Source organism: Tachypleus tridentatus, chromosome 8, assembly GCF_004210375.1.
Source record: "Tachypleus tridentatus isolate NWPU-2018 chromosome 8, ASM421037v1, whole genome shotgun sequence".
Classification (NCBI taxonomy): Eukaryota; Metazoa; Arthropoda; class Merostomata; order Xiphosura; family Limulidae; genus Tachypleus; species Tachypleus tridentatus.
In genome coordinates this window covers 148,437,644-148,726,001 of record NC_134832.1, presented here as the reverse complement: position 1 = coordinate 148,726,001, position 288,358 = coordinate 148,437,644, and the positions used below count along the sequence as shown (strand labels likewise).

General features: G+C 34.5%; 4 protein-coding genes and 1 long non-coding RNA gene across 20 annotated transcripts in view; 2 read left to right on the top strand and 3 right to left on the bottom strand.

Annotated features, from left to right (window-relative positions):
* Positions 1 to 65,690, top strand: part of LOC143223734 (C-terminal-binding protein-like) — a 73,200-nt gene extending 7,510 nt beyond the window's left edge. Inside the window, exons 1-9 of one of the 8 annotated variants that reach the window (XM_076452095.1) lie at positions 14,119 to 14,494; positions 56,462 to 56,576; positions 57,989 to 58,162; positions 58,384 to 58,541; positions 61,130 to 61,274; positions 62,166 to 62,372; positions 62,665 to 62,889; positions 63,113 to 63,244; positions 63,497 to 65,690. In XM_076452095.1, the coding sequence (XP_076308210.1) occupies positions 58,147 to 58,162; positions 58,384 to 58,541; positions 61,130 to 61,274; positions 62,166 to 62,372; positions 62,665 to 62,889; positions 63,113 to 63,244; positions 63,497 to 63,858 (1,245 nt within the window). In that variant the 5' untranslated portion in view covers positions 14,119 to 14,494; positions 56,462 to 56,576; positions 57,989 to 58,146 and the 3' untranslated portion in view covers positions 63,859 to 65,690. Of the gene's footprint in view, positions 1 to 14,118; positions 14,495 to 39,131; positions 39,265 to 52,842; positions 53,221 to 53,854; positions 54,057 to 54,648; positions 54,669 to 56,461; positions 56,577 to 57,971; positions 58,163 to 58,383; positions 58,542 to 61,129; positions 61,275 to 62,165; positions 62,373 to 62,664; positions 62,890 to 63,112; positions 63,245 to 63,496 lie in introns of those variants that run through there. The other 7 variants (XM_076452096.1, XM_076452099.1, XM_076452092.1 and 4 more) reach the window with 7 other exon arrangements.
* On the bottom strand, positions 64,711 to 99,850 carry LOC143223733 (pseudouridylate synthase 1 homolog). 6 transcript variants are annotated; one of them, XM_076452086.1, is made up of 12 exons: positions 99,612 to 99,850; positions 96,315 to 96,496; positions 95,693 to 95,826; positions 85,121 to 85,359; positions 83,247 to 83,375; positions 81,876 to 81,954; positions 78,430 to 78,475; positions 70,146 to 70,310; positions 68,145 to 68,264; positions 67,559 to 67,629; positions 66,260 to 66,407; positions 64,711 to 66,041 (listed from the first exon to the last, which is right to left on the bottom strand). In XM_076452086.1, the coding sequence occupies exons 1-12, from the start codon at positions 99,658 to 99,660 to the stop codon at positions 66,024 to 66,026; spliced, it is 1,380 nt and encodes a 459-aa protein (XP_076308201.1). In that variant the 5' UTR covers positions 99,661 to 99,850; the 3' UTR covers positions 64,711 to 66,023. The 6 variants fall into 6 exon arrangements, with proteins under 6 accessions (XP_076308201.1, XP_076308202.1, XP_076308203.1 ...); XM_076452087.1 differs by having other exon boundaries at positions 66,226 to 66,407; positions 99,612 to 99,846; XM_076452088.1 differs by having other exon boundaries at positions 95,693 to 95,814; positions 99,612 to 99,846.
* Positions 99,851 to 138,785: 38,935 nt separating this feature from the next.
* LOC143223732 (A-type potassium channel modulatory protein KCNIP1-like) lies at positions 138,786 to 207,124 on the top strand. 3 transcript variants are annotated; one of them, XM_076452085.1, is made up of 8 exons: positions 138,786 to 139,110; positions 154,112 to 154,331; positions 169,654 to 169,778; positions 171,433 to 171,502; positions 183,810 to 183,883; positions 199,989 to 200,201; positions 202,568 to 202,630; positions 204,902 to 207,124. In XM_076452085.1, exons 2-8 carry the CDS (start codon positions 154,310 to 154,312, stop codon positions 204,947 to 204,949), a joined length of 615 nt encoding a protein of 204 aa, XP_076308200.1. In that variant the 5' UTR covers positions 138,786 to 139,110; positions 154,112 to 154,309; the 3' UTR covers positions 204,950 to 207,124. The 3 variants fall into 3 exon arrangements, with proteins under 3 accessions (XP_076308200.1, XP_076308199.1, XP_076308197.1); XM_076452082.1 differs by lacking the exons at positions 138,786 to 139,110; positions 154,112 to 154,331 and adding an exon at positions 162,595 to 162,748; XM_076452084.1 differs by lacking the exons at positions 138,786 to 139,110; positions 154,112 to 154,331; positions 202,568 to 202,630 and adding an exon at positions 162,593 to 162,748.
* A 9,223-nt stretch (positions 207,125 to 216,347) lies between these two features.
* LOC143223731 (potassium channel subfamily K member 18-like) lies at positions 216,348 to 249,003 on the bottom strand. Its single transcript, XM_076452081.1, has 3 exons — positions 247,877 to 249,003; positions 218,749 to 218,969; positions 216,348 to 217,293 (listed from the first exon to the last, which is right to left on the bottom strand). The coding sequence occupies exons 1-3, from the start codon at positions 248,430 to 248,432 to the stop codon at positions 216,592 to 216,594; spliced, it is 1,479 nt and encodes a 492-aa protein (XP_076308196.1). The 5' UTR covers positions 248,433 to 249,003; the 3' UTR covers positions 216,348 to 216,591.
* Positions 249,004 to 254,748: 5,745 nt separating this feature from the next.
* LOC143224315 (uncharacterized) lies at positions 254,749 to 263,378 on the bottom strand. Of its 2 annotated transcripts, XR_013013328.1 has the most exons (4): positions 263,150 to 263,378; positions 256,953 to 257,167; positions 256,101 to 256,301; positions 254,749 to 255,906 (listed from the first exon to the last, which is right to left on the bottom strand). It is a non-coding gene; the product is annotated as an uncharacterized LOC143224315 (long non-coding RNA). The 2 variants fall into 2 exon arrangements; XR_013013327.1 differs by lacking the exon at positions 254,749 to 255,906 and having other exon boundaries at positions 256,078 to 256,301.
* Between the last annotated feature and the right edge of the window lie 24,980 nt (positions 263,379 to 288,358).

Genomic DNA, 288,358 nt, shown 5'->3' with positions numbered 1-288,358 from the left:
TTTAAAATGGACTACGATTAAGGTTTCCTTCTTTCAACCAGTATCATAGGTCTTCCTTCTGTGATTTGTGATTACGTCGTCTAAGTAGATGAGCACAACATTCCAGGATTGTTCAGAAACATCACACTCTATTGGTTGTTTAAATATAACGTGTGCATTATATAATCCTAATGGTAACACAACAAAGTGTTACAATTAAGTTCTTACAGTAAAGTTTGTCTTCTCCCTAATAGTTTCGTCAAATTTCACTTTCTAATATCCACTCTTAATGCCCAATGTTGGAAATCATTTTAATCCAGACAGATTTGTTTGTTTTGACTGTTTGCTCTGTTCACTGATTTTAGCCCCAGATTTCAACGTTGTAGATCCATAAATTTACCAATTACCTGCTGCAAGACAATCCAGAATACAGTCAATTTTTGGCTGTGAATTAGTAGAAATCATTTTTGTTAGTCCATTCACCTTCTGGTAGTCCACATAGAATCTTATGCGTCTATTCCTCTTCTTCTTCAGAATTATAATAGGTAAAACCCAAGAACAAATAGTCCATTATATCACGTCTTGTTCTTTCATAACTTCTATCTTTTTGGAAACGTCAATCAGTTTTACAAGTGAGAATTGGCTGGCTAACTAAAGTATTTAGTCTGTATCTCCAGTATCAATATTGTGAGATCTATTATTTTTTTACCTAAATCATGAGGTAAACTGTGGTGTATTTCAGGGGTGAGACTTGCATGTCTTTGGTAATATAAAATTGTAAATGAAGTGATGAATTATTATTTCGTGATAATTTAACACCAGACTTCCTATGTCTTACCTCAAAGGTAGCTATTTCTTTTACTCTTTAATGGGAAGTGCTACCTCTGCATCTTCACACCTTGCAATGCCCTATCCAAATGCGACTTGAATTTTATGGTTTTTTAGATTCATAGACCCGATGATAACATATTTATTCTACAGAGTTCCTCAAATCATTAGTCCCTTAAAATTGGAGTTTTTGGTTTATTCCATCACAATAACTAAATGTAAATTTATTCCTAAAAATCTGTTATATAAATATTTTACTTCTAAGTAGTATAATAATTACCTTTCTTGTTATAACTACAAATTCAACTTGTGGTACTGTAGTTATTTTGTATTGTACATAGACTGCAAAGTTGTTTGAAATTAGCCTAATGTCTCCACATGAAGTAATTTTCCAATATGAACTCGACCTTTATTTAATTACACACATACATTATGTTGTTTAGAGAAGTTTCATCTTGCAATTGCTGTTTACATCAATCCATCTTTTTTTATTCAAATCTGTAGGCAATTTCTCGTGTTTTTTTACCACATAGAGTCGTAAAATTACAGTCTTTTCTCATTTGAAACAGATGGAGTAGTCTCAACTAACTTTTGACCTAGCTTATTCCAGTTTCTACAGTGCTCTCTGTAGTTCCTTCAATTTCGTTGCATTCTGAGATAGAGGCTTAATAACTTCTATTGATTTCCCTCAGATTCAGCTGTAAAACTATGTTTCCCTCATTTATGACAGTGCCTTTTCTTAAATTCTTTAAAAGGAGTTTTTGTTCCTTACAGTTGTCTACAGTTTCGATCGATGTGTTATTTCAAGTTACACGTGAAACATCTTTTTTCTTATGGCTTATTTCATACATTTTGTGTGACAAATTGTCTTAACTTATACTTTCAGAATTTTTAGATTACTGATTCAACGCTACTTGATCTGATGATCCAGTAAATTCTAGATTGTATTTTTAATGGTTTATCTGTAACTTTGATTGATGCAAATCTTATCACTAACTGGAGAGCTTCCTTGAAACATGTATGACTACTTTTCTTCAGCTTACTTCTCATATCCTCGTCTGTTGTGGCATCTATAAATTGATAATCAGCCAACAAATCCATAATTTTACGTGGGTATATGGGTAAGATGAGTAGACAAGCTTTTCTAAATCTTCTGCAAGTTTAGCTAAAGTATTTTCTTTCCTTACGTACCCTGTTCCATAACTTTACCTTCTTTTCTGATGTCTCTTTAAGCCTGTTGGTTAAAGTAGTCATAACTACGTCATAATTTTTACAGATCTCAGCTAGTAAGTTGCTTAATCATGTTATAATGGAACTCTTGCTTATATGATACTGGAAAAACGTTTATATTACTCGATTTGCAACCCCCAACTTCGCGAAATTTTTATCCTGTGTAAATGTACAGTTGCAATAGGGTTCACGACTTTTGTGTTTCGTCTCCGTTTACCGTCAAGGAGTACTTTACTTTTCTCTATCTTAGGGTGCAGATGTGACATTATGAATATGTCACACGCGGATCTATTGCACTGGAGCCATCTATATAAATATAATAGTTCTGTATGATGTATGTCTATGAAAATACTTCAAAGGTTGTGGATGGATCTTCACTAAAATAGGTGTGAAGAATCATTAGATTCATAGGAAAATGTACATAAATTTTCAGTTTTGAACTTTGCGGTTTTTGCGAGTGTTTTTGCTGAGATTTTATTTTAATCACTACTGCGCCCCTCTTGATGGATATTCACCAAATTTGACATGAAGGTTTGTTGGGCCCGTGAGAAGATACGTGCAAAATTTACGGTTTTACATTTCGTGTTTTGCTGTTTTTATGGACGTTCTATTGTTGTTTTTTTAAAATCATGTATGAAGAAAACAACTTTTCATGTCCGATGCTAACCTTTCATAAATCAATAATTTACACAACTTCCGTCCAGATGATGGGTACCCCAGCTAGCGTTATTAGAGCTGATCCTTTTAAAAGGGCTGCGAGATGAATATTTTCCTGTTTACTGTTTCACCTGTTCACTCGTTTATGCTTCCTGTGGTACTTTTCCATTACAGTCTGTTGGCTTCTTGATTAAGCAATGTTGTTGAACTAGCCATCTAGATTCTGGAACTTTATTCAGTATTATCATGGTTGAAGAAGGCGAAGAAGTTCTTGCTGTTATAGATGACACAGTAGTAGTGGTGACAGGTATAAGCTAGAGAGGTTCACTTATTTAATCGCCCCAGTGGCTCAGGGATATGTCTACGGACTTACAACGCTAAAATCTGGGTTTCGATACTCGTGGTGGGCAGAGCACAGATAGCCCATTGTGTAGCTTTGTGCTTAATTCAAAACAACAACAACTTATTCAATATCTTATGATAAATAACGTTCCACCTTCTAACCCTTTAGTAGATGCAGAAAGAGATACGGCTGGCTGGATCTTTGCACGTACCAATTCCAAATGATTTATTCTGTCACTGATATCTTTTTGTATTTCAGTTTTGTCATCATAGGCTTTCAGTAATCCATTGATATCTTTTTTGTACTTTTTTAAACTTGTTTTAGTCATTCTGTATGTCCCTAATAATTCTGTGATTGTCTTCATTGAGGTTTGTTTTAACCTTTCATCATTCATGGAAGTATTGCTTCATTATCGCACAAGGTATAAATGTACATGTGGAGTTAATAATACACAAGGGTCAATTCTTCTGCAATGTGGAGTTAATAATACACAAGGGTCAATTCTTCTGCAATGTGGAGTTAATAATACACAAGGGTTAATTCTTCTGCAATGTGGAGTTAATAATACACAAGGGTCAATTCTTCTGCAATGTGGAGTTAATAATACACAAGGGTCAATTCTTCTGCAATGTGGAGTTAATAATACACAAGGGTTAATTCTTCTGCAATGTGGAGTTAATAATACACAAGGGTTAATTCTTCTGTAATGTGGAGTTAATAATACACAAGGGTTAATTCTTCTGCAATGTGGAGTTAATAATACACAAGGGTCAATTCTTTTGCAATGTGGAGTTAATAATACACAAGGGTTAATTCTTCTGCAATGTGGAGTTAATAATACACAAGGGTCAATTCTTCTGCAATGTGGAGTTAATAATACACAAGGGTCAATTCTTCTGCAATGTTACGTCTATTTTTCTCAATCTTCTCTTAAATTATTTTAATTTATTTTTTCGTCTTCATTCAGTTTTCTACCTCTTTTTTTTCTTTCTTTCTTCACTTCCGTTGCACTGTTTCATCAGTTCCAATAAACTTTCCATCTAGCTTCGCATTGTCATCATTAAAGTCACAATTTGTGTCTCAGAACGGCTGGTGTTAACACCTATATTGATAAGGAGAGAACAACGTTTCGATCTTCCTAGGCCATCTTCAGGTTCTTCTTAATTTTACTTCTGACACTTGTGTTTAACGTGTTCTATGAAACTAGTGTTTCAGTAGTAGTTGTGGGCACAGCGCTGATAACCCATCGTAAAGCTTTATGCTTAAAATCAAAACAAATAGACTAACATCCAAATTAAAACATAAATTCCTCTATTTCAAAACTGCCCCCCAGTGGCTCAGCGGTATGTCTGCGGATTTACAACGCTAGAAACCGGGTTTCGATACCCGTGGTGGGTAGAGCACAGATAGCCTATTGTGTAGCTTTGTGCTTAATTCAAAACAACTATTTCAAAACTACAAACCTTCATTTGCATAAATCACATGCTTATTTCTCGTGTTAACGTCGCCTATTAGAGAGTAAACTGAAATTTAAACTGAAAAAATAGATTAGCTTTCAACACGAATAAACGAAATATTAACTAAAATTTAACGTATCATGGATCGACCACAACCATTTGCTAAACCTAATTAATAACATTAACACCAAAACTGAAACCTACTTGGAACACAAGCAAAACTTTAAACTGAATAAATTGAATTACGTATAAAAATATTAACAGTACAGATCCTAATAAGGTGATTTTTAACATCAGCAATGTTGTACTTGTTGACCACTGTAAATTTTCCCTAGCCGAGGGCCTAAAGTTTTGCGCACCCTCTCCTGAACTTAAATCCATTGATTACCTGTTCATTTTTTATTACACTTTAATATCTCAACCTATTACAAAGAGGAATTATCCTTTTAAAACAAAATCAGCCTCGGGAATGTCGTTTTATCATTTTAAAACTTCAATTCCCACCAATCCTGTTCCACCATTATCCACGAATAATATACTGCCTTAAAACACCGACGTGATGAAGGTACAGGTGTTGTTATCCTTAGTAAACCGAATTACGCCAGCTTTTCAGTTCTGAAAGCGTATTATCTACTCCTATAAATGCCAAGATCGTGTATAAATACGCGTGTGGTAACTGTACTGCCACTGACGTTATTATGCGCCAATTACACCTGCGCAAATACGGGAATATCAAAGAGAATTGGTAAACAATTAGTAGATCCATCAGCCTCCACAATTGTCACACATGATAAAAACACCAACCACCCGTCTTGATCAACAATTTCAAAGCCCTCTCATCTGGATTACCTGGTGTTGAACTTTTAATTAAAGAAAGTTTATCTATTATAAATGAGTTCTCAACTTTGCATAACACCACGACTTCGCTACAATTAAGTCTGTTTTGAACAAATTGTATAGTAATGTTATTTTTTCAAGCACACTTTCTGAGCTCATAGTTCCATTATCTCTTGATCGATTTGAGATCTAATCACAGTTTTGGACTCAGGAGGTCAAATCCTTTTGATTCATATAAGTAACCAGATCTCACAGCTTAATTTTTCAAATCCCGCTTAAAAGAATTTGAGTGTGAGGGTAAGCTGGTAAAGATCCTGCTGAGTAATAAAATCAAAACGGATGCACGCGCGTCTCCCGCTTCCTTCGTATTACTGACGCACATAAAAATAGATAACAAAACGAAAAAATTCTCATGGATTAATTTCCTCTAATACTGCTTTAGAGAATTTTTATAATCTGAGGGTCGTGGGTTCGAATTCTCTTTCCACCAAACATGCTCGCCTTTTCAGCCGTGGAGGCGTTATAATGTGACAAAGGAGTACCCCAAGAGTTGGCGGTTGGTTGTGATGATTAGAAGCCTTTTCTTTAGTGTTACACTGCTAAATTAGGGACAGCTAGCGGAGATAGCCCACACGTAGCGTTGTGCGGAATTCAAACCAAACCTGACTCTGTATACTAAATTAACGAAAAACTCAAACACTAATTCTGTATATTGTACAAACACTAAAACATTGACTGTATACGGTAATAATCCAAACTGGCCCTCTATACTTTACTAAACCAAAAAACTCAAACACTAGCTTAATATGGCTTCTAACATTTCCTTATGCATGTTACGAGTGTAACAGTCAGTTCCAACATTTATTTATATTAGTTGTTTACAAGAAGAGAGGTTTCAACATTGCCATAGTATTGAAATAAGTGTGGCTCCTGGACATTACATTTACAACATTCGATATTACATGTTTCTTGTGCAAAGATGACTTCTCAATCGTTTTACGTGTCATAAATACTCAGTACTCTATTCCGAACGCTTACCACTAAATGGCTTGAGCTATGCCTACATGTAATATGGAGAGCTATGACTGTCACGCCTGCCACTACTTTTTTTAAAAGAATTAGTAACGAGAGCTATTTTCGCATACCAACATTTCTATGAATCATTCTTCAAAAAATATCTTATGTCTGAAACTCCTGTGATATTGGTGCACACGCAAAACCTATGTATTCAAATATTTACAAGAAATACCAAGAGAGAATCCTCAATAGCCGCGGCACTTTTGTTTGAGTAGGATTAAAGTAAATTAATCTGAGGCTTTTTCCCCCGTTTTTATTAGCTATGGTTTTTATAGTCCTCTTCAGGAGACGAACCACAGTACGTGAATCTACCAGTTCTATTTATATATCATTTATAACCGTTTCAACTATAAAAAAAAAATCTAGACTTGCCACCCGTCCTTCCTTGTGCACTGTTGTTCTGAGAATGTATTACAACTCTAATGGGGTGGGTTTGTGATCGATGTCTTATCGGCCAATGAAAAACTCCACACATTGTTGATATACAGGTACATTGTAAGAATGGAGTCGCTTGTCAGTTATCTACATACGAAGACCACCTTCCGAAGTTCGTTTATTAAAGGCATGTGAAACAGTAACCTATCTCACAATAATCGTGACTTCACGTAAGTGTAATTTGAATAAGACACTGAAAAGCTAACTTAATTCGAGAACCACTAGCTCGATTAACTTTTTGACCGGTGTGAGCTGTTGTAAAAATTGAACAGTTTAATTTCTTGGAATCCATACGTATTGTTTGATGTTAACTTTGTATAGTTAGACTTGGTAAGAGAGTTTCGAATTGGTTCTCCTGTGTATTACTTGCCCGTATATGAAAACAATATACATTCGCATACATGGCATGTTAGGCCTACGTTGGCAAATAATTTCCTTAACTATTGAAATATAACAAATTAGTAAATCATTACACTTAATAGTGTCAGTTCTACCCCTGTGTGCAGCAGTGTTTAATTATAACACATAAAGACAGGCAGTGTATTCAAACAGTGAGGCCAGGCTTAGGTTAATTAGCATGCAATACTGCGGATCTGACGGTATAAGGTCCGAGTTGCGATATGTCGCTGAACATGCTCTCCACCATGGGGGGTGGAGTGAGGTGTTGTAATTCTAATAATCAATCTCGCTGTTCGGTTACGAGTATCACATGTGTTACTTACTGACTACTCTCTAAATTAAGGATTGTTTTGCCTAAAACTTTGGGGTCTGTGATTCCCCACTTGACCCATGTGTCGCATAAATATTCCGCTGCTTTGTCTTTGCGGCTTCTGCAGGGTTAATATACTGCAAAACAAAACGTTGGTTTAAATAAAAAAATGTTGTTTTTTTTAGATATTTATCTGGATTGCATTGGTCGTTTTATTTCTTAACTTCTATCAAATTGTATAAATCCTTCCTTTGCGCACTACAGATTTTGAAAGACAATATAACAACGGTTATAGATTGCCACCCAGTGGCACAACGGAATGTCTTCGGACTCAACAACGTTAGAAAATAAGTTTCGATACCTCTGATGGGTAGAACACAGATAGTCCTTTGTGTAGCTTTGCGCATAACAAAGCTAACAAGCGGTTACAGACGTCGAAACAGCGTGTCCTGGGAACTTTTGTCACCAAATTTGTGTTTGAATTGGAAAAAAATTAATAAAGAAAAAAACAAACTGAAATTGAAGTTAGACATAAAGAAGAGAAGAAAAGGTATGATATCAAAGTGACTTTATATGATTTATAATTTTTGTAGCAAAGCCGACCAAAGTAAAATAGGATAAGCACAATGTTTTAATATAGGTTTAGAAAAAAATAATGTAGTGGAACGGCCAGGAAAATCACATGATTAAAGAAATAGAACGTTCATTTATAAATCAAGTCTTGTTATTATAAAAGTAAGAGTTGTGTCAAATAAATGAAGTGTGGTGTAAAGTAAAATAACGAGGATATGTTTAACTGCGGAGAAACTGTATCACAATAATCGTGAGTTAAGCCTAATCTGCGGAGAAACTGTATCACAATAATCGTGAGTTAAGCCTAATCTGCGGAGAAACTGTATCACAATAATCGTGAGTTAAGCCTAATCGTATTGTTATAGGTTATATTTTAATATTATATATTTCATTTTGAAGTTACCTAGAGAGAGCTACGCGTCGTGAAAACATTAAGATAAATTTAATGCAATATACCCAAAACACGTAAAAAATTTTAAGAATGTGATATCAAGTGTTCTATCACATTCGAAGCTATAATAAAAGTATGGGATAGTTTTCCAGGGTAAAAATGTCATGAAGATACGTCTATTTCAACAAATAGAGTTAATTCAGTTAGCTTATTTTCGTGAAGTATTTGAATCTGTGTTTGCTATTGTGCTTACTGAGTCCATTTGTACAGAAAAGTTTATTTTACGTTAGTCCTAATATTGTTAGAGAGATTTGAACATTAATTGTAACAAGATAATTTAAAATAAACTGTAAACTAAAGTATAACGTTAGTACAAAGTTTTCAACCTGAACAGATCGTCAAGCGTATAATCATTAGGAAAAACACCTGTGAGCCAAGATTTTTCCTTTTATAAAACGTGAGAAGAAAGGTATTGTAGCTAGAGCTTAGCATGATTAGGTGTGAATTTGAGGATATAAGGTTCACATTTCATTGTCACAAAATCGTATTGTATTCTTTAGGGTCGTGGATGGGTTACTACTATGACAATCAACTCCCACGATTTGATTAAAGTCCCTCAAGAGCCGACATTAGGTGATGTTGACAAACTTCCTCGGATTTACAACGCTAAATTCAGGGGTTCGATTCCCCTCGGTGGACTCAACAGATAGCCCGATGTGGTTTTGCTATAAGAAAACACATACACACACACTTCCTTCTTTCCGGCCTGGCATGGCCTAGCGCGTAAGGCGTGCGACTCGTAATCCGAGGGTCGCGGGTTCGCGCCCGCGTCGCGCCAAACATGCTCGCCCTCCCAGCCGTGGGGGCGTTATAATGTGACGGTCAATCCCACTATTCGTTGGTAAAAGAGTAGCCCCAAGAATTGGCGGTGGGTGGTAATGACTAGCTGCCTTCCCTCTAGTCTTACACTGCTAAATTAGGGACGGCTAGCACAGATAGCCCTCGAGTAGCTTTGTGCGAAATTCAAAACAAACCAAACCAAACTTTATGATCCTAATGAATCTCTATACCAATTTTGGTGAAGATCCATCCACACGCTTTGAAATATTTACAGTACTGTTATATTTATATATACGGGCAAGTGCAATAGATCGACGTGTGACGTATTAATGACGTTATAACTATACCCTGAGAATGAATGAAAAGTTCGCCGTGACGGAGAAATGAATGCAAAACGGGCAATCGTAACCCCTATTGCAAATCTACAAGTACACAGGATAAGCATTTTGCGAAGTTGGAGGTTCCACATTGCGTAATAAAAATGTTTTTCCAGTATCATATAAGCAAGAGTTCCATTATAAAATGATAATGATTACACCATTAAGACATAATTAGCAGCTTTAGCTTGTTTGAATATTTCAATTAACGAGTAAACACTGTGTCTTACTAGTTTTTTAAGCTCTCTCTATTTTAACTCTTTTTTTTTTTTTTGTTCTGCATATAACCTTTAAAACGCAACTGATAATTGAAATGATCGTTTGGTGTGTATGCTTTTTACAAGCTTCCCCCAATGACACAGCGTTATATTTGTAGACTTAGAACTTGGGATGGATTTAGTATTATATATTTGCTTTAATATCTATGTTTAGATCAGTTTAATATATATTTAGAAATGCGTTTAACTTATAATATTAAATGTGTATTGCAAAAGTCCCTCCTATTTTCTAAATTTATAGAAGATTCTCGAGTGTAAGAATCAACAATATATGTATTACGTTGTTGCCAACTGAGTTTTCGAAAATCTCGCTACAAAAGGTAGCCATCCCAACACGCGGAGAGACAGTTTAATATTGTTGGTCTACCACAGTCAGTGTACTATAAACCCCGAAAGCTATAATTGTGATAAACGCTTATTAATCGGAAAACTACAGATATTTGACCAGGAACGCTTATAAATTTCGAACATTACAAATTGTTTAACTTCAGAGAATTAAACTCGGATGTTGGTATTTCTACACGGACATTAAATAATTTATTTGGTGAAAACTTGTATGGGCTCATTGAAGCAGATAGCTAGCTTCCCAGTCAAGTGAATTGTACCTGTGTATCGAGGTGAAATTAATTCGCTCGTCGTGAACCGTCAGTTCCAAACAAGATAGAAGACTCAGCATTGTTTATAAGTTTGTAAAAGCTTGTGATTATGAATTATTATTTGTAATAACCATTACTGTAAATTTTATTGCTGTTTGTATATCAAAATATATTTGTGTTAGGAAAGAAAATTGTGTGTGTCAATATTGTTGGCAAATAGCATAAATTTCATACATATCGATATTCAATTAACTTTTAAGTTCAAATTAAAGTTTCCGGCTGTTTAAGATCGTAATACGATAACATATGTAACATAATATATTGGAGACTCGTCCTAATGTTTAAGACCGTAATACGTTAACATATGTAACATAATATATCGGAGACTCGTCCTAAATAAATTATAATGCGTAACGAACGCTATAATTCGGGGTTCAATACCCATGGTGAGCAATGCACAGATAGCCTATCGTGTTGCTTTGTGCTTAACTTCAAGCAAGCAAACAAACATACAAGCCGGCGTAGAATGATTATAATTATACTTGTCATAAGACATTAGTATTAGACGTTGTTATATTTTTAAACAGTACATTTTAATCTAAGCTGTTAGGGATTTTCAAGAATCAGAATGGTATATAGTTCTTAAAAGGGTACTAGGTTAAGAATGTAGTGTTTTAAAATGTAATAGGTCTAGTATTAATTAATGTCTTATGACAAGTTTCATAATAATAATTCTTCTTTGGCTTGCAAAAGGCATTCACACCATAACAATTGTTGTAATAGGAAATGCTTTTATATAAATAATGTTCCGACAATTACCAAGTATATTGATCCTCGCTAGTATAAAAATTTCGGACATAAGTCTTCTCTGTATCATGTTCACATCTACCCAACTTTTTCTTTTCGAGACAGGTCCCGACCTTTCCTTCTTTCCACTGCTACCTTTGCCTCCACCCAAAAGACCATTTAGTGAGACATTCCCCACCCAAAAAGTCAAGAATAATAATGATAATTAATTTATTAAAATAATAAAAAAAACCACCACTTAATCCTAATAACAATCCACGAAAGGGGACGAAGAGGAACTACAAAGTTCCTGAACACCCCAGTTGGAGAGAGAACTCTTCGGATTTCTCTCTCTCTCTAAACTGAACCCCTGCCACGTTAGTTTAGTTTAGGTTTAGCTTCTCTGTAGTAATTAAAAAAAATATAGTGGGATTAGATACACTCTTCTCATTATTAAAATACATCTGGACCTAGATTTAAAATGCAATTCTACAAATGTGATGGGCTTAATACCAATGTGTTATGATAATTATAAATAGATAATACATACACCCTTATGTAAATTAATTGAAACAAGACGAAAAATTACGATTTTTTCTTTTTTTTGCGTTTTATTTCTGATAATCCAAAAATTACTCACAAATTAATACATGATATGACCGCCTTTAGTTTTCAGAAGATCATAAATCTGCTTTGGCATCAAGTCCACGAGTTGACTGCAATCTTTACTAATTTTTGGATCGCGGTACTACACCTCAATTACGGCCTTAATTGGCTTATCTTTCGTAGTACAGTCTTTCCCCGAAGTCTTTCTTTACAAATCGCCCAAAGATTTTCAATAGGATTTAAGTCCGGAGAGTTTCCAGGCCAGTCCAGCACCTTTATTCGCGTTGTAGTTATAAAATTCTTTACAAGTTTCGATGTGCAGCACAAAGCCAGATCTTCCTGAAAAATGCCAAATCCATCTGGCAATCTCTTTTTCAATTCTGGAACGACTCTTCTCTGCAAAACTTTGATGCAAAACTCGCATCATACCTTCTACGATATATAAGCCTCCGATGCCATAGTAGCTGAAAAATCCCTTAAACATTTTATTCAAGGGATGCTTTACGAACTGATTGATGTGAGATTCTCGAAGTTTCTCACTTGGAAATCTGCGAACATGCAGACTTCTTTGACCCTGTATGAAGAAATGAGTCTCGTCACTGAATAACACCTTCCTCCATTGTTCTTGCATCCAGTTATTGTATTTCAGACCCTATTGATACCGTTTTTTCTTCATTGAGTTGGTAAGAAGTTGTTTTTTGACTGGTCTCCTTGTCTTTTGACCGACATCAAGAAGCCTACGACGAACCGTTGAAGAGTTGACTTTTATTCCTTTGACCTCCAAATCTCTTTTTATGTGAAAAAATGACTATTAAAGGAAATCAGCGGGTCCAGCGTGCCTACACCGGCTGCCATGCTGTAAATATAGTAAAATGACCATTTGTTTCAATTAATTTGCACAAAAGTGTATATGTATATTTCTTGGTATAAAAAAATTAATTTTCGTTTGTAGAATAACAGAATTTTCGTGAAGGCAAATTTAAGTTATTTGGTTGCAGTATTAGAAACCCATCTTAAAACCTTGTTGTGTACCAGGCTTTCAACTGGGTACCTTTGGATTTGATTTGGAATTTTTGAAGCGAAAGTTACCCTACGTGCTCAAAAGTCAAACGACTGCTTTAAAGAGCACAAATATTCAGTTATATATTTCTTAATTTTTAGTGCTAACCAAACATACGGCTATTCGAAAATATGTCTGACTGTCACCTTCATAATGCACCCATAGCTTAAAGTGCCAGTGGGTTAAGCGGCATCACATCTCTAACCTCGGAATATTGCAATCAGATACAATAGTTGTTAGGCCCGCTTGACCGGAATTATTTTGAGATTAACAGTTGGCTTACACATTCGCTGCAAAATCGTGCCAGCTATTCAACAGTTAAGACAGAGGAACTCACTTATTTTCACAATTCAACATCATAGTTTACTGAAGTTTTGTTTTAAAAGTATTAAGATGGAAAATATTTCAAAGTAATCAAAATTGTACTCGTTTTAGTCAAAAAACGTCTTACTACGCATAAACTGTTGGTTCATTCTGAATCTTCAGTTAGTAGAGAAATGGTATGGCTTGAAAGAAATTATGGGCCCAATCCTGTTGTGAGAGATGGAAGAACAACACTCGTTGACTTGAACAGTATTTGAAAGTTAATTCGCTTATTATAGATTCTTATCAACGCGAAGACTTTAAGACTATGGGATGTTTTGAGTTACAGAAAAGTCTTATTTATGATGGTTGCGTGAATCAAACCGCTAACAATGTCATCAGATCGTCGAACCTTTGACATATAAAAACAGATGTAAGTGGAATATGTTTGTATTACGGGACAGCATCTCATATTTTTAATTTATTGCAAGACATATTTTGAAAATAACGTAGACTTGCTACTGAATAATTAGCAATAGGTAGAATTTACAAAGTGAAAAGTGGGATTATAACAGGTATATTATTTAAGTATTTGCATAATAATTATTATTATGCAAAGTATTTTGATTTTAAAATATTTTTTATACGTTAGCTAACTCAAAATTGTTTCTGTGAAGCAATATACCGATGTGGAACTCTCACCCACACGGAATGTTAAACAATCTATCCTGCTATTGTTTGTAACGCGTGGTCGCTACCAGTCAGGTGACCTTGAAGGCTGAGCAAGGTGTTGTGTGATAGGGCTGGAGGGTACATATACACGTACGTATATATACACATATATGAGGAATGTTCGGGTAACTGAAAGGATGAAAATGCAGACAAAAAAAAAAAAAAGGGTTGAAGGTTTTAGTTTCACCTTTTGCGGTGTCTCCATGTTTTACGAATTGTAGGCCTAACCCGAGTGCCTACTGTTGGAGCCAATACTAGTGCTCTGCTTGTCGTACAGATATGCTGTAAGTTCTAGCGCTTTTGTGTAGGCCTATTACAAGCAATTACTAGTTTTGAAGTTCTGTTAGCCACGTTGTTTAGCTGCAGTACAGTTTCGACGTCGAGAGAAGTTTGAAGAAAGGTAAGATTAATATTTAATTTTTTTTCATACATATTTTTTCTTTTCAAATTTCACATTCACATTGGAGACCAGCTCCAACTTAAGGTTAAGACAAGTAAATTGGAATGTATATTAAAATTATAACTAATCATTTTAAGTACCGTGGAAATAATGTCATCATGATGAGGGCGGCCCAGTGTAAGCTTAGCGAAAATTATAGATTTTCACAAGTTGACGATAGCATATTTGATTGGTTATGTGGAAATTAAAATACACTTCAAAGCTGTTGATTAAACATTTTTATTTCTTGGATAAGTGAGAATGTTATTTAGTAGTTATATTATTAGTACTGCGGTAACAAGTATTAGACACAAATATATATATATAATAAAGTTATATAAATGTGACAAAACGTTTTTTATTACATAACGTTGGACGATGTATTTTTCTACGTACACAATGATTTTAAAGACAACCTGTATATAAAAATAATAGTTATATTTATCGTTTTATGATTTTGGTTAAATACAGTTTCGTGAAGTCAAGTGAAGTATATCTTAAGATTTAAATTATAATCAACATATATATATATATATAACTATATATATATATATATAGGAGCTTTTCTTTATAATTATTCTGTATATGCTCTCCCAGTGGCACAGCGGTATATCTACGGACTTACAACGCTAGAGAACGGGTTTTAATACCCGTTATGGGGAAAACATGGATAGTCCTTTATATAGCTTTGTGTTTAATTTGTTAGGTATGGTAATTATCTCGGACGAGTCTCCAAATTTTTTTGTTACGTTCATTACGTATTACGATTTAAAATTTTAATTTAAAAGTTAATTAAATGTCGATATGTGTTGAATTTAAGACGCTTTGTCAACAAATTTCTTTCTTAATACAAATATATTTTAATATATATACACACACACACACACACATCAATATAATTTATAATAATAGTTATTTCAAATAATTGTTAAGAATATTGGTTTATATACAGGAATTTTACAAACTATACTGAGTCTTGTGCCTAGTATAGAACTGAATATTTCATAGACGGTCCAGGTCTACGACGAGCAAATTAATTTCGAGTTGATTTTGTTACACCTCTCTTAAGCTATCTAGCTTGGTTGTTCTCACGCAGCTTATAAGCTGACTTTTTACCGACGAATATATTTAATGTCCTCCTATAAATGCAAATGTTTCAAGTTAATTCACTGAAGTTAAACGGTTTGTAATGTTTGAAATCTGTAAACGTTCCTAGTTAAATGCTGTAATTTTTCAATTAATCAGCATTAATCGCAATTATAGTTTCCGAGGTTTGTAGCACACTGACTGTAGGGACCAAACAATAATAATTACAGTCTCTTGTCGCGTCGATTTATTTACTTTTAGCTAAGCGATGTTCTAGAGAGTTCAGGTGGCAACAATACTGACAATCACATTATTGATTCTTACACTCGAGAATCTTGTACAAATATAGGGAACATACGGGGCTTACTCAATACACATACAACAATATACGTCACATGCGTCAAACTGCAAAAACGCAGATATTAAAATAAATGTATAAAAGTAAATCCGTTACCAATTTCAGCTAACCTGTATATGAAACAAATTCTAGAAATATATGTGTGTGTATATATATATATATATATATATATATATTATATGTATTAGCTCTTAGTTTAGCCTTGAATCTATAGTATTACTCGCAACTACGGTGAAAAGTCAAATATTCTTTAAGTATTATAAATAACTATTATAAATTATAAAACACTGAGAAACTAATTCTTTTTTTTCATAGTAGTGAAACGTGGTTACTACTTTCGTCGTTCTTACATAATTTTAAATATGTAACACTTTTCCACTAGTTAAGTTATTTACAATTAGGAAATGTCTCATATCACCTGTGTGTGTTACGTTCTGTTTAACCAAAGCAAATGGTTGACGGTTAGTGCAAGGTAACCTAAAACCCAGGACATGAAAAGCTGTGGTCCCGAGAACGCCTTTCCTGGCACTAGAGATAGAACAATTATTAAGGAATGCAGTTTGTAGTTCTATTGTGAAAAATATCTAGAGAGTGAAATAAAAATAAAACAAAAATGGTTCTTTTAAAACGGTAGAACCAGAATGCGAGAAGATAATTTCGTGTATTTAGTACTAGTGCTACTGTTAGCTTTGTTACCGTTTTCTAAATTAGGTATGCATTCGAAAGGGAGTGGTTTTATTACTGAATAAACAATTGTAATTTACGTTATATACTGGGCTACCTACATACAGTCAAGAACGCATGAAACATGTACATTAAAATTGAAATGAATTTAATCGTTCTGTTGTATGTTTAAAAAAGGACAGTATTTGACGTAAATTTCCAGAAACAATTGTCTACGTTAACATTATTGAAATGTTTGGAAAAGAGAAAGAGCCTTTAAAAACAAAAAAAAAAAAAAAACGCCCTATAGTTGGGCGTAGCCAGGAATATCCGAGGAAGGGGTGTTAAATTTTACTTATGTCGTGTGAGCGTGTAATAAACATAAAGCTGTACACGTGTGACAACTACAACTCAATGATGAACAGTTTAAGTGGAAATAATATTTATTCAAGTTTCAAAACTAAACTGAAACTTGCTGTATATTCATAATCGATGTGAAGTTTATTTGCAAGTCACTTATACATACGCAAGTTCATTTTTAACACTTTTACACTTAAGCACTTTACCGAACTGGCTAGGAGTATAAAGGTGTGAACAAAGTAACCACAGACTTTTGAATAGTATTGGTTTTCCCAACATAAAAATTAATAAGTAAAAATGTGAATAATTTGATTTTGCCAGAACGTGGCAAAATCAGTATGGCGTTTGCCTGGTCAGTGCTGTCTGGAACGGTGTTTTACTGAGATACGAGACCACCGGCCATTCAGTGTATACTGATTGTTCGCAGTTAACCTGAAAGATACAGAGCAAAATGTTTTAACGAAGTTACGGAGCTATTAGAATTTAACAGAGTGTTAAACGAACCCTAGTTACTCAAGAGATCTTGTGAGTAGTTAACGAACAACTCTTGAGTTACGGGGATTATTTTTCTTTTAGGCTTGCGACTTATACAGCAGGCTAAGCACCCAAATAGTTTTTAATCTTGGATTTGAAGCCAAAGTAGGTCTTACACGATCTTGTAGACGTTTTAATTGGCGCAGAAAAAAACTGTATTGTGTTGTTGAGTTGCAAAACAAATAGTGAGATTGACAAGGTGTTTGTTTATTTAAAAAACAAAAGTAGTTTTTCAAACACGTCTCTGAATCATCTGTTTATCACAAAATGACCCACATAAAGCTCTGTTGTGTAACACTATCTTGACACATCAGCCATGGGGGGGGGGGAATAAAGACGTGTTAAAATATTCTGTCATTGTTTCGTTTCTTAGGAAGATCACGCGCTTTTGAAAAATAAAAATTGCGACTAACCTGAATTTAAAGTTAATATACTTGCACGAAATAACCCTAATTAATGTAACGTGTTCTAATGAAAATAACCAAACCAGTATGCCCTTGTCGTCACCAGTTTGAAAAAACTTACTACCTTTACAAAATCCACCACGTTACACTATAATTGTTTTTTTATTTTCTCAAAATTGTTTATTTTGAGTAACATAACTCTTAAGTACCTGTTTCAGTTTGTTTCGCTTCTCTAGGAGTGTCGTTACAATACCGTGTATCAAATGGTCGGTTCCAAATCGATACTTCCATCCATTTTATTGGTTGCTTTAATAATACAATTTGTGCGTGTGTGCTTAAACGGGTCCATAAATACGTTAGTAATGCGCGTAATAGTTATTAGCTCTATAAACTATAAAGGTTCGCAAGCTGTACTCTATTTAAAGCGCTTCGATAAAAAAACAGTAAATCGCATATCGTGTTAAATAAAATTTATCTACGAACCCTTTTGTGTTACGCTAATAATTAGCGCTAACGTTGAGTAAAGTATGTATTCTGATAATACGGAAGGAACGTGTTTATTAGCAGTGAAAGTGAGCGTATGTTCACGACATCTTATTGTTGACAAGTGTTAGAAGATGAATGTCGGTGAAGTGTGACTTATAATTATTTACGTGTACCGATTAACCGACCTTATTTTTCGTATCTCTGAACGTCAGAAATCCGACCAACGTGCTTTTATGATACGGATGGCATTCATTACTAAAGTGAATCATCGATAAACACGTACATGAATGTACCAGCAGTTCATCCAAAGTGACTTCAGTATACATGGGCGTCTACAGAAATTTGTACAGGGAGGGGCAAAGTTTTCCGGGTAGGGGTGCAAATGTAGTGTGAAATCGTGAATTGAATAAAAAATCATATACACATGCTGAATAAACAAAGAAAAAATTTTCTCATTCAACGGGGGGTAAGGACCCCCTTTACCTCCATGCAGACGCCCGTGTCAGTATATAAAATTCATTGTATTTTTTACCCTATGAAAGCCCCCCCCTCCCAGTGGCTCAGCGGTGTGTCTGCGGACTTACAACGCTAAAAACCGGGTTTCGATACCCGTGGTGGGCAGAGCACAGATAGCCCATTGTGTAGCTTTGTGCTTAATTCAAAACAACAACCTTATACATTGAAATATTGCTCCTCATGAGCACAATAAACATCAGTAATATATATATATACAATGTACGACATAGTTTTTATCTATTTAATACCAAAGAAACACTTAACACTAAGTTTCGCGAGTTCTTCGTATGTAATCTAATTGCCTGCAATATTTTAAATGCAACTTTTTTCTTATTTATAAAAAGCTATTATATCGGTAATTTTCTTTTCGGGTGCAAGGTTAACATTACATACAAATAAAATACTACTCTTCAAGAATTACACGCACATAAACAGCGGTACGTCTACGGATTTACAACGCTAAAAGCTGGTGTTCGATTCCCCTCGGTGGACTCGGCAGATAACCTGGCGTGGCTTTGCTATATAAAAAACAAACAAACACATGCACACACACAAAACACTATTTTCATCGGTGTTTTTATCACAGTCGAACCATTTTGTATTCTGATATTTTACCATGGTTTCTTTGTATGTTTTTTAATTATAAACTATATTTGGTATGTTATTAACGAAAGATGTTTAATAAATTAACCTGGCTAACGGTTATAACCTGGTTTATCTGATTACATTTAAAAAAAATTCAATCAAATTTTGAAAGTTAATTATATAATAATTTTAAAGACTCTAAAATCGTGAGGTTTCTTTGGTTATATATTTGTAAGTGAAGTTCCCTTGTGTAAATCTTGCAAATGAAAGTCGAGATTTAGGTACGTGAATGAAAGACAAACGCCGTTAATATAAAAACGTTTGTTACTTTTCTCAGCGTCTATTATTTATTTAATCCAGAATTTTCTAGAAATTTGTGATGTTGTGTAGCCTGTAGTTTAACGCAACCTGATCAAAGTGGCCTTGATGTCTCGAGCATTTCCAAATTTTCTAATGTGATCCGTGTATAAAATGAGTTGGTTATCGTGTCGTTTGTTTGTTTTGAATTTTCACGCAAAGCTACACAAGGGTTATCTGCGCTAGCCGTCCCTAATTTAGCAGCGTAAGACTAGAGGGAAGGCAACTAGTCATCACCACCCACTGCCAACTCTTGGGCGACTCTTTTACCAACGAATAATGGGATTGGCCGAAACATTATAACACCCCATTGGCTGAAAGGGCGAGCATGTTTGTGTGACGGGAATTCGAACCCGCGACCCTCAAATTACGAGTCGAACATCTTAACCCACCTGGCCATCCAGGGTCCTTTATTGTATCCTTGCTAAGAATGAGTATCCAATGATTTAAGGCTGTTAGTCAGCTGTGGAATAATCAGAGCATGATTTATTCATGTTAGCTGTTACTGCCAGTCTCTTTGTTCAGTGCTGTTTATGATTCAACAAAAGAATGAGATACGAAATCAAAGAAATATGGATTATGTTTCTTAAGCACAGTTTATTGCAAATGTTAGGCCTATCAGTTAACGTTTGTTGCGTTTAACGTAGTTCTAGGACTAAAACGTTTTTGCTATCTTATATGGATTGGAAATTTTCTTCATTCCGTATCACCGACTAATTCACGATCTAACGATAGAAACCATAACAACTGTCAACAAACCAGGCGGATCCGGTTACAATGAGTACATTTTCAGTTACGCATGCCACATGTGATTAAAAGTTTTCTAAACGATACAAAAACACAAAAGCGCCCATTCAAGTGAAAGTTTTTAAAGAAATGAATGATTAGCAGGCCTTTGACAGCATATACTTAACTGTGGCGTTTATTCATTTAAAACTACCCATGTGCAGAAATTCTACCACGGGAATATTCAACCATTTAATTGATAAGTTATAAAAAAAAAATGTGTATACTGGTTAAAAACAGATATATAAAACATTTTATTGTATATACTGGCTAAAAACAGATATATAAGTCATTTCGTTTTCTTGCCTCGTATAAGTTTTATTTCAAACTATCAATTAATTTAAATATGTCTTTAACTATGCTTGTTATAACTCGTATAAGATACCCACACTCCTCTGCGGTGTTCAGACGACCTCTCTTTATTCACCGAACATTACCCCCAGTTACTTTTATAGCTCCTACAGGAGGGTTCAGAACAGTAATAATAATAAAACAAAAAATATTTAAACAATGTCCGTGGTACTAGAACATGTGGGTCAAGTTTGGTTCTGCTAACTTGTGAAAAGAGATGTGAACCCCAAATATGGCGCCTTCGGGATCTTGAGGAGGATCAGGAACCCAAAATGCGACGCAAAATTCGGGTTCAGCAACCATGGAAACCTAATTACATACATCCACTGTATCTGATTGACCTTCTGAGTGCGTTTTTTGGTACTCTCAAGATTGCTGGGGTTATCCATATCTATATGGATAATGATACATCTATTTCCATGAACTTTTTTCGCAGTTTTACATATAGAACCAAACTTGACATGAGCACTAGGAATCAGAGTTCTACTGTACACGCATGTAACTGTTTACAAAGATCTTACTAGTTGTTCTGCCCTTTACGTCTGCTCAAGTGAAAATGACGTATGAAACAGTTTCAGTAAAATGTTTTTGTTACAGAACACAGGAAAATAATAAACGCCACTCCCCAACGTGAATTAAAATTCACTAGAGGCACATCTGAAATTTGGACAATGGTACAGGGTGTTCCAAAACTGCTACAGAAAGTTAGAGCCATCGCTTAGCGCTGGCAAACAGGACCTATACACCGAATTCCCAGTTGAAGTCTTAAAATCAGAATAGGAAACCATAACTATGGATGATACCATACTGAAACGCCGAAACTTTCTGCGCCAGTGGGCCTGAGCCCCGAATATTTTAAACACCTAGCAACGCCTCTTCAGAATATGTCTGATAAACTCTCAATCATATTTAATTAACAGATTAGGCCTATCTTTCAAAGTATCGTATGTTATGGATATTGTCTGTTGTTCCTGGCAACATTCCCTACACTTATGGCGCACTTTATTCAAATCAACGCTTGTACCGTTAATGTTAACAAAGAAAAAAAATAACAGTGCTAGTTTTATTTGCAAGGCAATTTAAGTATGCAGTGTAATATGATTTCGAAAGATTTTATAACATGTCCAAAATGTCCAGAAAAAACAACAAACAAACAATATGCCCGAAGTGAAGTGTTATTGCCAGAGAACAAGGTCTCCGAGCGTCACAGCTGGATGTCTGCGGACTCTAACCGCTAGAAACTGGATTTCGATCCCCCTGGTGGGCATAGCCCACTGTGTAGCTTTGGGCTTTATTCCAAAACAACCAACCAAAGAACAAGAACCTTTTAAGGTGTAAGTATTATTAATATGAATTACTCTTTACAATTACCCTATAAATAAAGGAGATAAAACATCGCACTATAGTAAATTTTATCAGTAATTTTATGCACATCCAAATAACTGACGGTTCGCGTTGTTTTTGCTTGTTTAAGACGGTTTTGTTGATAATAAGCTGTATTGTAGAGTTACTTAGACTGTTACGATTGGTTTGATGCTGTAGTGTAGAGTTACTTAGACTGTTACGATTGGTTTGATGCTGTAGTGTAGAGTTACTTAGACTGTTACGATTGGTTTGATGCTGTAGTGTAGAGTTACTTAGACTGTTACGATTGGTTTGATGCTGTAGTGTAGAGTTACTTAGACTGTTACGATTGGTTTGATGCTGTAGTGTAGAGTTACTTAGACTGTTACGATTGGTTTGATGCTGTAGTGTAGAGGTACTTAGACTGTTACGATTGGTTTGATGCTGTAGTGTAGAGGTACTTAGACTGTTACGATTGGTTTGATGCTGTAGTGTAGAGTTACTTAGACTGTTACGATTGGTTTGATGCTGTAGTGTAGAGTTACTTAGACTGTTACGATTGGTTTGGTTTGTTTTGAATTTCGCGCAAAGCTACACGAGGGCTATCTGCGCTAACCATTCCTAAATTAACAGTGTAAGACTGTAGGAAAGGCATCTGTCTGGCCATCGCCACCAACTGCAAGCTCTTGGGCTGCATTTTTACCAGCGAATAGTGGGATTGACTGAACATTATAACACCCCCACGACTGAACGGACGAGTTTATGACGGAAATTCGAACCCGTGATCCTCAAATTGCAAGTAAAGCGTCCTAACTACCTGACCATGCCGGGTATATGTCTCTGAGAAAAGTCTACACTGGCAAAAAAAAAACAGTTTCATTGTAAGTGTTTGTAAAGTAGTGAAAGTTCAGACATGAATCATTTCTATACCATACTTGTATAGCGCGCATACCAAACCGTTGTTTGTCTTTAACTTTCGGGGACATACTCTCATAAAATAACCTATATACCATTATTTATACAAGTGCTTCTAGGGAAGAGCAAAAAACAACACAACAAAAACGGTATGGATTTCAAGTTTTTAATCACAAAGCTTAGAAATGTTTAAAAGTTTACGACCGAGCGTAAAAAAAAAAAAAAAATCTTGTTCACGGAGAAAAAGCCACGTGTGATTTGCTACGATTTAACAAAAGAATATTTGATAGCGCAGAGTATGTGTGTGATTTTTATAAGCCATACTTCAACTAATGTTCTTTTGCTGAAGCATCATCTGATGTTTCGTGGTCCACAATGCATCACTGTAGGTTACCTGTCGCTCAAACGTTTTACGTAAGTCATTTATCGTGTGTTTGTTACGAGTCGAGCGCCCTAAAATTTATAACTGAGGGTCGCGGGTTCGAGTCCCAGACACACCTAACATGCTCACCCTTTCAACCGTGCAGGCATTGTAATGTGACAATTAATACCACCATTCCTTGTTAAAGGGTTGCCTAACAGTTGGCGGTAGGTAATGTTGACTAGCTGCCTTTGATCTGTCATTGCTAAATAAGGCTAACGCTGATAGCTCCGCGCCAAATTAGAAAAAAAAACAACAACCAGCTAACCAATTATAAATTTACGTACTGAAATATATTCGAAAATAATCACTTTGTCAGATTTAATCCAACTGAGTTAGACAGAGAAGTAATATTAACATTTGTTTCCAGATAACCCTACCTTCTTGGTGTATAGCAAGCGATTTATTAAAACAGAGTCGTTTCAATTGTAATCCTATTTTTAAGGCAGCTTCTGATAGGCGCTTTTCGTGTTTGGTCTACATTGAGACGTAAAAATGAAGAAACAAAAATCGATTTATATTTATGGGAAAACTAGTATCATATTTTTTCATCCTTTTGGTCCCCCGGTGGAACAGCGGTAAATCTTCGGATTTACAACACCGAAATCAGGGGTTCGATTTCCCTCGGTGGACACAGAAGATAGCCCGATGTGGCTCTACTATAAGAGAACACAGACACACTCATTCTTTTGTGAAGCATATATGAATAATGATACTAGAATATTTTAAGCGTGTGCAAGACAACGTAATAGCCAGAAGAGAGAAGGTAGCTATTTTTGTTTATAAACGTTTGTAGGTTTTCCTAGAATAACGCAGTGTTTCTTTTTATCATATCAAAAAAAAATGAAGATTTATTTTATTACAATATATCGTTTTAACAGTGCGTTATATGTTGACTCAAACTCGTGTGGTGTTTACATTTTAGTGTTTATACTGCTGTGCCATAAACGTCTATTTCAATATAACTAATGGTTCTGTTTCCTGTTGTGTTTTGGTTTGATACTATTTGTTGAATTTTCTTAGCGTATATCAAACTTTGTACGATTGGCATTTCTGATTATCATGATTCAAATAATGTACTATATGTAAAGAGCTAGACCAAAGAAAGGCAAATATTTAGAAAATGACACAAAACATTCAAGATTTCGAGAATAAATACTGCACGATAATTTTTTTTGTTTTTGAGGCTTAGACGTTTGTACTGTATGTTGGTCATGGGAGTCCGACGTCACTTAATGAGTGCGTGGCTTAACAACTGGATTGCCCCCCATAACTTTAGAACAGTTTTAATATTGTTTTTACAAATTGTTTATCAGCAACAGTTGTTCAAATTCTTATTTCTATCTGAAAATCTTCTGTTAGTTCCAGAAGGAACTAGCTGAAAACGTATAACACAATAACTAATCATGTGTCATGGTTATGTTAGTTCATGACAAGGGCCCATATTCCAGAGTGTTCCCTGACAGAACGGTATCCAAAAGGCAGAACCGACTGATTTGTGTATAATTTAAATCGAAACCTAAACTTTAATATTTGGGTGAGGAACTCGTCATATGAATGAGGGGTTAATTTTGTTTTTCAGGGACCTCTCGGTTTGTAAACGAGATTTACTCCCGTTTTTACCATATAGATTGATTTTCTTTATATCTTTCTTATGCATTGCTAAATACTGAAAGTTCTATACCTTAGCACACGATAACAAGATACAGGAATTTGGGTTGGACTTTTCAAGTGCTACAGTAGGTGGCGCTAGAAGCTTCAGACTAGGCGCAGTGAAAGTGTAAGATCAAAATGAAGTCGAAAGTTTGAATCGTTTATGGGCTTGTTTAATAACTGTTGATTAGTATTGGAAGAAATGTAACTGATAAATCTCAGGTTAAGTTACTGAACGAAAAACTATAAAAACGAAATAATTGATTATATTTTTGTTTTTAAATTTCGCACAAAGCTACACGAGGGCTATCTGGGCTAGCTGTCCCTAATTTAGGAGTGCAAGATTAGTAGGAAGGCAACTCTTGGGCTGCTATTTCACCAACGAATAGTGGAATTGACGGCCACAATATAACACCCTCACGGCTGAAAAGGTGATAATGTTTGGTATGATGGGGATTCGAAACAGCGACTCTCGGATTATGAATTGAGCCCCCTAACCACTTGGCCATGTCTGGCTCACGTTTTATGTTCTATGTGTTCAAAAAACTTATAAGGTTGTTCACTAGTCTTCTGTGGCTGGCAACATTGTATTTTACAGGGTGTGTGTAGAATAAACTAGGGGCGTAGCAGTTTGGCATCACAAATACACGTGACCCATGTAAAACGGTTAAATGACAGCATCACAAACAGAACACCGTTGTTGTACTGTGACGTTTAATAATTCGACTCGCAAATAACTGTTTTGTTTTGTTTTAAACATAATTCGGTACATTTGTCTTAAAAACAGGTATCCATATATTGAATTTTTGTAATGTTATTTTCACATAAATAATAGTGCAGTAGTTTTCTACGAATAATGAAGTGATCACCCAACTGGTCTTTAATATTTAATATTGTTCCATCAGCCTACAGCATATATGATTGTGAGTATTGTAGTAAGACACAGGAAATAATACTAAACTCACCATTTTCTATTGCGTTGGGTGTTTTTTTAATTTTAAGTTTATTTGACTACCTAGCAAATAAAGGTGGCCGTATAACCGTTGACAGCCAATCAACTTCATTTTGTCATTGGTTCATATGGAGCCTCATAATCCACTACATGCATAGAACATAGCTGCGTACAGAGGTATTTGGATGTAATTTAGTGTTTATACGGCAGGCGTGACACGTATATCGTAGCAACCGTTAACTTATTGTTGCATCTTTATTGATGTCGCGTTTTGATTGTTTTTACTGTTCCTGCCTTGCCCTTTCCAACTCTAACGCCCCTGACAGGAGAACAGTTCTTTTTTTAACACACCATGATCAATTTTGGCCACGTTAAACTGTCTCCCTCAACAGAAATCTTTGAATCGTAGTTTAAAAGATAGCATCATTCTTAGTTTAGAGTATCGGATCGGCAGTTGTCGTGATGGCTGATGGTAAGTGTCGAATTATAGCCGACAGTATGTGGTTGTGAATTTTATAGACATTACAGAATCAGTAGCCATCCTGAAGGTGACTGAACTAGTTTCAACAGTTGTGTCAGCAGAAGATGGAGAAAATGGTGATGATTGTAGGTGAAAGTGAAACTAAATCTTTGTAGCTTTTTATTTAATTATATATTTAATATATTTTATTGATGAAATATTTGTTTTCAGATAAAGTATGTAGCAGCGATGGTCTATCAGAGTTTTAGGATTGACACAATGGAATAGGGTCGTAGATGTGTCACGATAGAAAGTCCATTGGTATAATCAATAGATGCTTGTTAATTAACACGTTTCAGACCTTGTAGAGTATGTAGATTGTCATTAAGAAACAATCTTACCAGAGATAGCAAAACCGTAACAGACTTTACTATGGTCAGAAGAAAGTAATAAGAGAAATGGGAAATGTAACAAGTACAAGAAACATTAAAAATTCATATTTATAAACATATTCTATTGTATTATGACACATTGTCTCATATTTCCATATAATATATATATATATATATATGCATCTATACGGCTTGAAGAATTTGTGACTGTTGACATGCATGCATATGACTTCCTTACAACCTAAAAACCTATAAAAAAATCTTCGTGTGTGTATAGTAACAGTTACAAATCTAGTTCATCCACCAGTCCTGTATGGTTTAGTCCTTCCAAGCCAGTGTTTACAGACTCTCCATAGGATAAATATGGTAGCTATGTATGTATATATTGTACAAACATATATGCATAACATGTGGTATGCTGATCATCATACATCATTGGGACCATGCATGCAGTACCACTGTCAATAACATTGTAGCAATGATTACAGAAACAGTAGCCACTAATCTTGTACGAAGCCAGCCCAAGGGCTGTCACAAACGGTAGCCCCTAATCCTGTACGAAGCCAGCCCAAGGGCTGTCACAAACGGTAGCCACTAATCTTGTACGAAGCCAGCCCAAGGGTTGTCACAAACGGTAGCCCCTAATCCTGTACGAAGCCAGCCCAAGGGTTGTCACAAACGGTAGCCCCTAATCCTGTACGAAGCCAGCCCAAGGGTTGTCACAAACGGTAGCCCCTAATCCTGTACGAAGCCAGCCCAAGGGTTGTCACAAACGGTAGCCACTAATCTTGTACGAAGCCAGCCCAAGGGTTGTCACAAACGGTAGCCACTAATCTTGTACGAAGCCAGCCCAAGGATTGTCACAAACGGTAGCCCCTAATCCTGTACGAAGCCAACCCAAGGATTGTCACAAACGGTAGCCCCTAATCCTGTACGAAGCCAGCCCAAGGGTTGTCACAAACGGTAGCCCCTAATCCTGTACGAAGCCAGCCGAAGGGTTGTCACAAACGGCAGCCACTAATCTTGTACGCTGTTGCCATTGTTTCTTGAGATAATATCAGACGTCAACAAATATCTACTTTATTAATATACAAAATTATGTCCATAATTGACATTTAAAAATTCAAAGAAACAAGACTGTTAAAAACTGTCAATCTAAGAAGAGGAACAAAGATCAGTACAGAAACAAGACAGGTTGTTTAAAGTAAAACTGTAATCGTAGAAGAAGTAAACAAACAAGTTTAACTCTTGAAACACAGTTTTGATATCATATTTCGAGCTACACATCCCAACTTAGACGTGGAATCAAAATATGGATTTGAAGCTTGGAGAAATAATATCAACACTATGTCTTAAACCTTAAACTTGTTTGTTTTTTGAATTTCGCGCAAAGCTACTCGAGGGCTATCTGCGCTAGCCGCCCTTAATTTAGCAGTGATATACTAGAGGGAAGGCAGCTAGTCATCAGCACCCATCGCCAACTCTCGGGCTACTCTTTTACATTTGTTTGTTTACATTTTTGGTGGTTTTTTTCACCCTGGGCTACCCATAGTGTTTCTGTATTTTTGAAGACCTCTATTCCTCCTTTCTAAATTAGCATCTTTTAATAATCTTGTTTCATTTATCAGTTATGACAGCGTAGCTTTTATAGTTATTTCAAATGTAATGGACATATCTTGCAACATTATTTTTTGTGAATCACAAAACTGTGGAGAGCTGTCTGTGCGATTCCTACTGCAAGTATCGAAACCCTACATTGTAAGTCCTTAGTCTTACTGCTGAACCATAGGAGGTCTAACTTTTTATCTTTATACTGTTTCACTGTGATGTGTTTTTAAAATATTCTTTTACCATAAGCTTTGTTACATATAATAATTTATTTCGGACGAGTCTTCGATTTATTATGCTATTTATTACAACTTCAAATAGCTGAAAGTTTTAATTTTAGTTTAGAAGTTAATTAACCGTCAATGTGTATCAAACTTAAGATATTTGCCAACAGGATATATAAAAATAACTTTCTTAACACACATATTTTAACATAGGAGCAACAATCCAGTTTACAATAACTGTTATTACTGATAGTTATCACCAGATAGCTCAGTTTGGCTTTGCTGTAACAAAGCACGCACGCACCCACCCACACACACTAATAGTTGTTATTATAAATAGTGGTTCGCATACAAAATGTTTACAAACTTACAAACGATACTGAGTCTTCTATATGATCTAGAACTGAATATTTTATCGACAGTTCTCGGATCGAATTGATTCTAATTTAAATTTTTTACAAACTTACAAACTGAATGTCTCCTGCTGGTTCAGCGGTACGTCTACGAATTTACAACGCTTAAATCAGAGGTTCGATTCCCCTCGGTGAACTCAGCAGATAGCCCGATGTGGCTTTGCTGTAAGGAAAACGCGCGCATACAAACTGAATTCTTTCTCGATGTTGTACTAGTCGCAACCTACTTTCATGTTCATACACATGCACACTTCACTTGACGGAATGCTAACTGGCTCGATTCTTCACATTTAAGTTTTTCCCGACGAAGATATCTAATGTCCTTGTAGAAATACTAATATCCATAGTCAATCCACTGAAGATTGCAATGTTCGAAATCTATAAACGTTCCTAATCAAATATCTGTATAAGCGCTCATCGCAATTATAGCTTCCGAAGTTTATAGTATACTGACTGTAGTAGACCAACAATATTATATTGTCTGTCCGCGTGTTGGGTTAGCTACGTTTTTATACTCATTAGGCGAGGCCCTGGAAAATTCGGCTGACAATAATACTGGCAGTCACTAGTGTCTTTTACATACACATTGTTGATTCTTACGCTCGAGAATCTTCTACAAATTTAGAGAACCGGCGGGACAATATACGTTATATGCATTAAACAGAAACAAACGTAGATATAAAAATAAATGTATAACAATAAATCCGTTACAGGTTCAAAACTTATTCTGCCCTATGTAGAAATAATAATTTACAAAATTTAGTCATTCGGGTATGACAGCTACGTATTTTCTTCAAGTTTCCGAAGTGACTTGAATTGCATAGTCACTCTGTTCATTGTAGTCAATGGTTACTGCAAGTGACCTGACGATTTCATGATCGCTTCGACATTGTTAAATAGTTAATTCTCTGGATCATTTCTTTTGTATCGTGGCTGTTTATTGTTCTTTGGTATTTAACGAACTCTAGTTGTTTTCATTGGCAGGACGATTTGCGTATGACGTGACAGTGGTAGTTCATTTTCATTCCGGGGGTGTCTGCTTATTACTGGGTTGTGTATGCCTTATTACGTCGCAATCTTGGAACAGACGTTATATATATGTTACACGTAGTTAGTAATTAATACATTTCCTGTACACGAGTTTCTACCTTCATATCACACCAAACATGTTCGCCCTTTCAGCTATGAGTGTGTTTATAAAGTAGCGGTGAATCCACTGTTCTTTGGTAAAAGAGTAGCCCAAGAGTTGGTGGTGGGTGGTGATGCCTTCCCTCTAGTCTTACATTACTAAATTAGGGACGGCTAGCGAAGATAGCACTCGTGTAGCTTTACACGAAATTCAAACTAAACTACATTATTTTCAATACATGTTACTTACACATAGCTCATTTACAAGCATAACGTGAAGTCATGTATACCTTACAAACTGATGGCTTTGTAACCACGTGACAAATTAGTATAGCGGTTACCATCACAATCCACCGAGAAGCAACAAGAAAATCAATATGTTGAAATAGTGCAACTTCTTCGAAATGTTTCACAGACCTTCATATGGTAAATTGTTATCTTAGACCGAAGGAAAAACCGTGATTTAGGACGAATACCTTTTAAGTTTTTGTAAAGGTGTACAATTCTGTTTTGTATAATCACTCGAAAACCAACAATAATTCGAGATTGGTTACAAGCGGCAGACGGAGCGATAGACTAGGTTTCACGTGTTCTTCTAGCAGAAATGTTCATCTCTCCTGACGAGAGACCAGAAAGATAATGCACTTAAATTATTTTACCAATAAATAAGTCACACACACACACACACACTATATATATATATATATATATACACACATATGGATCACATGGTTCTCTAAATAGCCTCCGTATGTAAAATAACTATCGCATGCAGTGCAAATTAAATAAACACAACATAACGATAGAAAACACTCAAATACTAAATAAAGAAGCAAACATAAATAAACGCAAAATTAAAGAAGCCTTACTTATACAACAACTTAAACCCAAAATAAACCAATATAAAGGAACGCCTTTATACCTATATTAATAAAATAAAATTATATATTCAAACATCTAGTACCGCCCTCTACATTCCGACACTCATTTACACAATCCCTTCCAAACATGTGGTCAGCTTCCGGTTAGTTACTTCTTTCTTTCTTTGTGAACCTGACGATGACCGGAAGAAGGTCGAAACGTTGTTCGCTCTTCTATGTAAAATATTTTCTCAACCCAAACGAGCCGTTTTTGCATAAACAATTTTTCAAATCGTATTATACCTAACATGCAACTGAGCATGTAAAACTCAATTTCAATAGGCCCGGTTTGCTCGTGGCTCGTGCTTTTCTCGTGCCTCTATGATCTTCTCCATGTTACAATATTTAGACACGTCGTAAGCCTTATTGGAAGTGATGCTGTGTGAAGGTGTTAAAAGGTTTAATAGTCTATATTCGTTTAAAACTGTTTATAAAACAAAGAGGTGGTAGATTACAGTGTCTCTCACTAGTCTTCATATCAGAAAATAAACGTTTACTATTTCTACACGATCGCCTCTCACCGGGCACTTTTTTTATGTTTATCAACCTGACACATCCTTCATTGCACCACGAGCGCTTTCATATAGGTTACTCTTACCTTCTGTTAAAAATCTTCAGCCCTTCTTCGTTCTAGTACTTTGGGCATTTCTAAGGCCATAAATTGTTCTGAAATTTTGTAAAACTGCCCTGGGAATAAAGCAGTTTCTAAGTGAATGATTGAAGTTCACAGGTTGAGGTTACAAAGTGAACTAGTGGTTTTAATTACAGGTAACCTTGCTGACGTGTCCGCATGGGGTGTTATCGGAACAGTTCTACCAAACCTCATAGTGTTACATATTATGGTCTTGACTGTATTAAATGTTGTTTCGTATTTCGTTGTTTCAGTTTAGTTGTGGTAACAACTTGGTTTTGCTACTTAGTTAACAAGAACCAATGATAATTAATGGTTTGGTGTTTGGGGCTTATATTCCAATACCCCCATCTGTTGACACAGTAGTATGTCTGCGAACTTGTACTGCTAGAAATCGAGTTGCGATACACGATTTAGAACGTTAAAATTGGGGGTTCGATTTTTTGTTGTACGAAAAAAACGCACAAACGCGATACACTTGGTGGGCAGAGCACAGATAGCCCTTTGTTTACAACAAACAACAATCCCCTGTAAACCAGCTTCTCAAACACTGGTCCGCGAACTGATGCATTATATCACGACAACACTATCAGTTTATGGGATTTCACAAAAACAAACACTTGTTATGGCGTTAATGTCTTTTGCAGGCTAGTGAAGCGTGATTATAACTATATTTGTCACAAGACACTAGTGTTAGGCTTGTTATGTTTTAAACACTACATTCTTTATTTGATGAATTCTGGATTGAGCCAAACGCGTCGTCGGTAAAGGATAAGACGAATCCAGTGTCGTTAAAATACTGTTATTTTACAGTCTTCTAATTCCCAAGAGATTAGACAAAAACGTACTGTTTTTAAAAACAAATTAAGCCTGATACGAATGTCTTATGACAAATACAATTATAAACAAATAGCAACTGACAGAATCTTTGCATGAAAATCGTAAGCTTTTCTTTGTACGTCGACAGTTTAGGAATGCATCGAACTATGAAATAAATCGTGCTACAACTCTTTATTTAATCCTATTTCTCTGCTGCTGTGCTATTTATCAGCAGTGAAACTTGTTGGGGTCTATGTTAGTGAATCCGTAAACGAGACCCTAGAATAATGAGCGTATTATCCTATTTAACTGTTTAATAATAAACTCTGCAGAATGGAAAAACAAACTTACAAATGCTTTAATTCTGAATTCCATACAAAGTATGTATTAACAAGTTGGAGAAGATACAAGTCCAAGTTTACTATGTAAAAGTTGCAAAGTGATGACACGTTGTTGTTGATGATAAAAGAAACGTAAGGAAACAGTTTATTGTATTGTTCTAGAAGTTTTATTTCATAGCTGTGGTACTGTGGTCATACATGAGAGTAATTATACTGATTAAAACCCTCCTATAATCCAACTAATAAGTTTTGTTTCTTTAATAATGTAGTTATAGGCCTGTACGAGATTGGTTTGTAGGCCTGTGTGCTTATTTACTGTAAATATTTTAAAGGATATTTATTTAAAAAGCAAGTCGAAACAAAAATAAAATAAACAAAAAACGCTGCACTAATTGGAAAGCTATAATGTGGGATTTTTCATTAATTTATTTTTTGGCATGTTTTTTAAGTTGTAACAAAGTCTAATTAGTCAGAGGTTTGGATTTGTTGTTTTTAACCCAGTTCATCCTTGTGATTTTGTCAACTCGTAATCTGATGGTCGCGGGTTCGAATCCCGGTAGCACCAAACATGCTCGTCCTTTCAGTCGTCGGGGTGTTTATAATGTGACGATCAACCCATTATTCGTTGGTAAAAGAGTAGCCCAAGAGTTGACGATGGGTGGTGATGATTGGCTGCCTTTCCTCTAGTCTTACACTGCTGGGCCTCGCATGGCCAAGCGCGTAAGGCGTGCGACTCGTAATCCGAGGGTCGTGGGTTCGCGCCCGCGTCGCGCTAAACATGCTCGCCCTCCCAGCCGTGGGGGCGTATAATTTTACGGTCAATCCCACTATTCGTTGGTAAAAGAGTAGCCCAAGAGTTGGCGGTGGGTGGTGATGACTAGCTGCCTTCCCTCTAGTCTTACACTGCTAAATTAGGGACGGCTAGCACAGATAGCCCTCAGTAGCTTTGTGCGAAATTCTAAAAACAAACAAACTTACACTGCTAAATTAAGGACGGCTAGCGCAGATAGCCCTTGTGTAACTTTGCGCAAAACTCCAAAAGCAAAGAAACAAACTTGTGATTTTGCTTATTTAACTTCTTTAAAATGTATATATTTTCACTAAAATATATATCAGTGTATGCTGTTTTAAGAGCACAGTTGTTCATGTGTAATTAACTTGTATGTGGTCCAGTTCTTATTAATTGATTGACAATGAATGATATATTTCATTTGTAGAACTTCGAGATCTCTTAAAACGAAGGATATTATGTCATAAACGTCTATGTAATAATATACTACAAATATTTCGTAGTTGTATTAGTCCCTTATTTTCTCACTAGGTGGCAATGAAAGGTTCAATAATAAGTAAGATAACCGAAACATTTTAAAGTTTTGTATGATTTTGAACTTTTGACGTGAGTAAAATTTACACATGAAAAAATATGCGTTTTCTCCATGTACTGATTGATCTTTATCATTAAAATAACTGATATTTGTACTTAAATTATGTAGAAATGTCAAAAGGTATGGGCAGGCAAAATTCTATGCAATTTATCAACCATGTTATGGGCACTCTTTCGTGTACGTTTGGAGTTGCGTAATGTTAACAGTCCGATGTTCAAATGTATTTTTTGTTCAGTATATTTAAAATTAATTTGTGGATTTTTGATGTAACATTACCTGAATTTGAATCTCTTGTAACACTACCAAGTAGACACCTACAGCCATATAGAAACTGGATGTAATCACAGAACAACGTCATCTGGTTATGAGTACTTTTATTCAATGTTTGCCTCTAGAGGTCGCTAATATTAATTTAATTTTGATCAAATCAGTTACCCAGGCCTTCTAATGACCATTGTAGAAAAAACGGGGGTTACAGATTATGGTATGTCTATTGCTAGTCGAATTTAGAAAGATGGATACATCCTTTGAAATCACATGTCTTACCTTCATCGTTATGTTTGATGTAGAACGAATGTGATGTTGTTATTAACGGTTTATTTCGAAGCTGCATATGTATGGAGTATTTGGTTGTGGAGATGAGACCTACTGCTCGATAGTTAGTCACTGTCGGAGCTGATGTAAACATATCTGTTCCACGACTCTATTTTATCATTTTGAATAGGTTAATGTCTGTGTGTATCATTGGTCACCTACATCTATCAAGAACACGTATTATTGTTTAACACTTGCTAATATCGTCAGAGCTGTAACTAATGTCGTAAGACCTGTAACCAGTGTCGTAAGACCTGTAAGTAATGTAGGAAGTGAATCAATCCAATGAGGTCTTCACTTACCCAATTAGACACACGATAATTAAGGACATTAGAGTGACGTTTTAGGATCTGTTGTTTTATGTTTTCAGTCTTTTATTTTCACCTACCAAATTTATTTTAGACACCTTGGATATTTTTATTTCTGACCAAAAATTAATATTGAGCTTGGCGTTTTCTGCCCCGATACTGATGAACTAAGGACAAGTCTATACACAATAACAGTGGAACTTCCAGAGACCGCTTTTATCTTACTTAACCCTCTGCTAGAAATGTCGTTAGGATGAGAGCGAAAACCCTTGTAATTAGTGTAATAGGAAATAATGGCGAAAGGCATGGTATAATAACATAATTTTTATTAGGAAAATATAATAATACGTATAAGCACAAAAATTATTAATTTTTACAAATTTACAGATGTCTCGGGTAAAATCGGTAATACAGTTGACTTACGTCTTACTTATTTACTAACCAATTCCAACAGAACATCTTTTTTTTTAAAGTTTCACATTTTCAAATAAAAAAAGCTATACCTAGACGAAAACAGCTTTTGGTCGACCTACTTTCACTATTTACGCGGCAGTTAACCTAGTTTTTGGATCAAAGTTAACTCACCCCGTAATGTCTCAATTCTTAAGCTGTTTTCTTCCAGATTATTAAGTCACTTTTACTAATCACTATAGCTATTTATAGTTCACTTTCCAACAAAGACTCGCAGGTTCGAATCCCCGTTGCACCAAACATGCTCGCGCTTTCAGCCGTGGGGACGTTATAGTGTGACTATCAATCCCACTAATCGTTAATAAAGGAGGAGCTCAATAGTTGGCGGTGGGTAGTGATGACTAGCTGCCTTCCCTCTAGTCTTACACGGCTAAATTAGGGACGGCTAACGCAGATAGCACTCGTGTAGTTTTACGCGAAATTTGAACCCAACTAAGTCTAGTTTTAATACATTTTATTTACGCACATTTCATTTAGTAATTAACAAACTTTATACACACTAGTTTCAACTTTAAAATCTCACTTCTCACTTTCTGTATTTACTATGTACGTCAGTTCCATTTGTTTGACCGCCCTTGATGAGGTCATACATGGGTTAGTTTTTAATTAGCTCCATTTGCGCTTCTGGCCTGATATTATTCTCTGATAATTATTAGTGGTTCTAGTATGGTGTGTTGACGGTGTAGTTAATTCTACTTGTTTATCTAACTACGTTTCTGATAATTATATGATTACCTCTGGTTACCATATGGTACGTTAATGATTTGGTCAGCTCTATTTGTTTACCTGGTCGTGTGCCTAACCTTATCCACTTGGGTTTCCTATGAATGTGTAAGTGAGTGCCCGTATATCTAATGTTATTTGTTGATGATTATCTGTGAGTTTTGTAAAAGGTACTGTAGGGCATTGTCCACATTAAAAAAGGCGAGCCCATACAACGCATTCAGTACTCGGTTCCATCGTCCTTCCCTCCAAGAGCAAAAGCTGTGTGACGTCATCGTATTATAATTATTTAGCTACTTGTTTTATAAGATAATGGAATTTAATAATACAAGTATAAACTTTCTGTAAATTAAAGAGTTTCTCCAAATACACAGAAAACACGTTTCACATCATTTTCAACAAATAAGTACAGTTCGTTTGTCTTCACCCTTCTATCACTTCAATGAACTGTTTAATCCACTTTCTCTGATGTCGTGGATGTTACTTGTGTATTTATTGGCACGTGGAGGTATTTTTAATGTACGACAAGTAACCTAAAACGTTTTTGGAAACGCTCCATGTTCTTCCGAAATCTCCAAACTTCGTCACAAAACAGAATGCCATGTTAGTTGCTGGTACTTCATAATAAACACGGGCTGGAATTATTTTTTGATGATTTACTATTATGATATGGAAGAAAAGTATTATGTTTCACTTAGTATAGAACCTCACTTTTCCTTTTCTTATCCGTCAAAACGTTGTAAAGGAAGTAGATATTTTGTATATGTATATATTTCGTTTATTTAACTTCGGTTGCTCTGTTCTTATTTCACCAGTTGTGCCTATTTGTTGTTCGTACCTTTTTAAAATACTGTAACAACGGGCTATTTCCTTCACAAATTTAAATCACCTAAGGCACTGGACTCGTAATTTGAGGATCGCAAGTTCGAATTCCCATCGCACCAAGCATGCTCGCCCTTTAGCCGTAGGGGCTTTATAATTTAACGGTCAGTCCCACTATTCGTTGGTAAAAGATTAACCCAAGAGTTGGAGGTGGGTGGTGATGACTAACTGCCTTCCCTCTAGTCTTACACTGCTAAAGTATGGACGGTTAGCGCAGATAGCCCTCGTATAGCTTTTTAAAACAAACCAGAACAAATCAAAACAAACCAGACGCAGCGATCTTCAATTTTTTCATTTGTACAAACGAATAAAGTAGAACTACATATTGTATGTACAGCTGTAGGCTTAAAGACCGACATTGTTTACTTGAGTGGCTCTAACAAAACGACCACAAACCAGAGTACTATTTTCTTGTTCGAAACAATCACAATGCTATTTTGAGAGAGCACACGAACCGAAGGCCTTGGGAAGAAAATATAATTTTGGTTTTTACCGTTACCTTTTAATCACAAGTTGGCTACTATAACCCGTTATGGCCATTTCGTCATCACGTAGAATCCAAAACGCCAGAATTGATACTTTGTTTCGGTCTCAAGATTGCAGGTGATAAAGTCACGTGCCGTGCGTGAACTTGAGAATGACAGAGGAGGTCTTATTTAGCAGTGTTGTAATAATAATTAATCTAGTATTAAGTAACGTACAACGGTGTGATTGTTACTGCTCTCTTAATGATAGAACTTACGTGGTGTTACCGTTTTGATATACACTAATCCCTTGTATTAAGGTTTTAACCTCTCACTATGCTGCTCCATCTATTACCACAAAGACACTCACGGCTTGAAAATACCCATAGATATAGCTTTTTATACCGGGCCTGGCATGGCCAAGCGCGTAAGGCGTGCGACTCGTAATCTGAGGGTTGCGGGTTCGCGCCTGCGTCGCGGGAAACATGCTCGCCATCCCAGCCGTGGGGGCGTATAATGTGACGGTCAATCCCACTATTCGTTGGTAAAAGAGTAGCCCAAGAGTTGGCGGTGGGTGGTGATGACTAGCTGCTTTCCATCTAGTTGTTCAATGCTAAATTAGGGACGTCTAGCACAGATAGCCCTCGAGTAGCTTTGTGCGAAATTCCAAACAAACAAACAAAAAAGCTTTTTATAAATTTTTATTTGCATAGCGAACTATTTCGTCTTTGAGCTAAACGTATGAAGCTAATAAACTTTCTTAGATTAATTTATGAATATAAAATGGAGAACATGAGAAAAAATGTTTAATTAGTGGTTCCGGCATACTGGGTTTGTTGGTAGATTTAACGTTGGTTTGTTAACTTCCTTGTACCCCTCCCAAGTTTAAGTACATCATGAATTTATAAAGATAAACGATAAAGTTTATTAAAAGCTGCCAAAAATGTCCCAGCAAGTATATAAAAAAAAAAAAAAGACATAAACTTCCTCTCTCTGTACAAACACACGCATGTATACGTGTGTGTTGTGTGCTTTAAAATTCCGACATATATTTTAGGTCAGCTGTTGCTTTCCACCGTAGCTTTCTGGTGTTCCAAATTACGTTAAAGCGCTTACCACTGTAATTTAAAGAGTGTGAAAGAACGAGGCTGTTACACGTGTAGTGTACGTGAATTTGTGCTGCCATTTGAGGGGAATGTAAGTAGGCTTCGCTTTGCGTACATACATAAATACAGAGAGAGAATGTGTGTGTATGTGGAGGGGAGTGAATTACGTTCCATGACTATGACAATGCTTTGTAAATCGCAAATTATGAAAACTTTTGAACCCGAACTAATTAAAAATTGTCACTTTCTGTCGTTTCTTAAAGATTCTAAAATACAGCATGCCCACCCAAACTTTCCCGCGGCTGAGACGCTCAGATTTCTAAGATGTATTAGAATATCTTCACTCCTCCTTGATACAACCGTGTAATCGTCGCATTTAACGCGATATTAAGAAACTTCATTAACGCTTTGCGATTGCTGTTTAGACCATCTTTGTTAGTACGCGTTCTAAAGTCCTTGATAATTGATGGAGACTGTGTGATCAAAGTAAACGGCATAAATATACGTTACAAACTTGCGAATACGACCATGTTTGAGTCTTTCGTAGCCTCGGCAGTTTTGTTTATTTGTCTATCTTAGAGTTATATAAGATTATTTGAGAGCAAATCTACAGTAGGCTATCTGTTGTGTCCACTGGGGGAAATCAAACAACGGATATTAACGTTGTAAGCCCAAAGACTTGCAGCTGTTCCACCAGGGGACATAGAAGATAGGATGCAAATAAAACAATATTTAAAATAATTATATCTTTAAAACTACTTTTTTTAGTTAAAAAATATTTTAAATATATAGTTTTGTTTGTTGGGAGATTGCAGATAGCACAAGACTACACAATGGGCTATCAGCCATCTACCAACCACGGGTATGGAAACCCGATTTCTAGCGTTGTTTAGTCCGCAGACATACAGCTGAGCCACTTGGAGGGGGAAACCTAAAGAGTGATTCAAAATAACAACTCTTACTTTGTAAATAATGTTTTCGTATTAGAAAAGGGTTGGTTGGCAACATCTTTTTAATAAATTTGAAAAGATACTTCTCGCGAATGAACTTGTTTTCAAAAATAATTTTATAATTGTTTCTTTATTGTAAAATAATAAAAGCGCTGGTTTTGTGAAAACGTAAGAACGAGAAAATCTAAGGTTTGTTTAATTGCATTAGGTATAAAACATATGAAGTGCCCCGACATGGCCAGGTGGATTAAGGCATTCGACTCGTAATCTGAGGGGGCGAAGGTTCGAATCCCCCGTTGCACCAAACATGCCTTTTCAGCCGTGGGAGCGTTATAATATGACGCGCAATTCCACTATTTGTTGGTAAAAGAGTAACTACCTCCCCGCTAGTCTTACACTGCTAAATTAGGGACAGCTATGGCAGATAGCTCTCGTGTAGATTTGCGCGAAATTCAAAACAAAGCACAGGAAGTTGTAAAAAAGCTTTCCTATTAAAAACGGTTCCATGTTTTAGTTAATTTTCCATAAATTTTAAAAATCGACGGTTTTACCATTTCTTGATTTTTTTTTTCCCGAGTTGGTAGCAGAAGAGATGTTCATATAATATAATATCAGTTATCTTCTCAAAGTGTAAAATATTGAACCAAAGTAACGTTATGATTCACTTAACGAAGTTAGACGGAGATTATGTTGTTATTAGAATTTGCCTAATTGATTGTGTCTTGTAAATCATAAATCAATAATTTTTCTATATTTTATTTGTAGAACCGATATAAATGTGTTTTTATACATTGTTTTGCGGCCCGGCATGGCCAGGTGGGTTAAGGCGTTCGACTCTCAACTTGAACGTCGCGGGTTCGAATCCCGGTTGTACCAAACATGCTCGCCCTTTTAGCTGTGGGGGCGTTATAATGTGACGGTAAATCCCACTATTCATTGGTAAAAGAGTAGCCCAAGAATTGGCGGTGGGTGGTGATGACTAGCTGCTTTCCCTCTAATCTTATACTGCTAAGCTTTGTGCAAAATAAAGAAAACAAAACAAATATTGTTTACAGATTGAGAGTCTGTATTTAATATGTTTGGGTATCTAGCAGGTTTTGTGTATGTATGTGTGTAGTACACCCATGTAAAGTGGTGTAATTAATACATTTTTGGGACATGGGGTGATCTGAGATTTATCGTGCCCCGATTGTGAAGCTATATATTTGTGTTTTGAAATCCATTGGTTCACAGATTCATCCCATACTTTGGAACTGTGGGCCAGTGTAAGAGTGTGGTCATGTACCATTATTCGATCAGACAGGAGTAGCCCAAAGGTTGACGATGAGTGCTGTTGACTAGTTGTCCTTTCTGTAGTTTATCAGTTCAACATTAGGAATTGGTGTGCGCAGGCGCCCTTCTGTATCTTTGTGCGAAAATCTTAAATAATTAATACGCGATGTTCCTATGTGATATATTTTCATCTGGTTATGTGTTAGGCTGTGACTGGAAAATTTACGTTTATAGTAACTTTATATCAAGGTAACGATAATTCTCAAGTGAATACAAATCGACATGGTGATAGGGAGGAAACCCGAGGGGGGGGGTATTGTGCTGGTTTGCCACTCGTTCGACCTCGGGAACTGGTTTGGTAACAAAGAAACATGAAGTGACTAATATTAGTCTGTGAAGGTTATTCAACACTAGCCGTTAGGAACTCTGTCCTTCTGCTATGAAGTGGCACTCCGCCGCCTCGTGGGCTTAATGTGCATACATATTTATTTATTAGCGTATCGTCTTTCTGGTGAAGTCATAGTCAAGTATAGGAACTTTGCCTGTACAGTCTTCTGTTTTTTTTATGTGAGATTGGAGAATGTTGGACTACAGTTACACAAGGGGAGGTGAAGGGCACGAGCCCGGACTGTTGAGCAGGTAATTAATTTCGTCTATCACAGATTTGGATTACGACTTTTGATGTCCAAAATTAGAACGCAGATGATGGCTGATATACTGTTTTATAACCGTTTTGTCCAACTTCTGAAGGAAGGATTGAGTGAAGAAGTCTATCTGATGTGTTTATGTATTTGAACTAAATAAAAAAAAAAAATTATTTTCTGTATATTTTATTTACAGCTGGATGCCATCACTTAAAAGATACAGTAACGTATTTGCCTGTTATGGTATTCTGTAACTGATTTATAAAAGTGGTGGCACTGTAATAATATGAATCAATAGCTGTTAAAATGTGTAACAATTTATGTAACTGGCGACTGTTATGACTTTATGACTTTTTAATGACTTTATGTCATTAAAGTGCAATGCGTAATAAGAGAGATAAATTTGTATTTAAATGTGTTTCAGACACAGACTGAAGACATAAAATACAAGTACGAGATAGTTGTACGAGATAATTTTCTAAGCCTAATTAAACTTCATTACGACAGCAGCTCCCTCTTGCCAGCAAACAATTACAACATTAAAATTATAGCTTATAACATTATTTTTGCCGATGAACATAATTTAGTTATGCTAACAAAGTCGTGCATTATATCTTGTGTCGACTTTTATATATTTGTACAATCATTAGTTTTATTCCACAGTTTTTATGTATCGTTTTTTGGCCCCCTCTAGTACAGCGGTATGTTTCCGGATTTACAACGCCAAAATCAGGGGTTCGATTCCCCTCGGTGGTCTGAGTAGATAGCCCGATGTGGCTTTGCTATAAGAAAAACACATGTATCGCTTTTTAAAAACCTATATGGGAAATTAATGATAACAATTATTTTAAAAGTGCGGTTCATATTTTTAAAAAAAATTATGCACTAATAAATCATTCGTTGAACATCATGGGTATTAATCTGTCTTGGAAACGTATTTTTAATATTTTTGTTGCCTTAGCGATTTCTAACGCTGCTAGATTAATCATCAGTGTGACCCAATGGTAACATGTCGGTCTGCAGATTCGAAGTTCCGTGGTTCTCAACTTGTTACCATCGAAAAACAACAACAAAAAATAATATAAAATTCGCGTTGCACTTTGGACGCGCGGTTGTGTTATATGAGTAACGGTGAAATCCAACTAATGGATTAGAGTGTCTTAAGAGTTGGCGGTGGGTAATATTGACTAGCTTTCTAGTCTATGGCTTCCAAATTACGTTAGCCCTCAAGTATCTTTAGGTAAGACTAATTTATCACCACTCCTGTAGTAAGACTGAAGACTTGTAACTCTAAAAGCTGGGCTTCGATATCCTTGGAGGGCGCAGGGCGTATGGTAGTTTTTAAACGAATAATATTTATTATCCACTGTATCTATCTTTGATAAGACACTGCTATTATTTTTTTTATGTGACTGGACTTGGAATAACATCTGTAGAGTTTATTTGAATATTAATAGCATTATCTGCTATTGCTGATACTACAAACAAACCCGTGGAGAGTTGTAAAAAAGAAGCACATTTTACAGAAGTATCGCGTCATTGTGTTCATCTAGAGTTACGGTCTGTTGACCTTTGACCTTTCACGTCTCGCAGTCTCGTATGAAAGGTGAACAGCTATTTCGCGAAGCCAGGGTTTTGGCAGTTCTTGTGCCATGCTGGACGATGAAACCGAAATCTGTGTGGTAGACACAGTCCCGCTGTGTAACTTAACTATCGAGTTTGGTGATGTAGAGAAATATATATGTAAAAACGGCTCTTCTACGTAAAAAATATTTTCTCAACCTACACGAGCCATTTTTGCATATATATATATATCGAGTTTGGGTGTTTTAACAAATCATGAAAAACACGCGGAATACATTTATCTGTTTTGAGCCCGCTCATCACGCATGCATGGATGTTCTTATTTAATTTGCTGTGATTTTTCATTTGGTCGAATTTTCAGTTGATTAGAATCGTATTCTACTGGAGTGCATATAACTAGAAACAACTTTATATTAGACTCGCACTGATAACACCATTAATTATTCCGAACAAAAGAAAGGACCACACATGACGACCATGAAATTTCAAGATGAACGAAGTCTATACAAGGTTTGTTAGTGGATTTGTATATTTTAAACAATGGCCTGTTTTGTTTTGTTTTTTTAGTTCATAAATGATTGATATTCGTGTGTAAGATTAGTTACGGAAAACGCTTAAATTAAAACGATTAGCACGAGAAACTTCCCAACAACTTCCAATAAAACATTGCAACAGATACTCAAGAACAAAGACTACTTGTCACTAGGAGAGGGATATACCAACAACTCCCAATAAAACATTGCAACAGATACTCAAGAATAAAGACTTGTCACTAGGAGAGGGATATACCAACAACTCCCAATAAAACATTGCAACAGATACTCAAGAACAAAGACTACTTATCACCAGGAGAGGGACATACCAAAACAATCAAACAGCGAAGGAAAAATTGCTCGGAACTCATTTGTGAGAAACAGAAATGCCATTGTGCAAATATTTCTAGTATAGGAACGAGTTGCTGACCATTTTTAAAGAGTATTTGTAGTTAAGCGCAAAGGAAATCTTGAGAACTGATATTGGGAGGTGGTTACACAGTAAAATTATCGAACGTACTAGTTCAGACTTTGTTCACTGTATATTGGTATGTTTAGATGACGTTTTTATAGCTAATGGTGACACGGTGTAGTTATAGAATATTCCTGTAGGTTGTTTTTTAATTAAACGTTTGCGTTAATGTTAGCTAGATGAAGTTGGGTTTATATTTCAATGTCTGGAAAGTATAGGTAAAGTTTTGAACCATGTAGAAATGCAGGTTAACAAAGACATATGCTCGGCAACGGTTAGTTGCAAACTCTCTCTCTTTGTTAACCTGAAGATGGCCTAGGAAAATCGAAACGTTGTTCTCTGCTTTAATAGTAAGTGTTAATACTCATACCAGCCGTTCTGTGATACATTTTTTTTATTTCAAGTGGGTTTCTCATCGTCAAGAATTAGAACACTGTTGAACAGATATGGAATGTTACACCAGAAAGGAGTTAATATAGGAAAGTTTACGAATAGAGTAAGAAGGACGATCCATTAACCAGACATTCAAAATATATGGAAATGCTTACCCAACTATCTCATGCAGATGATCTCGGTGAAATATGGTCTTGTTGGTACATGACCAATTAAAAAAATGTTGTAATGGACGAGACTGTCCAAAGTAGAGACACATATTTAAAGGAAGTTGTCCAGTTGGTTATGGAGCTGGAGTGAGTTAACGTTGTTGATAAATAACTCGAAGCTCATTCAAGAATTGTTAAATCATCAGGTTAAATTATGTGAAAACACCAACTCCCACCGATCTGAGTCTAAGAGAACTCAAATGTTTACTAAGGTGACTAATTGTTCCTAATGAAATAAATAAAACATATGACAATAGTTGTTTCAAATGCAATTTAAAATGTGACATTGAAGAAAACTGCAGACAAAAATCTCTAGAAACACTTCGAAAATACGAAATGAAAGAGGAATACACTACCAGTGTGAAAAATATGGACATTACATCTGTAATGAAGTGATCATTGATAATAAGCCAAGATGATATCCTGATGGTGAGAAGTATCCATTCCAATTGAGATGAGAGGCCACAAGACAATTGAGTCACTGAGAGGAAGTCTCTCAACATATTGGTTGATTCTGGTTCTCTCGCTCTCTTTGTTCGTACTAATCTGGTAATGAAAAGTGGGAAATCCCTGCTAGAGATAATACAGGAAAAGATGGATTGATGCAAACAGCAATTGATAAAAAAAATTCCTGCAAGAAGAGAGTTGAAGTCAACTCCACGGTGGGTGGTTTCGCCACACATCATGATGTGTAAGTTAAACAAAGGAAGAAACTTATTGAGAACAGATTTAACGAGGAAGCACAGATGTAGCTTTATACTAGCATCATTGTTTCACAGAAATGTCTGTGCATTACCAAACAGTTACACCACCAGAAGTTGGACTTCCAGTGACACCAGTTAGGGAAGCACGAGATAATGAAGCCATCCAATGTCAAACGCAACAAAGCCAAATCCAAAATTTTGGACAAAAGATAATAAACAATAGATTGACATGTCTAATTATAAACTTTTTTTTTTAGTTTTATTTAGACGTTCCAATTTATTATCTTTCATTCAAAGTTTTTCTTCTCAGGTTTCATGGAACAATATTCATTCAAAAATAAGAAGAAAAAGGTGATCCGAGCATAGTCACCGATCATAATTGTCTTTTAAAAGCAGTGGTGAAGTGGTTGCTTTAAAGAAGATTACCAGGATAAGGTAAACCTGATGAAGAGTCCGAGGTTCCAGAGTACCACTAAGGATATAGCCACCAGCAAGTTTTGTTAAACATCTGTTTGAAGAGAATTTCTGTCAGTAACAAGAAAACAATTTTTGATAAAGAACAAGAACCATCCCATCTTCATATCATGAACCACAGGAAAGAAAACTATAAAAAAATTATGAGTGGACAGTGAATGAGAAAAGAAATGTTTTGTTAAAGAAAACTTTAGCTGCACTTAACTTTAGTTAATGATTTCGTGATTGTAATGTCTATATGTAATCATATAAGTGCTGTTCATTGTCAATAGTTACTATGCTGCTAATAATGAACATATTTGTTTTAATATACCTTTTGATTATGTGTAACAAGATTTTTTCAAGACACTTCCCAGTCCGAGAAGAGGCAGTGTTTTAAGCTAGGTTTGTTTCAAATTATCACCTTTGTACTACTGTTGAATGGAAGGAGTTGTTAAACGTCACGGCCTAGCATGATCAGGTGGTTGGGGCGCTCGATTCGTAATTTGAGGGTTGCAAGTTCGAATCCCCGTCACACCAAACATGCTCGCCTTTTCAGCTGTGGGAGCATTATAAAGTTACGGCCAAACCTACTATTCGTTGGTAAAAGAGTAACCCAAGAGTTGACGGTGGGTGCTGAAGACTAGCGGCCTTCCCTATAGCCTTACACTGCTAAATTAGGGACAGCTAGCACAGAGAGCCCACGTGTAGTTTTGTGCGAAATTCAAAAACGAACTTTGACGCCACAAGATGAACGTAACTTAGCATCTGAAACGTTTTTCACAGAACAGGATACAATTTGATTGAAATAAACAAGAGGAAATCAGTTGATTACTGAGTTTGTCATGACTGTTAATTGAATACTTTATGGAGTTAGAGTATGTTTGTTAGTTTTATGTTAATTCCGTTTTTGAGTTAGTTTTGGAATGAAGTACTAGATACACAGAAGAAGCTAGGAAGTCAGTTTTTATTGTTACTCTCGAAGTTGGGGCTGTCATTAGTCACGTGGAACTTAATGTTTTTAGAACTTAAAGTTCAAGAAATAAAACGCTTCCGTTATCATTAGGTGCACTAGACTTTGTGTTGTTTTTGTTGAATAATGCAAAAGAACCAGCTCAACAGTTGTATATACCATTATAACAATATTGCGACTTCTGGATAACTAATGGAGTTCCTGAGAGTGCCACATTGTCGAACATACAAGTGTAAATTCTATTCACTGTTTGCTATGCGTTTAAAAGGGTCGTCTTCATAACTGTGTGTGAATTCTGCTAACACAGCTCGGTGTTTAATCACAAAATAAAACATCGGTTTAATATTTCTACTTTATATGTTAAAAATGGACGCCCTCTAGTGGCACAGCAGCATGTCTGTTGACTTCTAGAACTGAGTTTCGATACCCGTAGTGGGCAGAGCACAAAACGATGACAACGATATTGGACATTAGATGGATGTAGCCTTTTCTAAGTACCATTAAACAAATTATTCTGTTCGTATCATATAGATTTCAATATTTATGTATAAATGTACTCATTAACCTCTTTTCTTGTAAACAAAGAGCAGAATACTGATTTGTAATAAATTTAGAAAGGCACGTGTCATACGTTTTGTTCCATTCTTTGTACTTGGATCATGCACGTGTCATACGTTTTGCTCTTTAAAATTGGTAAAAACAATTCAACGCTCTGTCCAGATAAATAATAAACTAGAGTATTTGTTCCTTAACATTCGCTCAGTTGTAGGTCGCGTTTACAACTGACGCAAATTCCACGTAAATTATAAACTTGTAGCGATTTACAGCTTAAAAGAAAGCAAAACATTATGATTTGCTCCTCAGACTGTAACTGAATCTCCTGAACCTTTTGTTTATAATATACCCTCAAATGTACCCGAGAATTTGAAAGGAAAATCTACAAGCATTTTAGGCCTACTCTCGTAAACTTGTTTAAAAGATAACAGCTTACAACAATAGAACAGAGTGTCTTGCCTTTCGAAGAAATAAATTTTGGTTGAGTCTATTATTGTTCGTAATGAAATATGACACTATCGTGTATGTAAAAATAAAATTAAAATCACACTGTCCTTCTCCAGCATTAAAATGTTACGTGTTTTTTTTTGTTTTTTTTATATATGTATTCTTGAAATCAAATTATCGCGGTTACCAAAACTTTGGTAAAAATATTTTGAGTGTAATTTTTGTAAAAGCTTTGATTACAAAAGTCTATCAAATGTTAACTCGTAAATATAACCACATTTTCTTTACTACATACCAACATTATCTCTGACAATTCATCCCTAGTAAGATTGTTAAAAACACGACAAATTCGTAAATTGGTTTGGTTTGTTTTGACTTTCGCGCAAAGCTACACGAGGGCTATTTGAGCTAGTAGTCCCTAATTTAGCAGTGTAAGACTAGAGGGAAGGTAGCTAGGCATAATCACCCGCCGCCAACTCTTAGGCTACTCTTTTACCAACGAATAGTGGGATTGACCATTACATTATAACGCTCCCACAGCTGAAAGAGTGAACATACTTGGTGTGACAGTGATTCGAACCTGCATCCCTCGGATTTTGAGTCGAGCGCCTTGACTACCTGGCCATGCCGGGCCACATATTTGTAAAGACGGTTGTTTTTACAATATCTCACCTTGATGTCTTGACAACTTCTCGAGTAAAATTGCCAAAAACAACTCGTAAAGACAGTTTTTTTTGTTTGTTTGTTTTTTAGTTTGTGCTACCATGATGTCTTGACAACTCAAGTTAAAACAAGTCTTCACAGATAGTCACTTATAGAAGAAACATTTGCATAGTGTTTTGGTGCTCCTGGTATTATTTCAAGTAAAAATATGAGAGATTTCTCGTTCACCTGCACATTATCAGTATACATTCAGTATCGATATCTGTGGTTAACAGACGGATGTACCACGTGTATGACATTACACCAGGGTATTAGTTTCAATCTCATTGGCCCGGCATGGCCAAGCGTGTTAAGGCGTGCGATTCGTACTCTCAGGGTCGCGGGTTCGCATCCCCGTCGCGCCAAACATGCTCGCCTTCCCACCCGGGTGGGCGTTATAAGTGACGGTCAATCCTACTATTCGTTGGTAAAAGAGTAGCCCAAGAGTTGGCTGTGGGTGGTGATGACTAGCTGCCTTCCCTCTAGTCTTACACTGCTAAATTAGGGACAGCTAGCACAGATAGCCCATGTGTAGTTTTGTGCGAAATTCAAAACATACAAACAAATCAATCTCGTTAATGGGCCAGTGAAGAATATAGGTCCCCAGAAGGAGGACCGTGTAGAACAACATAAAGTATTCACCGTACTCCGTCAGCTTGTTTGTTTTAGACCAGGCAAAGCCACATTGGGCTGTGTCCACCTCGGAAAATCGAACTCCAAAGTTTAGCGCTGTTTAAGTCCTTAAACTCGTTGATCTCCCCACCGGGGAACACTTCAGGTGCTCTACATACTGTTGTTTTTTGTGGGGGTGGGTGATTTATACGTGTGAAGAATGTCAGAGCAAATGTAAGTGGTGGGGTAAAAGTTACTGTACGGCTACTACTATTATACAGGGACAGTTAAAACTTTTTATTGTTGTCTATTTCAGGGTAAAACATTAGAAATTAGTTTCCCAAGTGAAACGACGATGTATAGTCACTTTTTATCAAAAATAATTATTCAGTTACAAGAAGGTGATGATACTCGTGACGAAATGCATTTTATTCGTGTAATTTTTGATTTATCGTTTTGTAAATTATTTTTTGTAGTATTTGTTGGATGTGTTAGGAACATTTGCTGTCATTGTACTTCTCGTGAAAACAACACTAAACTTCGTGTACTTCAGTTGGGTCCCCGAAAGTGTTCTGGTTCAACAGTTAAGACTAAGATTGAAAGAGACAAATGTTTTATTTCTTGCTTTAGAAGTTCATAGGTCGTGCAGAGTCCACAATTCTTCTCGTGATTCATAGCAAGCAGTACCTTACTGACGTTACGACATAGTATAAATTTCAACGTTCAGAGTCCCTTGTTTGACGAAATGGTAGTTAAAACAGTTAACGCCCCCAGACAGCCTTTGACCCCGTTTCGGAGAAGTAAAGATGGGATACTTTAAAAGTAAAAAAAGAAATCTTTAGCTTTGCCGGTCTTATTTTTCCACCTGAACACAAGAAAAAAATTTTAGCTAAAAATATAAATTAGATAAAATTAATATTCTGTAAGATTAGGCCCGACATGACCAGGTGGTTAAGGTGCTAGACTCGTAATCTGAGGGTTGCGGGTTCGAATTCCCGTCGCACCAAACATGCTCGCCCTTTCAGATGTGGGGGCGTCATAAATGTTACGGTCAGTCCCATTATTCGTTGGTAAAGAGAGCAGTACAAGAGTTGGCGGTGGATGGTGATGAATTGCTGCCTTCCCTCTAGTCTTACACTGCTAAATTAGGGACGGTTAGCGCAGATTGTCCATGTGTAGCTTTGCGCGGAATTCAAAAATCAAAACAAACTGTAGGATTAAACAAATTAAAACGTTATTTATTCATGTATTTATTTCAGCCACTTTTCTTCTTCTTTTCCTTTTTACGAGTGGGCTTATTTGTTTGTCTCTGGTATTCGCTCAAAGATACATAAGGGCTATCGTAATAATTTTGAACAGACATTAAAGGTAATGGAGTCTATCGGAACCAACCATCTTCAAACTCTCGAGCTACTCTGATCGAACAGTGGAACGTGCGGAAGTGATTTTGTGGCAAGGGAACGCGAAACACTCTTTCGAATTCACTGACCCGTGTGTTGATCACTAGGTCAAGTGCGGCTCTTTATTAGAGATTAATATTGGAAACTTGAAAGATTACCTAACTGAAACAATTGAAATTGTTATGTAATATAAACATTGAATTACAAAACCTGGTTGATTTGCACGAGAGGCAGAACGTGTGTTCTGTTTCAAACGACAAAACGTATGTTCAAGCAGTTAAAGTATTTGGAATTTTATCAAAAACGTTCTTCTAACATGTCATTTGCTGTGATTGGAGAATCTCCAGAGGAAATGTTTTTTTATTATTATTATTTTGGGATAGTTGGAGTTAAATTTATTCCAAATTTTTTTCAGTTTGGTGTCTCCAATGGAAATGGCTTTGTGGTAGTTTTTGAGTTGTGAATACATCATAGAGCATGACCATCTGGTAATGAAACATTCTGTGGCTTGGTGTCCTCAGAAGTGTTTAGTTGTTAACAAATGTCTTAATAGTAAAAGATATAGCAAGCGCGATGTCTCGTTTCTAAATTTCCTATGTGACAACTAGGACTTGCAAGAGATTGATTGTTATTCTAGTGATAGGTTTATTTTAATCTTTTGTGACACGAAAGAAAATAATGGGAAAACAACTCGTATAAATTCTGTCAGTTGTTGTTTATAATTGTTTGTATCATACAATGAAAAATTATTGTTACATTAAAAGCTAGCAAAAAAATTGCTATAAATCCCTCAAAACAATATTCAACAGCGAAAATTGCCAAATGCTTTATTAATAGTTAAACATATTCCCTTCTTCAACTTTGTATAGTTTAAACGTTGAGATATTCAACCAATCATATCACACTTGTAAAAGTTGAATTAATAATAATCCAGTCAGACACTATTTCGTTTTTTATGGTCCGGTACCCAGGAGAGCTTGCACAACGTTACTTTCTATAAAGAAATATTGTAAAGTCGGTGTTATTATAGTAAACAGATGTTATGGGTTATGTTCTAAATATACTCTCGTATATGTAATTATATTTTTGTTGGAAGTCTGATGAAAAAATAAATGAAACTGTTTCCCGTATTGTTTTTGTTTTTACTACGATCTGTCTGACTGTTGGAAACAAGAATTTTTCATTTGCTTTTCTTTTATAAACGGAACGCAGTTTTTCTTTTTCCAATTACAATAATCCCCCGCTGGTATAGCGATAAGTCTACGGATTTACAACGCTAAAATAAGGGGTTCGATTCCCTTCGGTGGACTCAGCAAATAGCCCGACGTGGCTTTGCTGTAAAAAAAACACACACACATAATTACAATAATTTCATTTTAAAACTTGTGAATATAATTATTACACAATATCCCACAAGTTATATTGTAACATGAATAACAAAAATTAGACACTGGCGCTTTGTTAATTTTGTGTTAGATATAGCCCAGTTGCATTGTGGATAACGTTGCTACTATCTCAATAATAGATACGTATTTTTATTTATTAAATTATAAAACATGTTTTTAAATCGTTGTTCTACTTTAATTCGAAGTTTGTTTCAAAATCTTACATTCTTTGAAGGAAATTTATCATACGCAACTCTTTAAAGTTCTTGAAGAGTTTCCTTTATCGATTGTTCTCATTTTTTTATTATTATTACCAACAGCGTCTTTGTCTCCGGTTATTTCCTTGTTCGATTATAAAAGCATACATGTCGGTGTTTTTACCGTCGCTCAATGGGCGTCCACAAAGAGCTGTTTAGAAGAAATGAGTAGGTTTATAACCTAGAGAAGCGCAGAGCGAGTCAGACCAGTGACGTGTGTGCCGTCCATGTGTTTCTTTCCCTTATTATTTTGTTCGTGACATTGCCGCCATGCCATTCCTCAACGTTCTTTGTTCCGTGCTGATAAAGCTAACCGTTATACTTGCAGTTGCTTGAACTGGAAGTATAATAACGTTGGAACTGTGAGTTGATAGACGCAACAGTACCGGACGCATATTATAAAACTTGTACATTAGAGAAATATTGATCATCCTGCGTTATTTTATTACTGTATCGTCCACGTTGAATGGCTTTGCAGACCTGGAGAACACACTTTATAATGGTGAGTTACGCTCAGTTAGTGTCGGAGTTTACCGTCGAACCACACTTATCAAGAAATCTTACTAGAATAAATTCGTTGTTTGTTGAAAGTATTGGTTTGTGTTTCGAAAGAGACTGCTTGACAATAATTTGTTAAGCATGACAACACATGTAGATCTAATGTTTTCTTTTTTATAGCCGCTCTGCACTGTTTTAAGAGTCGTGTTTTACTACTACTATTTGATCTTAAAATCCAAATGTTGGCCTGTAAAGTTAATGTGTGATTAATTTTATGTGAATTATTCCTGTGAGTTAATGTCTACTTTTTAAAAATACTTCCAGTGTGATAGAAGAAGAAATCACTTTGTTCCTTGCAGCACGAAGTTTCTAAATTTGTTACTGAAACTAAGTTAAAACAAAGGTAAAAACAAAACGAAATACCACAAACGTGTTTGGTCAGTTTTATCTTAAACAGTTGTTTCGTTTGAGTTTACTTACCGATTCTAAGTATTATTTTATTGCATGTTGTAATAAAACAACAGTTTTAAACAATATTTTTCGTCTCCTGGCTTCTTAAATCCGTTTTTTTTTGTTGTTTTTTTTTGCGTTTTTGACATTGTAAGCTTATTAGTATTTTCATCCAGTATAGAATGTTTGTAATAATGATGGTTATGTGTATTGTGTGAATGTATCGATTTCACGAGCATGTAAAACATTTCGTATTTTGAAGGAGGAATGTCATGTTGATTTTAAACGTTAAACCTCGCTGCTTATAATCGCAGTGCTTAGTAATATTTTCATTATTCAGACAGTGTTTCATGGCTAATAAAAGAGTAATGAAATTACTTCTATCATGAGGTAGGTAAACGCATACAAATCGTTGTGTAACTTTGCCCTGAAACAAATAATCCAAAGTAGTAGTAATCTTAAGCCTAAGCTGCTTGGGAATTTTACGTGGTAACTGAGACTAAGGTGATGTTTAGAATGATATTTTTTATGCTAACATACACATTTAAAGTTGACAAGACTTAGTTTTTTTTCATCTCGGTAAAAGCTTATTTTAGTTTTTGACCTTTAATTCAACTAGTGAATTATTTACAGTTAGGTGAAACTTTTAGCTAGTGATATTGCTAAGGCAAATGTCCTGATTAGTTTAATATTTATATTATCGTTCTAGTGAAAAAGGTATATGCAAGCTGTTAGAATACTGATAAAGTTTAATGCGTACGTCACATAAAACTAATTTGTAAATGTTACACCACTTATATATCTGATATGGGGAAGAAAAATTACAACTATTTAGTAATGTGCTGAAGTCTGTGGTGTAGGAATGTATTGTGCTGTACGAAAATAAAACATTGTGAGACTTGAATATACAGCTACTTATAAGCTTAAGAATAAAATGTAAAAATTGAACATCGGACAAGTGTCTGAGATTTCAAGATCGGCATTTTCCCAGTTTAGAAGGACGTAAGTAAAAATTCTATATTAGTGTATGTAAACACTATAAAATAACTGTATAAAGATGCAAAACTTAAGGTTGAAGTATCAGAACTACAATTATTTTTTGTATCCAAAGAAAAAAATTTCTAAAGTTCATTTTTCTACAACTTGCTTATGTAGCTTAAGCCTGTGTGTGTCTGTATATAAACGTCAAACGTTTATATATTGTATGTATATATGTTTGTCATAATTATGTGCTGGTTGTTTTTCGTCATTTACATTTTAAATGTCAACAACTATACTTTGAAACGTGTGTTAATTTTTGAGTAATTTATTATAAAGTATGCTATTTAAGAGGTAGATGAAAGAAACACCGTACAATGAGGTAACTATTCAGTCCAATAACAGTTAATTATTTTAGTTCTTATGAGTGTAGGTATGTTTAATCTTAAGTTCTTCATGACATCACAGCAAGTGTAGTGTAATTTGTCTTTGAAATTACATGCAACTGGTACAAGCATAACTCTATTGGTGTTTGAGTATGAATCGAGTAGGCCTAACCATTGGTAGCCGTAGCGTAAAGTGAGTGCTTTTAATTGTAGTAAATTACACCGTACACTGTTATAATTTTAAGGTATTCAGAGTTTGTGAATACCAAGTTAATTTCCATGGTATATTTCTGAGAAAGTCAGATTTTCTTTTGGTGTATTTCATACCAAGTTTGAGTATGAATCGAGTAGGCCTAACCATTGGTAGCCGTAGCGTAAAGTGAGTGCTTTTAATTGTAGTAAATTACACCGTACACTGTTATAATTTTAAGGTATTCAGAGTTTGTGAATACCAAGTTAATTTCCATGGTATATTTCTGAGAAAGTCAGATTTTCTTTTGGTGTATTTCATACCAAGTTATCTTTTTCATCTATGATAAATGTAGTATGAAGGTAGATCTGGATGATATGAAGTTAGTACTACAAATATCATAACAAGGTTGTATTTTTATGAAGTGAATAATGGACCTTAATTTTAAAGCGTAAAACTCTTGGTTTTTTTTCAGTAGAAAGTGTAAATGATAATAAAATGTAAAAATTGTTATAGTTCAACAATAAGGTAGTTGGTTGTAAATATGACCTGTTAAGTGTAAATTGCTTGGTACTATAAATATAAGAGTAATCTTAGAAGTGGAATGAAAAATTAAGTTATAGCAGTTAGTGAGTGACAGTAGGAAAACTGGAACTATAGATGAACATGGTACTGTGATGTCAGGCACTTTTCCATCAAGGTTTATTTACAATATTTATATAAAAAGGTTTTTCTTTCTGTTTAGTAAATTAATATATTACAAAGACTGAAAAAAAATACAAATGGTTGTTTTTTTCGTATTATTTGTATTTTTTATTGTTAAACTTGTTGTCAAAGACAATTTGTTTCCCTTTTTTTGATGTACTCTTAATACCAAACATCGTACATGTTATAAAACAAAAAGAATGGATAACATAATAAAAGCTGTTATTATTGGCAACTGTTTCAAGTTCTGCAATGAAACTTGGATACTGGAGATTAAAAAAACATGATACAGCTGAGATATGGTCAGTTTTGGAAATATAGAAACAAGATGAATTTTATTATCTTTTCAGTGTAGAACCTTTAGTGATGTGAAAACAGTTGATTTAATAGCTAGTCTAATGATAGTTATCTGTTTTGTAGAGGTTTCATGGAGCTTTATAGGAAATTATTGGAGAAGCTGCAGTAAAGGGATTATACCATTATTTAATTTATTGATTTGAGTTCACTCTTGACTTTTATTACTTTCTTATTTCCAGGGCAGCCATTTGATGTGTCTTGGAAATGGATTTTGACCATAAAGTAGCTTGTTCCTGACAGTTAACAACATATACCTGGTCCAGTAAACCAAAGCCATCTTTCTTTTTGTATGAGGTAATTAAGTTATGTTCATAGTAATAACACATAAATCGTCTGTCCATAGATAATGTTAAATATTTATGAAGTTTTAGGACTATTTAATTTAGAAGTAACTTAAAGTAAGAGGTGATAATCTTTCTCTTTGTGTCTATTGGTTGATGGTTTCTTCAACTGTTGTGACTTTTTCTGATCAGGTTGCAACTGTTTGAAGTGATTGGTACAAATTCAGTAAATATAAAATTTTCAATAAAAATATAGATCATTATAAAACTTTTGTTCCCATCAAATTGTTTATTTTCTTCAAATAATTTAGTGTATTATTAAAACAGTATCTTAACAGTAGTTTTGTGTCAGTTTCTTTATAGCTGTGTGAACATGTTTGTATGTTTAACTTAAGTGTTTTGAAATGTTATAACAAATTTTCTTAGATTTTAACAAGACTATTTATTAAATCCTAGAGAACTTCTAATTAACAAACCAGTTTGTGGCTTGATAATTTTGTGAAATAATATTTACTATAGCTTTCACATTTGTTTTATCTTTTTACTTAGTTTCCCATCATAAACACCCAAGGTTTTCTAGTTGTCATGATTGCCTGGACATCAGATTTAAAGTTTTTAATGTTGCTGTTAAATATCTAATATTATTTTGGTGAAGTAATAGACCAATCAAGAAAATATCAAGGAGAAATATTCTGTTTTTGTCAACTTAGATATGTTTATTTCCTGTGAGAGTTCTTTATAAGCATGTTTATATAATGTTCTTTTTGTGTAGTTTAAATTATGTGCTGTAGTTTTACCTTGCACAGGCAAACCTCAAAAAAGAAGTATTCTAATTACATTAATAGGTAGTAAGCATTCTGTATTATTTTTTAGTATGGTATTCTTCACTAGATGAAAGATATAAATGAATACACAATACAAACAAATGGGATCAAATGTAGAAAATTTCTTAAGTCATTCAAAAGGATAAAATAAAGTTTCGTCAGACAGTCGGTATATGCTGTGCTGATTGGTTGTTTCATGTAGACTGTATGTACTTGATGCCTACTTTGTTTGTAGTCTGTGTGTTGAGTTTACTGAGGTAAAATTTGATGGAAAAGATAGAAAATTCTATTTCTCTTTAAGTAGCATAATACATAAATTTCACTTATTTTCATAATTATTTTTATTTTTTGCTAGGAGTACATCTTATCTTCAGACCTCGAAACAGCTCCATACTTACTTTTTACTTATTTTTATCAATACTGCACAACTGTCTTAAGTAGATTTGAAATATCATAGTTTGTAGGGTCCATTTTTCAAATTACTTTGAATACGGTTTTATTTATTTCTTGTATTTAGTACATATGTTCTAAGATATGTAATTTAAAATTCTTGGTTCTGATGGTGGATTATTAACACTATATAGATTTTCTTACTTCACAGAAAGTTGTCCAAATTCGCCATTTATACTTTCCTTTTAACTGAGGTCAATTGAAGCTGCAATCATTGATTTACAACTTGGAATCTCACCCCATGGTGGGTCACTTGCCAACGCCTGGTCACCACACACAGATAAAAAGAAACCACTTAAGAGACCAAGAATGGATAATTCTCTGAGTGAGTAATTTGATTTATCTTGCATACTCTTATCCATAGCAGCAGTGGAAAGATAATGTGTTTACATAGCCATAAAACTAAAGATACTTCTAGTAAGGCTTAAAATGAATTTAGAATACGAAGTTAAACCAAAAAAAAAAATTATTATTTTCCTATTAAATGTTTTAAAATTCTCAATTGGAAAAAAAAAAAAAAGTAAATGTTATTATTATTATTTTGAGTTGGTGCACGTGGTCCAATAGCAAATGGTCCCCTGCACACTAGACCCCTGGTGGCACTTCTGGATGGCCGAGACTGCTCTGTTGAGATGCCTATCCTTAAGGATGTAGCAACAGTTGCATTTTGTGATGCTCAGTCTACACAAGAGATCCATGAAAAGGTTGGCAAAATTTTTGATAAAAACATTCTTCTGTTAGCTTTAATTAAAACAAGACACCCAGAATCTAATATATGATCTTGTATGTAGGTATAGTAATAGTTTATTACTGATGCAAGTGCTACTGTGAACTTTTTAATGTCAGTTTCCACATCTTACAAAATGCCAAGACCAGAAATCGTAAAAGCATTATTATTTGTTATACATCTAGTGTCATTAATTAATTTGAATATTTTTCAAGAATTCTCGTATTACCACCAGTAGGAATTAATCACAATGTACTGGAGTTGTTAGTAGTAGTTTAACAAAGTGTTTGTTTTTCAGTATTTTTATCAATATGTCGCCTCAAAGCCAAGTGTAATGACCTTTGTATTATTGCACTAAATTGTTGAAAGTTATTTCCTCTACCCTCAGTGTGGATTCCTGTAGGTGGTGAGGGGACCTCCCAGGAAAGGTTCTGTTCTTTCAGTTTACCTTCTCTGGGATCTAAACATCCACCTACGTGTTTGTCGTGCATGGTAACCCGTGAAGGAGAGAAGAGGATCCTGGTGGTTGAGGGGTCCAACCCTAACGTACCACTTTGGTCTTGAATTCCTGTAAATTCAAGTAAATTCCTTGGAGTGGCCCCCCTTGTGCCAGTTGGCTGGTCTACTCGGGCTAGAGTCAACCAAGAACCAGTGTAGGATGTTCTCAACAGGTGTCGTGGACATTGTATCTGATGCTGGTGTTTGGGTACGGTGCTCGTGAAACCCTGGCGTTGCTGCAGTGTCCTTGTTTGACATTGTAATGCGTTCCCTCATAGGGCTCCATGCTGGGTGGGGCCAGTTGGCACCGAAATTTCCCTCTTTTTTATGGATACTCCAATTGAAAATCTTAAAATAGTGAAAAAACAGTCTCTATAGGTAAACGACCACATCTTGAAGATTCTGAGCAGCAATCCTCATCATCTGTAACACCTGTTGTACCTCATTTTTTTTATTCTACATTTTCTTTCAGACAAGACTTTATGGCAAATGTTTCCCTTTTTCATTCAGAAGGGACTAGAGGAACTTGTCAACTCTCCAAAGTCAATAAAGAAGCTTTGATCTGGTGACATATTGGTAGAAACATCCACATCTTAACACAGTGAACTCCTCTTGCATTCAAAGGCAATTGGGGATATACCTATTGAGGTTATGCCTCATGCTACTTTGAATTCATCACGAGGAGTTATTGTTTAGAGGGATTTGAAGAATATCCCAGAATCTGAGATTCTCGCTCATTTCTCCACGCAAGGAGTTTCTGCAGTGAGGCGTATTTCCACTCGCAAAGATGGAATTATGGTGCCGACCAGTGTCCTCACTAGCGTTTATATCACCACGTCTGCCTGCCACCATCAAAGCAGGTTATCTTAATTGCAGAGTACGGCCATACATTCCAAACCCTCTCTGATGTTTTCAGTGTCAACGGTGCAGTTACTCAAAGACGTCATGTTGTGGTAACTTGACGTGTGCTCGTTGCAGTGGCAGGGACCATCATGCCTATGAATGTGAAACGGACCCTCATTGCATGAATTGCAATGGCTCTCACTAGTCCTACTTTCGTTCTTGCCCTAAATGATTGGAAAAGGTGCAGAGTTTGAAAATGATTTGTAACATTACCTATCCTGAGGCTCAAATATTGCTGTCCACTACCTCTTCTCAGACATATGCTGCTGTACTTCCTTCCACAACTACTGTGGGAGTGCAAACAGATCTCTCTGTGCCTCCTAAAAAATTGTTCTCCAGTCAAATAAAAACTCTATTGACCTCAACCTCAACACCCCAACACCTATCTTTGTCCCTTTATATACATTCCATAAGATCCACATCCTTTGGTTCCAGGTACAGGCATTTTCTTGGATACATCTTCTTCTCTTACCCCAAGATGCAAAACAATCATTTGTTCATGTCCTCAGTCTTTGGAATCCCCTTTCAACAGCAAAGACCTGCCCAATTGACTCAGGGCAGGATCCATGGAGGTCAATAGGCTTCCCTTGAATAAGGACAGTAAGAAAAAAAGATGTGGTCGTAAACTGCAGAGTTTTCCACCCAATTCGCCTACACATAAATAAAAATGGCCACCCTTATATAATGGAACTGTCAAGGTTTATGTTCTAATTCTATAAGAGCTTAAATAATAATACTAGTGATTACTATTATTACTTTCAATATACAAGTATATACAATCATGCCAGTCAAATTTCTAATTAAAAGAAGAAAAAAAAAGAATCATAAGATTGGTCCCAGCAAATTGTTTGACCACATTTTTGTTCTTTGAAGTGATATGAACTTTTTTAAAAATTTGGACAGCAACAGTAAATTTTAACTTCATGTAGTAATATGTTGGAATTTACATGAAATAAACTTATAAGAGAAAAACTAGCTTAAAAATGGCAACTGATGTAATAAAGCAGAAAATGAATTCCCTTTATTGTTATACACATATTATCTTTTCTTTTTTTTGAGTTTCTTGAGAATTAAAAACAAAATGTTTTGGTTCCACAAAAGTACTGTTTTACTGTTACAAATGGTTTGCAAGTGAAGCCATAAACAGACTTCTGATTTATAAAGGTTTTAAATGAAGCAGTTGGAGCCCTTATGTGGCATACCATTACACTGGCTAAAGATGATCTGGAAAAATTCAAAGCCCTCCGTATCATAGTTCGGATTGGTTCTGGAGTAGACAACATTGACATCAAAGCAGCTGGAGAACTTGGTAAGTGTTGTCTTCATGTAGCCTAAATTGATCATGAAGTAGACATTAACATCAAGACAACTAGAGAACTCGGTAAGTTTTTTTTTTTTTTTTTCATTTAATCTAAAGATGGTTTTGGAGTAGACATTATTAAGCTGAAAACAGAGTTGGTAAGTGGAGGTGTTTCTTCTGTTTCATTTTGCTTCTAGCCTAGAGAGTGTTAATTCTTGTAGAGGCTGGTAAAGATGGTTTTCAACATCTTTTTGGTTGAAATTGTTAAAGTTCGTCATGTTAAAGAAATAAATGGTGTTTTCTTTCCTATGTGAATAAACAAAAGTTGAGTTTCCCAATTATTCAAGAAACATGATACTTTGAATGTTGCATGAAATGGAAAACATATTTAAAAATGATTTATTATGAAATTGCTTTGACATTTCAGGGTTTATTATGGACTGTAGTTTCAAGGTAAACAAGTTACTTGTGAAAATGGGAACATAAATGATTGCACATATCTTTGTGTGAAGACATAATTCCACTACATAGGATTCTCAATTGCTGACCTAACTTCAATGATAAAGGTTAATTTACACTATAGCATGTTATTCATTTGGTCTGTTAAAAGGTTTTATGAGTTTTAGTGTAGTATGTTCCAAAACAAACCAGAGGTGTGAGTGATAGATCTAGTTGGACACTTTAGAAAGCCTTAATTGTTTCATTTGGCCAAAGAAGACAATTTAGTTCAGTGTTTAAATTAAATTTAAAGGGGTTTATAGGTGTCGTGCTTTGGTTATAATGCATGACTAGATAAGGGCCTTATGCTCAAATCCATTAAAAAGGTTTATATAAAGAAAAAAAAAGTTGATTACTGTTTAAATTCTATTTTTACATGAAACCTTAACATGCTTTGTCCAGGTATAGCAGTATGCAATGTTCCAGGATATGGTGTGGAAGAAGTTGCTGACACTACCATGTGTCTCATTTTAAACCTCTACAGGCGAACTTATTGGCTGGCCAACATGGTGAGAGAAGGGAAGAGGTTTCAGGGTCCAGAACAGGTTCGAGAGGCTGCCCAAGGTTGTGCACGAATAAGGGGGGACACGCTGGGTATTGTGGGATTAGGTAATAAAAGTAATTTAAGTGAAATATTTCAATCTGCAGATACTCGACTTAAACACTGAAAACTGATAATGCTATGTAGTGTTTTTAATAGAAACATTGTTTTGTATTGATGTTATAACTATCTACTAGTATAGCCTCAAGATGTTTCTGAAAATTTTTAACTTTGTTTGAACAGTAATCCTGTGATACTCATACCAACCTTTAGAAGGAAAGGGAATGACCTTTAATACATGTTTTATTATAATAGTAACTAAGTATATTTCAGTCATAAATCTTTTCTTGTAAACCTCAGGTCGGGTTGGAACAGCAGTAGCTTTAAGAGCCAAAGTGTTTGGTTTCAACGTCACCTTTTATGATCCATATCTTCCTGATGGCATAGAACGCTCCTATGGGTTAAATCGGGTCTACACATTACAAGACTTATTGTTTCAAACCGATTGTGTGTCTCTGCACTGTACCCTTAATGAACACAACCATCACCTGATTAATGAATACACCATTAAACAGATGAGGCCAGGTAGGTTTGACTTGATCTTTGGTACGGTTGTAATCTTGTATGAAACTGAAATCTTGAAATGGTAGTTTAGGAGCAAAGCCTCTTTAACTCATAACTTTTTAATGGTGACAAAAACTTTTTGTAAGAAAGAAACAAAAACCATTTTGTATAATAACAGACACATGATTGTCATCAAAGGCAAATAATGAGCTCCCTTAATTTGCTATGTTCGGCCATTTTGTAGGTGCCTTTCTGGTTAATACAGCAAGGGGAGGACTTGTGGACGAAGTTGCTCTTGCTTCTGCATTAAAAGAAGGTCGAATCCGAGCAGCTGCTTTAGATGTTCATGAAAATGAACCATTCAATGCACTTAGTGGTAAGCTTTGTTAATGAAAAAGCAGTTCATCTTAATGTTTGTTTTTTAAGAAATAACAGTCTTTCCACATAATGAAACATTTATTAATTATTCACATAGCTTCTTTTAATTGATGAAATGTGAATTGGAAGAAATCGGAATTCTTTTTTTTTTTTTGTTTATTAAAGATGGGTGAAGATAATTTTATTTTGCATTTATGTCACCCATCTTTATTCTGTGACACCAGCTTTAATGAGTCTGTTTTAATGTTAGGCACCCTAAAGGATGCACCAAATCTCATGTGTACACCCCATGCTGCTTGGTACAGTGATGCAAGTTCCACCGAACTTCGAGAAATGGCAGCTGCTGAAATAAGGAGAGCTATTGTGGGTCGTATTCCAGATTCATTACGTAACTGTATCAATAAGGGGTATTTTAATAGTAGTGGGTTCAGTGAAACAATCAATGGAGCTGCGACTTATAATTATAATCCAATGGTGATGGCTCATTCAACCACATTAGAGCCCTTGTCCACCTCTCCTGCCATCCCAACGTCTCATTCAACACCACACTCTACTCTGCAAGATACACCAAATCACCTATCCCAAAAACCTGAGAGCTCAGAAGTTCATTAATGGTATTGTTCCATGCCACCAGTTCTGATAGTGTGGACAAATAATGCCAGAAACCTCTCCAGGGATGTGGCTACAAAAAGAATTGCCCTTTGAAAGTGTGTATTTATGTGTGATCTCGGTCGTGATGGTTTTTGTATCTCACACCATGCATGGGTTGTAATGACAAGGAATGGATGGCCTGCAACTTTCTTCGTTAAACAAAAGTGCTTTACCTTTATAAGCCCTGCAGCTTAGCACAGAAAGAGCTTACTCAAAGAAAGCCTCAACTCCGCAACATGACAAGTGCTGGCCACAAATGGTGATCTTATGCAGTTCTCTTTAACTTCCTATTATTACAGAGCCAGGGATATATTGTGATGGAACAACATCTATTGTATATTTCATGTCAGTATGAGTCATACTGTTTCTCTCTCTGTGTGTGTGTTGGGTAGAAAATGGTTAGTCTAATTGAAGCTTCTGCTTTTCAGACATTTAAAATTTTTGTTAGTTTGCATTTTTTCTCATATCTTTCTCTTTCTCTGTGTGTGACATCTAACAGGGCATTTTGAATTATTTTAAAGTAGAACAAATTCTTTATCCATCTGTTTTTAGTTATTATGTGCTCATGTTAGAGTTCAATCTTACACAACCTTTTTGAGGGATAGTTTCCACAGCAGTGTAATACAATCTATGAATCACTGTATAAACAGAAAATCAAGGAAGAAATGAATTCTGTTGATGATACACTTCACTATTAGGTTTTTATAGTGAGAACTCTTCATCCTGTGGTTAATTTACTATTACTTACATCCACCAGTACTTTAACTGAGAAATAATGGTGTAGTTCTAAAAGCCAAATCAATCAGTATAATGAGTGTCACAAACTGATTTAATATACCTTGATTACTCTTAACAAGTCTACATCAGATATTTCTCTACTTTATAAGAATGTAGAAACATAAACTTTAGGTACTATTTCTCATGTTACTAACACTGGTAAAAGATTCACATACACAAAAATGTTACATTAAAGGCAGTAGAAGACTTATTACTGTTTTCATACTTTTTGACAAAATAAAACTAGATACGTTGAAGTAAAATAGAAAATTACATACTAAACAGATAGGACGTGTCATTATATTTATCATTCACAACTACAAAATAGAAATTTTTAAATACCTCCAGTCCTCAACTTCACTGTACAAGAATATGTTGAATGTGAAGTCTGTATCAGTGGTTTAAAATATTTTCTAACAGAGTGAAATTTAAAGGGTAGGTTGGATTGTAAAATAAGTCTAGTTTATCTTCCATTGCTATTCTTGGTTCAATTTCAAAATAATGTTACATGCTTGAAATAGTTAGGTTAAAGTTCAAAGATTTATCCTGTCTGTAATAAGTTTATCTTAAAACCAATTCTGAAACATTACTTTCACACACTGAAATAAAATATTGTTAAAGTTGTTTAACAGTGAAGTAATACTTAGAAATTATAGCAACCTCCCTCTCTCCAAGGTTATTATATATTAGTTATACGGTATTAATGCTGTATGTTATGTCTTATTAGTAACTGGTAGAATGAAAAGAAATTTGTAACAATACATTAAGTAATTTCCTGGCTTCTGTTATACTCCCAGGTATTGTGATAGCATCATTCATTCCATTTTAGTTAATTGAACTAAGCTTTTATCCAAACAATGTGTTTGAGTGTTGAGAAAACTGTCCAGTACTTCTCCTTATGTAATAAGTGTAATATCTGCTTAGTTGTTTTTTGCTTCAGGACATGTCTGATTCCTGTTTAAATGTTTCTGTTTGTGGAAAGCGTTCATGTGTCAATAAATTGTTTATTTCGGTGATGAATGTTTATAATGATTGACTCTGTCTCTATGGTATGCTTTATCCTTTACCTGTGATGGAAGGGGGTAATAAACATTAGCACTTTTAACCTTCCTTACTCTAAGCTGTTTTTATACTATTAAACACATCCAAAATGTGTTCTATTTGTGTAACTGCAGATAACATTTACACATCTGTTAAATACATAATCACACCTCAACATTAATTACAAACACCATAAAACTGATGTTCTTAAGGTTGTGAATGTAAATCAAACTGTTGGACAGTTGAAGTCAGGGTGGACATAAACGTTAAACTGAATTTCATCACTTCATCTGTATCCACACTCGTGTTCAGCTCGTGTCTTGTTCCTGAAATTTCAAAATACAAATTGCTAAAGCACATTATAATCTGTGTTAGTGAAAGGTACAGATCCTGTAATTATTTTAATCAGTAGTGGGCTATTTATTATTATACAAGTAGTAGAAGGGTTGTGCAATATAACTGTGTATCACATGCAGTAACTTATTAAAATCATTTGAGTAGAATATTTACTTTCTATTAAAAAGAAGTTAGAAGTTCAGCTCACTTCTCCATTTCTTGGTTCATTTTCTTCAATCTTTCTTATCTGCATCAAAACTGAAACATATGGAGAAGGTGGAGGTTTTACTTCTGGTGGGCCATCTTCCCGAATATCATAAGTGTGCAACACCAACGTTTCCAACCAGCTAAACATGCTACAGCCAAAAATAATGGTATTTTAATCTACAAGAACAATTTCCAATCACTTCAACAATTAATGTCTCTAACTCAGTGATATTAATAAAATGTCTCTAAGTATATGTAAAAACTCTTAGATGGACAGTTGCAACATCACTAAAAATCAGAACCCATAAAAAATAAAGTGCACTGAACTGACGTAGCTTTAAAATAAATCCTGTTGTGAATTTCAACAGTTCTAGTTTTTATTTATATTAAAAAACCATGATCTCTAACTTTCAGACAAATAACATACTGGAAGAAGCAGTACTTCTAATGTGCAGTTTAATGTCTAAAACAGCAAGTCAACCCTATCACTCAAACTTCAAGTGCAGTCTCTGTGAGTTTGAATAACTAGTTAATGAAATTTGCTTCTATGTTCACTCACTCATAATAAATTTTCTTTGTACCAAATTATAGGTATCAGGATCAAAGTTGTTTTGAGTAATGTGCTAACAATAACATTTTAATATACTTCACATCACTAGTGTATAGACAATATACTAAAATTATAGATGCAAATATTGGAATCCTACAGCCAGACAAACTGGGAGTATTGTGAAATTTTTCAATAACAGTACAGCTGGTTGATTGAAACAGACATATACAAAGAACAATGGAAGACAGTAATAATTATCTTACCTTTTACTACTTATTTCAAAATATTTTACCCACTACCACTTTATGAAGAAAACTGTTGCTGGTTTTGTTTAACTTCCCTTAATGGATTGTACAAGGGATATCGGACCATTGGACTGACCCCATAATGGACATGATGTTTTTTATGATTCCAAATGTAGAAAATGTGGCTAGCGTTTAGTTAAGCAATTCAAGTTTGTGGTACACAAAAAATTGCTTGTACCACTAAATGTTTTGTACGAAAGATGTCAGACCAACTCTGACAAGGTAATGTTCATATAAGGGATAAAAATACGTTTGTTTATTTCCATAATCTCTATATTCTCCACCACAAACTAATATTAAATGTTGATAAATCAAACATCATATTTATAATACTTTGACTCCTGCTTAAGCACATGTGAAGAGAGTTTAAACCTATTACAAAATTTCAATGTGTCAGAGTACAGAACACAGTATTAACAACAGTTGAAGAATACTGAAAGCTCACCTTTTTTCAGTTTTCTCTGTCTCTATAATTGTTGGATAGATGAAGTCTTCCTTAAACTTGTGAATAATTGGCTGTTAAAATAATAAAAAAAAAACTTGAAGTTTAAATGGTCAAATGACAATGTAGTAGGCAAAGTTATATTGTATTCTTAAACCCTAATGATAATCACTTCATACCAAATTGATGAATACCCGTTTGTTTAAAACAAACTTTATCAAGATGCATTCACCAACCAAAACGTTCTGGAGACAACTTGTTTAAAAATTTAAATCACATCTATATATACCAAACACACAAATATACTATTTAGGATAATGGACACTATTTAAAAACTGTCATCTAGAACATCTTACATAATAAATCTCTGTTCACCACTGAAACTAATCACTTTTGACATAAAATGTAAGAGAAGTTCCTGTCATTACTGTTTTAGTTCTAACAATGTTTTATAAAAATATGGTGTACAGCTTCTTTTTAAACCTCTAGCAAGAAGATGCCACCTTCAGACTTTATTAACAAATTCTGGAATGAGTTTCTTTTTAATCATTCAACATACATTCACCATAATTATAAAGATTTCTCTTACTTGGTATTCTTCCCATGACAGAGCCTCATGAATCCCATCTCCTCCGTACTTTTTGTTGTACTTATCATAATGAATCTCCTCCAGCATCAGCCCTAAAGCAGGGGCTATAGGAATGTCGATCTTTTAGGAAATAAAAAAACAGAAAAAAACAACTAAAAATTTATGTCTACCATAAAACCAAGTCTACCATCTTAATATTTAATTTCATAAATAATTTTTCTCTTAAGATATTTTCTCTAAAGTAAAATTGAAAAAAAAAAAAAAGCTCAAAGTTTTCTGGGTTTAATGGAATAGTTTACCTTTTTATTTCAATAGGTAACATTCTTTCATAGAGCCTATGTTTTTGACCTGTATAAGTAATAATACATCTTGTATTTAAAGTCGAGCAATACACCAAAGGTCGACTGAAGGCTGACAGTCATCATTAAGCTTTTCCACTGTTGATACAAGAATTTGGACAACCAAAGAAAGCACAAGTAACTTTGATACAATAATCTTTTTAGGACTACTTCCATTAGTTTCATTCTATAATAATTCATCTCATTACCACTAATTTTATCTGCAACAAGCTGGTTAAACCAATGATAAAGGTAATATCTTTTTCATTTGACAGTTATTTATAAGTAACAAAACAATTCATGAAACAAGGATGATGTGTTTTTTCAATGCCAAAAGGTAGGAAGCAATACACAAAACCACTCACTATTAAAGTTCTAAATCTTTGAAAGATAAACTTCCCTCTACAACTAAATGATGAATTGTTTTTACTTTTATGAATTCAGGGATTTTTATATGGTTTTAGAGTATTCATCCCTAACTTGTTACCACTGACTTCTTCAACTTTATATTTTTTATTATTATAGCTTCTGCTTCTTTCTTAAAAGATAGCAATGAATATTAGTAACAGTAGCTATGAAGGCAGCAGTTTTAACCTTACTCCACGAGTTATCTTGATTAACATCTAGTGTTGACGGTAGTAAAACACTATACTGCTTCTGTTAAACTGTAACATTTTGGTATGTAAATCACAGCAACACTGGTGAGCTAGCTGCCATTCTGAAATCAGAACAGTGAACAGAGCATTTGGATGTTACGCTGCTCACCAGTTCCCTACTTCACTTACGTTTTTTGGCTAAACTGAAAGTCTTAATAGCTTTTGAAAACCTCAAATTAGGTGCTTATAAAAAGTCTCTTGGATTGTTATAAGAGAGGTTTGAGACTAATGAGCAGTATATAATATGCGACAACCATTTTTTCACAGCCCATCCCTATATATACTAAGCACCACTGTGCAGCTAATGGCAAACCTTTCACTATGTAATTATTGTTTAATGATCTGGATAACAATAATTCCTCATCTATGCAGCTGTGATTTACAGGCCCAAGTAAAGATAAATACCTAATTACTCAAATGTATTACCCTGCTATTATTTTACATTATTTGTTTACTTGTAATAACATGATTCACATTCATTTTTTGAACAAGTCTTTACTAATTAATCTTTTATTATTAAACAACTTGTAATATCATGATTCGTGCTCTTAACAAGTTTTTCCTACCTGTTGTTATATTATTAAACTATTTGTATACCATAATTCACATTCATTCTTTGGACAAATCTTTACCTAATCTTACATTATTAAACTATTAGTACATCATGATTCTGATTTATTCTTTGTGTTCCACTTCAGTGGACAGTAATTTAAAGAATGTAACCTACTGGCTTATAAAAACAATTGTTTGGCTTGTGGTAACTAAACCTCAAACTCTTTAAAAATACATATGATACAGTAAAGAAGCCCTACAAATGGTTTAGATTTGTAATGCAAGGAAAATCTGATTTTCCAGAGAAAACTATATTTTTCTAAATAAGTATTTTCAGTCACAAAAAGTCATAATTTGATACAATTTTCTTCAGCATTGATAGTTGCTGAGAATTGAACAGAGTACAAGAGGCTTGTCCAAGTTTTTAGTTCTACAGAAAATAAAAATAAAATCACCCTTTGTGGACTCCAAGCTTTCTTCAAGGTCTCCGTGTTGGCTAATCCTCTCATTATTGCAATGGAAAGTCCTACCATTTTCCTGATTTGATGCAACATAAAACTTTGGCCCTTTATTTTAATTATGGCAAACTCAATACCTTCTCTAACAAATGGCATCCCACACTAGAAATATATATAAAAGTTTCACATGAAATTACTTTAGCAGGTTGGATATAGCACAATATACACAAATTTAACTTAAATTGCATACATAATATATACGAACTGAGCTTAACAGGTTGTATATAGTACATTATATATAAACTTAATTTAACCCTATCTTGATCAGTCACATGGTAAAGGCCATGCCATAGCATTTGTTGACCTGCTTTCCAAATTTTCTTTGACTACTATTTTATAAATGTACATCAGTAAGTTTGGTAGCACATTGTAGATTATAATTCAAGTTTCAGTATTATATATTAGTTAATTTCTTAATTTAAAAGTAAATATTCAAACACACATAAGTACTGATTGTGTGTTATGTGGTATGTTGAAATCAGTACTGGTTCAAGTTAGATGGTTTTATGATGTCAAAATGCTAAGTCTATAATTTTATACAAATTAGAAACTTAAATTACTAATATTGACAAGCTACAATATAAAATACAAACTTCAAATATTTGTTTTTGTTCTTGTTGAGATATGGCTTGTGTAGTGAACCAAATATAGTGGCCCTGCTCACCTCTTTCCCCATTTTTGGAAATGGTTTCGTATATACACTTATTTCAGTACATGACATGTGAATAACCAATCAAAAGCTCAAAATGTCCCCATATTCACTTTCTCAGCCATTTTCAAGTGTTTGGAAGCCACTTAGTTTTTTCAAAACAAGATATCAAGTAGGTAAGTTGTCTTCAGTCTGCTTGAAATTACATTTTTTTTAGATAAAATACAGCTTAGTTACTCAGCTTCATATATTAAAATGAAATTTTATGGTATCGATGCAGTTATGATTTTTTGGTTATTCAAATGTATACATAACATGTAAAAAATAATTTTGCTTCACATCCTGCACACACGAAATTTGAAAATGGTTAGGAAGCTATGGCAAGCACCAATCAAGTACAAAGGTTGTCGTAACTACAAGATATAATTATTTGCTACACTTATTTATTTACTGTTCTATGAAGAAAAACAAGTTTAATAACATATTTGTAAATAGTAATAATGTATATACATATATAATGTATAATAATTAAAATGTGACTGTATTTTACCAAGTACTAAACTAGTAAAGCACAGCTAAGACGAGATATTTTGTCAGTTTTATATTATTGGATATGGTAACATGAGCGTACATGTGCTGTGTCATGGAGCTTCCATATTGTTAACCAGGCATGATTGGAATGCCAATATAATAAAGAATAAATCTATATTAATGTATAATGTTATGAGAGATTTAAATTAAATATTCATGTCTTTAGGTTATAACCTGTAGTCATTCTAGAACAGTGGTGCACAAAGTCCGGCCCCCGACGAGTCGCTGAGAGGCCTGCGATGTCCAACAGGAAAGGCAAATATAGAGAGTTCGTGCCTGCACGAAGATTAAGAGCTATAGAAGAATATGCATTAGATTAGATACTGGATGGTTCCATATTTGTGTCGAGCAATAAAGAAAATTTAATAAGTAAATCTCGTTAATGCATAGGCATTTAATCATTGGCTCAATGACGTAATATTTCCGTAATTACGAAATCTCGTGCGTTCCAATTGTTCTTTGAGATTTACTTATGAGCCCTATTTTGATATGATTTCGTAACAAAAATGGCAGCTAATCATAAAAGAAAAGTTGATGATGAAATCACGAGGGCTCAATCACTGTCAGTTTCGAAGTCTTCTTGAAGAAATTGATTTAGACTTTGGTGATCTTGTGTATCACTGTGAAGTACACTGGCTGAGTCGAAGGAAGATGCTCAGAAGATTCTGGGAGTTGAATGATGAGGTGATAGAATTTCTCAGAAGTAAGAACAAAGACACTGAAGTGATTTCCATGACTGATCCAGCATGGCAAGCTGATTTCACCTTTCTGGTCGACATGACACAACACTGGAATGATCTGAATTTGAAGTTGCAAGGCAAAAATCAGCTTGTCTGTCAGCTTGCAAATCACGTCTCAACTTTCAGGAAAAAGTTTCAGTTGTTCTGGCAGCAAGCAGCATCAGGCAACTTCATGCACTTTCCCACTTTTCAGTCACAGCTACAGAAGAATCAGGACATTGACACACAAGTTTATGGTAGGAAGTTAGATACCTTGATTCAATCCTTCAACTCACGGTTTCATGACGGTTTGATGAAACTTTTTGCTGATCCATTCAGTGTGTCAGTGGATGACTTGTCAGCAGAATAGCAGCTCGAACTTACTGATCTCCAGGTATCTGATGAACTGCGTGCTATTTTCCGAGAAAACAGTTTCCTTGACTTCTGCAAAACGTTGCCTGATACATTTGCTAATCTGAAAGAGAACGTACTTGTCCACACCAGCATGTTTGGCAGCATGTACTGCTGCAAACAGGCTTTCTCGCATATGAAACTGAACAAAAACAACACTTGCAATCAGCTGACTGATGATCATCTGGAAGCAGTCTTGCATCTTTCAATGTAAAACATCAAGCCAGACATTTCTAAACTCGTAGATGACATGCAGCATCATCCATCGCACTGACTAAGTGACAGTTGGCGTATCATAATATTTCTTAGAATAATGTGCAAAATCTTTGATGTAATCGTTATTTGTGTGTTCTTAAAGGTGATGTTCATCTAGTGTGAAACAACTGTGGGACGATTTTAATCTTCACTTTTTTGTGGCCCCCAACGGTTATGAGAAGTTTGTTTGTGGCCCCTGACTCAAAAAGTTTGTGCACCACTGTTCTAGAATAAAAAAGGCATAATTTATATTTCTTTTTTAATTTTTTTTGGTAACTGTGAAGTCATTCAAATTGACAGACACTTCTAGTTAGGATAGAGAAAATAAAATATAAAGTCTCACTAAAAACAAATGTTTGAAATGTACAGGTAAACATCGATATAAAACGCATCGATAAAGCGCGATAATCAGTTGGGCACGATGGGGTCTTAGGCCCCAAATTTTTTGGGGTTTCTACAGAGGCCGCCGCTTAATATTACCACTGCTTAATGTAATCAGCTGGTTAATGTGATCAAAAATCAAAAACCAAATCCACTTCAATCTTTTTGTATGGTTTCCACGCCGCATATTGTGATCAAACCCCGGCCTGCATGTAATAATTCCTGGCGCTGTCAACTGCAGTAAAGTACATAATCTGCCAGTCATAGGATAGCTCTCAGTGCGTAGGCAAGAAGTATCAAAACTTTATTTTCGTTAAAACCACAAGTCATCCTTGATCGACCGATGGATGACGAAGGATGAGTCATATACACTCATACACCAGTGACAGTGGCATGAAGTGCTGCAAACGATAGCGTCAATGTTGAAACCATATAAATTTCTAAGAAACAGCTTGCTCCCCAGAAGCTTTCAGACGAAATAGTTTCTTGGAAATCTGTGACGTCAGCTATTCCCTTTTATTCTAATATCGCCGAATAACTGAAAGGTCTTGTAACACCAGCTCGTAGGCAGAATTTCGTCGACCGAATCAATTTTGTCGTGAGTGAATGGGATAGTGACCATCCGGTGGCGACAGACTGCGATTTTCATATTTTTTCAACATACAGCGTATTTATACCCATGGAGAAGAGAGGCACCAAAAGGAATGCTTACACAGTACAAGAGAAGATACAGATTGTGCAGCAAATCCGGAACGGGGAAGCAAGGACCAAGATTATGAAAGAAATAGGAGTTCCAGAGTCTACACTTCGAGGTTGGCTGAAGAATGAAGATCAACTGATAGAATTCTGCAACCAGGTAGACAGAATGACAGGACTACAGAGGAAGAAAGCCAAGACAGCAGCAGACCCAGCAGTGGACATGGAAGTTTATGATTGGTTTGTGAGACTTGAGCAGACAACATTCCCATCTCAGGACCCATGGTCCTTGCAAAGGCAGAGAAGACCTACCAGCAACTATACCAGAAAGAAGATTGGCAGCCCACCCATGGATGGCTACAGAGATTCAAGGAGCGGCACGGCATCAACCAGATCAAGATTTGTGGAGAGGCAAAGTCGGCAGATATAGCAGCAGCAGTGGAATTCATCCCTCAACTACAGGATTACATCAAGGAGAATAACTTGGAACTGAACCAGATCTACAATTGTGATGAGACAGCACTTTACTACAAGACTATGCCAGATAGGACATTCGCACTTGGACAGAGACCCAGACATCAGGATACAAGCAAGTCAAAGACAGAGCAACTTTACTTTTCACCTGTAACGGAGCGGCACCCACAAGATTCGACCACTACTCATTGGCAAGTTTCGACAACCAAGATGTTTCCATCACCTCAACATGAAGACACTACCACTTGACTACAACAGCAGCAAAAACGCATGGATGACAGCAACAATCTTTGAAGAATGGTTTCATCAGGAATTCGTCTCAGCAGTCAGGAAGCACCTCAGAACACAGAAGAAAGAAGAGAAGGCCGTACTACTATTGGATAATTGCCCAGCACACTTGCCGGCAGAGAACCTCACCAGCAGAGATGGAAAGATTACCGTACTCTACTTACCCAAAAACACCACCAGCAAGATTCAACCACTTGACCAAGGGATCATCACCAGCTTCAAGAGAGAATACAGAGCTCAACTGGTCAAGGCCATAGTCGATGATATCAGCAACGTACCAGAGCTCTTGAAGAAGATGACCATCAAGGACGCCATCTACATGAGCAGCATAGCATGGAACAAGATAAGCCAGAGCACCATCATCAATTGTTGGAATAAAGGACTCAAAGAAGCAGCACCAGAACCACAACCAGAACCAATAGAAGAAACGGATGACATTTTCCATGGATTTACAGCAGAAGAAGTAGCAGAGGCAGAAAGGAAGTTTGTAGACTACCAGGATGGACTCCCCTTGACAACCCTTGTGAAGCAGTGGGCCGAGATTGAAGAAGTAGCACCAGTTACCCAGCCACCCCTCACAGATGAAGAGATCCAGAAAGCAATAGAGAACCCAGCAGCAGCACCCACAGATTTTACCACTCCAGATGAAGAAGAAGAAGATGACCCCGTTCCAGAAGAACTCAGGAATTGCATCACCTCAACTCAGGCAGTACAGTACACAGAACAACTTCTATATTGGGCAGAACACCAGAATCTAGGAATTTGCAAGATACTACAGATCCAGGATCTAATGAGAACTGCGAAGAGGATGCGGAACCAAGGAGGAAGACAACAGACACTTTTGGAGGCTTTTGAAAGAAAGAAGACTACTGAGTAACTATAAATTTGTGCATTTCAACTTGTTTTATGTGCTTACTATATTTTATTGTTATTAAATTTTTTGAAAAATCCGTTTTTGTTTCAGTACTGAATTCGTATTTTAAACTTTGCCATGACATTTTTTTATCTGGTAATTATTTGACTTCAGTTTGTACTTAGATTTTAATAATTAGTAAATAAATTATCAAAATTAATTACTATATGTATTAACTTTTAAAATTGAACTAATTTTAATCAGCGTCTAATCGAAAAAACGATCACATGATTGCTCTGACGGAACTACTTTTAGAATATCAGCCCCCATCAAAGTAATGAATTTGATAAATTTCTTTAGAATTCTGCTTTTTACATTTAATTTCAGTCTTAAAATTGAGTTTAATAAATAAAAATAAATAAAAAAAAATGCTATGTCATTGGTGTAAGTAGTTTTGTTTGTTTTTCTTTATTTCACTACAAAACGCGTAAATTTTGCATTATCGCTCACCCCGAGGGTAAAAAAAAAATAATCAAATCGGTATAAGGCGCAATCAGATACAACGCGGTCGAATTTTTTGGACCCCAACAAGCGCCTTATATCGATGTTTGACTGTATTTAGGAGGTTTTAGAGATAACACAAATAATATTTGAGATGTTTGGGACAAAGAATAGTTTTTAATCATTAAAAACAGTGGCACAGTAGTATCGGTAAACTTACAATGTTATAACTGGGTTTTGATACCTATGGTGGGCAAAGCACACATACTCCATTGTGTAGCTTTGTGCTTAATTCAAAATAAAGAAACAAACAAGCTAAAAGTCTACCAAATTTTGTGAAGGTACACATACTGCATCAAGTTGTACTATAAATACTTAACTTTTGTATGTTATTTGTTACTGAATATTGCACAAAAGTACATGAGGGCTATCTGTGCTGTCTGTCCCTGATTTAGCAGTGTGAGACTAAAGGAAAGGCAGTTACTCATTATCAGCCACTGTCAACTATTGGGGTACTCTTACCAATAAATATGGGAATTGACTGTTACATATAATGCCCCCACAGGGGGATATAGATTATATATGAACTTAGTTTAACAAGTTGGATATACAATATTATAGAAGAACATAGTTTAACAAGTGGAATAAAAATATATCATACAAGAACTTAGTTTAACAAGTTGGATATAGAATATTATACACAAACTCAGTTTAAGAAGTTGGATATAGATTATACAAGAACTTAGTTAAACAAGCAGGATATAGAATATTATATATGAATTTAGTTTGACAAGTTGGATATAGAATATTATACACAAACTCAGTTTAAGAAGCTGGATATAGATTATACAAGAACGTAGTTTAAGAACTTGAATAAAGAATATTATACAAGAACTTAGTTTAACAAATGGGGTAGAGAATATTATATATGAACTTAGGTTAACAAGTTGGATATAGAATACTATACAAGAACATAGTTTAACAAGCAGGATACAGAATATTTTACACAAACTTAGTTTAACAAACAGGATATAGAGTATTACACATGAACTTAGTTTAACAAGTGGAATATAGAATATGATACAAGAACTTAGTTTAACAAGTGAGGTACATAATTTTATAAATGAACTTAGTTTAACACGTGGGGTATAAAATTTTATATAGGAACTTAGTTTAACAAGTGGGGTATAGAACATTATAAAGTTGATTTACAAACAAGTTTGATATAGCATATAAACTTAGCATAATGTAGTTCTACCAGAAAAAATAAAATAAATGAACACACTTTTTTGAACAAGATAATGAAGGTTAATGTATATACGATTTGGAGACAAGTTCACATCCAGTCTAAACAGTGACACAGACAATTATAACAGTGATATTACACATTTTAAATATGTAAGTATACTAAATTTGATTTAGTGTCATTATTTTTATTGAAACTAAGACAAATATTATTCAGGAAGTAAGTACAAGTAATTGATCTCAGAGACATGAAGCAAAATCAATTATAAATAATTACACTATCAAATACTGGGATTTATATATATATATATATTAAGCATGCACATATTCTACAGGTATTATTATGTATAGAGAAAAGGTAAATCTACTCTGAAGGTTTAAACACGTTTTGTTTTTTTATTAGTGGGCACAAAAAGCCCCAAGGAATTTAATTAAATATTTTCCAGAAAATATGAACAAAAAATGCAAAACCAAAGACCTTTCAAATTACTAGTTGAAAAATAATGAAACATTTTTGATTTTGGAATGGTGAGAAACAATCAATACTAAACATGGCACATTGATTTAACATTGAAACTTTGTTTGTCTTGAAGAAGAAGAACTAAGTAAAAAGAAATAAATAAATCAGTTATTGTTTAAAGCATAAGTGGTGTTCTACTGTATCCATGTAAGTGTTCTTTACTGTTTAATTAAGAACATAAATCATGTTCTACTGTATCCATGTAAGTGTTCTTCACTGTTTAATTAAGAACATAAATCATGTTCTACTGTATCCATGTAAGTGTTCTTTACTGTTTAATTAAGAACATAAGTAGTGTTCTACTGTATCCATGTAAGTGTTCTTCACTGTTTAATTAAGAACATAAATCATGTTCTACTGTATCCATGAAAGTGTTCTTCACTGTTTAATTAAGAACATAAGTGGTGTTCTACTGTATCCATGAAAGTGTTCTTCACTGTTTAATTAAGAACATAAGTGGTGTTCTACTGTATCCATGAAAGTGTTCTTCACCATTTAATTAAGAACATAAGTCATGTTCTACTGTTTCCATGAAAGTTTTCTTTACTGTTTAATTAAGAGCACTGATAGCTCAATGTTTTTATGTGTGTGTATGTGTTTTCTTTTCTGTTCACGAGTTCTGTTTATCAAAATCTTACCTCGCATGATAAAATGTACCTCTTACTGGATTCATCTTCTGGTTTTCTGAAATAAACATGATATCCTTACTTACTGACTGATTCTATTGATTTTAACTGCAGAGGAGTTCTGGATATGAAAAGTTTCATAAACCAGCATACAAGGTCAAACAAACAATATCTATATTACTTCCTTATAATATCAGTGTATTTTGATAAAGAGTTATAAATGAAGAAATAAATAACTCAACAGTTTTTGTCGTTATAAACTTGGAGGTAAGGAAGAGAAGTAAAAGGTCTCAAACTTTACAAATATAAAATCAACTAAAGTCCAGATCGGTAACCAAAGTTTGTGTTGTGTATCATAATGCACAAAGGGCCCAATGTTTAGTCTCTAGCTTCAAGCAGATGAGAACAGCTGGGTACACTAGAGCAATTTGGTCAAGTGTCTTACTCAAGGGCACATTAGGATGACAGAGGCCAGTTCTATCTTTCAACAATCCTGTTACAAGTTTGAGGTTCAAAACCATTAGGCTACCTTGTTCAAAGATTGGTAGTACTAGACATAAAAAAGTAGTTAAAGGTTACACTATTACACATTATTTTGTAAATGTGTAACTGGTTTGAAAACTAAGTGGAATAGTTGTCTTTAGTCTTCTTTTTTCAATATCAGGTCAGAAAGTATATTCTGGTTAAACAAATATAAAAATCACATATATAACTAAGATCCAAAATATAATAATATACACTTCACATCATCAAAAAGGAGTAGAGTCATATACAATAACTTTATATGTAATATTTTCATACCATATAAATAATTCACAAAATGTCCTTCTATTCCTATAACAGATACGAGGTTACCAATTACAGCTTGAGTAATACCATGTTATAACATGAAAATAACTTACTTGTTTTGGTTTATGTTAATTTGATGCTTCTATTTATTGTTCAATTAATTTTATAGAATAATGAATCAAAGATATGCTTGTGTTACCATAAACTGGAAAACAAAAATGAAAGCCTGAAATAAATATAAGGTTTGTTTTTGTATCTTTGTGCAGAGTTATCTGTGTTAAAGGGAAGGCAGCTAGCAACAGCAGCCACCACCAACTCTTATCTAGCGAGTTTTGACAGTCACACTTATAACACTCACACAAACTGTCCAAATGAGCATGCCTTTTTTATATTTTGGTGGTAATAAGACAAATGACAAACTTACAGATACACAGTTTGATAACAAGACAAATGTTGTACTTACAGATATACAGTTTGAGAACAAGACACAAACAATGGACTCACAGATACATTGTTTGATACATTAGCCACTGGAATATACTCAGCCCCCTTAAAAATGTAAAATATAGGATGGTTTGTAATATAGCATTTAAGCAGCTTTATAGCTTATGATATTTCTCCTTTTAAGCTGCTTTATAAAAGGTAGTGTTACATATTTTTCTTCTGTAATGTCTTAAGTGAAGCTAAAAGCCAAGCTGCATGTAAGAATTAGATTCTATTTTAAACAGACCAATGCGAGTTATCTCAAAAGTTTCAACAGGCTTGTTCAACTTTTAAGGAAACAATGTTTAGACATGTAGCTACATTCAATTACTTTAAAAAATATTCATCAAAACAAAACTATGATTTGTATTGAACATCTTTACTCAACAAGAAACTTATAAATTCTTTACTCAAAACTCTTTGGATACACAATGAGCAATTGAGACAAACTAAACTTAAATAAAAGTTACGTTAACCCTCATCCGTACAAAGCACCCCCTACTTGTATCATGAGTCGTGCTTAATATTTTTTTGTCTTTTTTGAGGTATGACCTTTTGTGATGCTGTTTGTTAGACCCAGAACCCATGGCAAATGCATCAAAAAGACCTAATGATTGACAGTAGAAGCAGTGATGAGTCTGATGGTAATATTAGTGACTCAAAGGAAGTTCAAACCAATAAAGGTATGCTTATAGAAGAAATGAACTCTGAAACTTGAGATAATATTGAGGACAATACAAAACATTCTGATGATGAAACTGCAGGAAATGAGGAGTTTGGGGACAATGAAAGTAGTGATGAAGAGGTAATTACCATCTAGGATAGTATAAATTGTACTTTGTAAAACACCTACAAGTCTATTTCTGGTAACATCTGGCAAGAAGAGCCAAGAAAAACAGGTCTTGCTAGAACTCATAATGTGTTCATGGAGTCAATGAGACTAAAAGAGGATGTAATGGTAGAAAAATACAGGACACACTAAACACAGTTCTAATTACTGAGATGAAACAATGAAACAAATTAGAAAGCACATAATGCATTTGAAAAATAGAACTGAGCACAATGAAAGCAAAGTATAAAAAAAATGTAGATGAAATAGATAGAACTCAAAGCATTGATATGGTTGCTTAAATATGTATGGGTGTTGCTTCAGCAAACAGATATGGGAGAACCGTGGACGATGGAGGACTATGTTTGACAAACATTCAGTAGTACAATGGGATTGGGGTACTTTTAAAATATTTTGAAGTATCTAGACTTTGATGATTTCCAAACCAAGTTTATTTGTACAAATACTGACAAATTAGCACTATTTAGAGACATGCTTATTCATTTTCTGGGCATGTTACATAGGCCATAAAACCTGGAGAAAACCTGACAGTTGATGAACAGTTAGCATATTTTGATGTTATTGTCTTTTCAAGAAGCACAACATTAAAACCTGGAAAGATAGAATCAAATGGTGACCATGCTGAAACTCAGACAATGTTTATGTTTTGCAACTTAGACATTCATCTTGGCAAACAAGAAGGTCAGCATGCAACAAAGAATGTTGGTGAAATCATGATAACACAACTTACACAGTCTTATTATGGTTCTGGATGTAATGTTACCATGGACAATTTGTTTTTTTCATGAGTGCACTTGCAAAGTAAATACTCTCGCACAATCTGACCATTGTTGACAGGTAAGAAAATCCAAACACTGATGACTCGATTAGTCTCTATATTGATGGTTGAAAATTCTTAGGAATCTGCGATTTGTTTATAATTTAACTCTGGTCTTCTGTGTTCCTAAAGAGAACACAGTTGTTGTCTTCCTCTCATCTGTAGATCACATGGTAACCAAAAGTTATCTTAGTGAAAAAAATAATAAAAGGACAAATATGATGTGTCACAAGTTTGAAACAAGAATTGTTTAGTTTTATTTATTATAGACGATAACTTTATGCCTGAATTAGTTATTAAGACATTTTCTAATCTGGTATTGGATTTCTGTTAGTGTTCCATACACAATAAAACATACTGAAATATTTGATGTTCTTCAGGATGAATTTTACACAGAAGTCTAAAAACACTTTTACAGATTGAGGTGCATTAACCCTCATGGAGATGAGGGTTAATGATTACAAAATTATCAGAATATCAAAACACTAAACACATAAGCACAGTAGAAATTTTACTAACCTTCCAGAGGTGAAGTTATGATAGTTGTGGGTTCCTTTATATAATGCTAGCAAGTCATTTAATTGTTTTATTTTCTCACCTGAAAGAAACAATTCATGACTTAGAGACATTTCTGTATGATTACCATTATAGAAAGTTTTATGGTAAGTACAGATTTGTTGGGCCTATTTAAAAAAAATCATTTGAAAACAAAAGATCTGTTTAATATTTTTTAAATGTATTTTTAGTTATTGGAATTAATTACCAGTGTATACAGTGTTTTTTAATATTAAAGAAATATGTTTTACTGAAAATTAAAAAATCGTGTCTCACTGAAACAAAAACATAATACACCAAACCTTCTTTTGTGACAATGTTTCAGTATTCATATCAGAAGTGTGCCCAGCTTACTTTATTCTTAGCTTTAACAACATTTAACTGCTTCCAAAGAGAATTATGCATGAGTTATTATATTCTGTCCTTGGATTACTTTTAAATACTTCCAAATAGAATTATGCCTTTCACAGTTTCCAAACATAACATTTCCTGGGTTACCATATCCTAACATTTAACGACCTTCCTGGTTACTAAAACAAACTATTCTGCCCTTTAATAACATTTCACAATTTCCAAATCGATTCGGCAAATTTACTTTGCTTGATTATTTTCTGTAAAAATATAAAGATAACAATTAAAAAGAGTTAGAGAAAAATATGGTCATGAAAGAAACATGAGAAGCAAATACAAATTATCCTGTTTAAGAGCTCCAATTAATGTAGTAGTAAGCACAAGCACTCTTTAACAGCCACAGAAAGCACCTTTCTATTAAATGGTTAAAAATACAAGGGCATGTGACTTGATACATAAGAACTTATCTACTAGTTTGATGAACTACTGGTATTCACTGAATAGTGTTTGAGTCAATCGTACTTACAAGAACTTCAAAACCAAAGCTTTTCATTCAAGATGATGCTAAAATGTTTTCTCACATTCAAGATTTACTGTAGAACTAAACAATAATCAAGAGTTATAGTAGAACAACCACATCATAAATTACCAATAGCTGAGTTTTAATGAGTTTCAGTTCCGAGTGTTAGGAAACTATGCACGTTAACTGGTCATCAAGAGAGTATAAGGAAAAAGGAACAACTGTCTAAGCTACAGACATTTGTAGTTAGTACAGTTTTATTAATCTTGTAGCAAATTTTATACTAAAACAAAAGTGCACAAAGCTTAAGTTGAAGAACATAAATTATTAATTTTACACAATTATTTATCCAAATAATTAATACAGACCAACTACAACAAACTTAATTAAACAAAACCCTAAGAACAAAATCCATCATTTCTGTACTCAAAAACATTAAAATAACCATTAACCTGTATACATACTTGGAATAGTGTAATCTTCTTTTGTAAGGACATCAGGTGGTGCGAAAGCAAAAGTGGGCAACATGTATGCATATGTCCTAGCATCACAACTAATCTTTGAATTAAACCCTTTGGTTGTTCTCTTGATGCCTGGCGATATAAGAGGTAAAACATTCAATACCCTTTGTGGGAAAATAACCTTTTCTATATCTTTAATTATAGAAACAAGAACACTGAAAAACATTCCTACGAAATAAGATAAGATAAATGAGCAGTTGAAGAAACATGAAAAATATCATCCTAATATAATGCAAGCTGAAAGGTCATACATAAAGTAATACATTTACAATGAATACAGACAAAAAGTCTACCTATTATAGATTGTTAATTAAGTCAAAATATAAACAATAGCAAGAAAGATCAATAAATAGCTTGGAAAAACATAAGTTAAGAATTAATCGGTTTGAGTTTATTTACTGATCAGGTATAATGTTTTGATCACTTGTGCACTTCAGAATAATCATACCACTGATCGAAAAGTTGCATCTGTAAAAGCTGCGACTTGAAATGAAACAATAAGACAAAAATATTGTAACATAAGTGATAAGAACAAAATATAAAAGGAAATCATACAAACCCCTTTCAAAACATTTAAAAAAAAAAACTGAACCAGTGATTTAAAAAACATAATTTAAGGAACTGCATTTTATTCAGTTTTTTCTTTCTTTACTTGGCATATGCTATAACATACATTTTAAACTGCTGTAAATAAACTATCACCTATTTGTTCTATATATGTTTTTTGTTTTTCATATATATAATACACTGCACAACAATGTTTTTTAAAAGTTTTTGCTGATTGTGACAGGTACCTGGTGGGTAGGCACAAATATAGTTTTGGTTTTGCTTCATCACGTAGGAACTCTGAGAAATAGATAGTTAACTCTTTACCGGCAATAACGTATTTAATTGCGTTTATGTTTCTAATATGCTATTGAGTTCAACACGATTAGAAGTGTTTTGTTCATAATTTTCGTTTGTATTCAATGTCCAGTGCATCACGTTGCAGTGTTCAACAGTTGTCAGCAAGCATTGAAGGATTCCAGTTGCCTTGATATCGTTTTTCCATTGTAGCAAAACTGAAGATTTCGATGAAACGGTACGTTATGGGCAAATTTGGATGTGATTTTCGTGATCAACAGCCAAAATTCTATAAGGAACACCCAACAGTGTTCAAGAAGCAGAAACTTTGTTGTGCAGTGTTATAAATAGGTTCACAATTCTAATATTCCTTCATGATGGTTAAGCCTACTGAATAGATAGTTTTACAAATTCTACAAGTTATGTTTCTTTTTCACTACTTTTCCTTTTTTAAATAAACACCTGTGTTTCATTTCTACCCAAGAAGTTTCTCTCCTGCGACAGATTGAAAAAGTAAAACCCACACAAAGTTTAGTAACTCATCCATACAAGTATTTTCTCACCCATGAATAACCTATAAAATCTATCTTTTGTAACTTACCTCTAATACCTATCTGCAATGACTAATCTATAACACAACCTGTTGTTACAAATGTTTAAAACCAACTGTTGTGACTAACCTATAACATTTATCTGCTGTATGTAATTAATATCCAACACCAACCTGTTGTTTTTAACATTTAACATCCATCTGCCACAATTAACATTTAACACTAACCTGTAACACCTATTCGCTGTGACTAATCATATGACAGAACATATTTGCTGATTTTAACATTTTACAGCCATTTATTGTTGGAAAAATATAACGCATTTGTTGTGACTACTCTGTTAAACCCATCTGTTGTTTTATAATCTCTTTGTAACATCCATCTGTTGTAACTAACTTATAACACCTACATGTTATTACTTACTTATAACACGTATTTGTGGAGGTAAATGGTCGTTAATCTTTTCTACAATCCTATCAGGTTTCTCGGTCACTGGCAACTTAAGGGATACGATCTGTCTCACGGCAGACACGCCCTTATCTGTGCGAGCCGCTCGTTGAAAATTAATCTGTTGTGGTCTGTCTATGTGTGCTTGAAGTATAAGTCCTGCTTTGTGCATTGCTTCAAACAGGTCTTCTTCAATAGTTTTAACTCCTGGATTTCTGATTAAGATGATGAAAAATGATGTTAAGATGATGAAGGATATCTGTACTAACAAATAAGCAAATGACTCTTATAAATATAAACACAAATTATTTTGAAAAGTTTTACATTTCATTCTGCAGATGCAAAACAAAAACATTCCAACATATTTATCAGTTTTCAGAAGTTTTAAAATGAAGTAATAACTTTGGTTAAGATACAAAATCCAAATGTGCTTCTAGTTTCATTATCAAACAAATTTTATGACCTCATACGATTAAGTAATTTCAATTCAATGGCATCACATGTCATAATATTTCTTCAAGAATTCTTTATTTATTAGTTTATTCGTTCATTGATTCATTGATTTAGTGTTTTATGGCACAAAGCAGCTAGGCTATCTGCGCCAAACGTCCGGTAAAAAGGTAAAAACAAATTAAATGTAGTAAAATACAGAAATGGAAATAAAGGTAAAACAAAACCAAAAAGCATAAAACCAATGTTGACACCTAGTCTACAATGTTAAGAGAGAAAGCAGATTAAGAGAAATTGTAAAGGACTTTCTCTAGCAAAATGGTAATCATCATAACCTGCCAGGAAGACTAACAGGTAAGTTCAACAACCACCGTCAGTCACCTGGTCTTTCCAGTCCTGGTTCCGGGTTATGTGTCATAGCAGCCATTATCAAAATGTAAAATAATAGAAGTTTTAAAAGACATATAGTAAATTCGTAATAATGAGTAGCCAAATGTCCAGTAAAAAAGGTAAAAGTAAATGTAGTAAAATTTGTAAAAGTAAATGAAAATAAAAACAAAACAGCAATTAAAAACAGAAAATTGCATAAAACCAATGTTGACATCCAGTCTGTAAAGTTGTAAAGGACTTCCTGTAGCAGAATGGTAATGGTCATAACCCACCAGGAAGACTAACAGGTAAGTACAAGAACCACCGTCAGTCACCTGAAGTTGGTCTTTCCAGTCCTGGTTCCGGGTTATGTGTCATTATGGCCAGTACCAAAGGGTAAAGTAATAAAAGTTTAAAAGACATGCAGCAAAATTGGAACAACAACTCGCCAGGACGACTAATGAGTAGTTCAAACAGCAGCGTTAGTCACCTGAAGTTGGCCTTTCCAGTCCTGGTGTCGAGTTATGTAATGTTTTGGCTATTTACCAATTTCAAATTAAACGAGAGAAATTGAAACTTTGAAAAGGGAATCACAATTAAAAAGGTGTAATGAATAAATATCCAACACTTAAATGAGATTAAAAAGATTAATGGCCATTAAAAAACGAAAAACTTTATTAAGGTGGACAGTGTCACCATCACCAATAACACTGTCCAATGTTACAGATAAACCCTGGGAAAAAAACATGTTTAAAATAGTGCCATTGTTGAGAGTCGTAACAATGGCAGGAAAGTAAAATGTGGCTTACAGTGATTTGAGTGTTACACAAACTACATACTGGTGCAACAGTTCCAGATAGAAGAAAACGATGAGTTAAAAAACTATGACCAATGCGTAGTCTAGTTAGAACAACTTCCGCCTTCCGAACCTTAAGGAAGCTAGATGGCCAAAGCCCAATATAGGGTTTTATTTGAAAAAGCTTGTTGTCGCATTGCTCACTCCAAGTGGACTGCCAGCTGGCATGGAGCCGAGCGTTGAATACAGGACCATAGTCCATGTACGGAATAGGCACAGTGGTGATAGTGCCAGAGCAGATAGATTTAGCTGCCGTGTCTGCTAGCTCGTTCCTGCAAATACCAACATGGCCTGGTATCCAGAAAAACTGGATAGAAGTAGCAGTTAACGAGAAATGGGCCAGTTGGTTTTAAATATCAGCGAGAACAGGGTGTGAGTCAACGTGTAGTGATTCCAGGGCCAGTAGAGAACTATGCGAGTCAGTATAAATAGTGCAGTTGGAGTACTGCTCAGCTGCAATTTGATCCAGGGCAAGAGATATGGCGTACAGTTCAGCAGTGAACATAGAAGCTGTAGAGGGAATTCTGGGCACAACCACCGAACCGCAGCAAACCATGGCAGAGCCCATTGAATTACCTGATTTGGAACCATCTGTATAAATTGGAACAGAATGATTGTTTGAAAGATGTTTATTAAATAAAAGACGGTACTTCCAATCTGGAGTATCTGCCTTTTTCAGATGACTGAAAAAAAGGTCACATATGGGGGCTGTAATAAGCCATGGTGGGATGGGCTGACCTGTGGATTCTGCAATGTTATCCAAGGACAGACCCAATTCATCCAATTGCACCTGGATGCGAAGGCCAAAAGGAGCAATGGCAGATCATCTGTTCTGAAAAAGTATGGCCCACTGAGGAAGGATAACACATCCCTAGGTGGGATGCTTTAGTAAGGAATGAAGTTTCAAAGAATACAGTAAAGATAGTTGCAAACAGCAAAGGTGCAGAGAAGGTTCATGAGATTCAACGTATAAACTTTGAACTGGAGAGGTGCGGAAAGCCCCAGTGCAGAGTCGAAGTCCTTAGTGATGAATGGGGTCCAGCATCTTTAAGGTCCAGGGTCTGGCAGAGCCATAGACCATTGATCCATAGTCGACTTTTAATCGAATAAGAGCATGATATACCTTTAACACAAAACAGCGATCTGCTCCCCAACTGGCAGTAGAAAGGACATGGAGGATGTTCAGTGCTCTTGTGCATTTGACCCGTAGCTGCTTTAAGTGTGGTATAAAGGTCAGTTTACGGTCAAAGATAAGCCCCAAAAACTTGGTCTCAGGGACCACTGGCAGCGAAACTTCACCGATATGAAGTTCAGGATCAGGGTGAATACCCCGTTAGCAGTAAAAGGGCATACAAATGGTTTTAGAGAGAGAAAAGTTAAAGCCGGTCGCCATAGTCCACTTCAGTACACGATTGAGGGCAGTTTGTAGTTGCAGCTCAATATATCTCATGTTCAATGACTGACACGAGATGTGAAAGTCGTCGACATACAGCCCATTCGCAACAGTGAGAGGGAGTTGTTCAGTGATGGCATTTATCTTTATACTGAAAAGTGTAACATTCAAAACACAGCCCTGAGGGACTCCAAGTTCCTGTACAAAAGAACGGGAAAGTGTCGAACCCACACAAACTTGGAAACTACTGTCCAGTAAAAAATTTTTTAATAAACATGGGTAAATGGCCACGTAACCCATATGTATGGAGGTTTCGCAAAATGCCATACCTCCATGTTGTGTCATAAGCCTTCTTAATGTCAAAGAATATTGATACAAGATGTTGGCATTTGAAAAAGGCTTCTCTGATTGATGTTTCAAGTCAAATTAGGTGATCTGTGGTTGAGTGCTGTCGTCGGAACCCACATTGGGTGGGCGAGAGGAGGTTGTTTGATTCGAGGAACCAAACAAGACGAGCATTAACTATCCTTTCTAAGGTCTTACAAAGACAGCTCGTCAAAGCAACTGGATGGTAGTTTGAAGGAATCTTGGGATTTTTCCCTGGCTTAGAGAAAGGTAAAATAATAGCCTGGCACCAGGCATCAGGAAAAACATTCTACTGCCAGATCCTGTTAAAGACAATTAGAAGAACATCAAGAGAAGCAGGAGATAGATGGTGCAGCATGTCATAGTGTACATCATCAGGGCCAACAGATGTACTGCCAGACCGATGAAGGGCCATGTTCAGGTCCACCAGTGTAAAGGGACAATTACAGTCAAAGAGACAGTTAGTTCGAAAGGAAAGAGGTGAATGCTCTGCCCTAGTCTTGATGGTCAAGAAGATGGAGGAACAAGCAGAAGTGCTAGATACCCAGCAAAAGCCTTCACCCAGAGTATCAGCGATGCTCCGGACATCAGCCACCTCCTGACCATCAGAGAGTAAGATCAAGAGGGGGACAGAATTGTAGTGCCCACTGACCTTTCAAATCCTGTCCCATATGACCTTGGAACTGGTGGTAAAGGATATGCTAGTTGTGAACTTAATCCAAGATCCCTTCTGGCTTTGACGTCTTACCCACCTAACATGTGCACGGGCCCGTTGGAAAGCGACGCAGTTTGAAAGTGTAAGATACCTATGAAAAGTATCCCAGGTCCGTTTTTGAGCCTTCCGTGCTAAGTGGCAAGCAGGATTCCACCACGGACGAGGATATCATGGAAAACGTGTCGAGGTTTTAGGAATACACTGAGCAGCTGCTTGTATAATACAGCCAGTTACCGCTGCCACAGAGTCTTCTATTGATGGCTGATTCACGATGGCAGGATCAAGTTCTGCAAGAGCAGTGAAAGTGGACCAGTTTGCCTGATCCAGCGTCCACCGGGGCACGCGGGTAGGGTGGCATCAACCACGACCAGTCTCTCTCAAAAGTAGAGGAAAATGATCACTGCCTAGTGGATTATTGTCAACCCTCCATGAAAAATGGGAGAATAATGAAGGGGAGCAAACTGAGAGATCAATAGCGGTAAAGGACTGACTAGGTGCATGAAAATAAGTGGAAGAACCAGTATTGAAAAGAGAAAGGTTGTGATCAGAGAGCATACGCTCTACAGAGCAACCCCTCCCATCAATAACAGCACTTCCCCAGAGGGGGATGATGTCCATTAACCCTAGTACACACACTCAAAAAAATTACGTTGCCCACACTGGGGGTCATTTTTGACCCCCACCAAAAATATTAACAAAAAATTTATTTTCATATAAGCAAAGTATAAATTTGGACAAAATATTTATTCTATACAATTTATGCATATACTCTGGGTAACTTTATGGTCATTGCAAGCCATATTACTACATTTGATACACTTTGAAGAAGTTTTTTTTCCTTGAATCACGTGCGCATATTTGACACCATTTCCTAACGTTCTCTTCAGCAACTTTTTGTCTTTTTGGAGGGATCACTTCATTTGTATCTTCTTCAGGCAGTAATTCATCAGTAAGCAACTTCAGAAATTCACGTCTTGCTCTTTTTTGGTACTTTGATGCGAATTCTGGATGGCGCTGGCGATAGAGAAGGTAAGCATTGTATGTGGCAGCATCAAGAATGTTATAAAATAGTGCCATTGGCCACCTTCTGGTCTTTCTTTTTTGTGGAAAAGAATCTAACTATTTGGTCTAGTGTATCAACTCCTCCTTTGGTGGAGTTATAGTATGATATTATTTCAGGTTTTCCTGATTCATCATCGATTGAGGGCTCTCTATGCAACGTAGATAAGAATATTCTAGAATGATCGAGAACATTTATAGAGTGTTCTAGAATGTTCTAGAACACAAAATTTCATATCAATATATTATTTGATTGTTTACCAGACATGTAATTGAGTTTTTTAAACGGGGGTAAAAAATGACCCCCAATGTGGAAAACGTGAATTTCGACATTAGACAAGGGGTGTAATACCCCATTTGCATAAAATACATGTTAAACGTATTATTATAGTATGTTATTAGTATAGATTAAATTAGGTACATTGTTAGGCCCAAAAGTCACACCTTTGATATTTCTATAACAACTTAAACACAAGTGGGCCCATTTTTTACCCCCACCGTGTGTATGAGGGTTAAAATCCCCCAGGAGTAGAAAGGGAGACGGCAACCGTTTAACAAGAGCATCAAGGTCTGTTTGATCATGTGTCTCTCCAGGAGACAGGTAGAGAAAACAAACAGTGATGGTATGACCCAAGGAAACACGAATGGCTACAGCCTACAAGGGTGTGTTGAGTGACAAAGACAGGGTGGGCACATGCTGATCAACCAATAGTGCCACCCCTTCATGTACTCATCCATCACACAGGCTGTCATTTCTGTACAGAGAAAACTGCTGAATGGTGACTGTATCAGCAGGTTTTAGAAATGTTTTTTGTAAGGAAAGACATACAGGATGGTAGGAAGCAATCAGTGTTTTGATATCATCCAGATTAGAATGTAAACCATGACAGTTCCATTGTATCAAGGTGGCCATTCTTAATGATGGGTAGGCGAAGTGGCTGGAGAACCCTTCTGTTTACGACCACGTCTTTTTTCCTTACTGTCCTTAGTCGGAAGAGGTCTATCAACCTCCATGGATCCTGCCCTGGGTCGATTTGGCAGGTCTTTGTTATTGGAAAGGGATTCCAGTGACTGAGGACATGAATGAATGATTGTTTTGCCTCTTGGGGTGGGAGAAAAAGATGTATCAGAAGAAAAGCCTGTATTTGAAACTGAAGGATGTGGAACTTGAGGTTTGTTGGAATGTATGGGAGGAACAGAGATGGGTGTGGAAGTCGATTCATCAACCTCTTTAACCATGGAGGTCAAAAGGCTTTTCATTTGTTTGGAAAACGATTCTCTTGGAGGCACAGAGAGATCTGTCTGCACTCCCACTGTAGTTGCGGAATGAAGTGCAGCAGCATATGTCTGAGATGGAGTGGCAGGCAGCAATTTCCGAGCCTCAAGATAACTAATGTTATGAGTCGTTTTCAAACGCTGCATCTCTTTTTCCTCCAACTATTTTGGGCAAGAACGAAAGTAGGAAGGGTGAGAACCATTGCAGTTGACACAATGTGGGTCCATGTCACGTTCATAGGCATCATGGTTCTTGCCACCACAATAAGCACATGTCAGGGAACCACGACGTGATGTCTTGGAGTGGCTGAACCTCTGACATTGGAAACATCGGAGAGGGTTTGGAATGTGTGGCCATACCCTGCAAATTAGATAACCTGCCTTGATGGTGGCAGGTGCACGTGATGATGTAAATGTCAAAACGAGGGTATCTGCTGGCAGTGTAACTCCATCTTTGCAGAAACTCCTTGAGTGGAGAGACCAGCAAGAATCTCTGATGCAGGAATGTTCTTCAAATCCCTCTCAACAAGAACTCCTCATGATGAATTCAAGGTAGCATGAGGGGTAATCTCAATAGGTATATCCCCAACTGCCGTTGAATTCAAGAGGAGTTCACTGTGTTGGGTTGTGGATGTTTCAACTGATGTGTCTCCAGATCAAAGGTTCATTACTGATTTTGGAGAGCCAGCAAGACCCTCTAGTCCCTTCTGAATAAAAAAGGGGGGCATTTGCTCTAAAGGTTTTTCTGAAAGAGAGTGTAATATAAGAAAATGAGGTATGTGTGTTACAGATGTTGAAGATTGCTGCTCAGTCTTCAAGATGTGGTCGTTTACCTATTGACTGTTTTTTCACTATTTTATTTAAATTTTTTGAAGGAGGATCCATAGGAAAAAAGAAAAATTTTGGTACCCACTGACCTCACCCACCATTGAGCCCTAAGAGAGGATGCACTACAATGTCACTCAAGGACAATGCAGCAATGCCAGGGTTTTGTGAGCACTATAACCAAACACCAGCATCAGGCACAATGTCCACAACACCCATTGAGAACTTCCAACACTGGTACTTGGTTGACTCTAGTCCAAGTGAACCAGCCGATTGACCCAAGGGGGGTCATCCAAAGGCCGCCCGTCTACAGGAATTCAAGGCCAAAGTGGTGTGTTAGGGTTTAACCCCTCAACCACCAGGATCCTCTCCTCCCCTTCACGGGTCGCCACGCACGGCAAATACGTGGGTGGATGTTTAGATCCCAGAGAAGGTAACCAGACAGAACAGAACCTTCCCTAGGAGGTCCCCTCACCATGTACAGGAATCCACACGGAGGGGATTATTCGTTCATACCTGAAATACATTTTTCCCACCTGATCCTTCACTAATAATATAAAGAATGCTCAGATGGTTCATCACAAAGACATGGGTAAAGTTACCTGCGTGTATCTGATGAGAATTGTTTGTATATTTAATGATTTGTTCTGCTCAGGGTTTCTCCTATCAAATGTTTGAATATGTATCTGAGGAGAGTGGACTGAATAATTAATTTCACAAAAGGAGATTCCTCCTGCAAATAAGTAAAGCCACTGTGTATTTAATGAGAGTGGACCAAGTAAGTAATGACTTGTACTACTTCAAATTTCTCTTGAGATGTACTTCCATCAGGCTGGACTGAACAGCTAAGATGTAGTTCCCTCAGGGTGGACTGAACAATAAATGACTCATACCATTCAGGATTTTTATCTGAAACAAGCAAGTATCTCAGCACTCAGTAGTGAAATGGCTAAAATCTGGGTTCATGTCAGCTCAGTAGAGTTACCACTCTTTCTAAACACATGCTTTTCTATAGAAAGATGTTACTATTCAGACTATTTGCTATGCAAATTGTTGTTCTACATAAATGTGTATTATGCATGACTATTATATGAAGGTATAAAACATTAGGAATAAAAAAAAGGAAAATATTAACCATGCAATTGCAACTTAGTAATTATTTAATGGAATACTGGACATTAATATTAAAAATAATACTAATAATGTTGGAAATGTTAAATGTATTCAAAACAGGAAATGTTGCCATCATGCCTTATCTCACAACTTATATCAGTGTACTTTAATTGTTAGTAATTATAGGTATACAAAGCAATTTTAAGAACTTCAACTGCCATGTTGTAAAATAATGTTAACATCTATTATACATTGTTTCAATTGTTTAAGTCTTCAGTGTATTTCTTTTTTTTACCATAATAATCAAATCAAAAATAACTATCAACCAATTCTGATGTATAACATTACACTTCATTTCTCTGTATCTCAAGACAGTTGGTATGGGTATTAAAACTTTTATTAAAATAAAGTAGAGAACATTTCCACCTGAGGATGACCTAAAAATGTTGAAACGTTGTTCTGTACTTTATTTTAATTAAAGTTTTAATACCCATACCAGCCATCTTGAGATGCATCTTTACTGCTTGTGGGTTTCTCGCCATCACGAAGTCATCAACAAATAAAGACCTCAGATACGATTATTATACAGTTCAGTCACAAGAAATCCTTTAAGTCCTTAAATTTAAATGGATACTTCTAGCATTTGGCCAAAAATCCCAATTCATCTAGCAGACAGTGACACCAAACATTCAACAGAAAGAAGTTTGAGGCTATTTAATCAACAATACTTCATTCATATGAGCACCCCTAATGTTGGAGGGAAAAACCAAATTTGTGAAAACTGAAATGTTATATGATATGCTGACAGTTACTAGGAAATCATGAAAATAACAACAGCAGAATGTGGAAAAAAAAATGTATTGAGTTAAGTTTAAAAACAAACCACAAAAGTATACATAACTAATGCATTTCATACAAGTCATGTAAATTGTCTCACTAATAAATAATGCCACACAATAATTATAAAGTTATAAAATCAGCATTGGTCAAGTCTAAAGACAAAACTCTCAGTTCACTCAACAGCTTCTGAAGCAACATGGATGAATATGAGGCTTGATATGGCAAAACAGGAATGCTTACATAGATAAGGTAATTTAACTTAAAACTATGAATACATAAATAAAGCTATGCATGATGGTTTGTTAACTAAACCTTACATTACGTGGTTGATTCACATAAATGCATGACACACATACAAAATCCAGAACTTAAATAATATTCCTTGGACTGCAAAATACGTTGCATGATGTGCACTGGATTTCAGAAGGAAAAACAGACATATCATTACTGTTGATCAAAAATCAGCAACATTTTGAATGGTTATTACCGATATTACTACTGAGGTAATTAGGACTAGAAGAATTTTATTTAATAGTTTTAATTTTGTCATGTTTTTTTAATGTACAAAATAATGTGTTTCTTCATTTAAACAATGCAAAATCCTATGTTAGGTTAAAGGATTATTGGAATTTGCTAATTTATTAAAGACAACTTTTAATCAAGACTACTGCATTAGAACAGTTTCTTAAGCCAGGGTTTTTAAAAACCAAATTTAATGATCACAGATGCTACACAATTGTCAACAGTTTAAAGTTGGTGACAGTGACAGGTAGCTTTAGTAACAATTTATCATAAGAATGATAGGCTGAGCACGTGGGAATCAAACGTCAAACTTTCAAATCACCAAAGCCGAACAAACTGGAGTTACGAAAAAGAAAGCTGTAAGAACTAATACTGGGAAGCATGTAAATAGAGCGTTGCGTAGCTTTGTGCTTTAAAAACAAGCAAACCTAACAGCAATATTTTGATCACTTGGATAGTTGGAATAATAGTAATAATCTAAAACAGTAATTGTTGATCGTTTTTGAGGAAACTAATTCTATTTATAATTTAACTTAACTGATTGTTGGAATGACTAAAATCACCAGATTAGATTAATTGATTAACTTACTTGACATTAATCAATGTAATAATTGTTAACTTGTTAACTGACTAACTTGCCCAGCTATAATTCCACTAATAATCTTGTATTTCACTCTTATTTGAGGATGTTAAAGTACTTTAATTGTAAGGATGGATCTTATGTTTAGTGTTAAATATTTTACTGTATGTAACAAGAACAGTCACCTTTGCATTCCCAAATACCCCTTTCCAGAGTAGGACAACAATAGGGCCATCTTCTTGAAACGTTGTTTGGGACTCTCAGATGCAACGTCTTCTGATTCATGTTGCTCATCCACAGTAATATCCTTAAGAAAGTTCTTTAAGAACAAAATGTGCTTACAAAATTGTACTAGATATATAAATAAATGTGGAAAAAATATAAAACATACTTACATGAAGTGCAGATGTAAAAACAATCACGGAATTATTTAGAACTCCAAGAAAAATATATGTTCTCCTTTTAAAACTTACCAATCATTTATTTATTTTCTAAATTAGATAAAAACAAAATCATGGAAATGTGAACATGATTATTTTATCTAATTCTTCAAACTCTATAAAACATTAGTAATGCCAGTTTCAACCCACAGCCTCCACAGGACTCTAGCAATGACAAACTCTGTCCACTAATTTAAAAATGACAAATATATTCTGTCCATAATCTATAGTACTTTAGAAATGGCAACCTGACCACAGCTTCTATATAAATTTAACAATGACAGAATATCTCTCTCCATAACTTACATGAAAAAACTTTATGAATTTTACTAAAATTAATTCAAACTTTCTCAGATGTTTCACAAACCTCATTTTCTAATTTGGGTTTCTTTGTATTCTCTGTCAGAGCATCTTCAGCAATACTTCGCTTTTCACCTTTTTCAAGTTGGCCTTGATTCATTGCAGCCGTGATTGAATAAAATGTCTCAAGACTAGATATTCCCCTCTTTTTATCCACTGTTTTAATTGTATGAAGGAATTTCTTAGAACCTGAAATGAAAGAGAAATATTCTACTAGCAAGCTTGTTTAACTACAGTCGAGAGAAGGCTTATTATCCTTTAACTCTATATTTTATTGTATTTTGAACTATAAAAAGTATAAGTGGATACATTTCAATGTGTACACATGTAAGTACTTTGCAACTTGAGATATCACGTGAAAGTTGATATAAAATTTCTCCCAAATCATTCCCTTTAAATGAATAACTGGCTCCACTATGATGTTCTCACAGCTCATTCACTAGACTGACATGTTCTAATTATTTTGATCAAGTTTCAAAATATCTTGAAAACTTTACCTTCCAGTCATGTACTAATATTAGATCACAAACAAGTATACTCACAGGTCAGAAAGTACTGCATTTCCATAACTTTTAACATTAGTACTAATACTAATGAAGTTAATATAAATTTACACTTTTAAGACATCATTGTGCATAGTGATTTCCAGTAACATTCAATTCTTTCTGAGTTATAATACAACAAAGAAGAGTAACAGAATTCCATCAGGACTGTTCCTAACACACAAAAACAAGCAAGAAAAACCTTATCCAAGTTAAAACAAATATGTAGCTTCTTTAGTAAACTTTCAAGAATTTCAACTATGAACATACATGTGGCAAGGTATATCCCAGACTTTAACTAACTGTAAAATGATCCTGTCTTGATCAAATTACCTTGACCTATTACCTCTAATATTCAACTTCTTATTTTTAACATTTTCATTCTACCAACCAGACAGTAACACTAACCATTTAAAATGCCTGACTACTACTAGTCTCCTCTCATTTGTATACATATTACAAAAAAAAAAAAAGTGTAATATTTTAAATCTCTCCATCTAGCTTAAATTATTCAGATACAATTCAAGCAGCCTGTCTTAAGATTCTTCGTAACATCGAAACTGCTGCCAGTACAACAAATGAGGCCTCCTCAATCTTCTGTGAGGTTATATACAACTTTATTATCCATAAATCAAAATTACTCTTTAACATATTTAAGAAAGTTATGTACTCTTTTCAACACATCAAAATACTGGATAACACTGTTTCTTCAAGTTTTTTTTCTTTTTGTCCCATTTAAATTTTTTACTGCTTAACTTTAACATCTAACATATCAGGAGAAGATTCATTCATCAAACTGATCCATCCACTAAAGTTAAAAACAAACCAACAAAAGAACAGCTAAAACCCACCCTTTAAAACTTTTACATCTGTCTATCGCTCCCTTAAAACCTTGTTAAATTTACTGTATCCATCAAATCTGAAATGTAAACTAACAGAAGAAAAATAAAACTATCTTACCTTAAAATGATTTCTATCCTGTCAACAAATGTGTGTTCCCTAATCTTACTATTCTTACTATTGAGTAGAAAAATGAAATTCATCAGCACTATCAAGTCTAGTAATGATATTAAACACCTCAATCAGAACATCTTCAACTCTTGTTATTTTAATAGAAAACTATTACAGAGGTCTTAACCTGACCTTAACCTTCCTACCCCAGGTGTTACTCCAGCAACTCCTCTTTAAACATTTTTCAACAATGCAATGTCCTTCTAAAGACAAGGAACACTGAAACCAATATTTCAAATGAGCCCTAACCAGTAACCTATACAATGCAATTACAGTGGATGTCACTTATTGTCATCACAGATGCTGTTGTAAGATCTACTAAGTACTCACCAAACATATAAAAATACATAGGAAAAACAATGTTTATTGCAATCAGCACTTTTAATTTTATCCCTTTTAACCAGCTTAACTATCTTAAGGTCAATTATTTCAAATATCAATAAAGATAAAAGTTCAACTTTAAAACTTTTAGGTAGCATGTTTACTACTGTTTGTCAATAAACATTACTGTAACTGATACCAATCCAAATGTGAACCAAAGTGAAGACAATAAGCTGCATCTAGTGTGTAATCTTTTTATTCTTGTGTTAAACATTTTAGTTAGTACAATTTAAAATGATATTTGTCATAGCATTAACAACAGCACACTGTCTGGGAGGCTTACCCTAATCAACCAAAACATCAAGATATTTTTATTCTATAACATTATTAAGGTTATTCCCATCAAAATCTAATATATATATAAAAGCCAGTTGTCTTTTGGTAATGTTCCATTCCACTGTGTGAATTAGCAACAAATATCTACATATTCACAATGTCATAAAATTCTTGTAGGTTTCAAGAAGTCTTAATATAAAATGATAACAAAAAAGTATTGTCTGAGCATTTTCAAAAGATTAACCTATAGAAAGTTCTCAAGTTATAGAGTTTTTATCATTTTATATGGACAGACATATATTACATTCAAATGTGAAAAATACAGAAACTATCTTAAATGCAAAGGTCACATCAGTTCCCAAGACAAATCCAGACCATAAAAATATCTTAATCATATAAAGTCTTTCTTGTCTAAATCACAGATGCACATTTATGAGTAAAATTTTGATAGAAATAATCTTAACATTGTTATGGAAGAATTCTGGTGCCTGTTATGGTAAATAGGATTTTAGGCTGTATCTAAAAAAACAAAACAAAACTTAACACAAGTTTACAATTTTATTATATGGGTCAATGGTTTGACTATATTTAGAACACTGTGTTCAGTCTTCAGTTCCTAATATTAGAAGACATTTAAAAATTGGATATTGTTCTGAGGAGGCCTGATACAATGATATCTAGGATGGAGAAGTTATCACGTGAGAACGGGTCATGACCACTGAAATGTTATATTTTGAAAAAAAGAAAGTTAGAGGAAACAATCAAGATGTTTAAATTATTAAGGGTACCAATGCATTATTCTCTTCAATACTTAATGATGAGAAAGGTACAAACAGAGATCACAAGTATAACATCTTGGCAAGGAAGGAGTTATCTTAGACTAATAGTTTCATTATTCAAACAACTTATAGTGTTGTATTATTACAAAGTCTCCCATAAATAAAAGTGCATCAAATCATAAACATTTGGCATAACTTGGCAACACTACATTTAAAATCAAAATTAGTCTACACAAGTATTACTTGGTATAAATAATTAGAGACTAATTTCTGGTTTGACCCCTTTTCCTCGAATTCGTAATACAGATTTCTTACCCAAAACTAAAACTGGAAAAACTTTTAACAACACTCGCACAGTCGTCATAAACGTTTTTTAAAAATAAATGTCAAGAGTTGTACTCTTCAATTTCACGTAAAGAGAGCGTATTTCGTGGAAAGTCTAATTAAAACTTAAATCAAAATAAGTTATTCAATGAATTCTAAATCGTAAGCCAATACCACGATCATTTATAACTTAGTATGGTTCCCTTAAAAAATGCTACGAAATTCTGTCAGCGCCCTCGTAATATATATAATATATTAATTATGTATAATTAATAATATATTGTTAATATAATCACGTGTAAGGAAATATAATAAATGTTTTAACTTTTAAGTTAACGTTACAAATGTTAAGGATAATACAAATAATACTTCTTACTTGTACTTAAAGAGGTAACTGCACAATGGGTTATCTGTGCTGTGCATATTGTAGGTATCGAAACCCAATTTTTAGCGTGATTAACTTTCCGACATACCATTGAGCAATCTTGAGCATAAATGAAACAAATTAATAGTTCTCAGTATTTAATTGAAGCTTTAGCATTTTATAACAATAAATTTATAAAACATGTTTTTACCGCATTATTGATTGTAAGGAAATAACGCGAAAAGGGCTAAAACTGGGTCGAAGATGGTTTTACAGATATTTCAACGTTGAGAGAAAAAAATAAAGGTGATCCCCTGCAGAATAGACAAACTGCATATGGTTTGCTCAGGAGCTCCAGCAAAGACCATGGGTAAAACTTCAGTAGAGGTACCAAGGAGCGAAGTCCTGTGAAGCTCAAGTTCTTAACGTTTATGAATGAACGTCAAACTATATAAACATTTAAATATAATAATTGTTATTATGTATTAATTAGAGCTCTTCTTATTTTCTTGGTTTACTGCTTTCATTGATTGGCAAGCTGTTCTATTGTAATAGCGTTATAAAGTGACAGTCAATCCCACTATTCGTTGGTAAAAGAGTAGCCCAAGAGTTGATGGTGGGTGGTGATGACTAGCTGCTTTCCCTCTAGTCTTACACTGCTAAATTAGGGACGGCTAGCACAGATAGCCCTCGAGTAGCTTTGTGCGAAATTCCAAAACAAACAAACAAACAAACATAATTTTCGGCCTTGTAATTGCCCAAGTAGCCCCGAACTACTGCGACAAAGCTGCCACAAGCTTTTTTTTTCTTTTTTGGGGAATTCTGTGCATTCCAGGATCATCTTTATTTGTGGTCCAACGAATACACCAGCTTTGACCTTTGCTTCAGACAGCTAAGGGAAGAAGTCTTGAAGGTACTTGAAGACTCCTTATCAAGAACTATGACAAATTGTTTAATAAGACCCAATTTTATGTGCAATAGTGGGAACAACACCTTCTGGAGGTCCATTAGTGGCTCATACTTGACATTGTGCCTCCCCACAGAGAACTTGGTCCATTGTGGGCAGTGCTTCCTGTTATAGCACACTGCAGTGTCCCTGTTGCTCCAAAGGCAAGGATAACAGAGAAACTTGGTAAAGCCCCCTCGGAGACCCATCAGGAAAGCCACCATTTTGAAGTCTCCGATAACTTCTCAGCCATACTCATCATACTTCAAGGCTTCTAACAAGGTATTGTCGCTGTTGTATTCCTCTTTGAGGTATACCGAATGAGTCAGGGGAAGAGACAGATACTTATTCCCGTTATGGAGCAGCACAACTTCGAGGATTCTGGATGAACTATCAATGAAGAGACGCCACTTGTTCAGGTTACAGGCAATTCCAATTGCCTCGCACAGACCGCATACATTGTGGCAGAAGCAACGCCCATCTTGACGAGTGAAGAAGCTTGAAAAATGTCGGTGACGCTTCCTCTGACTTGCGAATTGCGTATTTTCATCTGATAAGTCCTATTCTTTGAGCCTAGATGTCAAAAGCTCGGCATTCGACTTTATTAGACCAAGATCTCCGATCAAGTCATTGAAGTCTCTTTGGTTGGGGTAGTATGGGTTTCTCTCACAAGCTGCATCTCTGACATTGTAATCTGGATCTTCAATGTCTACTTCTTCTGATTTACTTATCTTTTCTGAGGATGGCTGTTTTCTCTCTGGCGGAGTGGGTACATGGAACTCAGGGCAGTGTGACACTGGGGTGATGGCAGATACATTCTTGCCAGTCCGACGTTTGGAAGGGTCCACCATGCAGAAGTAGCAATTGCTTGAGTGGTCAGTGGGTTCACGCCAAATTCTTGGAATAGCGAACTTCATGGCACTCTTTTCCCTTCTGTACCATCCTGCAAAAAAAGCAAAATAAAATTATTATGAAGAATAAATTTATTTCAATCACAACTAATGTGTAAGAGGTTCATGCAAAATATTTTATATGTGATATTTTTCTACACTATTGGAAATGAAAAAAATAATTAAAATATATTTAAATTTTAAAAGGTCTAAAATTTGTATAATATAAAATATTATTATTCAAGCAAGCAAAAATTGTCCATCTGACATTCTAGAGGTTTTTTTGCAGTGCTTGCAGGTAAAATGAGGTGCCCAGGGTTTGTCTTTATCCCCGACAGGCAAGCCGAATTATGTCTTGTAGGCTTCACACACTTTAGAAGACGCTGTCACAGTATTTTTTTGCTCTTGTCTTGATAAATTGGCCACATACATAGCAGAATGCGTCTGGAGAATGCTTGCAGCATTTTGATGCCATCTCTGATAAAATCAGATTGGTCTATGTGTTCACATAGGCAGCTAGAAAATTCTTGTAAGTTCTACAACATTCTAGAAAGTTCTTGAAAATTCTTGTAAGTTCGAGAAAATTCTTTATCAGCTACTTAGCATTGAATCTACCTGGAATGTTCTGGAAAATGGGTAAATTTGAAAATTTCATTATCCAGGTCACAAAAGCAAAGTTTGAAGAGAAAAATAGGTCTTTTACATTTACTTTAAGCATAAGCAATTGGGAAATAACACTTTCTGCCCAGGAACAAGAAAAAGTAAAAATTTTGTTACATAGTGTTAATTATCTAAACGTACCTAAAGCATGTTTTTATATCACATTGTTTATTTCCCATGTCTCTAGAAAATTCGAAACGTCATGTTAAACCTAAACTATTAATAAATTGTTAGGCGTCATTCACCATCATTATGTCATTATGTGCCAAATCTTAATCTAGCAAATAATAAAAATGTATAAATTAAAATGTTAAAAACATATGATACAAAATTAGTTTGGGCATAAATCACGAAATTGTCTATTTATTTAAGTTTCATGAAACTATTTTTTTCGTCGAACTACTTTTTGTTTCAAAGAGTTTTCTTTTGTGTGCTTGTTTTAGGCCCTCCAATGGCACAGCGGCATGTCTGCAGACTCACATCACTAGAAACCAGGTTTCGATAGCCGTAGTTTTTGTAGTTTGGACAAGTACGATTGGCCATCTCTCACACACTTCAATTTTTCCCTTTAGTTATGTGCTATTTAGTTATCTTAGTCTGTGCTGATTTTAACTCATATTATACACTTGGAATATATTAGGTTGCCCAGAAATAAGTGTCGCTTTTGAACTGAAAAGTTTGGAAAAGTATAAACCAGTGTTGTAAAACATGCTTTAATCAAAGTAGGTACCATTTGCTTCAACCTACTCTTTCCAACGTGTAACGATCCTGTTTATGCCCCTGCTGTAAAAATCAGAGTTTATATGGCCAACGAACTCCCTGAAAGCTACTTCTGCAGCTACCTGGTTTTGAAAGCGTTTATTGTTCAAAAAGTTGTCAAAGTGCTTGAAAAATTGAAAATTTGTAGGGGAAAGGTCTGGGGAATAAGGTGGATGAGGCAGAACCTCGATTCCCAATTCGTTCAATTTTTGGAGGGTCAACCTTGACAGGTCTCATAACGCCAATTTTGTTGATCTTCAGTCAGCTCACTTGAAACCCACTTATCCAACGTTTTCGTCTTTCCAATCACACACAGGTGGTTGACAATGCTTGATTTGCTTGTACCTAGCTTTTCTGCAAGCTCACGTACTGTTGTGCAACAGCCTGTCCCAACTGTTTTCCTTAATGTGTTTTCATTTAAGAATGGTTTCCTTCCATGTCTTTCGTGGTCTTCAAGACTTTCATCTCCACGTTAAAACCTTTGAAACCAACGCTGAAATGTACATTCAGTAACAGATCCATGGCTGAATGCCTGGTTGATTTTCCGTGTAGGGTCCATGCTGCCTTGAGGGTTGCGAAACTTACTCTGAGTAGAGTCGAAACAGCAGACAATTAAGATATCTTGTAAGCGACAAACATTGGATTAAACCAACCAATCAACGATTGGTTACTCAATATTCAAGTTCTAAATGTCATCGTGAGAATTCCGACATTAATTTCCAGACAGCCTGATATCACTATTATTGTCGTCCATCCCCACAGTGGCTCAGCGGTAAGTTTGAGTTTCAATACCTGTGAGTACACACATTTAACTCTCTTATAAATGCAGTTGAGGAGTAAAACCAAAATTAATCATTTTATACGTTCAATCTGATCAGCTTTGTTATTGGATAGCAAAGTTCGGAGTTTTACAATGCAAGAACTTCAAGCCTTGTTCACAGGGCTTCATAATAATGAAAGTCTTTGTCAGTATAGCACAAGTAAAATAGTTCTCATGATTCTTTTTTTAGATATTCCACGTGATATCATGTAACTATTTTGGCTGATGGATGACATAGTTGACCTGTTTTGAAATGATGTAAACATACAAAACGCCTAATTTTAAAAAAGTCATTAGATAAACCTGTTAAAAGTGACTTAGTGTTAGAATTCAGATAGATTAATGAAAGTTGGACTTTAAAGTAATCATGAGTCAAAAGTCAGAATTAAAGCAATTAAATAATTAACTGCACAATGGAAACCATTGTTTGGATACTGTCTCTGTTTACATAATGTTTAACATTCATAAGAGACATTACCTTCAGGTAGACTCTAATTTACGTAAAAAATTGAAACTGAAATGTATCTTTAAAAAATGATTCATTTATGTATAGCGCAAAACTACAAAATATTCAATCTGTGCTGTGTCCACTGCGGGAATTGAAATCTCAGTTTTTCGCTATTAGTTGGGAAGCTTACGGTTATGCCATTGGAGATAAAAAACTTGGAAAATATATTATACTGGATTTAAGATATTTTAATCTACAATGACCCTGTAGACACAAAACAAGCAGTAGATTGTCAATAGGTGTTTCAGGAGGCAAACATAGACGGACAGGTGTCAAAAATTACCTTGAGATACCTATTCTCTTCCAGATCTTAGACGCCACCACAAGGAATGAATAGCTGGCGACACTTAGCTCTGTAGAAATTATCATAGACAGGAAATGTAGAGAGTCATCTTTTACCACAACATCATATGGTTCGTACACAAAAGGAAGTGAGATAACTGGTTGGGCATTCGTCGTATCACAAAGCAATGACATTTATTCTTAAAACTGTTGGAACGCTCAAGCTTCCCACAAGCTGTTCAGGATGGAGCTGGAAACCACAAAGCAAACTTTCGTTTGGTCTGTTGAATTACAAATTACCAGTATTGCTTACAAAACACTTGATTTAAGTGAGCTTTAGAGTGAATATTAGAGTGGATGACAAGAAGTAGGCCAACTGCATGTTAAGACCGTAACCTGAATGTACGTTTCAAGACATGCTGGGTATGGCTAAATGAAAGATGTCCCATTGTTAAATCCATCACAGTTCTGCTAGCAGGATATCATCCTCCTCTGCATAATAAGATAAAAGTGGCAACCATATACAGACAAAAAGAGACTGTTGGAAAACAATGTGTCATGTGAAATAGCAAGGAAAAGCAAAACGTGTGAAACAAAGAGAACAATACACTGATCGACACTTTCACCTATCACTAAATTCCACCTAACAAGAACATTTAAACAACTAAATTAAATGTGATTTAATTGACAGAATTTCATTTTATTGAACAGCAAGTATTTTAGTCAATAAATGGAGTCACTAAATGCTCAGTCGAAAGCACGAAGCTTACAGATTTTACTTAATAACTTAATGTATAACAACTATAAACTTGAATTAAATTATACTAGGACATCCATAAACCAAAGTTAGAATATTACAAGAACAACTAAAAATTTGAATTAGGTTGCGAAAAGGACATCCATAAACTAAAGTTATAATGTTATAGGAACAACTATAAATTTGAATTAGAATACTACAAGGACAACCATAAACTATAGTTAGATTTTTGTAAGGACAACCATTAAAATAAGGTTAGAATGTTACAAGAGCAAACATAAACTAAATTAGACTGTTGGAAGTACAACCATCAACTAAAGTTAGGCTGTAGGAAAACTTACAGATGTTAAGGTTATGTTACGGTCGCAAGTTGTCAATAAAATACTTCTTAACAGTGTAAATATGTAGTCATAGATTATGTTGTGCTTGTTTGGCTTGGATTCGACTACAGTAGGTGTCTGTGATTTATTGGCGATAAATTCAGCGACAAAGGACAGCATGCACAACACATGTTTTCAACAACAATAACAAAATAATTTATATATTCGAAACTAGTTTTGTGAGCACAATAAATTATTCAAACTATAGATATAATAAGGATATCATAATCACTATATGGTTACCTTCTTGTCAAAAGTCTACTCAGGCCTATTCAATTACTTGAGAATTTCCGTTCACAAACAGAAACACCTTTCCCTGTTTCTATTACACCAGTATTATGTATATATTTTATCGCTAGTTATCGCAGTTTCGTATACTTCTCTTCTAGTAATCGTTTTATCTTTTTTTTTTCTATAAAATATCTTCTGTTACTTTTATTAAAGTGCAGTCAGGCTGATTCAGTTTATTTAGTGCCAGTCTTTGGTAGAATAAATTATACTTCTTTTTCTCATTTTCTACTGTTGGAATTACTCTAACACATAAAACGATAGGCCTATCACACTCTACCGTAGCTAACTTTATGCCTAACATTTCCTTTGCATAAAACTTGACGTCTTATGCTACTGTTTTCGTCTGTTGCTTCCCGCTGATCTCACACGATTTATATGTTTGTCTGCTCGATATATTGTCTGTATCAATGAGTTACAAACATAACATCCCATGACTGTTCGCTTTTAACTCTCTTATAATATAAAAAACTAAAAAAAAAAACATAAAATATTAATTCAAGAACAAACTATATAATAATATCTACACTAAACAGTTTTTATATGTCATGACAATAACCTGTCATGATATAAAGTCTAACTAAAGTTAGAATGTTAAAGGACAACCAGAAACTAAAGTTAGGCTGTTGCAAGGATAATCAATCATAAAATAAAGTTGAACTATCATAGGGACAATACTACTGTAGGAGAAACCATAAACTATACTTATACCACTGTAGGAACAACCATAAACTAAAATAAAACTACTGTAGGAACAACCATAAACTAAAGTTATATTACTGTAGGAACAATCATAAACTAAAGTTATATTACTGTAGGAACAATCATAAACTAAAGTTATATTACTGTAGGAACAATCATAAACTAAAGTAAAACTACTGTAGGAACAACCATAAACTAAAGTTATACTACTGTAGGAACAACCATAAACTAAAGTTACACCATAGTAGGAATAATCATAAACTAAAGTAAAACTACTGTAGGAACAACCATAAACTAAAGTTAAATTACTGTAGGAACAACCATAAACAAGAGGTCTCAGTAGTGAGTTGCATGGCCGTCTTTGCGAATAACTTCAAACATTCACTTTGGCATGGTCGATATAAGCGTTTGCAGAAGGCTGGCCGGAATATTATTCCAAGTGATAAAGATGGCTTCACGAATATCATGCACTGTTTGCAATTGACGTCCATTTCTATAGACTTCCCTTGCCATGCACCCCAAACATTTTCAATGGAGTTTAGTTCTGGCTCACATGCTGGATAGTCCAAAAGAATCACGTTATTCGCCATGAAAAACTCCTTTGTCCTATGAACATTGTAGATTGCAGCGTTGTCCTTCTGAAAGATCCAGTCATTTCCAAACAAGCGAGGGCCTTCAGTCAATAAAGATGCTCTCTCCAACATGCCAATGTAGTCAGCTGCTGTTTGACGCTCTTGTATAACCTGAAGCTTCTTTATTCCATGGAAGGAGAAAGCACCCCAGATCATGATGGAACATCCTCCACTGTGCCGTGCAGAAAATGTCTCCGGTGGGATATCCTTATCGTGCCGGTAACGTTGGAAGCAATTGGGACCATCCAGGTTAAATTTTTTCTCATCAGAGAATAAAACCTTCGTCCACTTTTCTACACCCATGTTTGGTGCTTTTCAGCAAATTTTAACCGAGCTGTTTTGCGGTGTGGAAGGAGGCGTGGTCTTTGAAGACGTTTACGATTTTTAAAGTCTTTCTCTCATAGATGCCGTCTTATTGTTCTTGAGCTGCGTTCTGCATCCGTAAGGGCCTTCAACTGGGTCGCCGGTCAGCTGGTGTCTTGCCAGACAACCCGTTGAATCCTCCTGCTCAACGCCGGCGAAATTTTCTTGGGCCGACCACTTGAAATTCTCGTTCCGTTTCCCTTAGGGTCTTTTAAAAAATTTGCAACAGCAGTTTTACTACGTCCAAAATCACCAGCAATGGCTCGTTGAGAGAGACCTTGCTTTTACATTTCGACAGTTCTGCCACGTTCAAACTCTGTCAAATTTTTAGCCTTTGCCATGTTTTTGTTGGTTTGTTTTTTGAATTTCGCACAAAGCTACTCGAGGGCTATCTGTGCTAACCGTCCCTAATTTAGCAGTGTAAGACTAGAGGGAAGGCAACTAGTCATCACCACCCACCGCCAACTCTTAAGCTACTCTTTTACCAACAAATAGTGGGATTGACCGTAACATTATAACGCCCCCACGGCTGAAAGGGCGATCATGTTTGGTGTGACGGGGATGCGAACCCGCGACCCTCAAATTACGAGTCGAACGCCTTAACACGCTTGGCCATGCCGGGCCGTGCCATGTTTTTACCCAATGTAACACAGGAGATGTCAGTGAGAGATGTTGACAACACTAATGCTTGAACACAAATGACTAAATTTCGTTACATGTTTACTAATTAACGCTTCGTTTCAGTATGGTCTTAAACTTTTGACCAGCTAGTATTTAGGCTAATTTCATAGTGTTCACATTTTCCCTATTAAATGTTAAAAACGGTTTTTATTTTTATTTTCCTTTTTGTTGTTTTCATCTTTCACCTCAAATAAGTCGTTGAGTCTAACAACGCAAGATGCATATTTTTTCTTTATGTTCATTGGCCTTAGGATTTTGGCTACCAGTGTATTTCATATCAGCTGAAGGATATTTCAGCTTGTTTGCAATAAATATCATAACAATGCTCAGTCTGTTAGAATTAAGCTTTTCATCATTCGATGATTTCGTTATAGAACTGTGCGCCATCTCTTGAAAGAAATCTTTAGCTCAAGACGCTAAGTTACGAGCAATTTTACATTATTCTGTATAGAAAAAACCTTTGTTTAAATGTAATGCAGTCAAAGGTTCATCAATATTTTGTCACCCGTTGTTTAACAGTCATTACAATGTATAGTAACGCCATCTACAGTCAAAACTGTAAAATTATTATAGAACTAGTGATTCATTGTCCAACTCAAAGATTTTTCTTTTCTACAAGTGTTAGAATTTGATCACTAGGTCTCAAGTTTATGGCCTTGTTTGGACACTACAGGTGTTAGAAGTTAACCATCAAATCACAATCTTACAGCCTTGTTTCGACACTGCAGATGTTAAAAGTTGATAATTGAATCAGAGTCTTACATTCTTGTTTGGAACGCTGAAGTCGTTTATTACCAGATTTCAACCTTAAACTCTTGTTTATACTTGAAAAGTGTGATAGAAGTTGACAGGTATCCCTCATACTTAGTGGTCAGGACACTCATCTCACAGTTTGAGGATCAGACGTTTGAATCCCATCCCTAAACATGCTCGTTCTTTCAGCCGTGTGAGGACATTATAATGTGACAGTCAACCCTAAGATTAGCCACAAAATTGGCATTTTCTAGCTTTCTTACCTCTGGTCTGTCACTTCAAATTAGGGATGTTTAGCCCAGAAAGACCTCGTGTAGCTTTGCTCAAACTTCAGAACGAAGGTTGTCCACTGTTGTAATCATGGGGACAAAAGTTGAACTGGACTGGATTAGGGAATGCAACGGAGACGAAAACGAAACAGAAATGGTTCCTACTGAGGAAGAAATGAGGTGTGACAGCTACGAGAGTAAGTTGAATGTCGAACATTTCCCAGGTAATAAGTTTAGTTTGCTTTGGATTTTCACACAGAGCTACAAAATGGTTTTTTTCTTAATACAACACCTACTGGAACCGAAGAATGGGGTTTCATAGCCACATTTATAACGGACTCACGGTTCGAAAGTGCGGAACAAAAATGATGGGGAAATAGGATGCGAACCAAGGACTCTCGGATACATAGTTTCACATACAAGGACACTCGGATGCATAGTTTCATACAAGGACTCTCGGATACATAGTTTCATACAAGGACACTCGGATGCATAGTTTCATACAAGGACTCTCGGATACATAGTTTCATACGAGGACACTCGGATACATAGTTTCATATGCTACCTACTGAACCACACTCAGCTCTTACTGAAGGTAATAATTTTTCTTTAAGTGAAATTGTTGTGTGAAGCTGTCTCTTAACTGATTAACTAGAGAAGACAAGGGAATTACTGTAAACTAATAGTAAAGTAAGGGTTCTAATGGATGCAGGTTTAACACGGAAACTTTAAGAGTATCTAAATATAAGCAGAAGCTGAGAAGTAGGAAATAGTAAGTATATTTTGGGACAGGGAATAACTAATTACATTCTTAACCTAAGTTACCATGTTTAAACTACTGTCATGAATGAGTGAGACGGGTTGAATGGATTATATAATTTATCTTAGTTTCAAGAGCACGTGGTCTAATTCGTTACAATTGAAAAGAAGTTGTGGACTGGAGAAGTTTATTACAACATTTGTATCGTCTAGAGATGGAACGTAGGAATATTACCAGCTAATATTTATCTAACTGTTTACATAAAACATTTGGACGTATTGATGGAAGGCTAACAGGTGTTAATTGTATTTATAGTAATTTATATTTTACAAACGTTCGTCTTTATTCTCCTACGACTCTCCAGAGAAGGACATTGCGTTTTGTCTGCTATTTCTGGAAGATCGGCGGTGAATTTAAGAGTTTCAACAATAAAATCTGGGGTTCGATTACCTGCAACGGACAAACTGTAGATAGCTCAATAAGTACCCTTGCACGAACCAATAAACAGACAAGATTTTTGAAACCAATCAACACTGGGAAAAGAAACAGCTTCTGTTTGTCATCTGTTTGACATCTGTAAATTTCATGGCTCGATTTTTGTGGCAGTAGATTAACTCTTGCTAAAGATTTGCAGCTGGGTGGTTAGAGGACCAAGTTTTATAATGATTATAATAACGTTACTGACGTCTACGGAATGACGTTTAATAATGACGATAATATATGACTGTAATAAAATGGTTGTCATAGTGTCCATCACAAATTCTAAAATCAAGATATAATACTTAATTTTTTATCGAATCTCTTTAGGTGGGTGGTGTACACAAGTTAGCTTATCATGCACCATTAAGGCTTAAGGAGAGAGTGAAGAGTCCAGTTTCTTTTAGTTAGAGAAATTTCGGATAACTATTAAAAAAAAAAAAAACATTTTTGTGACATATATGTAAGTTTAACTACCTGTTTCTCTTGCTAAATATTTTCTAAAAAACATTTCAGATTAGGAAAGCATTTCTTTGGAAAACAATATTTTTTGGGCTTGTCTCACGATGATGTGTTTCATTATTCTTTACGAAACTTTTCTTCTACTTTCATCACCAAAGATAAGATTAAAAAATAAGACTTTGTTAATTCGTTTTCTAAACGTAAGAGATGTAGATGAAAAGCATAATTCACTGTTTCCATATGCACTGATTAAATATCTTCTCTATAGTTTTATGTTTTGGTGGAGGAAAAGAAACTAGATATAGAATATTTGCACTTGGATAAAGCTAGATGTGCCTCAGTGGGGGAACTGTCGAAACGTTTCCTGGAGACATGTTTGTAAAAATATATTATACTCAAACAGCAAATATCTCTTCCGTATGCCCTTTTCTCTCCCAGTGATATAGCAGTAATCATTCGCACATATAATCCTATAAACCTGGTTTCTATACACGTGATGAGCACAACACAAGTAGCCCATTATATAAATATAATATTGTGCTTAACTTCAAACGAAGAAACAAAACATGTTTTTTTTTTTCCCTCAGTAGGTGATCAATAAAACAATCTGTATATTTACGAGAAAAAAAAGTGTTAGAATAATCTGATTAATGGTCTTCGACTCGCAATATGTAAGATGATGGATCGAAACCCTTCACCAAACATGCTCACTCATTATTCCTTCGAGGGCTATCTGTTTTCACCATTTCTAACTTAGAAGTGAGAGACTAGGCCTAAGGCACCTAATTAACCTCACCCACCACCCATTCTTGAACCACTCTTTTAAGAACGTAAAGTTGGAATTACATTTACATTAAATACTCCCAAGACTTAAGGTTCGGTCAAGAAATTTAAACGAGAGACCCGCATAGAGCGAGTCGAGCGCCCCCAGCTATCACAAATGTAAACTAGTAATTTATTAATAAAAACTACAATAAAAGAATTATTGCCAGACAGACACACAAGAGAAAGAAAATCATAACTAGGTTCTGGATGCACAAAGTAAAGATACTAAAATGAAGGAACATGATGAGCGGGCGCCCTCTGCCCTTGCTGAAGAATAATAGAGACAATTTTATTTCAAATACATCAGAAAATTATACATTATCTTTCTTGACCACAAACAACTGATTACGTTGAACTTTTCAAAGTTTCACATATGAACTGTAAAAAATAAGTAAATAAGGTTTTGGTAGGGAGGCAGCCCCCCTCCCTAAACTAACCCCACTTGTTGTAGTTAAGCACAAAGCTGCACAATGGGTTATCTATGCTCTTCAAGCCTCGAGTATCGAGCCCTACTTTTAGGTCTGTAAATCCGCAAACATACTGCTGTGCTACTGGGGGATTTTGCAACAGAAACAACTGGCATTAACCTCTTTGGTGATACAGTAAAATAAATAACAAATATAAAAATTATGGTTTCTTCAATTAAAATACCATACTCACAGCACTTAAACAGCAGTAGTAAATGTTACAATTACTTCAACAGACACCAGCTTGGTTTTTGTAGTAACGAGAGTTGTGGTTGCTACAAATAGAAACAACAGTAGTAACCAGAGTTGTAGCCGTGGGGGCGTTATAATGTGACAGTCAATCCCACTATTCTTTGATAAAAGAATAGCCCAAGAGTTGGCGCTGGGTGGTGATGACTAGCTGTCTTCCCTCTAATCTTATACTACTAAATTAGGGACAGATAGCGAAGATAGCTCTCGTGTAGCTTTGCGCGAAATTTAAAAACAAACAAACAAATAAACCAAGACTGTTTAATGGTTTGACATTACAACACGAGTTACGATGCGAAAAGTCATACGTTGAGTGAATTTAAAAACTTATCCGTATTACTACTGACTGGGTGTTTAAGCATCTGTTGCATATATTATGAAAACACAACGAAAAGAATGTTTTATTTTAACTTCTCACTTAAATAATCTAGAATGCATAATATTTCTGTCAAATATAGTTTGAAAAGTTATTAGAGAATTACGTGGGCCTAACGTGACCTGAGAGTTAGATCGCTCGATTCCAAATCTGAGTGTCGCGAGGTCGAAACCCTGTCATCGAACATGCTCATCCACTATGGTTACTGAATGGACCAACCATCCGACTAAGAAAGTTCTGGGCTCACAAAAAATACTGGGTAACACCCAAACTAGATGGGGTTTAGTTCAAAATGAAGTTGGGGAAAATTACGCAGAAGTAAAGTTGTTAAATTGGGGAACCGATAAAAATAATTGATTTAGAACTATTACCTCTAAGCCATAATATTCAATCACAGAACTGGAGCATTTACATGTGTATTAAGTAATAAATATAGATGTTTACTCTCTATTCTCTACTTAAAACCCCCCAGTGACCCAGCAGTATGTCTATGGACTTACAACGCTAGGAACCGGGTTTCGATGCCCGGGATGGACAGATCATGGATAGTCCATTATGTAACTATATGACTGACTTCAAATAAACAAAACAGACCCTTACTGGATTTTTTTAAATTGTCATAATCCAATCACAAGTAAGTAACAGTTGCTAAGGTAAGTGTGAAGAAATTCTTTGCTGAAGACGTACTTTAACATAATCCCTGTAGGTAGCGTGGTTGATTCATACAAGGAATTTTTACTAATTATGTGAAGCTTTGTTTGTTGAGTGTTCACCAGACGAAAGTAGAAAAAATATATTTTTCTCTTACGCCATTCAGAAGTACGACTTTTCCAAATGTCACTTTGAATAAATCGCTTTCAACAGCGTCAGTAGAGGTACCACATACCAGCTGAAATGGCTGTTTGGCTCAGAGTGCTCCGGAAATCCTTCTTTGAGTTTGTTGCTGCCTAGCAACCATCTTTTATAACAAAAATCACCAAATAAGACTTGAGAGCTTATACAGAAAAGAAACAAAGTCACATAAATAAATACATTTATGACACGTGTTTGAAATGTTATGTTTCGCCAGAGTTTCTTGTGGACAGTCATAAATTTCTATTTAAGAATATATTCCAATCCTTTCCAAGTACTGTGAAATAATAAAGATAACCTTAGTTAGGACAACATTTTATGACTCGAGTATTTTTATCATAAGCATAATTTCAGAATAAACAAAAAATAACAGTTAGTTAACCAAAAAGACTGGTTGTGTGGTCATTGTTTCACACCAGGGGATTAGCGTTGGATTACTACAAATCATGATATAAACTATCTATATGTTGATAATGGATGGAATATTTCAGAAAATTATAAATACCGTAATCACTGTCAATAAGAATCAACTAAAAGTATAATTAGTTCCATACCGTTATTTTAGATAACAGATAACATTGGTTTACTATATAACAAGTCCACCACCATTACCCTGGATAACAACAGTTTACTGTATAACTAGTCCACCACCATTACCTTGGATAACAACAGTTTACTATATAACAAATCCAGCACTATTACCCTGCATAACAACAGCTTACTGTATAACTAGTCCACCAGTATTGCCCTGCATAACAACAGCTTACTGTATAACTAGTCCACCACCATTACACTGGATAACAACAGTTTACTGTATAACTAGTCCACCACCATTACCTTGGATAACAACAGTTTACTATATAACAAATCCAGCACTATTACCCTGCATAACAACAGCTTACTGTATAACTAGTCCACCAGTATTGCCCTGCATAACAACAGCTTACTGTATAACTAGTCCACCACCATTACACTGGATAACAACAGTTTACTGTATAACAAGTCTACCACCATTACCCTGCATAACAACAGTTTACTGTATAACAAGTCCACCACCATTACCCTGGATAACAATAGTTTACTGTATAACAAGTTCACCACTATTACTCTGGATAACAACAGTTTACTGAATAACAAGTCCACCACTATTACCCTGGTTAACAACAGCTTACTGTATAACTAGTCCACCACTATTACCCTGGATAACAACAGTTTACTGTATAACTAGTCCACCACTATTACCCTGGATAACAACACGTTACTGTATAACTAGTCCACGACTATTACCCTGGATAACAACAGTTTACTGTATAACTAGTCCACCACTATTACCTTGGATAACAACAGTTTACTATATAACAAATCCAGCACTATTACCCTGCATAACAACAGCTTACTGTATAACTAGTCCACCACCATTACACTGGATAACAACAGTTTACTCTATTCCTAGCAACATTTCATAAATAAATAGGAAGATAAAAGAAATTAGTTTTGAAACTCGACCCTCTTATTGAGCTCAGATCATGACAACTTGTTACCTACCACAGTAAGGGAATAAAAGCTTCGTGTTAAAATCATAGATTGTTTGATTTTTAAAATCTTACAAAAGGTTAAAAGGTGATCACGTATAACGTATAAGTTGTTTTTTTGTGTGAAAATAAAAAGGAAGGAACAGCCCAATGGTCATTGGTTTCAATTTTTTTAATACCTACTACTCCGGCCAATCTGGTATGGACAGGTGGTCAAGGCGCTCGACTAAGTAATATGAGGGTATCGCGTTTGAATCTTTTTCACAGCAAACATGTTCTTCCTTTCAGCCATGAGGGCGTTATAATGTGACGGTTAGTCTCACTATTCGTTGGTAAAAAAAAAACTAGCGTAATTCAAAACAAAAACCACACTACTCAGCCCGCCATCTTGATGCAAATCCGAAATAACGAGTTATTACAGAAAGGTTTGTTTTCCTTCGATAAGACAAAAATAATACGTTTAGCATTATTTTTGTAGCTCTTGGTAGCTGGACCAGACCCATGACTATGAGAGCCAAGAAGGAGAAGTTAACTCGAAACGTAAAATGAAACGAAGAAACACGATTAAAATGTTCTAAACGTGGTTGTGAATGTGATGATTTTAGTGTAGCGGTTAAGACAAACCATGTGTCCAGATCGGATGAAGGAAGAGACATATTCGTTTTTGTCTCGTTCGAATACATTTACAACTTTTGTATGTTATTTTGGGAGCAAACTTCAATATAACTTATTTGAAGATATTCCATTCGATATGATATACCGGCTGAATCAGATATTTTACAACTGAGTACTGTATTGACAGTAAAATAAAAAAAGCACACACACTCAAACTGGTACAATCATATTGTTAACTTCAAAAGGGCTATCAGAATCATATATAATAAATCATTAGTTTTACGTACCGTGAAACTAACACAGTAAAGCCTAAAGGTGTACTATTATTAAAGTACTCGCATGATGCATTCTTTACAAGATGATGGTTCTAGCGATTCTCGAATTAAAAATAACGTTTCTACAATGAATAGTAAATCTAAGAAGGATGGTATAATATGGTACCACCATAGTATAATCCATAGAGATTTTATCATGTCATACTTCTATTAATATTTATTTGTTGTTGTTTTTTTCTTTTACGATTCGGAAGTTGTCCTGTGCTTCATCTATCGAAATAACCCTAAATCACCGGTTTCCGAAATGACCCCCTGGTGACCAGACTAGGCTCAGTACTAAAATATGCTGGGCTAGATCATGCGGAAGATGTTAACAAAATCTTATAGCCAGCTCCTTTAAATATGGTTTTTAATTATAACGGTGTTTGCCAGAGTGCAGACAATATATCACATTCCCACATTACATCAAGTGTTTAGAGTTTTTATGAACCTTTAGCAAACTGTAAATGAAAAACAGAACAACAAACAAGTAAAGAGGATCCACTCTTAGTTTGTTGGATTTTTCTTCTTAACGTGATATTTATTTGAATCCCATTTCATTAATCCCATTCTTCCAGATTAATATATCGCTGTCGAATCCCCGCGGTAGTCAAGTGGCTACGAGCTAAAAAGTAATCCTCTGCATCAAGTTCAGTCGAACACCAACAAAGTGTAAATGATTTATGGTTTTCATGAAAACATATTTTTTCTCCTTCTCATTAGCTACAAACTATTTAATGTTTTTGATACAGCTGAATTTTCAGTAACGTAAAATAGCATGAGTTCATTTCGTTTTACCATAAGATGGCTGCGGGTTCGGGTTACACAAAACCACTTGACTCACAACAATAATTCAGACAGCTCCTTCGAATCATGCCTACACTACTGCACGCGCATTCTGGATTGTGTTATTTATTTGTTTAATGAACATTTTTTGTGAATTAGATCCTCACGTGAATAGTTTTCGACAATTTAGTTTGATGACGTCACATGATGATAGAAGACATGGCTTGGTCTGTTTTGATTGTTTGTTTGTTTGTTTTGGAATTTCGCACAAAGCTACTCGAGAGCTATCTATGCTAGCCGTCCCTAATCTAGCAGTGTAAGACTAGAGGGAAGGCAGCTAGTCATCACCACCCACAGCCAACTCTTGGGCTACTCTTTTACCAACGAAAAGTGGGATTGACCGTCACATTATAACGCCCCCACGGCTGGGAGGGCGAGCATGCTTGGCGCGACTCGGGCGCGAACCCGCGACCCTCAGATTACGAAGCGCACGCCTTAACGCGCTAGGCCATGCCAGGACCAGGTCTGTTTTCAAATTTCACGCATAGACATACGAAGACTATCTGCAATAGTCGTCCCTAAGTTAGCAATGTAAGACTAAAGAGAAGGCAGCTATTCATCACCACCCACCGCCAACTCTTCGGCCACTCTTTTACCAATGAGTAGTTGGATTGAGATAGAAGACATATCTGGGTAGTTTGTTTAAGGTCAGATAAATTTGTAATTTTTTTATGTAAGTTTTTTATTACAATCTTGTTGTTTTTATTGTAACTTTACTGTCAGTCATTTTCCCTATTACATTGTTACGCTGACCGCAGAAATCGCTTTTGTTTAATGGAAATGCACTGAATACCGTCTATCATGTATTACCTGCATTACCCATCGACCATACAAGACGCCCTTTTATTCATCACAAACTCATTAAGTTACAGAAGAAAAAGAAAACTGAAAATCTATTTATGTGACAGCAGAAAATAAACTATGCGAAAATAGAACTATTGTGAAGATTTTATGTTCACTTGAAAACAAAATCAATAGAAACAACAGTTAGAACTAAAGGAAACTTTAGTTGAATATTGATTGAATGATAAAATAAAAGCAATAGTCTAGAGTTACTGAGAATACTTGTATCAAACTAAACTAGAGAAATGAGAACAAATGTCTGGTATTACTGGAGAAGATATATATAAATACTGACTCAATAATATCATAAAACCAACATTTGAGATTCACTGAGAATACTTTACTTGTATCAAAATAAACTACAGTGATCAAAGTCTTGGATTATTGGAGAAACTTAAAATTTTGATCCATTTACTCAATAAAACAACAGTAATCTAGAGGTATTCAGTGAATCAATAAATCAACATTGTAAAGTCACTGGGAAAATGTACTTAGGCCAAGACCAAGTCGAGAACTAACAACAACAAAGCAGGATTGTTGGGGAAGGTTTACTAAGATAGTGACTCAGTAAGTCATGTGAAACAATGGAGTTACTGGCGAGACTTTACGTAATTCAAAACAAATGGAAAATAAAAAAAAAACAAGTAAGATAAGATAAATAAAAACATTAGGTTAAAGTTCTTTCAAAACATCTGCTTAGGTCAAACCAGAGTTTGTCTCTAATGTAACCAAAACAAAATTATTTTTTCAGAGAAAATCATAGTTAAAGAGACCAGTTAAACAACTGAAAACAAACACCGTTTTGTTTATTTAAATTTTATCCAGTTGTACGAAATGTATAAATACATATATTGTAAAACCTGGAATGAATAACATTAATCAACAGTATGATCATATCTCATTAAAATCTATCTTGCCACAACTCCCTCTGCCTTGCAGTGAATTGTCTTATTTGGTTTGTTTTGAATTTCACACAAAACTCCTCGAAAGACATCTGAATTAGCCGTCCCTAATTCATCCGTAATAGACTAGAAGTTAACGTCACCCACCGCCAAGTCTTTGGATACTTCTTTATCAACAAATAGTGGAATTATCTTTCACTTTATAACGACCCCCACGGCTTAAAAGGAGAATATGTTCAGCGACGGAACCTGGGATTCTTAGATCACGAAACGGGCGCCGTAGGTCCTCAGTCTTACCACTGCCGTAGTAAGTCTTAAAAGGTGGTGATGGGGGGATGAAGTTGACTAGTTTTAGTTTGGAAGATGTAGTCAGTAATTTTGCTTATTGGAATGAGAAAGCGGTTATTAGGTTTTTAAATGATATAATCGTGCATATAAAGAGAGAAAATAAAAATGCTGTCCTGATAAGGACTACGAAGATCGTTCTAAATTTATTCGAAGAGATTGTCAATAATTTATTAATGATGACAACGTACTGATACAAACTGTCACAGTGTGTAAAAAAACAAACAAATTTGAAATAATTAAAATGACATTTGTAAGGAAATGTAAATATTAAAAACATTACTAATATCACACTGAAAAAGTTCACTAAGAAACAGCGTGAAAGTTGTATCAAATTAACACTTGGAATTACTGTGAAGGAACTTTTGAGAAACTCGCTAAAAGCGGTTGAGGCTGTCTTTTGTTGAGATTTGATCCTTGAGGACCTGGAAGGATCAGGCACTTTTTATCTCTTGTGCCATCCTGCACGTGTTGTTATCCAGAAAGTATTTGTTGTTGTTGTTTGTTTGTTTTCAATTTCGCTCAAAGGTACACGAGGGCTATCTCTGATAGTCGTCCCTAATTTAACAGTGTAAGACTAGAGGGAAGTCAGCTAGTCACCACCATCCAAGGCCAACTCTTAGACTACTATTTTACTAATGAATAGTGAGACTGATCATTACATTATAACGCCCCTACGTCTGAAAGGACGAGCATGTTTGTTATTAAGGGGATTAGAATTCGCGACCCTCGGATTACCAGTAACGTTATTTTATTCACTACGAGAAGTCCAGAGTTAATTACGTATACTTGCTGAGACCCCTTTCAAGGGCTAAGTCCATGTAGATAAGTCACATAACATTAGAAGCATAGAACACACTTTAATTTTGTTTGGTTAGTATGTAGTCCTACACTTCACAAACACTTTTAGTGGTGTTCTAACATTTTTACATATATTTGAGGTTAATATGAGAGTATTTACATAAATATCCTACAAAGTTTTCAAAATAACTTGAAAGTATGTTAGTTTAAAAACGTCTATTAATTAAGTGGACTTTTATATGCAAAAACGGCTCGTTTGGGTTGAGAAAATATTTTACATAGAAGAGCGAACAACGTTTCGACCTTCTTCGGTCATCGTCAGGTTTCTCAACCCAAACGAGCCGTTTTTGCATATAAATTTCTCAACAAGTGGGTTTCTCGACATCACTGATAATTAAGTGGACTACTTTTTATTTCTTAATATATTCATTGAGAGAGATTCTTAGGACTACCGTCATCATGTATGCAGTATTGGTCAAGTTCGCATTAATAAGTCATTTTTTCGTCTAATGTTTCTGTAAGTTATTTAATGTACTATGTAAGCGTGGATCTGTCAATGTTTCTGTGTTTAAAGTATTTGTGCATGAAGCGGCTGTAAGTAGTGAGTTTTGTGTTGTTTGTAGTTTAGTTTGTTATAGTTTAGGTGTTACACCTATCCATACTGGGGCTACACGACATATGTATGTTTTTAGTATGTTGGTTGTTGTCCCACTGTTTTAGCACAGTTTGTTCTTTGCCAGATTTTGGTTCTAATATTATTTACGTGGTTTATCCATGTTATTTTCGAGACATGAGTTAGTCCTAGAAATCTGGCGAATGTAGCGGTCTCAAGGAGTGGTCCTTTTATATATAACTGTGGTTGTTCTTTTTTAATGTTTGGTTAATTTTGGTGAAAACCACTAGTTGTACTTTTGGTATGTTGATTTTAATTCTATATTTTTGGTAGTATTCATTTATTGTGTTTAATTTTGGTGAAAACCATTAGTTGTACTTTTGGTATGTTGATTTTAATTCTATATTTTTGTAGTATTCATTTATTGTGTTTAATTTTGGTTCTAAATTTGTGTCTGCTATAGATGGTGTGAGGCACCTTTCCTGACTGCTACGTCATCAGCAAACTGTGACAAGTATTCGTGGTTTGGGTCTTTTAGGGATATGTTATTAAGGTAAATGATAAACGGGATAGGGCTAACTACCCCTTACTGGGGACACCTGCATCTGGAGTAAATAACTCTGAGAAGGCACCCTCATCATTAATTCTGTAATTTCCGCTTCCCACAAAAGTTTCAAAGCCAGCGAATAATTCCTCGTGGTAGTTCAATTTATGTTATTTGTTACTGGAGACCATTGTTCGTACAGTGTCAAAGGTGTTCATGAAGGTCGAGAAAATATGCGACAGTACGTTCTCTTTTATTAAAGCTGTCTACTATGGATTCAATTAGTCTAACAAAGTGATCGATTGTTTATCTGAATCCATTTTGTAATTCGCGTAATTTTGATGTTATCTCCAAAAATGTGGAGCGTTGCTGATTATTCATTCGAGAATTAAGCCTACACAGTTGATCAGCCTGATTGGATTGTTACACAGTTGATCAGCCTGATTGGATGGTAGTTATTCGTTTGATGGCTGGCTTTCCTACGTTATTTAACATTAATACATTTGCATGTTTCCACGAAACTGGGATATATCACTGAATTTGTGGATAAGTTACAGAATCCCGTTAGGTATTTGAATAATTTCGGAGTATCGTTTCTGAAGATGATAACTTGTATGCCATCTTCTCCTAGGACTTATTTTTTGTTGTTGCGATTGTTTCCCAGAGTTCTTGTTCGGTTATTTTCTTTATTAAAAGCTTTGTTGTGTACTTGTTTGCTATGTTAATGGTTCTGTTTAACAAGGTAGTAAAAAAAAACGAAATCAAAACGCGCAATTTGCAAGAGAAGCCAGTTAGGAATCAATGCATGTATGTGTGGAACAGCCAGAATAGAACAGACACAGCTCTGCCATTAGAGGGCTAACCGCAACTGAATCAGCGAAGACTGTCTCAATACACATGTCTACAGTAGTGAAGAGGACTGTATCAGTACACATATTTAAAGAAGTGAAGAGGACTATATCAATACACGTGCCTGAAGTAGCCAAGAGGACTGTATTAATACGCATGTCTAAAGTTGTGAAGAAGACTGTATCAGTAGAAATGTCTAAAGTAGTGAAGAGGACTGTATCAGTAGAGATGTCTAAAGTAGTGAAGAGGACTGTATTAATACAGATGTCTAAAATAGTGAAGAGGACTGTATCAATATAGATGTCGAAAGTAGTAAAGAGGACTGTATGAATCAAAGAGGTTTAATTAGTAAAAGGTACTTTATGAATACACATGGATAGTTAGGGTTGTGCACGCTAGACACACGTGATGATTGGTTGCCTCAGGAGTATGGATAGAGACGACGACATCATGGTTCAAAGAAATGACACCAGAGAGCGTGTTAGGATGATGATCGCGCAGATGATTCGCGACATCACCAGAAGGTGATGTAGAGCAGAATTAATTCATGGTTACAATCGAAGTTCTAAAAGTAACATATTTTCCTGATTTGCATAACACTGTGTTTATAATTATTAGTAATGAAAATATTTGTATCACAATTACAATTTCGCGTTTACAAGTAAAATATTAAATTTGCTATTTGAATCTCATCACATTTATAATTTTCGCTTGGATATTTAACAAGGTACTTCTTACAACGGCGGATGGTGTTTTTGTAAATGAATAGTTTAACACAATGATGATTTTATTTTAGTGTATCTCAACACGTGGTTACTCCATTCAGTTTTCTGTTATGAATCAATATTTAATTAAAATCTTGTCAGTCTTTCATTGACTGAGTCGATATTTAATTAAGGTTTCTCCAGTAATCCTAGACTTTTGTTCTTATTTCTCTACATTATTTTGATATAAGCAAAGTATTCTTAGTGGCTTTTAACTGTTGTTTTTATTTTATCATTGAGTCAGTATCTATATAGAGCCATGTGAAAAAGTTAGGACACCCTATGAAAGCCTGTGTATTTTTGTAGCATCTTTGGATAAATAGATATTTAATCTCAATTTTAACGATACTGAAAGATTATAGAAATATAACTAAACAATTAAAACTGAAGAAAAGGCTTTTCAAGATATTCTGTAAATGTAATTCCACAATAATGCATATTATAACTGAGGAAAAAGTTAGGACACACCCACATTTATTCCCACTTAAAATATGATCAGGTGCACATGATTAGAAGATCGTTACTCAGCATTTGGAATGAGGCTTGCCCTATTTAAACCTCATACATTTAGTTTGGTGTGCTCCTGACTGTTGAAGTGAGAGTAAGCACCATGGTGATTGCAAAAGAGCTGCATGAGGCCTTCAGAGAGAAAATTGTAGCAGCTTATGAGTCTGGTAAGGGATTTAAAAAGATCCAAAAAGATTTTGAAATCAGTCATTCCACTGTCCGGAAAATAGTCAACAAGTGGAGGGCTTTCAAAACAACTGTCAACATGCCCAGGTCTGGTCGTCCAAGCAAGTTCACCCCGAGAGCAGACCGCAAGATGCAAAAAGAGGTCTCCAAACACCCTAACATGTCATCACTGGACCTACAGCAGGCTCTGACTACTGTTGATGTGAAAGTACATGCCTCTACAATCAGAAAGAGACTGCACAAGTTTAATTTGCATGGGAGGTGTGCAAGGAGGAAACCTTTGCTCTCTAAGAGAAACATCAAGGCCAGACAGATGTTTGCCAGAAAGAATGTAGACAAAGACCAGGACTTCTGGAATAATGTTCTTTGGACAGATGAGTCCAAAATTGAATTATTTGGACACCAGAACAGAGGACATGTTTGGCGTAAACCAAATACAGCATTTCAGAAAAAGAACCTCATACCAAGTGTGAAGCATGGAGGTGGAAGTGTCATGGTTTGGGGCTGCTTTGCTGCAGCAGGACCTGGACAGCTCACAATCATAAAATCCTCCATGAATTCTACTGTGTATCAGAGGGCGCTTGAGGATCATGTGAGACCATCTGTACGAAAATTAAAGCTGAAGCGGCCTGCAACACGACAATGACCCAAAACATACCAGTAAATCCACCAAGGGCTGGCTGAAAACTAAGAAATGGAGAGTCCTGGAATGGCCGAGTCAAAGCTCAGATCTTAATCTCAATGAAATACTGTGGGGTGACTTGAAACGGGCTGTACATGCAAGAAACCTATCAAACATCTCACAGCTGACAGAGTTCTGCATTGAGGAGTGGGGCAAACTTTCTTCAGACCGATATCAGAGACTGGTAGATGGCTACAAGAAGCGTCTCACTGCAGTTATTTCAACCAAAGGGGGTAACACTAGCTATTAGGAGGTAGGGTGTCCTATCTTTCTCCTCAGTTAGAATATGCATTTTTGTAGAATTACATTTACAGAAGATCTTGAAAAGTCTTTTCTTCAGTTTTAATTGTTTATTTATTCCTATATTATCTCAGTATTGTTAAAATTGAGATTATATATCTATATATTTTCAAAAATATTACAAAAATACACAGGCTTTCATAGGGTGTCCTAAATTTTTCACATGACTGTATATCTTTTCCAGTAATACCAGACATTTGTTCATATTTCTCTAGTTTAGTTTGATACAAGTATTCTCAGTAACTCTAGACTATTGCTTTTATTTTATCATTCAATCAATATTCAACTAAAGTTTCCTTTAGTTCTAACTGTTGTTTCTATTGATTTTGTTTTCAAGTGAACATAAAATCTTCACAATAGTTCTATTTTCGCATAGTTTATTTTCTGCTGTCACATAAATAGATTTTCAGTTTTCTTTTTCTTCTGTAACTTAATGAGTTTGTGATGAATAAAAGGGCGTCTTGTATGGTCGATGGATAATGCAGGTAATACATGATAGACGGTATTCAGTGCATTTCAATTAAACAAAAGCGATTTCTGCGGTCAACGTGACAGTGTAATAAGGGTATAGACTGACAGCAAAGTTACAATAAAAACAACAAGATTGTAATAAAAAAAACTTATATAAAAATTTACAAGTAACAGTAATTGTATCACTTTAGATAAAGTTTTCAGAAATTTATTTTATTTCCACGTGACGTCATCAAACTAAAGTGTCAAACCTTCAAAACGATTCGCATAAAGATTTAGTTCACAATAATTATTCATTGAACTAATAAATGATGCTAAGTCTGGTTGAAACTATAATTACACCATAGCAACGCACCCTCTGGTACCTCTTTGTGGAATTATGATGTCATCGTCTCTGATCCTCCAATCTGCTCTAAAAGAGCTAATTAGAACGTGTTTCCAGGGTGTCTTATATATTGAAATATCGAAATCATTGTTTAAAACTACATAAATAAAGGTGATGAAATCAAAGAAAATATGTATCTGGATCAACATGATTAAATTATTGAAAAGGATTTGTTTATTTAGAATTAAGTACAAATGGCCCGGCATGGACAGGTGGTTAAGGCGCTCGACTCATAATCTGAGGGTTGCGGGTTCGAGTCCCCATCACACCAAACATGCTCGCCCTTTCAACCATAAAAGCATTATAATGTGACGGTCAATCCCAGAGTTTGCAGTGGGTGGTGATGACTAGCTGCCTTCCCTCTAGTCTTACTCTGCTAAATTAGGGACGGCTAGCGCAGATAGCCCTCGTGTAGCTTTGCGCAATATTCAAAAACAAAAAACCAAACAATTAAGCACAAAGTTACACAATGGGCTATCTGTGTTTTCCCCATTATTATTGTCATAATTCTTCTATACTTTATTGATGTCCTCTTATCCTTCAGTGATATATTTGTTATAATCCTTCTGTACTTTATTGGTGTCTTCTTATCTTTCTTTGTTATTCTTGTCATAATTCTTCGGTACCTTAATAATGTCTTTTCAATTATTTTTGTTGTTCTTGTTATAATCATTCTGTACTTTATTGATGTCTTCTTATCCTTCTATGATCTTGTTGTTATAATCTCTCTGTATTTTATTGATGTCTCCTTAACTCTCTTTGTTATTATTGTTATAATCCTGCCGCACGTTATTGATGTCTCCTCAACTCTTTTTGTTGTTCTTGTTATAATCCTTCTGTACATTATTTATGTCTTCCTATCCTTTGATGATCTTCTTGTTATAATCCTTCTGCGTTTTATTAATGTTTTCTTATCTGTCTTTCTTATTCTTGTTATAATCCTTCAGTACTTTAATAATGTCTTCTTATCTGTCTTTCTTATTCTTGTTATAATCCTTCATTACTTTAATAATGTATTCTTAACTCTTTTTGTTGTTCTTGTTATAATCCTTCTCTACTTTATTTATGTCTTCTTATCCTTCTATGAGCTTGTTGTTATAATACCTCTGTACTTTATTAACGTTTGCTCAACTCTCTTTATTATTCTTGTAATCCTTCTGTACTTTATTAATGTCTTCTCATCTCTCTTGTTCTTCTTGTTATACTCCTTCTGTACTTTATTGATGTCCTCTTATCATTCTATGATATTATTGTGATAATGCTTCTGTACTTTACTGATGTCCTTTTACCTTCCTTCGTTGTTCTTCTCATAATCCTTCTGTACTTTATTGATGTTCTCTTATTCTTCTTGGATATTCTTGTTATAATCCTTCTGTACTTTATTGATGTTCTCTTATTCTTCTTGGATATTCTTGATATAATCCTTCTGTACTTTATTGATGTTCTCATATCCTTCTACGATCTTGTTGTTATAATCCCTCTTTATTAATGTATCCTCAACTCTCTTTGTTATTCTTATTATAATCCATCTGTACTTTATTGATGTCTTCCTATTTTTCTATGACCTTGTTGTATAATTCTTCTGTACTTTATTGATGTCTTCCTGTTTTTCTATGACCTTGTTGTATAATTCTTCTGTACTTTATTGATGTCTTCCTATTTTTCTGTGACCTTGTTGTATAATCCTTCTGTACTTTATTGATGTATTCCTATTTTTCTATGACCTTGTTGTATAATTCTTCTGTACTTTATTGATGTCTTCCTGTTTTTCTATAACCTTATTGTATAATTCTTCTGTACTTTATTGATGTCTTCCTATTTTTCTATGACCTTGTTGTATAATCCTTCTGTACTTTATTCATGTCTTTCTATTTTTCTGTGACCTTGTTGTATAATTCTTCTGTACTTTATTGATGTCTTCCTATTTTGCTATGGCCTTGTTGTATAATCCTTCTGTACTTTATTGATATCTTCCTATTTTTCTATGACCTTATTCTTATAATCCTTCTGTACTTTATTAATATCTTCTCATCACTCTTTTTCTTCTTGTTATATTCCTTCTGTACTTTATTGATGTCTTCTTATCCTTCTATGATCTTGTATTCATAATCACTCTGCGTTTTATTAATGTTTTCTTATCTGCCTTTCTTATTCTTGTTATAATCCTACAGTACTTTAATAATGTCTCCTCAACTCTTTTTTGATGTTCTTGTTATAATCCTTCTGTACTTTATTGATGTTCTCTTATTCTTCTTGGATATTCTTGTTATAATCCTTCTGTACTTTATTGATGTTCTCATATCCTTCTACGATCTTGTTGTTATAATCCCTCTTTATTAATGTATCCTCAACTCTCTTTGTTATTCTTATTATAATCCATCTGTACTTTATTGATGTCTTCCTATTTTTCTATGACCTTGTTGTATAATCCTTCTGTACTTTATTGATGTCTTCCTATTTTTCTATGACCTTGTTGTATAATTCTTCTGTACATTATTGATGTCTTCCTGTTTTTCTATGACCTTGTTGTATAATTCTTCTGTACTTTATTGATGTCTTCCTATTTTTCTATGACCTTGTTGTATAATCCTTCTGTACTTTATTCATGTCTTCCTATTTTTCTATGAGCTTGTTGTTATAATACGTCTGTACTTTATTAAGGTCTCCTCAACTCACTTTTTTATTCATATTATAATCTATCTGTACTTTATTGATGTCTCCTCAATTCTTTTTGTTGTTCTTGTTACAATCCTTCTGTGCTTCATTGATGTCTTTTTATCCTTTTATGATCTCGTTGTTATAATCCTTATGTACTTTATTCATGTCTTCCTATCCTATGATCTTATTGTTATAATTCCTCTGTACTTTATTAACGTGTTCCAATCTCTCTTTGTTGTTCTTGTTATAATCCTTCTGTACTTTTTGATGTCATTTTATCCTTCTATGATCTTGTTGTTATAATCCTTTAGTACTTTATTAATGTCTACGTATACTTCTATGATCTTCTTGTTATAACCCTTCTATAATTTATTTATGTCTCCTCAACTCATTTTGTTGTTCTTGTTATTATCCTTCTGTACCTTTTTGATGTCATTTTATCCCTCAATGATCTTGTTGTTATAATCCTTCTGTACTTTACTGATTTCCTCTCACCTGAGCATGATTTGTTGTTATAATACTTATATATATGTTCTTCAACTTTTATTTATACAATTTAAATAGTAATTTCAATTTCAAAATACAAACTTTTTATCTTTTCTTTCATGAAACTAACTTGGGTTCGTAATTTATCTACAATTCTAATATCTCATTCTTGTGATTTTTCTGCAAAATGTCTATTATTTTCTTCTAGATTTTCTCTCAACCTTTTGTTTTTTCTTCTCTTCTGTAACATTTTTGTTTATATTTTTTTCACTGTTCGATACTTCCCATTAACTTTTCTTTTTTTTTCTTCTAATTCACATTATGATGTTGACCTTCAGTGAAGATCTATTTTTATATTTACCAGAACAAGCTAACATCTGTGTTTTAGCGGTTTCTATTGTTCAATTATTTGGAATTGTTTTTTATTTTTCGGTAGAAATTATGTTATTATAATTAATAAAACGAATTAGTTTTATTTCTTCAACTATAAATTTTTGCTAAAACCCACACTCAGTATTTAAAAAAATTGAAGTCATAGAGAAATTGAAAACTAAATTCATTTACACAGTTAGCAATTCACTACTAATTAATCAGCAATTAACTCTAGTCTTGCTTACTTTACGTCTTATATCGGTTGATTGGTTTGTTGAACATTCAAGACAATTATAGGCATTAAGCCACGCATTATAACGTGATGAGAAACCGCAAATTTAAAATGATATGAACATATCACACAACCCCAAGCTTGCAAACATTGGTTAGAAACTGGATATTAGGTTCTGTTGAAGAACTGGACATCCGGAACTGTGGACAGTTATGTAGACACTGTGGACTTTGTGCAGGAACTTGATTAGTATCTGTGAACAGTGTGTAAGAAGTGTACATACGGCTCTGTGGATGATGTGTAGGAAATACAAGACAATACTCTGTGTATGCTGTACAGAAATCGGGCATCTTACTCCACGAACTATATGTGGAAACTGGAAATTATACGTTATAGACAGTACATAGTATCTGGACTCTTAGGTTTGTAGGTAGTGTGTGGAAACTGGAAACCTAGACCTGCAGATGTTGTATGGTAACTGGACTGTGTAGACAGTGTGTTGGAGTTGGACATCTAGATCTGTAGATGGTTTATTGGAACTGGATACCTAGATCTGTAAACGGTGTGTTGAAATTGGACACCTAGATATATAGACGATGTATGGGAACTGGACTGTGTAGACAATGTGTAGGAACTAGGCACATTGATCTGTAGACAATGTATTGAAGCTAGACAGCTAGATCTGTAGACAATGTATTGAAGCTAGACAGCTAGATCTGTAGACGATATGTTGGAATTGAATACCTAGATCTATATGTGGTGTATGAGAACTGGATTTTGTAGACGGTGTGTGGAAACTGGACACCTAGATGTATAGATGGTGTATGGAAACTGGACTTTGTAGATGGTGTGTGGGAACTGAACTTTGTAGAAGTGTAGATGATGTATGGGAACTGGTCTTTGTAGATGGTGTATGGGAACTGGTCTTTGTAGATAGTGTATGGGAACTGGTCTTTGTAATGGTGTATGGGAACTGAACACCAAAATAGATGTTTAGACAGTGTATGGGAACTGGACTGTGTAGACAGTGTGTGGGAACTGAGCACTAGTATGTTTGAAATGTTTGTATGTACTGTGTACACAGTGTGTGGGAACTGAACACTAGTTTGTTTGAAATGTTTGTATGTACTGTGTACACAGTGTGTGGGAACTGAACACTAGTTTGTTTGAAATGTTTGTATGTACTGTGTACACAGTGTGTGGAAACTGAACATTATTTTGTTTGAAATGTTTGTATGTACTGTGTACACAGTGTGTGGGAACTGAACACTAGTATGTTTGAAATGTTTGTATGTACTGTGTACACAGTGTGTGGGAACTGAACACTAGTATGTTTGAAATGTTTGTATGTACTGTGTACACAGTGTGTGGGAACTGAACACTAGTTTGTTTGAAATGTTTGTATGTACTGTGTACACAGCGTGTGGGAACTGAACACTAGTTTGTTTGAAATGTTTGTATGTACTGTGTACACAGTGTGTGGGAACTGAACACTAGTATGTTTGAAATGTTTGTATGTACTGTGTAGACAGTGTGTGGGAACTGAACACTAGTTTGTTTGAAATGTTTGTATGTACTGTGTACACAGTGTGTGGGAACTGAACACTATTTTGTTTGAAATGTTTGTATGTACTGTGTACACAGTGTGTGGGAACTGAACACTAGTTTGTTTGAAATGTTTGTATGTACTGTGTACACAGTGTGTGGGAACTGAACACTAGTTTGTTTGAAATGTTTGTATGTACTGTGTACTTCTTTCATTATTGCCATTAAATTAACTTTTATCTGTCGTTTTATCTGCACGTGGCTCGAATGGTTATTTTCACTGTCACGAAAAATACAAATGAAAAATAAAAGATTAATATTTTAATGAAAAATTCCGCTTACGTTTAGTGATTCAAGTTCATGTTTTTCATTTTCATTTTCAATTCTGTAAAAAGGAACACAACGCGTTGCGTCACTCGATCCCGTTCATTTTGTAACCACCGTTTACCATAATTACAAAACTAATTTTTAAATAATTATTACAGACCAGTAATCCGAAGATGATTCTAACTACCATATGTAACAAGTGCTCTAACTACCACATTTAGGAAGCGTTAAGAGGTAAGAAAACAGAAGTTGAGGTGTTTACGAAACACCATAAACCTAATTACTAGATGCACGATCTCGACCATGATGGCGTCTGTAACATTATGGAAGTGTTTGTACAAAACAACGATTTTAAACTTCCATATAACCAACGAAGGATTTCTTAACTCAACAAAAGTGTCAGAACGTTAAATCCAAACTTAGAAACATCTAATCTGGTTATCTAGGGAACCAAACGACTAATCGTTCAAAACCAGTTGAATAATGTTTACCTAACAACGCAAGTCTATAAAATACTTGATTTATGTTAAATGTTCTCGCAAAACTTCACAAATGCGTTTTTGCGCTAACAGTCCGTTATTTTGATTTGTTTGTTTGTTTGTTTTTTGGAATTTCGCACAAAGCTACTCGAGGGCTATCTGTGCTAGCCGTCCCTAATTTAGCAGTGTAAGACTAGAGGGAAGGCAGCTAGTCATCACCACTCACCGCCAACTCTTGGGCTACTCTTTTACCAACGAATAGTGGGATTAACCATAACATTATAACGCTCCCACGGCTGGGAGGGCGAGCATGTTTGGCGCGACGTGGGCGCGAACCCGCGTCCCTCGGATTAAGAGTCGCACGCCTTACGCGCTTGGCCATGCCAGGCCCCTCGTTATTTTGAACTATAATAATAAACTAGTATGAAGACAGATGGTTAAACTATGATATTAAACTAGTATGAAGGCAGGTGGTTAAACTATGATATTAAACTAGTATGAAGGCTGGTGGTTAAACTATGATATTAAACTAGTATGAAGGCTGGTGGTTAAACTATGATATTAAACTAGTATGAAGGCTGGTGGTTAAACTATGATATTAAACTAGTATGAAGGCTGGTGGTTAAACTATGATATTAAACTAGTATGAAGGCTGGTGGTTAAACTATGATATTAAACTAGTATGAAGGCTGGTGGTTAACAGCTCCCACCACCAACTGTTTCTGACTGAGCAGTGACAATAGAGCGTCACTCTTATAGCGTAACAGTGACCTCGAAGATACAATGCGGATTTGTTTGAACGGGACGCGAACCATAAACACTCAGAATTACAATATTTCGTGAAACTATTAAGGCTCGACCGACCCTTATATTAAATACATTTTAAAGTGAAATATTAATAAAATGATTATTTTGGGGTTGAAATCTTTAGAACAGTTTGCGTATATGTGTGTAACTTGACTTTATCATTAGGGAATGTTTAGAATGTGTTTGTAAATAACACGACTTGATTATTACTTATGGGTTAAAGAATGTTTAGAATATTTTATGCGTGTGTACGTAACATGGTTTGTTATGTATTTAATACGTCGGTCATACGAATTTTTCAGGTTAAAGAACCAGATACAGAACGTTTATACTCAGAAATAGTAACTGAGAGGTATTGTTTTTTTAAAATTTCACTCAAAGCTACACAAAGGCTATCTGCCGCAGCCGCCCCTAAGTTTGCAGTGTAGGGCAGCTAATCATCACCACCCGCCGTCATTTTTCGGACTACTCTTTTACCAACGAATAGTGGAATTAACCGTAATATAACAATGCCACTGCAATTGAAAGGGCAAGCATGCTTGGTGTGACGGGGTTTCAAACGAGCAACCCCCACACTGCGAGTCGAGTGCCCTAATCAACTGGACATGCCGGGCTGGAATGTCCTTTAAGACAAAGAGCTAATAGATTTTGTGTGTGGTCCGTGTATTTAGAGTAATTATACTTCTACTGTTGCCTAGCGACATTCACTTGCAAAATATGGCCGTTTCTACAAGGATTTTAATCACACCATTCTTATACGTAAAATGCTTAGGATTACAACTACAGATCTCAGTGGCACCTGGCGATAATACAGTTTCACTTTTTTAAATTAGAAATACAAGTATAAAATAATTTTTACCAAAGACACAGAAGAACAAGGCATAGTACTAGTTGCTAGATAGTCCACACAGTAAATCCGGGGAAGTACAGGTTGGCATCCCGTTACTATAAAAAGATCTCTGCACATCCAAAATTATAGATTTGTAGTTGCCAAGAAAGTATCATCCCTCGGAGATATAATCATCAATGTCTTGTTCTCAAATGAGTTTTAAACAATAGGGGGCGTACTGTTAAGTCTAAACAAGGGACGACTATACAAAAATTGACTTTATGTACCTTTGCTCAAAAATGAAAAACCAAACTGAGTTTTAGGAACATAATTTTTACTTAAATTTGGATAACATTCAACTTTTATGCCTATCTTCATCAAGAATCTACTTGTAGAATATCTCAACATTCTATTGTAAATTTTGATCTCCAGCTCTGGTGTTCTTGTCTTTATGGAAGATTCAAAACTTTCATTAGAAAATATTTACATTCACCAATACCATTTTATGGAATACATCAAATATATGTTGTAAATTATTAATGTCAGTCTCAGATAATTTTTATGGACGGTATCAAATATCCAGGTATAATAATAAAAGGGCTGTCTGTGTATGTGACTCCATAGCTCCAAGGTGAAATAACTTATAAATCTGAAATTTTGCACACATACTAAGTTGACCCTGAGAGTGTGCACTGAGGTATTATTACTAGAAATAACATATAAACCTGAGATTTTGCATCCATACGAAATGGATTTTGATGGAGTGTACCCGGGTATTATTATTTATTTACATGCTTTCGCGCATGTGCGTGTGCATCTTTTTATGAGGATAAACCACGTGGGAAAGAAGTGGTTCCTTATATCACGTGGCCCAGCATGGCCAAGCGTGTTAAGGCGTTCGACTCGTAATACGAGGGTCGCGGGTTCGAATCCCGGTCGCACCAAACATGCTTGCCCTTTCAGCCGTGGGGGTGTTATAATGTGACGGTCAATCCCACTATTCGTTGGTAAAAGAGCAGCCCAAGAGTTGGCGGTGGGTGGTGATGACTAGCTGCTTTCTCTCTAGTCTTACACTGCTAAATTAGGGACGGCTAGCGCAGATAGCCCTCGAGTAGCTTTGCGCGAAATTCAAAAACAAACAAACAAAACCTTATATCACAAATAGAAATCACAGACAAACCTGGATGTTACTTATCTTATTCATGCGCATCTCTTTAATGAGGCAGGCTAGCGAAAAACCACATAGAAGTTGTTTATCTTTTTAATGACTTATAACATACAGAAAAGCCAGTGCGTTTTGGTAACAATGCATTCTAACAATGTCTTTTATGCCATGTTGCTTAGCAACAAAAGTATATAGGTTATACCAAAATGAGTTTCGAATACATGCATTATTTACCAAGAAGTCAGAGCTAAGCTGGGTACTTTCCTTAGTTGTAAAATATTTATCTCCATCTATGTTATTTCACATCGAATATTCTATATTTTCACTCTCTACTATCTGCCATTATGTGCAGACTATTTACCTTTATGTGCTATTTTTATGCGTGATATTTTCTTTACATCTGCTTGTTTATGAGATACAAAATATGAATTGTGTTATATTAAAATGACTTTATAGCTTAGTTACGCCCTTAATGCCTATGTCGCCACGTCCTGTCATGCTCTGTCTGATGACAATGCATCTTGTCAATAGACCTACAGGCACTATGAATTTGGTTATAAAAGGCTTCGTCGTAATACGTTTATGTTTGAAGCACACCAACCCCACCTAGTGGTTTTATACAACAATTAAATCTTCTTGACCTTCTTACTCGATAATATAGTAAGTAGCAACAATTACGTATTTTTATCTTTCTCACGCGACGTCTATAATTCGTTACAATCCATACTCACGAGCATCGGCAGAACCAAATATTTTTAACAGTAAGTTCTTAGTCAGTAAGAGTGATGTATTATTGCACTTCTATATTTTTGTTTAAGTATTTTGTTTCCTTGCGAAAGAACACCACGCCACTCAAGACATTGGATATGAAACAAACGCTACTATCTCAGAGTTCTGAAAATCAAACTTGATTCACTTGATCGATTATAGATTGTAAAAGAAAAACAACAAAAATAGCCACCCCTTAGTGTCCGATATATCCCTTAAAACCTATTTAACCTCTCAGCATGAGAAATTGGAAATCCGTTTCCAATTTCAAACAGCTCTTGACTTAGCACACACACAAAAGAAGCGAATAAACACATGCGTCTCTTTCCAGCAGCAAAAAAATACAACAAAAAAGCAAAAACAGTTCTTGTCTGTTAAATAACCACAAGCTTCAAATCTGTGCTTGAAGTGTTGAGAAAAGAGGTTATAAGGGAAAAATAATTTAAAAGTAAGTGAACACAAAGTTAATAATTTAAAACATACATGTCGTCGATTAACAATACAGACGTAAGACATAGTGTATAATACTGGTTTGTGTTTCGTCGTGTAAAACAGATAAAGTAATCGATTGAAAACAAGGAGTGTAAATCAGCAACAACAACAAAATTACACCATTTAAAGACAGCTGTAAGTCAAATGGTTGAATTCATTGGATACGAAAAGATAACAGATATAACATGCCTTTACTTTTGGAGTACGAATCATCTTCTCGTAAGACAGCTTTATTTTTTTAAATAGAGGGGTTGGCCTTTTGAATGGGTTGTCCTTAAGTGTGGTAATATAGATGAAGTTAATTTAAATGAGGTTAAAAAAAACAAACTGATAAACTGTTTAATGATAAGAGCTAAGTTTGATGGTTTTACTCTTACCTTTAAATTTTAATGTATCGGTTGGAATGACCCAAATGGACTATAAGGTTCCCTGTTGTCCATAACTTATATACACTACATGGCCTAAAGTATGTGGACACCCGAACATCACCATATGTGCTTGTTGAACATCTCTTTCCAAAACCATGGGCATTAATATGGACTTAATCCCCCCTTTGCTGCTGTAATAGCCTCTACTCTTCTGGGGAAACTTTTCACTAGATTTTGGAACATGGCTAAGGGGATTCGCTCCTATTCAGCCACAAGAGCATTAGTGATATCGGGCACTGATGTCGGGCGAGAAGGCCTGGCTCGCAGTCGGCGTTCCAATTCATCCCAAAAGTGTTCAATGGGGTTGCGTTCACGGCTCGGTACAGGTCAGTCAAGTTCTTCCACACCAGTCTCAGCAAACCATGTCTTTATTGTCCTCGCCTTGTGCACAGGGGCATTGTCATGCTGAAACAAAAAATGGGCCTTCGCCAAACTGTTGCCACAAAGTTGGAAGCACACAATTCTCTAGAATGTCAATGTATCCTGTAGCATTAAGATTTTCCATCACTAAAACTAAAGAACCTAGCTAAACCATGAAAAAACAGTCCCAGACCATTATTCCTCCTCTACAACACATTACAGTTAGCACTAAGCATTCAGGCAGGTAGCGTTCTCCTGGCATCAGCCAAATCCAGATTCGTCGGTCAAACTGCCAGATAGTTAAGCGTGATTCATCACTCCAGAGAATGCGTTTCCACTGCTCCAGAGTCCAATAACCATGTGCTTTACATCACTCCAACTGACGCTTGGCATTGGACATGGTGATATTAGGCTTGTGTGAGGCCGCTCGGCCATGGAAACCCATTTCATGAAGTTCCCGACGAACAGTTCTTGTGCTGACGTTGCTTCCAAAGGCAGTTTGGAACTTGATAGTGAGTGTTACAACTGTGGACAGACGATTTATACGCGCTTCAGCACTCGGCGGTCCCGTTCTGTGAGCTTGTGTGGCCTACCGCTTCGTGGCTGAGCTGTTATTGCTCCTAAATGTTTCCACTTCACAATAACAGCACTTACAGTCGACCGGAGCAGCTCTAGCTGGGCAGAAATTTGACGAACTCACTTGTCGGAAAGGTTGTATTCTATGATAGTGTCACGTTTGAAGTCACTGAGCTCTTCAATATGATCCATTCTACTGACAATTTTTGTCTATGGAATTTGCATGGCTGTATGCTTTGTTTTATGCATCTGTTAGCAATAGGTGTGGCTGAAATAGCCGAACTCACTAATTATATGGAGTGTCCATATACTTTTGGCCATGTAGTGTAAGTAAAATCTGTAAAATGATGTATGGTAATAGAAACAATTTCTACTGCATTTAAAAGTTGTTTCATTCTACTTAAAGAATAATGAAGAATTTGTACAACAGCTAACGACAGAAATTCTTGTATCTTGGGACAAAACTATTTTTGTCCATACAGGCGTTGTTTCACTTCTTCATGTTAAACCTTATTAAAAATATGAAGTATTACTTTCAGCAGGTAGTTCAGTAACTACTGTGAAAATGTGCTTAATGTTTGTACTCGACACCTGATTAAACTTTAATCCTAATGTTTACCAACAAAAGATAATGTCGAAAGCAAGAGAACGGTTATTGTTTTTAATCTCCTCATTTTATGTATCACGTAGAATGCATGGATTCCGATTTCTATGGAAGGTTTAGAGTAACATGATCCAGATTTTAAGGAAAGGTATACAGTAACTTGATCCAGATTTCTAGGAAAAGTATATGGTTACTTGATCTAGATTCTAAGGAAAGGTATATGGTGACATGATCCAGATTTCCAAGGATCTACAGTAACTTGATCAATATTTTAAGGGAAGGTATACAGTAACTTGATCCAGATTTCCAGGGAAGGTTTACAGTAACATGATCCAGACTTTAAGGGAAGATACACAGTAACGTGATCAAGATGTTAAGGGAAGGTATACAATAACTTGATCACGATTTCTGGGGTGATATTATTACTTGGTATGAAATCAGAGCCATGGAACCAAATATCTGGACAGAGGTATAAAGCAACTTGGTATGAAAGCACCAACACAAGTCGAGATTTTCTGTTATCAAGTGTGTGTCAGTAACTTGTAACAAGTATCAGTAACAAGTAACTTGTTATTATTCCAAATGCTTTATGATATTTCTTAGCATGATTGACAATTGTAGAAAGACACATGGATGACCTCTCACTCAAGTAAACCCCAGGATTGAATCCCGATAGAGAAATAATGTTTTCTGAAACTAAGTTATTGATCATTATTTATATATTAACAAAAGAACATTCATATTAGTAATTAACTGATAACTGGATTTAGAAGATCCTACTCTCTACTGACCATGACAACAATTGATATTCGATCGCTATAAACCAACCGTAAGTAGAAAGTACTTTGTGTAACTTCCAAGCCACAGAAGCGTGTTATTTTAACGAGTTCTCAGACTAATATCGAACGAAATGCGTCATCGACAGTGACGTAGAACAAACGTCATGTAATTGGAATACTATCAGACACGTTTATTTGACAACTTGTACTGATGAAATGAAATTTGCTGTCTTGTACTCACACCTTCTTCTCGTCATGACACCAACGTGTCAAGTTTACATGTCACACAAGAGTCATTTAAATTAAACTATATAATTTCAAATATTTTCCATCCTTTCACAAAATATGTTTTAGTGTGTTAAATGACAGTTTGATGTATTGTTTCATGTATGCTGACGTCACTCGGAGATTATTTCTTCCTCTATACATTACTCAATTTTTCCCTCCAAGGTCATAAACTGGACAGGCAGCAGGAGTTTCATGACATTCTAACACCCAGGATGACAAAGAGTTTGAATCATATAACTGGGATAGAAGGATTGTTCATCTAAATATCTACCAGGTTAGTTATTCTCTCAGTGAGTTATATTTTATATTGTTAGCTAGTAATTCTCTAACTCAGTGAGCTACATTTTATATTGTTAGTTAGTAATTCTCTAACTCAGTGAGTTATATTTTATATTGTTAGTTAGAAATTCTCTAACTCAGTGAGCTACATTTTATATTGTTTGTTAGTAATTGTCTAACTCAGTGAGCTACATTTTATATTGTTAGTTAGTAATTCTCTAACTCAGTGAGTTATATTTTATATTGTTAGTTAGTAATTCTCTAACTCAGTGAGTTATATTTTATATTGTTAGTTACTAATTCTCTAACTCAGTGAGTTATATTTTATATTCTCGATCTATATGATTACTGAAATCTATATTTCTAAATTTGTTCTTTCATGTTCTTTACAAACTTAGAAATATAGTGTTCTGAAGTTATCTTCTGTTAAAGCAACAATAGAAGAAAGGTTTACACATACTCTAGAGTGATGTAAAAGAGGTCCTGTAACAGTAGAAATAAAGTTTACTTATACTCTGGATCGATGTGGAAGAGGTCCTGTAACAGTAGAAATAAAGTTTACTTATACTCTGGATCGATGTGGAAGAGGTTACTGCAGTAGAAATGAAGTTTACATATACTCTAGAGTGATGTGGAAGAGGTTCTGTAACAGTAGAAGTAAAGATTACATATACTCTAGAGTGATGTGGAAGAAATTCTACTACAGTATAAGTACAGTTTACATATACTCTAGAGTGATGTGGAGGAAGTTCTACTACAGTATAAGTACAGTTTACATATACTCTAGAGTGATGTGGAGGAAGTTCTACTACAGTATAAGTATAGTTTACATATACTCTAGAGTGATGTGGAGGAAGTTCTACTACAGTATAACTATAGTTTACATATACTCTAGAGTGATGTGGAGGAAGTTCTACTACAGTATAAGTACAGTTTACATATACTCTAGAGTCTAGAGTGATGTGGAGGAAGTTCTACTACAGTATAAATACAGTTTACATATACTCCAGAGTGATATGGAAGAAGTTATTTATTTTATTACTTAATATTTAGTTTCTACATGAAATATGAATGTATTTAATAAGTTTACTATCGCTTGATGGCTTAATGTTAAGTCTGACGACTACTAAGGATAAAAATTGTGTTTCTATAGTTGTGGTGAACATAGCATAGGTAGAGCATTTTTTAACTTTCTGCTGAAGACCTAAAAGTGACATCATTGTAAAATGAAAGGAAATTATGAAGAATACTTATGTTAGTTCTAGTTACTTCCCACGATTCTTGAACGACAAGGAGCACGGGTTGCTCGTTCTCTATATTTTTGTTCAAACAATAAAAAAAAACAGTTATTTTATAAATAAGTTAGCTTTTTGATTTTATTTTACTAATATTTAATGATTAAAAAGTATGTTATGAATAATCATGAATAAGGTAAGAAAATCTTCATTAAAACATGTTAATGAAACGATACTAAGAAATAGGAGGCGCGTATGTAGTTATAAAATAGCTGTATTAGAATCTTTATTTCGAACATTAATTTCTTTCTATACTACCCATGAAGCAAAGTAAACTGTAGTAATAAGCGAAGTGCCTCGTCGGTGTGCGATGTTTATTTTTTTTGGTGATATTTTAAAGATGGTAGGCGAAGAAAGAAGTCGTGCTTTAAATTTCGCGCAAAGCTATACAAAGCCTATCTTCGCTAACCATCTCTAACTTTGCAATGAAAGGCTAGAGGTAAGGCGAATATAATTCACCATCCATCACTAACTCGTGAGCTACACTTTTGCTAATGAATACTGGGATTTATCGTACATTATAACGCCCACACGGCTAAAAGGACAAGCATGTTTAGTGGGATGGAGTGTCGAATCGAGTTCCCTCTCCACGGGACGACGCCACCCGCCCATGAAGTGATGGTGTCATTAGTCTTCTAATATTGAAATAACGCGCGTTTTGTATCTATTTTAAAGTATTTACTAAGAATGTCGTGAACGATGAACAAGATTTGAATATTTGTATATCTCACAGTAGCCTTATGGTGGTGATAAAATAATGTTAATGGAAGAACTATACAGAGAACGCTTTGGTCTATCAGCCTTTCACAGAGAGGATGCACATATTTGTTATGATTTCACATGGACCGAAGACTTGCCGGCATTTTCTAGGCGTCTGTGTGGTTTCCATCACTATAAGCACCGTCAGAATAACTTTATATATAATGTTAATAACATAGTGCGTGTTCTGTCGGCATTGCATTACTTTGAATACGCAGTAGACGAACACTTCGAGCGGGAAAATGTGTGTTCCTTCGACAATGTTAAGGCTTCGGATGATTCACAACGCTGTTTAGATTAGATAAATTTCTAAGGTTAATTAGGAAATAAAAGTCAATAATTATTCCACGTATAATCTAGACGAAATAAGATTTTCTGTAAAGGAGACGCGAAAGTTTAATAAATCTTCAATTTTTTTATTGCTATCTTTTTCTCGGTAGAGTGAGCTGAAAAATTACATATTGATTTTCACAGCAGACAAACCAAAACCTGAAATGGTCACGTCGCTGTATTATCCTCAAGAAAATCATTATATGAAATTATCGCGAAAAATTAAAAAAATATATATATTCCATAAAAAGTGAATAATTTCGTAAAATGTTCATAACGAAAACTAAAGAAGTGAAGATATTTCGGTTGTGACTTCACTATGCATTTATAAATGAGTTGAATCTCATAAATTAATTTCTTACATACAGGATCTCACACATCATATAAAGAACAAAAAATGATAACACATCACGAGTTAGGCTTAGCGTAAATGTGTCTTTCAAAGAGTATGATTTTGAATAAAGTAATTTACACAGGAATATTTAAAAACATATGAGACTTAAGTTTTACAAGTATTCTTGCTGGCATTTTAAGTATTGCGTTTAATAAACAAAGAACACGTCTTTGTTTTATCGTGACAACAGAGATTTTGAAACTCATCTGTGTTTCAGGAATATAAATCTTCTCAAGATGGCCCGGCATGGCCAGGTGGGTAAAGGCGTACGACTCGTAATCTGAGGGTCGCGGATTCGCATCCCCGTCGCACCAAACATGCTCGCCTTTTCAGACGTGGGTACGTTATAATGTTACGGTCAATCACACTATTTGTTGGTAAAAGAGTTGGCGGTGGGTGGTGATGACTAGCTGTCTTCCCTCTAATCTTACACTGCAAAATTAGGGACAGCCAGCGCAGATAGCCCTCGAGTAGCTTTGCGGGAAATTCAAAAACTAAAAAACAACAAACAACACTTTTTAAGATAATTATGAATGATTATTAATTATTATAATACATTACATGGCAAAAAGTATCTGGACACTACTTCTAATTAGTGGGTTCGGCTATTTCAGCCACATCTATTGCTAACAGGTGCATAAAACCAAGCATACAGCCATGCAATCTCCATAGACCAACATTGGTAGTAAAATAGGTCGTACTGAAGAGCTCAGTGACTTTCAACGTTACACTGTCAAGTGAGTTCGTCAAATTTTCTGCCCTGCTAAAGCTGATCCGGTCAATTAAAAGTGCTGTTATTGTGAAGTGGAAACGTCTATGAGCAACAACAGCTCAGCCACGAAACGGTAGGCCACATAAGCTCACATAACAGTACCGCCGAGTGCTGAAGCACGTATAAATCGTCTGTCCACAGTTGTAACACTCACTAACGAGTTCCAAACAGCCTGTGAAAGTAACGTCAGCACAAGAACTGTTCGTCGGAAGCCTCATGAAATTGGTTTCCAATGCCGAGCAGCCACACACAAGCCTAAGATCACCATGTGCAATGCCAAAGGTAGGCTGGAGTGGTGTAAAGTACACTGCCATTGGACTCTGGAAGAGTGAAACTCATTCTCTGGAGTGATGAATCACGCTTAACTATCTGGCAGTCTGACCGACGAATCTGGATTTGGCTGATGCCAGGAGAACGCTACCTTCCTGAATGCATAGTGCTAACTGTAATGTGTTGTGGAGGAGGAATAATGGTCTGGGGCTGTTTTTTCATGGTTTAGCTGGGTTCTTTAGTTCTAGTGATGGAAAATCTTAATGCTACAGGATACATTGACATTCTAGAGAATTGTGTGCTTCCAACTTTGTGACAACAGTTTGGCGAAGGCCCCTTTTTTGTTTCAGCATGACAGTGCCCCTGTGCACAAGGCGAGGACAATAAAGACATGGTTTGCTGAGACTGGTGTGGAAGAACCCCATCGAGCACTTTTGGGATGAATTGGAACGCCGACTGCGAGCCAGGCCTTTTCGCCCGACATCAGTGCCCGATATCACTAATGCTCTTGTGGCTGAATAGGAGCGAATCCTCTCAGCCATGTTCCAAAATCTAGTGAAAAGCCTCCCCAGAAGAGTAGAGGCTGTTACAGCAGTAAAGGGGGGATTAAGTCCATATTAATGCCCATGGTTTTGGAAAGAAATGTTCAACAAGCACATATGGTGATGTTCGGGAGTCCACATACTTTTGGCCATGTAGTGTATATACGTATATAATAACTATATCTATAGATACACATAATTTCCAACTAAAGTACCATCAAACGAAGCCTTTCCTTCACTGATATAAAATTTTACTGTAATATTAGCCAAAATATCATTAGCATACTTCAAAAAATGAGAAAATTTCAGTTCAGAAAGTATTTGGTGTTCAGTTTATAAGACCAAAGTCCCAGTTGATTACGTCATAGAAAAAGGATATTTTTACTGTCCAGTTTCATTCTCTAATGTCTAGTAATAAAGTCAAACTTTCCTTCTGAACCTTGAGCTCCTTCCTTCCAACACTGTAGTGGTTCACCAGCAAGTATGGACAGCGAACCGTATTTAACAATAATCAAGGATGAACCAAACGTCCCCATGATGGGTGAGCGATGTGTTTGTAGGCTTATCAAACTAAAATTGGTGATTTGTTTCCCGCGGTAGGTGTAGCGCATACAGTTCATTGTTCAACGTTGTCCTCAGAAAACATTTTTAAAAAATCACAGCCTCGCGCAGCGAGCCCTTTTGATTTTAAAATTACACAATTCTTATCGACCTCTATGTTATTTCTATCTTCTTATAAGTAGTTCTTAGACTTAAACATATTAAATCCTAATGACTCATGAAACTTGAGTGAAGCATGAATGTAGCTTTTAATTAACTATAAACCGGAGAACGTCAGCAACTTTATAACAAGAGTTTTAGTAGAATTTCAATTAAATAAATTACTCTGCTATTTCGAAATTTGTTTGCCATTCATATCTCGTGCATAGATATGCTTCAAGCTTCGTACAAGGTGTAAGAAACAGTAAGAAAAATAAACAGTGAATAGCAGAAACTTCATTAAAAATCTTTCGTCCTACGGTGAGCTTGAGAGTTCATAACTCTAAAATTTGGGATTGGATTCTCTTCGCTAGTTTATACTTTTTCCAGAATTAGAGATTATTTGTTTGTTTAGAATTTCATGAGAAGCTATAATAAGACTAGCTGCTTTAGTTATTTATTAGTGCAAGACTAAATGGAATGCAACTAGTCAACACCATCACCCACCACTAACTTCGGCCTGGTATAGCCAGACGGTTAAGGCACTCGACTCGTAATTTAAGCGTCGCAGGTTCGAATCTACGTCACACCAACCATGTTCTCCCTTTCAGCTGTGAATGCGTTATAATGTGGCAGTGGATCCCACAATTGGTTGGTAAAAGAGTCGTCCAACTTGCACAAAATTCAAAACAAACCAAAGCGCCACCTCTTGGGCTTCTCTTTTATCAACCTGTGGTAGGAGTGACCAGCACATTACAACGTAACTACGACTGAAAGGGAGAGCATGTTTAGTGTGACAGAATTCGAACCCGCAACCATTATATTACGAGTCAAGCACCCTAACCACGTGGCTATACCGGATCAATATTAGAGCTATTGTTACTGTAAAGAAATAAATATAGATACATATATATATTTCAGAAGGAAAATATTTGTTGATCAACCCACTCCGTGGCTTAGCAATAACTAGAGTTATAAAGTTAAAAACTGGGTTTCGATACCCATGATGGGCAGAGCATATTTTATGGGATGAGAATTGGAACCCTCGACCATGAGACTGCCAGTCCAGAGTTTGTGTGTTAGACGAAAAAGGTTGTGAGAGCTTAGAGTTATATGCAAAATGACGTTTATTGTCACGCAAACAAGACATTAACTTTATGTCTTAATTATGCTTGAATATATAAATATAACAAATAGTGCGTTTGAAAAGGGTTGAACAAATGGGGCAAGTGAAAGAATAAGACTACAAATAACTCCATGCAGACAATAATTTTGATTTTGATGAGTGTAATGAAATTAATGTTTATAATGTACGAGTGTTTGTGTGGGTTTTAAATACATATATACGAGTATATACACATAGCTATAAGGTGTTTAATGACCCCCACCCTCAGTCGCTGTTGAATTTTAATTCCTGTGTACCACTCTCTTAAACTTCGCATAAAGCTACACCCTCCCTAATTTAGAAGTGATTAACTACAGAGTAGATAACTACTGTTAAACTTCGCATAAAGCTACACCCTCCCTAATTTAGAAGTGATTAACTATAGAGTAGATAACTACTGTTAAACTTCGTATAAAGCTACACCCTCCCTAATTTAGAAGTGATTAACTATAGAGTAGATAACTACTGTTAAACTTCGCATAAAGCTACACCATCCCTGATTTAGAAGTGATTAACTATAGAGTAGATAAATACTGTTAAACTTCGTATAAAGCTACACCCTCCCTAATTTAGAAGTGATTAACTATAGAGTAGATAACTACTGTTAAACTTCGCATAAAGCTACACCCTCCCTAATTTAGAAGTGATTAACTATAGAGTAGATAACTACTGTTAAACTTCGTATAAAGCTACACCCTCCCTAATTTAGAAGTGATTAACTATAGAGTAGATAACTACTGTTAAACTTCGTATAAAGCTACACCCTCCTAATTTAGAAGTGATTAACTATAGAGTAGATAACTACTGTTAAACTTCGTATAAAGCTACACCCTCCCTAATTTAGAAGTGATTAACTATAGAGTAGATAACTACTGTTAAACTTCGTATAAAGCTACACCCTCATTAATTTAGAAGTGATTAACTATAGAGTAGATAACTACTGTTAAACTTCGCATAAAGCTACACCCTCCCTAATTTAGAAGTGATTAACTATAGAGTAGATAACTACTGTTAAACTTCGCATAAAGCTACACCCTCCCTAATTTAGAAGTGATTAACTATAGAGTAGATAACTACTGTTAAACTTCGTATAAAGCTACACCCTCCCTAATTTAGAAGTGATTAACTATAGAGTAGATAACTACTGTTAAACTTCGTATAAAGCTACACCCTCCCTAATTTAGAAGTGATTAACTATAGAGTAGATAACTACTGTTAAACTTCGTATAAAGCTACACCCTCCCTAATTTAGAAGTGATTAACTATAGAGTAGATAACTACTGTTAAACTTCGCATAAAGCTACACCCTCCCTAATTTAGAAATGATTAACTATAGAGTACATAACTACTGTTAAACTTCGTATAAAGCTGCACCCTCCCTGATTTAGAAGCGATTAACTATAGAGTAGATAACTACTGTTAAACTTCGTATAAAGCTACACCCTCCCTGATATAGAAGCGATTAACTACAGAGTAGATAACTACTGTTAAACTTCGCATAAAGCTACACCCTCCCTAATATAGAAGCAATTAACTATAGAGTAAATAACTACTGTTAAACTTCGCATAAAGCTACACCCTCCCTAATTTAGAAATGATTAACTATAGAGTACATAACTACTGTTAAACTTCGTATAAAGCTACACCCTCCCTGATATAGAAGCGATTAACTACAGAGTAGATAACTACTGTTAAACTTCGCATAAAGCTACACCCTCCCTAATATAGAAGCGATTAACTATAGAGTAGATAACTACTGTTAAACTTCGTATAAAGCTACACCCTCCCTAATTTAGAAGTGATTAACTATAGAGTAGATAACTACTGTTAAACTTCGTATAAAGCTACACCCTCCCTAATTTAGAAGTGATTAACTATAGAGTAAATAACTACTGTTAAACTTCGCATAAAGCTACACCCTTCCAAATTTAGAAGTGATTAACTATAGAGTAGCTAACTACTGTTAAACTTCGTATAAAGCTACACCCTCCCTAATTTAGAAGTGATTAACTATAGAGTAGATAACTACTGTTAAACTTCGTATAAAGCTACACCCTTCCTAATTTAGAAGTGATTAACTATAGAGTAGATAACTACTGTTAAACTTCGTATAAAGCTACACCCTCCCTGATTTAGAAGTGATTAACTATAGAGTAGATAACTACTGTTAAACTTCGTATAAAGCTACACCATCCCTGATATAGAAGCGATTAACCATAGAGTAGATAACTACTGTTAAACTTCGTATAAAGCTACACCCTCCCTGATTTAGAAGCGATTAACTATAGAGTAGATAACTACTGTTAAACTTCGTATAAAGCTACACCCTCCCTGATTTAGAAGTGATTAACTATAGAGTAGATAACTACTGTTAAACTTCGTATAAAGCTACACCCTCCCTGATTTAGAAGCGATTAACTATAGAGTAAATAACTACTGTTAAACTTCGCATAAAGCTACACCCTCCCTAATTTAGAAGTGATTAACTATAGAGTAGATAACTACTGTTAAACTTCGTATAAAGCTACACCCTCCCTGATTTAGAAGCGATTAACTATAGAGTAAATAACTACTGTTAAACTTCGCATAAAGCTACACCCTCCCTAATTTAGAAGTGATTAACTACAGAGTAGATAACTACTGTTAAACTTCGCATAAAGCTACACCCTCCCTAATTTAGAAGTGATTAACTATAGAGTAGATAACTACTGTTAAACTTCGTATAAAGCTACACCCTCCCTAATTTAGAAGTGATTAACTATAGAGTAGATAACTACTGTTAAACTTCGTATAAAGCTACACCCTCCCTGATTTAGAATTGATTAACTATAGAGTAGATAACTACTGTTAAACTTCGTATAAAGCTACACCATCCCTGATATAGAAGCGATTAACCATAGAGTAGATAACTACTGTTAAACTTCGTATAAAGCTACACCCTCCCTGATTTAGAAGCGATTAACTATAGAGTAGATAACTACTGTTAAACTTCGTATAAAGCTACACCCTCCCTAATTTAGAAGTGATTAACTATAGAGTAGATAACTACTGTTAAACTTCGCATAAAGCTACACCCTCTCTAATTTAGAAGTGATTAACTATAGAGTAGATAACTACTGTTAAACTTCGTATAAAGCTACACCCTCCCTAATGTAGAAGTGATTAACTATAGAGTAGATAACTATTGTTAAACTTCGCATAAAGCTACACCCTCCCTAATATAGAAGCAATTAACTATAGAGTAAATAACTACTGTTAAACTTCGTATAAAGCTACACCCTCCCTAATTTAGAAGCGATTAAGTATAGAGTAGATAACTAGTTGGCAACCCCATCCAACTTTTGGGATGCTCTTTAACCAGTGTAAAATGGGATTAATCGTAACATTACAACTTCCCCACAGGTAAAGGGCGAACATGTTTGTTGATGGGGTTCGAACCAGCGATCTTCAGATTACAAGTCTAGAGACTTAACAATCAGGTCTTACATAAAATAGATCCTTAGAAGTATATATGTGTAGGAAAACTGAATCCCAGAGTAAATTCGCCTTATATTATCAGATATGGAGTATGACTTGAGTTGAGTACCTAATGAAAGACTAATTATATCATAAGAAGTAGAAGATGATATCAGTGATCTTAAACCTGTATGCTGTCTTTTTGTTTTTGATCCTTTACTTTTTTTAACGCTACCATATGTTATTCTGTTTTCCAAAAGTTTTTCAATATCGATGAAGACCTTACTTAAAGTCAATATCCCACCAGTTGAGTAGTTCAAAACATTACTTCTCTTGTGAGCTTCTCAACTTCCTATTTTAATTTTACCTCTGCTTGGCCTAGCACGTAAATCACGGGGGGTGACCTTAAAAGGCAGTTACTTTGCCTTCTGCCATTCATCTGGAGACAAAACACTTTGAATTTTATGCAGCATCCAAGGAAGTCGCAAATATTATGTAGGTGGCACTGTTTGTTGCCTTCAGCATTCCAGAGGAATGTGCCTTATGGTTTCGAGGTTGGTCATTTTCATAATTGTGAAAAGCTTGAATGTTCTACCAATTTTATGCAGAATGTTGATGCTTCTTGAGACAATGAATTCCCATCCATACTGCTCGCTGTCTTTGGTCTAGGAAACAACTGCCAACTGTATCAGTATTACAAGTGACTGCCCATAATGGTCTTCATGTAGCTACTGTTACGTTTTTCTACTTCACCATCTGCCAAATCTTTATAGTTTCTATTTTGGTTATTTCCAGTGGAACCACTTGTAGGTGTCTAGTTATTTCAGTGATGGCTATGTAGCACACGTCCTGAGGCACCTTGTAGGCAATCATCTGCTTAGTTTCTATTCGAAAGATTCTTGTAGAGCTGGAATACCATGATTGAAAATGGTTTGATGATGAAATGCAACATCTTTATACGACGAGGCTTCAGTAAACTTTTTTGCCTAAGAGCCTGCTGTTGTTTTGTGATCCAGCTGAGACTTGTGAGATGTATCGAGGCCTTAAACAGTTCTTTGTATCTTTTTTACATTATCTAGCTGCAAGTTTCAGCAAATCGGTGCCATTGGAGCCTCTGGTTAATATAATGTTAATGTGGCTAGTGAAGTAGAGTTGCCTGTTAAAGGAGTGTCCACAAAGGCTGGCGATCTTTTAACTTCATCAGCATGGTTTTGCAGAGCATGGTTATGAGTTTGGCAGGACTTATAAATATTTATACATCAATTCATCGTTTGCTCGTCTTGTTTTATTTTGTTCTTAATTTCAGTTTTACCAAAGCCTCTGTTGCATCCACAGGATGTCCTTATCAGAGGTTAGTGCACATCATCTGGTTGGGACCATGAAGACCGGTTTGATCCGTGCACGGTATGGGTACTGAAGGTCAGCAAGAAAGTTCAGTGTTAATGGTGATCCAATCTGATCACTACCAGCCATACTACATCATATGTCTTCTGGTAACTAATACAGATACAACCCACTTTACATCATTTACATTGATACTTGTTCTGAATATTTTGTCAGCTGGAATGGATAACTGGACTCTACTGTAAGCACATTACAGATCTAAAACCCAATGTGTAATATTATACTATACATCAATCAAGCCCGAACCAAACCAATAATGACGTGAGGCCTGTGGAATAATTCGTGAATCAATACAGTATCAGAAGTTATCGATGAAACCCGTGTAGTATCAAATGAAGAAACCCTGGTTTCGCTACAATGTCAGAAGCTATAACTGAAACCCGCGTATCACTACAATATGAATATCAATTAGAGAAACCCATGGGTCTATACATTACCAGAAGCTATAACTGTAACCCGCGTATCACTACAATATGAATATCAATTAAAGAAACCCATGGGTCTATACATTACCAGAAGCTATAAATGAAACCCGCGTATCACTACAATATGAATATCAATTAAAGAAACCCATGGGTCTATACATTGCCAGAAGCTATAACTGAAACCCGCGTATCACTACAATATGAATATCAATTAAAGAAACCCATGGGTCTATACATTGCCAGAAGCTATAACTGAAACCCGCGTATCACTACAATATAAACATCAATTAAAGAAACTCATGGGTCTATACATTACCAGAAGTTATCATTAGACTCAATGTTCTGAAACGAGTAATTACTAGAATGTTAGAAAAAACTGTTGAAACCCATGTCCGTTAAAGTATAAACACCAACTGTTCGAACCCTTAATCATGTTCATGAAATTTGTAGACGATCCCGAATCTCAATGTATTGTAACTTTTTGACGAATCTTTTACTTTTGGAGAACTTGTTTCATACTTATCTCTCTACAAATCACGTTGAGTCTAATTTTCAGTTCAAACTTCGTCGGAAACAACAGTTGTCATTGTTGCTGAACATGTAATGACACTGAATTCGATAAGACGTGCAGCATTCAAACATTTAGTAATTACGTAGTAGCCTCGCGCACTAGTAGCTTCTATTAGTACAAAGTTATAAATATAAAAGTAAAATCAGCAAATCCTCTGAATGGTATTGGTTTTCAAAGACAACTGATGAGGTTGGATGTCATTTAAAAAATCTTTATATCGAACAAAAGGTAGAAAAGAGAGATATTACGTCAGAGCCTTCGAATTAAACACGCGAAAATAAGATAAAATATCAAACCACTAAATCTAACAACACCTTCTTTCTTTTGGAGAACCGACGTTATAAAAACAAGAAAGCTGTATCCTAAATTATGTATGCAGTATGTAACAGTTTCAGTCACTCAACAGTAACTGACAAACAAAAAAAGGAACAAACAAATTTACTTGAACAAGCTACATTTTATATATAATATTTATAATGATATAAATTCAGTGACGTCTGGAAAACCTCCATGTAGACGATGACCGAAGAAGGTCGAAACGTTGTTCGCTCCTCTACGTAAAATATTTTCTCAACCCAAACAAGCCGTTTTTACACAGATATTACAAATTATTTGAGATATGCTAACAGGAACATTACTTACACGCATAAAATCTGGCACTGATATATTTAGTGGGAATAAAGTTATCGCATTAACAGAATCTTTAGTGGATTTGAAGTAATAACTAAGCTGATAATGTTTCTTTTATAATTCCAAAGAGATGTTACTACATATCCATGATGTGATTTAAAATTCAGTGAACTGTCTCGTTCTGTTTCTATTCTGAAAATTAATTCTTCGACCATGTGTCATAAAATGGCGTCTCAAACTAAAAATGACTTTTACAATTAAATATTTTATAGTACTTGAACGTAAGGCAATACAAATTGCTATATACGTATATAGATAAGTAGAAACATGCGAAGTAGACTTTTAGGAAGATAATCACTTTTATAAAATGGTAATAATTTATTTACTTGTTGACGAACAAACTCTTTCCATTAAGCTCGAAACGAACTTGTCGAAACGTTGCCAGGTCAATATATGGCTATCATTTTAAAGGTGATTTTTCTCTAAAACTAATTTTTACATATACAGGGTTTCCCAAAATGCATTTATCAAAACGAAAGTTGAAAATAACATGTGTTTTTTGTTTTGAGATAACAACAAAATTCGTAATAAAATATCGTCTGAAAACTTGCAAGATTTATTTAATTTAATTAATGAACTTCTACATAGCTTCCATCATTAGTTATAATCATTCTAATTCTCTGTTCAAATTCTAAGAATACTTTTTCCAACACAGCTGCATTGATGAATAAAACAGCATAATGGATATGATGTTCCAGTTAAGTTCCCCGGTCTGTTAGGTTCGACTTTTGTTTTCAAAAAGCCCCAAAGATAAAAGTCCAAGGTTATGAAGTCGAGGAAACTCTCCAGGAGTTGTTATTTTACTCAACAAGAGGGTTAGTTCTGAAATCTACAAAAAAAGACATTATTAAATAAAAATAATATTTAACTTCAATGATAGTTGAAGTTCTCAGAGGACATTTGATTTTAAATTTTGTTGTCATCTCAAATAAAAAAAAAACAACTACTGAACTTTGTGCTTTAAAATAACAACCAATCTTTGGATCTTTGTCGTTCAGTAATTTTTTTTTTAATATACGAAAGTAAAAATGTGAGACAATAACGTACCTTTTCCTGTATAGACGTAGGATTAGGACATAAAACATTTGGCAGCCAACGATTTCAAACATTTTACTGAAAGAATGGAAGTTTTTCTATCACAATCCATTATGATAAAGTTAACAATGTTATACAGACATTGTTACTGTTTATGTGTAAAAACTTTCATAGATTTGTTTGTGTTGTAGGCTTCAGTATAGTTTCATGAGCCGACCGTGATTTGATAAAGAGGCTATATATTTTGATACTCAGAAATCCACTTTTAGATGAGAATAGATAAATCATAGCATTTTTCAACTAAAAATGGCTATATATATATATTCGTGTTCAAAAATATTCTGGTTATTATATCATAAAATAAAATGAAATCTCTAGAGAAACGACTCAGATGATTGATGTAAACTACAATAATATTAACAGTTGTTAGGCAATTTTGGGAAATACAAACACGTGAAAAGTCGAAGAAATATAATATTGTATATATATATATATACAAGTACATATGGAGAAATATTTAAAGTGTGGAGGTCTTACTTTCGGTGCACGAGTCAGAAAAATGTCTGACAAAGGTTTGATATTCATACGATAATTGTAATATTTTTTGTACCTACTCTGGCTCTCCTTATCAGCAGAGCGGTAAATCTGCGGACTTATAACGCTAGAAACCGCGAGTTGATACCCGCCGTGAGCACAGCACAGACAGACTATTATGTAGCTTTGTGTTTAACTGCAAACAGACAGACATACCCTGGTGTTGAAAACCTGAAATAAGAATATCACAAATGCCAAATGATTTATTCTGAGTGTAACAGTTAGTAATAAAAAATAATACCTAACGTTGTGTGTCCATGACTGGGAACATTGTTAATATTGTATGCTACCTCTAAACGTATAGAACAATAATGGAATATTGCCGTTAAGCTTAAAATATGGGTTGGAGTAAAGCTTTTAATGTCTAGTATGATAAACGTCAGGGTTTTCGGGTCTTCTTTGTCGTCTGCTGGGTTCTCTTCAAGATTCTTCTATTCTGTGCTTGAAGTCAAATAATAAGAGGGCTTTAAACCTGCTACCCAGTGTCTCTGAATAAGGTATAAACCATCCGGGCATCATACAGTGTGTGTTTGTCATGCTAAACCTATCATAAGATTTTCCTTCTTCCGGTTATTATTATTGTTGTTGTTCTTAGATTGAGTTCCACCAATCTTGGGTGCTCACGTGATTCCAGAGAAGGGCTTGGATGGTCGATAAGAGCTAGATCGTGAGACAAACGGGAAGCCCTGGCGGTAGTGTTGCGAGGATGCGTCTAGGCTAAGCCTAAGATACTACAAGTTGCAGTAACCACTCGTCTGTGTGAAGAAGCAGGTACATCGGAGAAAGCGTAGGGATGTTTGGAGGCAAGAAAAAAGGTAAAGTAAAAAATCTTCGGTTTCTCACATTTACGAAAGAATTCATACCGTTCCTATATTTCTCGAACTTTCTAGAAAATGTTAATGGAACCGTTTAATTACGGTACTTTATGAAGATAATGCTTATAAGTAACAGTCGAATATACTGGATAAATATACTAGTCCCTCATTTTGTTCTTCTACTTCATACGTATGTTAGTATACATCAAACTGTTAATATTGAGGCTTTCTATAAGGTATTGGCAACAGCTGATGTTTTTAACATATTTATTAGCATTAACTACAGATAAGTACACGCTATTTAAGCCCAGCTGTAGAAATGCACTGTTCTCGAGGTTCAGCTACACTGAAATACTAAATATTGCAGCTCAACTTTAGAAAAACATCGTGTTTTGAAGCTTAAGTACAGAAACGTACTGGTTTATTAAAGCTTAAATCTAGTAGCATACTGGTTATTGAGCTAGATTCTAGAAACACACTGGTTATTAAAGCTTAAGTCTAGAAACATATCGATTACGAAGTTCCACATTGAAAACAAACTTGTCAAAACGTTTAACTTTATACACACTAATTATCAAAGTTTAATTCTAGAAAACACTATTTGAAAACGTTTGTCATAAAGCGCACTGGTTATTTAAATTCTACTCTAGAAATTCATCTATTACGAAGTCCCCCAATAGAAACAAAATGGTCAAAAGGTTCAACTCTACAAACACACTAGTTATCAAAGTGTAATTCTAGACACAGACTAGTTATCAAAGTTTAATTCTGAAAACATAGTATTTATCAAGTTTTAATCTAGAAACACAGTAGTTATCAAAGATTAACTCTAGATACCAACTGATTGAAATGGTTTAACTAGAAACATACTGGTTATTGAAATTCGACTCTAGAAACACAGTATTTTTTAACCTCACAATAGAAACAAACTGTTCCAAGAAGTTTAACACTAGATACAGACTAGTTATTACAGTTTCACTGTAGATACACAGTAGTTATCAAAGACTAACTCTAGATACCAACTGATTGAAATGGTTTAACTAGAAACATACTGGTTATTGAAATTCGACTCTAGAAACACAGTATTTTTTAACCTCACAATAGAAACAAACTGTTCCAAGAAGTTTAACACTAGATACAGACTAGTTATTACAGTTTCACTGTAGATACACAGTAGTTATCAAAGTTCAACTCTAAACACACACAGTAGTTATCAAAGTTTAACACAAAATACACACAGTAGTTATTAAAGTTCAACTCTAAACACACACAGTAGTTTATCAAAGTTCAACTCTAAACACACACAGTAGTTATCAAAGTTTAACACAAAATACACACAGTAGTTATCAAAGTTTAACACTAAACACACACAGTAGTTATCAAAGTTTAACACTAAATACACACAGCAGTTATCAAAGTTTAACACTAAACACACACAGTAGTTATCAAAGTTTAACACTAAATACACACAGTAGTTATCAAAGTTTAACACTAAACACACACAGTAGTTATCAAAGTTCAACACTAGACACATACAGTAGTTATCAAAGTTCAACTCTAAACACACACAGTAGTTTATCAAAGTTTAACACTAAACACACACAGTAGTTATCAAAGTTTAATACTAAATACACACAGTAGTTATCAAAGTTTAACACTAAATACACACAGTAGTTATCAAAGTTTAACACTAAACACATACAGTAGTTATCAAAGTTTAACTCTAAACACACACAGTAGTTATCAAAGTTCAACACTAGACACATACAGTAGTTATCAAGGTTTGACACTAAACACACAGTAGTTATCAAAGTTTAACACTAAATACACACAGTAGTTATCAAAGTTTAACACTAAATACACACAGTAGTTATCAAAGTTTAACACTCAATACAGACAGTAGTTATCAAAGTTTAACACTCAATACACACAGTAGTTATCAAAGTTTAACACTCAATACACACAGTAGTTATCAAAGTTTAACCCTCAATACACACTGTAGTTATCAAAGTTTAACACTCAATACACACTGTTTGTAGAGTTTTCACTCTTGTGACGTATTGATAATGTTTTTCCTGTTGCGATGCATCATCTAATATTACCAGTAAACTTAAGAAAATAATACATTTTTTTGTTTTATCAAAAAAGTGAATTGACTAATTTTTCAATGTAATTAATACTGCTATTTTATTGTAAAAGTTTAGTATTCCTCGAATCATTATTATATACATATGTATATAGTTTCAAGTCGAGTTCGTTTTGGGAAGTTGTTTCACCTTTTACCTTAACAGTGTAACACATTTTTATAGTTACTTATTTCATTTCTCTCTTGTCAGATTTTGTCTTTTCTTACAATCCGTTACATTTGTCGGCGTACTTTTTACATAACTAATTTTTTTCAATTATTTATATATATATAGTGTTTTCTGGAAAAGTTCAGTTTTTCGAAAAATAAGTGGTAATTTCAAGTAATAAATATGTTGTGGTTGCTTTTAACACATTTGTGTTGTTTCATTTGTTATTTTCATTACAAATGACTTTTTATAAACTTTGTCTAATGTGTTTAATTAAATCAAAGAAAATGTCACACAGAGGTTTAGTACGTCATCTTGAAACTGTTTTGGAGGTGTCTCGTCACGTCGCTAAGTCTGGTTCTGCTTTAGCAGTTTCTTTTGTTACAGGCTAATGACGAAGCACAGCATTCTTCCCTGCTTTCTTTCCATGATACATCTAGTGTATGAGGATGAGGATTTATTAGTGTCACTTTCAACAGAAATCCACGGGCTTTGCTACCGATGAGTTAATCTTTATATATTCGTATTGAATACCATGAAAATCCTTTTTATTTTCCAGCTACTTTAAATATGGAAATTTTCTAAAAGCAACCTGTGTAGACGTGAGTTCTGTCGCTTTACCATACATAAATCCTTCTTAATTATTTTACTTACTATTGTTTGTTGGCCCAGTCATCATTTTTTATTGTCATTGAACTTTCTGTTCTGTATCTATTACAATGCCACACTTTACTTACCAAAGATGGGGCGCGACTTGTTTCTAGGTCTCTTTATAGATGGTCCTAGTACCCCAAGCTGGCCCATATTCATTTGTTTTCTATTACCATTAAGTATTACGAATAACCATATCTTATAAACTCTAATTCTTAATACGAACACATGTTTATGATCTGGATGTATGGTATGATGATTTTGTTTTGGAAAATAACCTTACATACACTTTCCAAAAGCAATACATCTTCAGTGACATCGCTCTACCTACGAAACGTCGAACGGAATGCATCATAACTACATTTTGGCGTTGTTCGAATGATATCAGTTGTGTTCACCACTTGGTTTGCCGACTTGTAAATAAAAAACTGTTTTAATATAACGTATTCATTTCCTTTTTATATTTTTCTTACAGAGAGCTAACAAATTTGGTTTGTTGTAAGAGTTAAGGCCAAAAATTTACTTACGATCTGGCCCGGCATGGCCAGGTGGTTAAGGCGCTCGACTCATAATCAGAAGGTGATGGGCTCGAATCCCCATCACACTAAACATGCTCGCCCCTTTCAGCCGTGAGGGGGTTATAATGTGATGGTCAATTCCACTATTCGTTGGTAAAAGAGTAGCCCAAGAGTTGGCGGTGGGTGGTGATACCTAACTGCCTTCCTTCTAATCTTACACTGCAAAATTAGTGACGGCTAGCGCAGATAGCCGTCGTGTAGTTTTGCGCGAAATTTAAAAACAAACAAACTTATATTCTGCTGTGTCTACAGCAGGGAAACAAACCCCAGATTTAGCGTTGTATGTCCCCATGTTAACCACTGTCCCACCAAGAGAAAGAGAACTGATGGAGTTTAATTTTTATCTATTCTTTTTAAATATAAATGTATTTACAAAAAAAATGCCTACAGACGTTTCGCTACACGCTATGTAAAGAAGAAACTTAGTTTAAATTATTCGCTATAGATAAGTGTGTGTAATAAGCGTAAATCGATATTGGGAGGTTCTTCATGCGAACTGCATATTTTGTCACATTTTCTTATTTCACTATTAAAAAAAAACCTTAGAAATACGTTAAAGTTTCAGATTCAAATAAAGTAGAGGGTGTTATTAAGAAGGGTGTGTCTCCTCTGAAATTTTCCAACCTTAAATATTCAAGTTATTTCCTCACGTATAAGGTTGTCCGAGCTGGTCATAAAATAAAATTCTTCCAGCATGCGACCTGGGAAAAAAGTTTCGCTTTCTTTAAAAATCAAAAGGAATAAAATATTTTCAGCGACTCTTCCGTGACTCAGTGGAACTTTATGAGAAACGTTTGTGTAATACATTCTCCAGAAACTTCTGTGTAATACATTCTCGTTTATGATCAAATTAACCCATCCTTCTGTTTATTTGTTAGAATTCAGAAAATTAACACAACCGTGTTATACTAATTATAAACATAACAAAACATCTACATTACATCAATAACGCCATTTATAGTATAAAAACTGACGGAGGTATTCTTAACATAAACATTCTCAATTTGACACATTAACACCCAAACTGGTTTTGTTTCCGAGACGTACGGGGTGAAGATCTTCTAAAGAAATAAATCCTAATATTGTAGTAATAACTGAAACTATACATTATAAAGAAAACTAACTTACATTTTCCAGTTTTATTGCCTTAAGAGTACACAAACTAAACAGATATGATCCCGATAAGAGCACAGGATTATTATATAACCCGATAAGGGCGTAACATTATTGCAATAACTCGATTCACATTATGGGCACACTAGCATGTGGGTTAAATGTGATTTACTTTGAAGACAAAATCATCTTGTTTTTAGTCTAAATGAGAATGAAATAATCACCAGAATTATCGCCGATTCTTACCACTAATTTTCTGTTGGAAGTATACAGACAAGATAGAATTAAAGTAAATAACAAAAGAGTTTGGCTTTAATTAACTGTTAGTCAAAACGCGCCCTCTAGTGGTTCAGCGGTATGTCTGCGGATTTACAACGCTAAAAACCGGGTTTCGATACCCGTGGTGGGCAGAGCACAGATAGCCAATTATGTAGCTTTGTGCTTAATTCAAAAACAACAACAGTCAAAACGTAGCAAGCACCCTCTGTACTTTAAATCGGTAATTAAAAACTTTTAATGTTTTATTTCCTGTACATTTCTCGTTAAAATAGCTTCTATATACACTGTATATTTTGTGGCTACACCTCAATACACTGTCTTTTCTAGAGATTCCTCATTAAATCCCTTTTTTCTGGACATTGCTTAATACACTGACCTTTCTGGATATATTTTTCAATACACCAGTATATTCTTGTATACTCTGTATTTCTTGAACATTTGTTAACACATCTTTTACGAGACTTTCCTCAATAAACTGTCTTTTCTGGATATTTCTAAATAAACCCTATTTTTTGAGTAATCTGTATTATTTCTGGATATTCCTCATTATACTACCTTTTCTGGGCATTCCACAATATTCCTACATTCTTGGCACTCTTTATTATCTTGTTTTTCCTGGGCATGCCACATTATCACGTCTATTTTGGACAATCCAAATAACGCTATATGTTGTTGTTGTTTTTTTTTTTAATTTCAAATTTCTCTTTTCTTCGGCTTTTCTGGGCATTCTTCATTGTCCCGGCTTTTTGTGGCAAGTGTAAATTACACTTTATTTTTGATATTTTCCATTGTTCCCGTTTTTATGAGCATTCACATAACACCATCATTACTTTGGCTTTTGTGAACGTTCGTCATTACTTAAGTGTTTTGGGCATTATGTCATTATATTCCACATTTTAACACGCGTGCAAACTGAGGTTCTCGATTTCAATTTTAGAGTGCGAAGAAATAAAAATGTGTAAATAATTCAGGGACTTAATGTTATTAATTAACAACTCACGGGCTAATTTAACCACCAGTATTAGATGAAACAAACCAAAAAGTTATGAGACGAAGTCGAATTAAATGCAATGATTCTAGTTTTAAATTAAACTGTCAAGCAAACAAAATCAGATCTTTTCCATTGATGAAACATATTAATAGAATAAGGGTTGTTAGCATTAGCAGGTGCTGCGATTTCAGACACATTTTTTAACGTGTTTCTTGTTACTGTTTATCAGTTACATGCACTGAATTTACACGATCTATCAAACAACCATCTACACAAATTAACCTGGACGACATGATGGAGGTCGGAGGGGTAGACTCCCCATCTAATTTCGAGAAAATACCAATGCTGTATATTCCTCAGTATTACAATGAACTATGTAATCGCTATTGTTGGGATTTTTGAAAACAGTTTTTTTTTCAGTTATGTTACCTTTATGTATTTTTGTTGTTTACTGTTAATTTTTGGTTTTTTAAATTTAATAACAGTTTCCTCGCCTTTTTTACAAGCCTATCATGGCCACATGATTAGCGTACTTCACTCTCAATCTGATGGTCACGATTTCGAATCCCTGTCGCACCAAACATACTCACCCTTTTAGCTATGGGGGTGTTATAAAGTCACGGCCAATCGCATCATTCGTTAGCAAAAAGTAGTCCAAGAGTTGGTGGTAAGTGGTGATGACTGGTTGCCTTCCCTCTTTCACTACTTTCACTACTAAATTAAGGACGACTAGTAAAGATAGTCCTCGTGTAGTGTAGCGCGAAATTCAAACTAGTCAAACCATTGTTTCAAACGAGTTTCTATTTCAGTCGCCCAACGAACGGCTACTCCAGCTAGCACACTATAAATTCAATAACGTTATTAATTTGAAATTTATTCATCATGTTTAATTAAAGCCAGATAATAACATTGCTTAATAAAAATGACAATTATTTCCAAATGTTTGAAGTTTGATTTGTAAGCTTGACTTTACCGTGTTGCTTTGATCCTTAAATTCTGGGAAACAAAACGTGTAATATTGGGCTGGAATCATATAGATTCCTCCCATGTAGAATTTCTTTCTTTTTCATTGTAAGAGTTATTTGCAAACATCTTAGTATTACAAGTATGATAAAGCATCATTTCGATACTTATAAACTAGTTGCAGATTAAAGCCCAATAAAAATATCAACTTCTATACATGTTTATTATCATCTGTTTACTGTTCATCTAAACCACTCTCACCAACTCAAGCAATACCTCTAGACAAGAGAGATAAAAGTAAAAACAAACATATATTTGTAAAAACACGATAACTTGAACTTCCCGTTCTATTTATCCTAATGTGCACCGTGTGACCTAGTGGTTAGGAGGTTTGATTCGCAATCTCAGAGTAGTAGATTCGATTCCCCCCGAAACATACTTGCGCAAATATACACAAAGGCTGTCTGTACTAACCGTCCTTAGTTTACCAGTAAAAGACTAGGGAAAAGGCAGTTAGTAGTTATTACCACCAATTCCAACTCTTGGACTACTTTTTTTACCAAAGAATAGTGGGATTGAATGTCACGTTATAATACTCCCACAGCTGAAGGGAGAGCATGTTTTGGTGAGACGTGGGATTTGGATTCGTGAATGTCAGATTGCGAGTCAAGCACACTAACCATCTGGCCATGTTGGGCCCCTTGAAAGTGACAATACTCGAGTTGTGGGACTAAAAATATAAATATACAATCCTTATTCTTCATTTTGAATTTTATTATAAAAGTAACAGTCAAATTCCATTATTCTAAATTAAGTACGGATAGCATAAATTAGCCATGGATTTGTCCGAGTGTGTGTTTTCTTACAGAAAAACCATATTGTCCACAGAGGGGAATCGAGTCCCTGATTTGAGGGTTGTAAATCTGAAGACTTGCTTTTGCCCAATAGGGGACACTTTGACTGAGATTTGGAAACGTGAAACATCGAAGTGGAAAAAAAAAAATTAAACCTCAGGTTTTGGTATTTGCTTTTTTCTTACAACACTTGCAATATTGGCAAGAATTTGAAGAAAAAAAACTTTATCTAAATATTATTATGTATCAGTATAATTAATGGGTTCCGCTAGATGGGACAGGTGTCAGTTACGAACGTCCTCCATATTAAATACTTTTTGTATTTTCGTGGTCGTGGAAAATAAATGTAGCGTAGCATAAATGACTAAACATAGCACTATAATTTCGTATTGGTAACCTCTTTCTTTTGTTAGTGTGTTTCTTTAGTTTGACATGAGCATTATTCTGGACCAGGTGCTGCTGACGTACGGCGTTACTTAGGCGTACATGTGTTACTTATTTTAGAACATTCCGCCACGTCTGAAAAATCCTTGTGATGCTTCTGTTCTTAAGCCTAGCGAATTGACTTGATAGGCCTAGTGATTGCACTAGTCATATTTAATGTTCTTGTTGTTAGTTTGTTTTTTATATATGCGTTTAATATTATTGTCACTGTTTAACACGTTCATCCTTTCTGTATACTATACATATTATGGTACGTATTTATTTTAGTGTATTCTTTTTAATTTTTATAAATGCATTATATTTTATATAAGCTGCCTTTTATCATATGTAAGACGTTCAATTTTTCTGTTAGAACACAACTGTAGCTTATACCACTGGAGAAATGGACTCCCAGTTACCTCGCAGTTCGCAAGAACGTAACGAGGATATTAATGGGAGGTCGACTGTTCTTATAATTCAATATTGATATTGTATTCTTTACTATTTCAAGCTGCATTTGTGAATTTGTTTGTCTGCGAAAGCTAGCAGAACTAAACTCAGAATTATATCTCGTAGTGGCCTATAATTGTCTTTGTATATAGGTCTTTATAAAGTGAAATGTATGGTGCGACTAAAATACGCTTGGAAGATCAGCTACCATGATGGAACTTGGGAGTATGTTTTCCAGTTTGCTGAGCCAACATCTGGCATTGTATTTTGTGTTTCTGTCCTCCCATTAATTCCTGGGGCATCATTTTTGAACTTATGTTCATACCCCCCCACACACAAACACACACTCATAAACTAACAGAATCAAACATGGCACATGTATTTACTTGGGAAGATGTCTCAACAAGGGTTAACTAAACTTAACTGGAGGTAAGGGAAGAATTGTTTAGTATTTTGAGTATCTTATAATCATAAGGGGCATAAAAGGGAATTCGAGTCCTGCAGCGTAGCGCGGGTACTTTATGTTTGAAACAATAATTTAACGTTTTCTAACATCTATAGTGGCTTCATCTTTGTATAGAAATAATAAATCAATTATTTATAGGAATATATATAAAAAAATGTATTTTTTACAATAAAGACTGAATTACTTACGATTTCAATTCCAACAGTTCTTATGTATTAGGCCTAAAAGTAATGATTAAATCGTTCCACGTTATGGATATTTTTATTTATATTTTTCATAATTATTTCTTAACTATTAAATCTCATATGTGTAAATATGTTTCTAATCTAAACTTTTTTCTGTCTCATGAAGCTAATACTTAGCAATAGATAAACGCAATCAAGAAAATACACTGTTGTCATAATTTTTTCAACAAAAGATCCTACGTAGATTCTAAGCCTTATTTTCCATGATGCTAGTGGGTTTTTCACATTCTGTGTTGCATCTCCCCCTAAAAAAGGAATATTGTACATTGTACTGCGTAAGTATTACAAATATATCGTTTTAATGTCACTCTAGCGACACGACAAAGTATGGTTTTGTACAAAATTATCAGTACTGGCTCCTAGTGACAAGCCTTCCTTTGGCAGAGCGATACATTTCCGGAGTCACACCACTAAAATCCGGGTTTTGATACCCGTAGTGAGCAGAGCAGAGATAGGTCTATGTGTAGCTTTGTGCTTAATTCCAAAACAATCAGTCTTGCGGCAAAATTGAAAAGATTGTGTTTGAAAGTTATAAATAGCAGTTATAAATATGACAATAGCTGAAATGGATCGAAACGTGACGTCAGCACTGACAAGGTTGTATATTGGACATACTTTTATTTTTATAAATCTCGTATTTTACGCCACCTGATGCGTGAAGATTTTATTTAAGTTTATGTTAGGAAGCTATATTTTTCTTAATCTTCTTCCTACAAAATTGGATCTCTTTCAAAATTAATGACATGTAAACTCCAGTTTCCTTGAAACCCCCCAGTGACACATTGATGTTATGTTTGAGGCCTTACAACGCTAGAAATCTGCTTTCGATAGCCGTGGTGAGAAAAGCATAGATATCTTTGTATAGCTTTGTGCTTAACTTCAATATAACCAGGTGATTAAGGCACACAACTTGAAATCTGAGGGTCGCAGGTTCTAATCCCGTCATACATTGGCAGTGGGTGATAATGACTAGCTGCTTCCCTCTAGTCTTACACTGCTAAGTTAGGGACGGCTAGCACAGATAGCCCTCGTGCTTTGCGCGAAATTCAAAACAAAACTTAACTTCAAATAAAAGGATCAAGAAAGATAGAGGCCGCTTTGAAAAATTTCTCTTGCTAGTTCTCCGAAAGCAAATACAAATGTCCTTCGCTTCAGAAAATAGAAATTTAGAATATTCTTTATATGAACATTTGATTCACAAAACGCATTATGTATGAAAATATGGAGTAAAACGCTGTTTTCTGAGACAATGGAGACACAGAACGGACTGCTGTTTGAAAGTATAGAAATGCAAAAAACATCGAGACAAAAATGCTCTCTGTTCGAAACTACAAACATATACACAAAATACCATTATACGAAAATAAAGAAATAATAATTCGCTGCTTTCTGAGTTTATCTTGACACATAATGCCGTTTTCAAAAATAAAAAAAAACAAATTGATCTTTGTCTCAGAATATTGATACACAATAGGCCCTTCATTTGAAAGTAAAGAAATCGAAACTATCTACTCTTTGGGGGTATCAAAAAATAAAATGCCATTTGTTTTGAAACCGAATCATGAAATGCTCTTTCTTTGAAAATCGAATCATGAAATGCGCTTTGTTTGAAAATAGAATCATGAAATGTCCTTTGAAAAATTAGAATCATGAAACGTCCTTTGTTTGAAAATAGAATCAAGAAATACCCTTTGAAAATAGAATCATGAAATGTCCTTTGTTTGTAAATAGAATCATGAAATGCCCTTTCTTTGAAAATAGAATCATGAAATGCCCTTTCTTTGAAAATCGAATCGTGAAATGCTCTTTCTTTGAAAATCGAATCATGAAATGTCATTTGAAAAATTAGAATCATGAAACGTCCTTTGTTTGAAAATAGAATCAAGAAATACCCTTTGAAAATAGAATCATGAAATGTCCTTTGTTTGTAAATAGAATGATGAAATGCTCTTTGTTTGAAAATCGAATCGTGAAATGCTCTTTGTTTGAAAATCGAATCATGAAATACCCTTTGTTTGAAAATCGAATCATGAAATACCCTTTGTTTGAAAATAGAATCATGAAATGCCCATTCTTTGAAAATAGAATGATGAAATGTCCTTTGTTTGAAAATAGAATCAAGAAATACCCTTTGAAAATAGAATTATGAAATGTCCTTTCTTTGTATGTAAATAGAATCATGAAATGTCCTTTGTAAATAGAATCATGAAATGCCCTTTGTTTGAAAATCGAATCGTGAAATGCCCTTTGTTTGAAAATCGAATCATGAAATACCTCTTGTTTGAAAATCGAATCATGAAATGCCCTTTGTTTGAAAATCGAATCATGAAATGCCCTTTGTTTGGAAATCGAATTCTAAAATGCCATTTGTTGGAAAATCTAATCATGAAATGCTTTTTCTTTGAAAATCGAATCATGAAATGCCCTTTGTTTGGAAATCGAATCATGAAATGCCCTTTCTTTGAAAATCGAATCATGAAATGTCCTTTGTTTGAAAATAGAATCATGAAATGCTCTTTGAAAACAGAATCATAAAATGTCCTTAGTTTGTAAATAGAATCATGAAATGCCCTTTCTTTGAAAATAGAATCATGAAATGCCCTTTCTTTGAAAATCGAAATATGAAATGCCCTTTCTTTGAAAATAGAATCATGAAACGTCCTTTGTTTGTAAATAGAATCATGAAATGTCCTTTGTTTGTAAATAGAATCATAAAACGTCCTTTGTTTGGAAATAGAATCACGAAATGCCCTTTGTTTGAAAATAGAATCATGAAATGTTTTTGTTTGAAAATAGAATCATGAAATCCCCTTTGTTTGAAAATAGAATCATGAAATGCCCTTTGTTTGAAAATAGAATCATGAAATGTTTTTGTTTGAAAATAGAATCATGAAATACCCTTTGAAAATGGAATCATGAAAAGTCCTTTGTTTGTAAATTGAATCATGAAGTGCCCTTTATTTGAAAATCGAAATATGAAATGCCCTTTCTTTGAAAATAGAATCATGAATTGCCCTTTGTTTGAAAATAGAATGATGAAATGTCCCTTGTTTGAAAATAGAATCAAGAAATACCCTTTGAAAATAGAATTATGAAATGTCTTTTGTTTGTAAATAGAATCATGAAATGCCCTTTGTTGGAAAAACGAATCGTGAAATGCCCTTTGTTTGAAAATCGAATCGTGAAATGCCCTTTGTTTGAAAATCGAATCATGAAATACCTTTTGTTTGAAAATAGAATCATGAAATGCCCTTTGTTTGGAAATCGAATGCTGAAATGCCATTTGTTGGAAAATCTAATCATGAAATGCTTTTTCTTTGAAAATCGAATCATGAAATGCCCTTTGTTTGAAAACCGAATCATGAAATGCCCTTTCTTTGAAAATCGAATCATGAAATGTCCTTTGTTTGAAAATAGAATCATGAAATGCCCTTTGTTTGAAAACCGAATCATGAAATGCCCTTTCTTTGAAAATCGAATCATGAAATGTCCTTTGTTTGAAAATAGAATCATGAAATGCTCTTTGAAAACAGAATCATAAAATGTCCTTAGTTTGTAAATAGAATCATGAAATGCCCTTTCTTTGAAAATAGAATCATGAAACGTCCTTTGTTTGTAAATAGAATCATGAAATGTCCTTTGTTTGTAAATAGAATCATGAAATGCTCTTTGTTTGAAAATCGAATCATGAAATGCCCTTTGTTTGAAAATCGAATCATGAAATGCCCTTTGTTTGAAAATAGAATCATAAAACGTCCTTTGTTTGGAAATAGAATCACGAAATGCATTTTATTTGTAAATAGAATCATGAAATGTCTTGTGTTTGAAAATAGAATCATGAAATTCCCTTTTTCTCAGTGTATAAAAATACGAAAAATACATAGGTACAACATGTCTTTTTTCTCAGTGTATAAAAATACAAAAATATGTAGAGACACAAATTGTCTTTTCTCTAAGTGTATAAAAATACAAAAACGTAGATATATAATGTCTTTCATCTCAGTGTATACAAATACAAAAAGTTGTAAAGACACAAAAAATCTCTTCTGTCTGAAAGTATCGATACAGAAAATATTTTTTGTCATATGTTACAGAGATACAAAATACTCACTTTTCTAACCGCTTACATCTACTGTAACTCATGGGTTCGAATCCAATCTCCGAACATGCTCGCCTTTCAGCCATCTGGACATTATAATGTGATCCACCTTTCGATGTTCAAAAATATCTCTAGTGTTGGCGATGAGTGATGTTGATTACTTTCTTTCCCTCTACAACATTGCTTCAAAATGATGACGGTTAGCGCAGGCAGTCCCACATTGGCAATAAATATTTTGCATCTTAGAGCAGTGAGACAAATAATGCCCTTGAACTGATATTGTAATAAAAAAAATATCTTAATTTTGAGTACTGAGATCACAATGCACTTACTTTTCTTAAATTAGAAACATAAAATGCCCTTTGTTTGCACCAAACATGCTCTCCCTTTCAGCCTTTGGGGCGATATAATGTGACGGTCAATCCCACTATTCCTTGGTAAAAGAGTAGCCCAAGAGTTGGCGGTGGGTGGTGATGACTAGCTGCCTTCCCTCTAGTCTTACAGTGCTAAATTAGGGACGGCTAGCGCAGATAGCCCTTGTGTAGCTTTGCACGAAATTCAAACAAAAACAAATCCTTCGTTTGTGAGTATGAGGATACAAAATCTGAGCCATCAGTTTTATTAAATATTTTTCGTTAATCCATTTGAAAGGTACCTTTAACACGAGTTTTTAATTTCAAAAATAGTAATAAGAAAAGTGAATACAAGGAAATAAAAATATTTAGCAACCAGTACCCCTAAATTAGGCCTGGCATGGCCCAGCGCGTAAGGCGTGCGACTTGTAATCCGAGGGTCGCGGGTTCGCGTCACGCCAAACATGCTCGCCCTCCCAGCCGTGTGGGGCGTTATAATGTGACAGTCAATCCCACTATTCGTTGGTAAAAGAGTAGCCCAAGAGTTGGCGGTGGGTGGCGATGACTAGCTGCCTTCCCTCTAGTCTTACACTGCTAAATTATTGTCGGCTGGCTGCAGTGGGCTAACAACCTACTCACTTAAATACTTGTTGGAGAATCCGCAAGCGATTGCGGCCCTATGTTCCTTGATGGAATCTAATGGTGATAACCAACTAACTACCCCCTAAATTAGATTTTTATATTCCTTGTTTTACCAAATAGAAGGTTGGGAGAAATGCATAAATACAATGTATGAAGACAAATGAATACTTAATAAAATAAGTTCCTACCAACAAAATATGCCTGGTGTAAATACAATAGATCAGAATTTATTAGAATAGATTTGCCGTTAATAAAATAGCTCAACGTTTAATAGAACAGACCTGCTGTTAATATACTACCAACTGTTGATGAAATATACCCGCTATTTATAAAAGAGGTCTTCTAGTAATAAAACAGGCTTGCTGTTGATATAGTAGGTCCACTGTTGATGAAAAATAAACCAGCTGTTAATCAAACAGACCTGCTGTTCAGGGTTTAAAGAATCATTTATATATCTTGTTCCTTATTATTACAAGGACTTGCGTGTGTATTAGCCTGGAGTTTATAACACATTGTCACCAGCTAAGGACTTCAATTTCCTAACGCATCACTCACGAGTCACTCACTACTTAGTTGCGTATTTGCTAGATAGCAAAGTATATTTAAAGCCCAATGGAGCCTGGGTTTGCTTAGACAAAGAGGTATTGGTAATTATATGCTTAATCAAATCGACTATCATAGAAACAGAAACCTGAAATTCATGTAATTATAATCTAACATATTTTTACTTTCGATCCCAGCTGTTTTTATTGTAAATTGGATTTAAAATCATCTTTATTAATTAAAAATAACATCGTTCTTACTCAGCAAAACAAATCACAAGTATAACAGTTTTAGGATAGAGATGTAGGAACGTTAAGCTGTCAGACCGATATAAGTTTAACTGTAGTAAGAAAGATTCGTTTTTTTTTTCTCTTTCAGAAAGCGACACTGAAGACGAACATTTAAATGTCACTCGGTATAAACCAGAGAGACTAGAAACACTCTGCAAAGCGACGAATTTTAGTAAACAAGAGATACGACTGATGTACCAAGGTTTCAAACAGGCAAGAATGCTCATATCCTTTGTTTTAGAATATTTATAATTTTAGTAATAAAAGATCTATACGCTTGACATACCAAGGTTTTAAAACGACAAAGATGTTTGTTCCGTTATTTTAAAATATTTATAATATTGAGGTACTATTTGATGAAAAAAGGACATTCCTTGAAACACTTTTACCTCAAACTGTTATTAAATAATTATTGTTATTGTTCGACAATGTATCTCTGTGTGTTTGTTTAGAACCCGAATAGAATAAAAAACGTAATAAAATAATTCTGTTCACTTGAGAAACATTCAACATCTTCTATAACAAACAGAAAAACAATTCGAACATATGATGATTCTCATATTGAAACTGTGTTTTGGCCGAAAAGTAAAGTACTTCTATTCTGTAAAACTGTCTTCAATTATTTTTATAATGATTTATAGACAATATAACATGTGTTGATTCATAAGCAAAGAGAGTAGAGAATTCAGAATGTTATCTTAACATTAAACAAACTGTAAATACTATATTTAGTAAACAGTTCATAGCCTCACACTAACATTAAACAGAATGAAGGTTGAATACTATATTTAGTAAACAGTTCAAAGCCTCACACTAACATTAAAAAGAATGAAGGTTGAATATATATTTAGTAAAAAGTTCATAGCCTCACACTAACATTAAACAGAATGAAGGTTGAATATATATTTAGTAAAAAGTTCATAGCCTCACACTAACATTAAACCAACTGAAGATTAAATACTATATTTAGTAAAGTAAACAGTTCATAGCCTCACACTAACATTAAACAGAATGAAGGTTGAATACTATATTTAGTAAACAGTTCATAGCCTCACACTAACATTAAACAGAATGAAGGTTGAATATATATTTAGTAAAAAGTTCATAGCCTCACACTAACATTAAACAGAATGAAGGTTGAATACTATATTTAGTAAAAAGTTCACAGCCTCACACTAACATTAAACAGAATGAAGGTTGAATACTATATTTAGTAAAAAGTTCATAGCCTCACACTAACATTAAACAGAATGAAGGTTGAATACTATATTTAGTAAACAGTTCATAGCCTCACACTAACATTAAACAGAATGAAGGTTGAATACTATATTTAGTAAACAGTTCATAGCCTCACACTAACATTAAACAAAATGAAGGTTGAATACTATATTTAGTAAACAGTTCATAGCCTCACACTAACATTAAACTCACTGAAGATTACATTTCTCTTACCATTATATGACTTCAGAGTTACAGTTATAAGATTCAAAAAATCACTGGACACGTGAAGTGATTATTCTATTTTGTATGTGTGGATGTGTGGTTCATAGAATATTCTTCACAATAAATCATAAGTGGTCGTATAATATAGAATAACATCATGCTTTTATACATATGAAAATGTTTAGCGTTTTAAGAGAGAGGAGAGCAATGGGTTTTATAACATTGACTTTCATTTATTCTGAAACATTTCAAAATTTTCTGTTTACTAATAAGATTGATAGCGCACAAAATATTTTGAACGTTTTTTATTATAAATGAAGAAATTATTGTTATAGTGAAAATATTGGAATTCAAATTATATTCATCGAAATAAGAGAAGACAATAAACAATAAGTTTACAGCTCTCTTGTTTTCAAAAACGTAGGAATGTCCTTCCGGCGTGGTCAGTGAAGACGCATTTAAAGAAATATTTTCTCAGTTCTTTCCTCAAGGAGGTGAGTGATTTGGTCAGCAATTACCATGTTTCTGTAAACTGTAATGGTCATGAAAATAGTAAATGTATTTTACATAAGTTATGAAATGAATATGGTGCACTCAAGAAGTTAAGAAATTCGTAGATATGCTGAAGGTTCTTAGAGCAGTATTGGAAGTTGTTCGTATGGCCGTTCAACTAAGTTACAAAAACGTGTTACATATTGTGACACCATTGAACGCTTCAAAATGGCAGCGAGTCACATGGAACAAAATACGTTAAATATCCCTGCCTCCCATCTTCCCAGATTCCCCATTCTGACACCACAAAGAAGTATGCTGTTCGGCTATTGAAAGACTTAGAATACTATGTCATATTTTGGTAATCGACTTTAAAATAATTATCTGTATTATGTTAGTCGTAAAAATATATTTATTTTAACAACTGGCCACATATTCTCATCAAACGATAACACGTTAGGTGATAATCATATCTAGTACCACACTCATTCGGATTACTTCTGATAGTACCACACTCATTCGGATTACTTCTGATAGTACCACACTCATTGGGATTACTTCTAATAGTACCACACTCATTGAGATTACTTCTAATAATACCACTCTTACTCAGATTACTTCTAATAATACTACTCTTACTCAGATTACTTCTAATAATACAACTCTGGTTCAGATTACTTCTAATAATACCACTCTGATTCAGATTACTTCTAATAATACCACTCTGATTCAGATTACTTTTTGTACCACTCTCATTCAGACTGCTCATAATAATACCACTCTTATTCAGATAACTTCTAATAGTACCACACTGATTCCGATTATTTTTAATGATACCACTCTGATTCAGATTATTTTTAATGATACCACTCTGATTCAAGTTATTTTTAATAATACCACTCTGATTCAGGTTATTTTTAATAATACCACTTTGATTCAGGCTATTTTTAATGATACCACTCTGATTCAGATTATTTTTAATAATACCACTCTGATTCAGGTTATTTTTAATAATACCACTCTGATTCAGGTTATTTTTAATAATGCTACTCTGATTCAGGTTATTTTTAATGATACCACTCTGATTCAGGTTATTTTTAATAATACCACTCTGATTCAGGTTATTTTTAATAATACCACACTGATTCAGGTTATTTTAATGATACCACTGTGATTCAGGTTATTTTTAGTAATACCACTCTGATTCAGATTACTTCTAAAAGTATCACTCTCATTCAGATTGCTTATAATAATAGCACTCCTATTCAGATTATTTCTAATGATACCACTCTGATTCAGGTTATTTGTAATGATACCACTCTGATTCAGGTTATTTTTAATGATACTACTCTGATTAAGGTTATTTTTAATGATACCACTCTGATTCAGGTTATTTTTAATAATACCACTCTGATTCAGATTATTTATAATAATACCACTGTAATTCAGGTTATTTTTAATAATCCCACTCTGATTCATGTTATTTTTAATGATACCACTCTGATTCAGATTATTTTTAATGATACCACTCTGATTCAGGTTATTTTTTATATAATACCACTCTGATTCAGGTTATTTTTTATATAATACCACTCTGATTCAGGTTATTGTAATGATACAACTTTGATTCAGATTATTTATAATAATACCACTCTGATTCAGGTTATTTTTAATAATACCACTCTGATTCAGGTTATTTTTAATAATACCACTCTGATTTAGGTTATTTTTAATGATACCACTCTGATTCAGGCTATTTTTAATAATACCACTCTGATTCAGATTATTTTTAATAATACCACTCTGATTCAGATTATTTTAAATGATACCACTCTGATTCAGGTTATTTTTAATAATACCACTCTGATTCAGATTATTTTTAATAATACCACTCTGATTCAGATTATTTTAAATGATACCACTCTGATTCAGGTTATTTTTAATAATACCACTCTGATTCAGATTATTTTTAATAATACCACTCTGATTCAGATTATTTTAAATGATACCACTCTGATTCAGATTATTTTTAATAATACCACTCTGATTCAGATTATTTTAAATGATACCACTCTAATTCAGATTATTTTAAATGATACCACTCTGATTCAGATTATTTTTAATAATACCACTCTGATTCAGGTTATTTTAAATGATACCACTCTGATTCAGGTTATTTTTAATAATACCACTCTGATTCAGGTTATTTTAAATGATACCACTCTGATTCAGATTATTTTTAATAATACCACTCTGATTCAGGTTATTTTAAATGATACCACTCTTATTAAGGTTATTTTTAATAATACTTCTCTGATTCAGATTATTTCTAATGATACCACTCTCACTGAGAACCGCAGTCTTTTGGCACTTGAGTTTCAATGTTTTTTTCGTAACTTTTCCAACAACTAATACATTTTGTAGACTTTAATCCCATATTTTGAGGTCTAAATAGAGACATTTTGAACTAACATTCGCTCTAATGCAGTAAATGAATACTGATCTAAAAGACGCCCTAATATATTAAACCAGTATTAATCCAACATACACAATAATGTAACAAGTCTATGTTAATCCAAGATACGTTCTTACGTAACAATGGCCGGGTATGCCCAGGTGCTCGTGGGTTCGAATCCCCATAACATCAAACATTCTCGCCCTTTCAGCCATGGGGCCGTTATAATGTGACCGTCAATCCTACTGCTAAATTAGGGGCAGCTACAGGAGATAGCCCTCAAGTAGCTTTGCGCGAAACTGGAAACAAAGCTAACGTAATAAATTACAGTTAATCTAACATACCCTCTAATGGTTTAAACCAGTGTTAATCTAATTCACGCTCTAATGTAATAAACTAGTATGCATCTAACATACGCTCAAATGTAATAAATCAGTGTTAATCTCTTGGTTTAAAAATCAAAATTTTGACTATTGTTTTCCATTGAAATGTATGCCTTTCCTAGAGACGGGTATTCTAGGCACGTCGAGTACTAGATGTATGAAATAATTTTTTATTTCTCTATGTCAGTGTATGTATCTATCTATCTTAGTTTTCCTGTTATTCTACTTATTTTTTCTTCTCTCAATCCTATCTATATCATGATAGCCTTAGCGCTTTGATAACGATTTACAAAATTCAACTAGCATTTCTAGCGTACAAGATCTCGCTTTGTTTTTCGTCACGACTGTTTTTGTCTCTAACTTCTTGTCTATCGCCTACGATGTCATTTCCCTGGTGTCGGACCGCTATTATTACTGATAGATATTCTTTCCTAGTGTAAGTCACGCACCTTATTTTCCGTGCTGCAATATTTACCACCAGCGTGATGCTAGCACATAGCACGGAAGGTTTCGTAAGAACTATATAGATATGACACACGATAAATATAGAAGTAGAGATACGTAGGTATGGTGCTTTTCAATACGGTAAGGCTTTGAAATGGGTAGTTTACACACTCTTATATACTTTGTCCTGTTCACATTTTATTGGTGGGGTACTATATGGTACCAAACTTGAGGAAAAAAAGACAATATTCAGTTTTATGAATACTTTTTATTACTGTATGGAGTTCTGACAATTTTTAGTATTATTTATGATACTATATGATGTTGTTTGTGAGTATTTCTGGGTGATAGTTGTTCACAATTTATCAATTATTCAGCACAATTTAAAGTGAGAAAGCAAACCGACGAATTGTAAATAGAAACTTTACTGTTGCTGCGAGCTGTCATTGTAACCAAACAGTTGTGATGAGGTGTTGTCAACAGCAATTATTTTTCCATGCCACTTGAATGTTGTTACAAAATGTGACATTATGTAAGTCTTGAAGTTATTTATAACCCGTTCTTGTAGCTTCTCTCATTGGTCATGATAATTCCAACATTACTGTTCAAGACCATGGCAAGCCCACAGGGTTCCATACAGCAAGAAAGTGTTACCATAGTTAATTAGTTACCTAGGAACGATAGCTGTAGTTTGCAGCCCATTGGTTGTTTGTTTGGTTTAAATTTCGCGCAAAGCTACACGAGGGTTACCTGAGCTAGCCGTCCCTAATTTTTCAGTGTAAGACTAGAGGGAAGGTAGCTAGTCATCACCACCCACCGCCAACTCTTGGGCTATTCTTTTACCAACGAATAGTGGAATTGACCGTCACCTTGTAACGCCCCCACGGCTAAAAGGGCGAACATGTTTGGTTGTTTGTCCTAAAGCATTACAGACGATAAGTAGAATTATTTTTTCTTCATACGTAAGCTTTGCATACTGATTACTGATAAAATATTATGAGTAATTTAGATCGTTAGAACGACTAAACGCAGAAAATCTGAATATTAGTCATTTGAACAGAACTGGATTCATCAGAACGACAAACAACCCATCACGTTTGTACCTGTAAAATATTTGTTCAAAGATATGTAAACTAGAAAAGAAAAGAATTTATAACGATTTACTTCGTATTTAGAAGTGACTTTACAATATTATCTACTGTATTCAACTAACACCATATGACATCTACACCATCGGTTACCCTCTGTTAGGTAACTGGCCAACAAGAAATGAGTTGTTTTTTTATTCATTTTATTGCTTTGAGGATAATATGCTTGCCTCTAATATTTATACCAAGTACTTCTCTCGAAATTACTAGCAATTGGCTTCATAGACACGGGAAGGTATTGTACAACACGCTCTCTTAGCTTTTCAAGAAGGACCGGCATGGCCAAGCGCGTAAGGCGCGCGACTCGTAATCCGAGGGTCGCGCCAAACATGCTCGCCCTCCCAGCCGTTGGGGCGTTATAATGTGACGGTCAATCCCACTTTTCGTTGGTAAAAGAGTAGCCCAAGAGTTGGCGGTGGGTGGTGATGACTAGCTGCCTTCCCTCTAGTCTTACACTGCTAAATTAGGGACGGCTGTCACAGATAGCCCTCGAGTAGCTTTGTGCGAAATTTCAAAACAAAACTTTTGAAGAATCTGGTTTCATACTTTTGGTTTGATCTATTGCTTCAGGGAGACTTGTCTAGTTCGCAGAGAAATGTCTTCAATGGCTGTTATAAGTGCCCCTTGATACTTTCATATTGAAGAACGGTTTATGTTCGAGACTAAAAATCTTAGATGTAAGAACGTTATGTTGAAGAGTCCTTGTTTGGTCCTACAGAGGTTTCCTGAGAGAGACTCACCTCTGGCTTGTGGAAGAATTCTCCTTTTGTTTTGGTTTTCTGGAGTTGGGAAGCTACTTTAAGTTATATCTAATATAGCACTTGGTTATAGCTCTGGATAAACCAGTACCACAATTGAATTACGGTAATTCTCTAAATATAGTTTATATGTTAGCCATCCACTCTCAGAAGACATGTATTTTAGCCAAGTTTGTCAGAAATACTCTACTGTGATAAGCCCTCCAATAACTTCGAACCAAAGCTCACGAACCAGTTGTACCAGTTATTACACTTGTTACCCAGTTGTAATAGTTATTATACTTGTTATCCAGTTATTATACTTATTACCCATATGTACCAGTTATTACACCTGTTACCCATTTAAAACAGTTATTACACTTGTTACCCATTTGTTATAGTTATTATACTTATTACCCATATGTACCAGTTATTACACCTGTTACCCATTTAAAACAGTTATTACACTTGTTACCCATTTGTTATAGTTATTATACTTGTTATTCAGTTATTATACTTATTACCCATATGTACCAGTTATTACACCTGTTATCCAGTTGTAACAGTTATTACACTTGTTATCCAGTTGTACTAGTTATTAGACTTGTTCTCACTTACACCAGTTTCGAGGAATTCCAATCCTTAACAACAACCCTAACTTTATATTAACTTGTGACATCACAGACAAGGAGATTACGATGTCATTACATTTCACATAAAATCACAAACAATAATACTGGATGATATCAAGCAATGACATGTGTTACGTACAAATCCTTGTGGTAACACCTGCAACTTTTTTTGTTTTAGAATTGCTTTATGGTGTACTTAGTTAACTATGATAAGTTATTTATTCATCTAAATATTTCCATTCCTCAAAATACTTATTTCCAATATATTTGGATAACTTTAACAGATACAGTTACAGTAATTTTACTTGTGACGGATTTACTATTATATATTTATTTTAATATCGATGTTTACTTCAGTTAAATATTTACTTAAAAATGTATGTAACTTATATTGTTAAATGTATATTGCGAAATTCCTGCCTATTCACTACATTTGTAGAAGATTCTCGAGTGTAAGAATCAACAATGCATGTCTTACGATAGCATTAGTGTATCAACAGTATTGTTGTGCCAACTAATATTTCTAGAAATTTGCCTAACGCTTGTAAAACGTAACCAACGCGAGGTGCCTAGAGACAGTAGAGGGTGTTGACTTACCATAAATCTCGGAATCTAGATTAACGCTTATTAATCGGGAACATCAGATATGCGATTAGGAACATTTATAGATTTGGAATGTTAAAAACCGTTTAACTTCAGAAAATTAAATTCGGATGCTAGTATCTTTACGAATATTTTATATAATTGCATCTGCGAAAACTCGATTGTGATCAGCGAAGAACTAGCTGGCTCTCGTTAAATGAATTATATCTGTGTATCAACTCAGAATTAAGTAACTCATCGTGAACCGTCGATCAAATATTCAGTTATGAACCACATAGCAGACTCAGTATTGTTTTTAAGTTTGTAAAAGCTTCGTACATAAATCATTATTTGTAATTGCCTGTATTATAAACTGTATTGTTGTGTGTGTATTAAAATATATTTATTTTAAGAAAGAAAATTGTGTGTATCAATATTGTTGGTAAATATTGTAAATTTGATACATATTAACATTTAATTAACTTCTAAATTAAAATTAAGGTTTAACTCAGTTTCAGACTATTTCAAATTGTAGCATGTAGCATAATAACTCGTCTGGGATGAATCGTAGTTTTTGTTGTCTCAAGTATGAATATAGCTTACTTGTAACTTAACAGGCCCCCTCATGAACCAGTGGGGGACATTTTAGTTGTAAAAAAAACAGTTATACAATTCTGTTTTCCTTAAATTGAGCTGAAAGTTTTGAACATTTTTATTATGCTAAAAAGAAAGCATTTCCCGTACTTTTTTTAGCGTTGGGGCTGCGTAAAGTGATTGTAAGTGGTAAGATGGCTGTCGTGTGGTACAAGCTTAATGGCTAAGCAGGAGAAGAATGAAATGTTCAGAAACGGTTTAGAACCACCTTGGTAGATACTGTGCAGCAAGCTGAGTACAATATTATGACTGAAGCTGGTTTGAAAGTATTCGTGTCTGCTCATCCTACTGCTGACTACAGTGATCATTCAATCTTCCCTATCGAATCACAAGTGAAATCGCTCGTATTTCAGTTGAAAGCTAAACATGAAGAGATGATAAAGAAGGATAAAAGATTGCCAACTGCTTAATTATTGATGCTGAGAATGTGACTTTACTGATACATGCTGAGTTTACTCCCAACGGGTAGACCTTAGTGCTAACTAGTATGGAAACATGAGGTTGCTATAACTCACATAAAATGTTATCGATTCACAAACGAAAACTTGTCTCGAAAAGACACGTCTAACTGGAATTTTCTGGAATTGAACTTCGTGTTAATATTCAACAAATTTAGTGCAAAGACGCCCCTTGACTCGTGCGAGACGCGTGAAAGAGGGAAGCAAAATAACTTCATTTTTAACAGAAATGTCCACCTGGTGTGAAGTTCAATAAATACTTTTCCATTATCCATACTTACACTCATACCGTTAGGAAATAATTTTCACTTACCTTATTTGTTAACATAATATGTTATGATTTATTTGTACAAACAAATAGAGTCGTTTTTGTAATATTACGAATAATATATATATATATACTTATTAAAGAAAGCCTTTCCTTCTAATTAATATCCTTGTTAGAAATGCCGTGAACAAATTAATCAGCATCTGTTTTATCTTCAAACAAATTACATCTTGGGGCCACCTTTTCACTTCACTTCTTGCTTACTTGTATAAAGGCCCTTTTGTGATAACTAATCATCTTTCAAATTAAGCTGGTTACCAGACATTTAGAAAAAAAAACTTTTGATATTGGGAATATTAATTAAATTTTAAATTTAAACGTGTAGTTAGTTAGGTTGTAAACTATTTATTTAGATCTTTATACTTTAAATTCTTACTATGCGCAATAATTCCGACGGAAAGACAAATTAGATTTGCTAGTTTTTTACGGCATCCATTCATGTGAGTTATTTTAACATTCACGATAAGTTTCTTTGTTTGTTGTTCAGAACAAAGCTGCATAATTAATCAATCTGTGCTGTTCCCGCCACGGGTATCGAAACCTGGTTTAAGACGCTAGATGTTTTAAGACTAATTGCTGAGCTACTAGGGAGGTACACTTGAAAAAAAAAAAAATAGAACGAGTGAAACATGACATGGGGTTTCAGACACTGGTCTGAAACCAGATAAATAAGATAAGTGGGTTTAGAATCTCAAACTTAAAACATTTATACGAAATGTAGTTTGTTCAAAAATAGCTTGTTCATTTGTAGAAACGATCAATACTATAAATAATTTATATTGAAAACTGTTTACTGTTGTTAACAAAGTGTATTGCTAAATATATTTCATGTTACAATTTTTAAAACGAATTGTAACACAGAAGAAGCTTTAGTGTGAGTTATATGACTGGTTTTCGAAAAGTGTCCTCACACAAGTGAAACATTACAGTGCTTCTATATGTTAACATAAGATATAAATGAATCAGCTTTTTGTTTCAAAACACAGACCGATATTTTAGTGACTCTTGTGTTTGTTTCTTTTTAGCCTCTCGCGGTCTCAAAGATAAGTGGGAAGGCTTTTCAAGCTATTAAAATCGGGGTTCGATACTCTCGATGGGCAGAAAGCACATATTTTTTATAGTTTTGTGCTTAAACAAATAAAATAAATTTGTAATTTCCTGTTAAATTTTTCACTCGTGTTGTTGAAAAAATATGCGATTACATACAAGTCAGAAACAGAAAACAAAAATTAGTACCTTGTGAATTCTGGTGGCATTCGTCATCCATGTTATAAAACACTGGGAGAAGTCACACTTTAAACTTTCTAAAAACACTGGGAGAAGCCACAGTTTAAATATTGTAAAAATCTATAATATTTTTTATACTCAGAACCACTTAATAATAAGTCTTTCGACTAGAACTGGTCTTGGTTAGTTACGTGGAAGTGTAAAGTGTTTTGGTGATCAAACGAACAAATGTGAAAGAATCGAACTTGAATTTTCTCACTAAGCAAATTGTCAGACATCAACATAAAACACGTATGTAACCAGGATATGAAACACTTTATACCACAATTTCCAAAAGGAAGACAATGAATGAATGATAATATTATCACAAACAATAAGTTATGCTGTGTGATGAGCCGTGATGATTCATGTTTGGCCAAAATCCAGATGAAGTACCTTCAAGACGAAACCGTGATAGAAGAATAAAGAAAAAAAATCACAGCAGAAAGAACAGTTTGGTTATTGTAAGTTAGTTGTTCTATATAGCAACGACATACAAATAATGTTTGGTTATTTTAAGTTATATACAGCAACGACATACAAATAATGTTTGGTTATTGTAAGTTAGTTGTACTATATAGCAACGACATACAAATAATGTTTGGTTATTTTAAGTTATATACAGCAACGACATACAAATAATGTTTGGTTATTGTAAGTTAGTTGTTCTATACAGCAACGACATACAAATAATGTTTGGTTGTTTTAAGTTATATACAGCAACGACATACAAATAATGTTTGGTTATTGTAAGTTAGTTGTTCTATACAGCAACGACATACAAATAATGTTTGGTTGTTTTAAGTTATATACAGCAACGACATACAAATAATGTTTGGTTATTGTAAGTTAGTTGTTCTATACAGCAACGACATACAAATAATGTTTGGTTGTTTTAAGTTATATACAGCAACGACATACAAATAATGTTTGGTTATTGTAAGTTAGTTGTTCTATACAGCAACGACATACAAATAATGTTTGGTTTTTGTAAGTTAGTTGTTCTATACAGCAACCACATACAAATAATGTTTGGTTACAGTAAGTTAGTTGTTCTACCCAGAAACCACACACAAATAATGTTTGGTTATTGTAAGTTAGTTATTCTACACAAGAAACCACATACAAATAATGGTTGGTTACTGTAAGTTAGTTATTCTACCCAGAAACCACACACAAATAATGTTTGGTTATTGCAAGTTAGTTGTTCTACCCAGAAACCACATACAAATAATGTTTGGTTATTGTAAGTTAGTTGTTCTACCCAGAAACCACACACAAATAATGTTTGGTTATTGCAAGTTAGTTGTTCTACCCAGAAACCACATACAAATAATGTTTGGTTATTGTAAGTTAGTTGTTCTACACAAGAAACCACATACAAATAATGTTTGGTTATTGTGAGTTAGTTGTTCTACACAAGAAACCACATACACATAATGTTTGGTTATTGTAAGTTAGTGGTTCTGCACAGAAACCATATACAAATAATGTTTGGTTATTGTAAGTTAGTTGTTCTGCACAGAACCTACATACAAATGATGTTTGGTTATTGTAAGTTAGTTGTTCTGCACAGAAACCACATACAAATAATGTTTGGTTATTGTAAGTTAGTTGTTCTTGTATAAGATTTGGCTTCTATGTATCATAGAATATGACACTTTGGTTGTTTATGTAGAATATGAAATTTTTACTTCATATGTACTATATGAGGTTTACGTTTTCGCTTCTGTATGGTATATGACGTTTATATTTATATTTTGTCGTCGGTAAGGCGAGTTTCTAGAAATGTCAGCGTGCACAACAATATAGATGATACATTATTGTTTACGTACATACATATAATATTGTTGATTTATACACTCAAGAATTTTTTACAATGTTATTGAGTAGGTGGGGGAGATTCGTAACAGACATTTAACGTTATAAGTTAGGTACATTTCTAAATTGAAATTTGACTTCAACAAACGTCAATATTAAAACAGATTTATAACAGTGAATCCGTCACACCTGCAAGTTCATGATTAGTAAAAGATTACACTACACAACAATTTTTTTTTTAAGCTTTGCTTCCTGAAAAGTTTTTGCTGATTGTGACAGGTACCTGGTGGGTATGCACAAATATAGTTTTGGTTTTGCTTCATCATGTAGGAACTCTGAGAAATAGACAGTTAACTGTTTACCGGCAATAACGTATTTAGTTGCGTTTATGTTTCTAATACGCTATTAAGTTCAACATAATTAAAAGTGTTTTGCTCCTGATTTCCGTTTGTATTCAATGTCGGGTGCAGTGTCCAACAGTAGTCATCAAGTATTGACGTATCGACTTGGTCGTTTCACAGCCTCACGATACGATACTCCTGTCGTATGGCCACACCTTTAGTTAGTACTGTATCACAATTAGTATTTTTGCTGTAAAATATTACAAATACCTTTGTTCCATTTATGTTAACGCTGGAATCTTTTTTTTTTAATATATAATAAGTAGCAGCAAGCGTCTGTATGTGTGTGTTTATAGCAAAGCCATGTCGAGCTATCTGTTGAGCCCACCGAGGGGAATCGACCCCCTCATTTTAGCGTTGTAAATCCGTAGACTTACTGCTGTACTAGCGGGATGCTAGCAGTAAGCACGCTTAGGAATCAGTTGTATATTTAAGTAGTTGCTGACAGTTTTTAGGACATAAATACAGCATGGCAGAGGTTTGAATCAACTTAACCTCTGTCCTCTTCCCATGTGCAATTCACATAAATAAGTAAATATTTGAGGTTCTAATGTTGTGGAGAAATGTTGTTTTGTTTTTTTTGGGGGGATTTCCCCAATTAAATTTTAAACAAAAATTACATTAATAATTTTTTGCGTTTAGTTAAGCCCCCAATGGCTCAGCGGTATGTCTGCGAACTTACAACTCTAAAAACCGGATTTCGATGCCCGTGGTGGGCAGAGCACAGATAGCCCATTGTGTAGTTTCGTGCATAATTCAACACAACAACAACAGTGTTTGGTCAAACTCATATAAAAACCAACTATAGTTACAGCACGGTAATAATTAACGTAATTATTATTAACAATAAAAACATCTTAATCCACACGAGTTTAAAGTAATCAATAAAAATTAATGTATAGCTATCGTGCAAACAATTTATGTGTAATAAAAATATAATTCGTAGTTGAGAAAACAGCTTGTTCGTTCAATACTACAACGTGTTTTTATGTATTTCCAGATGCAACTCAGTACGCCCACTACGTCTTCAGCACATTCAAACATTTCAGTAGAAGCAGTAGCTTAAATTTTGAGGTACGTTCAGTTTTACTCTCTAGTTTTGTAGTGAATGTTGTAACTAGTGATAAAAACAAGACAAAATATTAACGGCTGAAATATCTTAGTTTCAATTTAATTATAAATTAAGACAGTTTTTTTCCGGGAATATCAATATTATATTTAGAAAATATTATATTCTAGTTTTGTATCTGTGTTAGATGTGAAGCATACAAACTTGTCAAATCAAATAAAAAATTAAAACATATTAATGGATTTCGTAAAATCAGCTAACAGATGGCGACACCAATACAGTGCGAATCAGGCACGTTCTCTGCTCTAGTTACTTGTAACTTTGTTTTAGCACAAAACCACACTGTTGCATCTTCCTCCAGGAATCTAACCCCAGATATATATTGTTGTAAGTCCGTGAACTTACCGCTGACCCACAGAAGGGTGATTACTTGTGAAAGTAAAGAAAATAGCAAAAAACGAAAGTTGGATTTCTACACCATAACGTAGTTCCGACTAGCTTAATTGCAACTCAAAATGTATAAAAAACATAATAACACAAACCAGTATTTCATTAAGAAAACAAGAACAATTCAAACCAAACAAAAACAAACAATATAATAGGACATTACAAAGCACTAAAACTTCACGTGCAAAGCAACAACATAGTTTATTAATCCCAAGGCAACAAATACAAACTTTCTGCCAGGATAATATTTGTTAGACGATATTGTTGTTACGTGAGAGTTACCATAGAAACATACGTTCAGTTGGAAAATCACGTGCATGTTTGTACTTTTCCAACAAACATTGTAGTGTATTTCCTGGGTTTGTTAATTACAAAGATTATTTGGAAAGGCTATACTATAGCTAATGAGAAGATGAATATTTTAGTTACCTCAGTCAAAGGTTTAATTAATTTAAACACCAGGTTATGTGAGTGAATAGCAACACAAATACGTCAAACAGTAACATAAAAGGATAAAACTAAAAGAGTAAGTTCAACAGTAACAAGACTGAAGGACTTTAATGTTTTTTGTTGTTTACAAATAACGTAATGAAATGTGATCCAACATTGTCACTGTCAGTAAACTAACAAACTGGAGTGCAGTTGTTTAACTTCTTACAACTTTTATGGACTTTAGAAAAAGTACAATGGCGCCTTCCTCACGGCCCCCCATTCATTGTGTTATTACCGGCTAGTATTAAAATACTACTCCATTCATTGTGCTACTACCATATAGTATTAAGATACGACCTCATTGTGCTATTAGCAAATAATATAAAGATACTACCCTCCATTCACTAGCCGATAGTAATAAAATACTGACCCATTCATAGTGCTATTGCAAGATAGTATTAAGATACTATCCCATTCATTGTTCTATTACCAAATAGCATTAAGATACTATCCCATTCATTGTGTTATTACCAGGTAGTATTAACATACTAACCTGCCTTTATTGTGTTATTACCAGGTGGTATTAACATACTAACCTGCCTTTATTGTGTTATTACCAGGTGGTATTAACATACTAACCTGCCTTTATTGTGTTATTATCAGGTAGTATTAACATACTAACCTGCCTTTATTGTGTTATTACCAGGTAGTATTAACATACTAACCTGCCTTTATTGTGTTATTATCAGGTAGTATTAACATACTAACCTGCCTTTATTGTGTTATTACCAGGTGGTATTAACATACTAACCTGCCTTTATTGTGTTATTATCAGGTAGTATTAACATACTAACCTGCCTTTATTGTGTTATTATCAGGTGGTATTAACATACTAACCTGCCTTTATTGTGTTATTACCAGGTAGTATTAACATACTAACCTGCCTTTATTGTGTTATTATCAGGTAGTATTAACATACTAACCTGCCTTTATTGTGTTATTATCAGATAGTATTAACATACTAACCTGCCTTTATTGTATTATTACCAGGTAGTATTAACATACTTACCTGCCTTTATTGTGTTATTATCAGGTAGTATTAACATACTAACCTGCCTTTATTGTGTTATTACCAGATTGTATTACTACCATTTGGTAATATCGAACTTGTTTTTCGGGGTATTGTTTTATTGGTAAATACCTCAAAGGAACAGTTTAAAAATGAGACATAATTTTTAACCATTTATATAATAAGATTCATCGTCACTCAGTGCGTCACTGTATCATATAACTCCTAAATTCGTTGGTACAAGAGTAGCCCAAGAGTTGGCGGTGGGTGGTGATGACTAGCTGCCTTACACTAGTCTTACCCATGGTTGGTAGTTTTATAGTGAAAAGGTTTTATTCATTGTAATATTTAAGGGTGGTACGCGCATTACACATAAGAAGTTAATATATTATTTCCAAAACTGTACTATATTACCAGCTAACACTTCATCACTGTTTAGGGAAGTTATTTACTTTGCAAAATCTGTTGATTCTTTAACATTCAATTCACTTTGAGCGTTAGATTCGTTTAAATTTATAGTTCCATCCCACTGTATCAATATAGATTACCACAAGTTAAACCTTTTCTCTATAAAACTATCCATCTGTGTGCGTAGTTTTATAAACATGAAGAGACTTCATATTTTGGACGGAGGCCGTATAAATTGTTTTAATTTTTAAACTTTGATCCTATTTCTGATTTTAACTACACATTTCATAAGTCCTACCTGTAATATATATATATATATATATATACACGAGCTGGAGTACCTGTACCCTCAAAGGAAGTTACATAAATTCACGATTAATGAAAGGAGATCTTAAGACATGAAAAGTTGCTTCTCTTATTTGTAATTGTAAAAAAACAAAACAAAAAAAAACATCAAAACTGCAAGGCACAAATTGTGACCGCAAATTTGCTTGTATCTCCGTATGGACCAAACACACCTTCGTGCCAAATTTGGTGAAGATCCATCAACAGGGAGTGAAGTTGTAGTAAAAACACCCATAAAAACCGCAAATTGTAAAACTGGAAATCTTTATGTTTTTCCCCGTGAACCTAATAAGCCTCTATATCAATTTTGATGAAGATCCACCCACACTGTGCTAAGTACTTACATGGCCATGCAACAGACAAGTACTATTATATTTACACAGATATAACTAACACTACATTTACTTATTAAGTCCGTTAGAGTTGTTTTTTTTAAGAAAGGTATATAACAATGTTTCACCCCTGCTGTATCTATTGCCAACGACGCATTTCACTTATCTAAAGTTTAGCAGGTCGACTGAGACACAATGAACATTGTAGTAGTCGAAATACCATTCATATAAGCCATTATTCATACAGACATAGTGTGAACGCGTTTTTCAAGCTCACGAAGTTGGATTATAATTAATTATACTTGTCATAAGACATTGTTTTGCTAATTTTATAACAATTGTTTGTAACGAGTATTGTGACTCTTTGTTAGCTTTTTTTGTTAAATATTTCGTCATTATTTTAATTCTTACTACAAAGGATTTTTACACTTTGATCTGCACTGTAAAAACAGTTTGATGTATTTTAATATACAGTCATGTGAAAACGTTAGGACACCCTATGAAAGCCTGTGTATTTTTGTAACATTTTTGGATAAATAGATATTTAATCTCAATTTCAACAATACTGAAAGATTATAGAAATATAACTAAACAACTAAAACTGAATAAAAGACTTTTCAAGATCTTCTGTAAATGTAATTCTACAAAAATGCATATTCTAACTGAGGAAAAAGTTAGGACACCCCCACATTTATTCCCACTTAAAATGACTCTACTCATACACAGGTGTATCACACCAGGTGCACACGATTAGAAGATCGTTACTCAGCGTTTTGAATGAGGCTTGCCTTACTTAAACCTCAGACATTTAGTTCGGTGTGCTCCTGACTGTTGAAGTGAGAGTGAGCACCATGGTGAGAGCAAAAGAGCTGTCTGAGGCCTTCAGAAAGAAAATTGTAGCAGCTTATGAGTCTGGTAAGGGATTTAAAAAGATTCCAAAAGATTTTGAAATCAGCCATTCCACTGTCCGTAAAATAGTCAACAAGTGGAGGGCTTTCAAAACAACTGTCAACATGCCCAGGTCTGGTCGTCCAAGCAAGTTCACCCCGAGAGCAGACTGCAAGATGCTAAAAGAAGTCTCCAAACACCATAACATGTCATCACGGGACCTACAGCAGGCTCTGGCTACTGTTAATGTGAAAGTGCATGCCTCTACAATCAGAAAGAGACTGCACAAGTTTAACTTGCATGGAAGGTGTGCAAGGAGGAAACCTTTGCTCTCTAAGAGAAACATCAAGGCCAGACTGAAGTTTGCCAGAGAGAATGTAGACAAAGACCAGAACTTCTGGAATAATGTTCTTTGAACAGATGAATCCAAAATTGAATTATTTGGACACCAGAACAGAAAACATGTTTGACGTAAACCAAATACAGCATTTCAGAAAAAGAACCTCATACCAAGTGTGAAGCATGGAGGTGGAAGTGTCATGGTTTGGGGCTGCTTTGCTGCAGCAGGACCTGGACAGCTCACAATCATAGAATCCACTATGATCCATGAATTCTACTGTGTATCAGAGGGCGATTGAGGATCATGTGAGACCATCTGTACGAAAATTAAAGCTGAAGCGGCCTGCAACACGACAATGACCCAAAACATACCAGTAAATCCACCAAGGACTGGCTGAAAACTAAGAAATGGAGAGTCCTGGAATGGCCGAGTCAAAGCCCAGATCTTAATCCCATTGAGATGCTGTGAGGTGACTTGAAACGGGCTGTACATGCAAGAAACCCCTCAAATATCTCACACCTGAAAGAATTTTGCATTGAGGAGAGGGGCAAACTTTCTTAAGACCGATGTCAGAGACTGGTAGATGGCTACAAAAAGCGTCTCACTGCAGTTATTTCAGCCAAAGTAGATAAAACTAGCTATTAGGGGGTAGGGTGTCCTAACTTTTTCCTCAGTTAGAATATGCATTTTTGTAGAATTACATTTACAAAAGATATTGAAAAGTCTTTTCTTCAGTTTTAATTCTTTAGTTATATTCCTATAATCTCTAAGTATTATTTAAATTAAGATTAAATATCTATATATCCAAAAATGTTATAAAAATACACAGGCTTTCATAGGGTGTCCTAACTTTTTCAATTTACTGTGCTTCCCAATTTTATGTTTATACATGAATTAATAACATTATAGATTATTTTGAAATACCTTGAAAGCACGATAACAGTTCTAAGGTAGAAGCGTCCATACTCTTAATAAGTCTGAAAATCGGGTTTGAATACACGCAGTTGGCAGAGCTTTGGGCTGAAACAAAATATCTCACGTGTAAAGTTTGGTTAAGCATCAACAGCGCGTAAATACAAAACTAATTAGTGAAAGCGACGTTTATAATTTTGATAAAAGAAATATTTGAAGTAGCACTAACTACAAACAGCTGTCAGGCTTAACCATTTTACTATTTAGGTGGGGTGAAAAAAAAATCCTAACCAACAGGGGCCAGCCAGTCCGGATCGACCATAACTGATAGCGAGATAAGACGGGAGGGTGAACAGAACTTGTTTGTTTGTTTTTTCATCTGAAGTATCACACTGTTATTTCACACACCACTGCAGTGTTGGTTGTATATAACACAACCATATTGTACAGATATTACATTTAACGCACTGTGCATAACACAACCATATTGTCCAGATATTACATTTAACGCACTGTGCATAACACAACCATATTGTCCAGATATTACACTTAACGCATTGTGAATAACACGACTATGTTGCAAACATTAAACTTAACACACTCTGAATAACACGACTACGTTGCAGATATAACACTTAACACACCACTGTGAATAACACAACCATACTGTACAAATATTATACTGAACGCACTGTGAATAACACAACCATATTCTACAGATATTACACTTTACACACACTGAATAACACTACTATGTTGTATAGATATTACACTTAACACACTGTGAATAACACGACCATATTGTACAAATATTACACTTAACACACTCTACATAACACAAGAATATTCTACAGATATTACACTTAACACTATGAATAACACGACTGTGTTGCAAATATTACATTTAACACACTGTGAATAACACGACAATATTGTACATATATAACACTTAACACATTCTACATAACACGAGAATATTCTACAGATAATACACTTAACACACTATGAATAACACGACCATATTGTACAGATATTACACTTAACACACTGAATAACACGATTGTGTTGCAGATATTACACTTAACACACTGTGAATAGCACGACTATGTTGTACAGATATTACACTTAACACACTGAATAACACGACCATATTGTATAAATATTACACTTAACACACTCTAAATAACACGACCATATTGTTCAGATATTACACTTAACACACTCTGAATAACACGATTATGTTGCAGATATTACACTTAACACACTGTGAATAACACGACAATATTGTACAGGTATTACACTTAACACGACTATATTGTGCAGGTATTACACTTAACACACTTTGAATAACACAACAATATTGTACAGGTATTACACTTAACACACTGTGAATAACACGACAATATTTCACAGATATTACAGAATCCAGGTTTTTAAAATACTGATTGGAATTTTTTGATATTTGAAGAAATTTGTTAAAGATGTTTTTCCACATGTTCGATCTCGTAATCCACAAAGGCCAAACATTTCTTCCTTCACTTGTAGATCTGAAGTTACATACCGAACCCAAAATATCAACTGTGTAATGCAGGGGTTCCCAACCTTTTAGCACTCGCGACCCCTTACCTAAAAGTTTGAAACCCATGTGACCCCTACTTAGGGCTTACTATCAGCAGCTTAATTTTTCTTTTATTTTCTGTGAAGGAGAGGGAAAGAAACATCTAAAAAATATTTAAAAATTCTGTAATTATTTATTAGCAAATTAAATCACATTGGTCCAACCTGAATTCACAAAAAGAACATATATTTCTTAAAATAATATTAACATAGGTTTGAACAGCTATCCAACCCAGCTAGTGAGATGCCTGATGTTGCATTTCAGCAGCAAGCTTTGAAATTCGTGGCCGAGCGTTTGTTAGAGCCAGTCTCATGTCATCTCCAACATCCAATCTGTTCCTATTCTTTGTTTTTATATTGACAAGAGTGGAAAATCCTGCCTCACACAAGTAGGTAGAAGCAAATGAAACAAGGACACGTAAAGCTATCATGCTGCCTTTGGAGTATGACTGATAGATAGTGCACCATAACTGAGTCACGGATTTCACCTTGAAGAGATCACGAGCTGAAGAGTCGTTCCTTAGATCCAGAAATTCATCTTGGATATCATCTGGGATGCTGGATACATCAAGTTCAGTACAAAATGGGTTCCTTACCAGGGCCTCCTGTTCCTGTGATAGCTCAGGGAAGTAACGCTCGACTTCCTTTTCTAGAGACTGAAGATGTTCGGTAATCTCATCCTTGAGGAACTGATCCAGTTGGATCTGAGACTCATCCGTCACTCCACAAAGTTTTTCAAACATAGCGATGTTTCCAAGATTGGTTTTCCGACGCCAGTTCTGCAGTTTGGAAACAAAGGCCCGAAGACTATCTTGAAAAAGGAGAACATGCGTTTCCCTTCCTTGAAGCTTCAAATTGAGCTTGTTCAGCTGGTCAAAAATGTCGGCTAGGTACGCAACCCTTTTATTCCATGCTTCATCTTCGAAGTGAGCTACAAGATCTTTCCTTTCTTGAGTCTCCAGGAATAGCTTTATTTCATCTTTCATTTCAAAGACACGATTAATAACGTTTCCTTTCGACAACCAACGTACTGCTGTGTAGAAGAGAAGGACTTCGTGGTCAGCATTCATGTCTTTTCATAGTTTTTTGAATAGGCGAGTGTTGAGTGCTTGAGTCTTCACATAATTTACAATTTTGTTTACAGATTCAAGCACTTCCTGCAGAGAGGCAGGGAGAGTCTTACTGACGAGAGCATATCGGTGAATCATGCAGTGGATGCCCTTTGCTTGAGGTTCTAGCTTCTTCACTCTCGACTGGAATCCTGATTTCGATCCCAGCATAGCCGGTGCCCCATCCATACAAACCCCATACACGTTTTCCCATTGAAGATCTTCGTCTTGAAAAAAAGTTGAAACTTTTTCCATGACATCATCAGCTTTTGTTGTGGTTTCAAGTGCACTGCAGAATAAGAATTCGTCTTTGATGTCACCTGAATTAATGTATCTCACGAAGACAAGCAACTGAGAACATGAACATCTGTTGACTCGTCGAGCTGAAAGGGGAACCCTTGATTTCAGTCAAAACCTGTTCCTTCACATCCATAGACATTTTAGAAATGAGCCTCTGTATAGTATTATTTGACAGGGATACTTGCTGCATCTTCTTTGCACTAGCTTCTCCAAGAATAAGATTTACTTCTTTCATCATGCAGGGCTTAAGAAGTGTTTCTCCAATCGTTTGAGGCTTTTTTTTGTTTAGCAATTTCGAATGCAATCTCATATGAAGCTTCCACTACGGCTGCACTCTGCTGCTGAAACGACCCACTTCTATTGATTCTTTGGCTTTTAAGACACCGTTCATGCCGTTTGAAGAAATCCAAACCCTTCTTTGCGTGTTCTGGATGTTTCGTCTCGAGATGACGCATTCTGAGTATCTGCGCCGTTTAGCCATGGACACAACTCACCTCTACTGCTTACTTATCTCCTTGTTAAAATAAAATAAAAATGTTGAATAATGAACGCTTTGGCAACTGTGGATCTTACACTGACTACTTGTGGGGGTGCAGGTAAAGTAATGATGGGGTAAATATTGGGAGGGAAGGGAGCGTGGCCAGTCGCGCGATTCGTCATCCACCAATCAGCAACGAACATGTGACTCACGTGTCGACAGCGAGTACACACACACTTAATCACAGCTAAACAGACACACAAGCATACGTACATGCGCGTGCACTCATATACTCGCTGCTCACTAGTACACACATACATACAATTGCAGACACATACACATTCACACAGACACGCATACATACACCCATAATATCACCTAATGACATTGAACTAACGTAGCACACGTTGCTTTGCACCGAAACAAAAAAAAAATGTAAGAGCATGAAAATGTAATTGATGAAATAAAATTAATGTTATCCCAAGCTACTTCTAACAAGGCTACGCGACTCCCCTGCTAAGACTTTGCGACCCCTCTGTCAAGGCTTCGCGACCCCCAAGGGGGTCGCGACCCACCGGTTGGGAACCCCTGGTGTAATGTCACTAACATCTGTTGAGTTATCTGGTGCTAAAGAAAAATACAAACAGTCTTTCAGTTGTTCAAACAACTGATTTTCTATGTCTTTTACTAACTCTAGCATTCTGCAGACAATTGTTCTTTGCCTTAATTGCAAATTATTTACGTTTTGTAGAATATCGTCTTTTATTTTTGAATCATAATTCTCCAACAGAGTTTCAACGACCACAATCAACATTTCTTTTACTAGTTCAGCATCAGAAAATGATTTTTTGAGCTAGAATCCAAGCTACTTTATAGCTAACTAATGTAACTACAGGGTGTTCCGAAAGTCACTGTGCTGTTTTGTCTGTTAATAAATATGTAAGTGCACAGTGACTTTCGGAACACCCTGTAGTTCTATCGATAATATAACATCTTTTTAGGCCTCCCTTTCGTTCATGAAGTTGTGCTTTCAGACGGCTAGTTTCATTCATAAGACTTTTGCTATCAAGTGGAAGTTTTACATCAAATTTGTTATGAAAATTGTTAAAGTGTTGCTTAAGGTTGTATACTTTATTATTCCTAAAACCTTCGTTACACAAAACACACACTGGTTTGTTATTTACTTCTATCACTACAAATTTCAACTCCCAACTTTCATTAAATTCTCGTTTCACGTTTGTCCAGTCATGCATCATTCTGTTTTCAGCAGTAATGCCAGAATCAGTTAAATTGTCTTTATTTTCTGAGTGTTCACCATCATCTGGATTCTTTCGTTTTCTAATTATCCACTGATCCATATTATGGGATTGAAAACAAAATATATTGAAACATTTGAATGTTGCAGAATAAAAATATTTTTTCAAGCCCTTGCAAAACAACGCACACTCGATAACAAAAACCTAAACCAGACTGACGTTACAAAATGGGCGGAGTCTGTGGCAGTGATGAAGCGCGCGATTGCAGTTGCTGATTGCCAAATTTATGATGAAAAAAATAAATGATGGAAAAAGTTTACTCCTAAACTCGAACTGGCCACAACTGTGTTATCCACTGACCACATGTGCCCAGTGGCCATGAAGTTGCTCACCCCTGCTTAAGCCTATACATAGCCAAAGTAACACTATCGAAGGCAAACTTCAAAAACTTCGTACTTTAGTAAATACAACCAATAAGAAAAATGTTTGATTGTAAAAGACAAGAAATTTGAAAATGATTGCATATATGTTTTGAAAATTATTAGAAGTAACTAAAAAAGTAACAGAAAAAAACAGCTAGGATTTATTAGTTTTCTTATTTACCTTTAGGGGTTTCTTTAGTTTATTTTTTTATTAAAAATATTGATTGTTTTTCGATGCAGTTAGAATTATAATTTTAATAAAATTTATGTATTCTAATTAACACATTAAAACTTTCGCCTATAGTGTCTAACTATGGTGTTTATGCTAAAGGTTCAATATTCATGTTGATTTGTTAGAATGGTTTTTAAATCTTTCTTTGATAACATCCATAAATTAACAGCGAAATATTTTAATTCAGAATTTTTATGACATTAATTTGTAGCCAAAAGCAAAATAAAATTTATCAAGTAGTTTCAGCTAAGCCTTACGTTACGTTTAGGTATTAGGCCTAATACTTAAATTATATTTCAAATACACCCGGGGGCCCGGCATGGCCAAGCGCGTAAGGCGTGCGACTCGTAATCTGAGGATCGCGAGTTCACATCCCCGTCGCGCCAAACATGGTCGCCCTTTCAGCCGTGTGGGCGTTATAATGTGATGGTCAATCCCACTATTCGTTGGTAAAAGAGTAGCCCAAGAGTTGGCGGTGGGTGGTGATGTCTAGCTGCCTTCCCTCTAGTCTTACACTGCAAAATTAGGGACGGCTAGCACAGATAGCTCTCGAGTAGCTTTGTGCGAAATTCCAGAAACAAACATCAAATACACCTACTATTATTACTCACGTTTTAGAATCAGTGTTTACATCATCGTTACAGTTTATGCAGTATCTGTAAAAATTTGTAAAATAGTTCTGTAACGCAGTTTCCGTTGCAAAAAGATCTATCATAATGTTATTATGTCCAAAGCACACCATTTTCCCTCTTAGATTTACACAATTCATTTAGTTTACTGAGACAACTGTTTCTCACACCTCTTTTCAAAATTCGAATTGCACGGATATCCGATGATACTGCAGCTTGACTGGTATATCATCATATGGAATAAAGTGAAAACCCGTTACATTTCCGAGCTACTTATGTTATGGAACGATTAGTTACGTTGTATATTGTTGTTTGGGCAACATGGACTGCTTTTGCCACTAACCACTACGCTCTTGAATTATCACCTATTGCAATATATTGCACTATTCTTACCATAACTCGGGTACGACTTGTTACAGGTCTCTTTCTAGATTATCCTGGGTTCTCAAGTTGATCCATATTCATTTGTTTAGCAATGCTATTAATTAAATACAAGGGGAATTCCCATCTTGAACATTCTAAATTCCCTATACGAACATATTTTCATAATTAAAGTGTATGAATATTTTATGTTGGAAAGGAATGTTACAAACATTTCCCAAAATCCATCAATTATGGGTGGCCTCACACTACATTCAGGAGCGAAACGAAATTATGATACATGACGTAATTTTATATCTGTTGCTGTTGCTTCGAACTTCGCTAACTTCTATATTCAGAATTATTTCAACATAAAGTACCCAACTCTTCAGTTACATACTTTGGTCTATAAATACAATCCAAATTATACATGAATCAGCCTTACCGTAATACCAAATACTTCAGCTTACACCAGTTCCGCCAGACTGGTGACAGGGAAGAGAAGTCACACTGAATTTGATATATCTTGAAGTGTATAATAAAAATATATAAGAAACGTTTCATAAACCTAGTTGGTTTGTTTTTGTTTTTGAATTTCGCGCAAAGGTACACGAGGGCTATCTGCGCTTAAACCTAGTTGGAAAGGTATGTAGTTTCAAACACTTGCTCTGAAGAAAGCAAATAGTTATACATTAAAAATACGATCTACATACAGCTGTCTTCTAAATTTAAAGTGTTGAGTGTTAAAAACAAAATGTACACCAGATGTCTCTCACAACTAAGGCAGATTGTGTTCAAAACAAAATCTACACAATAAGTTACCTCCAACACACAGAGGAGTTTAATTAAATATATATATACATAATATGTTGTCTCTCACAACTGAATACATTTAGATTTCAGTTGTGCAACAGTCTCTGTAAATAGCCATGTAATCAGATGTTGCAACAGCATAAATTCATAAAACTCAGTTGTTCACGTTGTAGAATATTCATAGATAAAACACAGCTAGTCATGTTGTAAGGTATTCGCATCCAATTCCTAACACGTGAATTGGGCAAGGCGAAAATTTAGTCTACTCGAGCTTTGAATATGAGAGTTCAATATTCACAATACACTGCCCTAAAAACTATTTGATCAGACGAGAGTAATCTAATTGTTGGCGGCGGTTGCCATTGACTAATTGTCTTCCTTCTAGTCTTTTAGGGATGACTATGCGCAAATACTTTTTGGGCAGCTATCCGCGAAAATAAACGATCACAAAGTAAATTCTGATGGATTTTGTTCGAAGCTAGTACAGGTTTACTTTCGGCAAGTCTACGGATTTACAACGTTAAAATCAGAAGTTGAACTCCCTTTGGTAGACACAGCAGATAGCTTTATGTGACTTTGCTATGAGAAAAACACTGACATTTCCTTCGTTAGCTATCCTTAATTTTGATGTGCCTGACTAGAGCGAAGGCAGTTAATCAACACCAGTCATCGGCAACTCCTAACTACTCTTTACAATGAAGTAGTGAGATTTAACGTAATATTATAGCGTCCATAAAGCTGAGCAGACAAGCATGGTCGGTGACAGATTTCGATCCCGTGACCCACTCCTCGTGAATCGATCGTTTTAACCACCGATACGTGCCAAGCATGCTACAAAGTAATGCACGGAAAATTCAAACGCTAAACCTAATTGATACGTTAGATCACATCAAAGATGGTTTTACTACAAAAGAACATGAAACCACACGCGCTATGTTATCATTTTAATGTACATTTTACCTACTAAGAGCTGTTTATAGTAATTCACATTTGTATTACAATGAAATCGCAATTTATATACGATACATATATTTTGTATTTTGTAAATACAAGGCTGACGTTATAGTTTTGTTTTGCGGGTCACCCTTATATAAACATTCATATACATCACTATAAATCTTATTTTCGTATGAAATTTCACCTGTTGCGAATCGGTAACCAGCATTTAGTATCAGCATTAGGATATACTTTATTAAAACAGTTTCCCATTAGAAAAATTAGACACAGGCCTTATTACTTAAGTCTGAATTTAACGGACATACAGTTTTATTACAGAAGGACAGGTGTTCCAAATACTTTATTTTGTGCATTCTAACTATCCTTATTACCATAAACTCTTTTCTTATCCTAATGGCGAACAGAGGGCAGAAAGACAATTGTGGAGCTTTTTACGAGACAAACACTACAAACATCAACCTTCCCCGTGACGACACGAGGGTAGATTATAACACTCGCTCGTGACAAAATATCGGTGTTACCAAATCCTTCGGATCAATATCCTTTTGATTCCCCGTTGATTCCAGAAATCTTCTAATGAAACCCAGATTTTCTGAATGTATTGTAGAAAATGAAACTCGTGTTTTCTGAATTTATTGTGGATGTAGTACAGACCTGATATAATATAAATTTACATTTTTAATCAAGTTACGAACGGTCTTTAGTAGTCCTACTTATTTATGTGTTCTAACGTAAATCAATGCCAAATTTGGAGTAAGATTTCGGAGAATAACTGTAAAAGTGTTTTCGCTAAATGCCATTTTCTCTAAGGGTTTGGGTGAAAAAATGTTAGCTTCGTGAAACCTCGGAACAAGGGCAATCCGTTTGGTATCACTTAGGAGACGGTGGGATAAGCAGTTTAGAAGGTTTGTTTTGCTTGTTTGTTTTTGAATTTTGCATAAAGCTACTCGAGGGCTATCTGTGCTAGCCGTCCCTAATTTAGCAGCGTAAGACTAGTGATGATGGTAGCGAAAGCTAACGCAACACGAAGACTTTACATTTTGGGCGTAGACCTAATAAAATATTATTGTGCATCTTAAACGTTGGTCTTATTTCTAATTTTAAAGTTTTAGCACTATTTATCTTGATTCAGTTTGAATACTAAAGGTATTTAGCTTTGACTAATGAGATATACTTTTCATTCTCTGATTAAGATCACTATGGTAACGAAAAACCAAAATTAACATTATTCGAAATTGATTTTTAATGGCAGTAAGAATTTCAGTACTGCACTGATAAAAATCGCCATCGTAAGATATAAGTTTCCACAGATTATGTTGTTGACACTTACTTTTGAAAAACTTTAAATCAAACTATTATCAGGTTTAAGTTTCTACAAAGTCTAAGGAAGCCAAGATGATGTTCAAATGCGTCTTCATTAAATACTAAATACCATGTGGTGCTGAAATAATAATAACACTAACCTTCTCTCGGTGTTTTTGTCGAACAATTCATGTCCAAACCGGATGTAATTGTCTAAGCTATCGCATCATAGGGGATTTACCAAGTTTTCTGTTGGTTATATGTTATGTTATTTACATAAATGAAAATAAGAAATCGCATATAAAATAGTTACAAAGTAGAAAAAAAATGGTAACAAACACTAAACAATGTTGTTCTAGAAAGTGATGTATCCAGCAACATTTCGAGTCTAAGCCCTTCATCAGTTAAACAGCTACAAAATCAAAACAACCTAGAGAAACCCAGGGTATATCCTAAAAATTGTGTGAAAGTCGTGACTGTTTTAGTATCATTTTGGTTCGAAAGTTTGTTAAATAAAACCATGCATCTTCTGGTTATATAGATCACATGACAGAGTTACGTGACTATTATATGTCTTCAACAGAATAACATATTTTCATAGAAGTTTTAGGGTAAATTCTAAACTTCTATCCTTTGTATTTACAGTCGTATATCACTGTTTAGCTACGTAAAACCCGAAAGAAAAACAAAGATTGGACATTTATCCACTTTTACAAGAGGTGTCTCTCTTATATTTCCATATAAATCAAAACAAAGAATGTCTTAGAAGACCAAATATTTATCTAAAATAATTTTTTATCACTGGATGTTTGTATCATATGTGCTGAATGAACGTATAAAAATACGATTAAATTACGTAAATGAAAGAGATAGGCCTAAAAATATCTCGTAAGCTAATTTTGAGTGCTACCAAAAATAAATAAATAAATATGATATCATAAAACAAAGGATTCTACCGTCAAATCGTAAACAACGTGTTTTAGTGGCATTTACACTATGAAACAAAAACTGAACATTTTAACAAATTGCCAAGAAAAAATAATGTTCAACAACAGATTAAACACTGTTTCCATAATGCCAGTTTTAAAGTTAGCTAGATGTCGCTTTATAATAAAATGTAAATAAATAATATTGATATATCGTGAACAACGCTTAAGAAGATGTGATGTCATGTAAAAAATCCTATTTACAAAAATTACTATTATTATCAAGCAGCAACGTTATGAAGCTAACATCCAAAATAGTGGACTAAAATGAAAGGTCGTTTGGTGTAAACCTTTAGTGTAGATACAAGCGTTAGGACAACTAGCAAAAATAAATACAAAACTAACGTATAAACTAATAATGCTGTGACAGTAACAATCTACTCGTTATTGCTCTACTGGCTTTAAGCAAGTAATAATAATAATAATAAGTCAAAAAGGTTTTAATTGTTATTTTGATTTTTGATGTATTTTTCAAGCAATTTATCAACTTGCTTTCGTCACTCTCACGAGGTCCAGTAACAGAAAAACTAAAGTGGATATTTGATCTTTACGACATCAATGGAGACGGGTTCATCAGCAAGCAGGAGATGTTGCATATTGTTTCTTCCATCTACGAAATGCTCGGCCACTACACGGAACCTGTAGTCCATGAACACTCCGCCAAGGAGCACGTGGAGCGTATTTTTCATGTAAAAAAATTCTTTTCATGAATAGCGTTTAGCTACTTTGCAAATTAGCTAATACTTTTCAGTACAGACAGTCTTGTAGATAGAAATTATCTGGAAAATAGGAGTTCAGTAGTTGAACAAAGTCTTAACATCTTGTTTATAGTTCATTTATTGAATAGAATGTCATGTAAGACACCTTTTATGGCGTGTTGTTGTTTTCTTTTCTAAACTATTACAAGGCAATGGACGACTCGGTTTTGTATTTTTTACTCTAAATTAACACTCAAAACAAAATTAGTACAAATATCTGTTTGTGGTTTCTATTACAAAAGCGATCGATTATTTTTGTCAAGAATATTTACATTGAGTAGGAACTTTATAAAAATAAATAATATAGTTGTCTAGGCGCTGTATATATATATATATATACATTGCTGGCCAGAATCTTAAGGCCAATGAACATGAAGAAAAAATATGCATTTTGCGTTGTTAGACACAACCATTTATTTGAGTAGAGCTTCGAAAGATGAAAATAACAAAAGACCATACCAAAAAGAAGTCTTAAACAGGGTAGGAAATGCCCAACAAAAGGTCTCAGTAGTGAGTTGCACGGCCGTCATTGCGAATAACTTCAAACATTCGCTTTGGCATGGTCGATATAAGCGTTTGCAGAAGGCTGGCTGGAATGTTATTCCAAGTGGTGAAGGTGGCTTCACGAAGATCATATACTGTTTGGAATTGATGTCCATTTCTATAGACTTCCCTTGCCATCCAATCCCAAACAATTTCAATGGGGTTCAGTTCGGGCGAACACGCTGCATGGTTCAACAAATCGCGTTATTTGCCATGAAAAAGTTTTTTGTCCTGCGGGCATTGTGGATTGCAGCGTTGTCCTGATGAAAGATCCAGACATTTCCACACAAGCGAGGGTCTTCAGTCAATAAGGATAATCTCTCTAACATGCCAGTGTAGCCAGCTGCTATTTGACGCCCCTGTATAACCTGAAGCTGCATTGTTCCATGGAAGGAGAAAGCACCCCAGATCATGATGGAACCTCCTCCATTGTGTCGTGTAGAAAATGCCTCTGGTGGGATATCCTTATTGTGCCAGAAACGTTGGAAGCCATCGGGACCATCCAGGTTAATTTGTTCTCATCAGAGAACAAAACCTTCGTCCACTTTTCTACGTCTCATTTTTGATGCTTCTCAGCAAAGTATAACCGAACTGTTTCGTGGTGTGGAAGGATGCGTGGCCCTTGAAGACTTTACGGTTTTCAAAGCCTTTTATTCGTAGATGCTGTCTTATTGTTCTTGAGCTGCATTCTGCATCCGCAAGGACCTTAATCTGGTTCGACGATCGGCTGGTGTCTTGCCAGACAACCCGTCGAATCCTCCTGCTCAACGCCGGCGAAATTTTCTTGGACCGACCACTTGAAATTCTCGTTCCGTATCCCTCAGGGTCTTTTAAGTGATTTGCAGCAGCAATTTTACTGCACCCAATCTCACCAGCGATGGCACGTTGAGAGAGACCTTGCTTTTGCAGCTCAACAATTCTGCCACGTTCAAACTCTGTCAACTTTTTAGCCTTTGCTATGTTTTTACCCAATGTAACACAGGAGATGTCAGTGGGAGATGTTGACAACACTAATGCTTGATCACAAATGAGTGAATTTCGTTACGTTTTTACCGATTAACGCTCCTTTTCAGTATGGTCTTAAACTTTTGACCAGCTATTATTTAGGCCAATTTTTTATAGTATTCACATTTTCCCTATTAAATGCTAAAGGGTTTTTATTTTTATTTTCCCTTTTCTTATTTTCATCTGTCGAAGCTCCGCTCAAATAAGTGGTTGAGACTAATAACACAAAATGCATATTATTTCTCAAGATTTTGGTCAGCAGTATATATGAAACGGTTGACAAGACTACCTCGAACTAATTTCTAGAATAACTGCACTGTCTGTTACATTTTCTTGTTGCGCACGTGCTGTGGTTTCTTAGATCTTCTTATTTCAATGGCCAGCATGGTCAGGTGGTCAGGGCGCTCGACTCGCACTCTGTGGATTGCGGGTTAAATCCCCGTTTCACCAAACATGTTCACTCTTTCAGCCGTGGGGCGTTATAAGTAATGGTCAATCCCACTATTCGTTGTTAAAAGAGTAGCCCAAGAGTTGGCAGTAGATAATGGAGACTAGCTGCCTTCTCTCTAGTCTTACACTGCTAAATTAGGGACGGCTGGCGCAGATAGCCCTCGTGTAGTTTTACGCGAAATTCAAAAACAAACAAACAACTTTTCATTCGAATTTTAACGTAAATAAAAATTAATTTGACAAAGGTAGTAAATTTTATGTATGATGCTTAATATACATTTTAATATTTCTGTGCTCAGCAAATAGATGCGAACCAAGACGGACTGATTTCCTTTGAAGAGTTCAAAGACTGGTGTCAGAAGGTCAGAATTTAAATTAAATCCAATCATATTTCTGTATTGCATACTGGTGCATATAAAACATACTAATACTAGAAATAAACACCCTTATAATACTAAAATATTGTTTTTAGTTAATTAGATATTCAACTTTCTCTTTACAGTTTGTAACTTAGTGAACGCTCCTGAAAAGGCTGTAAAACGAAACGTTTCAATCATTCACGAAACTGTGTGATCTGCTCTATGACACATAGGTTTATATAATCTCTTTCTTAATGCACAAACATTCCTGAGAACAGCACCTAACAAGATGCCTAACCATTTTCAATACATTTTCTAAATATCAGTAAAGTTCTATGCGGGACATGGAATTGAAAGTTGCCACTAAGTAGTGACTCCTGGAGCACAACATTGCCTACAAAAATATGCAAATAAGAATTTCTTTAAATTAAGGCTAATTTAAAATGCACATTAGGTATTTTACCCCTCTTTCTTTAATTCTTAACCATCAATTCCAAATACACGTGCCCCGGTATGGCCAGATGGGTTAAGGCATTCGACTCGTAATCTTGAGGTCGCGGGTTCGAATCCCCGTCGCATCAAACATGCTTGCCCTTTCAGCCGTGGGGGCGTTATAATGTGACGGTCAATCACACTATTCGTTGGTAAAAGAGTATCCCAAGAGTTGGCGGTGGGTGGTGATGACTAGCTGCCTTCCCTCTAGTCTTACACTGCTAAATTAAGGATTGCTAGCGCAGATAGCCCTCGAGTAGCTTTGCGTGAAACTCAAAACAAACCAATTACAAATTAAAAAGCGCCCCCTGGTCTTTTCTAATAATGACTTTTCGGTTTAGATTCGGAAAAATCATTTGCAACTTTTTTACTAACTTTTTCACAAAATTTTCTACTCGAGTTTACGCTATCTTCGTGAAATTTAGGAATGAATTCAATGAATCTTGCGAGTGTGGTTGCATGACATTGTGATGCCTATAGGCTGGGTTGCATGACCTTGTGGTGCCTATAGGCTGGGTTGCATGACCTTGTGGTACCTATAGGCTGGGTTGCATGACTTTGTGGTGACTATAGGCTTGGTTTCATGACCTTGTGGTGCCTATAAGCTGGGTTGCATGACTTTGTGGTGACTATAGGCTTGGTTTCATGACCTTGTGGTGCCTATAGGTAGGGTTGCATGACCTTGTGGTGCCTATTGGCCTGGTTGCATGATCTTGTGGTGCCTATAGTTAGGTTGCATAACCTTGTGGTGCCTATTGGCCGTGTTGCATGATCTTGTGGTGCCTATAGTTAGGTCGCATGACCTTGTGGTGCCTATAGGCTGGGTTGCATGACCTTGTGGTGCCTATTGGCCGGGTTGCATGATCTTGTGGTGCCTATAGCCTAGGTTGCATGACCTTGTGGTGTCTATAGGCCGGGTTGCATGACCTTGGAACACATAGTTGCTGATATTGTCCATACGCTGCTAATTAAACGTCAGTAACACAGTTTGAGTTGTCCTATTAACGACAGCCAAGTTGTTACAAACACTATTTCTTATACCGTTTCTATATAGTTTATTTTTAAAGTATTCTACAGTCGTTTTAAGTATAAAGATCACAGTGCAACATAACTATCCAGCTTAACTATATGCTGTATATAGTGTTAGGGTTAAAGTTGTTTTCTTTTATCGTAATTACTTCAACCTGATAATAGTAGAAGTGCTGAATTAGTGCTTTACCTACGCATCGAACACTTGTAGTTTTTAACACTTTAGTCATTATTCCTAGATATCTTAGATACTATGAAAGATTTTACTCAGATGACGAGTTATCTGAGTTACAGTTTGTACGATTCTCAGTCGTCTGTGACTGGGTTAGTTGGTGACTTACAGAGGATAGCCTAGTTTCAATATTGCATAAATCCGCGAACTGCTATATAACTTACGTAATTCCCAGAAGGAAAACTACACATAGGCGTTTAGTAGCTCATCTGATATAAACTTACCCCAACTGTATAATAAACTTCACATAATACAGTTACATACCGTAGAGATTAATAAATTATATACCACACAACAAACTTCACAGAACTAGTTTTTACTTTTACCGATGTTTACAATCATTAAAAGGTGAGACAATCGACTGGTTATAATCATACTTCATCATGAGGTAAAATACGTTAATTTATCTGTAGTTATTTTTTCCACTTTCTCTGTTCCAGTTGTTTGTAGACATGAATTGAAACACATTCAGATATATATATATATATATTTAAAAAATGCTATGTTTCTTATCTTAACAGGACGAGAACAGATCGAAAAGTCTGTTTCAACTTGATACTGTTATGTAAGATCAAGAAATGGCGTCGCAAAAATCAGGATTCAAGTTAAGTTTCATAACTGTCCTAACAACACTGCACCTTCCTTTTTGGATAATACGACTTTCAGCGACGTAGTGGATATTTCTTCTTTACTGTGTTATTTAAGCAAATAACCAGAAGGAAAAGTCGTTCACGATCGATTAAATTCGAGGTTTTATAGGTTGGTGAGCCGAAGAAAGTTAATTCTTAATGTAGCACGTGTGTCTCGTGAGGCCTATGATTCAAAACTCCCTACTCTACACTTTGAAGCGTGCTCAAATGCTAAGTTCATTTCTTTAATGAAACTTTATTCGTTCTTTGGCTGATTTCGTCTGCATTGTAACTTTTGCAGTAAGTTTATTCATAATGAGCTGTATGTTGTTGATTTTTCTGTTAGAGAGAAGAAATGTTCTTTCAACAACTTCCGCATGTCCAATTAGAAATTTTGATGATGTGATGAGTAGCACATTAGTTACCTGGATACATATTTATGTAACAAATTTCTTCAGACGACTACTACACTAAACAAAAGTCAGTAAGATGTAAACCCTCTGATTACAGACCATTTTAGATGTATCAAAATTAAATATAATATCTGATTACAGGTTATTTTAGATATATCAAAAAATATAATCTCTGATTTCAGATCATTTTAGATACATCAAAAAAGAAACATAATCTCTGATTTCAGATCATTTTAGATACATCAAAAAAGAAACATAATGTCTGATCACAGATCATTTTAGATACATCAAAAAAGAAACATAATGTCTGATTACAGATCATTTTAGATGTATCGAAAAAGAAATCCGAATTATGTAACTAGGGATAGATCATTTTTATTAAAATATATTTATACTTCTTTTAATTAATGTTAATATGAACTTTACAAAGATAAAAACTCAAAATATTTAATTGATTATCGCTCATATATACCAAAAGAAAATTCAGTCTTTTTATTCAATGTTTATTTACAATTTATGATACAAAATGTTTAAACTTTTTAATAGACGATAATGTAATCGAAAATAATTTAGCATTAATGACGATAGAAATCTAAATTATTTGGTTAATTATAATTCAAATTTTTAAAAATAAAAATATTAGCTTTTTAACAAATTGTGATTTAATATTCACCAAGATAGAGATGTGAATATTCACTTAATCTGTTGACTGCCAAGTATTTCAGCTGCTACAATAAACTTTAATGCTTCTTCATTTTGTAACTTTTTCGTGACGTCATTTTTGATCGAAAGTGAAACAATTTGTAAGTAGGTCAAATGCATGTATGGTACTGACATCTAGCGTTGAAGTTAGGTATTATTTAGAACGAATTAACTCGTCCGTGGCACTGTGTTACCGATCGGCTTCGACGAGTTATCTCGTCTGTGGCACTGAACAGGTTAATGCAACATTTACCGAAATATAGTAGGTTATCTTATACCTTTTATAATTATTCAGTTGTCCCTTTACTGGTCAATTTCATCAGGTGTTGTCTTTACATTTTCGTTTGATATGAACAATGAGAAGCACGAGAATATTTCAAGAGACGATAATAATTTAAAATAATGTTTCAAGTGTCTGTAAATCAAACTGTTATAATAACTTATTACACTGTTGCCTGCCAATTTCCTAACAGTGCTGATGAATAACTTTATTGGATTCGTTTTTCCCTTTTCTTTGTTTTGTCATCAAAACAACTAAAAAAAAGTCCGTTGTGCATATAGCTATAATTTAACTCCCATAATAAATCTCATGATTTACGAAACTTTGGGTATGTCGTAAATGGAAATTTGTCACTTTTTATTTTACTTATTTATTTTTAACAAACTTTATTCATCAGATATATTATTATGTAACTGAGTTAGGTTTGTGTTGTTTTAATTCGTTTATCTTGAGCTTATTTAAGAGCCAACAAATCAGTGGTTCATTATTTAGAGAAGTGCATTCCCTATCAAGTTTGTAAGGTTGTGTTTTATGATGGCAATCACCTGGGATTTTTACAACTGTATTTGTTCTGAAATAAATAAGATGTGTGGGTAATACTTATATATTTCTGGATCCAGATGATTGTGACCATCGTGTTTTCATGAAACATTTACATTTTAATTTCTGAATTTAATTTAAAAGGAAATAAAATCAGATGAACAGACATCTTTAACTCTCAATATGTTTTTCCTTTTTCTTCTTAGAGTTGACTGTTTGATATTACGAACATTATTAGTTAAAGATATTATCAACATTATTGGTTAAAGAAATTATCAATATTATTAGATAAAGATATAATCAACATTATTAGATAAAGAAATTATAAAGTTTAGTAAATAGAGATATTATAAACTTTATTAGATAAGGATCTTATTAACATTGTTAGATAAAGATCGTATTAACATTGTTGGATAAAGATCTCATTAACATTGTTAGATAAAGATCTTATTAGTTTCTAAGCAACAGTATTATAATATAGTAGTGTCTAAACAGCATATATTAATATAATAGTGTTTAGACAACAGAATTTAAATATCGTAGTGTTCTCAGTCCTGGTTTCTAAGCAACAGTATTTTAATATGTGCAGTATTGAGAATCGTGGTGTATAAACAACAGTACTTAAATATAATAGTGTTTAGTGTCGTGATATCTAAAAGACAGTATTTTAATATTGTTGTGGTTAGAGACGAGCAACGTTTCGTTGGTGAGTCTAATCTGTGGACAAAGCACAGGACGATTTACTTGTTGAATACAATGCATGCTTCAAAGTGAAAGTGACAATATCACACCGCTACAAACTGTAGAATCATCGATTTTATGAAGTTAGTGAGAAGTCATGTTATTTAGAAGAACAATCACAGTCTATTGTTAACACTGGTTAAATTATGTAGAAAATGTCCTCCCATTTTATTCTATTCTATACTGTTCATATAGATGAGTATCACGCTATCTATCGTCATTGTTCAAATACATTTACTGAACATTGTGAGATTTTGAAGGGTTTTTTTTTTAAATTGTCTTTAACCTTGTTAAAGGAAAACGTTGTACTCAAAACACTATTCCAAGTATAAGTTCCGAACAATTCATAAAAATGCACATAATTAATAATTACATATCCTGTTATTCCTTGTAACTTTCAATCCTGATAGAGAATTTCTTCAAGGGTTCATCTTAACAGCAGTTTTTCATTCTTTAAAGCAGCCAATCATAACACATTGTTCCTTCTAGGGTTATTTCTTTACAGTTGTTCATTGTTTAAGGCTACAAGCACGACACGGAATTATAGCGGTTTATTTTGTTTTACAAACAATGTAGGTGAAGAGTTAAAATCGAGTACAGTATTTAGAATACGAAGATTGAATTACAAGTAATGACACTATTCGGAGTTACTTTCAGTAATTACTTCAGCGAAACAAAGAATGAGTTTCATTAACTTATCTTAAAAGTGGACCAACTATGTCGGATCTCGGTAGATCCAAAATTAATAATGGTCCATCTATGTTTGATCTCCGTAGATCCAAATTAACAATTGGGTATCTGCGTTTGATCTTCGTAGGTCCGATCCAAATTAACAATGGGCTATCTATGTTTGATCTAAGCAAGTTCACGAGTCTTTCTAAATAACAAGTTGTTTCAAATGTAAAAACAATTGACATTCATTTTGAAGAAGCAAAATGTTTTGGTTAAATGAGAACTCAATGAGAACCGAGTCATGGACTATTTTAATCCTGATCTTCAAGTTGAGTCTAAATCATCATACGTGACATATAGTCTTTCTGTATTTTATTTGTTTATACGAAGCTTTTACTTTTTATAACTATGTTTCATAAAAACTCAGTACAGCAGTTCAAGTTTTGAACTGTTTTTTTCTTCAATATAGGCATTCATTTAATATATTCTACATCTATTTAACTACATGTATTTGACTGCAGTCACTATGTGCACCTGAACGTAATTATGCCAAACTGTCCTTAAACTAATTACTCTGTATTAACATTCTCGTGTGAATCAGTTATTGAAACAGAGGTTTTCAAGTCAGCTACACCTCAACTTCCCACATGCTAATATGTACCTCACTGACAATTACAGCTTGCTACCCTTAGTAAGATATCTTCTGTATTGTGGTGTATCACACGACGAGTTTGCCTCGGCTTATTTAACAATACTTTTGAAATATTTAGGTTTTCTACATCGGATAGTTTCACCATCAGTGATACTGTTTCAGTGCACTCTCTTCAGTTTCCATGCAGTTCCTAATAAAACATGAAATTCTGCCTCAATCTTTCGCACGGAATAGCCTTCACCAAAACTTTCATTTTAAATATTTATCTTGTGATGTTTCTGTCCTGAGAGTCATGCATGTTTTCATAACACAACTACTGGCGATGTAACTCACCAATAAGTAAGTGACTGTCCGCTGACGCAATTCACATTCTAACAATAGAAAATAAATAATAACATTTTATACACATATTAATTACAGTTTTAATAATTATTTCCAATACTGTACTTTCATATTTTGTGGCCGTGATATATATTCCATTATAAACAGAAATATATAATACCATAAAACAAACTCTATGATTATTAAAATGTACTGATTCATTACATGGATGGATATCTTCGCACTTGGGAAATATTTAGAATGAAATTCCAATAAAATCCCACGAGATTCGTCAAGGTAAGAAAATTACTTTAGCCTTAAATCTGAGCTAAGTAAAATAATCATCATAATATATAATAATAACGTATAAGTAGAATAAAATCAAATAACTAACATTTAATATACGTAAAAACTCGTGTTTGATTCATGTACTATGTATGGCGTCATGTAAGAATACGACACTAGGGTGCGCAAAATGTAATACAATCCTTCTTTGGTAAAGCACTTTATCCAATGAAATCTTATTTAAACGACTTCGACAAAGTACTTTTAAAACAGTCTGAGATCTAATAAAAATTATTACGGCGGGTTTACCTAGTTCCAATAAGTGCTAAACTGCAACATGTGGGCTGAAGTTATAATATTTACCATTTATATTTGTGAAATTGTTGGAATATACGTATGCTAGTTTGTGGAAACGTTGTAAGTAAAATGTCAAGTAATAAACAACAACACAGTTTGTAACAATTCGTTGTGGTAAAACAGTGGTAATTTCACGACCAACATTATCATAAAAACATCTGTGTTTTCTGAAACCAAAGAATTAATTTAAGAATTATTAAAATATTTCCACAAAAATCAATGAAATATTATTTTTCATTTTAGTAATAAAAGAACTAGTGCGTTACTAAAATCAAAATATTAATAATATTATTTTTATCTCAATATCTTTAATCTTCTACATGAAGTACTTCTTCAGGTGACTACTTGTATTTGGACCTTGCAATGTCAGAAATGTATAAGGTAGCCAGTCGAATCTGGTCACATCGAATATTTTTAGGGTAATTTCTTTTCTCTGAACCTGGTCCTATCAAATAATATTAACGCAATTCTCTTTGTTGTTACTTTTAGAGTAAAGATATACTGGGTATCTGTTGTGTCCACAATAGAGAATTGAACCCTGAATTTACCATTGTAAGCGCTTCCTCCCTTTCCCCCAGTGATACAGGAGTACATCTGTAGACGTACAATGCTAGAAACCGGATTTTAATACCCATGGTTGGCAGAGCACAGATAGCATTTTGCTTAGCTTCGGGTTTAACTTCAAACAAACAAAAGCATTACAATCCATAGACGTACGAGGAACTGAGATTTTTTTTTTTTTTCAGAAAGCCATCTTAAACACACTGATTTACAAACTAACTCAAAAGTTCTTAGCTTTTAATAATAATTTTTATTGCCTTTTTTTTTAAAACGTCAACAAGAACAACCAAACAAATCCATTATTTTGATACAAATTGTCAAGTAGCGGTCTGATTGTTTCAATGAAATACATTTTTAACAATTATTCTGTCCACGTACCGTCTAGGAAACAAATGTTATTTTACAAAATCAAACAATAACACAAACTTCTCAAAATGAGATCTCTCCAAAAATAATTTTCTACTCTTAGCGATAATGTTAATAGATAATGTCTGGATTCAATTTAAAATATCCCAGAACCAGTTACATTTATCTCTCCAGAGCGCCATCTGTTGGTAACATATATTTGATGTGTACATGAGCCAATGGAATATATATATATATATATATTCATATCAATCTATTTACTCATTTATGTAGTGTACTATTACTCATGCAAGAAGAACTTCTGTCAAATTTCTGAAATCGAAATTACAGAACGCTGTGTTAGTTTAGTAACTAGGGTTAGCCACTCTTGAAAGTTATGATAAGCTGAATTTTTAGGTTTGTATTTACCTATACAGGTTGACGGAAAAAACATTTGAATATTTGGTGTCCATGCTAAAATGTCTTAAAATGACCAGATGGTTTCTCTGTAGCTTGTTATTCGACTGTTGTATATCTTATATTGTGATGACAAGAAAATATAAAATTATTAATCTGATGAAAACAATAAAACAACTGAAAAAGGAGAAAAATCAATACCCAAATAAATAACAAGAAGAAACGATTGGAGTATATTACTTACGATAGCCTGCGTCATTACTTTTATACATGTCTGGGGCCAAAATGGTGAAATAACAGCAGAATATTTCACTCGTAAAAGTGCTCAGGTTGTTAGTATAAATTATACATGTCTGGGGCCACAATGGTGAAATAAAGGTTCTCACCTTGTTAGTATAAATTATACATGTCTGGGGCCACAATGGTGAAATAACAGCAGAACATTTTTCTCACTCGTAAATGTTCTCAGCTTGTTAGTATAAATTATACATCTCTGGGGCCACAATGGTGAAGTAACAGCAGAATATTTCACTCGTAAAGGTTCTCAGCTTGTTAGTATAAATTATACATGTCTGGTGCCACAATGATGAAATAACAGCAGAACATTTCACTCGTAAAGGTTCTCAGCTTGTTAGTATAAATTATACAAGTCTGGGGCCACAATTGTGAAATAAAAGCAGAACATTTCACTCGTAAAGGTTCTCAGCTTGTTAATATAAATTATACATGTCTGGGGTCACAATGGTGAAATAATAGCAGAACATTTTTTTCACTCGTAAAGGTTCTCAGCTTGTTAATATAAATTATACATGTCTGGGGTCACAATGGTGAAATAATAGCAGAACATTGTTTTCACTCGTAAAGGTTCTCAGCTTGTTAATATAAATTATACATGTCTAGGGTCACAATGGTGAAATAACAGCAGAACATTTTTTTCACTCGTAAATGTTCTCAGCTTGTTAGTATAAATTATACATCTCTGGGGCCACAATGGTGAAATAACAGCAGAATATTTCACTCGTAAAGGTTCTCAGCTTGTTAGTATAAATTATACATGTCTGGGGTCACAATGGTGAAATAATAGCAGAACATTTTTTTCACTCGTAAAGGTTCTCAGCTTGTTAGTATAAATTATACAAGTCTGGGGCCACAATTGTGAAATAAAAGCAGAACATTTCACTCGTAAAGGTTCTCAGCTTGTTAATATAAATTATACATGTCTGGGGTCACAATGGTGAAATAATAGCAGAACATTTTTTCACTCGTAAAGGTTCTCAGCTTGTTAGTATAAATTATACATGTCTGGGGCCACAATGGTGAAATAAAGATTCTCAGCTTGTTAGTATAAATTATACAAGTCTGGGGCCACAATTGTGAAATAAAAGCAGAACATTTCACTCGTAAAGGTTCTCAGCTTGTTAGTATAAATTATACATGTCTGGGGCCACAATGGTGAAATAAAGATTCTCAGCTTGTTAGTATAAATTATACATGTCTGGGACAACAATGGTGAAATAAAAGCAGAACATTTCACTCGTAAAGGTTCTCAGCTTGTTAATATAAATTATACATGTCTGGGGTCACAATGGTGAAATAATAGCAGAACATTTTTTTCACTCGAAAAGATTCTCAGCTTGTCAGTATAAATTATACATGTCTGGGGCCACAATGGTGAAATAATAGCAGAACATTTTTTTTTCACTCGTAAAGGTTCTCAGCTTGTTAGTATAAATTATACATGTCTGGGGCCACAATGGTGAAATAATAGCAGAACAGCTTTTTTTTTCACTCGTAAAGGTTCTAAAGGTTCTCAGCTTGTTAATATAAATTATACATGTCCGAGGCCACAATGATGAAATAATAGCAGAACATTTTTTTTTTCACTCGTAAAGGTGCTCAGCTTGTTAGTATAAATTATACATGTCTGGTGCCACAATGGTGAAATAATAGCAGAACATTTTTTTTTCACTCGTAAAGGTTCTCAGCTTGTTAGTATAAATTATACATGTCTGGGGTCACAATGGTGAAATAATAGCAGAACATTGTTTTCACTCGTAAAGGTTCTCAGCTTGTTAGTATAAATTATACATGTCTGGGGCCACAATGGTGAAATAATAGCAGAACATTTTTTTTTCACTCGTAAAGGTTCTCAGCTTGTTAGTATAAATTATACATGTCTGGGGCCACAATGGTGAAATAATAGCAGAACATTTTTTTTTCACTCGTAAAAGTTCTGAGCTTGTTAACATAAATTATACATGTCCGAGGCCACAATGGCGAAATAACAGCAGAACATTTCACTCGTAAAGGTTCTCAGCTTGTTAGTATAAATTATACAAGTCTGGAGCCACAATTGTGAAATAAAAGCAGAACATTTCACTCGTAAAGGTTCTCAGCTTGTTAATATAAATTATACATGTCTGGGGTCACAATGGTGAAATAATAGCAGAACATTTTTTTCACTCGTAAAGGTTCTCAGCTTGTTAATATAAATTATACATGTCTGGGGTCACAATGGTGAAATAATAGCAGAACATTGTTTTCACTCGTAAAGGTTCTCAGCTTGTTAATATAAATTATACATGTCTAGGGTCACAATGGTGAAATAACAGCAGAACATTTTTTTCACTCGTAAATGTTCTCAGCTTGTTAGTATAAATTATACATCTCTGGGGCCACAATGGTGAAATAACAGCAGAATATTTCACTCGTAAAGGTTCTCAGCTTGTTAATATAAATTATACATGTCCGAGGCCACAATGGTGAAATAATAGCAGAACATTTTTTTCACTCGTAAAGGTTCTCAGCTTGTTAGTATAAATTATACAAGTCTGGGGCCACAATTGTGAAATAAAAGCAGAACATTTCACTCGTAAAGGTTCTCAGCTTGTTAATATAAATTATACATGTCTGGGGTCACAATGGTGAAATAATAGCAGAACATTTTTTTCACTCGAAAAGATTCTCAGCTTGTTAATATAAATTATACATGTCTGGGGTCACAATGGTGAAATAATAGCAGAACATTTTTTCACTCGTAAAGGTTCTCAGCTTGTTAGTATAAATTATACATGTCTGGGGCCACAATGGTGAAATAAAGATTCTCAGCTTGTTAGTATAAATTATACATCTCTGGGGCCACAATGGTGAAATAACAGCAGAATATTTCACTCGTAAAAGTGCTCAGCTTGTTAGTATAAATTATACATGTCTGGGGCCACAATGGTGAAATAAAAGCAGAACATTTCACTCGTAAAGGTTCTCAGCTTGTTAATATAAATTATACATATCTGGGGGCACAATGGTGAAATAATAGCAGAACATTTATTTCACTCGTAAAGGTTCTCAGCTTGTCAGTATAAATTATACATGTCTGGGGCCACAATGGTGAAATAATAGCAGAACATTTTTTTTTCACTCGTAAAGGTTCTCATCTTGTTAGTATAAATTATACATGTCTGGGGCCACAATGGTGAAATAATAGCAGAACATTTTTTTTTCACTCGTAAAGGTTCTGAGCTTGTTAATATAAATTATACATGTCCGAGGCCACAATGATGAAATAATAACAGAATATTTCACTCGTGAAGGTGCTCAGCTTGTTAGTTATATACTATGAATGTCTGGGACCACAAAGATTAAATAACAACAGAACATTTCACTCATGAACGTGCTCAGCTTGTTAGTATAAAATGTACATTTCTTGGGCAACAGCGATGAAATGACAACAGAAAATGTTATTAATAAAGGCGCTAAGCACGCCAAAGTCTACACATGTCTGAGGCCAATGTCGAAATAAAGTAGACGTAACACTCCCAAGTAAGAAGACTGTAGTCAAAATAAAACTCAGTTCTGTTTTATTTAACAACAGAGAGCGAACACAAGAAGAACAAAGATGTTAATTTTCGACTTTCTGATTTTCATTGACAACGAGAGAACAAAGATGTTAATTCTCGATTTTCTGATTTTCATTGACAACGAGAGAACAAAGATGTTAATTTTAGACTTTCTGATTTTTATTGACAATGAGAGAACAACGATGTTAATTCTCGACTTTCTGATTTTCATTGACAACGAGAGAACAAAGATGTTAATTCTCGACTTTCTGATTTACATTGACAACAAGAGAACAACGATGTTAATTCTCGACTTTCTGATTTTCATTGACAACGAGAGAACAACGATGTTAATTCTCGACTTTCTGATTTTCATTGACAACGAGAGAACAACGATGTTAATTCTCGACTTTCTGATTTTCATTGACAACGAGAGAACAACGATGTTAATTTTCGACTTCTTGATTTTCACTGACAACGAGAGAACAACGATGTTAATTTTTGATGTTGTTTTTAGCTCTCCGATTTTTGAAAACGACGAGACAATCACATTAGCTTTTATTTGAACGGCAATAACGAGCCCATTGTGAGCATAAAAAGAAAACCATAGTAACAGATCAATAGGTTATCATTCTGTTTCTTTGTTTCTCTGAGGAAAGCGCCTAAAAAATGTTTGCGTTGTTTACAAGGTGTTTACTACAATGCCTCGTAAGAGTGTAATATCACAAATTATCTAGTATCACAATAAGTCTGGTGTCTCAAGGAAAATAAACACCTGACCGCTCAAGAGTTTCAGTGACATTTATCAATGCAATACTAAAGTAAGAAAACATTTCAAGCTGGTTGAAAAAAGTCTTAATAGCTACCCAAAGGCTTGAACATTTTCGAATTATTGTCGTTACTTCACCTGGACCTTATAAATAAAGAGACTATTCATTGAAGCCAGTAAGTTCATGGTATAGAGGGCGCTTTTCGAAAGTACTCAAGCTTTTGTTCTGTATTTTCCCCGATGGGTTACTTGTCTTTTATTTCGTATCTTTAAAAGCTAAATCATCGCCATCCGCGATGATAAATAACATCTTTTTTTTTTTTTTCGACATAGTTAAATATCACTATTCACTGCACTGGTTTCTAAAAGTGAGCTAACGTACCACTGAATTTGGTCTTTTCGAGCACAAGGTTTCCATAAGGTGTCTAAAACCTAGCAAGTAACCTATTTATTACGTTTGCGGCATATTTTATTAAACAGTTTAACTTTAGTTATGACAGATGGATCCTGCACCATTTGAAGAATACATTTTCGTCACGCAGGTCAACAATAACATTATATTAGTTTTGCGTATGAAAGAAAAATTCTGGTTTTATTTATTATTATTTTTTGAATATTAATGTTCTCATCCTTACGAGTATAAATAGCGCTCCTGTCTTTAATGTAAATAAGTTCAGTTGTTTTGTTCGAATCATGATTTAGTCTCTGCAGTGCTAGAATCTGCCTTCTCTTTAAGGCCTTTGTCTTTTTCACCCAACACTGGGTCTTTGTCATCCAACACGTTATCTTTTGAAGCAATTCTTCCATGCACTTCTGCTATTTCTGTCTTCGCCACTTCTGGTACTAAGCTGTCCTGCAGAAGAGTTTGCATATCAATGCCCATAGTTGTTCCTATCCTCACCTTGGCCTTCTCAAAAGTAACTGATAATTTCTCTTGCACCACGGTAATACACATTGAAGTAAGAGATAAGCCAAACACCAAATAGATGAAAGTAGCCATCATATAGATGGGATGTTCAGGAACAAAGTCGCCGAAACCGATGGTACTCATGGATATGAAGACAAAGTAGAAAGCTTCAAAGAAGCTCCAGTCCTCCCACAGCGTGAATATGCAAGCTCCAATCATGATATAGAGAACTAGAAGAACTAAACCCAATGAGACTGGTAAGTTAAATTCATCATCGATCTCAATTGCGCCATCCTTTCCTGGGCTCGCAGCGCTATCGACATCTTTTTTACCATTCGCTGACGTAGTGAGGCTTGGAGAACTTTGGCCAGACTCCGGTTTCCTGCTATCAATGGACCTCGTGAATATTGGAGAACCCTTTATAGACTCTACAATAGGACTCCCAGGGATTGGTTCGTTGCCGGCATTAAAAGTAAATGTCATATACTATGAAGTAAAGATATAAAAAAATAAATGTTATTTTCAGCGTATCACTTAAAAAAATGACATCTTCAAAATTATCAACAGTAACTGCGTTTTTACACTTTGATTTGCCCAAAACAGGTTAAACACGATTTAAAGTGATACTGCAAGGCATATGTCTTATTTTAAAAGCATAACTCACAAGTCAAGTGTACCTTTATTTATGCATTAATGAAAAATAATTACAGAATGTTCACCACATACTGCCCCTCCATTAGTACAGCGGTATGTCTTCAGATTTACAACGCTAAACTCAAGGGTTTGATTCCCCTCGCTGGGCTCAGCAGATAGCCCAATGTGGCTTTGCTATAAGAAAACACACATACTCACTACATATTACAAATCTAAAAATATTTTTATAGAAATTATTGCAGTACCTCGAAGTAATGATTACTTTAAAACTGTTAAAGTTAAATATTTAAAATTAATTATGACAAAAGAATAATACAGTTTTCTGCCACTTGAGCCAGAAATGAAATATGTGTGAAACCATAATAGCAAAGTATGGCGAAATGTCGCCTCAGTTGTGCGATTTAAAAACCACGGTCTGACATTTATGTACGTAATATTACTACATCAAACATAACTTATATTAGTGCTTCTTACATAAGTTAAGCCAAATAAACAAGAAAAAGGTACAAAAACATATACCCTTAATCAAAAGTGAATTTAAATGTATGTTAAGAAAATCGTTTTGTTATCGTACTAAGTTATATGAATGATTAGCACTGGATAAAATGCCTTCGTGCTGCATGTAAGTATGTTACGAAAATCTTAAGCTAATTTGAGAGGTTACTTCCTCTTACCTGCTGGCCAGTTTTTTTATTTTGATAGTGAAATAACTAGGAACGTTCTGACCATTAAATCTTCTCAAATTGTATCAGGAAGAAATTACTTTGACCACGGAATCATTCAACTTGGTCATTTCTCCAAAACTTGACCTAACTACAGTGTCGGATTTCAAATGGGGTGCAACCCTTGCCATTGACTTGGAGGTCTCGAGTATCATGGATCTCAAATCCTAAAGCAGAGAGTCTCTATTTTGAATCGTCCTAGCAAAGGGATCGCCAGCATAGCAATACTGGTGAAGGCGTGGTGGCGAAAAGAGTCTATATCTGAACTTGTCTGACAATAGTGGACACCATTTTTGAATTTAAAAAACAAAACAAAAAACAAATATTGAACAAAATTTTTCTGAACTTCCATGAATCGATATTGGTGATATACTGGAACCCTCTGAACGTCCATGAAAATCTACTGAAAACTAACGAAAACCTACTTCTTCAAAAGGTTTTTGTGGCTGACTGAAACCTGCTTGACTGACTGAATATAAACCTGACTGTACTTCCCCATATAAATACTAGAGAGTAACGAAAACCAACCTTTTCAAAACGTTATTTGTGAATGAGAGAAACCCACCTGAACTGGATGGTCTTTTTCTTTGCGTGGTCGCCTGCGCACCCTCCGACATTTTCCCGTGCGGTAAAATTGCTGGATAAAGCAATAGACAAGTTTAATTATCCTGGTAAAGAGTCTACCAAAATCCGCTAGAACCATCAGCATCAAGGGAATCCCGATGAAAGCGTAGACTATAGTTACAGCTCTGCCTGCGTTGGTGCTGGGATAGATATGACCATAACCTAGAAAAATGACTACGTGTAAATATGACAACTCAACACAAGTGACATCACATTCTTCACAATAAAGTTTCACTAGCATTAAAATAAGTACAGTATAAAATATACAATAATGGCTGTTTAAGAAAAACACTTTTTTATTTATTTATTTGATGGCACAGTCAAAGCTCACAAAAACAAATTGTTGTTTTTCGATAGGCCTAACATTTTTGGTATTGAACTTAAAGAAGTCTGGGCAATAATTTGTGGAAAATAATAGATGTTTTACTTTTTTAAACAGCAAGTTCTAATTAACTAAATGTAGGCCTAGCTTCGCAAACAAATAACGCCCTAACGAATATTCTACTTAATTGCTTAAGTTTCTCATTCTTATGGTTCGCAGGTGTACGGTTATTTAATCTCGTTAAAACTGATCCTTAAAAATGAACTACAAAATGGATAATTTCATATTCGTTTCTTATTCGTTCACTCTGGGAATTATTCCTAATTGAGTTTTATATGCTTCCGATTTTAATGAACTAGCTTTATATTTGACATTGGAAATATTGGGCGTTAGCACAGAAAAATGTAGCTAGTTTGGTCTGTGTATTTGTCTCTTCAGTTTTCAGATGTTTCATCCTTTCATTTATGTCCCTCTGTATAATTTCTACGTCCTTTTTATTTCGTTAATGTTACCTTTCTTTATATCTTAAATATTGTTACTATACTCCCATTTTACTTTTTTAATATACTTTTTTCAAGTTTGTAGTTATAATATATTTTTGTATGTCTTCCATTTTGATGCTTTGGTTCAGTTGAACATTTTCAATGTTTTTCTTGATCAAACGGTTCGTTTTGTTCTTTATTATTCTCTAAATTTCCTGTTTCTTCCTTTTTATTTTGTGTCTGTTTCTATTTGTTCTATATGTATATATTTATACACTGATTAATTCCAGGCCAAGTAGTTAAGGCGCTCGACTCGCCATCTGCTGGTCACGAAGTTGAATAACCGTTCCACCAAATATACTCGCTCTTTTGCCCGTATGGACGTTATAAAGCGACGGTGAATCCCAATATTTGTTGGTAAAAAAGTAGTCTAAGAATAGGTGGTGAGTGGTGTTGACCAGCTGCCTTCACTGCTATATTAGGGAAGGCTAGTGAATATAGTCTTCATGTTGCTTTGTGTAAAATACAAAAAAACAACGAATTTTTCAATGTCGCTTCGAGCAAACGTACTCATACTGAAGTCCATTTACCAAAATAATCCCACTTCTGTAATTTTTTTCTATCGCTTGGCGAGTTCTTTTGAATTATTCAATAAATAATGGTGAAAGTACAGGCCATTTAGTGATGTTTCTTTTACCAAATTATCTACAACGAGCTACGTAGGCCTAACTTCAAAATAACGCTAGACACTTACTTGCTAACTTCTCCAGTGCCTCTAGAACTCCGTTGAAACACTCACATAAAATGTACAAAACTTTATTAACTAACCAAGTGACCAATAAACCGACTAAAATTTTTTCTAACTCAATGACAATTCAAACAAAAACTTCGTTCAACTAACGAGAACTTACATTATAATTTACAATGTTGGGAACTTTAAATGTTGTATATTTTAAACAAAAAATAATGTTATGTTAGTAATTTTTGCCCAACAAATATTAGAAAATGAACTGTATTGTGTTGATATTTTTTCTCAATAAATATTAGGAAATAAACAGCGTTATGATCAACATTTTTTACATTAAATATCCAAAAATAAACAAGTCATGTCGATAATTTTAGCACATCAAATATTATGTCATAATCGGATGGGTTTGTAGTAATTTCCAATTGTTCTAATCTCCGCACAATTGCACTTACTGGCAAAAGGAACACTTAGGCCTAGTAAAAATAAAAGTTAAACTGCACATTTATTTAGCACCAGACTGAGAGATGATCTTCATGACATAATTAGTTTTAAACAGGTAATAAATATAGCTAAGAGAATAATGGCAAAATGTTAGTAAGCAGGCAAAACATAAGCAAGAGATTTAGTAAAATAAAAATACATCGATATTAAAGACTATTTGAAAGCTCCAAACGAAGTCTTGTTTTAAAAAGGAAGAGTCAGGGAAATCTACCGTGACATATATGCAGCTGTAGTTAGTTTTAACCACGTGAAAGTCGACTTCAATTATCAGCTCACTTTTTTTTTTGTGGTAACCTTCCAGCGAAACTCAAAGCAAGCACAATTTTTTTATGCTTTAGTACCGAAAGCAGCAAAGCGCTTGAATAATTTATCGCCCTCTATCGCGTTAATATGGCGATCAGAGTTGGCAGAATATAATGAGTGTGTGTGTGTTTTTTATGGCAAAGCCACATCGTGCTATTTGCTGAATCCACCGAGGAGAATTGAATCCCTAAATCCGTAAATTACAGGGAGACTGAATATAATGAGTAAATTGTTAGGGCTAAGCATGAGGACACATTTTTCTAAACTATTCATACGGATTACCAATAAGTTTAGATGACCATACGTTTAAAATAATACAGTAAGAATGCGATCTCCATACTAATAGCAATGTCTTTCTCAAGAAATTAAATACAAACCGAAATGACTGACATTTATTTTATTAACATGGATATAGCCTTCATCGACTAATTTTAACAACATTTATCAAAGAATATTTTTATTATGCTCATATAAAAAAGTTTATTTTGGATTTTAAGAGATAAGTAACACAATGTGCCTTAAAATAAATTATTTCTCTATAGTGTTAATTTAACACCTTTTATCTTCTTTCTGGGGGAAAATCAAGCAAGGTGAATGAATTACGTTTTTAAAAGAGATTCATGAAATTATATACCAAGTCACGTATTGATATTGTTTCTTTTAAGATTCCGCGCAAAGCCACACGAGGGCTATCTGTTAGCTATCCCTAACTTAGTGGTGTAAGATTAGAAGGATGGCGGCTAATAATCACCATCCACTGCCAATAAATGGGAGTGACTGTTACACTATACACCCCCACGGACACACTGTTTAGTGGGGGATTTGAACCCATCACCGTGAGCTTAAGAGTCAAGCGCCCTAACCACTTTGCCATACCAGTCTTGAAATGTATTCAACTTTTTTATAACCTATTGCAATATCATATATAAACCGTGTTTGTTATAGTTAAAAAGAACAACAACACAGGATAAAAAAGTTGGGTAAAATTATATTTACAAAAATGCACACACTAAATAACTAAAAACAAAATGACGCAAGCTTAATGATTTTTACAGGTGAATTTCTGTTTTTTTCTTGGACTATCGTAGACTGAGAAAATGGAGTGCAAAACGAGGACATATGTTAAAAAACAAGAAATAAGCTTAATTGGCCGGATATGGACTTGGTTTATCCTTAATGGGATACAAAGAACAATTTAAAAGTTTTTATTGAGTTACCGGATTATAGTCACACCTAATCTTTAAGTGGCAGACTAGGGGAAAGGTATCTAATTAATAAACATCACCCACCGCCAAATCTTGGTCTAGTGTTCAGGCGTGCGACTCGTAATCTGAGGGTCGCCAAACATGCTCGCCCTTTCAGCCGTAGGGGCGTTATAATGTTACGGTCAATCCCACTATTCGTTGGTAAAAGAGTAGCCCAAGAGTTGGCGGTGGGTGGTAATGACTAGCTGCCTTCCCACTAGTCTTACACTGCTAAATTAGGGACGGCTGGCACAGATAGCCCTCGAGTAGCTTTGTGCGAAATTCCAAAACAAACCAAACCAAATTTTATACCGCACTTACGGCCCAAAAATGCATTTTTTTATTATTATTGAGGCTATTGAACGCAAATCATAGAATATCAGTTCGGATTCTTTGAAAAATAAAAACAGTATTAAATAGTTATAGAACATATTACCACAACGATTTATGTGTTTGATTTTTATGTGTGAATTCTTATTGATATTTTATTTATTGTTTGTTCTATAGTAAACAGTCATAAACAGGAAATAGTAGAAGGTAAATAGATCAGCTTATAAAGTAGTAAAAGCAGAGGCATTATAAGAAAAGTAAAACAAAATAAAATTGTTTATAAAGAATATAGGGTAAACAGTACAGTGAGAAAGTGTTTCTTAGTATAGAATGTGTAAAATAAGTACACCTGATTGTTTGTCTCAAACAAAACAAAGCCACGTAAAGCTATCTATTGTGTCCACCACGTGGAACCAAACCCTTAATTTCAGCTCTGTAAGTCTGTAAGTTTACAGCTGTCCCACTGAGAGACTAGGTAGCAACTAGAAAGTCAAAAGAGGGAAAAGATATAAAAGGTCGAAGGTATTTCAGAGCTTCATCTGGGGAATTAAAAGAAATATTTCATCCTTCTCCGGGTTCGAATCCCCGTTGCACCAAAACATACTCGACCTTTCAGCCGGGGGGGCGTTATAATGTTCTGACCATCCAACTATTCGTTGGTAAAAGAGTAGCCTGAAAGTTGGCGGTGGGTAGTGTTGACTAGATGCCTTCCCTCTAGTCTTACACTGCTAAGTTAGGGACGGCTAGCACGGATAGCCCTTGTATAGCTTTGCGCAAAATCCAAAACAAACCAATCATCCTTCTCTTTCTCGTTAACTGCTCCAAATTGGAGTGCAGTTGCTATAATTGAAAGAATGTCTGGGTTGGTTAAAGTATTGAAGAGGAATATCTCGTTCATTGCTAATAGAAAATTTGTGTTTGTTGAAAACTTCTCTGAGTGTGTTGGATTTTTTAAACTAATTCAGTTTTTGCAGAATGTATGAGATAGGTGGCGTTTTGTGAAGTAGACACGATGCTTTACTTGGTGCTATTGTGGTTTAGGTTGTGTTTCTCAGCTGTCGGTAGTTTTCATTAACTTACAAGCTCGACAACTTATTTGAAGATCGGCAGCCATTATATGGGGGCGTGTGGCTAATTTTAGCTTGAGCCAGAATATCCTTTAGAATTTTTGTTTTAAAAGGGCATTAAGTCGAAATGGTTGTGTTTTTGTTTGTTTTCTAGACAACATGAGACTTTATTCAGTTTCGGTTTTTACGTCATTGCAAGACGAAATCTGTTGGATGATTTAGAGTCGTGATGAATGAAGGAAGTCGGTTTCTCTTTATGTGTTGTTGATTTGTTTCTTTTCCGTCTGTCTGTCTATCTATGAATCTTTGTAGCCACTTGATAACATGGTCTGTTTTAGTGCTTTTTATCAGTTTCTGAATATTTACAGCCATATGTAGTATACGTCACGAAACATTCATTACGTTCTCTACATAAAATAATTTTCATCATGATTATAGTTCGTTTTAATTAGTAAAATATGTGGGACTTTACTATAAGTAATGGAGAGTGTATCTTTGGTAATGAAGATATCATGATATTCCTGTTGATTACTTTCTACAAGTAAGTACTTAGAAGGTCGTCTATTTACAGAGACATCAAGAAAGTTTATGTGTTGGTGGAAGGAGAGAGTAGTCAAGCGTACACTTTATAGTTTTGTGGAAGAGGTTAGCAAGTGCAGAGAAATTTCTAAGACATTCAGTATCGAGGGTAAAATAAATAATGTACGCCATCTTTTACTATTTGGTCTGTCTTTCAATATAAACACTCGAGTAGAAGCAATTAAACAGTAGTGTGTAACATTGCTTTCAGAAAACTTGAAAACTTGACACGTCACCTACGCCATAACCCCTGTGCTCAAATTATGTTCCGATTTCGTTTTGAGTGAAAAGACGTTGGTCTAACCAGTCCTCTAACCAGTCTTCTAGCTTAGTTTCATGTTTCCCTCTCATTGTTTAGTTTTCTTGTTGATTGAAAAGTCTTCTGTTCTAAAGCTGCTTTTTTTGTTTCTTCAGCGGGAGATAAATAAAAATGTCTTTAATTTAAGTTGGGGCAAATTCAGTAAAGTAAGTACATACAGTTTCATCAGCCCAGGATATGTCGCCATGTTTAAAACAAAAGTGGGAATTATGATGTTCGTAGAGTACATATTCTCTATCTTTTAAATTTAGAACAACCATTTTCACTTATTTACTTTATCGTAGTTTTTGGAGGCAAACAAAGGGCAGTTCTTAAAATTAACGATAAGAAAATTCTATCGTCATTTATGAGATGGATTGTTTGTATTCGTAATATTACGTCTGTCTGGAGTAAGTGTTTATTTGTATTTCTAATATTATGTCTGTCTGGAGTAAGTGTTTTTTATTTAATTTTTGTTACTGCTATTCTTGGGCTGTTGCTACGCAGCTGATGTATACTCTGTTGTTGCTAGAGTTAGTACTTGTTGGTTCCGATGACTGCTCGCAAGACCGGATATTAGACGAATCGAATAAGTTTTGGAGTGCAAAGTCTTCCTCAAAAGGACATTGACCTGAGGACTTAAGTATGAGGCATGCTGAAGAAACGGGTAAGGGATAGAGTTACAGGCAGAATTTTAAAATTCCAGAGAATATAAAGCCAATTAGTAGCCTGTATTGTACATCCTAACTTCATAGAAACTCCAGAGATAATGAAAGATGTTAGCAGCTCGTGAATTCTTATAATGTAATATTAATTTCTAGTTATCTAGTTAAAGCAAAACTAAAAATCACTCTGGTAATGAAAATTTGATGCATATACAGTTTTATAAAATGTCAATCAAGCTTGGTGTTTCACATTTTATAAAATGTCAATCAAGCTTGGTGTTTAACATTTTATAAAATGTCATCAAGCTTGGTGTTTATTTTATAAAATGTCAATCAAGCTTGGTGTTTCACATTTTATAAAATGTCAATCAAGCTTGATGTTTAACATTTTAATCAAGTGTAATAATTCTCCACGCTCTAGTTCCAATTCCACGTTTTTTCTCGTTTCGTGAATTTTTATTGAAAAAAATTTAAAGATGCAGCAATTATTCTTGCATTCCTCACGTAATTTATTTAAAGTAACGTTAATTAATAATTTTAATTAGTAATTTAATGATGTGGTAATATTGTTTCTCGTTACATCTTTCTAATGATTAAACAGCCACAGTTTGTTAGCATGATATTCATTTTCAATTAACTGTGAGTTATTGTAGACCCGTAAAAACCCTGTTAGAATCAGGCTTAGAATAGCCTAAAATAGGTTGATATTTGTAGTTAAAACATGCTTTATTTCTTAGTTTCTGGTATCATTATGTATCAATGATTGATAAAGGACATGGAATATATAACTTTTTCTTATTGAAAACTTCCTCGTTTCCAGTAATAGGCACAAACATTTGGTAACTAAATAAAGAACACGTGGAACCAACATGCTTTTGGAAAAAAGCCAGAAGTGTCATAATAACCATTTCCTCTTGGTTTTCTCATCTCAGTAAGGCATGTAAACTCAATCCTGTTCACTATTTAGTTTCTAAAGCATTAGTTCACCTTGTAAGTTTTAACTTATCAAGTATCAAACATTCGCCATTTAAGTCAATTCTAAATCTCTTGAACATTCTAAAAAAAACAACAGCAAAATGGCGTGAACTAATAGCCTCGCTCGACTGATGTGTATTTAAAGCTTCATTAGACTGGTGCGTACTAATAGCTTCATTAGACTGGTGTGTATTTAAAGCTTTATTAGACTGGTGCGTACTAATAGCTTCATTAGACTGGTGTGTATTTAAAGCTTTATTAGGCTGGTGCGTATTTAAAGCTTCGTTAGACTGGTGTGTACTAATAGCTTCATTAGACTGGTGTGTACTAATAGCTTCATTAGATTGGTGTGTGTTTAAAGCTTCGTTAGACTGGTGTGCACTAATAGCTTCATTAGACTGGTGTGTACTTAAAGATTCATTAGACTGGTGCGTATTTAAAGCTTCGTTAGACTGGTGTGTACTAATAGCTTCATTAGACTGGTGTGTACCTAAAGCTTTATTAGATTGGTGTGTACTTAAAGCTTCATTAGATTGGTGTGTGTTTAAAGCTTCATTAGACTGCTGTACAGCAATAGCCTCACTCGACTGGTATGTACTAACAGTTTCATTCTAATGATATGCACTAATAAAATCATAAGACAACTAGACAGCTATATCGGGTAGTAAGTAAATTTAACGGTTATAGAAAGATTCTTTGGTTTGTTTGTTTGTTTGTTTGTTTGTTTTGAATTTCGCACAAAGCTACTCGAGGGCTATCTGTACTAGCCGTCCCTAATTTAGCAGTGTAAGACTAGTGGGAAGGCAGCTAGTCATCACCACTCACCGCCAACTCTTGGGCTACTCTTTTACCAACGAATAGTAGGATTGACCGTCACATTACAACGCCCTCACGGCTGAAAGGGCGAGCATGTTTGGCGAGATGCGAACCCGCGACCCTCAGATTACGAGTCGCACGCCTTAACACGCTTGGCCATGCCAGGCCTATAGAGAGATAGGAAAGACTTGTTGTTTTGTTATCAGCCGAACACGTACATTGTCTTAACTTTTACTACTCGGGCACCTACAAAATCTACACTTACTCTCATTACCTAAACACCAACAAAATCATTTAAGAATAGTCTACGGATTGAAACTCTGAGAGAGACAGAAAGAAAAGTAAGACGTGATATTTATACAAAAGAGATGCTTGCCAGTTTTCCAGAGAACAACTGGTATACACACTCTGTAAAAAAACAACAAAAACCATTTATTTTAAAAAGTATATAACATTTAAACTGTTATTTTAGGTACTAATTAAATATCTATATTGTTGTTTTAGGTTGTAGTTAAATAAACAATTTGTTGTTTTACGTTGTACTTAAATATACGATTTGTTGTGTTAGGTATTAGTTGAACATCTCAACTGTTGTTTGACGTTGAAGGGAAACATTTGAATTTTGTTTTCCAGACGGTAAATTATATTAAATTGCTATATTTAGACAGTAGATACCAGCTAAGTTACTGATTTTCGACAGTAGATATAATTTAAATTGTTTTTATATAGTATACTTTTTTTTAAACGGTAGATAATATTTATGCAGTAGATATAAACAGTTTTTGTTTTTAGCCAGTAGATATAATATAACTGTTGTTTCTGGATAGTAGGTATAATTTAAACTGTTGTTTTAAGTTTTGGTTTGTTTGTTTGGAATTTCGCGCAAAACTTTACGAAGGCTATCTGTCTCTAATTTAGCAATGTAAGACTAGAGGAAAGGCAGCTAGTCATCACCACCCACCGCCAACTCTTGTGCTACATTTTTACCAACAAATAGTGTGATTGACCGTAATTTTTAACCCCCTTATCGGCTGAAAGGGCGAGTATGTTTGGTGCGACATGACCTTAAGATAACGAGTCGAGTGCCTTAATCACCTGGCTATGCAGGGCCTGTTGTTTTTAGACGGTAACTACAACTTAAACTGTTGTTTTTAAGCCGCAAATTGTTTTTAAAAAGTTTGTTTTTAGGCATTAAATAATGTATTTTCCGAGGGAGAACGTTATATTTATAGTCTTACAACACTTAATGTCAGGGTACGAATACCCGTGCTGCATGCATCAGATATTACAATGCGTCTTTGATCTACGAAACAAGCAAACAAACAAAATAAATAGTGTTTAGAATCATGATTTCAGGCATTTCCTAACGTATAAATGTTTTGTTTTTTTTATCGAATAAACAAAGTTCATGTGTTCTAGGCAGTTTGACGTCGAAAGATTTATTTGTTGGTAGTAAAAATATTTATAACCATCATTATTTTTGTTTAGGTTCATTATTAACGCTGGTTTACTGTTAACCAGATAATACGAACCATTTACTGCAGTTGTACTTCTAATTGGAAAGCCTCGTGATTAGTGAACTACATGAACCAACAAGAAGTGAACTACAAAATTGTTAAGCAGCAAATGTCTTACATTGTTGAAAGTTTTCGAAAAACCAAACATACATGGTTATCATAGCTGAAGACGACAGAATTACGTTTATGCCGAAATACTTTTTTAAGCCTAACCAACGTGATCTAGCTTGCTTGGCTATTCTGACACCTGCTTTACTTGTGAATGGATGAGAATAACTGTTGCCAAAGGTCTTACATTCCGGCCTCTTGAGTCATTTATCTACTCACTCCAGTTTTTCCAGTCATCGCCTCTTAGGATCTCAACTTCAAGTTTATCAGTTAACGGTTAAATATTTGGTCAATAACGATAATACACATAATATGAGTTTGTTTTTCTATTAATAGTGAGATACGTATAAATTTTGGCACTGTGCATATTAGAATTTGGGACTTCTACAGTCATCATTCAAGGAATCTTGGAGTCCAATAAGAAACATCGTTTAGAGACCCTTGGAGTATAATAAAAACACCGTTTAATAAACCTCAGAGGCTAGTAGAAGCAACGTTTAGGGACACTAGGAATCTGGTAATAAACACCGTTTAGGATCTCATGGAGTCTAATAGAAACATCGTTCAGGGAGTCTTGGAATCTAGTAGATATACAGTTTAGGGAATCTTGGAATCTAGTAGATATACAGTTTAGGGAATCTTGGAATCTAGTAGAAATACCGTTTAGGGAATCTTGGAATCTAGTAGATATACCGTTTAGGGAATCTTGGAATCTAGTAGATATACCGTTTAGGGAATCTTGGAATCTAGTAGATATACCGTTTAGGAAATATTGGAATCTATTAGAAATACAGTTTAGGAAATCTTGGAATCTAGTAGATATACAGTTTAGGGAATCTTGGAATCTAGTAGATATACAGTTTGGGGACTTATAGAGTCTAGTAAAAGCACTGTTTAGGTACTTTTGGAGTCAAGTAAGAAACATCATTTAGGGATTCTTGGAGTCAAGTGTGAAGCGACTTTCTGGGACTTATGGAGTCTAGTAAGAAAGGCCTTTCTGGGACTTATAAAGTCAAGTGTGAAGCGACTTTCTGGGACTTATGGAGTCTAGTAAGAAAGGTCTTTCTGAGAGTTCCGATGTCTAGAATAAAGGGATGTTTTGGTCTGCTTGTTAAGACTTAATATCTGATATATTTAAATACCAGATAATGCTTCACTTAAAAGATATGAACATTTGTTCTAAATAATGATTGAGTATACGTTATGAAATAATAGGCTGTTTTGAGTATTTTACCTTTAAGTTCAGACTTGGATGGAATTCGTTTATCACTGATGAAACAGACTGTCGTCACTACAACTGGATTTCAGAAGTTCAGCTCAGTAATATGTAGCTCTATGTAATGACAGCACTATTATTAGTCTCAAAATTGTGAAAATAACATAATCAGCCCACATCTCGTTAAAACAACTGAGACCTGCCCCTGTTTCATGAAAATACTGTTTTGTCATATTTAAACAAAACGATCTGTCCTTTTGTCGTGAAAACCACGTGGCGTCTCTGTATCGTGAAGATAATATGGCTTGCACCTGTATCTCAGGATGGTTGGTGTGGGTATTAACACTTTTACCATAATAAAGCAGAGAACAACGTATCGACCTTCTTAGCAAACGTGTTAATACCCATACCAGCCGTCCTGAGATACATTTTTACTTCAAGTGGGATTCTCGTCAGCACGCATAGCTTGCACCTGTATCGTGAAATCAATATTGTATGCCCCTGTGTTGTGAAAATATGGTTTGCATCATGTGGTTAATTATTTCAAGTTAATAGTGGGGGGCATTGTCTTATTTTATTTTTTTATCCTATTTTAGCTGTTAGATACCTCCAACATCTAAATAGCATTGTCGATTCGTTTGTTTATACTAGAGCAATACATTATTAGGCTATCAGTGATGTCGAGAAAACCCACTTGTAGAGAAATATATACGCAAAAACAGCTCGTTTGGGTTGAGAAAATATTTTACGTAGAAGAGCGAACAACGTTTCGACCTTCTTCGGTCATCGTCAGGTTCACAAAGAAAGGAAGAGGTAACTGACCGGTAGCTGGCCACATGTTTGGAAGGGGTTGTGTAACACCGCCCTCTACATTCCAACACTCAGTTTACACAAATCCTTTCAAACATGTGGTCAGCTTCCGGTCAGTTACCTCTTTCTTTCTTTGTGAACCTGACGATGGCCGAAGAAGGTCGAAACGTTGTTCGCTCTTCTACGTAAAATATTTTCTCAACCCAAACGAGCCGTTTTTGCATATATATTATTAGGCTATCTTCTGTGTCCTCCGCGGACAATCGACCTTCGGATTTTAACGTTGTGAATGTGTAGACTTACCACTGTTTCATTGGGGAAACTATGGATCACAAGAAAAACTTAATTCTTGATGTTGGGTTGTTTTTTTTTTAATTTCGCGCAAAGCTACACGAGGGCTATTTGCGCTAGCCGTCCCTAATTTAACAGTGTAGGACTAGAGGGAAGGCAGCTAGTCATCACCACCCACCGCCAACTCTTGGGCTACTCTTTTAACAATAAATAGCGGGATTGGCCATCACATTACAACGCACCCTCAGCTGAAAGAGCGAGCATGTTTGGTACGATCGGGATTCGAACCCGCGACTCTCAGATTACGAATCGAACGCCTTAACCCACCTGACCACGTTGGACCCTCTTCTTCATTAATGGCCAATATAATTTCACCATGGTCATATAATTACAATTTTATTTAAAGTGGTTTTGAATACCCGGAAAAAGCTACCTGCGTTAGCCTCTCCTAATATGGAGTTGATAGTCGAGAGGAAAGGCAGCTAGTCAACATCAACAGCCGTCATCTTTTGAGCTTCTCTAACTAAACAGTATTGTTTCACAATCGCTCTTATTAGCCATTAACAGACCCGAAGTATGGAGCACTTTCGTGTTCTGTGGCAACGGGACGCAAACCGGATGAACCCTCGTGTTTGCAGTTACTCATACTAACCAGGCTTAAAATTCAAGGGAATATTAGAACAAAGCAAAAGAAGAGCTCAAATTTGGAATAAGTCTGTTTATTCAGCATCAGATCTTCTTTCATACTTTTTGGTTTCAGTTTTGGTTGTGACTATTTTAATTTCTTAGAACTTGTGTTTACTTGTGAAAATCGATATGGCTTCGTAATTTATGTTTTAAAGTGCTGATTCACCAAACGTTTGTTACTGTCAATACTGTTAACAGTACTACTTTTTACTTCACTGTTACGTTAACCAGTATTGGAGCGGGGATGTTAACTCCAAGAAATAATCCTTCCCTATTCTTCACATCGATCTGTTTTAAAACTTATTGGGGCAGACACGTCCCACAACAGACCGCAGCTATTGAAAGAAGGTAAAAGTGTAGGAAGTTGTTTCTTAAGCACTCTCACCAGTTCATTATTTTTGTATGACTTTCAGAACAGTGAACGCAGAGTTAAGATGTTTGCTGCTGCTCGCTTAACCCGTTCGGCGTGTTTTCATTTTAAAGCTACTTTTATGTCAGCAAACATTTCCGATTAGCGTAGCTAATCGCGATAGCAATTTATGATTTAGCGAAATTCTGAAACATAAAAAAAGCTATTTTCAATGCAGTTGACTCCTGAATAGCTCGTTTCAATATTGTAAGGAAAATATTAATTACAATGAACTGACTAACAAAATACAGAGTTACATAATACATCATGAACCAAGTCCTAAGTATGTCTTCCTCTAAACAGCATAGAGAAGAAACTTACAGACGAAACAGTGATAGACCAACTGGATTCTGGATACAAACGTAGCTCTATTTTTAAAGGGTTTTGTATGTAAAAATAGGATCATGTGTGTGTGTGTATGTGACTGCTAACCGGAACGGTGTTGTGAACACAGACTAGCAGTGCGATCGTAGATAAATGAAGCTAGTGAAAATATATGAGTTGATATTATCCAATTAATTCAATATAGGGCGAAAGTGGTGTGTTACTTAAAACTGTGGACAATGGACAAAATGTAACATAATGTAGTAATGTAACAACAAAGTAACACGGGTTATTTATTACCTGGGGCTCAGTAAGGGTACACACAAACTAATAGTTCCTGAGAGAGGGAAGAGGTCAACACTAAGCCTAACCCTTTCTGGTCGAAAACCTGATCCGAATCCCGTTGATGAAGAGACAGAAAGCGATTAATGTGCCATATGCTCAATTTATCTCAACGTTAACTCCTTGTAGCATCGTTCTGTGCAAATACCTGTGTTAATTGCATTAATTGTGCTGATTTGAAAGTGAATTATATGTATACATAGTATACTTAAAGCATCATTCAATGTACATAACACCTGTAGTGAAGTAATTGTGGTCAACATACAAGGTAAAGTTAAACCTTATTATAAATGCCAAGCGAAAATCGTCTCTAGGTCCTCCTACTGTTAACAGGAAAGTTATTTGTTAAGAAATGAAGCTAATCATGTGTCTAAGCGCATTGAGCAAGGTAATCGTCTGATTAATTTAATGGATTTTAACGTTCCGTATACTTCCTTTATGCTTGAGCAGCCAGTTAATTCTGTAAAACACATTTAAAGGTTTGTTCACATAAGGCTCGAATATCCCCGTATTTCACGTATGCTTTGGTGCTTCTAATAAGCAAGATGTGGTTTTAACAAATCTGCTGTTCATGTCTTGGAGTTTTGTTGGAATTTTGTTGCAATTTTGATTGATTCGTACTGGCACATCATTTTCTGAGTATTTCATTTTGTAGCATTAATCTTACTAAACTTAGGGGCTTACAACCCTAAAATTCGAGGTTTGAAATCCCGCGGTTGACAGGATGCATAAGCCAATTGTGTAGAAATAACTACGAAAAGTCTAGTGAACCCCTCCTTTAGTTATGTTATGTTACGGTAGAGTTGTTATAAGTACAATGATCCTGTTTCTAATTATTATCTAGTTTAATGGCCAGATGGTTAAGGTAATCCGAGGGTCGCAGGTTCGAATCCTCGTCGCATCAAACATGCTCGCCTTTTCAGGCGTGGAGGCATTATAATGTGACGGCCAATCCAACTATTCTTTGGCAAAAGAGGAGTCCAAGAGTTGGCAGTGTGCGGTGATGACTAGCTGCCTTCCCTCTAGTCTTACACTGCTAAATTAGGGACGGGTAGCGCAGATAGCCTTTAAGACTAATAGCTAATAGAATATGTAGAAGTTCGATCATAGTTTAGGCACATAATGTTTTAGCGTGTGCATCAACTTGCTACGCTGGTAGAAATATGCATTCTTATTTTGTCGATAAAGATGGTTGTCTTATACAACTACTACTCGTCCATATGTCAAGCTCATACGTATCGGATTTCGATACCCATGGTCAGCAAAGCACAAATAGCCCATTGTATAGCTTCATGCTTAACCCCAAACAAACAAACTTCCACAACTGTCAGTGTTTCACTTTAAATATTCACCTGTTGTTATCAATCTTCTGTAGTTTTTCCAAAACTCTCTTTATAATTCTTGCCCATCTCCTTCGCTCCTTCTGTTCCTTCATACTGGATTTCTACGATCTACATTTGTTCATCTTCTTTCCTAATTTAATTTTTATCTATATAAATACAATAGTATTGTCATTTGTATGTTCATGTATCTGATTCGCAGTATATGAATGGACTTTCATCAAAATTGGTATGGAGGTTCATTAAGTCCATATGGAGTATGTAGAAATTTTCATTTTGTATTTTACGTTTAGCGGTTTTCATGGGTGTTTCTGCGCATGTTTTTTACCGTTTCATCGCCCCTCCCTCTTCTGCTGGATCTTTATCGAACTTATACAGAGATTTGTTTGGTTTATGTGGAGATACCAGCAAATATGCGTTTTCACATTTTGTGTCTTGCAGTTTTATGGGAATTTTTGCGTGTTTTAAAATTATGTATAAAGGAAGCAACATGTTCTAAGATAGCCTTTAATTAAGCATAAAGTTACTTAATTTCTGTCCAGGAAACGAGTAATACAGTAGCATTAAATACTCTCGTTCACTCAGAGAAACATAACAATACCTTCAGAATATTGTGTAAGACTGTAGATCAAACGAATTCAGGGGATAAACGTTCATTGGAAGGTAGCTTCACCTGTTTATAAATTTGCAATGCTGTATCTAGTCGTTGGCAATCTTTGATGTCCAATTTCAGCCTTCAAGCTGTTGGTTACTTTTAACTTTTCTAGGTTTCGGTTCTAGCTACTATATTTCATACTCGTTTCCATATGTGTAATTTTTTCTGCTGAAGCCTCTCTTCATTTCGATCAGTTACGGTTTACCTCTTTCTGTCCTGCCTGCTCTACAATTTTTCAACATCCACACAAGATACTGTCTCTGTGCTGTTCATTGGACTGATTTCATTTGGCGTTCCAAATAGATTCTTGGTAACATACCTCTTGGCAGCTTCTTCCAAAAACCAAGAAATCTTTATCTCGTTAATAAAGTTTCGGTCTTCTGAAGAATATCTTTTAGCAGGTTTCTTCAGTTCCATTGGAAGTTCAGTCTTCTGGAAATCTATAGAAAATGGACAATATTCGCAGTAGAAGGTGCGAGCATAAGACATTTACCCCTGAAGAAAGATAAAAGGTTTACCGTCAATACTCATTCTTCGATTGTTATTGTCAATGTTAATTATACCACGTGGTTACTGAGCGTCATAGAGAAACTCAGATGAAAAAAAAACCCGGAAAACTTAAGAATGATAAACTTGGACAAACTTGTGACACTAAACTAACTACCACGTCTCTATGACACTGAAACTAGTGACTATTAATACTTCTCTAGCATCACGCTAAAGTCAGTGACAAGTAAAACTTACTTATCTACTACCACACCAACCCCACTGACAGGTAAAACTTACTTATCTACTACCACACCAACCCCACTGACAAGTGAAACTTACTTATCTACTACCACACCAACCCCACTGACAAGTGAAACTTACTTATCTACTACCACACCAACCCCACTGACAAGTAAAACTTACTTATCTACTACCACACCAACCCCACTGACAAGTGAAACTTACTTATCTACCACCACACCAACCCCACTGACAAGTAAAACTTACTTATCTACTACCACACCAACCCCACTGACAAGTAAAACTTACTTATCTACTACCACACCAACCCCACTGACAAGTGAAACTTACTTATCTACAACCACATCAAACTCAGTGACAAGTAAAACTTCTCAAGTATCACTTGTTTGTTTTTGAATTTCGCACAAAGCTACTCGAGGGCTATCTGTGCTAGCGGTCCCTAATTTAGCAGTGTAAGACTAGAGGGAAGGCAGCTAGTCATCAGCACCCACCGCCAACTCTTGGGCTACTCTTTCACCAACGAATAGTGGGATTGACCGTCACATTATAACGCCCCCACGGCTGAAACGGTGAGCATGTTTAGCGCGACGGGGATGCGAACCCGCGACCCTCAGATTACGAGTCGCACGCCTTAAGGCGCTTAGCCATGCCGAGCCCATCAAGTATCACACCAAACTCAATGAAAAGTAACACTTTCCAACTGTGGCACTACAGTCGTGTTTTGTAACACTTCTGGAGTAGGAAAAACATATCTAAATTACAGAACGCTACCTTAACATGGTAATTATCTCACAGACGTGTAAGATTTCTCATGTGTATTCGGAGACGTAACAGCTCTTGAAAGGGTATGTAACGTAATTTATGTTTCGAAAGTAGATAATTTAGTAAGGTGTGATTAAACTCCATACAAAGACAAGAATATTGTGCGTACTAAGCTGTAGTAAATGTTATATGTATAATATTTTACACTGTTATATATGCACAAGCAGTGTCGGATCAAGACGGTCGTAAGGCCTAGGAACATTCTATTCGTAGGCCATATCAGCTGTATAGGTTAACTCAAAGATTTATTTCTAAGGAAAATGTTCATGAACCCATAGTTTTCGTAGGCTCTAGACACTGTGCCTATTGTGCATAATAAATAATCCAACCCTGTATACAAGGTTATGAGTGTACTTCTCTGGATAGTGCATAATACATTCTGAGCATAGTACGATTTGCACTACGCTACGAGCAGAGTAAACGTAGCATGCTACACTGTAGAGTATGCAAATATACTCACACGCTGCGCAGCTAAGATAGTGGATGTTTATGTGTAATACATTATATATTACTTATATTTTCTTATCTTCGTCATATCTGAAAACAAAGTGTATACGTAATTTAAAGCAATGACATAAACAGATACACCAATACACCCATTTTTTAGTAACACCTCACATAATGCGAGTGCTTCTTGTTTAGAAGTAGCGACGTGCACCAGCAGCCGTTTTATCGAACACCATACGTTTTGGTGTTATACTTCTGACACCCAACTAAAGATCATCTGGTTTTACCTACCTTGTCTTGATATAAAATAAAATAACACCATTAAAATATTGGGATAATTGATCCGTTTCAGGTGAAAAACGAGTTGAGAATGAAGAAACAGTGAGAAAGAACAAGGCAGAAACTTTCAAGTCTATATTTAGACTTCAACTCGGCTCTCCTACTTTTGTTCTTCCCACACCAGACTACTCAGAAGTATTTATAATTTACTCAGGAATTTCCAGTCGACAGAAATATCAATCTTTATATAAATATATAGCTTTGTTCCCTGAGTGCATAACGTAAATAAGACTGGCGTAAAATTAGTTCAACAATTAGAACAGAGTACAGTCGCGTAATTAAGTAGAACTTAAGTTCAATTGTAATAAATATAACAGTAGAGCACAGTTAAGCAAGACTAACTTCCAGTAAGTAAGTAATAAATATAACAGTAGAGCACAGTTAAGCAAGACTAACTTCCAGTAAGTAAGTAATAAATATAACAGTAGAGCACAGTTAAGCAAGACTAACTTCCAGTAAGTAAGTAATAAATATAACAGTAGAGCTCAGTTACGTAGGACTAACTTGCAGTAAGTAAGTAATAAATATAACAGTAGAGCACAGTTAAGCAAGACTAACTTCAAGTAAGTAAGTAATAAATATAACAGTAGAGCTCAGTTACGTAGGACTAACTTGCAGTAAGTAAGTAATAAATATAACAGTAGAGCACAGTTAAGCAAGACTAACTTCCAGTAAGTAAGTAATAAATATAAGACCAGGGTGCAATTAAGTAGGACAAACTTCCAGTAAGTAAGTAATAAATATAACAGTAGAGTACAGTTAAGCAGGACTAACTTCCGGTAAGTAAGTGATAAATATAACAGGTGGGTGCAGTTAAGCAGGACTAACTTCCAGTAAGTAAGTAACAAACATAACAGTTGGGTACAGTTAAGTAGGACTAACTTCCAGTAAGTAAGTAATAAATATAACAGTTGGGTACAGTTAAGCAGGACTAACTTCCAGTAAGTAAGTGATAAATATAACAGCTAGGTACAGTTAAGCAGGACTAACTTCCAGTAAGTAAGTAATAAATATAACAGGTGGGTACAGTTAAGCAGCACTAACTTCCAGTAAGTAAGTGATAAATATAACAGTTTGGTACAGTTAAGTAGGACTAACTCCCCGTAAGTAAGATTAGCGCACAATTAAGTAGGACAAGTGCACAGTTAAGTTATAAGTAAGAGTAGCAAACATTTAGTAAAGGTAACAGTGATATAGAATCAAGCAAAACTAGTGCACAGTTAAGTGATTATTTTGTCTGTTTTTAAGTACAACGTTACACAATAGGTTGTCTGTGCTGTGTTTACCACGGGTATTGAAATATATATTTTAGTGATATAAGTTTGTAAGCTCATTTTGGAGCAATTGGAGGGCACTGAGTGAGTGGAAATATCGTGCACTTAAATAAAAATAATTTGTCCTGAAGTAAGATTAGCGTACAGACAGTTAATTAAAAGTAATGTGTATTACTTTGAGTGTAAGTAAGGTAAATGTAAGTAACAGTTGTGTACAATTAAGTAAAAGTGCGTATAATTAAGTTTGTGTGGACTAGTCAGAATGACCGTTGGTGGCAAGGAGAAATGTAAGGTTGAAAGTTGTGTTATAGCCACGTACAACCTTTCTGTCCCAAAACATATTCATATTACCTACCTTCATTTTCAGTGGTTTGTCTTGGTATGAAACCCTCACTGAATGACATATACTTGCCAGCAAGAGGCATTTGATCTACTATAAATAATATACCAAATTTCAGGCGTGCTCAGAAATTACAATACGTGTTTCATCGGTTGGAGAAATAGGCTGTTAAAATTAGATGCTCTGATGCACCCACAGTTGTCTGTATTCTCGAAGATTGTTTGTTTGTTTCTGGCACAGAGCTGCCCTAATTTGCTACCTGTGTTTAGTTCAACGCAGAGAATCGAACCCCGAAGTTTAGCATGTAAAACTATAAATTTACCGTTGAATCACCAGGAAACTGATCCTTACTCTAATGTTCAATAAACATTGATATCTGAATTAGACGTTTGTTTTAACAAACGCTGTTGTTAGTGAATTATAATTCATTGGTAGTAAAATGGTTTAATCTAAGTTAGCTTCAAAAGTAAGGAGATATTAATTCTGGTCTTTTAACTTCTTCATCTTTAGAGCTGGCATGGATGGCTAGGTCGTTATGGCTTTCGACTTGTAAGCTGAAGTGTGCAGGTTCGAATCCCCGTGGCACCAAACATGCTCGCCCTTTCAGCCGTGGGGGCGTTATAATGTGCGGTCAATCCCACTGTTTATTGTTAAAAGAGTAGTCCAAGAGTGGGTGGTGATGACTAGCTGCCTTCCCTCTAGTCTTACACTGCTAAATTAGGGACGGCTAGCGCAGATAGCTCTCGAGTAGCTTTGTGCGAAATTTCTAAAACAAACAAACTAACAAACATATTTGAGGCGACTTCTAGCTGGGGAAAAATAGTTAACACAAATAGTAAAAATAGTTAACATTGATATTGTTGTCAGATTCATAAAAATGTGTTTGTTTATTGTTATTCACAAAACTAAATAATAGGCTATCTGTTCTGTGACCAAGAAGGTTACGGAAACCCGATTTTCAGTCATAAAACTTAGAAGATAAGAATAGTATAAGTTTTAGATTCCTTTTGAGGAATATTGAATAACCCTCGAACTTTTCATTGTGATAAAAGAAATCTAATAAACCTCGAACTTTTCGTTGTGATAAGAGAAAGGGAAATTTGGAAAATCTTTGGGTACCGAATAACAGGAAACAAAAGATAAGCCCAAGAGGATCTGATGACGTTTTCTGAGTGCCCATAGCCCGATGACTTAAAGGAAATCATGGGGATTTATCAGATGAGCACATTAAAGATAGCCGATTGAATATCTTTGCGTTTAATAACAAAGGAATAAAAAAATGTCTAATAAACTCTAACTACCATTTCAAGGTGAACACATTAACAGATTTACACATACATGAAGAATCAGAAAGATTATATTTGTTCCTTTTTTTTAACAACTCAAATCAACAACCAGTTGAAATCCGGTTACCTATCTACAAATATCAATTGAAACCAGAAAAAAGAAACATGAGGCTGAGTTATATGCCGGGTTTTTTTCCTCTTAAACCACGAATTATAAAGAACTGACCATAAGAAACTGCAACTGAGCTGCCCCCGCTAGTACGGATTTACAACGCTAAAATCAATGGTTCGATTCCCCTCGGTGTGCTCAGCAGATAGCCCGATGTGGCTTTGCTATAAGAAAAACACGCACGCGATTGTACTAAAACACCAGGTTTTTTGCAAGTGTGAGTTCACAGACTGCTCATTAACATTGATTCTTGGTTCTAAACAAACATATAATGTCAATAATTATGGTATTTTTGTTACGATTTTTTGGGTGACTAGTATGCTGTTATTGACTTTGAACTAATGAAACTTGTGGGTCCACAAAGAACATTGCCTACCCCTCCCCTGATAGTTCAGTGCAAGTTTAAAAGCTTATAGCGCTCAAAATCAGGTTTCGATACAGCGAGGGGTAGTATCTTACAGATATGTTATTGTGTAGCTTTTGCTCCTAATAACAAAGAAACGAAAAAGAAGCATATAAATGACATAGAAAAATATTTGTTTGTTTATTTTTGAATTTCGCGCAAAACTACACAAGGGCTAATTGCGCTAGCCGTCCATAATTTAGCAGTGTTAGGCTAGAGAGGAGGCTTGTTTGTTTGTTTGTTTGTTTGTTTTGGAATTTCGCCCAAAGCTACTTGAGGGCTATCTGTGCTAGCCGTCCCTAATTTAGCAGTGTAAGACTAGAGGGAAGGCAGCTAGTCATCACCACCCACCGCCAACTCTTGGGCTACTCTTTTACCAACGAAAAGTGGGATTGACCGTTACATTATATGCCCCCACGGCTGGGAGGGCGAGCATGTTTAGCGCGACGCGGGCGCGAACCCGCGACCCTTGGATTACGAGTCGCACGCCTTACGCGCTTGGCCATGCCAGGCCAGAGAGGAGGCAGCTAGTCATCACCACCCACCCCCAACTCTTGGGCTACTCGTTTACCAGTGAATAGTGGGATTGATTGTCACATTATAACACCCCCACGGCTGAAAGGGCGAGCATGTTTGGTGCGACAGGAATTCGAACCCGCAACCCTCAGCTTACGAGTCGATCACCCTAACCACCTTGTTATGCCAAGAAAAAATATACATGTATATTTAAAAGCAGTTTAAATCCATCGTCCATTCCAGATTTCAAAACGGACAGCTATCCTAACTACGTCATTATACGTTCATTCAAATGATAATTGTTCCTCATTTTGATTTTTCATCGTTTAAAACGGTCCACTGTCCTCGGACTATTTCTTCCACTTGCTTTAGAAAAGTACGGGTGCTTTGAATACGGTCGAATGTACAAGCGAGCACATTGATTTCTAAACATATGTATAAGATTTATGATCCGCGACTCTTGCTGAACGTAAAGTTAAGAAGGAAACCGGTAAAGAATTACAAAGAAAGGTAACCATTCTGACGCCAATGGAATAATTATTCAGTAAACAGCTGAGGTTATTTACTGCTAAACTAAAATGAAATAAACCTAAATGACAGAAAGAAACAACGAAATCGAAAAATATTTTTCTTTCTCAAAGATTTACTTAATACAGGATTAAATAATTTGCTGTGTGTTTTAAGGATGTACTTACATTAGCAATAGAACACTTGGATTATTCACAACGTGGCTTTGATGATATATTTACATTAGCAATAGAAGGGATAGATCATTTACCGTGTTTGCTTGAAATATAAATAAAAAGGACAAGTTCTTTGGTCGACTAGTAGAAAATTCATGGACTTGCTCTACTAAAATCCGGAGCTCGATTCCTTGTGTTGGACCAGCAGATCGAATGTGGCTTTGATCTAAACCAACCAAATAACGAATGAAACGAAATGAAATACATTAATTTATGCGTGGTTTGTTATTTCGAAATATTCCAGAAACTGGAAAACTGAATAAAGTATTTAAGACAGTCATTTGATTAAAATAATAAGATATTATGAAAATACTGATTCCGTGTGCCAGGCGATAATTACTGACTTTTTAAATTGAAAAAATAAAAAATAAAACGCAGCTTTATAATAAACAATTTTTTTCTTTTTCTTTTTAAAAAGCTACACGTTCGAATTTAAACCAGAGCCTTGCTGTTTTATCTGGCAAGTAACCAGCCATCCAAATTAAAAGGTTAGCAACAAAATTGGGTCACACTTGAACGATAAAATTACAGCGGCGCAGGTGACCGTTTCTTAAACTCGTTTCTCGACATTTTGTTTTGATTGGCCCTTCACTACGGTTAGAAAGAAGGGTGAGAGTCCATGATGTACAGCTCGTTTGTTGCTAAACGCCAAGCTACACAGTAGGCTATGTGTGTTGTGCCCCCTACAGGTATCGAAACTTGGTTTTTAGTGTTATAAGCCTTCAGAATTGTCGCAGAGCCACAGGTTATCGCGACTAGTTGCCAATAAATTGTGCGTTATAACAGTATTGTTCAAATCTCACTGTTTGTTTGATTTTCGTTTTTTTTTAATTTCGCGCAAAGCTACACAAGGGCTATCTGCGCTAGCCGTCCCTAATTTAGAAGTGTAAGTCTAGAGGAAAAGTAGCTAGTCATCAACACCCACCTCTAATTCTTGGGCTACTCTTTTACCAATAGTAAAATAGTGCGATTGGCCGTTACATTATGACGCCCCCACGGCTGAAAAAACGAGCACATTTTTTATTAAAGGGATTCGAACCCGCGACCCTCAGATTACGAGTCGAACGACCTAACCACCTCGCCATGCCGTGCTGTCTTACGATTTGATTAGATTAGCCCAAGAGTGTGTGTGTGTGTGACTGGGGGGTGATGATGATGGATGTCTTCCTTCTGGTTTGAAAGTTCATTACTTGAAACGACTATAACAGAGAGACCTTTAGTAGATTTGCGCGCATGTCTGAACAAAAAATACGAAAACTGTTTCGTTCTGGAAGTGGCAAACAAATTTTAACCGATCTTTGAGTATCGTATTCATGCGAAAAGTTAACATAAAACAAGAACTCATTCACAAGGCAAACCTTCCTTTTACAAGTGTTGTCCATTTAATCTGTTTTTGTCTTAGGTGATTTCGTAGCGTCAGGACACTAATTAAGTAAACAACAGATACATAACTTATATGTTAAAAAACTAAAGGAAAAGCAAGTCAAAGCTTGTGTCACTAAATCTAAACATTTGAACATAAATTCAAAAGAACCGTTAACATGTTAACCAATTTTAAACATTATCAAATGATGTTTATTCTGTGGAATTCCGCCAAGCGCTACTCGAGGTCCAGCTGTTCTCATCCTCCATGATTTAGAAGAGATAAATTAGAGGGAAGACAGCTAATCAACAACATCTGCCGCCAACTCTTAGGCTGCTCTATATGGGCAAAAGTGAGATCGTTTTTTTTTAATTTTGTGCAAAGCTACACGAGGGCTATCTGTGCTAGCCGTCCTTAATTTAGCAGTGTAAGACAAGAGGGAAGGCAGCTAGTTATCACCACCCACCGCCAACTCTTGGGCTACTCTTTTATCAAGAATAGTGGGGTTGACCGTCACATTATAGCGCCCCCACAGCTGAAAGGGCGAGCATGTTTGGTGCGACGGGGATTCGAATCCGCGACCCTTAGATTACGAGTCAAACGCCTTAACCCACCAGGCCATGCTGAGCCCTAAGTGAGATCGACGGTAACATTATTACCTTTCCCATGGTTTAAAGGGCCAACATGCATGGTGGTAGGATTCAAACCCGCTACACGTATATTTCGAGGCTATGCCAAGCCATGATGGTTGGGGGACTTTCCCTCCTTAAATTGGTTTAGTTATCATTTAGAATAACCACACCCAAAACATTAGAAAAGTTAAAAAGAAATATGTATTAGACGTATACAACTATTGGTGGAAAATAAAAAAATAATCAGAAATCTAGTTGAAGTTGTTTTTTTTTTACATTTTCACAAACACCTTCGAATTTGCTGCAAAGAATAGCAGGTTTATAAACCCAAATTTACGATAATACGAAATTGATTACCGTGACTATTTTCGAGGTACAGGCTCGGCATGATCAGGTGAATTAAGGCTTTCTACTCGTGATCTTGAGGGTTCGCATCCTCCTCGCGCCAAACATGCTCGCCCTCCCAGCCGTGGGGGCGTTATAATATTACAGTCAATCCTATACTATAACTGTAGCTATACTATAACTTAGGCATTCCACACTCGAGCTTTCATGTCTCAGTAGTGAAGCCACCTTTACCTTCATTGGGTATTGTAAAATATTGATCTATTCAAAATGAAATGAACCTTGAGCAAGCCAAACACAGTCACAGAGAAAATTATTCCTGGTTAAGCCTAAAACGCCAAGAGTAAACACTCTAACAAAGGAACTAAATACTGGTAACCTCTGCTAAGAGACCAAATGTAAACCTAGTCATGGGGAAGTCAGTCCTGGGTATGTCGTACTAAAACACCAAGTGTAAACACACACACACACTCATCTGAAGAATCAGTCGTGAAAAAAACATACTAAAACTATATGTACACCCTTAAAACTCACTGTATAAAATCGAACACCAACCTTAAGTCTGATTACTAACACAAGGCAAAAACAATAACACCAAAAAATAATAACTTGTGAAGCATGTAAATGGAAACCAGGTTACTCCTGGTTACCCCCCGTGTCACAATGATTTAATTGTTGTAAACCAGGTTACCCCTGGTAACCCCCGTGTCACAATGATTTAATTGTTGGAAACCATGTTACCCCCGTGTCACAATGATTTAATTGTTGAATTTCAAATAAAAATAGATCGTGGAATTTGATTTCATTGCAAGTGGATAAAACCTTTTTAAAAAAATATGCTGGAAGAAAACATTGAATTTGTTAATTTCTTGTTCGAACTTGTTAATGTTTGATTGATGGCCTTAATGGAACTTATAGCTAACAGCTATTGTTTGGGTGTTCCGTAAGAAAATTGTGCTTGATTATTGTTATTTGCATTAACACTATTGGTTAGAATGTATAAATATTTTGTTTCATTATTATTATAATTTATTATTACAGCTATATTATATATAAATATTTGTTTCATTGTGCAAAAAGGAATTAGGACTATGGTAAATCTGTTAAACTGATCATACCTCGTGAGATATTATTGGGTCTAAGTCCGAAAATGTCGTAAACAGTGAGGGTACTCATCTAATGAAACAATGAATCTTAATGTTTGTAATTTATAATTTTAGAAAAAAGTGTTTAATTATTTATACGCATTTAAAAGTTAGTTTTTCTTTCAGTAGGTGGCTAGTTTTGTTTCTTCTTTTTGAATTTCGTACAAAGCTACACGAGGGTTATCTATGTTAGTCGTCCCTAATTTAGCAGTGTAAGACTAGAGGGAAGGCAGCTTGTCATCACCACCCACCGCCAACTCTTGGGCTACTCTTTTACTAACAAATAGTGGGATTGATCGTCACATTATAACGCCCCCACGACTGAAAGGGCGAGCATGTTTCACGCGACTGGGATGCGAACCCGCGACCCTCAGATTAGGAGTCGCACGACTTAACACGCTTGAGCATGCCGAGCCTGTGGCTAGCTCTGATTTGAAGTTAGCATTAATTCACTGGAAAGAAAGTGATGTGCGTAATTTTATGTTCATGTTTAAGTTTTAACGACTATTTTGTCATATAAGTTACAAAAAGTAGCACAAGTAACACCAAAAGCTGTGTTTCTCCTGTTAAGTGTTTTTCTTCGACATTTATTTCAACACTGACCATCATGCTACCGAATCTCATTTATTTACATGTGTTATTCTCACAGAGACAATTACACTATACACTGTCCACTACTATTACTTCTTATACTGGTTAATATGCTATTGAACTATTTTGTGCATTGTTCATATAGACACAATTGTATTGTTTTATGTTCACTACTGCTGTTTATTACTCTTACAGTCACTATCATGCTATTTAATGACCACTATTTTGTATTGTTTTTACAGTGGTCAGTTATATTATAGTAGAATTGATAACTGTGACACGGGTCTCGCTCATACACCAGAAGAGAAGACAGTATTCTTATACTGAGTACCTCTTTTAGTCTTAGCAAATATTATGGTTTGTATTTACTATTTTCCAGCTAGAATAGTAAATTAATTACACCCTGTCTTTTCTTTAAGGTTAATTTCATTAATAGTACATGTTATTAAATTTATGATGATTAGTTTATATTTTTCATTATAATGTTTTTATTGTTATCGTAAAGATTACCTCACATTATTACTTTTGTTTTTGGAGTTAGAGCTAACCTAAATATGCTTAGCTTTTCAAGCCAAGTATAACTTTTACCATGATGTTTTAGCTCGTACTTGAACATGAGCGTAAACAAGTTAAACAGCCAAAACACATTGTTGGTTAGAATGTTTATTATAGTTAATTTTATGTCACTTAAATTTATGTTTGTTGGCCAAAATGCTTAAGACATTAAGGGGTTTACGGCCGAAAATGTCGTCAACAGCGAGGGTACCCAAATGTTAAGATAAAACATTCTAATCATCATAAGCAACATAGTTTGAATTTTACATTTGATTGGGTACGTTTACTGGTGGGTATGTATTGATGATTCTGATGTAAGCAGATAGCTTTGTCTGATTGGAAGTTCGTTTTACGTTCATTATTCACTATATATTTCTATTTATATTGTTCTTCCACTTACCTTTAGAAAATGCATCGTTCACTGTTACTTTGTATTATTCTTATGGTAATTATATCATTGTCTCTTAACCCTAGTAACTGTTAGGCCTTGGGCATTAGTATAAGCTGAGATTAATTATCAACAAGAGATGAGTGTCAATATAAGCTGAATTTTCGTTATGAATTTGAATGGAACCTAAATATCAACAGGCCTTGGTCATCATTGCCAGGTGATGGTATTCATCAACATCAATGTCAGTTTAACCCACCCATAAACAGGCCTTGGTCATCATTGCCAGGTGATGATATCCATCAATGTCAGTTTAACCCACCCATAAACAGGCCTTGGTCATCATTGCCAGGTGATGGTATCCATCAACATCAATGTCAGTTTAACCCACCCATAAACAGGACTTGGTCATCATGTGTACCAAGTAATTTAAGGACTAAAGATGGAAACAAGTAAAAGATAAATTGTAACTATAAAAGAAATGTCAAATAGTTTTGAAGTTTAAGTGGCTGCTCAAACAGAAATGAAAACCTTACGAAAACAAATATATAATTATTTAGTAACCACATATTACACAAATACTAAAATAAAAACCTTAGAGAAAAATATATCCAGTTCACTAGCCACATATCACAGACATACTTAATAAAATAATAATCCTAGATAAAAATATATGTTCAATTCACTATCTCCTGGCGGTGGCCACACACTGCACTACAACTACTACTGAAATAAAGGTTTAGTGGAATTGGTATAGTATAATGTTTACCTATTGTGAAGACAATAATACGTTAAGATCTATTTGGAAATTTAAGGAATAAAGCTTGTCTCTGGTGGTTGCATGTTGAACTACAGTGGTAAAGACAGCAATGCTATAGAAAGCACTTAGAGAATTAAATAGCAAAGCTCTTCTATGACTCTGAAGTGCTTACCTATTGTGGTGAAGATGGTTCCGCAGAAGAACAGTGATCCCCAGAACGTCCATTGTCTTAACTCAGAATCTGTCTTTATGCCGCTGTTGTAAGACTGGAACACTTGGGCTTCGTATTCCATTAAGCGATGTATCGTAAGCCCTCGCCAGACCTCGGCGGTTTCATTTCGCTTGGACCACAGGTCTTCGATGACTAACTTTCTCACCTTTCCGATGCTTTCCTTCTCCTGGTCCTCTACCGGTCTTTCGATCCACTGGAAAAGTACGGCTCCTATCGCTGCATAACTTAACATAAAGAGCAACAGAAGCACGTGCGTGAACCACTTCTCTGATATCGCTTTTATTTTCTCAAAATACCACACTATCTTACTTTCCTTTCTGTCTGTTAGTGTCACAATGTGCATAGGATTTATTACCCACACCTTAGGCGCGCGCTGCCTCCCCGACCAGCTGAAATTGGACAAATTGGACGGCTGTCTGTAAAGGCGAGGTTTGACTCCAGAACCGCTGTCCGATCGCTCAGGCCTCGGCATGGTTGGGTAGGGAGTGGCCGCCATTTTTCCAGAGAGCTCTGTAGAAGTTCCTGAGAGTAATTCTTTACGCTAGCAAAGTTACATTTGAACAGTTACGAACCACTCTAATAACTTCTGTTCTAATCCATCAGCGCCTTCACTTACTCAACCAACACAGAAGTTTGGAAGCTCCAAGATCCAAACAGCGCGGTTTGTTCGTTTCAGTGGTGCCGTTCTACTTAATGGCTTAACGAGAGGCACATCCGACCCTCTCTATAGAAGCGTGGGCAAGCCTACGCAGAAGTCTTCCTTGCCTGTGGTTGGGTTTCACTGCTCATCTCAGTAGTACTCCTCGAGTTTGTCGCGCCACGTGAGAAGAGAGATAATTTTGGCGACAGTAGAATGAAACTTTCGACAACTGGAAATATCTTCCAGCGCGTGTCCGGCTTCCTTTGAAACAGTAGCTTCTTGTATAGTGCTCACTCGAAATGGATGACTCTTTCCCGACAGGCGTCGCCTTGATACGCTTTCTCTGCTTGAGAAGAACGTTATCTTTGTCTTTTAAAATAAGAATAAACATCAAGAAACCTTAAAAAAAACCAAAAATCTTGTTAATTTCAGGTAAACTTACTCGAACCACAATCCTTCTAGATACCTTCTATTACATTGTAGATTTGGTACATTCTATTACCTGCGCTAATGTTCCAATGTTTTATAAATTGTTTCATAACACCTCATTTCATTCTTCCTTCTGAACCACTAACTCTTGTTTATTTTATTTTGCATCAGACGGTTTATTTTTATCTTCTAAACTGTGTTTCACGTGTCTTAATTTTATATTATGAATATGTGACACATTTTAACTTTCTATCTTCTAAACTATATACCACGTGTCTTAATTTTACCTTGTGAATTGTGTGTCACACGTTTATTTTTTTATTTTCTAAACCATATGTCACGTGCCTTATTTGTTTGTTTTGCGATTTCTACCTGTCACATGTTTAACATTTATCTCCCGTATTCTGTGTCATATGTTTATTTGGTTTTATCTTTTTAACTCTATTTTACGTGTTTTTTTTATGTTTTTCTATTACATTTTCGTTTATTTAATCTTCTGATTTGCAAACGCCAAATGAAAACCTTATTGTACTTGGCATTTCGGCTTCACCTGTATCAGGGGTGGAACGTATACAGACACTGATGTTGTTTACATATATTTAAACTCACCCACAAGTTATATTCACTGGTTTTGTTCTCTCTCTCTCTGAATTTCGTATATTATAATCATACGTGTCACTGATTGGGTGGTTATGAAATCAACGAAAGATCTGTTGTCCCAAATCAGCAAATAACAATAAAAAAACAAATGTCTTTTGCAAATATTGGTGTATGAATGAATGTGCATCATTCCGTCTTTAAGTAACCGTAATCCTTCACCATAAACTATCTCCATGTTTAATTTAGAGGTTTGTTATGGATCCAGGACAATGTCTCGCCTCCATGATTACTGACCCTCGCTTTAAAAGGAAGTAACTTCTGATGTTACATTCGTATTTATAAATACAGAGTTTTGCAAAAAAATTCATTCATTGTTGCAAAAGTATGGCGTTACTTTAATAATGCATAAGATGCATACTTCATGAAAAATTATAGCCACAAGACTTCAAATGCAGTAATCAAATGAAGTCGACCACCAATATTTCTCTAATTTTTATAAATATTCAAGAATTTTCTGAAAGGTGTTTCAATTGCTCCAAGTTTCTATTTAAATTGTTTTTTTTCGTACAAGTACGTCTTTTGTATTTTCCAGTCATTTTTTTTCATAATATTTGGTATCTTGTATTCGACTGAAAAACGTGTTTGACAATTGTTTTATTGAAATAGATCCATTTATCTATAATAAGACGCCAATTTTATGCAACAATGTGTAATTTCTCACCTTGAAAAATACGAGCTATAATTATCAAGTTACCTATCGGATGAGATTCTTACTTTGAAACGAACATTCGTGATGTCTTCAAAAAAATTAATAAAAATATATATAAAAGGCAGACAATATACAAATATTTGGGTGAGACATTGTCCGTTTTTTTTTTCACTATAAATTACTGTTGTGACGTAATAATACGATATGTTGCTTGATTTTCGAAGCAACAATAAAAATGTTTCTCAGTAATATTTCGGCTAGTCGAGACAAATAATTCATACTGTAGGTTGGTAAATGTTATATTCAAGGTCAAATTATCAAGTAGCCTGAAATGTAGAAGTTGGAAGACAAAGACATTTTAAACACAAGTAAATTAACATTAACCAAATACTTACATGTAAATATTTACTTCAAATAAATTTAACTGCGAAAGATTTTTCTTTTAATTACAGATTAACGCGCTTTCAAGAACTCTTAAATATTCTAAGACAATACAGTTATAAGACTATAACATAATAAGGTTAAAATGCTGTATTCCTACGAGGTTATTTGACTTTACATTTGTAAGGCTATAGAACTAACATAATGGGGTTGTAAGATTATAGGGCTGTATATTTGTAAGGATATAAAACATGTTGTGTGTGATTTAATGACGTAAAAATTAAGAGGGAAGAAACAGATAACCCTGAGGAGACAGGGAAGTAAAAGGTATCAAGGTTATTGTTTTACATATGTCCTTTTCTACGTCATACCAGCGTCACAAAAGTCTCAGATGTGGGCGATAATGAAAATATATTCACTCACGGATTGTCGAGCATATTACAGATAAGTTAAATAAACAGTTTCTATTTATGTTATCACTAGGAAGTAGAAGATAGCTGATGCTTCTTATTGGGTAAGTGTATAATCCATATATTTTAGTTGCTTATAACAATAAATTAGGAGATTGAGAATCAAAGTCGCAAAAGGTTTAAAGTCACAAAAGGTTTAGAGTCACAAAATGTTTAAAGTCACAAAAGGTGACTGCTTTTTAATTTTAAATAATTTTTTTAATTAATTTCCAAAATTTCTCTATTTTTGCTCTAAAATTGCCAAAGTTTAATTTTTGTGAGATCGTCAACAAGCTACACGACAAGTATTGCAGTTTAGATTGGTTTTATTAAGAAAACAAAAGATTTTCTGATAAAGATTCTGTACTCTGGACTTCTAAACTCGTTATTTGTGGTTTTATACACAGAACAGAGAAAACTAAGTGTAAACTTGTCTTTAAGGAAAAACGACCAAATAAATAAGCTAAGGCTTATCCTTTGTGGTTTAATTGAGTTTGAAGTTTGAAATTTACGAATCAGAACTTCAATTATTTTTAGCCTGGTTTAAGTCACACTAAATATTTCAGCTCGGTTGTAATCACAATGTTAAAGTTACAAAGTGTAACTGATATTTCAGTCTGACTAAGCTCAAAGTGTTAAAACTATACAATTTTAACAGAATCTGCTCAGCTGTGGATAAGCTGTCTCTCTAGTTTGTCAGCCATATTTAACAGTAGTAAAGACCAGTTACTTAATGAGTTTCAAGTACAGTTTTTGTCACTAGCTTTCGTGTAACATTATACTGCTTTTCCCGAACATTGTGTTGTTGTTTTTTCAACTGGCACGGTGTACCCTACCATGTTAGTGACAACGATATTTCTGGATCCTGTGATATCCACAGTCATTTGCTGATCCATTAAAAGTTGGTCGTGCCATTTCTGAATCCGTGGTACAGAACAACTAGTATTTGAACAACCTTTTCAGGATACAACGTGTAACTATTTATCTACAACCAAAAATATAACGTTGATCCAAAGGTTATTTTAACATTCTTTTTATGATGTTCGAACCTGCTGTAACTTGTCTTTTAGTGCAGTTCTGAGTACGCTCTGTGACGTACCATTGCCATTAGAAGACAGATAGTGATTTCTTTCAAACTAGAAACAACGTTGTCTTGTATTGTACGAATTTTTGTTTACGTGAGTCGAATCTGACATTAAAGCCACACATTTATTGCTACTTTTAAATAATAAACAACCTAGAAACGTTGTAACTAGTAACACATTCACCGCGTAACACTTTTCTTCTTCATTTCTCAACAACACAAGAACAAACTTAATGGGTCGTTTTAAAATATCCTTATATTTTTGCGAGAATACAGAACGTAAGTCTTGTCTTGGTTCAATCCTTCTACCTCTTATCTGAAAGTGTACTGTTGACTGGAGAGTTTGTTTTTAAAAGGATATCTCCGGAAAATATTCACAGCTTTAGTTTAGGAAAATTTGTATTGTAAAATTGGTAAAGTCAAATTCTAAAATTTAATTCTATAAATCCCCGTTCTGTTTCCATACTGATGTATGGTCATATTTATGTTTTAGTCATTACAAAGACATTTTAGTTGTCCTTTTTTTCCATATAACTTAATATTTCAGTTTTAAGCATTTCCACTGTAAAACAGCAAGTCACTTGTCAATAAAAATCATATATAACTAAACCATAAGCTCATAATAATACCATTTAAAAATTGACTCTTCAATTAAAACTGCTCCATACATTTTCTCATATTAAAGTAATGTCTTTTCATGTCTTTTCGAAATTTCTTGAAAAGCTTATACGAATTCCACTTCAGCCACGACCGAGCGCAAGTTTTGTATTCTCGCGATAATTTAAAACAACATCTAAAGTAAACAAGGAGTTTTAGATTAATTCGAAAATTAGTAAATTCTGAAAAATGCTTTTACTTGTTTCAGTGTACTAAACTATAGGATGTCTAAATAAGCTATAGCTTTGAAAAGAAATTAGTATTGAGATGATAACGATAGAAAGTGTTTAACCAGGTTTGGTTTGCGTTTTGAATCTCGCGCAAAGCTACATAAAGGTTATCTTCGCTAGCCGTCTCTAATTTGACAGTGTAACACTAAAGGGAAGGTAGTTAGTCATCAACGCCCATCGCCAACCTTGGGCTGCTCTTTTTATCAACGAATAGTGGGATTGACTGAAACGTTATAACACCCCTACGGCTGAAAGGGCGACCATGTTTGGTGTGACGGGGATTCGAACCCTTGAATCACGAGTTGAGCGCACTAACCATCTGGCCATGCCGGGGCCTGTTTAATTAGACCATCAACGTGTTTGTTGCTAAACATACGTGATTACTCGCTCTTTTTGGTGAATCGCACTGTTCAATACATTTAGAAAACTAAAGTCATGTGAATTAAGATAGAAACCTGTGTTACATAAATAAAGTGTCTCAAGACAACAATAAATCCTTTTGTATGTAAATGAAACATTTTTATATAAAACAACAAGTCAGTTGAAGCTCACTTACCCTTGTAACCTAGACTTTAAAAATCTATACAAAAATTAGGCCTAACAAAGTATGGTGGTTAAAGCATTCAACTCAAAATCTGTGGATCGTGAGTTCGAATCTCGTCACCAAACATCCTAGCCTGTTTGACCAGTGGGATGTTAACATATGACAGTTAACCTCAGATTTTATTTGTAAAAGAGTAGCCCAAGAGTTGACGGTGGGTGGTGTTGACAAAGTGCCTTCCTTCTAGTCCGGCCCACCATGGTCAGGGGGGTTAAGGCGTTTGACTCGTAATCTGAGGGTCGCGGGTTCGAATCCCAGTCGCACCAAATATGTTCGCCCTTTCAGTCGTGGGGGTGTTATAATATTACGGTCAATCCCACTATTCGTTGGTAAAAGAGTAGCCCAAGAGTTGGCGGTAGGTGTTGATGACTAGCTGCCTTCCTTCTTGTCTTACACTGCTAAATTAGGGACAGTTAGCTTTCGCGAAATTAAAAAAAAACAAACCTTCTAGTCCACCGCTTCTTAATTAGGAACGGTTAGCGCAAATAGCCGTAGAAAAGCTTTGCGCAAAATTAAACGAACAAAACCAAACATACTGTTTTAAACTCTTCCATTTATAACAAATGGTACAAAAGATATTTGTAATATTTGTGTTGGTACAAAGTATTAAGCTAACTGATATCCGGTAAAGTCGTTCTTAAAACTTTCTCGATTCTTGTGATTGGCCTTTAACGCAGTTTAGCGGTTTCGGGCTTCTCTACTTCGAACTGACTCAAGACTTGAAACAAAGAATTTTCAATCCTTCAATGACACGTAGGTATGTGTGGGGGCTTATAACATTGGAATCCTGGTTTCGATACCCATGATGGGCAAATAATAGATACCTCATTGTGTAGCTTTGTGCTTAATTACTAAGAAACAAACAAAAACAAAGAATTATTTTTGGTTTGATTTCATTATGACGTAACTTCCTCACTATTGATTTTAGTATTAAATTTACTTGAATTTTTCAACTGCACAAATAACCAGTTAGAACATCTGTGGTTTGTTCAACAGACTCTTTGGCAACTTTCTTCCCAACAAAAACGTGGATTGACTGTCACATTATAAAGCCCCATCGGCAGAAAGAACAAGTGTATTCGGTGACGGAATTCGAACTCGGAACTCGCAGATTGCGAGTCGAGTGTCCGAAATGCTTGGTCTCGCCAGGCCTGACAGTTGTTACGGAAACAATAACCCTCATATTGCGAGTCAAATGTCTAAAGTACTAGGTCATGGCAGGCCTGACCTGATAGTTGTTAGGGAAGAAATAAAATGACTTTTCAGAATTGAGGTAAAGTGGAGACAAGTCAATGTTTTCACACTTGGTCTGATTACGATTTTAATTTGTTGACCATCCTGCACTGAGTTTCCTTAAATCGTATCCACAATAATTCTAAAGAATTTATCAGCCATACTCAGTATTACGTAATGGAGTAATACGGCCACAAAATCAAACAAAATATTTTCACGTGATTAAGAATGACCTTTATCTAAGACTTTCTCCGAAAGGTGTCCAGTTGAACTGGACGAGACATTGTGTCACCAGTTTCTTGATATTAATATCAATATTAATAAACACTTCAGGTTCAATAATGCACACAGGAAAGTTAATAACACTTCAGGTCCAATAATGCACACAGGAGAATTAATAACACTTCAGGTCAAATGATGCACACAGGAGAGTTAATAAACACTTCAGGTGCAATAATGCATACAGGAGAATTAATAAACACTTCAGGTCCAATGATGCACACAGGAGAGTTAATAAACACTTCAGGTCCAATGATGCACAAAGGAGAGTTAATATACACTTCAGGTCCAATGATGCACACAGGAGAGTTAATAACACTTCACGTCCAATAATGCACACAGGAGAGTTAATAACACTTCAGGTCCAATAATAATAATGCACACAGGAGAATTAATAACACTTCAGGTCAAATGATGCACACAGGAGAGTTAATAACACTTCAGGTCCAATAATGCACACAGGAGAATTAATAAATACTTCAGGTCCAATAATGCACACGGGAGAGTTAATAAACAGTTCAGATCCAATGATGCACACAGGAGAATTAATAAACACTTGTTGTTAAGTAGCTCGAAGCTCCTGCTTTCGTATGTTTATCGTCCCCAAAGTGTCCTTTTTCTTAGCGGTAAAAACTGTTAACATGTACAGAAAGATACAACAGATTCCACACCTTACTGCTGTAATGAAAAACATGTGTAACTATTAGTATCAACGATACATATGATTTATAGGTCTTTATAGTAAAACCAATGACTATGATATCTTGTTAAGTGATAATACAAAAATATATAGGTTATTTCAGATTTTAAATATGTTTAAAAGACCAGATAAATAGTAATAAAACAATAGCTGTTTCATTCTTTTATTTTACCCTAGATATATGAAAGGACACTCAAAGTTCCCGTAGTTTCCTTTAATCCCCGATCTCCACAGAAGAAAACAACATATTGCTTTACGATACTTGAAAAGTGTCCCGTTTTGTCAGTGGACCACTGCTTTTTTAATGTCCAGGATAGTTGTTGTTTCTTCGATTCCCCTCGGTGGGCTCAGCAGATAGCCCGATGTGTCTTTGCTATAAGAAAAACAAACAATTTGTTGTTTCTTTCATATTCCTATTAATCTGACCAGTCATGTGCAGAGGACATTAATAGATGTAGAGTTCATATAACACACCAAAACAGCTACAATTCAGTGTCTAAAAGCAAGCGTTAAAAGATTTAATTCAGTTAAAGATATGATTAATATATTAGTAAGAACGAGAATTTTTGTTTTTATTTAAAGTTACGAGTATATCGCAAGAATCGTTCAGAGTATTGGTAAGTTTACGATGACGTAAACGTTAGTCAAAGACTCCCTGGTTCGCGGCTATAGAGAGACAGCTCTATTTTTGATTAACTAAGACTTATTTGTTAAACACTACTCTTAATTCTAGTAACAAAACTAAACCGTTTGGTTTGTTTCGTTATAAACGAAAACGAAACGAAAAACGAAACGAAAATTTCTTTGTAAACATGAGCCGACTTTCGTAAATCGGATTTGAAGTGTAGCAGGTAAGGCTGGAATATTCCAATTGAAATAAATAAGTTTCCTACAGAAAAAAAACACGAAAAAAAGATATATAATTCAAGACAAGTTATAAAAAAACACAATAAAAATGAAAATTGCTAATTCAATTCTTGTGTTTGTGTTTTCGAACTTCGTACAACAGTAATAGAGAAACTACCTGGGAATGGAGCTCAGGAGTTCCTAAAGAAAAGAATTCGTGATATGATGATGTAACACAATAGTAGTGTAGTACTACAAGAGGTGTAGAAGGAATGAGAAATCTCGATCCAAAGCGTTTCATGTGTTACCGACCTCTTTACAGATGACTCATTGGTGTCTCACCCATGCGTCAGTACCTCGTGATTCATGTCGCTGAGCGTATTCTATAGCCAGCTGGGGTAAGAATTGAATCTTCATTTAAAATAAAGCACAAAACATGATCTAAAACAAGTCATGACACATGTATGTACTGTTTTATTACACCAGTCATGTGAGATACACGTACTGTTTTATTATACCATTAGTGACACATAATGTTCAGTTTTATTATACCATTAGTGACACATAATGTACTGTTTTATTATACCAGTAATGACACACATATGTACTGTTTTATTATACCAGTCGTGGCACATACATGTACTGTTTTATCATACCACCAGTCATGACACACACATGTACTGTTTTATCATATCAGTTGTGATACATACATGTACTGTTTTATCATACCACCAGTCATGACACACACATGTACTGTTTTATCATACCACCAGTCATGACACACACATGTACTGTTTTATCATACCACCAGTCATGACACACACATGTACTGTTTTATCATACCACCAGTCGTGACACACACATGTACTGTTTTGTCATATCAGTTGTGATACATACATGTACTATTTTATCACACCAATCATCACACATACTTTTACTATTTTGTCATATCAGTTGTGATACATACAGGTACTATTTTATCACACCAATCATCACACATACTTTTACTATTTTGTCATATCAGTTGTGATACATACAGGTACTATTTTATCACACCAATCATCACACGTACATTTACTATTTTGTCATATCAGTCGTGATACATACATGTACTATTTTATCACACCAGTTATGACACACACACGTACTATTTCATTACATCAATCATCACACATACATTTACTATTTTGTCACATCAGTTGTGATACATACATGTACTATTTTGTCACATCAATCATCACACATACATTTACTATTTTGTCATATCAGTCGTGATACATACATGTACTATTTTATCACACCAGTCATGACACACACACGTACTATTTCATCACATCAATCATCACACATACATTTACTATTTTGTCACACCAATCATCACACATACATGTACTATTTTGTCATACCAGTCGTGATACATACATGCAGAGGCGTAGATCCTGGGGGAATGAATGGGATACATCCCCCCTTCATTTTAGATGGGGTTTTGGTACATACAATCATCCCCTCTTGTAGTTTGGTCTGTTGAATTGTTTTATTGCATCACAGGCCTACAAATTGTGTGTTTGTTCTTGTGATTCTCATGTTCTTACCAATCGAATTACATAATTAGGCCTAGATGTAGGCTTTTTCAGCAGCTGAAATGTACATCTTTAATATAGGTGTGCTTGTAAGCTTTTCGATCTAAGCGATAGTTCGTAAGTATCAGTCAGTAGGCCTAAGTATGCATGCAAGTATCGTGGCAACAATATTATTCTATGACTGCATGTTTACAGCTTTTAGGTTCACGTAATCAAAGATTACCAATTTGCAAATTGAACAACCCACATAAGTGGTTGCAAAAATCATCCCCCCCACTGGGTGTAAAAAATCTACGCCCCTGCATACATGTACTATTTCGTCACTGTCTCTTAGATGAAAACCTTTGGTATTTAAAGAGTGCTAATCATACCTTTCCTCAACGTGAGTTAGGCCTCATTTCTTCTCATCCAGAGTGCTAATCATACCTTTCCTCAACGTAAGCTAAGCCTAATTTCTTCTCTTCCTCATTATTTCATGGAAAGTATTATATACTTTTCATATACACAAATTCTTTGTTACATTTAACAAGATTTCAACAGGCTTGGCGAAAATTTTTCCTGGTATATTAGGCATACTCTTAATTTTCATCTTTATTTAAAATTAAAATAAATGTTTTAATACTATATTTCTACAGGTTAGTTTTATTTATAAGGCATGAGTAGGCTTAATTAAATCTTCTCTCACGTTTAAATAACACAAAATAAAATTATACGTTGCACATATTAGCAACGTTTTTGCACTAGGCCTAACATAAGACTATGTCAGACATTTTGGTGATGTGTACATATTACTACGTATCTACATATTACTAAATATTTACATATTAACTGCATATCACTACATATGTAGATATTACCACATACATACTTGTTAACTGCATATTTACACATTACACGGTAACCGTTGAATACATCTAACTGGCGATCCATGTACAAGCTAACCGTGATAGTTAGTTTTGTGTGTGTGTGTATTGTTTAATGACATAATGTCTTTTTTCCACTTTTATTTTTTTAAACCAGAACGTGTTTATTTGCGTATATTACTTTAACGTAGTTTAGTTTTTACTAACATTATATATAGTCACCTTAACTTTGATCAGTAGTTCTTGATATCTATTTATCTATACAATTTAAAAGCAACGATCTATATCATAGAGGTCGCCACTGTTAAGCAGAAATGCCATCTTAAACGTACAACACTGTTATTTACTAAGATTTGTTTAATTGGACAAGAAACCTCATCTTGTTTGTTTTTTACGTCTTTCAAACGCCATTATTTGGTTAGATCTCGAAGGTCAGGAGTCTGTCAAGCACCTGTCTGTATGTCTAAATTTAAAATCGGTAGCTCGTACGAAAAAAACAACAAGAGTTCCGAGGGCCTTGAAAGACGAGATAGCTGTTTGCGCATACTCCATTACTGTTTCAACACTCGCAGCACACACATAGTTTGCTGTTGTTAACTGATACACACATGCTTTCACTAGTGCTGGGGTAGTTAAACACTGTTTTTAGACTATAGCCTAAAACCGAATGTTATTGACTGAAAGTAGAAAATCTACTTGTTTACAATACAATTTATGAGATTTTTTTTTTACTATAACTGTAACTAAACTGAAGTAAAATAAACAGTAATACTGTTAGTAAAACAACAACAACACGAAATGAACACCGGGCACTACAAGACCTGGTTGTTAGGGTGCTCAACTCGTAATCTTAGGGTTGAGTGTTCGAAACCCCGAGCATGCTTGCCCTTTAAGCTATTGTGACGTTGTAATATGACGGCCAGTCCCACTATTCGTTGGTTTAAAAACAACTCTTCAAAGAGTTGTCGGTGAGTATAATGGAGTAGTTGTCTTCCCTCCAGTCTATCACTGTTCATTAGGCTTTGTGCGAAATTCCAAACACAGTAAATCCAAGTGAACAATGTCTGACGCAGTTACCCCTTTAATACGTTTGTACTAATATTTGAACCAACCAAAAACTTATTTGCTGAATTTGCTATTTTAGAGCAAAAACATCTTTCCACGCAAATTCGGAACGTTACATACTAGCACGTCTTGTGTTACCATGAACGACCTTCTCGGTTGTATATACAAATTCGGAACGTTACTTACTAGCACGTCTTGTGTTCCCATGAACGACCTTCTCGGTTGTATATACAAATTCGGAACGTTACTTACTAGCACGTCTTGTGTTCCCATGAACGACCTTCTCGGTTGTATATACAAATTCGGAACGTTGCTTACTAGCACGTCTTGTGTTCCCATGAACGACCTTCTCGGTTGCATATACAAATTCGGAACGTTACTTACTAGCACGTCTTGTGTTCCCATGAACGACCTTCTCGGTTGTATATACAAATTCGGAACGTTGCTTACTAGCACGTCTTGTGTTACCATGAACGACCTTCTCGGTTGTGTATACAAATTCGGAACGTTACTTACTAGCACGTCTTGTGTTCCCATGAACGACCTTCTCGGTTGTATATACAAATTCGGAACGTTACTTACTAGCACGTCTTGTGTTCCCATGAACGACCTTCTCGGTTGTATATACAAATTCGGAACGTTACTTACTAGCACGTCTTGTGTTCCCATGAACGACCTTCTCGGTTGCATATACAAATTCGGAACGTTACTTACTAGCACGTCTTGTGTTCCCATGAACGACCTTCTCGGTTGTATATACAAATTCGGAACGTTACTTACTAGCACGTCTTGTGTTCCTATGAACGACCTTCTCGGTTGTATATACAAATTCGGAACGTTACTTACTAGCACGTCTTGTGTTCCCATGAACGACCTTCTCGGTTGTATATACAAATTCGGAACGTTACTTACTAGCACGTCTTGTGTTCCCATGAACGACCTTCTCGGTTGTATATACAAATTCGGAACGTTACTTACTAGCACGTCTTGTGTTCCCATGAACGACCTTCTCGGTTGTATATACAAATTCGGAACGTTACTTACTATCACGTCTTGTGTTCCCATGAACGACCTTCTGGGTTGTATATACAAATTCGGAACGTTACTTACTAGCACGTCTTGTGTTCCCGTGAACGACCTTCTCGGTTGTATATCTTTTTATAGAATTATTCCGAATGTATATCAATTCATTTGTAGTATTGCGATAATCTTATCATACGTTAGAGAATGGTGACTTGAATATATGAGTATAATAAAATTTGTTATTATTAATACACTGTTTGTATAAGGAATGGTTTAATATTAAATATTTGTTTACAATGTAATTTTGTAGTTTCTTAATTCGTCAGCATACTTCCTCTAGAATACATATATTTTTATGATGTTCGCATTACATGCTAACCCTAATAAATTTCAACACTATAATGGTATCTTTGTTCCGAGGTTTGGTTCCAAAATGTAACGTTCCGAAGTTGTGCCACGTGTTAATCCTTCAGGTGTCAAATTTAAATTTGGTCCGGCATGGCTAGGTTGGTTAAGGCGTTTGACTCATCATCTGAGGGTCGCAGGTTCGAATCCCCGTCGCACCAGACATGCTCGCCTTTTCAGCCGTGGACCATTATAATTGTGACGGTCAATCCCACTATTCGTTCGTAAAAGAGTTGGGGGTGGGTGGTGATGACTAGCTGCCTTCCCTCTAGTCTCTCATTGCTAAGTTAGGGACGGCTAGCGCAGATAGCCCTTGTGTAGCTTTGCGCGAAATTCAAAACTAACCAAACCAAAATTAAATATAAAAATGATATAAAAAGTAAAGTATTGAATAGATTATTCTTCCAATAAACAAAAGACAAACGACAATCAAGAGTACATTTCCTTTCACGACTTACTTAATCCGATAACATTTGATTTATTTCGAACAAGATTGTTAGGGTAGGCGGGTGGGTGCCTCGAATCTTCTTTAATTAAACATGCTTGCTGTTTCAGCAGTGGAGGCGTTATGATGTGACAGTAAATCTCGATATGTCTTATTAAAAGAGTAGTAAAAAAGTTGACAGTGGGTGGTGATGATTGGCTACCTCACCTCTGTTCTTTTCACCACTAACTTAGGGACGAATAGAGCACTCGTGTAGCTTGGCGCGAAACCCAAACTTATTTTCAATAAACCAGAGCAAATAAAACTCCAAATAAGCACAAAATTTCTTCCAGTAGGTGTCACTGCTTTAATTCAAATTGTGTTTTCAGTTAATCTCTGCAGAATAAAACATTTGGGTCGGTTATGTAGTAATCAGAAATCTTAAACTTTAGGCCAACTTAAGAAACGCACGAACTAAACACGATCAGGTCAGAGACCCCAAAGTTCGGGCATAGCCGTTCTTAGGTTAATGGTGCTGATCCTAAAAATCGCGATTCGAAGTCTAGAAGATCCAAAGTGTGAACGAACTTCGGATTTCATTCTATTTATATTTTTTTCTCTCAGGCCTATTTTATCCATATAAGGTAATTCATTGTATGAAAAAGAAACAATTATAATTCATGAGTGTGTTTGTTTCTTATAGCAAAGCCACATGGGGCTATCTGCTCAGCCCACCGAGGGGAATCGAACCTCTGATTTTAGCGTTGTAATCCGGAGACATACCGCTGTACTAGCGGGGGACTATAATTTATGATCTTTAAGACTGTTTTCCTAGTGGTAGAAAAAGAAACTGAAAGTTATAGATTTTTTAAAAATTTATTTCTAAATATGGTATTTTCACTTAGTAAACACAGTATTTGTCTAACAACAGTCATGTACCGTAAGCGCTGTTTAGTCTTGTAGTTACAGCGGTTGTCCAACAACAATTACTTAATATATGCAATGTTTATCCTACCAGTTAGGGAGGTTATCCAACAACTAAATAATACATGCAGTGTTTCATCTACTAGTTTGCGTTGTCGTAACGTATTTGATGTTTCTTCCAGTATTTACACGACTGTTTTAGAATGTCCTGATAACGCGCACAGTGTAAAATATTCGCCTACAATGAATTCCAGTAAAAGGTGGTTTTAAAGTCGCGAGTAAGCCTAAATATCCTATGGTTTTGATAGGAAACACTCTTTGCTGCAGCATTAGTTAACATGCAATGCAATATAATACAATGTATTTAAACAAATTCTTTAGGTCCACTTCCAGTACTGTGTGCTTGTACCTAGAGATAACAGTTTTCAATTGGTTTATACAAATACTCTAGTTTCAAGACTGCATACCTAGCATTTAACCATGTGTCAACCATGGGTGACCTTCCTAGTAATGTAATATAAATTATGTGACACTTTTAATGATCGGCGCCAATTATGGAGCGACACAGAAGACTAAAGGTCGGAAGTTTGTCCTGAAACATACAGAGAGCTAAATCTATCTGCAAACAGCACCAGAAATAGGCACTAGCGCCCAGAACAAATGTGGAATCATTCCAGCTTCTTCACTCCTTTTTATACCTGCTTTACCCTGACGATTGCGAGGTGGATGAAATGTTGTATAGTAGCGTGTGTTGTTATGAGAACGGTCGTATCGTATGAACCGTAAATTAATTATTAAACCATCTCGAATTCTTCGAACGTACCTATGCTTGTTAATTTCTTAGTAAACTGAAACTCAACACGTATTCTATATCTTACGTCATTTCCGTCCAAAATATAGCTCAACACTTATTCTACTTGACGTCATATCCCCAAAAAAATGAATTTTTTTGTAACTTTCTCACAAATGTTGCTGCGTCAGTTTTATCAGGGTGAAACAATGACTTAACAATTTCCAAGAAAGCTTTTCCTCAAAAAGTATGTCATATTATTTGCCCACAAATTCTTTTTACAAAACTGTCGTCCTCTGAGATCCTTCTGAGAAAACGAAATTTCTTAGAATTTCCCTTACTTTGATGATATGACTAAGGGTTCAGAAATGATAAATAAGTTAACTTTCCTTCCAGGAAACAAAGATGTCGTATACATGTTGCATATGATGATGATATAAATTTTAAAGTATTAAATACATGTCTTTCATAAATTCTAACCTCTCTTACTCCGATTAATTTTAAGATTGAAACATATTTCGTGGAGATATAAAACCTAAAGACTTATTGGTAGTTTAAGCTGTTGCCAATAAAGCGGACATTTGGAGTTCTATCAAAACGAACAACATAAAAGAAATATGCCCACTTACTAAGCGAAAACACTGTAGTCTTACACTAAGAACTTACAACTGAAATTAAACAAAAGATATGTAAACAACCCCAAGAGAGAGAATTTATAAAGTAACAATAGGACATGCTGCTACGCAACAATATGTAAACAATCTCACGAGAAACAGTTTACAGAGCAACAATAAGACATGCTACTACACAACAATATGTAAACATTCTCACGTGAAAGAGTTCATAAAGTAACAGCTTGGCATGCTGCTACACAATAATACGTAAACAATCTCACGAAAAACATTTAAAAAGTAACAACAGGAAACGCTGCTACACAGCAATATGTAGATCACCTCATGAGAAACAGTTTACAAAGTAACAAGAGGACATGCTGCAACACAACAATGATACAAGAAAATTCTCACATTGAACAATATTTTGAAATGAATTGCGTTCTTGTTAATTTTGTTTAACATAATTTTAATACTATTCTATTGTTTGTTGGTTTATTTGATAAATATTAGTTTGTTTATTTTATAAGGTGTATACAGTCTATGTTCATTAATACGTTGTAGGACTAAGTTCACAGTCGACGATGCAACTGAAATTCCTAAATTAACATAACCTATGACTATGTTTCAAGTAACCTTCTGACAGAATTTCGTTGCTAATCAATTGGTTAAAGTATCTGAATAGACGCCATAACTCTCACTTCTAACACTGAATAAATTTTCTAACACTAAACTGACACACTTAGACATTACTCAGTAATTTCTCACTAGCTTATTGCTGCAACACTGATTCTAATATTCATATTGTATGTTGTTTTCTTTCACTTCATCAAACCTCTCTATTATTATATTATCATAACTAGAAGCACTTCACTCTAGCAAACTAAATTATAATCTTAAAAATTTATTATAAAACAGTAAATAAACATTAAAGAGCAGTTTTCTAAATAATTATTATTATTTGGGGAGATTTAAATAAATTAGTTGTTGTTGTTTTTTGTAATATAAACATTTCACACGTCCATTTTAGATACTTATGATTTCACACAAAGAGATAAAAACAACCAGTCGTTTCATAAAATAGGTATAAAAGCAAACAATTTATTATTTGTAGTAATAACAATCTAAATAGATAACGACAATCATGACAGACATTGTTTTATTAGTTTTAGTGAATTCTGTCAATAATGTAAAACACAATAAAGTATTTGTTCTGCATTTCACTGTTTATAAATTTGTTTAACTTATCAATGTTTTCTTACTTTATACATCAAGTGAATTCGTACCAGTCGACCATTTACTGAATCACTGATAGAATATAATTTTATTATTATAATTTTAACTTGAGTGCTACAGAATATATTTTTGCACATCTGTGTTAATTTTTTCTATATGTTATGGTTTAAGAATAGAAATAATCAAAGCTAATAAAATTACTGAAAATTTACACTCTATAGAAAACGAATCGTGGGAAAATATTGGATTTTCATGAAGGAACTCATGTCCCTTTTGGTCACATAAATAACAATTTCATCCGAGATAAAAAGATAAAGTTAAGAACTAAAAGTGGTGTCTACACAGATGATTCATCGACAATGTCAATATTGATTGTAGAAAAACTAAAATAACCAAATAGGAAAATGTTTTTTTTTCTCACTATTGAACAGTCACTTTCCCATAGAAGTTAATTTATTGTTGCTTTAGACAAATACGTTAAACATTCTATATGGCCCACTAGGAGTTAGAATGTAAGCTGTGATGTTACAATAGTTCAGAGTTCACATCTTAAGTTTGTTCTTGTTCTAAACAAATAAAATAGGTGTCTGAAGTAATAACCTGTCTTTTTAGAATAAAGCATTTTTCCTGATAAGAACATGTGGTTTTGTTCTGTTTTCTGAAAACTGAGCATGTCTTGTGTGACGAAGATTCAAACCCGCGGCCCTCAGATCACTAGTCGAGCACCTTAAGCACCAGGCCAGCTAAAACAATAAAATATATTGAATCTACTTAAATGATAAAATTCAGAGTTTGATCCCTGTGGTGGGCAGCGTAAAGGTGAGTTCATTGTGTGTTTTTTTTCTGTGTCCGAAAAGTTACAGCTGAGCCACTATAAAAACAGAAAGAAGTTTCACATGATTTCTGAACAACATTAAAAAGCTTACTTGTAATTATAGACGCTACTTCACTAATTAACTTTAAAATTAACTGTTTCTTTTATAGTTTAACTTTTTTTAGTGTAAAGTTTTACAATGGACTGCTTCGAGAAATCAGACCTTTGGTTTTAGCGTTGTAAGTCCGTAAATTAAAGAAACAATATTTCAATTCTTCAGTGAAGGATACATAATTTCTACCATCTTAAGAAGTTACGGCGACATCTAGTAGATGTAAAGATAAGTTAATGTTGTTATAAATATTTTCTCGATGTACAGCAATATGATTTTTCATTATGATGGCATTTGGTGTGTTAGATACATTTACTTGTAATATTCATTGAGAAAAAAATCAAAATTGCAACTTTCAAATGTTTGGTTTTATTTTGTTTTAATGTTTGTGTTATCTTCAAACTAATACAATATAAACTTCAAATTAATACAATATAAACTTCAAACTAAGCAGACTTAATTAACATTTTTAAAATTTTCTACACAATATTTGTTTCCTGTTAGAAAAAATTGTATTATAAGTAGAAATGAGAGATTATTCAGGGTTAGTAATTATGTTTTTTGTGTTAATTGGAAAGGTTATCTTCCATTGTTAACCACCGGTTTATTGTTTCAACTAAAAATGTTTGTCTTCTTGAGTGTAAACAAGCGGATGAGTGTTTTGACTAGAGAGTGCTTTTTACAATGTTTTTACGAACACTCGCTGTTATAAAGAACTAACAAACAAAGAGATTTGTGTTTTAATTACGAAATGTTACCTCTGTAATCAGAAACCGTGCATGTGCTTAGATGGTTATCTGTAGTTAAATACACAGCTACGCGATGGGCTATCGGTGCTCTGCCCACCAAAGCTATCGAAAAAACTCGACTTTTATTGCTATATCGGCCCGGCATGGTCTAGCGCGTTAAGGCGTGCACTTCGTAATCTGAGGGTCGCGGGTTCGCGCCCGAGTCGCGCCAAACATGCTCGCCCTCCCAGCGGTGGGGGCGTTATAATGTGACGGTCAATCCCACTATTCGTTGGTAAAATAGTAGCCCAAGAGTTGGCGGTGGGTGGTGATGACTAGCTGCCTTCCCTCTAGTCTTACACTACTAAATTAGGGACGGCTAGCACAGATAGCCTTCGAGTAGCTTTGTGCGAAATTCCAAAACAAATTTATTGTTTTAAGCCTACTGACTTAGCGATGAGCTGCTGGGCGACGTGTGCTTTGAATATCTCGCTATTCATAAGGATATCTCAATATAAAATGTCCAATCTCAGATGAAACAACAATTTTCACTATTCATGTAATCCAATAAAAATAAATAATGAATATATGAAAATCTATGTGTTTATAATAAGCAGCAATTAACTATTATATTATGTAGATTGCGTTATCAAATTCCAGTTACCATACAATTCTTACTAGTTTTGGGCAATGTGCTATAGTATGTTTGTTTATTTGGAATTTTGCGCAGAGCTACACCAGGGCTATCTGCGCTAGGCGTCCCTCATTTTGCAGTTTAAGACTAAAGGGATGGCAGCTTGTCATCACCACCCACCTCAAACTCTTGGGCTACTCTTTTACCAACGATTAGTGGAATTGAACGAAACATTATAATATCCCCACGGCAGAAAAGTGTAGCATGTTTGGAGTAACGAGAATTTGAACCCGCAACTCTCAGATTTAAAATGGAGCCCTTTAAACACGTGGCCTTGCCAGGCCTATTCAAAACTAATAAGCCCGACTCACTAGAGACAATTTCACTCAATAGCAAGTTTGAAAATAAGAAAATTTGTGTTTATTGGATTGTATTATTGCTATTATTTATGCTGTATATTCTAAATTATTGTTAAATTATTTGAAACACGTTTACAGTATAAACAGGTTGAACATAGTGTTTATGTATTTTTCTTCTTGGATATTTTACAGTTTACTTTGTATTAGCTTTGTTTTCCTTAAACAGAATTTTTGTGACGTCATCAATACGTTACAATTTTTTAAACTAAGCACATGCTCGTAGGTTATTTTGTTTTTCACCAGCCACATTGATATATAATAGATAAGGCATTTATATACTGGGTGGACTGTTATAATAGATAAGGCATTTATATACTGGGTGGGCTCTTGTTATAGACTATAGAATGGAACAATAACGAGCATGTGGCTGATACTGTGATTAACATTTATAAATTCGTTCATTAGAACAGGATATTTTCGTGTGTGTTATAAACCAGTTTTTACGAGTGCTAGTATAACACAAGAATTATCTTCTATTTTCCAACATTCAAGAATAACCGGCAGTATTATATGTCCTAATATTTTAATTGTTCTGTTTTCGATGGTGGTTGGATTAACTTTATGTTTCTCCCTGTAATTCTTTATTGTGCAGTTTAAACACTTGTTGAACTTCCATACAGTAGTTACTAAATTCATCGTTAGAGGAAGCCACAAACGTCCCATTTCAGTTCTAGACTTTGCATAAAACACCTTGAACTTCGTAAACAAAGTTTGGAAAACATTAACCGATCGTTATAGGAAATGACAATTATTACGATAGTTCATACTGTGATTAGTTGTCATTCACTTAACTAGATAGTGCCACACTATTGCAAAGCTTACACAAGAACATACAAGTTGTCAAACTCTGCACATAAGTAGTTGTAGTAAAGGAGTTGATTTCAATCACAAATACAGAGTATGGAATACGACTTAACAAATGTGCAGGAATCAAAGTTTTGGCTGGTCATGGATATATTCTGTGTGAAAAGTTATGGGAAGACTTCGTGTTTGATTAGGATCTTCACTGTTAGTAACAGAAATGGGCGAATTAGAAAACCGAAGTTCTCCCAAGAATGATGTAATGTATCTTAAGATGTATTCCACAAGACAGATGATGGTAGAGAACAGATCTTGTCAAAGACCTTGTTGTAAATACAAGTGTGTGAATGTTACTCCAAAATCGAGAATAGTTTGTTAAACGAAAAGATTGAAATAGGCATTGGATCAGAAATAGCAGAATGTGAATAAATTGAAACATATTGATATACGAGGTATGTTCAAAAAATACGCGGACTGACGTCATAAAACAAAATGTACTTTATTTAGAAGTTACAGGTCTGGGACCCCTTCAAAGTACTCTCCTCCCCAATGCACACACTTATCCCAACGGTGTTTCCACTTGTTGAAACAGTCCTGGTACACTTCTTTTGTAATGTCCTCCAGCTCCTTCGTCGCATTTGCCTTAATCTCGGGAATCGTCTCAAATCTTCTTCCTTTCAAGGGTCTTTTGAGTTTGGGGAACAAGAAAAAATCGCAAGGAGCAAGGTCAGGTGAGTAGGGGTGGTGGGGAAGAACAGTGATCGAGTGTTTGGCCAAAAACTCACGAGTTCTGAGGGCTGAATTTCGCAGCAACGCGGTGCATCTTCAATTTTTCGGTCAAAATCTCGTAACAAGATCCAACTGATATCCCACACTTTTCAGCAAGCTCCCTGACAGTCAGACGTCGATTTGCCCGCACCATGGTGTTGGTTGTGTCGACGTGCGGGTCGTCAGTTGACGCGGAAGAACGTCCAGGACGCTCATCATCTTCAATGGACTGTCGACCATCCTTAAAACGTTCATGCCACTTGAAACATGCCGTACGCTTCATAGCAACATCACCGTAAGCCGTGTTAAGCATAGCAAAAGTTTCAGTCGCAGATTTTCCAAGTTTAACACAAAATTTCACAGCAAGTTGTTGCTCCTTCAGGTCATTCATTCTGAAATCCGCCAAACGAAAAAATCGCACTTCACTTAAAACCGCGTAGCTAATACACAAATAAAGATATCTGCAATCGGGAAATGGCGTCGTAATCAGCTGATCTGTGCAAACCTAGCGACACCAAGCGGATTTCCCTGGAACCAACTGGAGCCGCGCAATTCAAACAGTCCGCGTATTTTTTGAACAGCCCTCGTAGATGAATCAATCCATTGTTGTATTGTTTGGCAGCAATAAACATTGTTCTGTAGTGTAGAGGAGATCAATATTATTGTTAATATACAACATTCATAGTGAAATATGGTGGGAGATCAGGACAAGAATACGCTGCATCAACCATCAGAGCGGTGACACAAAATTGATGGCATCTCAACTGCTGACTAGCACAGGAGGTTCTCAGCGACCCTCAAGAACACGGGAAGAAATTCGTCTTTCAGCAACACAATCCAACAGCAAATGTGGTAAAACGACATCTTGACAGTAAAGAAACTGATGAAACACAGCCATTTCTTGGCTCACACAAAGCAAATAACTCACGTGCAAAATAATAGAACTGTGATTTTTGTCTTAGAGAAAAGCCAAATTGGGCTATCTGCTCTAGTCACTACGGGTAATCGAGTACTAAATATTAGCATTTTAAGTTCGTTGTCCCAATAATAGTGTATTCTGCAACTTATTCACATTTTGTAGTTTTTTAATGACATTTTGGGTGATTAATAAATTAACCATTCAGCTGTCGTTACTCGTCGTTTGTATCTTTTTAGTGTACGTTGTTTGTAGGTTCACATAAATATTTCCATTTCTGTACATGCCTCAGGAAGAGATACACCTTCAACACATAACACTTTACAGTCCAACTTCCAATACAAGTGTCAAATTTACAATTGTCCTTGTTATTATATATTAGTATCAGCCCTGTAACGTTCTCTAAACACTACATTCTCTATCTAGTCCATAAGAAAAATATTCAAACCACGCTGTGTCTGTCAGATACATTTTCGACGACGCGTTTTGTTCAATCCAGAGCTCATTATGCTGACTGATACATAAGAAACACAGCATTAATCAAAACGCCATTTATGTCAGTAACAGATGTCAAAGTGTGTACGTTTTTCACAAGCTGGAAAAAAATAACCATACTTGTTATAAGACCAGTGTTTGTTTGTAACGTGTATGACAAGTGTATGGTGGTTATAACAGTATTATTATATAGATTGTAATATTTTTAAGGTAGTATATTAAGAATTTAGTGTTTTAAAATGTAATAGGCCTAATACTAATGTATTATGACTAATACAATAGTAGTTATTCTTCTATAGCTTGTAAAATGTGTATTCATCATATCAATGTGTTAAATGCAGTCAATGTCCATCAAGTAGTTTCACATTAGATTTTACAGTTCGACTACCTAGAAACGTGTCAAGTTAGGTCAAAGTTCATCCAGTAGTTTCACATTAGATTTTATTGTTCGACTGTCTAGAAACTTGTCAAGTTAGGTCAAAGTTCATCCAGTAGTTTCACATTAGATTTTATTGTTCGACTGTCTAGAAACTTGTTAAGTTAGGTCCAATTTCTGATGACAAGAAACCCTCTTGAAGTAAAAATGTATTCTCAAGATGGCTGGTATGGGTATTAACACTTTAATTAAAATAAAGTACAGAACAACGTTTGGACCTTCTTAGGTCATTATCATGTTAACAAAAAGAGTTTGTAACTGACCGTTGCCAAGTGCATGTCTTAGGGACGAGAGTATAAACGAGTACGGGATTGTAGGGGGCGTTGCAGTTGGATGTTAGGTTATTAGTTAGTTTAGGAACAAAGGTTTTCCTTTATATTAGTTTCATTTTGGTTTTAGTTGTTCTATAAGTAGGGTTTCTTTGATTTTACGTTTGTTTATATTTGTTTTCCTACTTATTATCTGGGTGTTTCGTATGGTTATGTTGTGTTTATTTGCTTGTAGTGTTCGAAAACGTGTGAAGGTGACTTTTTATGTTCTTTGAATCTGGTTTCAATTTTTCTGCTTGTTTCTCCAATATAGAAGTCGTGTCAGTTATCGCATTGTATATTATAAATAATGTTGGTGTGGTGATAAAACTTTGTAGAATGAACGGCAACTGCCTGTTGTGGAGACACAAGTGTAGTGGACGACGTTTCGAAAGTCTTCCGCCTTTCGTCTTCAGGAATACTCTGGCAAAACAATGTATCAAAGAATGTTGGTGTTGTGTTTGTCAGCGTAGTTTTTACACAGTGTGGACTTCAGTTTTGTACCTGGTTTTTGAATAAATTTGATGTTTACTGGAATGTTTATAAGATTTTCCAAATGTTGATTATTTTAGCGCTAATATCGGGAACACATAGTGTGCAGCAGTATAAGGTTTTGTAGTTTGTTGTTTCTTTGAATTTGTTATTGTTTGTTGTTGACTGTGTTGTTGGTCTAGGTGTGTGTATATGTCTAATGTTTTCATCTATCTTTAAAGGAAATTTGTTGATGTTGATAAAGTGTTGTTTTATTTTGTTGATTTCATCGTTAATTTTATCAGGTGAACATAGTTTTGTGGCTGTGTTTATTTGGTTTATTAATATGTTGAGTTTTTGTTTTGTTTCATGCGCTGTGTCCCATTGAATGTATAATTCAGCATGGGTGATTTTTCTGTGGACTTCTGTTTTAAATTGTGTATTGATTCTCGTGATCTTGAGGCTGAGAACTGCTAGTTGGTTAATTTTTTCCTACTTACAGGTGAACTTAATGTTCGGGTGTATAGAGTTAACGTGACTGGAAAACTAAATGTGTGTTCTTTAGATGTGAATCCAGCAAAAATTGTATCGTCAACATATGTGTACCAGTGTAGTGGTGGGTGTAAGGCTGAATTGGTCGTTTGAGATTCAATCTGTGTCATAAAAATGTTGGCTGGTTCTGATGACACGGGATTGCCCACACTTAAGCCATTTATTTGTAGGTTGTTTTGGTCATTGAATATAACGTTAGTTTTGGTGCTACTGAATTCTATAAAGGTTGCTAATTGGTTTCTATGGATGTGTAACAATGAGTTGGGGTCGTGGATATAAGGTTCTAAATTTATCTTGCAGGGTTCGGTAGTTGGGACTTCTGTGAAGAGGAAGATTACATAAAAACTGGCCATTAATGCATTATGGTTCAGTGTTTCTATTAAGTAGAGGACAATTTAAGGTGATCGCAACAGGGAAAAACGAACGGAAAGTCCACCTGAAGAAAAGTCCAAAGAATGACCAGAAGACAGATAATATAGGTGTAAACGAAAGAGATATTTTGTGCTGCATTTGGATCCGACCTAAAGATGGAATTAGTTATTTCATTTTTATAACATATTATCATACTTTTTAACCTTTAGAGCCAGTACGTGACTGCTCTGGCGTCTGTTATTTAAACGCATTTTCAACCTATTTATAACTTCCTTTGCCATAGGCTTCCCACAGAACGTAATAAAATGATTATTCTATTGATAATTTTACTTGTGAGATCGATGTGATATTCATTTGTGTCTTGATGGAATATATTGTGATGTACTTATGCGGGGTATCTCACGTATCAAATTAATCACTTTTTCTGGGATTTTCAGAAGTGTGACATCATTAGTTTGACGCTCTGAGAAATTGAAATTCCCTCTGGCGTTTTAATTCATAATAAAGATGAGAAGAACTCAACTGCTAAATGAAGATATAATTTCCAGAAAAACCTGAAACTAACTTATTAATAACACAACAAAAGTTATTAATAAATGCATAAGACATAGAAACTTTAATCAAAAAATCAAAGGATTATTTCAAACCACGTCCGGTGGCTCAACCGTAACGCTACAATTTGAGGTTTGATCCCAGCGTTCGGCAAGCCAAAGATAGACGACTGTTCAACTTTAAGGTCCACGAAAACAAGCAAACAAACTATTTGGTATCTAGATAAGGATAATAATTACAATTAATAAAAATGTTTGTTTGTAATTATGCTACACAATCTATACTCTGCCCCCCATGGGTATCGAAACCTGGTTTTTAGCGATGTGAGTCCGTAGACATCTCGGTGTCCCACTGGAGAGCAATAGAAAAGATACTGACAGTAATACAAACTAACTTTCAAGTAAACAGGTTGTCGTACTCGGTTTTACTGTTAACGACACAACAATACTTACAAGTGTACAATTTGTTGTACTTAGTTATAGTATTTACGAAAATACAATACTTTCAAGTGCACACGGTTTGTTTTACATAGTTATTCTGTTGATGAGACGAAAATACTTTCAAGTATGCAGTTTGTTGTACTTAGTTATACTATTAACGTCAGAACAATACTTTCAAGTATACAGTTTGTTGTACTTAGTTATACTATTAACGTCAGAACAATACTTTCAAGTATACAGTTTGTTGTACTTAGTTATACTATTAACGTCAGAACAATACTTTCAAGTATACACAGTTTACTGTACATAATAAAACTTTTAATGACACAACAATACTTTCAATAATACACAGTTTGTTATATTTAGTTTTAATATTAACGAGGCAACAATATTTTCAATCATACACAGTTTGTTGTACTTAGTATTCGTATTAACGATATGACAATACTTTCAGTTGTACTTAGTTATACTAGTCACGAGACGAAAATACTTCAAGTACGCAGTTTGTTGTATTTAGTTATACTGTTAACGACATCACAAAACATTCAAATATAAACAGTTTTCTATACTGAGTTATATTATTAACTATACAACAATAATTTCAAGTGTGCACGGTTTGTTTTAATTGTGTATACAATTAAGGACCCGACAATACTTTCAAGTATACAATTTGTTGTACTTAGTTATACTATCTATGATATAACAATACTTTCAAATGTACAGATTTTATTTTACTTCGTTATACTATTAACGACACAACCATAATGTTAAGGGTATACAGTAAGTTGTATTTACTTAAACTATTAACGACTCAACAATACTTTCAATTATACACAGTTTGTAGTACTTAGTTGTACTTTGTTTTAATATTAACGACTCAACAATACTTTCAATTATACATAGTTTGTAGTACTTAGTTGTACTTTGTTTTAATATTAACGACTCAACAATACTTTCAATTATACATAGTTTGTAGTACTTAGTTGTACTTTGTTTTAATATTAACGACTCAACAATACTTTCAATTATACATAGTTTGTAGTACTTAGTTGTACTTTGTTTTAATATTAACGACTCAACAATACTTTCAATTATACATAGTTTGTAGTACTTAGTTGTACTTTGTTTTAATATTAACGACTCAACAATACTTTCAATTATACATAGTTTGTAGTACTTAGTTGTACTTTGTTTTAATATTAACGACTCAACAATACTTTCAATTATACATAGTTTGTAGTACTTAGTTGTACTTTGTTTTAATATTAACGACTAAACAATACTTTCAATTATACATAGTTTGTAGTACTTAGTTGTACTTTGTTTTAATATTAACGACTCAACAATACTTTCAATTATACATAGTTTGTAGTACTTAGTTGTACTTTGTTTTAATATTAACGACTCAACAATACTTTCAATTATACATAGTTTGTAGTACTTAGTTGTTCTTTGTTTTAATATTAACGACTCAACAATACTTTCAATTATACATAGTTTGTAGTACTTAGTTGTACTTTGTTTTAATATTAACGACTCAACAATACTTTCAATTATACATAGTTTGTAGTACTTAGTTGTACTTTGTTTTAATATTAACGACTCAACAATACTTTCAATTATACATAGTTTGTAGTACTTAGTTGTACTTTGTTTTAATATTAACAACTCAACAATACTTTCAATTATACATAGTTTGTAGTACTTAGTTGTACTTTGTTTTAATATTAACGATTCAACATTACTTTCAATTATACATAGTTTGTAGTACTTAGTTGTACTTTGTTTTAATATTAACGACTCAACAATACTTTCAATTATACGTAGTTTGTAGTACTTAGTTGTACTTTGTTTTAATAATAACGACTCAACAATACTTTCAATTATATATAGTTTGTAGTACTTAGTTGTACATTGTTTTAATATTAACGAGACCAAAATACATTCAATTATACATAGTTTGTAGTACTTAGTTGTACTTTGTTTTAATATTAACGACTAAACAATACTTTCATTTACACATAGTTTGTAGTAATTAGTTGTACTTTGTTTTAATATTAACGACTCAACAATACTTTCAATTATACATAGTTTGTAGTACTTAGTTGTACTTTGTTTTAATATTAACGACTCAACAATACTTTCAATTATACATAGTTTGTAGTACTTAGTTGTACTTTGTTTTAATATTAACGACTCAACAATACTTTCAATTATACATAGTTTGTAGTACTTAGTTGTACTTTGTTTTAATATTAACGACTCAACAATACTTTCAATTATACATAGTTTGTAGTACTTAGTTGTACTTTGTTTTAATATTAACGACTCAACAATACTTTCAATTATACATAGTTTGTAGTACCTAGTTGTACTTTGTTTTAATATTATCGACTCAACAATACTTTCAATTATACACAGTTTGTAGTACTTAGTTGTACTTTGTTTTAATATTAACGACTCAACAATACTTTCAATTATACATAGTTTGTAGTACTTAGTTGTACTTTGTTTTAATATTAACGACTCAACAATACTTTCAATTATACATAGTTTGTAGTACTTATTTGTACTTTGTTTTAATATTAAAGACTCAACAATACTTTCAATTATACACAGTTTGTAGTACTTAGTTGTACTTTGTTTTAATATTAACGACTCAACAATACTTTCAATTATACATAATTTGTAGTACTTAGTTGTACTTTGTTTTAATATTAACGACTCAACAATACTTTCAATTATATATAGTTTTAGTACTTAGTTGTACTTTGTTTTAATATTAACGACTCAACAATACTTTCAATTATACATAGTTTGTAGTACTTAGTTGTACTTTGTTTTAATATTAACGACTCAACAATACTTTCAATTATACATAGTTTGTAGTACTTAGTTGTACTTTATTTTAATATTAACGACTCAACAATACTTTCAATTACACATAGTTTGTAGTACTTAGTTGTACTTTGTTTTAATATTAACGACTCAACAATACTTTCAATTATACATAGTTTGTAGTACTTAGTTGTACTTTGTTTTAATATTAACGACTCAACAATACTTTCAATTATACATAGTTTGTAGTACTTAGTTGTACTTTGTTTTAATATTAACGACTCAACAATACTTTCAATTATACATAGTTTGTAGTACTTAGTTGTACTTTGTTTTAATATTAACGACTCAACAATACTTTCAATTATACATAGTTTGTAGTACTTAGTTGTTCTTTGTTTTAATATTAACGACTCAACAATACTTTCAATTATACATAGTTTGTAGTACTTAGTTGTACTTTGTTTTAATATTAACGACTCAACAATACTTTCAATTATACATAGTTTGTAGTACTTAGTTGTACTTTGTTTTAATATTAACGACTCAACAATACTTTCAATTATACATAGTTTGTAGTACTTAGTTGTACTTTGTTTTAATATTAACGACTCAACAATACTTTCAATTATACATAGTTTGTAGTACTTAGTTGTACTTTGTTTTAATATTAACGATTCAACAATACTTTCAATTATACATAGTTTGTAGTACTTAGTTGTACTTTGTTTTAATATTAACGACTCAACAATACTTTCAATTATACATAGTTTGTAGTACTTAGTTGTACTTTGTTTTAATATTAACGACTCAACAATACTTTCAATTATACATAGTTTGTAGTACTTAGTTGTACTTTGTTTTAATATTAACGACTCAACAATACATTCAATTATACATAGTTTGTAGTACTTAGTTGTACTTTGTTTTAATATTAACGACTCAACAATACTTTCAATTATACATAGTTTGTAGTACTTATTAGTTGTACTTTGTTTTAATATTAACGACTCAACAATACTTTCAATTATACATAGTTTGTAGTACTTAGTTGTACTTTGTTTTAATATTAACGACTCAACAATACATTCAATTATACATAGTTTGTAGTACTTAGTTGTACTTTGTTTTAATATTAACGACTCAACAATACTTTCAATTATACATAGTTTGTAGTACTTAGTTGTACTTTGTTTTAATATTAACGACTCAACAATACTTTCAATTATACATAGTTTGTAGTACTTAGTTGTACTTTGTTTTAATATTAACGTCTCAACAATACTTTCAATTATACATAGTTTGTAGTACCTAGTTGTACTTTGTTTTAATATTATCGACTCAACAATACTTTCAATTATACACAGTTTGTAGTACTTAGTTGTACTTTGTTTTAATATTAACGACTCAACAATACTTTCAATTATACATAGTTTGTAGTACTTAGTTGTACTTTGTTTTAATATTAACGACTCAACAATACTTTCAATTATACATAGTTTGTAGTACTTAGTTGTACTTTGTTTTAATATTAAAGACTCAACAATACTTTCAATTATACATAGTTTGTAGCACTTAGTTGTACTTTGTATTAATATTAACGACTCAACAATACTTTCAATTATACATAATTTGTAGTACTTAGTTGTACTTTGTTTTAATATTAACGACTCAACAATACTTTCAATTATATATAGTTTTAGTACTTAGTTGTACTTTGTTTTAATATTAACGAGACCACAATACTTTCAATTATACATAGTTTATAGTACTTAGTTGTACTTTGTTTTAATATTAACGACTCAACAATACTTTCAATTACACATAGTTTGTAGTACTTAGTTGTACTTGGTTTTAATATTAACGACTCAACAATACTTTCAATTATACATAGTTTGTAGTACTTAGTTGTACTTTGTTTTAATATTAACGACTCAACAATACTTTCAATTATACATAGTTTGTAGTACTTAGTTGTACTTTGTTTTAATATTAACGACTCAACAATACTTTCAATTATACATAGTTTGTAGTACTTAGTTGTACTTTGTTTTAATATTAACGACTCAACAATACTTTCAATTATACATAGTTTATAGTACTTAGTTGTACTTTGTTTTAATATTAACGACTCAACAATACTTTCAATTATACATAGTTTGTAGTACTTAGTTGTACTTTGTTTTAATATTAACGACTCAACAATACTTTCAATTATACATAGTTTGTAGTACTTAGTTGTACTTTGTTTTAATATTAAAGACTCAACAATACTTTCAATTATACATAGTTTGTAGTACTTAGTTGTACTTTGTTTTAATATTAACGACTCAACAATACTTTCAATTATACATAGTTTGTAGTACTTAGTTGTACTTTGTTTTAATATTAACGACTCAACAATACTTTCAATTATACATAGTTTGTAGTACTTAGTTGTACTTTGTTTTAATAATAACGACTCAACAATACTTTCAATTATATATAGTTTGTAGTACTTAGTTGTACATTGTTTTAATATTAACGACTCAACAATACTTTCAATTATACATAGTTTGTAGTACTTAGTTGTACTTTGTTTTAATATTAACGACTCAACAATACTTTCAATTATACATAGTTTGTAGTACTTAGTTGTACTTTGTTTTAATATTAACGACTCAACAATACTTTCAATTATACATAGTTTGTAGTACTTAGTTGTACTTTGTTTTAATATTAACGACTCAACAATACTTTCAATTATACATAGTTTGTAGTACTTAGTTGTACTTTTGTTTTAATATTAACGACTCAACAATACTTTCAATTATACATAGTTTGTAGTACTTAGTTGTACTTTGTTTTAATATTAACGACTCAACAATACTTTCAATTATACATAGTTTGTAGTACTTAGTTGTACTTTGTTTTAATATTAACGACTCAACAATACTTTCAATTATACATAGTTTGTAATACTTAGTTGTACTTTGTTTTAATATTAACGACTCAACAATACTTTCAATTATACATAGTTTGTAGTACTTAGTTGTACTTTGTTTTAATATTAACGACTCAACAATACTTTCAATTATACATAGTTTGTAGTACTTAGTTGTACTTTGTTTTAATATTAACGACTCAACAATACTTTCAATTATACATAGTTTGTAGTACTTAGTTGTACTTTGTTTTAATATTAACGACTCAACAATACTTTCAATTATACATAGTTTGTAGTACTTAGTTGTACTTTGTTTTAATATTAACGACTCAACAATACTTTCAATTATACATAGTTTGTAGTACTTAGTTGTACTTTGTTTTAATATTAACGACTCAACAATACTTTCAATTATACATAGTTTGTAGTACTTAGTTGTACTTTGTTTTAATAATAACGACTCAACAATACTTTCAATTATACATAGTTTGTAGTACTTAGTTGTACTTTGTTTTAATAATAACGACTCAACAATACTTTCAATTATATATAGTTTGTAGTACTTAGTTGTACATTGTTTTAATATTAACGAGACCACAATACTTTCAATTATACATAGTTTGTAGTACTTAGTTGTACTTTGTTTTAATATTAACGACTCAACAATACTTTCAATTATACATAGTTTGTAGTACTTAGTTGTACTTTGTTTTAATATTAACGACTCAACAATACTTTCAATTATACATAGTTTGTAGTACTTAGTTGTACTTTGTTTTAATATTAAGGAGACCACAATACTTTCAATTATACATAGTTTGTAGTACTTAGTTGTACTTTGTTTTAATATTAACGACTCAACAATACTTTTAATTATACATAGTTTGTAGTACTTAGTTGTACTTTGTTTTAATATTAACGACTCAACAATACTTTCAATTATACATAGTTTGTAGTACTTAGTTGTACTTTGTTTTAATATTAACGACTCAACAATACTTTCAATTATACATAGTTTGTAGTACTTAGTTGTACTTTGTTTTAATATTAACGACTCAACAATACTTTCAATTATACATAGTTTGTAGTACCTAGTTGTACTTTGTTTTAATATTAACGACTCAACAATACTTTCAATTATACATAGTTTGTAGTACTTAGTTGTACTTTGTTTTAATATTAACGACTCAACAATACTTTCAATTATACATAGTTTGTAGTACTTAGTTGTACTTTGTTTTAATATTAACGACTCAACAATACTTTCAATTATACATAGTTTGTAGTACTTAGTTGTACTTTGTTTTAATATTAACGACTCAACAATACTTTCAATTATACATAGTTTGTAGTACTTAGTTGTATTTTGTTTTAATATTAACGACTCAACAATACTTTCAATTATACATAGTTTGTAGTACTTAGTTGTAGTTGTACTTTGTTTTAATATTAACGACTCAACAATACTTTCAATTATACATAGTTTGTAGTACTTAGTTGTACTTTGTTTTAATATTAACGACTCAACAATACTTTCAATTATACATAGTTTGTAGTACTTAGTTGTACTTTGTTTTAATATTAACGACTCAACAATACTTTCAATTATACATAGTTTGTAGTACTTAGTTGTACTTTGTTTTAATATTAACGACTCAACAATTCTTTCAATTATACATAGTTTGTAGTACTTAGTTGTACTTTGTTTTAATATTAACGACTAAACAATACTTTTAATTACACATAGTTTGTAGTACCTAGTTGTACTTTGTTTTAATATTAACGACTCAACAATACTTTCAATTATACATAGTTTGTAGTACTTAGTTGTACATTGTTTTAATATTAACGAGACCACAATACTTTCAATTATACATAGTTTGTAGTACTTAGTTGTACTTTGTTTTAATATTAACGACTAAACAATACTTTCAATTACACATAGTTTGTAGTACTTAGTTGTACTTTGTTTTAATATTAACGACTCAACAATACTTTCAATTATACATAGTTTATAGTACTTAGTTGTACTTTGTTTTAATATTAACGACTCAACAATACTTTCAATTATACATAGTTTGTAGTACTTAGTTGTACTTTGTTTTAATATTAACGACTCATCAATACTTTTAATTATACATAGTTTGTAGTACTTAGTTGTACTTTGTTTTAATATTAACGACTCAACAATACTTTCAATTATACATAGTTTGTAGTACTTAGTTGTACTTTGTTTTAATATTAACGACTCAACAATACTTTCAATTATACATAGTTTGTAGTACTTAGTTGTACTTTGTTTTAATATTAACGACTCAACAATACTTTTAATTATACATAGTTTGTAGTACTTAGTTGTACTTTGTTTTAATATTAACGACTCAACAATACTTTCAATTATACAGAGTTTGTAGTACTTAGTTGTACTTTGTTTTAATATTAACGACTCAACAATACTTTCAATTATATATAGTTTGTAGTACTTAGTTGTACATTGTTTTAATAATAACGAGACCACAATACTTTCAATTATACATAGTTTGTAGAACTTAGTTGTACTTTGTTTTAATATTAACGACTCAACAATACTTTCAATTATACATAGCTTGTAGTACTTAGTTGTACTTTGTTTTAATATTAACGACGTAACAATACTTTCAATTATACATAGTTTGTAGTACTTAGTTGTATTTTGTTTTAATATTAACGACTCAACAATACTTTCAATTATACATAGTTTGTAGTACTTAGTTGTACTTTGTTTTAATATTATCGACTCAACAATACTTTCAATTATACACAGTTTGTAGTACTTAGTTGTACTTTGTTTTAATATTAACGACTCAACAATACTTTCAATTATACATAGTTTGTAGTACTTAGTTCTACTTTGTTTTAATATTAAAGACTCAACAATACTTTCAATTATACATAGTTTGTAGTACTTAGTTGTACTTTGTTTTAATATTAACGACTCAACAATACTTTCAATTATACATAGTTTGTAGTACTTAGTTGTACTTTGTTTTAATATTAACGACTCAACAATACTTTCAATTATATATAGTTTTAGTACTTAGTTGTACTTTGTTTTAATATTAACGAGACCACAATACTTTCAATTATACATAGTTTGTAGTACTTAGTTGTACTTTGTTTTAATATTAACGACTCAACAATACTTTCAATTACACATAGTTTGTAGTACTTAGTTGTACTTTGTTTTAATAATAACGACTCAACAATACTTTCAATTATATATAGTTTGTAGTACTTAGTTGTACATTGTTTTAATATTAACGAGACCACAATACTTTCAATTATACATAGTTTGTAGTACTTAGTTGTACTTTGTTTTAATATTAACGACTAAACAATACTTTCAATTACACATAGTTTGTAGTACTTAGTTGTACTTTGTTTTAATATTAACGACTCAACAATACTTTCAATTATACATAGTTTGTAGTACTTAGTTGTACTTTGTTTTAATATTAACGACTCAACAATACTTTCAATTATACATAGTTTGTAGTACTTAGTTGTACTTTGTTTTAATATTAACGACTGAACAATACTTTTAATTATACATAGTTTGTAGTACTTAGTTGTACTTTGTTTTAATATTAACGACTCAACAATATTTTCAATTATACATAGTTTGTAGTACTTAGTTGTACTTTGTTTTAATATTAACGACTCAACAATACTTTCAATTATACATAGTTTGTAGTACTTAGTTGTACTTTGTTTTAATATTAACGACTCAACAATACATTCAATTATACATAGTTTGTAGTACTTAGTTGTACTTTGTTTTAATATTAACGACTCAACAATACTTTCAATTATACATAGTTTGTAGTACTTAGTTGTACTTTGTTTTAATATTAAAGACTCAACAATACTTTCAATTATACATAGTTTATAGTACTTAGTTGTACTTTGTTTTAATATTAACGACTCAACAATACTTTCAATTATACATAGTTTGTAATACTTAGTTGTACTTTGTTTTAATATTAACGACTCAACAATACTTTCAATTATATATAGTTTGTAGTACTTGGTTGTACTTTGTTTTAATATTAACTACTCAACAATACTTTTAATTATACATAGTTTGTAGTACTTAGTTGTACTTTGTTTTAATATTAACGACTCAACAATACTTTCAATTATACATAGTTTGTAGTACTTAGTTTTACTTTGTTTTAATATTAACGACTCAACAATACTTTCAATTATACATAGTTTGTAGTACTTAGTTGTACTTTGTTTTAATATTAACGACTCAACAATACTTTCAATTATACATAGTTTGTAGTACTTAGTTGTACTTTGTTTTAATATTAACGACTCAACAATACTTTCAATTATACATAGTTTGTAGTACTTAGTTGTACTTTGTTTTAATATTAACGACTCAACAATACTTTCAATTATACATAGTTTGTAGTACTTAGTTGTACTTTGTTTTAATATTAACGACTCAACAATACTTTCAATTATACATAGTTTGTAGTACTTAGTTGTACTTTATTTTAATATTAACGACTCAACAATACTTTCAATTACACATAGTTTGTAGTACTTAGTTGTACTTTGTTTTAATATTAACGACTCAACAATACTTTCAATTATACATAGTTTGTAGTACTTAGTTGTACTTTGTTTTAATATTAACGACTCAACAATACTTTCAATTATACGTAGTTTGTAGTACTTAGTTGTACTTTGTTTTAATACTAACGACTCAACAATACTTTCAATTATACATAGTTTGTAGTACTTAGTTGTACTTTGTTTTAATATTAACGACTCAACAATACTTTCAATTATACATAGTTTGTAGTACTTAGTTGTTCTTTGTTTTAATATTAACGACTCAACAATACTTTCAATTATACATAGTTTGTAGTACTTAGTTGTACTTTGTTTTAATATTAACGACTCAACAATACTCTCAATTATACATAGTTTGTAGTACTTAGTTGTACTTTGTTTTAATATTAACGACTCAACAATACTTTCAATTATACATAGTTTGTAGTACTTAGTTGTACTTTGTTTTAATATTAACGACTCAACAATACTTTCAATTATACATAGTTTGTAGTACTTAGTTGTACTTTGTTTTAATATTAACGATTCAACATTACTTTCAATTATACATAGTTTGTAGTACTTAGTTGTACTTTGTTTTAATATTAACGACTCAACAATACTTTCAATTATACATAGTTTGTAGTACTTAGTTGTACTTTGTTTTAATATTAACGACTCAACAATACTTTCAATTATACATAGTTTGTAGTACTCAGTTGTACTTTGTTTTAATATTAACGACTCAACAATACTTTCAATTATACATAGTTTGTAGTACTTAGTTGTACTTTGTTTTAATATTAACGACTCAACAATACCTTCAATTATACATAGTTTGTAGTACTTAGTTGTACTTTGTTTTAATATTAAAGACTCAACAATACTTTCAATTATACATAGTTTGTAGTACTTAGTTGTACTTTATTTTAATATTAACGACTCAACAATACTTTCAATTATACATAGTTTGTAGTACTTAGTTGTACTTTGTTTTAATATTAACGACTCAACAATACTTTCAATTATACATAGTTTGTAGTACTTAGTTGTACTTTGTTTTAATATTAACGACTCAACAATACTTTCAATTATACATAGTTTGTAGTACTTAGTTGTACTTTGTTTTAATATTAACGACTAAACAATACTTTCAATTACACATAGTTTGTGGTACTTAGTTGTACTTTGTTTTAATATTAACGACTCAGCAATACTTTCAATTATACATAGTTTGTAGTACTTAGTTGTACTTTGTTTTAATATTAACGACTCAACAATACTTTCAATTATACATAGTTTGTAGTATTTAGTTGTACTTTGTTTTAATATTAACGACTCAACAATACTTTTAATTATACATAGTTTGTAGTACTTAGTTGTACTTTGTTTTAATATTAACGACTCAACAATATTTTCAATTATACATAGTTTGTAGTACTTAGTTGTACTTTGTTTTAATATTAACGACTCAACAATACTTTCAATTATACATAGTTTGTAGTACTTAGTTGTACTTTGTTTTAATATTAACGACTCAACAATACTTTCAATTATACATAGTTTGTAGTACTTAGTTGTACTTTGTTTTAATATTAACGACTCAACAATACTTTCAATTATACATAGTTTGTAGTACTTCATTTTCATAGAAATGACCCGACAATACTTTCAGTTAAATAGTTTGTTGTACTTAACGACATAATATTTTGGACTATACTCAATGTTTAGCTTATTTAGTTATACTACTAGAGACACAACATTACTTTCAAGTGTACACAGTTTGTTCTATTTAGTTATACTATTAACGACACAACAATACTTTCCTGTATACAATTTTTTGTTTTTAATTATACTATTCACAACATTAGAATAGTATACTTTCAAGTGCAAACAGTATGTTCTAATTAGTAATACTATTAACAACACAACAATACTGTCAAGTGTACAATTTGTTCTGCTAAGTTATATTATTAACAACACAACAATCGTTTTAAGTGTACACAATTTGTTGTACTTAGTTATACTATTAACAACACAACAATAGTTTCAAGTGTATACAATTTGTTGTACTTAGTTATACTATTAACGACACAAGAATACATTCAAGTATACAATTTGTTGTACTTAGTTATACTATTAACGACACAACAATACATTCAAGTATACAATTTGTTGTACTTAGTTATGCTATTAACAACACAACAATACATTCAAGTATACGATTTGTTGTTCTTAGTTATGCTATTAACAACACAACAATACATTCAAGTATACAATTTGTTGTACTTAGTTATACTATTATACATTCAAGTATACACAGTTTGTGTTACTTAGTTATACTATTAACAACACAACAATAGTTTCAAGTGTATACAATTTGTTGTACTTAGTTACACTATTAACGACACAAGAATACATTCAAGTATACACAGTTTGTGTTACTTAGTTATACGTAGTTTTCATATTAATGACACGACAATGCTTTCAAGTATATACTGTTTATTTTGCTTAGCTATATTTATTTCTGATATTAACGAGACAACGATAGTTTTTATAGTTTGTTGTACTTAGTTTATACTGTTAAAGACACAAAAACACTTTCAAGTATATAGTTTCTTGTACTTTGTTATACTATTAACTGCACAACTATACTTTCAAATATTCAAATTCTGTTGTACTTCCTTACACTATTAATGAGAAGGCAATGCTATCAAATATACAATTTGTTGTACTTGGTCAAGCTATTAACGACACAACGATACTTCCAAGTTTCTACATCATCTTGTAATTAGTTATACTGTTAACAACACAACAATACTTTCAACTATACACGGTTTGTTGGTCTTATTTATGTACTATTAATGACATAACAATAATTTCAAGTATACACTCTTTGTTGTAGTTAGTTGTATTTAGTTATACTATTAATGACACAGCAGTACTTTGAAGTGTACATAATTTTTCTGTTTAATTATTTGTTTAATTACACAACAGTACTTTGAAGTCCATTACATATCTCAGCAACATCTTTGTTGTAAATACAGATATCAGTGTTAACCGCTATCACAGTAAAATACGCATTAGCGCTAAATAGTTTCAATGATTTTGTAGCTGCTTGAAAACTACTGCAGTGACGAAGTACAAAACCATCAGGCTGAAACAAAGGTCATTCTTCATAGAAAGAAAAGATTTAGACACGTAAGTTCATTACAAAGAAATCCAACTTCAAGGTGCTTGGTAACAATCAATTACAGTTTGTTCACAACTGAAGAAGAGAAATTCATTACCTCTAATATACAATAACTATTATTATAATATTTATCTAGTTATTATCAGTTTTTACTACTGCATTGCATAATGTAATGTCAACGTCAGGTGGTAAGGGTCCCTTGGTTCTCTGCAGTGGTTGGACCTAATTTTCGTATCACCTTTCTACAACTATCTGCAGGCTGTAATGGGTGATATAGATGTGG

Bases quoted from the DNA above. Each gene is read 5' to 3' on its own strand.
- LOC143223731 (XM_076452081.1), bottom strand. From the start codon at position 248,432: ATGGCGGCCACTCCCTACCCAACCATGCCGAGGCCTGAGCGATCGGAC. The intron at 218,970-247,876 runs GTAAGCACTTCA...TCATTTTTCTAG, and splicing joins AACCATCTTCACCACAATAG to GTTATGGTCATATCTATCCC. The intron at 217,294-218,748 runs GTGGGTTTCTCT...TTTACTTCATAG, and splicing joins AAAAAGACCATCCAGTTCAG to TATATGACATTTACTTTTAA.
- LOC143223732 (XM_076452082.1), top strand. From the start codon at position 162,655: ATGTTCTTGTTGTTAGTTTGTTTTTTATATATGCGTTTAATATTATTG. The intron at 200,202-202,567 runs GTAAAAAAATTC...TTCTGTGCTCAG, and splicing joins ACGTGGAGCGTATTTTTCAT to CAAATAGATGCGAACCAAGA. The intron at 202,631-204,901 runs GTCAGAATTTAA...TTATCTTAACAG, and splicing joins TCAAAGACTGGTGTCAGAAG to GACGAGAACAGATCGAAAAG.
- LOC143223733 (XM_076452086.1), bottom strand. From the start codon at position 99,660: ATGACGACTGTGCGAGTGTTGTTAAAAGTTTTTCCAGTTTTAGTTTTG. The intron at 95,827-96,314 runs GTTTGTGAAACA...TTGTTCTTAAAG, and splicing joins AACCCAAATTAGAAAATGAG to AACTTTCTTAAGGATATTAC. The intron at 68,265-70,145 runs GTGATTTTATTT...ATTTCCTAAAAG, and splicing joins AAGCTTGGAGTCCACAAAGG to ATCGACATTCCTATAGCCCC.